Here is a 223,439-nt window from a genome sequence, read left to right as displayed (position 1 = left end):
TAGACCTTGGCGGACCGAGCTCAAGTGTTCGGACAATAGGATAATGCGAGAAGTGGATGGAGTGGGGTGATCACCGGACAGAGAGAGGATGGGGGGGTGCTTAAAATCAAAGAGGAGTCGAACTTCCAGAGATGCTGCCTGACACACTGAGTTACTCCAGCATTTTGTGTCTATTCTCAATGTTCATACCATTGCGTTGTAACCTCCTCAAGCAGAATATGAGGTGCTGTTCCCCCAGTTTGCTTGTGGCCTCACTCTGGTTGGAGATCTTCTTAAGGAAACTGTGCATTAATAAGGACTTGTGTTACATGTCACATTTATTGCAACTCCATATTAAAGCAGTGAATCTTTCTTGAAGTGTTGTATATTACAATGGCTTTTTGTTAAACAGTTAATTCTATTCTCTCATCAAACTGTAGCTTCACGTTTCCCGCAGAGGGCAGTCTTCCTTCAAAAGAGGAAATACTTAACCCAACTCTGAAAAAACATTTTATTTCTGATTCCTTTGAAAATTCCAGACAACTTCTTCCAGACTGGTTTTTTTTAACAGCAGCTTACCAACCTCTTGCAACAACATTAGCAGTCTCAGAAAAAAATCTTTCAAAGAAAATCAATTGCTGAAAGACCACAACGCTGCTTAGAAAAGTTGTAAAATGAAGTTTTATGTTGTTTTGCTGCTTGCCTTTTTCACCGTATTACTTTTACAAATGGGTAAGTAATGAGGAGTTTTCAACCGGACAACGCTGCTGACGCGTTTAATGTTGACTTTGATTATTTTTAGATAGTACTGTACTTTTGTCTGGATTTCCTCACAACTGGTTTTATCTGTGACTGCAACGGTGAACATTTGCACATTATTTTCCGTGTGTTTTTGGGGAGTGCGTGAAGAAGCTAGTCCGGGGTAGAGACATTTATGAACGTCTGCCACTCTGGTCTACTTAGCCGACATCAAAGCTACTTGTATCGAATTACATCTAGCAGTAGATGCATACAAAAAGGTAGACGCCTTGCAGTTAATTCCATTGGATAATTCCCGGAGGAGTCTAAACAAGCATACTGCAACCGTGGTCTCACTGTTGAACGGTTTCAGCTTCGTAGAATAGTACAATTTGAGGTGTAAATCCAAACCCTAGCTTTCAAGAGAAGCACCTCGTGGCATACGTGATTTTTGTCTCGATATAATATGTTTTTTAAGTGTGGTGGCCATTTATACGGTGGCAAATCTGTTTGAAACTTGGCTCAAGAGCTTCCGTTGACTCCTCTCCACCCACTGGCTCTGGCTACAAGCCTCAAGAAATATTTAAAGTTGTTGCAAATGTCATGCACTGTGAAGAATGAAGGGAGTTAACCTCCATCTACTCAATAACCAAAATTCTGTAGCTTTTTGCTCTGGTTTATTTCATCCACATGTTTAAACTATAATATTTTATTCTTAATGTTTTAATGTTTTATGCTCTATTCTTAGTTGTTTACTGTATGTTCGTGTGGTTACTTGCGAACGGAGCACCAAGGCACATTCCTTGTATGTGTACACACTTGGCAAATAAACTTATTCAATTCAATCAGAGTGATGCACATGGAAGGAAAGAGCTCCAGAATTGAGACTGGAAAAGCCTTTTCTCCAGTCTGGGATGTATATCAGATGCTCAATATGTCAGACCCCAACCTCTTTTTTATCTAATCAGCAGATGTGGGTACAACTGGAGATCTTAGAAACATAGAAAAATAGGTGCAGGAGTAGGCCATTCAGCCCTTCGATCCAATATGATCATGGCTAATCATCTAAAATCAGTAACCGGTTCCTGCTTTTTCCCCATAACCTTTGATTCCTTGAGCCAAACATTTTGCCAGCATCTGGCAGGAATGAGGTCCAGAGCACTTAAGAGAACTTTACTTGGGCAACTGGAAATAGTATCAGATCTAGACCAGCTACTCTGTTGCCCCCCCCCCCCAAGCTACTCTGTTAGACCCCCAAGCTATGCACATAATGTCATATACTTCAGAGAGAGCAGGAGTAAATATTACATGCAGATATTTAGTCCTAAACAAAACACAGAAAAATATTGTGGACACATGTAAATCTCTTACTTTCAAAAACAGGAGTATTAATAATTTTGAACAAAGAAATGCAGAGCATTAAACAAACATCTCTTACTTGTGAAGAGCCTTGGGAGGTAAAGTGTGAGTCTTCAGAGAGGAGGCCGAGGCAAGGAGGTTACATTTCAATCGGTTCTGTGTGTGTGTTCCGATATTTAAACTTGTGACTTATTGCAGTGATGGCAGGAATGTTATTGCAATGCGTTTGTTGCAGGATGTGGGATGTCACTGCTGCTGTCACTGGTCACTACACCTGTGGGAACTTTCTCCAGATGTGGCTCCTCAAGGACCGAGTTAGGGAACTGGAGCAGCAGCTGGATGACCTGTGGTCCATCCGGGAAAACGAATGCTTCCTGGACAGGACTTACAGTCAGGTCATCACTCCGAGAGTACAGGATGTGCGACAGTTATAGGCGGAAAGGAAGGGGATGAAATGAGTGCAGGAGTCCTCAGTGGATGTACCTCTTGAAAACAGGTACATCCTCTTTGGAGCTGTCGGGGCAGACGACACTTTCAGTCCGAGTGGCGGACAGGTCTGTGACTCGAATCCTGGCACTGAGGCTTGACCAGTGAGACTGACGTCAGGCAGAACCTTAGTGGTGGGTGACTCCATTGTGAAAGGTGCGGACAGGAGATTCTGTGGCGACAGGTGAGACTCGAGGAAGGTGTGCTACCTCCCTGTTGCCAGGGTCCAAGACGTCACAGACCAACTGCAAGACATCTTCGAGACGGAAGGGGAGCAGCAGGAAGTAGTTGTGTATGTAGGCACAAATGACATGGGTAAGAAGAGGACAGAGGTTGTGCAAAGTGAGTATAAAGAATTAGGTAGGAGGCTGAAAAGCAGGACTTCTAGGGTGGTTATCTCTGGGTTGCTTCCAGTTCCTTGTACTAGTGAGGGTAGGAACAGGGAGATAGGGAGCTGAATGTGTGGCCGAGGAGTTGGTGCAAGGGGCAGGGATATAGATTTCTAGACCACTGAGATCTCTTCTGGGGCAGGGGTGACCTGTACAAAAGAAATGGGTTGCATCTTAATTGGAAAGGGACCAACATTCTGGCAGGCATGTTTTACTGTGCCTCCTTAGTGTAGAACATATGAAATATGTTATAATTGACCAATTAACATTGTATCAAAGTTTTGATTGATTATAGTTATTACTTAAGCATTTGGCTGTATTCAATGATTTCTGTAAACTGAATTATCTGACAAAAATTCACTAAGATTTTATTACTGTGACATTGTTCTGAAAATATTTTTGTTTTGTTTTCAGGCGATTGCCAAAAGAAGAAAAGGACCCCACAACAGATCAAGAAAAATAAACAGAAAGCAGCCAGACAGAATACAATTCGAGTAGTAAATAAAAAAAATGCAGCAAGGGGTCGACAGCTGAAAAAGGAGAGAATGTTTCTTGACAGAGACCTGAAGCCCACCTTCATCATGACACAAGTTTTGGATAAGGGTCGATTCCAGAAACCAAAAGAGTCATTGAATCTAACCGTGGGGCAGTCTATTGAACTGCGTTGTAAAGGGGATAACATTGGCTGGGATTATCCATCCTACCAAAACAACTCTAGGTTAAGGTAAACGGCTAAATCTGCAGGTGCTGAAATGTGAGATGTGTGCAGAAACTGCTGGAAATGCTCAGCAGGTCAAGCTGTAGAGAGAGAGAAAGAGTTAATTCAGATCAATTCCAAAGTTGTCACCAACCTCAGATGTTTATTTTCTTCAAACAAATAAATATTGGCTCCTGTCCTTGCAAACTACTGCTCTTACTTAAGCCTTTTATTTCTTTCAAGTCCTTGAATGTGATGTACCCTCCCAAATTGTAAATACTCCTTTCTTGGTAGTTACTGTAAGAATCCTGCAGACAGATTCCCAACCCTTCCACCATGTGTAAGCGGCACATCAACATTATTCAATGTCATCCTGTGAAAAGTAATCTTGTCCTTCTTGACCTGTGTACTGCCATTGTTGAGATTTGCTACATCAACCTTCCCCCAGTGCCCACACTGTCATTCAATGTGTATGGTAGGAAAATAACTGCAGATGCTGGTACAAATCGAAGGTATCACAAAATGCTGGAGTAACTCAGCAGGTCAGGCAGCATCTAGGAGAGAGGGAGAGAGACATTTCGGGTCGAGACCTTCCAGTCTGAAGAAGGGTCTCGACCCGAAACGTCACCCATACCCTCTCTCCTAGATGCTGCCTGATCTGCTGAGTTACTCCAGCAGTTTGTGATACCTCCAATGTGTATGGCCTCACTTGCCTGTTTCCATTCTTATTTATTCAGTTGTAGACGAAGAGTCACCTGCAGCGCCCCATCCTCTGAGATCTCTGCACTTGTGATTTATTGACGTCCATAAGATTAATTGGGTCACCATTGCCACAGCTACCAAGCTACCAAGGCCCGGAGTTTGAAATTATTTCCCTCACTCTTTTTGTTGCCCCCTAAAAACCTATATCTTTGAACATGCTCCCAGTCATTTTCCCTGACTCATTTTAAAACTTCACGAGATACTTTAGAAGTTTTTCTTCCATGGTGAAAGCATTATAAGAACAGAAATAATATTTACTCTTTTAGTTTTGCTTATTACTGTATTTTCAGAAAATGAGACATCTGTTATGATTGGAAGTTGAATATTTTCTGGCTTTATGATCTGAGTTATGGTTCTGGGAGGTAAAAAGCAAGAAAGACCTTCATCAGTTCAGATAATTTAACAGCTTGATTTTTCTTCCACGAGGAAGTGATCTTCATGATTTCTGTGGGTTACCTGTTGAGAAGAGAGACAACAAAACCTAAAAGGTCAAATAGACCTTTTAACTCCAGCAAGTTTAATCAATTGGTCGTGGAGCAAGATAAATAATCACATTACTCCAGAAGAAAGGTGCAAAAAAACAGACAGGTTTCAAGAGAGATTTGAGCATCAAAAAGTATCCCTCCTCACCCATCCCACATGATGAACTGTAATGTGCGAGGGACTCCATTTTAAAATAGTTAACAGCATGTTGATCAAATCTATTATAAAAGCAGTAAATGCTTATGTAGTTTGCAAGGAAAATAAATGGTAATATTTATTAAATACTTTGTATTGTGCCATTGCTGAAATATTAGAATGTCACATATGTCAAGTTCTGCATTTAAGTTTAAATCAGTGTTCTGGTATTTCACAAGATTAATGATGGAGATCAAAACAAGGTTTTCTAAAATTTAATTTTCTGGGATACTTTACCCGCAGTTGTTCACAGCTCATGAGATTAACTCAGAAATCTGAAGAAGGGTCCTAGCCCAAAACTCACCTGTCCATTCCCTCCACAAATGCTGCCTGACACGAGGAGTTCCTCCAGCACTTCGTCATTGAGACTTCAGATGCTGGAGCAAAACACAATGTTTAAAAAAAAATTTGTGCAAAGCCTTTTGTTTCATGTCGTAACATGACAAACAAGTAAAAACAAGGAACTGCAGATGCTGGTTTACAAAGTGTCAGAGTAACTCATCAGGCCAGGCAGTATTTCAGGAGAACGTGGACAGGTGATGTTTTTAGTCAGGACCCTTCTTCAGACAGGCAAACAAAGATAATGCTCAACGCAACATTTAAGCAGCAATTAGACAGGAATATCGATTGGACAGGTTTAGAGGGATTTGGGCAAATGCAGTCAATAGGGACCAGTGTAGATGGGACATGTTGGTGGGCAAGTTGGGTCGAAGGACCTGTTTCCATATTGTGTGACTCTATGTCTCTAATAGTGAAATTGGATTCTTTTTCACTTAGTATAATACAGCACCAAAAGTACAGTCAGTTACGACTTGACAAAGCAAGGACTACGGACACTGGGGAGTACAGTTGCTGGGTAAGACTCTGTGATGGGCCGGAGTGCAGCAAAGATGACCTGAAAATGGGAAACACATACATCTTCTTCACAGGTAAGTAGTTTCTGTTGAAGTATTTATTTTAGAAATTAAACTTCTAAATTTTAAACATAGCAGGACATGTTTTATTCGCTTATATTTGCTAATCTGTTTTTTTAATTGGATAAAGATAGTCATTTATCAGTGTTCGATTTTTAAGCAGGTGATTGCTATATGGTGATTAAGAGCAATTATAAATGATATTGGCAAGTCGTTTTGTTTCTATTTATTTCATTTACCCAGATCCAGCTGAACTATTTGTCCCATCTATCAATTATTTTGATATAATCTACCTTCGATCTGATCAACCTGCAATAATCCCTTGTCGGGTTAGCACACCTTTGGCTCATGTTACACTGCATCGAGAATTTCCTCCTCAAGAAATTCCTGCCGACGGATTGCTCATTAGCTATGATGCAATGAAAGGATTTATTATTCACCGGCCCAATCTCAAACAGAAGGGAGTCCTACACTGTGTGGCAAACCTGAAAGGAATTCAGCAGACTTCAAGCAATTACCTGCTCCTTTATGCTGAAGGTAACATCAAATATCATAATAAAAACAAATTTATTCAGCATTATAGCAGCAAACACTGCCTACTTTCTTAAGTACATAGACGTCCTTAAAGATGTTCACATTTTGTTTAAACACTTTAAATTCGACAAAAGCAACAACATTAATACAGAGTAAAGCACAAAGTGCTGAAGTACCTCAGTGGTTCAGGCAGCATCGTTGGAGGGAATAGACAGGCGACGATTAAGGATAAGACCATTCTTCATGAAGGATCCTGATCCAAAACATCATTTATCCTTTCCCTCCACAGATGTTGCCGGGCCCATTCAGCAGATACATTAGATACATGTGGTGTACAAAAAAACTGGAAGGCGGCTAAATTCAAGAAAGGCTACAAAGAAAAATCTGGGAACTGTAGACAATAAGCCCAACATCCTTGTTGAGAGAGTTACAAGAGAGAATTCAGAGGAGTATGTTAGACAATAGACAATAGAAAATAGGTGCAGGAGTAGGCCATTCGGCCCTTCGAGCCAGCACCGCCATTCAATGTGATCATGGCTCGTAACATGACAATACATTCATTTTGAAAGAGGGGTTGAATAGTCAGAATGGCTTTGCCAGTGGGAGATAGTGTCCCACAGATTTGAAGTTTCTAATTTTGAAGTAAGCAAAAAGTTTGACGAGGGTAGGGCCATAAACATGGGTTGGATGGACGTCAACGTCTTTGAGAAGGTTCCATATAGTAGGCTGCTATGGAAATTTAGATTGCATGGGATCCATAGAGCTAGGTAATGGAATGCATAATTGGCTGAATGGGGGGAAGCAGAGGATGATGGTGGAAGGTTGTTTTTTAGACTGGAGTCATGTGACTAGTTGTGTCCCAGGGATCAGTGCTGGACAGATTGCTGTTTTTCTTCTAAATCAATGATTTGAATAAGAATTTACAAAGCATGATTAGTGAGTTTGCAGATTACACCAAAATAAGTGGTATTTTATACAGCAAAGATTAGTTTAGTTTAGAGAAATGGGCCCTTCGGTCCACACCGACAAGCGATCCACACACACATACACAATCCTACACATACTATGGACAATTTTACACTGATACCAAGCCAATTAACCTTCAAACCTTTGGACATCTTTGGAGTGTTGGCAGGAGGCTGATGTCAGAGAAAACCCACGCAGTCATGGGCAGAATGTACAAACTCCACACAGACAGCAACCGTAGTTGGGATCGAACCCAGGTCTATGGTGCTGCAAGGCAGCAATTCTACTGCTGCACCACTGATGGGTACCAAGAATTAGAGGGACCTTGATCAGTTGGACAAGTGGGATGAGGAACAGATAATGGAGTTTAATTTAGATGTGTTGAGTGTTGCATTTTGGGAAGTCAAACCAGGGCAGGATCTTTGCAGTGAAGGGTAGAACGTTGTAGTGGAGAGGGATCTAGAAGTACTAGTGAAAATGGCACCCGGATATCAATGACTTTGGGGGAAAAGTGAAGTATTGAAATGAAGGCAAAAAGTCAGTCATGCAAAATAATTATTGATAATCAAAATTCCATGGTATATGAGAATCGCAGAATCTTAAAAGCTCACGCATATGTTTTACACTATGGCATGAAAATAGAAAAATCTCCCCATAATTTATACAGTAAATTTTGATTACAATGTCTTAACCTGATGCTTTGACACAAGTACTTTACTGGTCACATTTCAGCTTTCCGTGGCCCTCCATCTGCAACTATAGAGGCTTCATCAAACACAGTGAGTGGTGGGGAACAAGTCAATGTGACCTGCACTGTTCTGGGACACCCAGACCTACATGTGGACATCACTTGGAAATATCCAGGGCAGCAGGTAATATTTTGTATTGCTCAACTTCTAATTTAAAAAAAATCTTACCATAAATAGATTTTCTGTAGTGAGATTGAGATTCGGGGTCCTCATGTTTTACTGCAAACTATATCATAAATACTGATAAAGCAATATGTGAATGGTCAGATTAGCACAAGTTTGCCATTGATTTTTCTTAATTTAAATGAGAGTATTTTTACAATGAAAAGATGCTTACTCTCAAATAGCTTCAGTAATTGGGAGATTTTCTTGATGGAGAAGTTCTTTCCCCACGGAAGGGAAGAGCTTTAACTGGAAATTATTGATTAAAAAAATGTAGATTACATTGTGCAAAGCACATGCCGGGGTTATGGGGAGAAGGCAGGTGAATGGGGTTGAGAGGGAAAGACAGATCAGCCATGATTGAATGGCGGAATAGACTTGATGGACCAAATGGCTTAATTCTGGTCCTATCATTTATGTAAAAGGCATTTGGATATGTACACGGATAGAAAAGGTTCAGAGGGATATGGGCAAGTTGGTCTGCCATTCATCCAAATTTTACTATTTGCAGAAATTCATTAAATTTTAAAAGATGGTAATAGATTCAATCAAGAAAATGTGACTAATAGAATAGATACGGAACATATTCAGTATAGTTTCCAACACTGTTTCCCCTGACTGTAGTGTAAATTACAAGGAAGGGCCTTGTAATGTACCGAAGAAGGGTCTCGACCTGAAACATCACCCATTCCTTCTCTCCAGAGATGCTGCCTGACTCGCTGAGTTACTCCAGCATTTTGTGTCAACCTTCGATTTAATCCAGCATCTGCAGTTCTTTCCTACACAAGGAAGGGTCTGTTCTCTTGAAGCAGATAAGGATGGGTAAAGCCCTGGAGCCTGACCAAGTGTAACCTAGGACATTATGTGAATCCAGGAAAAAAAAATAGCGAGGGGCTTGCCAGAGATCATTGCATCTTTGTTAGTCATGGGTGAGGTACCCAAAGACCGGAGGAGGGCTAATGTGCTTTTCAAAGGCTGCAAGGACATATAAGGAAAGTACGAACAAGTGCTTTTAACTTGAACAAATGCAAAACGTTGGATTCTAGTAAATTAAACTAAAGTGGCATTTGGACATTGTCAGTGCCCTGGAGAGTGTTATAGAACAAAGACCTGGGGAGGAAATACATTGTTACCTGAAACTGGCAACACAAGAGGGTGGTGTTGCCTACATTGGCCAGGGCATTAAGTACAAGAGTTGGGACATTGTGTTGCCAACATTACTGAGACCATTGTGGAGTATACAGAGGGTGGTCAGTGTATGGAATAATGATTGAATGGTGGAGTAGACTTGATGGGCCAAATAGCCTAATTCTGCTCCTATCACTTATGAACATGCTGCCAGAAGAAGTGGTAGAGGTGGGTACAATTGTAACATTTAAAAGACAGTTAGACGTGTGCATGGATAGGAAAGATTAAAAGACGGAGGGATTAAAAGTACCATTAGCAAATTTGCAGATGATACTAAGTTGGGGGGTAGTGTGAATTGTGAGGAAGATGCAATAAGGCTGCAGGGTGACCTGGACAGGTTGTGTGAGTGGGCGGATACATGGCAGATGCAGTTTAATGTAGATAAGTGTGAGGTTATTCACTTTGGAAGTAAGAATAGAAAGGCAGATTATTATCTGAATGGTGTCAAGTTAGGAGGAGGGGGAGTTCAACGAGATCTGGGTGTCCTAGTGCATCAGTCAATGAAAGGAAGCATGCAGGTTCAGCAGGCAGTGAAGAAAGCCAATGGAATGTTGGCCTTCGTAACAAGAGGAGTTGAGTATAGGAGCAAAGAGGTCCTTCTACAGTTGTACCGGGCCCTGGTGAGACCGCACCTGGAGTACTGTGTGCAGTTTTGGTCTCCAAATTTGAGGAAGGATATTCTTGCTATGGAGGGCGTGCAGCGTAGGTTCACTAGATTAATTCCCGGAAATGCGGGACTGTCATATGTTGAAAGGCTGGAGCGATTGGGCTTGTATACACTGGAATTTAGAAGGATGAGGGGGGATCTTATTGAAACATATAAGATAATTAGGGGATTGGACACATTAGAGGCAGATAACATGTTCCCAATGTTGGGGGAGTCCAGAACAAGGGGCCACAGTTTGAGAATAAGGGGTAGGCCATTTAGAACGTAGATGAGGAAGAACTTTTTCAGTCAGAGGGTGGTGAAGGTGTGGAATTCTCTGCCTCAGAAGGCAGTGGAGGCCAGTTCGTTGGATGCTTTCAAGAGAGAGCTGGATAGAGCTCTTAAGGATAGCGGAGTGAGGGGGTATGGGGAGAAGGCAGGAACGGGGTATTGATTGATAGTGATCAGCCATGATCGCATTGAATGGCGGTGCTGGCTCGAAGGGCTGAATGGCCTACTCCTGCACCTATTGGCTATTGTCTATTTAGTGATCCAAGCCAAAAGCAGGTAATCAGGACTAGGTGTGTTCAGCATAGGTCCAGAAGACATAGGAGCAGAATTAGGCCATTTGGCCCATAGCTAATCAATTTTTCCCTCTCAACCCCATTCTCCTGTCTTCTCCCCCTAACCAAGGGCAAGTTGGACCAAAGGGTCTGTATCAGTGCGATGACTATGTAATTTTGCACGTGTAATTCGAGTGCCAAATTCTGTTGATGCTCGATATCTTAAATATGAACATAAAGATGCAGTAAATGCCTAATAAGTAAGACAGCATCTGCAGACAAAGAGCGAATGTTAATCTTTAAGGTTAGTGATCTTTTCTCAGAATCAATATTGCCTTCATGAATCGTTGCCCTGGAAGTGTTAGGAGGATTGGAATACACATTACTGGAACCAATTTGGTTCATTCTTGTTAAATCCCCATACAATTTCTGTGTTATGCTTTGACACAACCTCCTATTTATAAATACAGCACAACACGAAGCACCACATGGCAAACGAGTGGAAAAGAATGCACAACAAAGGAAAATAGACTTGTTTACATGTAGATCAGGAAACATTTACTTTAAGTTAGGTATAACCAGAAGACAACTCATCTTGTGGCCCAGATGAATGATACCTTCCATCCCTAGTTCTTGCATAGCCCTATCTAACTTGGATAAAATAAAGTAGCATTTTGTTCTGCTGTGGTTTCTGGGGAAAGATCAGAAAAAAGAAAAATGGGAATTTAATTAGCTCAATTGACCTGTGGGATTTGTCAAAATAATATGCTAATCCAAAGGTCTGAAAATGTTTGTACTGTTATTGAGACATAGAACCTGCAAACTTAATGTACTCAATTGATTTCCTGACAGTAAATTATAATGATTCATCGGAAGATATGAAATTCTGATTATCTCACTTAAGTTCAAACATCTGGTGGTAAGTTGCAGTTCCCTTGTTGAGGCCCCAATTGTGACATTCTAAGAGTGCAGAAGAGAGATTGATTCTGCGATCTGCCCGATGTTTACAGCACAATACCAGGCCCATAAAGGAAGATTTTTGTTCATTATTTAAATAATTCAAGTATAACTCTTTTTAGATTACTGCTTCAATGTGATCAACGATTCAATCAATCCATGGTGTTTCTATTGTCATATGTGCAAACAGTGAAATTATTTTCTTACATACAGTCCAGTACAGTATTCCCATACCCAAGCACGTTCCCGATTAGCAAGTGCACAGATACAGTCTACTGAGCCCGCATTCAAGAGGTGCCATGTTGGGCGCCATTTTTAAAGTCCAGTCCGTGCTCTAGTTCTTCTGAGTGGTGCCCAATCCAGGTGAGCCCAGGCTGCTGCGGGCCTCCAGCCATCTCCTTCCTTGGACTTGACATCCCTCTCCTCGTCCATCCACCATTGCACCCCAGGGGTGCCTTCCGCAGCGGACCTTGAAGGTGTGGTAGGCCAGACCCCAGTTCCCTGAAGTTGAATGTGATAGACCACACTGTGTGTTTCTGGCAGTGTTATTTGGATGTAATTGAGGTCAGTATCTGATACTATTTCTGCTTTAATAGGATGAAAGGCCAGTGATCATCACAAACAGCTGGAGGTTAATAGATCAACAAAATGGACACACTATCAGATTATCAAAGAGTATGCTATATATTGATGACATTGAAACAATTGATGTAGGTGATTATCTCTGCACAGCTCAGAATGTGATGGGACAAACAACAGTGGCCACGGCAGTGTTTTTTCATTGGTAACACTTTCTTCGTTGGAAGATTCAATCCAAGTACAGCTGGACTGTGTGTGGAGAAGGTCTGTGTACCAGGCAGTGCTAGATCCTACCTTTTAAGTGAATTCTTGCGCCAAATATTTGTTTCTCCTCTCACTGCAGGGTCATGATATATTCCAGAGACAGGATTCCAGTTTGAAAAAGATGAGCACATTTAACATCAGCTATTTGCAACGAGCTTTTGTACAAACTCCTTCACCTCTTAACAAGTACTTTAAAACCACAGATGTCTTAAGCACAGGAATTCCACAGGAGGGCCCTTTAATAACACAAAAGAACTAGGTGTATTTCAAAAAACGACACAAAGTGCTGGAGTAACTCAGCGGGTCAGGCAGCATCTCTGGGGAATATGGATAGGTGACATTTTGTGTCGGCATCCTTCTTCAGTCTAAAGAAAGGTCCTGACCCAAAACACCTACCCATGTTCTCCAGCACATTGCTTTTTTTTGTAAACCAGCATCTACAGTTTCTTGGTTTTTCAGGTAGTTTTCACCCTGGGTTGAAAGCCAGACCAGCTGGCAGAAACTACAATATTCTCCTCCATTTGTAAGTTTCAAATGAGACCGTTAATGAGCTGCAATGATTTCCATTTGCCATTACCCACCATCATATCTTCACAAACCACCTCCCATTTCTTATGAACTTTTTTCCTCCAAGTAAATCTTGAGACAAAAATTAAAGTTCACATGTAAGCTGATAACACCCTGATAAAATCTCCTGACACTTCTAGATCTGTCCACTGTTCGAGCTTTCAGACTTCTTGTTAGGCTCCGTTAGATGAACAGATGGATCTCTTGTTATAGATTGGGGAAGCAAAGCCACACATTTTCATTCCACCACATAAATTCCAGCTCTCTCTGGTAGTTCTCTGAAGCTGAACTTTTGAAGTTTGCACTCAATGTCACACTTGACCCCTAGAAAAACATTACCCACGTCCACAGTAACAGTAGAATTATCCTTTTCCATTCCTTTGGCAATACTGCCGTGCCTAAACTTACCTGCTGTTGAAACTCTGGTCTCTGCGTCCATTACATCTAGGCTTGATCATTACAGTGCACATATCGGTCTTCCACATTCTACTTTTTGTCACCTTGAGGCCAACCAAACCTTGCACTCTGCTCTCACCATCTCATTCATCCATAGTCCCTGTGCTTGCTGTGGTGTAAAATATGGTCAAAAGGAATTTGCTTATCTAGTAGTTTTTGCTTCTCATTCTCTGCTTTTTGTACGATTGCATAAATTAGAGCGGTAAAACATCTTTTTAATAAAAAAACTAAGTATAGCTTTAAGAAAATCTATATATAGCAAACAAATTCTGCATACCTGGGGTAACAGTTGTTTGACTGTTCATCATAAGTCTGTTATTTTGGAAGACATGTTTCCACAGATAAATAATCCCCAGTCAGTTGCATAAACATAAATGTCTGTCAAGCAGAGATCTGCTTAATTATTAAATGCCAATGATAACAATTCCTAATTATGTTAATAATTGTTATTTGCACTTGTGTTCCATGTAACAAGTACAAGTTATTTCTTTGTAAAAATACTTAAAGCATTTAGATTTAGATTTATAACAATTTGTAATCACGTTTGTACTGTCATAATAATTGTTTTATTGCTATTGAGATCACATTTAAAAAGTATTGATAAAATGTTAGAAAGTTTCTATTCCCTAATAGATGACAACTATTCCTAGTAGATGATTAAACAAGTAGCGTTATTCATTATATGATTACATTATGTATTCCATTTCATTATATAAATACGCATTGAAGTTGCTTCCTGGTATTTTTCTCTTCCTTTGAAGTTATGACAGTAAGGGGAAAAGGGTAGTTTTTTGGTGGCTCTATAAAGAATATTTTACTAACATCTAATGCAGGAACTCAGCAGTTCAATTATAATGGTAAGAATCATTTTCCATTGCGATCTTTTCCTTACTAAATGTTTTGATCAGGAGATTATAATGATATCCAGGAATATCAACTGGTTAATAATGACCCCAGAACGATTTGGCTTAATTCCATTTCATCATTATGCTTTCCATAGATATACACCTATCAACATTAACAATAATGACAGTGACACATTAGAACAGAATACAAATGATTTTGCACAGTAGTGCAATACATACACATTTTCCTTTCTTCCATCTGTCCTGGTAGCACAGCTGTACTTTGGCACAAAGCAGACATGCAAAATATCACCTGGTAAATTCTGTTTGAAATATAGCAGTGTTTCACTGAAATTTGTTGCGCTGTTGTGTCACGATTAAACAATATGAATTTATGGCATATGACTAATGCCATTGTATAGCAAAGGGATAATTGAATGCAAGATTCTGCCCTTGATCATCCTACCTTTATTTTCTCCAAAACAGACAGGTTTAACTTCAGCTCACAAAACAAACTGTGGGATACCCAGGGGTTAAATCCACTGCCCTCTCATTACATAGATACATAGCTACATAGACAAAAGGTGCAGGAGTAGGCCATTCGGCCCTTCAAGCCAGCACCGTCATGCAATTTGATCATGGCTGATCATCCACAATCAGTACCCCGTTCCTGCCTTCTCATCAACTCAAATCTGGATGCAAATTTGCTTCTACTGCATATGGCTTAGACTGCATTTTCTGAAGAATTGTCAATGGATGCTCCATTGTGTAATCAACAGCAAACCAGTTTGATGCTCAATTCTCTCCCAATTCTGCAGATGGATGTTGCAGATCTATAGAGCGAAGAGCTCTTTGCCTAGTTCAGTCCTTAGCTAACCAGATCTGCTGTTCAATGTTAATGTTATCTAAAGAATGTGGTGCACCAATTTGATGTTTCAGATATGGATGATACGAATCCTGGCGTGTTTTTTTAATAATAATTGAATCAGATTTAATCACTTGGTCTGAGGAGATTGGAGTGAGGAAGGACAGATCAAGTTAAAGTACAGATGGAGACTGGCACCCACGTTTCGGTGTAGATATTTGAGCCAGTGTATCGAGATAAAATTTTAAAATATTTGAATTCTCCTCCTCAAATTATTCTAGATGAAAAAAGTAGGCCAACCATATAGATATGGCCTGAATTCTCCACACTAATCTGAATTCTCCACACTAATCTGAATTCTCCACACTAATCTGAATTCTCCACACTAATCTGACCCAGGCTGAGCTGAGACCCTACATCAGAAGCAGAACAGGCTGCAAGCAACATGGCTTGGGGTGGGATACAGAGAACCCCTTCTCCCCACAATCACTTGTTAAAACAGTTCAATTAAGCTTAAATTATTAAAAAAATTCAAAAACCAATAATTTTTTGCTTAACATTTTATAAGAAAATTAGTCGTCATGGCTATCCCTCGAGGTCGAGGATGATGGCCTATATTCCGTACAGAATGAAGACGCCTGTGCGTGTGTTTGTTTAACGTGTACTTGATGTTTCACTCCAAGAAGCAGACGGTCCTTCACAAATCAATCAACTAATTCCAATGGCAAGGGAACCAAGACAAATGGAGCTGATAGATCTGTTGCAGCCTTCATCCGCCTTCACAGCCGTTAAGTTCAAGATAGCTTCATCTGCCTGGTTTGCCGTTGAGGTCTTGTAGGTTCGATTATTCTTAGTCCGAACCCTCATCCTCGACCTTACCGCCATTCTGCTGACTGGTTAGCACGCAACAAAAGCTTTTCACTGTACTTCAGTACACATAACAATAAACTAAACTAAACTGAACAAAGACAATCTGGAACAAAGAAGAGTTGGATGGCAATTTATGGATGGGATTGTTGGTCAGAAGCAAGCATGATTCTACAGGGTAATATCATATACAGCATTGGTTACCAACAAATTAAATTTACAAATTTTATATCAAATTTGTTTTACATCAATCTTTTCTGTCTAGATACACAAGAATATTTATCACAAGACAGGCAGAAAGGTAGTTATGGTTGGACCTTTGTAAATATGAACAAGTTTACTATATTTTGAACAACAGCATGACTGCCAGCCAGCATCTGATGAATAATTATGGAACTTAATCAGGTGGAGGCCAAGAAATTAAGTTATTCTTCATTGATTTTTATCTGCAGGATCTCTAAATCGAGATAATCAATGTGGGATCAGCCGACTGGCACCAATTCCCGAAATTGTTGCACACCCCCCCCCCCCCCCACTTCCAGCAGTTACCCAATGAGCTGGCACAACGTGACATGCATCAGGTTGTGGGAGTGGAGAAAGCGAGCAGCATGAAGGCGGCAGGTGTACTGGGTGCGTCCCTGGTGAACCGTGTGTGGGGCTGGGGGCTCCACGGCTCACCAGCCTGTGAATTCCCGCTGGTTTAAACCCCTCCCAATGCCACGTTTCTTCCCCCCGGCCTTGGGTTGTTAATTAATATTTACCCCCGTCACTATTATAGCTGATAATAGGCAATAACCAACAACCACCCCCTCCCACTGGTGTGTTATAGTGAGGACTTACTGTACTTGCAGTACCTAATAGTCTCAGTATGTAATGGAACATCTGTTATTGCACAGATATACGTTCCAATGCCAGTATGATGTAATCTTGTTATGTTTGGATGTAAACTTTCCATCAGGTTTTGTTGCATAATCTTCAGAGGAGCCTTAAATAGCTTTACCTTTCAATAGGCAAGTTATATAATCCAGGATTCCATTTAGGTCCTTAGTCAGTTGGGTGGCACCCCAGTTAACCATACCTATCTACATTTTCCCATTTCATGAGATACTGGGGCTGTGGCAGAAGACTGATAACAACCGCGATTAAGATCAGCAAGGACCACGCCCTGGCAAAGTCCTTGGTATTATGGCATAGAACATTTTAAATTCAATCTCCAGCTATGTGTCATTCCCAAGGACAGCATTTATTTACCATTTTACCAAGGTGATGGTGATAAATAATCTACCCGATTTGTAACCATTATCTTAAGCAAACATTTGAAACCTATTTGTTTAGCTGCTGTCTGTAACTATTATGTTGGCTTGGGACTAGTGTTACAATAATGTTAAAAGAGGCAAGATAAAATTGCTCAGGGAAAACATATCAGGGAGAATTCTCAGTTTCTGACAGTTTCACCATCAGGCTAGCACCCACCCAATAGAGAAAATTGACTAAGTTTATCTTGATCACAAGACACCACCAATTTGGTCAATAACCCAACAGTCAATTTGAGGTTATAGTAAGTGACATTAATAGAATGTACACCAATGGCCTGTAAAGCACACTATTTAGACGCTGCAAGAACCACTTAGCTTCTGACATATAGTCTCAATGTAAACAAGCAAAATTCCCAATACAAGGCATGTTCTTGACCATGAGGCAACATCCAAGTTCCTAAATAGTATTCATGTGCTAGGAACAGATCTCTTATCTGTTTGGACTCAAACCCGGCACAAAGATGGTTATGGTTATAAAAGACCAATCATTTCAGCTTCAGAACATAAAGGAATTGTTCAAGGCAGAATAGAAAAACCAAACTCCAACTGCTTGAGTCCTTTCATCATGTTTACCGATTCCGGCGATAAGTTCCATTTTCAACATGTCAGATAATGAAGTTGTCCGTACCTGCAACAAGGGCAAGATTAAGTCAAGTCCTGGGGTGAATGAGTGACAAGTAATAATCTAACCTGTTATCTGCACTCCACGTATTCCAGAGCCACACTTGGAGTTTGTGGCACAGAAAAGCTAGTCCACACCAAGCCTCATTGGCAGTCTGCAATCAGCTGCTTGGCCTCAGTTCTAATTAAATTTGTTCCCAGGCTACCACAAATACTTAAATTTTAAAAATCTTAATTCTCTTAAGTTCCAGCCTAGACTAAACTCTACTTATTTAGCATTTAGTCCTCATCAAAATCTTCCTCATTTACAAATATTTCTATTCATCTTATGAAATGCAAATTCTATTTCTATCCCATGTTCATGAAAATATCAATTTGCCTCAAAATTTCATAGAAATAAATTATTGGTAATGACTGGAGCTTTAACCTGAGGAACCTTTCGTCACTGGTCTGAAGCACATTTCAAACAGTCAAAATTAATAGAATTACCAAATTATTTTCTTGAACTGAGGTTGAGTTTCATGTTTTTATATCCTTTGGATATTTCGCAAGTTTTGATGAGTTGGGACACGGGTGTTCAAATGTTAAATGAGCAGTTTCCTGGTTTATTTAAAAATATATATATATCCTTAACATTTAATTGGAATTCCTGAGGAACCTTGGAGGAAAGGGCCAAAATGTAATAGAGATGACTGAGGAGAATTAGAACTGAGAACGTTAATTTTAAAATTACAAAAGGAAGTAAAAGGAAGTGATACACCAGAACCTTAGAGTATTGGAAAATAATGAGGAAAGGTATGCAAGACCCAATCTAACCACATTAAATTTGAACAACACTTAAATAGTAGCCAAGCCGATCATGGTTAAGATAGACACAAAATGCTGGAGTAACTCAGTGGGACAGGCAGCATCTCTGGATTGAAGGAATGGATGATTTTTCAGGTCGAGACTCTTCTTCAGAAGTCACCCATTCCTTCCATCCAGAGATGCTGCGTTTCCCATTGAGTTACTCCATCATTTTGCGTCTATCTGTGGTTTAATCCAACATCTGCAGTTCCTTCCTACACACCCATCTTGCTCAAGTTGGCTTATCAATGATTGCAAAAGAACAGTTGCTCCCTCATCTAGGGATTTATGATGACAAACATCTGGGAAAGGCTGGAGAAAAACAAATGAAAAGGTAAACAAGTGCTTCACTGTGCAATTGCCCAACATAGAGTTGGATTAGTATGAACAAGGCGATCATTCTTAATCAAAGTAAGAGGAGCATAAAACCATTTGACTGATTTGGGAAGAGTGCAATGCTCAATTATTTAGGAAGGAGAGATTAGAACATGGATGGCGACAGGTGGGGGGTTTTTTTATCGTCAGCAGAAAATCTGAGTTTCTCCTTGATTAGTTCATAGGTATATGTTTGAGAAAGTTAATGTTTTTAGAAAGTAAATTAGGTAGATTACAATAAGCAGCATCAATGCACAAAACTTTGGGTAAATGGAATGGTTAAGCATCCCAAAAAATATACATCAGAGTTCACAGATGTAAGATTTTAACTTATAGGGTCTGAGATCATTCAATTAAAGTAGTAATTTGTCAACATGTAACAATTATAACATTACTAAAGCAAAACGGTTTGCAACATTAAATAACATACCATCTGAAACACCACCTCTTTGCAGAGAATTAAATATTTCAGAGCAGAATTTAGTTAAAGTACCATGTAGGAAGGAACTGCAGATGCTGGTTTACACCGAAGAGAGCCAAAATGCTGGAGTAACTCGGCGGGACAGGCAGCATCTCTGGAGAGAAGGAATGAAGGACGTTTCTGGACAAGACCCTTCTTCAGACTGTCTGAAGAAGGCTCTCGACCCAAAACGTCACCCATTCCTTCTCTCCAGAAATGCTGCCTGTCCCTCAGAGTTACTCCAGCATTTTGTGCATCTTTGGTTAAAGTAAAGTAAATCTTTGGTCAGAATATTGCTGTCCAAAAGGAAACATACAATTCACCTTAAGGTACATCTCCAAACACAATTATTTGCTTTATATTCCTGCATCATTCTTTCATTAGTTATTTTGTAATTGTTGCTTCCCAATAATGCACATTCCTCAACTCTTCACGTGATCTCCCATCCTTGTGAGTGCCCATGAATGTCTTTACATTATTTGGGATACATAACCTTTCCATTTGTCCAAGGCGTTGTATGTATTCTTATTCCTATCTAAACAATTGTACCTATGACTTTGTATGTAACAGGATTTGAATAGAATTGAGCAAGGGAAATTTCATCAATCCACATGGTTAATATTCAATAGAGATCACGTGCAGATAGAAGTTCCAGAACAAAGAAAATCCAGATGCTTAATTTAAATCGTTGGATGGATTTGGAGTATTAAACATCCATGAATGCTATCCCATTCCAAAAATGATTAATATCCTTTTAAGCCACTTGAAGTTATTTTTGCACTTCAGGTACAGTGGAGTCAGCCCATTGGATTTCCTGTCAAATTTTCATTAAAATGAAAGAACAGGGCAGGTTCCATTGTAGATGGATCACCTTCAAGCAGAAGTAGCCCCGGAGTTCTTGTGTAAGAAAATGTCACAGAAAATAGATCTCGGGATCAGATCTACATGAATTATGTAGATCTGCTGTTTTCGCAATATAAGACTTTGAGCAAGCCATTTATAAGGTTAAATGTACTTCCACCCAATTAGACAATAGCGCTGCCTCAACAAGGCCACCTGCACAATCATGGATAAGTCTCACCGCAGTCACATGCTAAATGCGTCTCCTGAAATAAAATTTCTAGCAGTTTACCCGAAAGCAGGTCAAGGATGAAACCAATAGTCTGAGAAATCCCAGTCCATGTCTATTTGCCGGTCTTTTAGTGGTGACTTACAACCATGCGGAGAAGATAACGCAATGTCAACCCAATGTCGACCCATTTACACCTTGGGTAATAATTGCTGGTCCAATTAAAGCTAGTCCACCTCACCTTTATGTACTCATTGGAACTAGTTTTCCATTTATATTTCATGCTGCCTCAGTAAGGCATAATCAAAACCAAACTCATCCCGGATACTCCTTTTCCCTCTCATCAGGCAAGAGGCACAGAAGTTTCAAAACGCAAACCTCCAAATTCAGGGACAGTTTCCTGCCAGCTGTTATCAGGTAACGAAACAGTCCTCATGAGGTAGAGCGTGGTCCTAACCTTCCATCAACCTCATTGGAGACCTTTGAACCATCTTTATCAGGCTTTATCTTGCATTAAATGTAATTATCCTCTATATGTGCACTGTGGACAGCATGATTTTATTCATGTAATTTATTCAACCGGATTGCACACAAAAGCTTCTCACTGTACTACAGTAACTGTGTCATAATACACTAAAAAACATTGAATCAGGATGCAATAAATTGCCCCAAAAATAATTCAAATTGCTTTACAGACATAGAATGATATAGCGTGGAACAGGCCCTTCAGCCCAACTTACTCTCATCAGCCAACATGTCCCAGCTACACCGGTCCCACCTGCCTGCGGTCCATATCCCTCCAAACCTGTCCTGTCTCTGAAACGTTGGGATAGTCCCAGCCTCTACTACCTCCTCTGGCAGATTGTTCCATACACCCACCACCCTTTGTGTGAAAAAGATACCCTTCAGATTACTATTAAATCTTTTCCCCATCACCTTTAACCTATGTCCTCTGGTCCTCTATTCACCCACTCTGGGCAAGAGACTGCATCTACCCGAGCTATTCCTCTCATGGTTTTATACCCCTCTAGAAGATTACTCCTCATCCTCCTGCACTCCAAGAAATCGAAACCAACTCAACCTCTCCCTATAACTCAGACCCTCGAGTCGTGACAACATCCTCGTAAATCTTCTCTGCACCCGTTCCAGCTTGACAACATGCTTCCCAGAACTGAACACAATACTCTAAATGTGGCCCCACCAACATCTTACACAACTGAAACATGACTTCCCAACTTCTATACACAATACTCTGACTGATGAAGAAGGCCAATGTGCCAAAAGCCTTTTTGACCACCTTATCTACCTGCAACTCGATCTTCAAGGAACCATGCACCTGCACTCCAAGATCCCTCTGCTCTACAACACTTCCCAGAGCCCAACCATTCACTGCGAAGGTCCTGCCTATGTTAGACTTCCCAAATTGCAACACTCACATTTTTCTTCATTAAATTCCATCAATCATTCCTCAGCCCACCTGGCCAATTGATCAAGATCCTGCTGCAATTTTTCACAACAATCTTCACTATTTGCAAAACCACCCACTTTTATATTATCAGCAAACTTTCTAATCTTGCCATGTATGTTTTCATCCAAATAATTGATGTAGATGACAAACAGTATCAGGCCCAGCACTGAACCCTGAGGCACACCACTAGTCACAGGTCAGTCCGAAAAGCAACCTTCCACCATCACCCTCTGCTTCCTCCCATGAAGCCAATTTTTATCTCTCCTTCGATCTCATGCAATCTAACCTTCCAGAGCAGCCTACCATGTGGAATCTTGTTGAATGCTTTGCTGGTCCATATATACAACAGTGGTTTACTCTGTAGCTTTGAAATAAAAAATGTTCACTTGCTAAATAATTATAATGCCTGCAATATTTCATGGAACCATTAGTGAAACAAATGCAAACTGAATAAATATCAGCAAATGTACAAAAGAAAATCAATAGAAATGTTTGATTAGAGAAAACAGCAATACCTTTATTTAACAAGGAAACAACCGATACATTTACAACAAAAGATTAAAAGTGATCAATGCACAAGGTACATGTAAAATGAAATCAAAATGTTTACAAGCCTGGTTAGGACATATTTATTTAGGACATTTCAACTAACCACTGTCCTTTTTGCCTTGAGCATCAGGTTTGCAGTAAGTATAAATTATAAACGCATCTTGGATCTCATTACATCATTTGTCAAAAATGTTAAGCAAAAATGTAACAAATACTGAAGATAGCTATTTTCTGCAACAAAATAGACAAGCTTCTATGGATTTGCTGATTAAAATATTGCATGTACCCAAAACCGTTCAACAAGCATCAGCAGAAGAGAAGGTTTCTTAATTACACACCACAAATTAGATCACTGATTAAGAAACATCCCTTTTTAAACTTGGATAAGCGAATAATACAGGTTCATCATACAGTAACTAGTGTTGCTGTGCAACAAGAAACTCCAGGCCTCTCCAACATGTGTAAACCAGTTTCAAAAATAAGCATCTGTAGTGAAAATGCTAACTTCAATGAACTGCACAAATAATCATTGGCATACCAAATGCAAGAAATACCTTTGAAATCTCAGTTGGTTTACAGCAAGGGTTAAGGTGATTATTCAAAGCTCAAACTGAAGCTAGGAAGATGTTTTTTCCTTTCGAAAATATTTTTTTCCTACAACTGACCAAACAAACTTAATAGTACCAACACTGGAGGGAAATTATTAAAGACATCAGGTGCGTTACTTTAAAAACTATGAATTTTTGAATGCTTTGATTAGAAAGTTGACATCTTTGATATCGCAACTCCATGTCAGTATATTTATTGGTTAGTGAAATGAAATTTTGATAGAAATGAGAACAATCAATAAATCCAATTGTCTGGGTCTCCATTTCAATTTGTAGATTAAATGAATTTAGTGATTGACGTTGCTCATTTTAATCCAGTGTATAAAGGGAATAGTCCACAGATCAGTAACAAATAACCAAGATTTGCCCGAGAAATTGGAGCATTTTGCAGTAGATGCCGCTAAAACTCTACATGTTAATAATGATTTTCTGTGGCTGGTTAATTAGGAAAATGATTTGTAAATCAGTATGCATCAAGACAAAATTAATAACATTTTGAAAGCAAATGCCAATTTTCAATTGGGAAGTTGAAAAACTGCATGTTTTCAGTTTCATTACATTGATACAGTAGGAACGTATCCTCTCGCATATTTAATGCCACAAAAGCACATCAACATTTTAGCCAGGCCAACAGATAATTTTTGACCACCTTAGTCATGGTTTAATCTGGATTTCTTTGGAAATCACCTGCTCTTGGCAGTAGCTTCAAGAGTAATAAATTATGCAATGAATAGAAATAGCTTCAGTACATTTAGAAAAATTGTATGATGACAATTGTTGACTTGCACTAAGATTTTGGAAATGCCTGCTTATCTGTGTTGCATTCACACAGAATGGAGTGTAATGACCACAAATTAAAATCATCATCCCATCAATTTTCACTTTAAGGTTGCCAAATTTAACAGATTAGAGTTTTGAATCAGGTTTAACCCACCAAAAAACAGTAAAGAGACTTGTTTCAACTCCTAAGCCATACCGTTCTAATAAATCTCAAAAACTAGAATGTCTAGGCGTTACCGCTGGTTCCTGCAGATCTACCTGGGGTTCTAGATTCACAACCCATGGAAAGGAATGCAGCGAAAAGATCAAAGTAATCGCCAAGATACATCCGGCAACATGTTCAATGGAGAGAAGTTCTTCAATGGTGACAAGTTCCACAAAGCTACACATCTCCCAAGAGATTGGTACATTAAGTGTAAAAGACAAACTTTTGACACTTGGTATTTTGCAACTTTACTACACTTGATTCTACTTTTATTACAGCATAAACACAACTAACATTCCTATGCAGTCTGCCAGGTAAGACCTGTTTCTAGAGACGTCTCCATTTAAGATCAAATTCATTAAAAACAGCTACAAAGTGACCAAAACAAATTGTTTGCTGAGTTGTTCAGAACTATAGCTGCGTTCACAACCATGGAAGATGTTTAACACCACTTTTAAGGACACACCTCAATGTTCAAGGTGGAATGATTTACTTCCCCTGCAGCATGGTTGAGCAGACAAATCCTTACTGTCCTGAAATGTTCAAAATTCATTACAACTGAATGGATGCAAAGTTATATGCAACCACACATTGGAACAGTGGAATCAGAATTTAAGTGCTCTACTTGCATTGTTAGTGTAATAACTTTTCCTTTAATATTGCTTAAGTGCTTAGATAGATTGAGAGCATCTTTCTGCATTATAATGTCAGCAAATGCTGAACTCCACAATAGCTTCTGGCCATTGACTTCCAATTGAATTTAAATCTGTACACACAGATATCGGTTTGATTTCCAACAGAGATCAAGGACTAGACACTGCACAAGCATTTCCTGACTTCTCCAACCTAGTTTCATCTAGATATCTCATAGCTCCTCCACCATTTTAAGCACTTTTTGCTGGAAAAAATTCAAGCAACATCCTGTCAGCTCACCATGAAGGTGATCCTCAGTAATTAACTTGAATCGTCTGTTTACCAGACAAATGTTTTACACAAATGAGGAACACTCAGATTTGCTAAAAATAATCTACATGCCCTGAGTTTGATTTTAATAGGCAAAAAGGCAAAAGCAAGATTCTTGCTGTTTATATTAAGTGCTCTGTGCAACATTCTATATACAGAACATACACAACTATAGATATTAAAAAATGCTTTTTATAATCTTACATCATATAATAGAACAGTATTTTGTTTGTCACGGTCAAAAATCAAAAGCCCTTGAATGTCCCAATACCCTTTGATGTAAAAAGTTTGGATGTGTCACCTTGGTGAGGGTGAAGGGCCGAAAAATGAGGGTGTTGAATTTCTGGAAGATTGAAAGGGGAAAGAGGAACTTGGTGATAACTTCTGAGGGCTAAGAACCTCTCCATTTTGCAGTTTCCATAAAAGTTCTTCATTTTCCATAGATAAGCGCTTGTTGACTTTTGATTCTTTTTGCAATGATGTTTGTAGAACCACCTGCTCAGTTGACAGTTGCCTGCAATAAATTTACAAACATACTGCTGAAAGAGATCATCACAAGTTCACGACTGCAATTTAAAGCAAAATGTTTTTACTTCAGTCCAGTTTTGCACATGCACACACACACAAAGGACTTATTCTGTATACAATAATATTTCTCAACAATGATTGTTATTTGAAAATGAACCGTTGAGATAGCTTATATTACAATTTTTCCAAAAATGATCCTAAAAATAGTCAAAGGTAATACTTAAAATAGTCCTTAACAATCCAACAGCCTTAAAAATGTGTAATTTATAGAATTGGGCAAATACAGGACCTCATCTATGGTTACAATAACATCACATTGACCCAGAATTCCTGTTCAGCCTTTGACCATGTAACCTGCTTTCACACTTTGCCGTACTGGTGAGTAAGGCAAGGCAGTGCCTTTACCACCTCAGACAGTTGAGGAAATTTAGAATCTCTCTGAGGATCCTTCAGTGCTTCTACTCTGGGGCTGTAGAAAGCATCTTATCCGGGAACATCAGAATCTGGTTTGAGAACAGCTCTGCCCAGGACAGGAAGGCTCTGCGGAGAGTAGTGCGTTCGGCAGAACGCACTATGGGAACTACACTCGCCCTCCTGCAGGACCTATACATCAGGAGGTGCAGATCCAGAGCCAGCAACATTATGAGGGACCCCTACCACCCCAGCAACAGACTGTTCCAGCTGCTACAGTCAGGCAAACGCCTCCGCTGTCACGCTGTGAAAACAGAGAGGATGAGACGGAGTTTCTTCCCACAGGCCATCAGGACTGTTAACTCTCATACCACTAGGGACTAATTTACTGTATTAATTTATTTTTTGTGTTAAATTTTTCTTTTTCTATTCTGTTTTGTAGTTTAGCACAATCCGCAGGCGTTGCCACTTTCATTTCACTGCACACCTTGTGACAAATAAACTTGACTTGACTTGACTTAAGAGTAGCTCCGCTCAACTGTTGCAAAGCAGCAAGATCTCGCAGCAGAGCCTCTTCAATTGCTTTAACTATCACAAACCCATGCTCCCAGACTGAGGCAGCTGTCAAAACACTTCAATGTTTTGAAAATCTTAACTTGTAAAAGGGCTAAAATTAAGCATACTATCAAGAGAATTAAAACATTGAAAATACATTGGAAATTACATTAGTCTCGACCCAAAATGTCAAAGATTTCTCTGCCCCCACCCTCCACAGTTGTTGTTCGATCCAAAGATTCACTGGAGTTTATTTCCCGCTTGAAGATTCCCGCAACTGCAATCTCATGTCTTCATTTAAGTTTTTTGTTTTATCTGTAACCTGCTCAACTCCATCAGCTGAAAGCCTTGACTGAAATGAATGGCAGCATGGAACCTACCGTAAAACCAAGCACAATTTCAGCAAACAGATTCATTTGCTCAAAGTGCTGGGAAACCAAATGTTCATTAATGACTCCATTGGGACCACAGTATCAAAGTTCATATTATAAGCAATAGGAGCAGAATTAGGCAATTTGGCCCATCAAGTTTACTCCGCCATTCATTCATGGCTTATCTAACTCTCCCCCTCAACCCTTCTCCTGCCTTTTCCCATAACCCCCGACACTTGAACTAATCAAGAATCTGTCTATCTCTGCCTTAAAAATACCCATTGACTTGGCCTCCACAGCATTCCGTGGCAACAAATTCCACAGATTCACCACCCTCTGACTAAATAAATTTCTCCTCATCTCCCTAAACAAAATACGAATCCAGCAGTTAATTAAAATTTATATTCCATGCCTTTGATCCATTTAGTGAAGAAAGGTCCTTCACAATTTTGAAAGCATCAGGTGAACCACCCTCCTATTCCTTTTTCTGTACCAAAGGAAGTACTCCAGTTTGGCCATTTATCATAACTGAAGTTCTTCAGTCCTGGTTGCATCCCAGTTTTCTCTACACCCTTTCTAGTCCTACCATACCCTTCTGTACCATTGTCATCAGAAATGTACAAAACATTCTAGCTATAATCCAACTCATTTTATACTGTTCATAAGTTCTAGGAGCAGAGTTAGGCCATTCGGCACATCAAGTATTCTCTCCCATTCAATCATAGCTGATCCATCTTTCCCTCCAAGCCCTATTCTCCTGCCTTCTCCCCATAACGCCAGACACCTTTACTAATCAAGAATCTGTCAATCTCTGGTTTAAAAATATCCATTGATGGCCTTCACAGCCATCTGTTGACCACTTCTAGTCCAAGTCTCAGCTGTGCATCCTGTGTGCATTTTGACGTACTTGCTCTGATGAGACCAAATTCTTCTGATTTGGTAAGACTATTTTTTGGAACAAAGTGGATTTTACTCAGCTCCTCAACATTCAAGAACTTTCTTAATCAATTGCCACCTTTAAAGTTAGAGGATTGCATTCCAAGATCTGTTAATTATTGATACCATTCACTTTTCTACCATTATTAGTGCATGTTTGTTAGTTTTCACATTTGACTGAATTGATCTGCAAGTCGAATCGCTAGTAAAAAAAGGCAAACGCAATGGTAGCATTTATTTCAATAGGGCTAGAATACAACAAGGATGTAATGCTGAGGCTCTAAAAGGCTGCATTTGGAATATTGTGAGCAATTTTGAGCACCATAGTTTGGGAAGGTATGTGTTGGCCCTGGAGCGGGTCCAAAGGAGGTTTGCAAGAATGATCCCAGGAATGAGTGGGTTAACTAATGATGAGCGTTTGATGGCACTGGGCCTGTACTCGCTGGAGTTTAGAACAATGAGGGGGGATCTCATTGAAACATACCAAACAGTGAAAGGGTTAGATAGAGTGGATGTGGAGAGGACGTTTCCACTAGTGGGACAGTCTGGGACTAGAGGTCATAGCCTCAGAATTAAAGGACGCTCCTTTAGAAAGGAGATGAAAAGGAATTTCTTTAGTGAGAGGGTGGTGAATCTGTGGAATTGTTTGCCACAGAAGGCTGTGCAGGCCAAGTCAATGGATAATTTTAAAACATAGATTCTTGATTAGATTGGGTGTCAGGGGTTATGGGGAGAAAGCAGGAGAATGGGGTTAGGAGGGAGAGATAGATCAGCCAGGATTGAATGGCAGAGTACACCTGATGGACCGAATGGCCCAACTCTGTTCCTATCACTTATGACCTTACGATCCCCTCTCCCTTTCCTACTACTGATTCGAAGTATCCCAGTTCTTTTTCACCTTGCCTGCAGTCAGAAGAAAATGGTCATAATCTTACCCATTCCTTTTTGGATGAAGTAGCTTTTGATTTACACAAATGTTCAATTCACTGTTATACAAAATGTATATTAAACAATTTCAATTTTAAGGTCTCAAGACCTTTAGAAACAGATGCAAAGATTTTTGAAAATATCAACTATTAAAAGGTCATTAGAATTTGACACATTATAGGGACGTGGCGGCGCCTAACGGCAGCGGCTGACTAGCAGTCTGTCCGTCTTTTTTTTGTTGAGTGTCGGTGTTGGGATGGTTTTTGTATATTTTTTTGGTTGTGTATGTGTGGGAGGGGGTGGTGGGGGTGGGGGTGGGGGTGGGTGTGGGTGTGGGAGGGGGGGGGGGCTTTTCTCTTCCTCACGGCGCGGGCTGCGGCTCGGCTGCGGGGCCTAACATCACCCGCTGCGGCTCGGCCGCTGGACTTTACACCCCGGTGCGGCTCGGCCGCTGGACTTTACACCCCGGTGCGGCTCGGCCGCTGGACTTTACATCCCGCTGCGGCTTGGCCGCTGGACTCAACAGTGCCCGGTGCAGCTCGGCTACGGGGCTTAACATCCCGGTGCAGCTCGGCTGCGGGGCTTTTCATCGCTGGTGCGGCTCGACTGCGGACTTAACAGTGCCCGGTGCAGCTCGGCTGCGGAGCTGAACACCGCCCGGTGCAGCTCGACTGCGGGGCTTTTCATCGCTGGACTGCGGACTTAACAGTGCCCGGTGCGGCTCGACCACGGGACTTAGCTGCGCAAGGCTTGGTCGCGGGCCTTTCATCGCCCGGTTCGGCCGCGGGACGTTTCAGCGCCCGGTGCGGGGACTGTGCGGGTTGGTCGGGGACGAGCTGTCTGTCCGTGGGCGTGGGGAAGAGAGGGGAAGTTTTGTTGCCTCCATCACAGTGAGGGGGTGTTTGGAGTCACTGTGATGGACGTTTGTGTTGGGGTTATGTGTCTTGTGTTCTTTTTTTTTTTTTCTGTGACTGCTATGTAGTTTCGTTCGGTACTTCGGTACCGAACGACAAATAAAGCTCTGTTATATTTATCACCCAAGATCCAATCACTGCTTAAGGATAGTTCCCCTACATGGGACAGTCAATGGTAGGTAGAGGTCTTCTATTTGGCTGACCAAAATGCAAGTTAGGCCAAACTATCCAACTCATTGAAAAGTTTAATTTTAGAGTAATTCTGATTGAGGAGTAAGCTTGTCTGTTAATATCAGATACTTTGTCTATTTACAGCCATTTGCCAATTCAAGTGCGAAGCCAACAATGTCCAAATCAGAGTGCAAATATTTTTCTTAAAACAGTATTGCATTACATTCTTCAACCAAAAAATTCTTGCTATGGAGGGCGTGCAGCGTAGGTTCACTAGGTTAATTCCCGGAATGGCGGGACTGTCGTATGTTGAAAGGCTGGAGCGATTGGGCTTGTATACACTGGAATTTAGAAGGATGAGGGGGGATCTTATTGAAACATATAAGATAATTAGGGGATTGGACACATTAGAGGCAGGAAACATGTTCCCAATGTTGGGGGAGTCCAGAACAGGGGGCCACAGTTTAAGAATAAGGGGCAGGCCATTTAGAACGGAGATGAGGAAGAACTTTTTCAGTCAGAGAGTGGTGAAGGTGTGGAATTTTCTGCCTCAGAAGGCAGTGGAGGCCAGTTCGTTGGATGCTTTCAAGAGAGAGCTGGATAGAGCTCTTAAGGATAGCGGAGTGAGGGGGTATGGGGAGAAGGCAGGAACGGGGTACTGATTGAGAGCGATCAGCCATGATCGCATTGAATGGCGGTGCTGGCTCGAAGGGCTGAATGGCCTACTCCTGCACCTATTGTCTATTGTCTAAAAGGATTTTGTGCAAGACAAAAATTTTTGCTTCTCAATTTTTAAAAAGCTGGCAAAAAAAAGTAACAGATTTTTCACTCGATTTATTTCAAATCTTCTTTCAACATAATAAAATAACCTAAAAATGTCTACTGTATTCTTAATGCACTGAAACCAGCAGTCGCTCCACATGAAAATAAGAAAAGACTCTGGAGCACAAAAAAATATATTCAGATGCAGAACCAGAAGAATACTGGAGATAGCATCTTGCATATCAACCTATATCCCAGCAGAACATACTGCACCTGTAACTACCATTGAAAAAAACAATCACTATTGACTGCAAAGCATTTCTGGAAGTATGAAGACACTTACCTGGACACAGCTTTATGTTTGTCCATTCGAGCTTTTAAGTCTTCATTTTCTTGCAGCACAATTTTATGCTTTTCATCCAGCACAACATGCTTTTCCATCTATTTTTGAAAAAGAAAAACAGATTCTCAGTTCAAATTGGAGTTAGTTCTCCAGGTTGGCCTGATTACTTTGAACCATTCATGCCTATCCCCTAGTGACCTCCAAGAGCTTATACCCCAATCATCCCTGACTTGAATATCTCTTGGATCAAACCAGAGTCACATTGGGCTTACAATCCCACACTTCCAACACTGAGTCATGTGGTGAGATCCAGGCTATGCAGCAAAAAACAGAGTAGTGCAGCACAAAACCAGGCCCTTCAACACGTTTGTGCCGAACAAGATGCCAAGACCATCTTGTTTGCACATGATCCAAATCGCATCAACCCCTGCATATCCATTTGCTTACCCAAGTCTCAAAAATGCCACTATGTTAACGGCCTCAACTACCACCTGTGCCAGCAAGTTCCAGGCAATCACCACTCAAAAAACTTCCCTGCCCATCTCCTTTAAACTTTGCCCCTCTCAACTTAAAGCTATGCCCACTAGTATTTTTCCATCATGGGGAAAAGGTTCTGATCATCGACCCAATCTATACCTCTCAATTTTATATACTTCTCCCCATAATCTCTCGTGTTCCAATCTAAGTTTGTCCAAACTCTCTCCATAGCTAATACCCCCTAAGCCACGCATCATTCCCTCCTCTAAACCCTTTCAAAAGCCTACACGTCCTTCCTGTAATGGGAAACCAAAACTGCACACAATATTCCAAAAGGCCTAACCAAATTCCTATAAAGATCCATCACAACTTCTTGATTTTTTTTTTTTATACACAATGTCCCTGCCTATGAAAGCAAGTATACCATGTGCCTACATTACTCAATATACTTGTTGACACTTTCAGCAAGTTATGGACTTGGACTCTAAGATGCCTCTGTACATCAATGCTGTTAAGCCTCATGCCATTAATTGTATCTTTCTCCTTGCATTTGACCACCTCACACTTGCTCAGATTAAACTCCATCTATTACTCCACCCATTTCTATATCTGATCTATAATCCCGCTGTATACTTTGACAGTTTTCCTTGCGGTCCGTGACCCCAACAAACGTGGTGTCATCTGCATTTATTCACAAAATGCTGGAGTAACTCAGCAGGTCAGGCAGCATCTCGGGAGAGAAGGAATGGGAATGGTGTCATCTGCAAGCAGACTAACCAACCCATCTACGTTTGCGTCCAAATCACTTATATCACAAACAGCAGAAGTCCCAGCACAGATTCCCACTGAACTCCACTGGTCACAAACCAGCCTGAATAATTCTTCCCAACACAACTCTGCCTCATCAGTAAGCCAGTTCTGAATCCATACGACCAAGTCATTTGAGTGCATTAAAGCATTAAAGATTCACTGGGAAGTTGCCTGTTAAGGAATACAAATTAATATTCAAAGTATTTTGATGTTGAAAGACAGGAGAAGATAGCGATTAAAGTAAACTGGAAATATCAAAACCCTTACTGCAGATGAACGACCATATCTATTCACCTTAACTAACCAAGAGAGAGAATGAACTTATTCCAAATACTAAACAACCCTGTGATATTTATTTAAGCTAACGGGATTTATTTAAGCTAACGGGTGGCGCCACCAGCAGTGGCTGCTCTGCAAACAGTCTGTCTGTCCGTGCTTCTTTTTATTATTTTTAGTGTATGTTAAAAAATATGCTTGTGTTCCTTGGTTTATTTTATGTGGGGGGGGGGGGGGGGGGGTGGGGGTAGGGGGAAACTTTAAAATTATTTCGAGGGAGATGCGATTTTTTTCTGTAGCAAACCTGTCCCCACTGTGGCCTAACATCGAGGAGTTAGCGGCCTTTCCTGGAGACCGACAGGCACTCCAAGCCGCAGGAGTCTGCGGGACTATAACATCGCAGAGCTTGCGATCCCTTTGCCGGGGATCGAAGTTCCAACTGCGGGTTCTATGGACTTTAACATCGTGAAGCCCGCGGTCTCTGGTAAGAAGAGGCCGACTCGGGAGCTCCATGCTGTGGAAAGAGTTTCAACCGCTCCACGCGGGCGTTTGAATCACCCCGATGGGGGCTTTGATCATCGGCTGCGGGGACTTTGATCGCCCGACTGTGGATGGTTTGACTGCCCTGATTGCGGGAGAAGAGGAAGAAGCTGAACTTTATTGCCTTCCATCACAGTGCGGAATGTGGAATCCACTGTGATGGATGTTTTTGTTTACTTTTATGTGGTTGTGTGTCTTGTTGCTTTTCACTTAGTATGGCTGTATGGTAACACAAATTTCACTGTACCTTAATTGGTGCATGTGACAATAAACTGACCTTGAGACCTTGAATCTTGAGCTTCTCAAGTGGACTTACCAATCTTTCCATCTGCATCAGCCTTTTCTCTTGATTGTGTATTTTCTCATTCTTTATTTCGAGCACTGCCTTCAAACTTTCCAGTTCTTGCTCCAAAAACAGACCCACGGGGTCAACTTTCTACAAATAAATGTATTAAACCAGTGGGTTTCCAATTACATTGCTGGTTAAGTGAACATTGAGCGAACTTGGTAATGTTGCAGTTATCATGGATGTTTGATAAGTTACGCATCACATGCAAAAAATATCACTTTAATGAGGTGAAGAAATTAGTCTCCAAATAGTGAGCCAGAACTCTGCTTTATCTCCCTCCTCAGTTTAATGAATTTGGAGCCCAACATTGTTTACCTTTACAACCATTTCTGAGCCCACTCCTATGGCCAGGAATCGCTCACATCCCCACAGAATGCAGACCATTTCCCCCATCTCCAGTTTTTCTAATCTACCCCTCCCACAGGACTCTTGCACTCTACTGACCTATTCAATTATTGTTTCAGCCTGCTCTTGTCCCATCAAATTAATTTCCTGCTACCTTGACTCCGATCTTCCCACTCTGGGTCAGTTTCTTTCCACATGCATACTCGACATCTCTGACATCCTCTGCCATTTAGTTTCTGTTCTATTCCTACTTAGTGCACTGTAACTATGGATACACAATTCCTTTGCTACCCCATCTCACCAGGATGATTTTGAACAGAGGTTCAACCAACTCCCCTCTTCCAGCACAAATTTGCTAGTCAACTCAAATCCATTGATATTGCTATGGAAACTCCCTTGGACCTACACTACACACATCTTTGTGAAACAAAATAATGTTTGCTCTCTTCCTCAAATCTTCCTGATATATAAATGACTGTGCAAGAACTGGAATTTCAAAGGATGAGTGGGGATCTTATATATAGAAACATAAAATTCTTAAGTGATTGGACAGGCTAGATTCAGGAAAAAGAATTCCCAATGTTGGGAGAGTCCAGAACCATGGGCCAGTTTAAAAATAAGGGGTAGGCCATTTAGGACTGAGATGAGGAAAAGCTTTTTCACCAGAGAGTTGTGAATCTGTGGAATTCTCTGCCACAGAAGGCAGTGGAGGCCAATTTACTGGATGCATTCAAGAGAGTTAAATATAGCTCTTAGGGCTAACGGAATCAAGGGATATGGGGAGAAAGCAGGAACAGGGTGCTGATTTTGGATGATCAGCCATGATCATATTGAATGGCGGTGCTGACTCGAAGGGCTGAATGGCCTACTCTTGCACCTATTTTCTATGTTTCTATGTACTGTTGCCCCGATCAAATTTCTTTGCTATTGCTGCTATTTCCCACTTGGGTCTAACTTTCATTTCCATCTGTTTCTTTCCTTCCTGGATTTCTTCCCTCCCAATTAAGTTGCCTCAACTGTTTCAGTTCAGGGGCAATTGGGAAATGGCAAATGGTTCAATACTTACCAGCCATGTCCAAATAGGAATCAACATTCCATCAAAAATGTCCTACACTTAAAATTACATGTGATAGCAAAGAGAATTAAAAAAAGGTTTCAATTTGAGTAAGTGTGAGATGCTGTACTTTGGGAGGTTTGATGCCAGGGTAGTTAATAGCAAGACCGTTATCAACATTGATGTAGAGTGATCTTGGGGTCAAAGTTCATAGCTCTGTGAAAGTGGCAACACAAGTGTACAGTGTGATAAAGGCACATGGTGCGCTTGCCAACATTGGTCTAGTTATTGAGTAGGGAAGTCATGCTGCAGCTTTATTGGACAGTGGTGAAGCCGCATTTGGAGTAACATGTGCAGTTCTGATTACCCCATTACAGGAAGAATGAGGAGCATTTGGAGAGGGTGCAGAAGAAGTTTACAGAACATTGGCTGGATTCAACGATATTAGCTATAAAGAATGCAGAAAGGAACTACGGATGCTGATATCGACAAAGTGCGGAAATAACGGAGAAAAAGAGATGGGTGATGTTTTGGGTCAGAACTCATCGTAGCGTCCCAACCCTAAACGTCACCCATCCTTTTGCTCCAGAGATGCTGCCTGACCCGTTGAGTTACTCCAGCACTTTGTGTCTATCTTAGCTATAAAGAGAGTGGGCAAACTTGAATTGTTTTCTTTGGAGAACGGAGGCTGAGGAAAGACTGAAGGGCACAGCTTTACGGTGAGGGCCAAAATTTAAAAAGGAGATATGTACAGCAAGATTATTTTTTTTAATACAGAGAGTGGCAGGTACCTGGAAAGCACTGCCAGGGGTGGAGGCAGATACTCTAGTGGGATTTAAGAGGCATATGGATTTCCAGGAAATGGAGAGATGTGGATCATATGCAGGCAGAGATTATTATTTTAACTTCACATCGTGTTTGGCAAGGGCATTGCGGACTGAATTGTCTGTTCCTGTGCTGTACCAATCCATGTTTTAGTAATCTATAATAGAGTTGTTTACAAATATCATCACCTGCTCAAAACACAGCATTTCCCATGCGGTTTAAACACAGCTGGTCCCAATTTATGCCCACAATTCATTTCTCAAGGCACCCAGTCTCACTGCCACATCACCTCTTGACGGGCATTATTGCCAAACCACTCGTCAGCATTGTACGAGCTACATTTTTTCTGGTAAACAATTAGAAAAGCAGAGTTTTTGCCTTCCCATTCTTGATCCATGCAACACCCATTCTATAGCCAGTGATATCACTACCACCACAAACACTTGGAATGAATCACATTATTTGGAATCTAAAAGATCTAGTTCCAACATCAATTAACTGTTTGCCAGCAATATTCCTGCTCAGACTTCACCCCATGACACCATCAGCTCTCCTATTCAGCTGACCATTGCACTTAGCTTTGCCTGTATGAATCACAAACTTGTTATTGTTGACTCATATTAACTTTTTAATCCCACCACAACCGTTTAATTTCCCTCATAGATCCAGGAAGTGGGCATCAATGTCAATTTCTCATCCCAGGGGAATTTTCCTAAATGAAAGCAAATAGAGGAACAAGTTTCCAGTGGCAGAATGGCAAGTAACCAGAGATCAGATATTAAACCATCCATTTTGACAAAAACTCAACATTTCTTTTGTTCTGGACCTCCAATCCCACTTGGTGCAATACAAACAATTTTTAAGTCACTCTCAACAGCCTTCCCTACTGGCCAAGGTTTTAGTCCATCCGCCCATCACCACCTTTGGTTTAGGGATAATCTTTCTTTGATTATGCTTCAGGGAACAACGAACACATTGTTGCATTTAGAAACACTATATCAATGGAAGCTATCAAATGGGTACTCTCATCTCACCTGACAGATCACAAGTTCTCAAATTACGGTGATGGGAGATGCACTTCAGAACTTGCGGATCATTGCTAATTAATAGTTAAGGTCAAATAATGTACACTTTGCATTCAAGTATAAAACACCATACTAATTAAAACCATTGTTAATATCTGTACTGGTCTCACAGTGTACCATTGAAGAAGGTCTGAAGAAGGGTCTTGTCCCAAAATGTCACCCATTCCTTCTCTCCTGAGATGCTGCCTGGCCTGCTGAGTTACTCCAGCATTTTGTGAATAAATACCTTCGATTTGTACCAGCATCTGCAGTTATTTTCCTACACTATTGTACCATTGAGTTCTGAACTTCAGCACTAAGTTTGAAAGAAAGTCACTAACATTAGTCTAAAATTAATGTCATTGGAATAAAATAAGGTGCAGATGTTGTGATATTCAATACATTTCCAACATATGATCCCCAGAAACCTGGGCTTCACCAAAACAGTAAGACTGATCTTCACGGAAATTTAAATTCTAACAAAAGCAAATGTTGATTGTCAGAGATAGCAAAAATTGGCCTGCTCTATGACATGGTCTGGTTTCAATACTTTGTTTGTATTAGGTAACTTTTGTATCCATGTTATTTCAATTTCAGGACAGCAACTCCATGAGAAAATATGTTTTTGGCATTAACTGCACAAACCCCAGATTTGACAGTTCATCTTGTAAGTGAGTTGATGAAAACAATACATCTCAAAGCATGCCTAACATTTTTTAATCCTCTGCCAAAATAGTACTTACTTGATCTTTCTGCATTTGTGCTTTTGCAATCTCTTTTGTTTTAATTTCTTCTTTCAAAGAATCTTTTTCCTCATTCAGTTTTGCAATCTGTTCCTATAATTACAGATTCCAATTAGACAGGTTCTTAACAATAGGAGTTATTCGGATTTAGCGCATTGATAAAGTATTTTCAAGAATACATCTTGGGGCAAATTAACACATCTTTGGAAGTGCATGGCAAGTATAGACAAATTGCGTAACATACAAATGCAGTCATTTTATAAACTTTGGAAATTGGTCAACAAATCCATGATAATACAGCTACAATATTTATGTCAACATTAGATCCCATATTTTAAGGCAGAGTGCAGAGATCAGTTACAAGAAAAGTAGCAAGGATGAAAAATTGAAAGGGTCCTTTGTGCAGGGGAAATTTCAGATATGGATTTGAAAAGAGTAAAATAAATCTTTTGCAGCAACAAAATATGTAGCCAGATGTCACATGAACAAGTAAAAATGTGAAGTGATATTTATAGCAAAATGATAATGGCAGCAATAATTAACATTCTAAGACAGCACTGTTACAGGGCCACATTTTAAAGACAAAATGGAAAGAGTTAAATACATTTTTAAAGTCAAGAGCCTAAATGGTCAATCACTTGTTCCATCACTAAGCCAAAGCCTTCCTCGTACTTCCACAATTGCTTGTAATTACAGCAATACTCGAGTAATATTTATTGTCATCCCTAAATGTATTGATTGGATGAAGTATCGACATAGGGCAATCTAAACCTAGGATTAGCAGGCAATTTACAACAAGAATGCAACATTCTAATGCCATTGATGCCATGTCACCAGTTAGATTTATTAAACTCAATTCCGCATGGTATTTCAGCTTGTTAGTTTGTACCTTAAATGCAAGACCACTAGAGTTACAAGATCTGTACACATTAAACAAATACCATCAACTTGAAACATCAACTGTTCCCCTCCCACAGATGTCGCCTAACCAGCCGTGTATTTCCAACATGAGGTTTCTCTTTACACTTTTGAAACAAGATCTTGTGCCCATGTACTCAAAACGACGTACCCATGTACTCTGAGAATTTGAACATGACGATTTCTCCAATTTTACCGTATTTGTTTTCTTACATTCAACTTAGCACGATTGGACCAAGTGCTTCAAATTTATCCTATCATTGAGAGTTTGTAATTAGCTCAACAGCAGTATTTTTGTATCCATTTGCTCAACATTAATTTTGATATTTCTGATTTCCTTCATTCTAACTTTTGGGCAATCATTTCAGGTCCCTGCTGTGCCCAAAATGCAATACTACAGGTGTCAAATATATTAAGGCAAAAACTTTCCACCAGTGATTGTTATGCTGGCAGGATTATTTTGTTTCACTGGACATGCAGTTTTCCCCAAGGCAGATTTTGCCTCTGAACCATCAAAATAACAATCCAGTCATTCACTGGCAATGCACAAAATTTCTGATGTATCTTCCCAATTTAGAACTCATTTGCCAAGAACTTTCCTGCGAGCTTGTTACACTAACCTCAAACAGTGATTGTCTCTCTGTAAAGCTCTCTTCCAATGCCATTTGTTCCACCTCATGAGATCTGGTCAGTTCTGCAAGGAAATACAAAAATTAATTCTAAAGTTACAGATTATATCAAAAATAACACCGATGAGTGGCATTTGTCAACTGTTTATAAATCATCTATTCAATTCACTATGCCATTCCATTGATAAAATATCACATTCAATGCTGATTACCTGCCAAAGACTGTTGATAGTCTTTCTCAAGGGATTCTAGATTATTTGCATGGGTTGCAACAAGTTCTACTTTATGGGCTTCATGCTCAGAAGTGAAGCTGTCAACCTAAAAAAAGGCATCAATTAATGGTCATATCATGGAAATTATGCAATTGCAGAGTCACTTAAACCTTTAGGACATTCCCAATTCTGATGCAACTAAAGATTATTGAAATGCAATCATTGTACAAAGTGTAGAAGCAAAATAATATATGGCAAACTACTGGAAAGAGGATTTTAACAATAACTGAATGATCATTCGAAGATAGAGGAATGCCCTTTACAAGATAAAGGAAAATTTGGAATAATCTGGTTTGAGAACAGCTCCATCCAAGACCACACGTAGTAACAGAGAGTTGTGGGAACAGCACAGACAATCACGCAAACCAACCTCCCTTCCATTGATTCCATCTATACTTCATGCTGCCTCGGCAAGGCCACTGGCATAACCAGTTGCATCCTCTTCTCCCGTCCGAACAGACATGAGGTACAAAAGTTTGAAAACGCACACTTCCAGAGTCATTTTCTTCCCAGCTGTTATCAGGTAACTGAATGGTCTTCATCAGCTAGAGTGTGGTCCCGACATCCATCTACCTAATTCAAGAGCTTTAAACTACTTTTAAATCAGACTATCTTGCAGTAAATATTGTACCCTTTATCCTCTATCAGTGCACTGTCGACGGCTTGAATGTAAGCATGCTTAGTCTTCGTGACTGGACAGCATGTAAACAAAAATACAATATAAATAAACTAAATTAAACAAAACTAAAATTTCAATGACAGGCAAAGTAATGCCCAACTGCCCTCAAATATGGTACTAAGCTCCTTGAGCTGCTCTAGTTCCATGATTAAATTTCTCTTTTGGTTGGGGATTCCAAGATTTAACCTCGCAATAACGCATTGAGGATCAATGCTTACATTTTAGCTAATATTAGGATTTTTTTAAAATGTCCTTAATTGTGCTAATTCAACTTAAAAGTAGTTTACAAATTAAAATCAAATTTTTAGAACTGTAAGATTGCTCAAGTCTCAATGTACAGGGTAATCAGGTTCCGTGTGAACAGAGCATCAGTTGCTTTTCATTTAATGGCAGAGAAACTTGAACATGCAGATTAGAAAGCAGCCAGAGTAATGTTGCTCAAGAATTTTCATAACGCAGTAAACGATTAGTGTCCAGATAGACACACAAAATGCTGGAGTAACTCAAGGGTCAGACAGCACCTCTGGAGTCAGAGTCATGGAATGATACAGCATGGAAACAGGCCCTTCGGCCCAACTTGCCCACACCGACCATCATGTCCCGGCTACTCCAATCCCACCTACCCACGTTTGGTCCACATCCCTCCAAACACATCCTTTCCATAGCAGTTTCTTAAATTTTGGGATAGTCCAGCCTCAACTACCTCCTCTGGCAGCTTGTTCCATACACCAACCACAATGTGTGAGAAAAAGTTACCCCTCAAATTCCTATTAAATCTTTTCCCTTTAACCTTAACCCTATGTCCTCTAGTGCTCGATTCACCTACTTTGGGCAAGAGATTCTGTGCATTTTATTGGACCCAATCTATTCCTCTCATGATTTTATACACCTCTAAGATCACTCCTCACCCTCCTACACTCCAGCTCGACATCTTTCCTATAACATGGTGCCCAAAACTGAACACAATACTCTAAATGCCACCTCACCAACATCTTACACTACTGCAACATGACCTCCCAATACTCTGACTGATGAAGGCCAATGTGCCAACCTATCTACCCGAGACTCCACCTTCAAGGAGTGCACCTGCACTCGTCGATCCCTCTGCTCAACAACACTCCTCAGAGCCCTACCATTCACTGTGTTGGTCCTGCCCATGTTAGACTTCCCAAAATGCAACATCTCACATTTCTCTACCCATCAGCCCTTCCTCAGCCCACTTGACCAATCGATCAAGATCCTACTGCAAATTTTCATAACCATCTTCACTATCTGCAAAATCACCCACTTTTGTGAAGAAAAGGAATAGGTGACGTTTCGGGTCGAGACCCTTCTTCAGACAGAGAGTCAAGGGAAGGGAAACGAGAGATATAGACAGGAATAGATACAGAACAAATGAATTAAAGATACAAAAAATTATAATAATGATAAAGGAAACAAGTATATACTACCTGGGTATTGAACAGGGACAAATTTAGAGGTAGCTAACAATTTCCCGCCTCCCCTTTCCCTGTGAGCAATTTCTTTCCCCCCCCCCCCCCTTTCCTTCCTCTGGCCTCAATTATCAACTCTTTGGTCTCTCCGATTAAACCTTCTGCTTTAATCTCTGGACTTTGTTCCAACCATCTGCCATACAGATTAAACCTTCTGCTTTAATCTCTGGACTTTGTTCCAACCATCTGCCCCCAACCTGTGTCCTGCTACACTTTGTCCTACCTTTTTATCTCTCCCAGTTTTCTTCTGCTCCTCCACCCCCTCCCAACAATCAGTCTGAGTAAGGATCCTGACCCAAAACGTCACCTATCCATCTTCACCAGAGATGCTGCCTGACCCAGAGTTACTCAAGTACTTTCTGTCCTTGTGTAAACCAGCATCTACAGTTCCTAGTTTCCACATTTCAGCAAATTTTATTGTGGTTTTCAATAGGTAACTGTCTAGATATTTGAAGAGAATAAATTTACAGCTTACAAAGAGCTAGTATAGGCGTAATGTGTCAAATCACCATTTCCTACAATGTAATCACTGCAATCACTGTAATCTGTAATCACGGCGGCACGGTAGCGCAGCGGTAGAGTTGCTGCTTTACAGCGAATGCAGCGCCGGAGACTCAGGTTCGATCCTGACTACGGGTACTGCACTGTAAGGAGTTTGTACGTTCTCCCCGTGACCTGCGTGGGTTTACTCCGAGATCTTCGGTTTCCTCCCACACTCCAAAGACGTACAGGTATGTAGGTTAATTGGCTGGGTAAATGTAAAAATTGTCCCTAGTGGGTGTAGGATAGTGTTAATGTACGGGGATCACTGGGCGGCACGGACTTCGAGGGCCGAAAAGGCTTGTTTCTGGCTGTATGTATATGATATGATATGATAATTCAATATGACATTTAACCAACAAAAAAAATTTAAATCAAAAAATAAAACCATATGCCAAAAAAGGTAACATTGAATAGTGCAGAATCAAGTTACTATTTTTTCCCTTGAAATTAAAATTCATCTGAAGAATCAGACCTCCTTTTGCAGATGTACTTGCAGAGTTTCCACATCTTGTTTGAAGTTTTGCTGTAAATGCTCCTTCTCTGCATTGAAAAGCTGTTCCAGTTTCTGTTCCAAATCTTTAAGCTCATTCCGATGTTCTTCAGACAGCTTTTGAATGACTCCTTCATATTTCTTTTGAAGTTCTTCCCGATCCTTCTCTAACTGGGCATACGTCGAATTCCTCGTCTCTGCATGGCATAAATTGTTGGTTGAGCTAATGGTATAAATGCATGCATAAATCATTTCCAGCTTTAAAATCTAGAACACCTTTTGGATCAGTTTTTGTGCATCCCCTGCTGGATTTTTGAACCCGAGCAGAAAAGCATTCAGGGCAGCACTTCACCTTGTGTGGATTTACAACAAAAAAAAATAGAGACAATTTGATTAAAAACCTGGATTTGCCAGATATTTTATTCTTGCATTTTGTACACAACATTGGAAGAGGGGTTCCTGCAAGACTTTAGTGGAAGAAGAAAATAACTGAAGGAAGACTCTAAAGTTCAGCCTGCCACATGCGCAATACCATGCTGCACATCCATTTTGTTCCAGTCATCCAGTCAATATAGATTTAAAGCAATTTACATTGGAACATGGCATTAAGCCCTTCATGTCCATTTAGGCCAAAATAAGTGTTATGCTTCCTCCAGATCATGAAACAGGATCCCTTTTCAGGCAAAGGGATTTCTACACAAAGGGTCCAGAGGAGGACTGGTCTTAAAGAAGCAAATACCACTGCAAAATAAGCATGTGCACGAACCCGACTTGGAACCAACCCCACTGACAGCCGTGTTAGGATCATAACCACAGCAATCTTCTACTCTCCCGACATCAAAAGGTTTACTTCAACCCATCATTTCGCCCTTGCAGTTTGGCCAGAATGTAGAAGAATGGACAATAGATATAACTGTAGATTATTCTATGGCAATATGATTGGTAACTTAAAGAAATTCAAACAGACTGGGATTGTTTTTGTAGGAGTGGACACAAGGGCAAATGCAAGAACTCTCTCAAACAGGCATTTAGCCTCCATCTCAAAATGGAGATGAGAAAAAATTAACCAAATCTTCAATTTTCTATGCAATAGTTCCACGAAGACCCAGAAAACATTCATGGCAGACTTCAAATTTTGTAAATTACGGGAACCAATGAAAAAAGGGGCTGCAAGCAAGGTTTTTTTTAATTTTCTGAGTAGTTTCAATTAAAATGGTAGTCTAAGCTTTTAGATGCATTTTTTCTCTGACACAACCTCACCTACGATTGCAGACGAGTTGGCAGATCAAGTACATTCGATTTATTTTTACAACAGGATCAAACACCTCCAAATGCATTTGGATAAACCTGTGCATAAGTAACGAGGCAAAAATCCATTTCCTGCAACACCAATTTTTTAATATCAGCCACTTAAATAACTCAATGCAGTCCACTGCAGTCTGAAAGTGCAGCAACGTCACACTAATCATTGGTTCTGGTAAAAATTGCAGGCATAACTCCCAATGACAACACAGCTGATTACATTATTCAGGACAATCTCATGCTTGTTAATATACTTCCAGTTAAAAAAAACAGACTCCTTTATTCCAATACTAAAAATAGCTTCAAGGACAACGGTCATGCATTCAAGGTACTTTAAAAAAGGGCAGTTACTCAGCTGGAGTTACTCAGCAGGTCAAGCAGCATCTCTGTAGAACACAGAAGGGTAACATTTCAGGTCAGAACCCTTCTTCACACTGGTGGTGGGAGGGGAGAGTGGTGGGTTAGAAGAAAGCTGGAAGAGAGTAGAGGCAAGACAGAGCGTGACAGATAATATGTGGATATGGTGGATTCAGGCCAGGGGGTTTTGATGGTTGGGCCAAAGGCCAGTGATAAAAGCAGGTGAGAGGCAGAGGAATGAATGTAGGAGGGGAAGGAGAGAAATAGGTGCAAGTCCAGCTGAGGCAATGGGGGGGGGGGGGAGAAAGGAGGCTGTGGGGAGAAAGGGGTGCGGGGGGTTTAGAGGTTACCTAAAATTGGAAAATTCATTCTATGTAATATTATGTAAATAATATGTCATACAAAGTAAATATAGGCTGTGTTCAATGGAATTAGTGTAGTTTGGCACAGAACTAGAAAGCTGAACTGTATTGGTGTTTGTAATTTCACCTTGTATTAAACGCATTTCAAAGACACAATATCCAAATATCATATTCAGACTTTTTCAGCAAACCAAATAGATTTCAAATTCAATAATTAGCCAGGATTGGCTGTGATTAGTTTTCATCTACCCAAATTGAATCTCACTGACTCAAACTTCCTTTACTCTTCTTCCACAGCCCTCAGTCCAATCTTACGCTGGAGACAGGTTAGTGTGTACAAAGTGTACAAGATCCAGCTGATCCCTTGAGACTGCTCTACCATTACCAAGATCATGGCTGATCCCACCATATTCCTCCCAGCCCTACCTGATCAAGTATCTTCACTTTCAGCTTTAAAAATGTCCATACAATACTGCTTCCTGCTGAACAGATGCCCAATTCTCAAACCAATATCATAGAAATAGGTGCAGGAGTAGGCCATTCAGCCTTCGAGCCAGCACTACCATTCAATATGATCATGACTGATCATCCAAATTCAGTACCGTGTTCCGGCTTTTTCCCCATATCCCTTGATTCCCTTAGCTTAGCTCAAAGAGCTAACCTGATGATCTGATGCCTGTTCTGCTTATTATCATGTAGGCATTCTATTGTCAACCACTTGACTTGAAACCATCATAACTTGATACGTTACTGGCATCCACAGTAATAAAGAGATTTTTTTATCCATAAGATACCAATGAACAAAAAACAAAATACATCAGAGGGCAGTGATTACATTATTCAGGACAATCTCATGCTAGTTAATAAACTTCCAGTTAAAAAAAACAGACTCCTTTATTCCAATACTAAAAATAGCTTCAAGGACAACGGTCATGCATTCAAGGTACTTTAAAAAAGGGCAGTGCTGGAGTTACTCAGCAGGTCAAGCAGCATCTCTGTAGAACACGGAAGGGTAACATTTCAGGTCAAGACCCTTCTTCACACTGGTGGTGGGAGGGGAGAGTGGTGGGTTAGAAGAAAGCTGGAAGAGAGTAGAGGCAAGACAGAGCGTGTCAGCAAGACAGATGCTTGAAAGAGGAAAGTATTATTCAATTGCCGGGGTGGATTACATCAGATCGCTGAGGATACCTGGTGTGGTCTCATTAAAACTGAAGCATCTTCTTCACCTACAGTGGCCTTGCTGATAATAAATTTCTCACTGCTTATAAATTGTTTGTGTAATCAACCATATTCATGCACATGGACTACAATAGATAGACATTATAAATGCATTCCATTTCTCTTCTTTCATTACCTTCAACTTAGAGCCATGGATAGCTCTGAATTTACCACAAATGGTGGACAGGAAAACAAAGTGTACAAATTGGATAGATGTCAAGTTTATAGATGGTATTCAATTTAGGAACTACAGCAACATTGAAGTTAAAAGGGTAGTGATAACAAACGGAGTCCAGTCATATGGGGGGGGGGGGGGGGGGGGGGGGGGGGAGGGGGTCCTGTTGTGGTAATTCCGTACAATTACATTGCATGCACATGCTGTGTAATGTGGATGTTTTTTAGAGAACCAAGGATACAAAAAAACCCTAACATTTTCAGCTCTGTCTGGTCCTCCACGCAGCCTGGGTCAAAAAAGGCACCAGGAAAGTGAATATCAGCAAGTTTCAGGAAATGGCCATCGATAGACAATAGGTGTACGAGTAGGCCATTGGTGTACGAGTAGGTGTACGAGCCAATATTGTCATTCAATGTGATCATGGCTGATCATTCACTGCCTGCTGTACCTGCCTGCTAACTTCAAGTGACTGATGAACAAGGGCACCCAGATCTCTTTGTACTTCCCCATTTCCTAACTTGACACCGTTCAGATAATAATCTACCTTCCTATTCTTCCCCAACATCAATCCAAACATCTCTTGCTCCACTGCAAAATGCTGGAAATATTCAGCATCTTCCTTCAGACATGTATGTAGGGGTTCCTAAATGGGAGGAAATACAGTAGGCTCCAATCATTTTCCAATGTCTGGGTGCAGATGTGTTGGCTGAAGAATGGAAGATTTGTCTTATGACTGTTAAAAAGGGCAGGCTCAGTAATTTCAGGCGAGGCAGTAATACCAGCAGAACAACAATTTTTTTAATGGAGCAGTGGCATGCATTGGCACTGCGCAATGTACACTTAGACAAATGCAATGATGAGCTCAGCTATTGATGCAATTTACGTGGACGTTTGGAAAATAGCCAACAATCTCATCAGATTGAACAGGAAATTAAACCACCAGTAAATTGAATGGAGTGGCATTCTGCAGGGTTTAATACTAAGCCGCTTGTTTTTTATTGTATCGAAATTGTCCATAAATTCAGTCATGAAGCAGGTAATACTAGGTAGCACAGCTGGTATCCCGCATACAATTCTGGTGCCGACACAACAGGAATGCAATATGACCAGACTGCAGTTATAATGAAAGAATGCTTAGGGTGGATTAAATTGAGGTTGTGTGTGAAAACATTTTGATTGAGATGTATAACATTTGTCACAAAGTCATAAGGTCACATGTAATAGGAGCAGAATTAGGCCATTCGGCTCATCGTCTACTCCGCCATTCACTCCTGGCTGATCTATCTCCCTCCTAACCCCATTCTCCGGCCTTCTCCCCATAACCCGACACCCGTACTAATCAAGAATCAATCTATCGATCTCTGCCTTAAAAATATCCATTGACTTGGCCTCCACAGCCTTCGGTGGCAAAGAATTCCACAGGTTCACCACCCTCTGACGAAAGAAATTCCTTCTCACCTCTGCGTGGAGATGAGAATGTGGCAGGCAGCATTCCTGGAGTATATGAAGAGATGACATTTTGAGTTGTGAGGAAGGGCTCTGAACTGAAACATGTCCTCCAGGGATGCTGCCTGGCCCACCGAGTTGCTCCCACACAGTTTATTTCATTGTAAGCCAACATCTGCAGGTCCTTGTTTCTACTGTGTAAAATTCAGTGTTTACAGGGGGAAATGGAATATCCCATTTCTCTTGGGTCAATACCCTAGTGGCAAGTTACTATTTGGAAGGGTTTACAGAAGACATTTTTCTGCCATTATGAGTTACAAATCAAGAATTTACAGAATGCAAAGGGCGGAGGCAGAACCCCTTAATTAGTACCTGGATAATAATTTCAAAAACCATAAACCAAATAGCTATGGGTGGAGAATTGGAAGTGTTATTAAATACTCCATTTTGCCCTGCATGAGCATTGATGAATGTGTTTCCACACCATGGGTTATGATACATCTTAAACTGCTGTCTTAACATTCACAGTTGAAGATGAAGAAAGCAATCCTTCAGCATCCATTTTAACCAAAGACAAGTTGAATCTCCTTAATTGCAGTTAGACATGCCAATATTAAGCATTAGCACGGGTTTGGATCATGTGAAATACATTTATCAACCCAAGCAGGGCCACCAATGGGGTCAAAATAATTGTCTCACTTACTCAATGAATGCTCAAACAATATGACACCAAATATCATTCCAGGTATCATTAACCAGTTCAAATACAGTGCCCTCCATAATGTTTGGGACAAAGACCCATCGTTTAATTATTTGCCTCTGTACTCCACAATTTGAGATTTGTAATAGAGAAAAAAAAATCACATGTTGTTAAAGTGCACATTGTTAGATTTTAAAGGGTATTTTTATACATTTTGGTTTCACCAGGCAGAAATTACAGCTGTGTTTATACATAGTCCCCCCATTTCAGGGCATCATAATGTTTGGGACACATGGCTTCACGGGTTTTTGTAATTGCTCAGGTGCGTTTAAATGCCTCCTTTATGCAAGTATAAGAGAGCTCTCAGCACCTCGTCTTCCCTCCAGTCTTTCAATCACCTTTGGAAACTTTTATTGCTGTTTATCAACAAGAGGACCAGTTCTCCCAATGAAAGTCAAAGCAGCCACTATGAGATTGAGAAACAAGAATAAAACTGTTAGAGACATCAGCCAAACCTTGGGCTTACCAAAATCAACTGTTTGGAACATCAACGAGAAGAAAGAGAGCACTGGTGAGCTTACTAATCGCAAAGGGACTGGCGGGCCATGGAAAACCTCCACAGCTGATGACAGTAGAATTCTCTGGAGAATAAAGAAAAATCCCCAAACACCTGTCTGACAGATCTGAAATACTCTTCAGGAGTCAGGTGCGGATTTGTCAATGACCACTGTCCGCAGAAGACTTCATGAACAGAAATACAGAGGCTAACACTGCAAGATGCAAACCACTGGTTAGCCGCAAAAATAGGATGGCCAGGTTACAGTTTGCAAGAAGTACTTAAAAGAGCAACCACAGTTCTTTAAAAAGGTCTTATGGACAGATGAGACGAAGATTACCTTACATCAGAGTGTTGGCAAGAGCAAAGTATGGAGGAGAGAAGGAACTGCCCAAGATCCAAAGCATACCACCTCATCTGTGATGCACAGTGGTGGGGGTGTTATGGCCTGGACATGTATGGCTGCTGAAGGTACTGGCTCACTTATCTTAATTGATGATACAACTGCTGATGGTAGTAGCATAATTTTAATTCTGAAGTGTATAGACACATCCTATTTGCTCAAGTTCAAACAAATACCTCAAAACTCATTGGCCGGCGGTTCAATCTACAGCAAGACAATGATCCTAAACATACTGCCAAAGCAACAAAGGAGTTTTTCAAAGCTAAAAAATGGTCAATTCTTGAGTGGCCAAGTCAATCACCCGATCTGAACCCAATTGAATATGCCTTTTATATGCTGAAGAGAAAACTGAAGGGTACTAGCCCCCAAAACAAGCATAAGCTAAAGACGGCTGCAATGCAGGCCTGGCAGAGCATCACCAGGGAAGACACCCAGCAACTGGTGATGTCCATGAATCGCACACTTCAAGCAGTCATTGCATGCAAAGGATATACAACAAAATACTAAACATGACTACTTTCATTTACGTGACATTGCTGTGCCCCAAACATTATGGTGCCCTGAAATGGGGGACTATGTATAATCATAGTTTACATGGTGAAACCAAAATGTATAAAAATGGCCTTTATTAAAATCTGGCAATGTGCACTTTAACCACACGTGATTCTTTCTATTACAAATTTCGAATTGTGGGGTACAGAGGCAAAAAATAAATGATGGGTCTTTGTCCCAAACATTATGGAGGGCACTGTAACATTCTTGCGACACTAATCTTAAATACTGAACCATCTACTGTCTTAAGGTGCTATCTGGAATAAAACTCAGGTTGGTTCCTTCCCAACACTAGCTTCTGCAAGGCTATGAATGGGAAAATATGTAAAACCAAGAAAATGTGATTTAGCCATGTTGAGCCACCTACAAACAAAATAGCCCAGAATGATGAAAGCAAGTAGACTCCCAAATTCCTCTTCAATTGATTCATTGCACAAGCTCTTTTAAAGCTTGCCACAAGAACCAGAAGTCAGAACCAGAAATCTGTTTGTTATTACTTGTTTGTTATGAACCAAAGTAAAAAAGACATTACTGGAATAACTCAGCAGGTTAAACTGTTGAATCTACCTGACTAATTTTGAAGGCATGACTATTATTTAGTGAGCACTTTATTTGAGAGAGCTGGAAGCTAGCAAGACATTTCACTTTTCAATCCACATCAATGTCAAGCATGGTAAATATAAAATGGGTGCAGAAGGGAAAAATTCTGGTGCCTCAAGTCAGAATGTGACTAGTGCATTCTGAATTCAATGTTTTTCTGCTTGGTCAACTGGCCTGCATCAAGTCAATACATGTCAAAATGCACACAATTTCTGCTTAAATTTGATGCGTACAATGAATAAGGCTAACACAATTGAAGAATTACTTTGAATTCCCCAGAACTTCAATTCTGGGTTATCTTTTTTGTCCAAGTTTCCATGTGTACAAAGCAGGTAAATGCACAAAACTCTGATAGTTTCAATACTTAGAAGTTTAATCAAGAAAAAAACAAAAACATTTCATTCTGAATAATTTAAATCAAAGTAAAGAAAAACAGTCAAGTTTTTATTTGGATCCAAACTGTTAAGAGTTCGCATTCTGGTGATGCAACAGAAACATTAAGGCAACTCATGCTACACCAAGTGGGAGAAATTCCATGAGCAGTCAAGCCATCAGACTCCAGGGAAATATAAAATCAAATAGCTTTCAGTTACCAAGGATGAACTAGGTGGAGAAATTTAATTCAACACTTACGCATAGATTGCATCATGTAAATTTTAGAACTCAAAGTATAATATCAATTTATGCATTTCTTACCTAGTTCAGAATGCAAAGCAAGCAACTCATGAGACAACTCCTTGCGTTGTTTGTCCACTTCCTCCTTCTGTGAAGAAAAATATTTTGTTACCACAGAAATATCTTTAGTGCATCAAAACTGTTCATGTTACTGTCTCAAATTTGTAGTTCAGTTTCCAATGGTGGAAACTGAAATTCATCCAAGTGACAAAAACACCAAAAGTGGTTCAGAAAAATTCCCAATAGAAACATGTACAAAGCATGTTGTAATGGATAGGGACAAACTAACATGTGCCTTCTAGACAAAGCCTCAAAGCTAAGTAAGTTCATCTGGAGGAAAAAAAACCAATTCAGTAACTTTTGATTTGCATTTCCAAACTCAACTATGTCAGTCGGTGTACTAAAGAACAGTATAATTTGTTTAAGGGTTTTAAATGAGTAAATTATGCACAAATCTTTTGAGATCAGCATTTCAACTGTATTAACTACCATCACAATATAATTTACATTGCATATTGACCGTACAACACAATTTAGCATTTCCAACAGAGACTTAAATTTATAAAACAAGTATGGCTGTAAATTGATCCAGTAAATACTTCTATCTTCAACAAAAGCAAAATCCAAAATATTGAAGTGCACAATTTTACGTAATCTTATAAAGAAAAACAGGCAGGCCTTGCATTACCTTCAGTATCCTAGACAAAATCAAGCGACATCCAATTCACCAGCAAATCAATAACTGAGGAAATTGACTGAGTCTTTTAATCCCAAAAGCATAGAGTCAGGATGCAGCTATTAAAAGCAAGATGATGTTCTGAGCACTCTGCTTAATCTGACTCCCTAATGCACCAATTGTTCAGCAAAGAGGAGGAACAACCGACAGTGAGGAACAGCTGGAAACAAAGGAATTGGTTGAAACTACTAGCGCCAGCTAGCAAATGCTTTCATTCCCAGTCAGCAAATCAAGAAAGGATGCATCAGTTACCCTATTTCCAGTGCAAGGACCGTAGCGGCACATTTTGCTGCTGTTGCAGCCCATTCTCTTTATCCGGCTGTTTGTGCGGAGCACAGGTGGCCAAGCCACAACCCAAACTGGTCTTTCTACATTTAAAATGCTTCTAGGAATGATCCATTGGCCCTTGCCTTCCAAGCTAACTTTCAGTGCAGTGTATGTACCATATTTCCTGCAGTACTGTGCCCTGAAAAAAAACAGCTGCATAAGAAAGCACTGGGAAGCACTCATTAAAAGAGGCACAGCCCTGTCTGCAAACTGGAGTCAAGGGGAGTGGTCGAGAGGGCTCGGTAAGAAGCTGATCAATATTCATTTACTTGTATGTCAGCAGTTGATGCTTGGTACTGCAACACGCATTGATCTTCTAACTAATACAATAATGGACTATTCTTATATATCATCTTCATGTGCAATGCCATCAAGTACCAGAAATTCAGAAAAGCTGGCAAACAGAAGCTCACTGCTGAAATTTAACTAGACAGTTTCATATTACAGCAAGCAGGTCTGATTTGTAATTCAACACCGAGATAATGAAATATTGAAAGTATTTCAGAAGCATACATCAAGGTAATTCAAATACAGCCCAAGGTAATCCCAGAGCAAGAAGAATATTTTTAAAGTGCAAAAGATTAAATGCATCTAAATGAACATGTACACTGGAGAATAAAGTAATTACTATCAGTGTTGATATTGCCAGGCTGACTGGAGAAACGTGGTGAAAAGCTTACAAATATTACCCACATACTTGCAAAACGCATGTTCAAAATTAAGCTTGTCTTTTTGTAGCTCATTGGGCACAAAGTACTTTGGATCATAGCTGAACTGACTGCAGCATGACAGCTCAAATTTAAAAAAAATGTTAAATGCTGAGAATTGTATGTTTTCAAAAGCAAGCCAAGTAAATGCAAAGGTTTGTAGATACTTGCAAGAGCAGATTTAAAAAAAATAGCTCCATGTAAACTGTACTTAATAATTCAGATTAAAATTATGAAAAAAATAGAGTACTTTAAAGTAATAACTCCAGCAAATGGTCAAAACGCAAACTGGAGTAATTTACAATGTCACAAGCAGACTTGATTGTATAGTACACAATTCCTTGAAGAGTGAATACATCTGATCTCAAATCATCCATTTTGTTAAAGATTTATAACAAACTCCAAATTTATGGTCAAATTATTCAAATTGATTAAATTTAATTTGTTGCCTCAAGCAATAGAACAAGCAATCTAATCAGCAGCTACCAACACTAGCCTGTATTACCAGGAGCATTGTGCAAGGTTACATTTCAGTGTGAAGTACAAGCAATGACATAGCATATTCCATTGTAGCCCAGCTCCCCAACTGCATTCAAGTCATTTTCATCATTTTTCTAATTGCATTAATGGGCTCCAGCTTGAAACATTGCCTCAGTGTCTTGAGACAAGCTTCTTCAAGAAACTTTAAAAGATAAATAATGAATAAATGGATGCATTACATTGGATAACCATGCCCATTGTTTTCTCCCCACAATCCTGTAACCATCTCCATAATCTACCACTTAATGCACCAAGGAAAATTGACTTACCAACTACACATTTCAGGTGTGGGTGGAAACCAGAGCATCCAATGGAAACAGTCATGGAGAACACGCAAACTCCATAGACAGTACCCAAGATCAGTACTGAATTCAAGTCAGTGAACCAGAGGTAGAAAGTCTAGCAATTGTGTCATGGTGTTGCCCTTACTCGTTGGAAGGAAATTAAACAAATAATTTTCAGTCTTCAACAGCGCAGATGCAGGGAAGTTTCCTTGGCAAAGACGACTCCAGTCAAAGGATCAGATGTTGAAAATAAGGCTACGTTTAGAATTAACACTCGTGTAAATGATTTTAATTGGTAATGACAATGTCTCATCGAAGATCATTACCTGCTTCTCTCCACAGATGCCGACTGACCTACTGGATACCCTGAGCATTGCTTTATTTCAGAATTCAGCTTCCCTCAATTTACAAACTGCAACATAACCTCCCAACTTCTACACTCAATACTCTGGCTGATGAAGGCCAATGTGCCAAAAGCTTTTTTGACCACCCGATCTACCTGCGACTGCACCTTCAAAGAGCCATACACCTGCACTCCTCGATCCCTCTGCTCAACAACACTCCCCAGAGCCCGACCATTCACTGTGTGGGTCCTGCCCATGTTAGACTTCCCAAAATGCAACACCTCACATTTCTCTGCATTAAATTCCATCGACCATTCCACAGCCCACCTGGCCAATCAATCAAGGCCCTGCTGCAACTTTTCACAACCATCTTCACTATCTGCAAAACCACCCACTTTTGTATCATCAGCAAACGTACTAATCTTGCCGTGTATGTTTTCATCCAAATCATTGAAATATATGACAAACAGTGACAGACACCGAGACACCACAGGCCTTCAGTCCGAGAAGCACCATCCATCAACATTCTCTGCTTCCTTCCATAAAGCCGATTTTATATCCATTCAGCTATCATTCCTTGGATCCCATGCGATCCAACCTTCCAGAGCTACCTCCCATGCGGAACCTTGTAGAAAGCTTTGCTGAAGTACATATAGACAATATCTACAGCTTGGCCCTCAACGACCTTTTTGGTCAAGTCATCAAAAAACTCAGATGTGAGACATGAGCTCCCACGTACAAAACCATGCTGACTGCCCTGAATCACCCTTGTCCATCTGAACGCCTGTATCCCCTTTCCTCAGAATCAGGCCCTGGAGATCTCAAACACAATAGTACCTTCAGCACCTCTTCAACTGTAATACTGACTGCTCTCAAGTCACTTCCATTGACTGCCCCAAGATCCAGCATCCTCCTGTCTTTCTCCTAGGTAAAAATACCCTTCACTACCCTATCTCTGTGATAGCACGTTCAAGGAACCATGTACGTGTGCTCCTCTAACCCACTGCTCTCTTCCCCAGACATTACTCAGTCCACTTGACCAGCTGGTTAAGTTCGCACTGTTCTCCTTGGCAATTGCTACCATCATGGTCATCTACAAACTTAATTATGTTTTGTATATTCTCATCTAAGTTTTTGATGTAGATACCCAAAGTACACGCTAGTCACAGACCTAGTCTGACAAAAACAACCTTCCACCACGACCCTCTGCTTCCTTCCACGAGGCCATTTCTGTATCCTGTTAGATAACTCTCCCTGGATCCCATGTGATCTAAACTTTCAGAGCATACAACCATGGTGCCTTAAATAAATTGCTGCAGTCCATGCAGACTGTCAACATCTGTCCTTGTCAAATTACTTTATTCTTACTTCAAAATTTGAGACAATCTCCCACATACAAATCCATGCCGACTCTCCCCAATCAATCCTTTTCTAACCTAATGCATGCTTATCTTATCCCTCAGAGCCTTCTCCAGTCATTTTCCTGTCATAGATCTTAGATTAACTAGCCTATAGTTCCCATGTTTTTCCTCTGCAGCCCTTCTTAAACAGAGGCACAACATTAGCTCCAGTCTTCCAGCATCTCACCCGTGTCTATAGACAATAGACAATAGACAATAGGTGCAGGAGTGGGCCATTCGGCCCTTCGAGCCAGCACCGCCATTCAATGTGATCATGGCTGATCATTCTCAATCAGTACCCCGTTCCTGCTTTCTCCTCATACCCCCTGACTCCGCTATCCTTAATAGCTCTATCTAGCTCTCTCTTGAATGTATTCAGAGAATTGGCCTCCACTGCCCTCTGAGGCAGAGAATTCCACAGATTCACAACTCTCCGACTAAAAAAGTTTTTCCTCATCTCTGTTCTAAATGGCCTACCCCTTATTCTTAAACTGTGGCCCCTGGTTCTGGACTCCCCCAACATTGAGAACATGTTTCCTGCCTCTAACATGTCCAACCCCTTAATAATCTTATACGTTTCGATAAGATCCCCTCTCATCCTTCTAAATTCCAGTGTATACAAACCTAGTCGCTCCAGTCTTTCAACATATGACAGTCCCGCCATTCCGGGAATTAACCTAGTAAACCTACGCTGCATGCCCTCAATAGCAAGAATATCCTTCCTCAAATTTGGAGACCAAAACTGCACACAGTACTCCAGGTGCGGTCTCACTAGGGCCCTCCCTGTACAACTGCAGAAGGACCTCTTTGCTCCTGATGATTCAGATATCACAGCCAGCAATTTCAACTCAAGCTTCCCAGTGTCCTCGGATATATCTAATCAGACCTAGGAGATTTACCTTCACACATCTTCTGACATGCAGCACCTCCGACTGTAAAACAGACAGTCTCCAAGACATCTCCATTAACTGTCCCAAGTCGAATAGGAGAAATATTCGTGATGAACATCTACATGTGGAATCTCTTGCAGTTCCACACAGATAACTGTTGCTTGGATTGTTATTTATATGGCAAAAACCGATGCAAACAATGCATCGCATTCTCAGTTCCCAAGACTTCACCACCCCATTCCCCCGCCCCTCCCAATCACATAACCTATCTGCATGTTGTTAACTTTGAAAATATCTGAAACAGATTTTGATATTTCTGACCAGCAATATTTTGTACCATTTTTTCTTCATTATGATCTTAATTATTTTGTCATTTTTGCTTTTTGTCTAATTTTTGACCTCCCACCCAACTTTATACAATTTGTTCTTTGGTCTGAACTGGTTCAGAAATAAAAACTCCCAGCGTCAATTGCTTCCAATTGTACAAGATTTTGACTCAATGTTAACTTAATTATATTGCTTTGCTTTTGGCTCAGTTTGTCAGTAAAAAGATGGAAAAAAGCATATTCAGTTGTCTTAAAGTGGAATAAAATACTTAAAGGGGAATAAGAGTACAGAACAGGACAAGGTGAATCGATCTGCTGATGAGTCAAAAGCATTCCAAATAATGTGGAACATCATTCCATGAAATTCTTTTAAATGGCTGAAGAATGTTCCATTCTAATATTCCTAAAGCATTTGATTTGAGTAGAGGAGCAAGGAGGTCCTACTGCAGTTGTGCAGGGCCCTGGTGAGACCACACCTGGAATATTGTGTGCAGTTTTGGTCTCCTAATTTGAGGAAGGGGGATTCTTGCTATTGAGGGAGTGCAGCACAAGTTCACCAGGTTAATTCCCGGGATGGCATATGATGAAAGACTGGCTGGAATAGGCTTATATTCACTGGGATTTAGAAGGATGAGAGGGGATCTTATAGAAACATAAGATTCTTAAAGGATTGGATAGGCTAGATGCAGGAAAAATGTTCCCGATGTTGGGGGGAATCCAAAACCAGGGGTCACAGTTTAAGAATAAGGGGTAAGCCATTTAGGACTGAGATGAGGAAAAATATTTTCACCCAGGGAGTTGTGAATTTGTGGAATTCTCTGCCACAGAAGGTAGTGGAGGCCAATTCACTGGAAGTTGGAGAGAATTAGATATAGCTCTTAGGGCTAATGGAATCAAGGGATATGGGGAGAAAGCAGGAACTGGGTACTGATTTTGGATGATCAGCCATGATTGGCTTGAAGGGCCGAATGGCCTACTGCATCTATTTTCTATGTTTCTATTTGCAACTATATACATTAAAGGGTAATGGTTTGTAGTTCCCAGCGAACTCTCAACTATATGGCTACATACCCAAGCACATTGCCTTAAAGATTATGCATTTAAAATTACATTTACCTGGCTACAAATTCAGCATTATTTCTCACTCTGCATCTTGTACTTAGACCTGCCACTTTACAATCACTGGCAAGACCTCCCTCCTGCAATCAAAACAGAACGTAGAACAAGAGTACGCCCTTCAGCCCACAATGTTTGTGCCAAACATGATGCCAAGACCATCTCTTATTTGGCTGCACATAATTCATATCCCTCCATTCGCTGCATATCCATGCACCTATTTAAAGGCCTCTTAAATGTTACCTTTTATAGTACATAACTAGTACAATACTGAACACAGTACTTCAAAATTGGCCTCGTCAACATTTTGTACAACTATAACATAACGTCTAGACTCAAAACCCTGACTGATGAATGCCATTGTACAAAAAGCCTTCTTCACCATCCTATCTATCTGTGAGACCACTTTCAGGGAACTAAGTACTTGTACTCTTTGGTGCCAACAGAATCAAAGACGTACTACCCATCATTCCTTCCCGCCGCTCCCATCAGGCAGGAGATACAGAACCTTGAAAGCATGCGATGGAGTCAGGAACTGCTTCTTCCCCTGTTATAAGACTTCTGACAGTCCTACCACCAGCTAGGGTACTGGTGGTAGTACCTTCTACCCCATTGCAGACATCGGGTTTTGTTTATGGAACTGGTGCAATAAAATGCAGACAACTACATACTGGACTCTCTTCCCCTTTGCTCTCCCTATGACCTGCTGGAGGCAAGTCACACCCTGGCAGCCTTTGATCTGCCCTTATAGGCATGAGCTTTGCGATTCATTCAAGTGAGTTTTTGGTCAATGGTGACCTTGCCCCTCACAAACACCCATCTCAAGGATATTGATTGTGGGGAACCGGCAATGTAATACTCTAGATTAAACCTTCACTAGTAAGAAAGTAGTTCAAGATGATGACTCACCACCATCCGAGAGACAATTAGTAATATGTTAAAAAGCTGGCTTTCCTTGTGACCATCCAATCCAGATACACAAGTAAATCAGCAGAATGCATGAACTCAAGACATACTCTCAGTCTGAAGAAGGGTCTCAACCCAAAACATCACCCATTCCTTTTCTCCAGAGATGCTGTCTGACCCGCCGAGTTACTCCAGCTTTGTGTCTATCCTCGATAAAATTATTAACTTTCTCAAGGTTAATGTTGAAGTAGCCAAGGAAATAGAGTTCAAGCAATCCTCACCTGGACTTGAAGATATTGAACCACTGTTGCAATGGCTTCGCATCTTTGGTTACTTGTTTTTAATTGTTCTTTCAGCCGTGCAATTGATGCAACCTGCTTTTCACATGTAGCTTTGTAGTGAAGTAGCCCAGGGGGTCTCTTCTCAACTGAGCGCAAATCCAAAGGGTGTGTTGACAGATTAGTTTGGGAGCCTGCCTTCTGTGTGGAGTTGGACTTCACCCAAGTTTTGTCAGCTAGCAAAGAAAATTGCAGGCATAAGTACATTTTGCACAACCCTGTTAGGACAAAATTGATTTACACAAAAATTTTGTTTTTCACCATCTTTCAGTTGTTGACTGTGCAAACAAGATCAACTTCTGCTATGAAAAACTAACGTCAAATATTAAAAATACACTCAGCCAACGTTTTTTGGGTATGTTATTTTCTGATCGTGACTGGTCTGGTTAAAGGGTGGCTCCATCTCTCAGTGAAAGATTGAATCAGGCACTGATATATCAAGCAGCTACCAAAGAGGTACATGTTATGCAGCAACGCAAGGTGTTGCATTCGATTCTGCTTAGGGTACCCGAACAAGACTTTATGCACATCTTTGGGTCAACTGCACTTTACGTAGATGTGAATTTTATCAAAACGCACATTAACAGTAAAATCTTATGCTGTGGCGCACATTGAAATATAGTGCTTCTATGAGTGTTTATGATGTTACGTAAATTCTAATTGAGAGATTTAAGTGTAACTAGACAAAGTGGGCCCGTTGGGCCCATTCCCCACTCCCCCATTCTCTCCTCCCCCATCCCCACTCTTACTCTCCCCACACTCTCCCCTTTGGCCCGTCCTCTTAGGGTTTCCATTGTATCTGGGAGGGGGGAGGGAGTGAAGGGGGGAGGGAGGGAGAGGGAGGTTTGGGGGAGGGAGGTGTGGAGTGATCGAGGGGGAGGGAGTAGTGGAGGGAGGGATGTGTTGAGGATGGAGGGGGGAGGGAGGGGGGAGGGTGATGAAAGATGGGGTGGTATTTGTGGAGGGAGGGGGGAGGGATATGGACCTCCCCTTTTCCCAGTACCCCTCTTTCCCCCACCACCAAGTCCCCTCCGCACGACCCCTGTTGTCCCATTCCCCATTCTCAGACCCCGTTGGGCCCGTCCTCCTGATCTGTGTATGTCAAGTGACCACTATAACTTCCTTTTTTTTTTTTCCTAATCAGATGTGCAGCACTTTGGTCAACGTGGGTTGTTTTTAAATGTGCTATACAAATATAATTGACTTGACTTGACTGTTTAAAATTTTTTTTTTACTAAAACCTCTGTAACTTAAAAACTACGCGACCGAATCAAATAAAAAAAACATTTTCCAGCAGAGTTCAGCGCGGTGATGAAGGCGGTGCAAAAATCGTGGCGCTACGGTTCACCGTTTTTTTCAATAAATCCGCTTTAAACCTCCGTAACTTAAAAAATATGCGACCAAATTAAATGAAAATATCACGGCCGAGCGAGCGCGAGATTGTCGGTTAAGGCGGTGCAAAAATTGTGGCGCGACAGTTCACCGTTTTGCCGTAATCACTGTTACGTATATAGAAACAGATATATTCACAAGATCTGAGTTTTAGTAATATACTAGAACAAGTGTGCCCGTTGGAAGCGGGCCCTTTGGGCCCGTCCCCACTCCCCCCATTCTCTCCTCCCCCAGCCCTACTCTTACCCGTTTTGTGATGACAGATGTTGCGGTATTTGTTGAGGGGGGAGAGAGTGAGTTGGGAGGGGGGGGTGGTTTGCGGGGAGATGTTCTCCCGGTTTTTGGAGAGAGGAGAGAAGCAAGGGGAGAGAGGAGAGGTGTGCCGGTGATGGCGGGCTTGCTCCGCTAACGGCGTCCATTGTTTTTGTGCGTGCGAGGATATTCCGCGCATGCGTGTTGAGTACTGAGTGTGGAGATTCCGCGCATGCGTACTGAGCACTGCCGGACCGCAGCGCCCCCCTTCTGTCAAAACTTCGATAAATGAGGGGGGGCAGCGCCTTTAGACCTCTGTAACTTACAAAATATGCGTCCGAATTAAATAAAAATATCATTTTGCAGCAGCGAACCGCATGCTGATTAAGGCGGTACAAAAATCGTGGCGCTGCGGTTTACCATTTTGCCGGAATTGCCTTCAGCCGACATCAGTGGAATATATATACAAAAACGTTACAAGATCTGAGTTTTAGTAGTATACTAGAAGAAGTGTGCCCGTTGGGCCCGTCCTCGTAGGGTTTCCATTGTAACCGGGAGGGGAGTGGGGGTAGGGAAGGGGGAGGGAGGGAGTAGGGAGGTGTGGAGGGGGGAGGGGAGGGGGAGGGAGGGGGGGAGGGGAGGGAGGAAGGGAGGGAGGGAGAGGTGAGGGAAGGGGGGAGGGGGAGGGGGGAAGGGGAGGGAGGGGGGAAGGGGAGGGGGAGGGAGGGAGGGGGGGAGGGAGAAGGGAGTGAGGGGGGAGGGAGGGGGACCTCCCCTTTTCCCAGTACCCCTCTTTCCCCATTGGGCCCGTGCTCGTAGGGTTTCCATTGTAACCGGGAGGAGGGGAGGGAGGGGAGGGGGAGGGAGGGAGGAGGGAGGTGTGGAGGGAGGAGGGGAGGGGAGGGGGAGGGGAGGGGGGGAGGGGGGAAGGGGGAGGAGGGAGGGAGAGGGGAGGGAGGGGGGTAGGGGGGAGGTAAGGGGGAGTGAGGGGGGAGGGAGGGAGGGGGATCTCCCCTTTTCCCAGTACCCCTCTTTCCCCGTTGGGCCCGTCCCTGTAGGGTTTCCATTGTAACCGGGAGGGGTGGAGGGATGGTGGAAGGAGGGGGGAGGGGGAGAGGGATGGAATGGTGGAGGGAGGGGGGAGGGAGTGGGGGAGGGTGGGATGGAGGGAAGGAGGGAGGGGGGGAGTTAGGGGCTGAGTGGTGATGGAGGTTGGGATTGAGGGGGGAGGGAGGGGGGGAGGGAGTGGGGATGGAGGTGGGAAGGAGGGGGGAGGAAGGGGTTGATGGGGGAAGTGGGACCTCCCCTTTTCCCAGTACCCCTCTTTCCCCCACCACCAAGCCCCCTCCGCAACGACCCCTGTTGTCCCCAGTCCCCATTCACAGACCCCCCCCCCCATTCTCTCTCTCCCCATACACACTCTCAGTGCTTTTTTCGAAACACTTGCCCCGGTGGCCCACGAGCATATGGGCCCAATGCTGATCTGTGTATGTTAAGTGACTTGCAATAAAAAAATATACTTTAAAAAGAGATAAGTGCTTTTTAAGTGCTTGTTTTGAAACATTCGCGGTCACATAGTGCTTCTCACTGTAGCACCCATCTCAAGTGTGCCCGTTGGGCCCGTCCTCGTAGGGTTTCCATTGTAACCGGGAGGAGGGGAGGGAGGGAAGGGGGAGGGAGAGAGGTGTGGAGGGAGGAGGGGAGGGGGAGGGAGGGGGTAGGGGAGGGGAGGGGGGGAAGGGGAGGGGGGGAAGGGGGGAGGGAGAGAGGGGGAGGGGGAGGGAGAGAGGGGGAGGGGGAGGGAGGGGGAGGGGAAGGGCGGAGGGAGGGGGACCTCCCCTTTTCCCAGTACCCCTCTTTCCCCATTGTGCCCGTCCTCGTAGGGTTTACATTGTAACCGGAGAAGGGGAGGGAGGGAAGGGGGAGGGGGGGAGGAGGGAGGTGTGGAGGGAGGAGGGGAGGGGGAAGGGGGAAGGGGAGTGGGGGGAGGGAAGGGGGAGGGGAGGGGAGGGTGGAAGGGGAGGGCGGAAAGGGGGGGAGGGGGGAAAGGGGGGAGGGGGGAGGGGGGAGGGAGAGAGGGGGAGGGTGGAAAGAGCATCCCTCTCCCCATCAGAACTGCCCCCTCCATCGACTCCTTTAAGTCCATGCTCAAAACCTATTTCTACTCCCTAGCGTTTGAGGCTCATTGAGGAGGCGCTAATCAGATGTACAGCACTTTGGTCAACGTGGGTTGTTTTTAAATGTGCTGTACAAATAAAATGGACTTGACTTGACAGCTCTTCGCAACAATGTAGCACAGGGGCATTGTGACGTCACACGCTGAATACCGCTGGGGGGGGGGGGGGAAGGGGGGTCAGCTCGAGTCCATCTCACAGGGGCATTGTGACATCACAATCCGCACCGCAGCGCCCCCCTTCTGTCAAAACTTCGATAAATCAGGGGGGGGCAGCACTTTTAAACCTCTGTAACTTAAAAAATATGCGTCCGAATTAAATAAAAATATAATTTTCCAGCAGCGAACCGCATGCTGATTAAGGCGGTACAAAAATCGTGGCGCTACGGTTCACCGTTTTGCCGGAATTGCCGTCTTCAGCCGACATCAGTGGGATATATATATATAGATACAAGATCTGAGTTTTAATAGTATACTAGAAGAAGTGTGCCCGTTGGGCCCGTCCTCGTAGGGTTTCCATTGTAACCGGGAGGGGAGTGGGGGTAGGGAAGGGGGAGGGAGGGAGTAGGGAGGTGTGGAGGGGGGAGGGGAGGGGGAGGGAGGGGGGGAGGGGAGGGAGGAAGGGAGGGAGGGAGAGGTGAGGGAAGGGGGTAGGGGGGAGGGGGAGGGGGGAAGGGGAGGGAGGGGGGAAGGGGAGGGGGAGGGAGGGGGGGAGGGAGAAGGGAGTGAGGGGGGAGGGAGGGGGACCTCCCCTTTTCCCAGTACCCCTCTTTCCCCATTGGGCCCGTGCTCGTAGGGTTTCCATTGTAACCGGGAGGAGGGGAGGGAGGGGAGGGGGAGGGAGGGAGGAGGGAGGTGTGGAGGGAGGAGGGGAGGGGAGGGGGAGGGGAGGGGGGGAGGGGGGAAGAGGGAGGGAGAGGGGAGGGAGGGGGGTAGGGGGGAGGTAAGGGGGAGTGAGGGGGGAGGGAGGGAGGGGGATCTCCCCTTTTCCCAGTACCCCTCTTTCCCCGTTGGGCCCGTCCCTGTAGGGTTTCCATTGTAACCGGGAGGGGTGGAGGGATGGTGGAAGGAGGGGGGAGGGGGAGAGGGATGGAATGGTGGAGGGAGGGGGGAGGGAGTGGGGGAGGGTGGGATGGAGGGAAGGAGGGAGGGGGGGAGTTAGGGGCTGAGTGGTGATGGAGGTTGGGATTGAGGGGGGAGGGAGGGGGGGAGGGAGTGGGGATGGAGGTGGGAAGGAGGGGGGAGGAAGGGGTTGATGGGGGAAGTGGGACCTCCCCTTTTCCCAGTACCCCTCTTTCCCCCACCACCAAGCCCCCTCCGCAACGACCCCTGTTGTCCCCAGTCCCCATTCACAGACCCCCCCCCCATTCTCTCTCTCCCCATACACACTCTCAGTGCTTTTTTCGAAACACTTGCCCCGGTGGCCCACGAGCATATGGGCCCAATGCTGATCTGTGTATGTTAAGTGACTTGCAATAAAAAAATATACTTTAAAAAGAGATAAGTGCTTTTTAAGTGCTTGTTTTGAAACATTCGCGGTCACATAGTGCTTCTCACTGTAGCACCCATCTCAAGTGTGCCCGTTGGGCCCGTCCTCGTAGGGTTTCCATTGTAACCGGGAGGAGGGGAGGGAGGGAAGGGGGAGGGAGAGAGGTGTGGAGGGAGGAGGGGAGGGGGAGGGAGGGGGTAGGGGAGGGGAGGGGGGGAAGGGGAGGGGGGGAAGGGGGGAGGGAGAGAGGGGGAGGGGGAGGGAGAGAGGGGGAGGGGGAGGGAGGGGGAGGGGAAGGGCGGAGGGAGGGGGACCTCCCCTTTTCCCAGTACCCCTCTTTCCCCATTGTGCCCGTCCTCGTAGGGTTTACATTGTAACCGGGAGAAGGGGAGGGAGGGAGGAGGGAGGTGTGGAGGGAGGAGGGGAGGGGGAAGGGGAGTGGGGGGAGGGAAGGGGGAGGGGAGGGGAGGGTGGAAGGGGAGGGCGGAAAGGGGGGGAGGGGGGAAAGGGGGGAGGGGGGAGGGGGGAGGGAGAGAGGGGGAGGGTGGAAAGAGCATCCCTCTCCCCATCAGAACTGCCCCCTCCATCGACTCCTTTAAGTCCATGCTCAAAACCTATTTCTACTCCCTAGCGTTTGAGGCTCATTGAGGAGGCGCTAATCAGATGTACAGCACTTTGGTCAACGTGGGTTGTTTTTAAATGTGCTGTACAAATAAAATGGACTTGACTTGACAGCTCTTCGCAACAATGTAGCACAGGGGCATTGTGACGTCACACGCTGAATACCACTGGGGGGGGGGGGGAAGGGGGGTCAGCTCGAGTCCATCTCACAGGGGCATTGTGACATCACAATCCGCACCGCAGCGCCCCCCTTCTGTCAAAACTTTGATAAATCAGGGGGGGGCAGCACTTTTAAACCTCTGTAACTTAAAAAATATGCGTCCGAATTAAATAAAAATATAATTTTCCAGCAGCGAACCGCATGCTGATTAAGGTGGTACAAAAATCGTGGCGCTACGGTTCACCGTTTTGCCGGAATTGCCGTCTTCAGCCGACATCAGTGGGATATATATATATAGATACAAGATCTGAGTTTTAATAGTATATAGATAGATAGATAGATGAAAGCAAAATATCCATTATCCTTTGAGAACCAAAATCTGCCCCCCACATCCCTCCCTCTAAGATTAACGGAAGAAAATCTTGCTGAACAACTGGTCAAAAGGAAGTTTTATAACAAGGTAGAAGCAAACTGCAGTGTGATACAATATGCAGTCTGCAGCACAGCGACTGGAAAGATTGGCTGTAGAATATGAATCCACCATATCACGGCCTCAGCTGAGAAAATCGGAAAAACAGTGCCACCTAGCTGTTACAGATGGAAATACAGATACTATGTAGGAACTGTATCACCAAAATATCATTTATACTGCTACTAACAAGGTGGTTAATTTACCTCATCTAGACCTGGGTGCACACGTTCTATTTTCCTATTTCAGCAGCACATAATGTGCACAGCAGTGCTGAAAGTCCAGATTTCCATCCTCATTCGTTTGTTTCACTTCCCAGTTTTGTCACAGTAGAAATGTAATCCAATTGTAGCAAATTCAGATGCACAACCAATTTAGAGAAATATTAGCAAGCGCAAATTTATAAAAAACAATTTTTTTTACATGAAGTACAATAGAAATAAAAATCAATCCAAAGCCAATTTTAGAGAAGGAATCGGGTACAGTGAAGTTTTAATGATGACTTAGAAATTTACTGTATATACTGAATATACTGTATATACTGAATATTTACTGTGATTAATATTGTTAAAATCTCATTCTCTTTTCACTTTTAACATCATAAAATAAAAAATAAGTCAAATCACAAGCAGCTTCTTACAAACTCAGGCAAAATCTTCATGCAATTCATCTTTTACAGTCTTTTATACCAATATTCCCACCATGAATCAGAACCAAAAGGTATTGCAAATATTTGAAGTGGATTTGAGACAGTAATTATGTTGAACACGGTAGGACGAGAGGTCCATCTTGCAGTGCAAAGTATATCACAAACAGAAATCCTCGACTTGCTTGTACGGAGAATTTTAACATCATATTAATTGAACCAACATTCAACAGGCTACTTAACTGGCACCCAACCACAAGCTTAAACATACTGGATACACCACATACTCTGGCTGCAGACAGCAACAAACACATTTATTGACAGTCCCCTTTTCAAATTTAGTTGCACGTCTCAAGTCTCACAATCTGGACTTGGTTATGTTGTTCCTTTATTATCACTGTTAGAGACAAAATTAAAGCCTGTTGCCTCAGATTTATTTTCTTACATCAGTGGTTTCTCCAATTTCAGATAAACTCATGGCAGTTTTGCAAGCTCCAATGTAACCCTTGCAAATCTAACAAACCTATAGTCATTTTTCCAAGTTAAATATAAAACTAGAAATAGGGAATGGACCATTTGTATTTTAAAAATAATGGCTGAAACTACAACTCAATGGCATTTCCCACTCTTTAAACTTAAGCTACCGAGTCCATGTCGACCAGTGATCACCCTGTACACTAGCACTACCCTACACACTAGGGACAACTACTGAAGGCAACTAACTTACAAACCTCAATTAACTTACAAACCTCAACCTCATTCCAACTGGAATGTGGGAGGAAACCGGAGCACCAGAGAAAACCGACGCGGTCACATGGAGAACATACAAACAGAACCCGTATTCCGGATCAAAGCCAGGTTTCTGGCACTGTAAGGCAGCAACTCTACTGCTGCGCCACTGTGCTGCCCCAAATTCACTAATCCAAATTCGAACAGCTTTCAGCACTTAATAGGAACCAGAAGATAGCAGACATATGGAATAAGCTGCCAGAGGAAGTAGTTGGGGCAGGTACAATAACATTTCAGACAATCGTGTCGGTACATAATACAAATTAGAGGTATATTCATCAAATGCAATTAAATGGGACTAGCTTAGATGAGCATCTCAGTTGCATGGACAAGTTGGACTGAATGGCTTGTTTTGGTGCCGAGATATTCTCAATGCTCTTAAAGTGAAGGTCCTGATACTTCATGCAGCAAGAGATTGGGATCCTAAAATTATCCACAAATGATCACACTGGCAAATGGCAGAGCAAGAGAGCGGAGTTTGTGTTTATACAGAGTATAGCACATCTTTATTTAAAATTGACACGACAATGCAGACAATTCAGCTTTAATATGGAGATTCAAAATCCATTTAAATACTTGCAGAGAAATACTATCTGGGATTTTTTGTAAAGCGGTAGGAAGTAAGGAGGATGGGTCACAATTGTGTTATAAAACAGAAGAACTGAACACCCAAAAGAAGCTTAAATACATTTTTTGCAAGCCAATTCTTGTAAATAGGATAGGTGTATATCATTGACCTTTCAACAGAAGTAACAAGTTTGATGAAACATGCAAACTGCCCCTTTCCAATTGCTGCCCAACCTGCTCATTATCTACATAATTTCTTGACTGCGGCCTCTCCCACATCCACTCCCATTATTGTGTAAAAGCGCTCAATTGTAGTCATAACTGACAAGGTCTTCAGCTGTTTAGTCATTTCTTTCTTGGTATAGTTGAGCTGGCGGGTTGTAAAGCTAGATGGGTGTGCAATTAGATTCAGAATGGCTAGCTTTTGATCAAAGTTCAAAACAAAAATGTAAACTTTAGCTCTAGCAATGAGAATGGAGAAACGATGAAAGTGATGAATTAATATTAAATTTTGAATGCTACCACAGAACAGAAGCTCATCTTCAATATGTTGGGCACCAAGTAGATATGTAACGGGTTCAAATTCTAACATCAAGAAAATCTGATTAAAATGTTAATCACATTCATAGTTTTTCACAACATAGCTGAAATACTCCTAACAATGCTTCTCAATAGAATTTATTTGCTTTCAAATGTGAAATATTTCTATCAAAGATGTGCCTCTTTGCAGACACTTACAGAAACGATTCAAGCGCCACAGTTTGGTGCTGTTTATCAGCTGGTTTAAACAATGCTAATTCTGTCCTTTTAAACACCAAAACACCATTGTAATGTCACTTAAAAAAAAATAGACATTTCTTCCAAGTATTTCAGTGACAGCCAAAGAGATCATATTCATAAAAGCAAAATTAACACTAATTTTGTGTATAAATTACCAAGAAATGAGCAAATGGATGTATGTCACCACATATTTACTCAGATTTCTGCACGTTAAAAATGTTTACACAGCATTTACTACTTGCAATCAAGTACTTAGCTCCCGCCCCAGATGCATCACAAACCTTTCCGAAAAACAATGGTGTTCGTCCTGTATGCCGACAGAAATTGAAGATTTTGGAACAACCCTTTCACAGTCAGTCGGACACGGACTTTTGTTAAGGATATTCTTGAAATCCAGAACATTTCTTCCAGATAATGGAAAACTGAAGGATGAAACCATGCTCATGTGCAATCACAGCACAAGTTTCATCACCATCGCCAAGCAACGTAAAATGTGATTTCACAAAACTCAAAGAAATTAGAATTCAAATATGACAAAGCTTCAACACAGATGTTTTCAGAGAGGGCGATATATCCATTTGGCAGGGATTTCCTTTGCAGTTGTGTCACAAAGAGCTACCGACAAACCTTCCCACTGAATCAAAACAAGCCTGCCCCAAATTGCACTGCTGTGTCACGGTTAATCAGTTCCAAAAACATGTGGGGGTGGGGGCTGAAATTGAAAAATGCAATTTCTAATTATGGGTTTGAAATCAAAATTGAGCTTTACGTTAAAATTATACTTATTTAAAAACCAGCTCTGCCAAAAGCAATTTTAAACTGATGACTACAAAGCTTAGGATTATTTTTTGAAAATAATTTGTATTCCTCAAAGGAATTCTGGTGCCTTATTGTTCTGTAAACAGGTTTCCTGCTGCAAATCTGCAGAGGTCGAGTCCCACGCCCAGTCTCAGATTGAAAGGCATGGAAAGATGCAATTTACGGGAATTTGTGTACACTTCACATTGTTCAATGCTTGGCCTTATCTATACAGTGTTTAAGACAGCACAAAATGTATAATTATAAATCCAATACATCTTGCCAAATGCCAAGAATTTTTAAAAGTAATCTTTACGCTTCAATTCACAGGTAGAAAGGTATAATGCAATCAGGAAGTTTAGCATGACATTTTAGAAGATTCCTAATTAATTGATTTCGGCTTTAAAAAATATGGGCAATTAATATTTTTGAACAGGGTATTTAAGCATCCCAAAGCTAGAATTTGACTTGCTTCGTTTAGAATTGTACCTACAATTGCACCATGACAGGTGGAGATTTAGAGCAAGTAAATAAAGTGGAATTTTATCAATTCCTCAGTAACTGCCACCGTGAACTAGAAGATTGTTATAAAAAACTACCTGGCTCATGAACATCATTCAAAAGGAGGAAATAAGCCACCTTTATCTCATTTGGCATGTGACAGACGTTATTCAGAGCAATTTTTTAAAGCACAATAAAAGTTAGCATTCTCCTTCATCACAACAATTTATAAAATTGCATCTTCATTCTGATTTCTGACATGGATTACATCTTTGCGAAAAGGCAAATATTAAATACACAAGAGCACTTTTAATTTCATTGAACTTCCTGAACAAACTGAAATCTTATTTTGCACAAAGATGAGAACAGTATCCCAGCAGTTTGGGGAAGCTACATCATTACTTTCCTTTGAGAAGTCACTGGAAGAGAGCAAAAGAATAAGCAAACTTACTGACGTTTGGCATTAGCCAGACACGTTTGAAGCATTTGAAAAATAAATGTATTAAAACTGTAAACAATGCAATAATGTCTCAACTTCTGGTGCTGCATATATCGAGTGGTGACATGAGCAGAATTTGAAATTAGACTGCTTGAATAGACATGTATTATTCAAGTTAAAGTACATGAATAAGCACATGCATTGTAATGAGTGTACTGCTAATTCAATAAAAATCCATGCATTGTTGAGCCATTGGAATAAATGTTTCCACAACGTGGGAAAATTCCAGTTGAATCAATAGCATATATTTCAGACAAACAATAATGGTGACTTTCACTACTTTCTGGGAGCCATGAACATATTTCATGAGGTACAAGATGTTTCCACTCTGAACTCCACAGCTGCCCCTCATTGTAGCTCCAACAGCAGTGCACGACAACAGACAGCAGCAAGCTACAACTGTGCAGACAGGGCAGTTCTAGGGAATCTCCTGGTTGCTAAACACTTTAATTCTCCTTCCCATTCACACACCGACCTTTCTGTCCTAGGCCTCCTCCATTGTCAGAGTGAGGCTAAATGCAAATTGGAGGAACAGCATCTTATATTTTGTTTGGGCAGCTCACAACCCAGTGGTATATTGATTTCAACTTCAAGTAACCCCGGCATTCCCTCTCTCTCTCTCCATCCCTCCCCCACCAGCTTCTCGTTTTCACCCAACAGTTAACAATGGCCCGTTTCCTTTATCATCGTTACTTTTTTGCATATCGTTCATTCATTATTCTATATCTCTACATCGTCAATATCTCTCATTTCCCTTTCCCGTAACTTTCAGTCCGAAGAAGGCTTACGACCCGAAACGTCATCCATTCCTTCTCTCCAGAGATGCTGCCTGTCTTGCTGAGTTACTCCAACTTTATATCTATCCTCAGTTTAAACCAGCATCCGCAGTTCCTTCCTACACTGTTCCAATGAACATCATTTACAAGTAGCAACAGCAGCTTAATTATAACCTAGTGTCATTCTGGGGCAAAGGAACAACAGGTTACAAAAAAACCAACAATTATTTCATATTGAAGAATTGTTTTCAAATTCCTTTGCCTCAATTGAGACACTTTGCTAAATGCAACTTAAGTGTACTCCTGGGAGTCTCATACATGGTCAATCTAAGCTCTCTTTTGAAATCCTTTTAATGGAAGCACTAGACTATTGCTACATTTCAATACATTGATGGCATGTAATGCGCGGATGCAACAAAATTAACTTTCCCTTGTACTTCGCAGTTTAAGTCCATTCCATTCAGAGATGTACAAAGAAACATAGAAAATAGGTGCAGGAGTAGGCCATTCGGCCCTTCGAGCCTGCACCGCCATTCAATATGATCATGGCTGATCATCCAACTCAGTATCCCGTACCTGCCTTCTCTCCATACCCCCTGATCCCTTTAGCCACAAGGGCCACATCTAACTCCCTCTTAAATATAGCCAATGAACTGGCCTCAACTACCTTCTGTGGCAGAGAATTCCACAGATTCACCACTCTCTGTGTGAAAAAAAACTTTCTCATCTCGGTCCTAAAAGACTTCCCCCTTATCCTTAAACTGTGACCCCTTGTTCTGGACTTCCCCAACATCGGGAACAATCATCCTGCATCTAGCCTGTCCAACCCCTTAAGAATTTTGTAAGTTCCTATAAGATCCCCCCTCAATCTTCTAAATTCCAGCGAGTACAAGCCGAGTCTATCCAGTCTTTCTTCATATGAAAGTCCTGCCATCCTAGGAATCAATCTGGTGAACCTTCTCTGTACTCCCTCTATGGCAAGAATGTCTTTCCTCAGATTAGGAAACCAAAACTGTACGCAATACTCCAGGTGTGGTTCCACCAATGCCCTGTACAACTGCAGCAGAACCTCCCTGCTCCTATACCGTAAGAATAGGTTGAATATTAAGTTACTTGCACAAAATGGATTGTAAATTTGAGGTCTACTCTTTCTGTAATATTAGGAGATCAAGACAACAGCAGAAAACTGTCAACTCCATGATATTGTTATTATTTGCTGGAGTTATTATAGCAAATAATAGATTTTGCACATGAGCAAAGATCACTCATTGAAAAGTTCAGAATTAACAATCTGAAGTCACCGTCTCCTCCTGCACAAAATCTTAACTATCAGCCAACATAAAATCTGAGCAGAAACTACATCCGAAATTGAGGAAGTTATTGAACTGAAATTAAAAAGGTGCCAAAACACAAGCTGCTTCACTCCCCAGGAGGCTGCTTGACCAGTATTTCCAGCATTTTCTTACTTTGAGGAAATTACAATGAAAATAGAGATGGCTTGAAGGATGAAGGGTCAGTGCACTTTTGGGAAGGATGCATGGGCAGTTACAAGGAGAGAAAAGATCAAAAGAGGCAGGAGATGGAGACAATGCCTCAAGTAGTAGCATGGGTAAGCCTTCAGATGGGTAGGAACTTATAAGCATGAGGGTGAAGCAAGCAGGCCTCAACTCAAGCTCGACTTCCTGGACATAAGGGTGCAGAAAGGAAAATGAGAAAAACTCGTACCAAGTTTAAGCACAAGAACAAGAGGACTCACATTTAAAAACTCAAGTAAGAAACTTGAACTAAATCTTGGATTCCCAAGTTTAACACTGCCAACTACTAAGAAGCTGCATTACACATTACACACCAGGTTACACATAATTTACTGTTGTAAACAAAGTAAATAACTGACTATAGGAGATGAGCAGTGCTTCAGGCATGCAAAAGACTATAAAGCACAGAAATCAAAATAAGTGTACATCCAGTCTTCATTTACAGCTAAAAGTGACTTTTGTAAACCAGCATCTGCAGATCCCTTTATCTGCCAAATAAGCTTGGCCTTGCCCCTCCTCTTCCAGCTTTCTTCTTCATCCCCCCCCCCCCCCCCCCCCCCAACCCCCCAGCCCACATAAAAAGTTCTCCATATTCTCCAGTGATATTGCCTGACCCTGCCAGTTACTCCGGCACATGGCCTTTTTTTCCCTGCCAAATAAACATTTCTTTGCAGTTTGTACAAGATTGCTAAGTGGTGCTGCCTCTCTTGCGATTTTACATCTTTAACGATAGAATCTGCCTAAATGGAACTGATTGAGTCAGTCTCAATGAATATACTTTGAGCTCAAGGTTCGATAGACTTCAGATCATTCATGTTGTCATTTAAAATCAGCTTACACAAGCTCAGACTCTAGACAAGCTAAAATGCTGGCCCAGGATGATTTACATTTCAATTTTGGAATGGCAAAACATTTCTGGATTTGTAGTTTTTAAAGGATTGGGATCTTTTTCCATTTAACACATCAAGTTCCACTTCATTTTGAAATATGTTGAAGCAAACTCTAGAAAGCATTATGGCTGCAAGTTGATTTTTTACTAGGGTAGATGACTCAAGCCTAGAGTCACCAAGAAATCAATGCTCTTACTGTCAAATTAAATAAACATTTTTTCCATGCACTGACAGCAATTTAGCTCAACTAAAACCCATCTGCCTCGACCAAGAATACAGAAGAATTATATTTCCCTGGTGGTGTGGTGGAATTTAAGCATTCACTCACATTATCTGGAATGAGCCAAGAGTCAATTTCAGTCAGCATAACCAACACCAATCTTTTACAAAACCTTTCTGGTTTGCCTTCAGGGGAAAAGCCTGATGCCCTTGCATCGCCCGATGAATGTACAGAAGACTGTCCTCCAAAATTCAGACTCAGTGGGCTGAAGGGCCTGTTTCCGCACTGTATCTCTAAACTAAACCTGCCAGGCTTTGCCCTGCCCCATCTCTTCCAATTTTCTAATCTTGCCCTCCCATTTCTCAATCAGTCTGTTGTGTCTTGACCCAAATCATTACCAATCCATGTCCTCTAGAAACGCTGCCTGACCAGCTGAGTTACTCCAGCACTTTGCCTTTGAGTTAATTTCCAAATCCAGTCAGGACAAACACCACCCAGGACAAACCAATATGTTTGAACATTTGAACATGCAGCATTAATGCTCATTCTCTCCATCATTAGGACATGAGGTTTAGTGTAAACCATCTGCAACAGCTCTTTGTTCATTATATCCACAGTGATCATGATGTTAATCTGACTAAGCCCAGCTGCCACTAACTGGCCTATATCCTTTTATCCCTGCCTGTTCATGCATTTGCCAAAAAGCCTCAAACTTCACTATTGCACCTGCTGCTATCACCTCCCAAGGCACCACATTCCAGGCTGTCGCCAATCAAAAAAAGCTGCCTTGGTCATCTTTAGACTCTTCACTCAACATCTCCAAAACCTACATCCTCCAGCATTTGACATTTCTACCAGAGGAAAAAAAACTGACCACCTAATATATATGCCTCAATTTTATTTACTTTGTTAACTTAAACATTCAAAGCCCTGATTAACGAATGCAAGCATTTTATATGCCTTTTATTAACCACGCTATCAATTAATGTTGCCACTTTCATCAAGCTGTGGACTTGCTCCCCAAGTTCCTTCCAATGCCAATGCTCTGAAGGGTCCTGCCATTTACTGCATACTTTCCTCTTGCATTGAACCTCCCAAAATTCAGCACTTCAAACCTGTCCAAATTAAACTGTCTACTATTTCCACCCCCCCGCAAATATTTCCAATTAATCTATATTCTGCCTTTTCATTTGACAATCGTACCACCCATAACTGCCATTTATGTCATACTAGACCAAGTGGACCCATTGGGCCTAAACCTCTCCTGCATTGGTGTAGCACCCTCTCCTCCTCCTCCCCCCCTCCACCTCCTCCCCCCCACTCCATACCCCTCAACCCCCCTTATCCTCCTCCCCCTCCCTCCATCCCCCTACCTCCCTCCCTCCCTAGGAGATAGATTTAAACTTTAAAATGTGAATAACTTAAAAAATATAACACCAATTTCAATGAAACTTCTTCCATTAGTACCAAAGGGACGACGGTGAGCCTAAAATTGTCGCGCTATCGTGTACCATTTTGGCTGTAGTTCAGGAACAAACAAATGAGAGTTTTAGTATATAGATGCAAACTTATGCTATTCATGCAAATCTTACTTGCATGTAGTCCCAGCACCGATTCCTGCTGAAACCTGGTCACAGACCAATTGTCAGAAAATGCTGTGACCTCTGCACTGTCTATGACAGAGTTACGGTAGACACAAAATGCTGGAGCAACTCAGCGGGTCAGGCAGCATCTCGGGAGAGAAGGAATGGGTGACGTTTCAGGTCGAGACCCTTCCATGACAGAGCTAATTTTGTTTCCAAATTACCATCTCACCATGTGTTCTTTACAATAGCCTACCACGAGAGATGTCAAATGCTTACTAACATCCATGTAACAACATTCGCTGCCCTACCCTCAAACCAACTTTGCCAACTTGAAATCCTCAAAACTACAAAGAGTTCAGATTACTCAATATGGCTGACTACTGCACAACTGGCTTACAACCACTGCTGACAAAATGAATAGGAAAAAAGGCTGCAGGAAAGAACTGCAGATACTGTTTTAAATCAAAGATAGACAAAAAATGCTGGAATAACTCCACGGGACAGGCAGCATCTCTGGAGAGAAGGAATGGGTACATTTTTAGGTCAGTTGCAGATTAGATTTGAGATACAGCGCAGAACCAGGCCCTTCGGTCCACAGAGTCAATGCCGACCAGCAATCACCTCGTACACAAGCATTATCCTACACACTAGGGACAATTTACAATTTTTACCAAAGCTAATTGACCTACAAACCTCTGGACTGTGGGAGGAAACTTGAGCACCCGAAGAAAATCCATGTGGTCACAGGGAGAATGCACAAACTCTGTACAGACAGCACCCGTAGTCAGGATCGAACCCAGGTCTCTGGTGCTGTAAGCCAGCAACTGTACCGCTGCACCATCGTGCCATCAGTTTATTAACTAATTCTGGACAAGGTCAATTTAAAGAAATGCACAGGTATTAAATGTAAACAGCTGCATTTGGGAACAAATCTTTATTTACGCATTTTAATATTTTAAGAGGGCGTGCAGCGTAGGTTCACTAGGTTAATTCCCGGAATGGCGGGACTGTCGTATGTTGAAAGGCTGGAGCGATTGGGCTTGTATACACTGGAATTTAGAAGGATGAGGGGGGATCTTATTGAAACATATAAGATAATTAGGGGATTGGACACATTAGAGGCAGGAAACATGTTCCCAATGTTGGGGGAGTCCAGAACAAGGGGCCACAGTTTAAGAATAAGGGGTAGGCCATTTAGAACGGAGATGAGGAAGAACTTTTTCAGTCAGAGAGTTGTGAAGGTGTGGAATTCTCTGCCTCAGAAGGCAGTGGAGGCCAGTTCGTTGGATGCTTTCAAGAGAGAGCTGGATAGAGCTCTTAAGGATAGCGGAGTGAGGGGGTATGGGGAGAAGGCAGGAACGGGGTACTGATTGAGAGTGATCAGCCATGATCGCATTGAATGGCGGTGCTGGCTCGAAGGGCTGAATGGCCTACTCCTGCACCTATTGTCTATTGTCTATGACGATATTTGCTGATCTGACAGCAGATTAAAGGCTACGGGTGGGGAAGCTATGGAGGGGCAAAGTAGAAAACAATAACAACCTATTTTATTTGTCACATGACAGCATGTTCAAACCTCAAAGCTGCCACTCAGATGTAGGGATGGAATGGTAGGTGGGGAGTGTTTGAGCGTTACCAAGACGAGGAGTTCAGTACAATGTGGCTGCCTTGACAACTGCTGTCAATTCAATTTGCATGACTTTAATGACTTTAGAGCACATCATTCAAAAGGAATTCACAACAAAAGACAACCTAAAATTAATTGGAGGGGGACCTTAAGAATGCAGGCACAAAATGTGTCACACTGGTTTGTTGCGTTTGCAGCTTATTGTCATAATGCTCATTTTGTCAGCAGCATCCAGATTCCAAATTAAAACATCCTGATATGCATTAGACTTGAAAAGTGTTGCAGGGATTAAAAAGATTGAAGCTGTATGTGGACATTTGGATCAGGTTACTATGTAGTTCCAACTCCTTGGGAAAACATAGGTAGACATAAAATGCTGGAGTAACGCAGCAGGACTGGCAGTATCTCTGGAGAGAAGGAATGGGTGATGTTTCGGGTCGAGGATCTTCAGAGGGTTTCGACCCAAAACGTCATCCATTCCTTCTCTCCAGAGATTCCGCTTGTCCCGCTGAGTTACTCCAGCATTTTGTGTCTAATTTCGATTTAAACCAGCATCTGCAGTTCTTTCCTACACATTTTGTCCTTGGAAAACATGACTGGACCCAATAAACAGGATTGGTAAATGGAAATGTAAGTGTACTTTGAATAAGGAAGGACACACAGTTTGTACTCAAAGCTACAAAGCGTGTGTTACAAAAGGGCTCCATTTGAGACGACTGCTCATAACACAAACTGCTCAGAAGTCAGAAATGACCAAACTGTGTGGAAGTCAAAAAGAGTAGTATCAGAAAGAGTGGCCATCATCCAGCTTCACAGACTCGACTCAATGAGTGAGCAAGACAGCTCAGCAATCCCAGCTCTGGTTGACCCAGCCACTAACTGTTGTTGCTCACAGCTGGGGAGAGGTTGATGGAGAGCAAAAATTCCCTGTTCCCAAATGGCAGAAGATGCCTTTGGGAGCAAGCAAATCCACCCTCATCTATCATGCTGTCTCCTAAACACCATGCTAAATACCCCGCTCAACCCCCAAAATACAACCCGCAACCCTGCAGTGGCAAACCCATCCCAGACAAGTCTCTGGACAGCCAGTAGTGACTTAAACCACTAATTCCTGCTGAAAATATCAATTCTGCAGCATAAAACCCAGTCAGGCTCCAGTTGAACTGGCCAACTCCGAATCATGATTTGCTTCAGACTTGCCCGTGAGGCTCTGACTTAAAGTTGGACTAGCTTAATTTGTTTGTTATTTAAAATTTAACTGGAAAATTGCATAAAGTCATAGAAACATAGAAAATAGGTGCAGGAGGAGGCCATTTGGCCCTTCAAGCCATTCATTGTGATCATGGCTGATCATCCACAATCAGAAACCCGTGCCTGCCTTCTCCCCATATCCGCTAACCCCTAGAGCTCCATCTAACTCTCTTAAATTCATCCAGTGAATTGGCCTCCACTGCCTTTTGTGGCAGAAAATTCCACAAATTCATAACTTTCTGGGTGAAAAGTTTCTCATCTCAGTTTTAAATGGCCTCCCTTTTATTCTGAGACTGTGCCCCCTGGTTCTGGACTCCAACATTGGGAACATTTTTCATGCATCTAGCTAGTCCATTCCTTTTCTAACTTTATACGTTTCTATAAGATCCCCTCTCATCCTTCTAAATTCCAGTGAATACAAGCCCAGTCTTTCCAATCTTTCCACAAATGACAGTCCCGCCATCCCAGGGATTAACCTTGTGAACCTATGCTGCACTGCCTCAATAGCAAGGATGTCCTTCCTCAAATTAGGAGACCAAAACTGCACGCAATACTCCAGATGTGGTCTCACCAGGTCCCTTTACAATTGCAGCAGGACCTCTTCACTTCTATTCTCAAATCCTCTCGTTATGAAGGCCAACATGACATTAGCTTTTTTCACTGCCTGCTGTACCTGCATGTTTACTTTCAGTGAAACCCAGGTCTCGTTGCACTTCCCTTTTTCCTAATCTGACATCATTGAGATAATCTGCCTCCTTGTTCTTGCCGCCAAATTGGATAACCTCACATTTATCTACATTATATTGCATCTGCCATGCATCTGCCCACTCACTCAACCTGTCCAAGTCAGCCTGCAACCTCCTAGCATCCTCTTTGCAGTTCATACTGCCACCCAGCTTTGTGTCATCTGCAAATTTGCTAGTGTTACTTCTAATCCCATCATCTAAATCATTAATATATTGTAAATAGTTGCAGCCCCAGCACCGAGCCTTGCAGCACTCCACTCGCCACTGCCTGCCATTTTGACAGGGACCTGTTTATTCCTACTCTTTACTGTCTGCCAAGCAATTCTCTATCCATGTCAATACCCTACCCACAATACCGTGCTCTAATTTTGCCCACTAATCTCCTGTGTGGGACCTTATCAAAGGCTTTCTGAAAGACCAGATACACTACATCCACTGACTCCTTCATTCATTTTACTTGTCACATCCTCAAAATTCCAGAAGGTTAGTCAAGCAGGATTTCCCCTTCATAAATCCATGCTGACTTGGACCAATCCTTTTACTGCTATCCAAATGCACCATTATTATTTCTTTAATAATTGACTCCAGCATCTTCCCCCACCAGTCAGGCTAACTGGTCTATAATTCCCCGTTTTCTCTCTCGCTCCTTGCTTGAAAAGTGGGATAACATTAGCTACCCTCCAATCCACAGGAACTGATCCTGAATCTATAGAACATTGGAAAATGATCACTAATGCATCCACAATTTCTAAAGCCACCTCCTTAAGCATCCTGGGATGCAGTCAAAGCACTGGGAAATAATCAGCCTTCAGTCCCATCAGTTTATCCAATATTATTTCTCGCCTAATCCAATATCGATGCTATCAAATGGAAGTGACATTCTCAATCTCGTTGTACTTATACAATGACAATAAAAGATATTGTATTGTATTGTAAGACTCGACCAAGTGGACCCGTTGGGTCCAAACCTCTCCTGCATTGGTGCAGCACCCTCTCCTCTCCCCCCCCCCCCCCCCTTCCATTCCAACAAGGAAGAAAGATTCTAAGGGGAGTAAGAGGCAACTGTGGCTGACAAGGGAAGTTAGGGATGGAATAAAATAAAAAAAGATGTATAACATAGCAATGAGCATTCACATAGCAAATAGCACTCACTAAAAATCATCCATTTTGAGCCTTTCCAATAATAACATCCTTTTAAGCAATAACAATTAACAGTTTATAAAGGAAAACGTAATCTGTAATTGGGTCTTAATCAGCAATTGCACTAGCGACAAATTTATTCGTGTTGAGATTGTGAGAATGCAAGTAAATATTCATTTGGTTTGTGCTGAAGTTAAAGAATTCCATGATGTTGGAGTGATTGAATGGGATTTTTTCATTTCTTCATGAAAATTGAATCCTTACAAAGGTTCATTGTTAACGCTTTTCACATCTGTCTGCATGAATTATAACAAACACCATTCAAACAATTGGGATGGCGTTGCTGCTATTTTTCAAATGATACAAAAGATCTACTGTACGAATTACAAAATGACCAACCTTTGATGTCATGGAAAAAACAGGACAGCATTGACTTTTAAATAATTCTATTATGAAAGCCAAGCAGATTTTTTGGCAGTTGGTTAATATCTAGATGGTCATAGCAGTACATTTCAGATAGGATTCAAATGAAGGGCAAATGAATAAATCATACGGACTGAACCTTAACTCAAATCTCGTAAAATTGGATGATGTTCAGTGGTGAAGAACACACTGACGAACTTCTGTCCCCACCCCCTTGTTTTCTTGTTATCAGGAAGCAACCAACCCCCCCCCCCTCCTTTCTTTTCCCTCCCACACCCCCCTTTCTTGCTCCCCTCCCCTGTGCACCACCTGGACTTGCACCCATTTCCCCCATCCCTCTCCACCAATATTCATTCTTCTAGCTTCACAATTTGCAATGCTTCAATCCTTGTCTCACTCCTCCTGTTTTTCATCTCTGACTTTGCCCACCATCTGCCTTTCATCTGTAATCACAGGTTACCTGCAATGCTTCGCAGTGCCCGTCTCTTCCAGTTTCATTCCTCTTCCCTGTCCCCCACAATAAGTCTGAGATAGGGTCCCAACTGAAACATCACCTGTCCTTGTTCTTCAGAGATGTTGCCCGACCCGCTGAGCCTTTTTTCCTAAACCCAGCATCTGCAGTTCCTTGCCTGAGTGTACAGCAACATTTGTCAGAGAATATGAACCTAGAATCCATTTCCACTTAAAGTGCTAAGGTGTTTAAAGATTTATCTGTTGCTGTACACCCATCTAATTGCTGTACCTTAAGGTATTGCTTGTATGTTTGGCAGAAACAAAGAAGATGCTAGTTTACAAAAATGGTGCAAAAGTAGAGTTGCTGCCTTATAAAGCCCGAGACCCAGGTTCAATCCCGACTTCGGGTGCTGCATTTACGGAGTTTGTACATTCTCCCTATGACTGTGGGTTTTCGCAAGGAACTTCTATTTCCTCCCACACTCCAAAGACGTACAGGTTTGTAGGTTAATTGGCTTGGTATAAATGTAAAAATTGTCCGTAGTGTAGGATAGTGTTAATGTGTGGGATTTGCTGGTCGTTGCAGACTCTGTGGGCCGAAGGGCCTGCTTCCGCGCTGTAACTCCAAACCTAAATAACTAAAAACTAATCCAAGGTGCAGGAGAAACTCAATGAATGAACAGGAGACATTTTGGGTCTGGATCCTTCTTCGGACTGATTGTGGAGGAAGAAAGCTGGGAAATGCAAGGGGAGGACAAAGCCTGGCAAGTGAGACGTGGATGCAAGAGAGAGGCAGATGGTTGGGCAAAAGTCAGATGAAAAGTAAAACGTGCTAGAAAAGAATAAAAATGAGCTAATTGCAAGTTTGTTACCCAAAACTGGAGAATTCAATGTTTATACAGTTGGGTTTAGTTTAAGTTTAGGTTAGAGATACAGCGCGGAAAGAGTCCTTTCGGTCCACCTAGTCCGCACCGACTAGCAATCCCTGCACACCAATACTATCCTACACACACGAGGGACAATTTACAATTTTACAAGCCAATTAACCTACAAACCTGTACAACTTGTGTGGTAGGAAACCAGACCACCTGGAGAAAACCCACGAAGGTCACAGGGAGAATGTACAAACTCCAAACAGACAGCACCCGCAGTCAGTTTTGAACCCGGGTCTCTGGTGCTGTAACGTAGCAACTCTACCACTGACCGCCATGGGTTGTAAGCTACCCAGATGGAATATGGTGTGCCGTTTCTCCAGTTTGCCTGTGACCTCACTGTGGTAATGGAGGTGGCCCAGGACAGGAAAGTCAGTATGGCAATGAAAAGAGGGGTTAGAATGGTTAGCAACCAGGAAACTCAACAGGTTTTGGTGGAACAAGTGCAATTGAGATGGTCACCTAGTCTACATTTAGTCTCACCGATGTAAAGGAAGCCACATCAGGAACATTGCTGCGTGTGAATTAGGTTCCCCAGTTCACGTGTGTTGCCGCGCCAGAATCTAGAGGTAAGTAAGGTAGCTGATGAAAACATGGGGAGAAAGTATAGGTCACCAAAACTGAAAGCCAAGATCTGGGAGTTCTAGAGCTGGTAAGGCACAAGAGCTGGAGAGGAAAGGCACGAAATGATCAGGCTGGATCATTAATATTTCTATATATACTAACACTGTAGCCCAAGGGGATGGTTTGGTCAGCAGGCTTCTTCTCTATGTAGTCAAGTCAAGTCAAGTTTATTTGTCACATACACATACACGATGTGCAGTGAAATGAAAGTGGCAATGCCTGCGGATTGTGCACAAAAAAGAATTACAGTTACAGCATATAAATAAGGTTAATAAGTTTATTACCGTAGTCAAAAATTAGTCTCTGGAGTTATAAAAGTTGACAGTCCTGATGGCCTGTGGGAAGAAACTCCGTCTCATCCTCTCCGTTTTCACAGCGTGACAACGGAGGCATTTGCCTGACTAGCATCTGGAACAGTCCGTTACTGGGGTGGCAGGGGTCCCTCATAATCTTACTTGCTCTGGATCTGCACCTCCTGATGTACAGGTCCTGCAGGGGGACGAGTGTAGTTCCCATGGTGCGTTCTGCCGAACGAACTACTCTCTGCAGGGCCATCCTGTCCTGGGCAGAGCTGTTCCCAAACCAGACTGTAATGTTGCCGGACAGGATGGTCTCTACAGCCCCAGAGTAGAAGCAATGAAGGATCCTCAGAGACACTCTGAATTTCCTCAGTTGTCTAAGGTGGTAAAGGCGCTGCTTTGCCTTACCCACCAGTGCGGCAATGTGCGTTGCCCATGTCAGATCCTCTGTGATGCGGACTCCCAAGTATTTAAAACTGCTCACACTATCCACAGTAGACCCATTTATCTCCAGTGGTGTGTACGTCATTGGATGTTTAGCCCTTCTGAAGTCCACAATCAGCTCCTTCGTTTTAGTGACATTCAAGAGGAGGCTATTGTCCTGACACCAGAGTGCCAGATCAGCCACCTCCTCCCGGTAGGCCTTCTCATCGTTGTTGGAGATCCGGCCCACCACCACAGTGTCATCAGCAAACTTGATGATGGAGCTTGAGCTGAACCTGGCCACACAGTCATGTGTGTACAGGGAGTACAGTAGGGGGCTAAGGATGCAACCCTGGGGGGATCCTATGTTCAGGGTGAGGGAGCTAGATGTGTGTTCCCCCATCCTGACCACTTGGGGCCTGGCGGTGAGAAAGTCCAGGACCCAGGCACACAGAGGGGTGCTAAGCCCCAGTTCCAACAGCTTCTCAACCAGTCTGCTGGGGACTATTGTGTTGAATGCTGAAATACGAGGCCAGCCAGGCATACAGTATAATAACTGGATTGACAGGGATCAGAAAGCAAGAATTACAGTTCCAGTTAGTCAGAGGCAAGGCTGGGGGAAGGTCAATCCTCAAATGAACAATTCTACATAAGGATGACCTATATATGATCTATATAAACATTTGCAAGGTGTTTAAATAATGTGAATTTTAAATGTAGAATTCCAAATTACCGGTTTCATTCAACTGAAATCTCATTTTGAATGATGCAATTATCAAATGTTTAAAGCACATAAAAAAATTACAATTTAGTTTTTCATGATTACAGACAGAGAAGAATTTAAAAACTGACTGCCGGCACCACAAAATTAAATTGTTTTGCTAGTTCACCAAGTGCTGAAAGCCTTGGCATTTAGACTGAAGTACTTTGAATCAAGGACTTGGATCAAGTATCAACTTAGCATCCGTTTGGCCATGATGCAATAAATTTGACACAAACCGAGATTCCTGATCATTCCCTGTTTTCAAGCATTCTTGCCATTGTATCCTTCTATACTTCAACATGTTTTTACATTTTAAAGAGAATAAAACCACCACTTTCAAAAAAGGTTCAGAAAAGATATGCTCAATTGACTCGCCAATATAGCAATATTTACTTCATATACCTGCCATGTTCTACCTGTCCAAAATGAATTGTTTATTTTTTTTCTTAATTTGATGTGCATCTCCAGAATTTGCTGGCCTTTGGCCTCAGTCTTCATCTTCCTTCATCACCGTGATCTACACAAAATTGCCACTCAATTCACCAAACTGTCTTTGTCATCCTGCACTGTTAAAATAAGGCCCAACACTAGCCGAAAACGCCTAATTTTTGAGCATGTTTCACAACCCTGACTATCAAATTCTACAACTTCAGACAACTCTGCATCTAAGCAGACAAGTCCACGTGATACGGGTTCATTTTCTTAACTCTCTGTTAGGATATCCTGACTTGTTAAACATGTTCTGCAACTCCATTTCATTTACCCCAATCTTGTTTCTGACTGCCATTATTAACCCGTCACCCAGATCCCCAAAGGGATCCATCAGAGATGCTCTTTGTTCTCTCCACAGCTCCACCCTCAAACACAAAACAAGCTTGTTTTTTCTGCTTTCCATGTTCTGGGGAATCGCCAACTTAAAACATTAGTGTAAGAAAATAACTGCAGATGCTGGTACAAATCGAAGGTATTTATTTCACAAAATGCTGGAGTAACACAGCAGGTCAGGCAGCATCTCAGGAGAGAAGGAATGGGTGACGTTTCAGGTCAAGACCCTTCTTCAGACTGATGTCAGGGGGGCGGGACAACGGAAGGATATAGGTGGAGACAGGAAGATAGAGGGAGACAGCGCTGCCGTCGCAGCTGCGGCTTGCCTGCAGTCCGTCTGTCTTTTGTGTTGTTTGTTGTTTTTGTCTGAATTGTAGTTTTAATATGGTGTAGTGTTTGTATGTTATGTTTGGGGGAGGGGGTGGGAGGGAACGGGAACTGTAAAAAATTCTCTCTCCCAAACGGAGACGCGACCTTTGTTTCTGTGTCGTGTCTCCGTTCCCACTGCGGCCTACCATCGGCCATGCACCCGGGACCACCTGGGGCTCTGGTTCGCAGAGCCCACGGCCCGGACTCACCACCTGCGGCGCTGGCTGCCTGCGGATGCTGCGGGAGCGGCTGCGACTCGTCTCCGGAGGCTCCGGCGCGGGCCACGTGGACGTCGGAAGCCCGCAGGCCCCTGGGTGGGGGCCGACATCGGGAGCACCGGCAGCGGCAGAGGCAGCGTGTTCGCCCGCCCCGAATCGCGGGGCATGGGTCGGCCCGCCGCGGACCTTTCACCGTCCGGCGCGGCCTGAAATAGGCCGCAGACCTTTCACCGTCCGGCGCGACGCTCCAATGTCAGGAGCCCCGACCGCCCCGACGTGGCAAGTTCAACAGCCTAACCGCGGGAGAAGACGGCAGGGAGGAGAAAAGACATTCTGGCCTTCCATCACAGTGAGAAGGGACTGGAGGAGACTCACTGTGATGGATGTTTCTTTTGTTTGGTGTTAGTGTATGATTGTATGTGTTATTGCATTTTTATTGATTATTCTTATTGGTCTTAGTGTTTCAACTGCGGGTAATGTTTCATTTCACTACACATTTATGTGTATGTGACAAATAAACGACTATTGATTGACTATTGACTATTGATTGATTGAGAACTGGGAAGGGGGAGGGGAAGAGAGGGACAGAGGAACTGTCTAAAGTTGCAGAAGTAAATGTTCATACCGCTTGGCTGCAAGCTGCCCAAGCGAAATATGAGGTGCTGTTCCTCCAATCACTGGGGGAGGCCCAAGACAGAAAGGTCAGACTGGGAGTGGGAGGGGGAGTTGTGCTCAGCCACCGGGAGATCAGGTTGGTTAAGGCGGACTGAGCGAAGGTTTTGAGCGAAACGATCGCGAGCCTGCGTTTGGTTTCGCCGATGTAAAGAAGTTGACATCTAGAGCAGCGGATACAATAGATGAGGTTTGAGGAGGTGCAGGTGAACCTCTGTCTCACCTGGAAAGACTGTTTGGGTCCTTGGATGGAGTTGAGGAGGGAGGTAAAGGGACATGTGTTGCATCTCCTGCGGTTGCAGGGGAAAGTGCCCGGGGATGGGGTGGTTTGGGTAGGAAGGGACGAATGGACCAGGGAGTCACGGAGGGAACGGTCTCTGCAGAACGCAGAAAGGGGAGGGGATGGGAAGATGTGGCCAGTAGCGGGGTGCCGTTGTAGGTGAAGGAAATGTTGGAGGATGATTTGTTGGATAAGCTGGCTGATGGAAGGTGAGAACGAGGGGGATTCTGTCGTTACGAATGGGGGGAGGGGGAGCAAGAGCAGAGCTGTGGGATGTACAGACTCCCACTCCCAGTCTGACCTTTCTGTCATGGGCCTCCTCCAGTGTCATAGTGAGGCCCACCGGAAATTGGAAGAACAGCACCTCATATTTCACTTGGGCAGCTTACAGCCCAGCGGTATGAACAGTGACTTCTCCAACTTTAGATAGTTCCTCTGTCCCTCTCTTCCCCTCCCCCTTCCCAGATCTCCCTCTATCTTCCTGTCTCCACCAATATCCTTCCTTTGACCCACCCCCCTGACATCAGTCTGAAGAAGGGTCTCGACCCAAAACGCATCCATTCCTTCTCTCCTGAGATGCTGAGTTGCTCCAGCATTTTGTGAACTTAAAACATTAACTCTCTTCCCACAAGCGACTGAACAGAGGTATGCCCACCATTGTTTTATTCGCATATCTAACATTTGTAGTTGCAAAGCCTAAAGACTTTTGGCATGTGAAAATGGAAAATAAAGATACCCTCTACCCACAGCCAGGCTCCTGCAATCTCTACTTTCCTTCTTAAATAAAGGAACATTAAATACTCTCCAGTGCTCTAGGTGCTCATCTGTAGCTGGAGAAGACAAAGATTTTTGTCCAAGCTTCTGCAATCTCGTCTGGTCTCACAATTACCTTGGATCGATCCCATCAGGTCCTGGGGATTCAGACTGAAGGGTTTCGACCCAAAACTTCACCCATTCCTTCTCTCCAGAGATGTTGCCTGTCCCGCTGAGTTCCTCCGGCATTATCTTCTCTTCTGTTCTTCCTCCATTTCCAATTGTCTTCTCTTCTGTTCTTCCTCCATTTCCAATTGTCTTCTCTTCAGTTCTTCCTCTAATTGTTCTTCTTGTGCCTCAATCTCATGTTTGCCTTTCAGGGGGCAACCCTATGAGAACAGCCTTATCTGCCTGAGCTTTCATGCAGACAGAGAAAGTTGAAGATGCACATGAAGATGCATGGAAGATGCACAGACCTCAATATGCTCTTCCTCTGTAACACCAGTCACCTGGCCAGGCTCATTTCCCAACACAAGCTCCAGTATGTTCCTTATCACATTCAACTATCCACATAATGTATCAAGAAACCTTCTTGGTACATCTCTTAAATTCTGCCTGTCTGACCCTTTGGTACTGAGCAAGTCCCACTCAATATTGGGGAAGTTAAAATCATCCATTAAGACATCACTGTTGCTTTGGCACCTTTCAGTTATCTGTCTGCATATCTGTTCCTCCACCTCCTGATTGCTTTTGGAGGCCTATATTACAAGCCTATTTGAGTGCTTTCATCTTCCTTATTTCCAAGCTCAAAATCATTCTCAAGTAGCAATCTAGCCTCTAAGATCATATGCTTGCTCAACAATATTCCTTGTATTGAGATATTATATTAATCCTATGGGCATCGCCATATTCCTTCACTTCTCCCTGCTAGTCCTTCCCCCCCCCCCCCTTCCAATTAACAATCTCCTGAGTAGCAAACATTTAATGCTGTATCAAGCATTTAAGAATGCTTGAAATACAATCTATGCCACTTCATTTTAATTAAGGAAATTTTAAGTTTTACCTTAAAATACAAATTCAGATGTTCTGACTCCCGCATCTCCTAACCCTCAAAATTAAAAACGGATATCATGAAAGAACATTGCCGATACTTCAACACTGAATTCTTCACATATGGAGCTAAATCAATTTCATAATTCAGTCGTTACAATTACAAGCAAGGTAGACACAAAATGCTGGAGTAACTCAGCGGGTCAGGCAGCATCTCAGGAGAGAAGGAATGGGTGACGTTTCGGGTCGAGACCCTTCTTGGTCTCGATCCGAAAGTCACCCATTCCTTCTCTCCTGAGATGCTGCCTGACCCACTGAGTTACTCCAGTATTTTGTGTCTACATTCAATTTGAACCAGCATCTGCAGTTATTTTCCTACACAATTACAAGCAATGTCAGTTTATGTAACAGAGAATACAGAATGTCACGTAACTGCAGCAGCATGTAAACAGCTTCATTTGATTTAAATAACTTGATTTATAGAAATAGCAGCAACTCAAAGGCTGCAATTACAACCCATTTGACAGTTTTAATTCTAACTGGTTACATTTTTGCACGTATGACAATACCTAAAATACCATATTATTCAGTGAAGCCGACCACAGGAAAATTGCACTTTTAGTAAACTGACTTATGGCCAAAAACTGCTTCTCATCATAACATCTCTATTATATAAAGCTTGAAACATTTATAGAAAACATCTCATGATTAAAGTTTTAACATCTTACCTTCCAATACTGTAGTTGTAGTCCAATTATATCTGGCAACCATATACCTGCTCATTTTTACAACGTCTGAACAATGGCACAATCCAGTCGAGCCTTCCCATCCCCAACCCTCCACTCTCCAGTAATTTCTCTTCACACAAATGACATTTGAAACAAAGATTTAAAAACAAATCCCATTACTAATAACGAAGACCTTTCGAGTCAATATTAAAAACTAATATACATTATAATATAGAGCACAGTCAGCACGGAATATCCAAGAACACCAAGCCCAAATATTCGCAGGAAACTAGATCTAAAATCACTGATGTTAAACACGAGTGCACCTGGCTAATGAACACTGAAAACTGTCTCCACCCATTTCAACCTCTCAAACCTGAATACATGGGATGGGTGGGTCAATCCTTTAATGTAACCCAACCTTAAATTGGAAATTGACAAAGTAATCCAACTTGGTCTGTCATCACTATTAACTGTACATTTAACAGTGAGTATTCTTGCCCAAGGCACAATGATCCAGCTATACTTAATTCACAGCTGTTATCAAGATTAAGTATTTAACCTTTTTTCTATAAATGTTAAGCAAAGTCCACATTAAAATTAGTGGAGCTCACAAAATTCAACCTTAGCAGACGCTTCCAAATATACAAATCAGGTTGCACCGATTATCAAATCAGACTACATTGACTAAATTGGTTCATCATGACTATAACAACTTTATACAAGCACAACCCAATTTGAACAGAAGTGTAGATTTCGAGCCAGCTAGTCTCAATCCACTGCCCATCCTCACTCAAAGTCCAACAAAACTCTCTTTCAGATAACCCAGTTTCCCTTTTAAAGGAAAGTACCAACCAAGCAGTGCATTCTATTACCATTTACTGTGCCAAACTATTTCTTCGTGTCATTAGAATGAAGATATGGCAAAAAAGCTTTAGTTCTTAACCCTTCCTCCAATGATGAATATTTCATCTACTGCCTCTATACGTAACCATTTTAATATATCTTCCAGGTTTCTTAATCCTGTTCTGTTAAGAGCAACCCCACCTTCTTCAATCTAGCTGCAACTGAAGTTCTTCATCCTATTCATTTTTTTAAAATTCTCTTTTTCACCCTCTGAAGCCTTTGCATCTGTTACAATGTGCAGCATCAGGCATGAGACAATACTCCCTGTATGACCAAGCCATGTATTATATAATGGTATGTTGTAACATGTTCGCTCTTGTTATTTGCATCAGCACTTTAAGCTCCGGTTCTCAACCTGTCCCTCCACACTCAAAGCCAATGCATAACTTCGACCTGCTCTTTTACACCATTTAGAGAGCCTATTTTGATTTGTTCTGCACAACATCTCAGCATATTTGTTGCCAACTAATGATTTATTTTGAAGGTAGACACAAAATACTGGAGTAACTCAGCGGGACAGGCGGCAACTCGTGAGAGAAGGAATGGGCGAAGATTTGGGTCAAGACCCTTCTTCAGACTGCAGTCTATTTTCATTTATTTTAGTAGCTTGATTATTACCATCCTCCTCACACTTCATAACATTTCCAAGTTTCATGTTGTACGCAAACTTGAAAATTGCACCCAGTACACAACAATTGAGAGTCATTCGTATCATGGAAAGCAGTGACTCCAACGCAGAACTCTGTAAAGCTGCACAGTAGACTGGAAAACAAAGCCTTTTCTTGTTGACTGATCAGTTTACCATCTATGTTGGCTTTGCCCCTTTTTATCTTTGAGGTCAATCCTATAGTATGGCATCTTATCAAACATCTTTAAAAGTCGATATTTGCCACATTGATATTACCCATATTTTCCCTTAAACTATTGTTTTAGACAATTTATCTTTAAATGTATTTTTCCTTGACAAGCCAAATGACCATAAACTCCATCTCCACTCCAAGGAGAGTGACCTGGTCAAGTCAAAAACCAAAAATGCTTGAAGGAACAGGTGAAGAAGCACATGTGGAAAGTGAAACAGTTGACATTTCAGGCGAAAGAGCCTTCACTTGAGCCAAGAAGAAAATGTAAGCAGGTGCGAGCAGCAAAGAAGGTGTGAAGAGGACAATGGGGGAATAAAAGGGAATGTCTGAACGGGTCACAGTGGCCATTTTGGTCCTCATTTTCTTGTATGTGGTTATACGTTTGCCTCCCAACTGCGACTTTCTAGCCCACAGGAGCCATCCTCTGATGGCTATTTGTTTGGTGGATTATGTTCGGGGCCTCCTATTTTCGCCCTTCCCTGAGCAACAACATATATTCGAACAGTAATGAAAAGGAACTGCAGATGCTGGTTATATCAAAGATAGACAAAACGCTGGCGTAACTCAGCAGGTCAGGCAGCATATCTGGAGAAAATGGATAAGTGACGTTTTGGGTCAAACCCACATTTGAAGTGTAGCTAGTCGCTTTAAACTTTAACTTTCAATAGTTAACCCATTAGAAATCTCATTTGCACCTTTTGCTATGATTGCCACAGCAGCCTCTTATTTGAAGACCACCAAGGTATTCAGCACTTTAGCCATGATCTCTGGCTCCAGGAGCACATAGCTTGGCATCTGATCAACTCAATTTTTTTGCCACCATTTCAGTTCACATGTTCATATAATTTTTCTGATATTTCTTTTAAATTTGCTGCCAGTTGCTTCATGTGTTTATTATCTCATTATTTACCCAAGACTCTAGCTGAGCACATACGTCCCTTGGCAGCACCAAGAGGCATCCCTACAGATTCATTTTTGTGACTTCAAAAGTTCACCACTTAATATTATGAGATGGAAACCCACAATAGTTTGCCATCAATAAGCAGTATAATTCTGTACTGATAGATTTACAGTTTAAAAGTTTAAACTACTCAGCAACTCAGCATCCACAATTCTCAGAGGAAAATTTACTCCATGTCCAACCCCGATTTTGAGGCAGGCACCACTGATTCCAGGTTACCCTGCCTGGGACATGTTTATTCTTGGATTTAAACACGCTGGAATAAATAGAATTCAGGTAGTTGGAATAGGATTAGGAAGGAATAGACAATAGACAATAGGTGCAGGTGTAGGCCATTCGGCCCTTCGAGCCAGCACCGCCATTCAATGTGATCATAGCTGATCATTCACAATCAGTACCCCATTCCTGCCTTCTCCCCATACTTTGTCACATGTGACTAGGCACAGTGAAATTCTTTGCTTGCATACACAAAGTATACAAATAGCAGCCACTTACGGCACTGACAAAGTTACAAAGCACACCGGCTCCCCTTTTGTGTGTCCCCCCAACCGTTCCTCCACGCCGGGTCCCCATTGCCCTTTGTCTCTTCCACCCCCCACGGCAGTCCCTCCATGCCGGGATCTCCATTGTTCTCCCCCCCCCCCCCCCCCTCAGTGGTCCTCCTCGCTATCGACAGTCGACCATGGGTCGACCCGCGATGCATCGCCGCCATTGCGAGGCTTCACCACCGCCAAGGCCCCATCGTCACGAGGCTTCACCGCTGATTCGCTGGCGAGGCCTCACCGCTGTCAACGCCCCATTTCACGCCTTTGTGGTGCCAACCCAGGCCCCAGTCGCGGGCTCCGTCTGCCACTCCACCGGCCCGGACTCCAACCCACGAGGCCTGGCTCCTCCTTCCGACCTGCGAGGCCCCGGCCGGGCCCCAACCTGGGCTTCTACACAGCGATCCAGGAAGCATCAAGACCGCGGTGCCTCGATAAAGGCCTCCGGCCGCGTTCCCAGTCCACAGCTGTGGCCCATCAGGAAGCCTTCAAAGCATTTGCTGAATCCATAGTCATACTATCAAAATGTTGCAGACTAAATTAAATCAGGTCATAGATTATTTTATTCAATACTTACAACAGGCTGAAGGATTAGATTAGTAATCAGACAAATTATTGAAAATTCCCATGCAATTTACAACTTGATTTCAAGTTGCATTACATATCCTTTTAGGCTGTGATTTTCAAGTATCGTATAAAATTGGGAAATTTTCATTCCATTTTTTGATAAGCATTGCACTTTTAAAAGAAATCTCAGGCATCTCTACTCAAAACAATTCCACCTTTGTGGGACTAACCCTGAAAACCAGCTTAGTTGAAATGGACAAAGGCCCTTTTTTATGCTGTGTAATTCTATGAATTTTTGGATGACAATAAAGGCTATTCTGATTCTATGACATTGTTCTCTCAAGTTTCACGTTGCAGGTGTCACTCCAAAGTTATCTAAACTCATCAGAATCAGCTTATCTAAAGTGAACAATGAGCCCCGAGCAATGATTTATTAAAAAAATACATTACATCTTTCTTGGCCTTCATTAAAAGCTTACTCAAATCAACTCTCCCTCTGCCTGGTAATTGAAGCTGAACAAAACCATTCATAAAACCCCAATCAGAGCTTCAGGTCTTATCTGTGCTCCATCATTGCCACCAACTTCCATCTGTTACACCAGACTCAAAATCCACACTATCTCCTTTATACCCCAGATGCCACATTTTTTTTTTAAAAACTGGCTTATCTTTTTCCACCTTCTACACCTCTGCTGCCCACATTAGCACATGTCCCATTTTGACTAGCTCCCAGTTCTACTTTTAACACCCAACAATCATATTCCACTCTGTTTATTATCAGCTGACCATAAACCTCAGTACAACACTTAGTTCTTGGACTCTTACTTTGATCAGTTCAATTCTGCCAACCACATCTCCAGCACCAGGTGCCCTGGCTGTGGAACTCCCCCTAATTTTTAAGCTACTCTTTAGCTTCTTGCAGACTATCCCAAGTTGGCATCGTAGCAGGTTTAAGTGTAACCCTTTGAAATACAAAATAAGTTCTTGTCAAAGGACCATGGTTGTTTTAGTTTACATCAAATTACAAGCTCATGGATTTGAAAGTAATTATGTGAAACCACAAGTGTCAAGCAATCCTTGGGAAGTGGATCTTAAACTCATGATCTACTTTGTGTTAGAGAGCTATCACTAGGCCGCAGTGGACAAGGCCACCCTTTTGGCAAGGAGGAGAGCAACAAAAAAAAAGGTTAAATTTCCCTCCAATTGCCCTTGACAGAATCTAATCAAACCTAAGTCCAAACAGATTTCAGACCAGCTCAAACATTAAAACAAATTGGATAGCAAGCAGATTTTGTTGAGTTTCAGGTGCATCAGCTTGCTTTTGACAAACAACCCAAGATCTTAACTATACATTTGGTGTTTTTCCAATGAGGCTTAACCAGATTGTGCCAAGCAGGACTGTGCTTAAATTGCAGGTAATCAGAAGGCAACAAACCAAGGAAAAACAAATTCCTTAACTTAATCACACAATCTCTTAAGATAATCTCCAACCCATCATAAACTAGATTGGTGGAATGAATAAAAGTGACAGCTGCAACAATGGCCAATGAAGCTGGCTGCTGAAACAGGCAGTGATGTCACAGTTACCTTTAAGCTTGCTTGAAGCAGTCAACTGTCTTGCAGACCTTGGAACAGAGACGGAATGAACCTGGCTTGGAGTGTTCACATTTCTCCATGATCCTATAAATTTAAGAAAATAGTTTGTAAAATTAAGCCTCACTGAAAAATTAATGATAAAGACAAAAGTTTGTAAGAATTTTTTTAAGTTCTACACAAAAACAGTCCAACACAATTGGAACGAGCTTTCTGCATTGGAAGATTTATTTCAATTTCTGCTAAACAGTAGATTGAGGAACAAAGACTTTATATTACTGAAAAGCACATTCCTGACAGAACAAAATTTGAAAGTTTTGCCTTCAAATAATGGCCTGGTAAAAGCTCTTTTACATGAAGATCAGTATGAAATGCGATTGATCTTAAGGATACAATCATGCCACATTGTGGAAATAGAGAAGTTGGACTTCTATTTTTCACCAGTTTCAGAACTTAAAATAAGCCAATTTCATTGTCAGACTATGGTTTACAAATAAGAAACAAAAGATTGTACAGAGTCAGATAGTGTGGAAACAGATCCCTCGACACAACTTGCCCACACCAACCAACATGTCCCATCTACACTTGTCCCACCTGCCTTGTTTGGCTCATATCCCTCAAAAGCTGTCCCATCTGTGCAATGGACTAAATGTTTCATAAATGTTACAATAGTACCTGCTTCAACTACCTCCTCCGACAGCTCCTTCCATTCACCCACCATCCTTTGTGAGGAAAATATTACCCCTCAGGTTCCCATCAAATTTTCCCCCCACTCATCTTAAACCTATGTCCTTTGGTTCTCGATTTCCCTAATGTATGTAAGAGACTGAGCATCCAATTCTCTGCCTCAGAAGGCAGTGGAGGCCAGATCGTTGGATGCTTTCAAGAGAGAGCTGGATAGAGCTCTTAAGGATAGCGGAGTGAGGGGGTATGGGGAGAAGGCAGGAACGGGGTACTGATTGAGAGTGATCAGCCATGATCGCATTGAATGGCGGTGCTGGCTCGAAGGGCTGAATGGCCTACTCCTGCACCTATTGTCTATTGTCTATTGTCTATCCAATCTATTGCTTTTACGATTTTGTTCAGATGCTGGCATCATGAGCAAAAACAAACTGCTGGTGGAACACAATGGGTCAGGCATCATCTTGAGGGGCAAAATGCTGGATTAACTCTGCAGATCAGGCAGCACCTCAGGAGAACATGAATAGGCGACATTTCTGCTCACGACCCATCGATACAAGGAATTCCTGATGTTGGTTGGCACAAAGAACTGCACAAGGCTCCCTGACCCAAAATGTCACCTATCCTTGCTCTCCAGAGATGCTGCCTGACCTGCTGATTTACTCCAGCAATGTCTTTTTTTGTAAACCAGCATCAGCCGTTCCTTGTGCTTTCATCATCCTGACGTCACCTGTCCATTTCCCTCCATAGATGCTGACTGACCCAGAGTTCATCTGCCATTGTTTTTTAAAACTCTGGTTTGTTATCGTATGTCCCCCTACATAGTATTAGTCCTAAATTAGAAGAGTCTAAAAGGACAATGTTAAACCATTGAAAAAGCCTTGCAGTTGCTAGAGATAAGACAAGGTAGACCCTTTTATTCACAAAATGCTGGAGTAACTCAGCAGGTCAGGCAGCATCTCGGGAGAGAAGGAATGGGTGACGTTTCGGGTCGAGACCCTTCTTCAGACTGATGTCAGGGGGGCGGGACAAAGGAAGGATATAGGTGGAGACAGGAAGATAGAGGGAGATCTGGGAAGGAGGAGGGGAAGGGAGGGACAGAGGAACTATCTAAAGTTGGAGAAGTCGATGTTCATACCACTGGGCTGCAAACTGCCCAGGCGAAATATGAGGTGCTGTTCCTCCAATTTCCGGTGGGCCTAACTATGGCACTGGAGGAGGCACATGACAGAAAGGTCAGACTAGGAATAGGAGGGGGAGTTGAAGTGCTCGGCCACCGGGAGATCAGTTTGGTTAATGCGGACCGAGCGCAGGTGATCAGCGAAGCGATCGCTGAGCCTGCGCTTGGTTTCGCCGATGTAAATAAGTTGACATCTAGAGCAGCGGATGCAATAGATGAGGTTGGAGGAGGTGCAGGTGAACCTTTGTCTCACCTGGAAAGACTGTTTGGGTCCTTGGATGGAGTTGAGGGGGGAAGTAAAGGGACAGGTGTTGCATCTCGTGTGGTAGACCCTTTGTCTTTCCCAGTTTTGGTTAAGTGTCATGGACCAAATGGTTCCCTTTCCACACATGTTGCCTGGCTATAGTGCTCCCAGCATTTTCCTGTCTTTACTTCAACATGGGATTGGTAGTTATAAACACACACAAATATCCAGGAACAAATTAAAAGTCAGCAATCATAAACTGATCCTTTAATGGATCTTTAAAGATGGCTTCATTTAATGCAACACTGAATCTGTGCATCTGCAGAACCCCTTTGGATTAATCAGGCCAGAATATTAAACAATCCATAAAAAGCCTGCCATTTCATTTGGGTCAGTGGCCAAATATTGACAGCGCTGGAGTAACTCAGCGGGTCAGGCAACATCTGCAGTGAACAAGTATCGGTGAAGTTGGGGGTCAGCGACCTTCCTCAAACTCAGTCCTGCTGAGTTACTCAAGCACTGTCTTTTTTTGTAAACAAGGAACTGCAGTTCCTTGTATCTAGTGATGAAATATCATTGGCTTTTTAAACATCCAACTCTACAAATTAAAACATTGATTCCTGGAATAATTACTCAAAGGAAGGAAAAGTAAACCATAACTAGCAATCGTTAATTATTGCCACAAGCCTGTGGCAATAGCAGTGGTCAAGTAAAAATACAAAAGTTTTGATGTGCATGGCAGAACTTTTAACTAAATGCATAAATCTTAGAATGGCCCAAGTCATTCATGTCAAATTAAAGGAGAGCATGTTTCAATTCTTAACCAGTGGAACTGCTAACAGGCCAAGTTACTTGCAAGCAACCAGTAAGAAACTTGTCACACTCACCGATAGTTATCTAGAAAGAATCCCAGTAAAAGTTATGTGCAATTTTACTTCAGTACCACAAATGCATACACAGGATGGGAGCATTCAGATCTAACACTACAAAGTACACTGTTCCACCAAATGCTAAAATTATAGTCACATATAGAAGAGTGCATTTTGCACAAAAAAACGAAAGCATATTTCAACTACGTTCAAAGAATATCTACCTTTGCATGTGGACTTAACAGATGCAGACTTATTTTTTATCACTGAAAAAGATTGTTTTTGAATATGATTGGCATATGCAGAGCGTACACGTTCCCTTGAACCATCTCCTCCGCGATGAACTGAAGTAACTGTAGCTGGTGGAGGGAAAAAGTACGTTTGTTGAAGCATCGAGCAATTTTTATTTACAATTATGCACACTTTGTACGTGTACACACATGACATCCTCAATCAAATGGACATACACGGATTGAAGAAACTTCCCCAAAAACTATCCATCCATTTGTTGCAAATTTACCACCATAATGCATATCATGTATCTATACATTGTAACTGGATCAACTGTCATCATGTATTCTCTTTCTGCTGACTGGCATGCAACGGAAGCTTTTCATCGTACCTCGATGCAAGTGACAATAAACTAAACTAATATTGTTGCAAGCTTTAAAATATAACAGTTGCGTGGCAACAGACACATGCCCATTGTGCAAGGTCATAGGAGGAAATTTCTATTTTGCACAAACTACTGTATAGCCAATTAAGCATCACAGTACATTTCGACTCGATATTGGATTGCATTTCATTTATAAGGGCAGGATTTACCCACTTCAAGCCTCCAGTACATCCAAGTGAAAAAAATCAAACTCTTGTTGTACACAAGCTGTTAAAAATGACTACCTTGTCTAGTCATTAATTATTCAAACAATTATTTTGCTTGACCTGTTACCCAAAACCAGAACAGTATTGTGCAAATTATTTAGAAAATGCACCTGAAAAGTGAAAGCTATAGACTTGATCCAAGGCACAGTTTAACAATTCTCATTTCAGTAGTATGGATGAAATCATGCCACAAATGGAAGGAGCTATTGCTGCACAAGTACAGGTCACGTGAGGAGGCAGTACCAGGGCATCATTCTGGATTACAGAGATCAGAAATCATTCTACCACTAAATTCCTCCCATTTCATGAAATTAGCTTGGATTTTTAAAAAAAAAATTGCAATAAGCTTTGCACAGATTTAATCCAAAAAAAGCTTAATACTTCTTTGTTGGAACAAGAGCATTGCTTGTTTACCCTGCAACCATAAGCCTTTTGCTCTGTATTGGAGTATCCGTGGAATAACCATTTCATACATTTCTGTCACCTACTGTGGCTTGAGTGCATTGCTCACAATAGCCAGAAATAAAATTATGTTTATTTTGCTTAACTGCCTTAAGGGCTACAATTCATTCCCCACTATTGACATCACCAAATTAACTGGTCCCGGTGGAATCCATCCGCTGATGTTGTAATGTTTTTCTCTCCCATCACACAAGAATGCATCTGCCTTTGTACTGCCGCTTCTCCCCCCCCCCCCCCCCCCCCATCTTGCAGCTGTGTCAAGACTTCATTTTAGCATGTAAAATTCACAATTCAAACTACCAACGGGTCAGAGAACACATTAAGAAAAAAACACTGATGACTTACTTTTGAAATGCTGGTATTTAGGTCGACCAATGAAGACTGCTAACAAAGGAACAATACAGAAACTATAAGATCCAATTAATAGAAAGGTCACAAACATGACATCACTGCGACTTCCTGAAGTGTGGGGAGGCATGAGTGTTGAATTGGAGAAAATACGCGGAGAAAAAGTCGTATGAGTGCAGCTTCGAAGTCCTCCTGGTACAGTCATTGAAATAGTCCAAAATCAAGCAGTCGCAGAAATAACATTTCACCCTTGCTCATGCTGCCATCTCCTACGCTGCCCCTCAGTGAAATAGAGTGGAAATAAAGTAATTTGCTCGGCATGGCTGTGTGCTGTGCTCCAGCGACACACGCACAAAGAGATGGCCAATCAAAAAAAGGAAACAAAGAAGCAGCATGTAGAGTACAAGCATCCTTCGCCGAAAAATTGCATTCACATGCATTTATGCTGCATTCCTGATGTTTATTTGCAGAGCCAAGAATTGAAATTATGCAGATTCTTACAGTGCACACTTAGTGGATATATTCATGCATATTTTAATGTTTTGGGTGTAGAGCACTGAATCTATACATGCACTAATTAGATAACCTTTGTTCCAGGGTGCTGCTGTAGAAAGCTGTTCATTCTTACAGTACAGTAGTCAAGAGAGCACTTAAACCAGTGACACCAGGAAGCAATTGCAACAATTAATTTCATGAAATCCTTCTCCATTTCAGCTGGACACTGTCAAACAATTAAACTCATTAACTTGAGAGCAAATGTAATCTGACACTCAAGGTAGATGCTTATTTCATTGGGCAACACGAATAATATTATCAAATGTAGAGCTATCTGCAACATTGATCAAGTGCTATATCGCAATTTATTGAAGTACAGAGGCTATTTGGCCCACTGTTCTTTTTGATTCTTTACCATCAATGCCCCAATGTTGAATGTTATTTAAAATCTGCTTGAAACTGAGGCAATACAATTCCACTTTATTTTAAATAATCCTAAATTACCAATAGCAATAACTTCAGAGATGGATCAATTCGAATTAATATTTTTGCAGAATGAATTGTCTGCAAGTTTGGATAGACCATTTGCTTTCCCAGTTTAAAGATTTGTGCCATTGTAAATTTCCGTCTGCTTTACTTCAGTTCCAGTCTTCTCCATGTATTAACAATTAGTGCCAAGTATCAATGTATTTCAAGAGATAAACATTCAAAATTGCAAGATTGTGAAAATTGTTAAAATCTTGGCAATTTGCTGCAGAAATATCAACTCTCAACATTGCTAAATATAGTTTTTTTCCCCCAATAGGTAGAGCACATAGGTAGGCCTTAGATCAGTAAAGATACTTACCTTTACTACTGCAAGTGCTCCGAACACTCTGAACTGACACACCACTGCTGTTTGATGACAGGCTGTTGACTCGTTTTAATCCAGAGGTAGGAACAGGCAGCTTAGAGTTAAGGGTGCCTTTTACTGTTTTACCGCCCAAGTTTGGAGTGGCTTTAATTGATCCAAGCCTTGGTTTTGTGTTATTTGAAGCAACCTTGTGTTCATCTAGAGGAAGAATAAAAAAATGTAAACTAACTGCATGAAGTTTAAATGTCATCTTCCAGATTTTGCCCAAAATGCAGTCAGATAACTGACCCATTATACCAACTAGAGAGCAGCCCTGAGCTACTATCTACGTCATTGGAGACTCAGTTTATCTTTGATCATACTTTTCTGGGCTTCATCTTGCACTAAATGTTATTCCCTTTATCATCTATCTGTACACTGAATGGCTCAATTGTAATCATGTATTGTCTTTCCACTGACTGGTTAGCATGCAAAAGCTTTACTGTACCTCTGAACACATGACATTAAACTAAACTCAAACAATGCAGCCTGATGGATTTACGACAACATCTAAATTTGGACATAAAATTCCATCCTCTGTTTTTCAGAGATTGATATAATGCAGTGCAAAAAACAAAATCAAATGCTATGATCAACCGATGCTCAGTTTAAGCTCTGCCCATTTTGAAATCAAATTCCAAAAGTTTAGGGCAACACTAAATTGGACAAAACTTCTTCAAATGTATATTTATTTGCATTCTTTCCATTAATTCCCATAATGATAACTCAATTTGACAAGGTACTGCAGATGCTGGATTCTTGAACAAAAAAAGTGCTGGAGTAACTCAGTGGATCGGGCAGCATCTCTGGAGGACATACGTAGCTTTTCAAGACTGAAGGATCCAGACTCGAAACGACACTCTGACCTACTGAGTTTGCTGCAGCACGGTTTTACTAATGATTTAACATTCGTGAATTTTTCCACTTGATTTTCATTACTTCTACCTGAACACACAAATTTTAGCAATTGTTCATCCTTGATTCAATATTACATTCCTTGCATAGTCAGAATGTTATCCTCTTTGAAATAGAGGCCAAGTAATACCTTAATCCATCTAATTTATTCAGGTTGTTATCCTTAATATTAAAAATTGGGATAATCTCACACTTTCTTCCTTGATTTAAGGAACTAGAGTTGATATGAAAGTTCTAAACAATATGGTAAAATAATAGTACATCCCAGGAAAGGAAATTGTGATCTGTTTGCAGACTCATACATTTATGAACGCAAAAATCTCACTCATTTGACAAATGAGACCAGGTTTTAATCAAATAAACCAGGACAAAGTTACTGGAATCACTGAAGGCACAGGAGGAGCAAACATAGCACAACATATCTGGAATTCTCACTATAAAGCTTTGAGGCACTCCATCAGAAAATGTGATAGTCATTCACAAATTAAACTCGAATGCCATGGTTAAATCTTAAAACACCTGCTTCTATAATAAGTGCAAAATTCATGGCATGTCAAGTCAGCAGTCACCAAACTTCATCTTTTAATACTACAACCAGGAGGTGGCAAGGTCACAACAACCCCATTTTCTACTCTACTTATCCAGACACCCATTTTATTTATTCCATAAAATTGGCCATAGAATCCTGAAACATGGATATTCAGGTAAATATTCTCCTGTCTGAACTGTCGATCATTTCAAATGCATTGCCACCAGCAAATAACAAATGTATTATCCAGTTCTTCCAAACAATTTTGACAGATACAAGTTTTAGACAGGAAATGTATATAAACAGCACTAGATTTAGAAATATTCCATTTTAAAACTGTATACTATACCCTAAATATTTTGTACCCTTAGTGTTCCTTTAATGAATTATCCTTTCTGAATTTCATTGACACGTCTTTCAAGCATGCAGAGGGAACAAGCATTATGCGAGTAACCATGACAATGATCTCCATATCTGAGATAGCCAAAGGCATTCAATTATGTTCTGCAATGTTCGCTGCAAAATCAGCTTAATGCTCAAAACCCATCAATACATCAAGAATGTGGAAAGAGTACAGCACATTTAATAATTATGCCTGGCAAATACAATAGCAGAAGTATTCACTGCGGTACAAAACGTCACATTTTCTTCATCTTTCATAAATAATTTCACACCACTCCCTGGCAATGCCAAGTACTACAACGACAGGAATCAATTTATGTATGGTAAGCAAATTTATAGCTGTAAAATTACAGAAACAATTTCCTTCATTTATAAGGAGCTGTGGTCCATTCACCAGAAATATGTTAAACTCTCAAGTCAATTGATTCCACATTAAAATTCCAGTGAAATTATTCTCTAAAACATACTCATGGATTCGGAAACTGATGGATCACCAGATTAGAGTGATATAGGATGGAATTCAGGCCCTTTGGCCCGTTGCCCATGCCCACCAAGATGCCCCATTTAAACTAGTCCCACCTGCCCATGTTTGGCTCATATCTCTCTTAACCTTTTCCTATCCATATACGTGTCCAAATGTCATTAAAATACTTGCCTCAACTACCTCCTCTTGCAGCACTTTCCATTTACCCACCATCCTGTGCGGATAAAGTTGCCCTTCAGGTTCTTATTAAACATTTCCTCTCACATTAAACTTCTGTCCTCTGATTCTCGATTCCCCTTCTCTGGGTAAAAGACGATGTGCATCTACTCTCCTTATGATCTAACACATCTTTATAAGATCACCCCTCAGCCTCCTGCAGTCCAAGAAATAAAATCCTAGATTGCCCAACCTCATACCCTCCAATGCAATCTTTCCAGCTTAATGGCAAGCTTCCTCCAGCAAGGTGACCAAAATTAAACATAACACTATTGTGGCTTCAGCAATCTCTTGTACAACTGCAACGCAAAATAGTCATTTCTACACTCGATACCCTGACTGATGAAGGCCAATGCACCAAGCATTCTTGGCCACCATATCTACTTGTGATGGCACATACAGGGAGTTGTGTACCTGCACTCCGAGATCCCTCTGCTTTACAACACTCTCCAGCACCCTCCCATTCACAGTGTAGGTCCAGCCCTGGTTTGGCTTCATACACCTCAGGATGTCAGTAACTCTTCATCCATAACAGTCTGTCCCCAAGATATCTCCATCAATTGTCCCAAGTTCCCTCAGGAGATCAACACCCGTCCCTATTCCTCCTCCCTCAACACTGTCCAGGAACTCCAACAGGCCTTTCAGGTTAGGCAGAGGTTCACTTGTATCTCCTCCAACCTCATCTATTGTATCAGTTGTTCAAGATGTGAATTCGTACATCGGCGAGACCAAACGTAGACTGGGCGGCGATCGTTTGCTGAACACTTTCGCTCAGTCCGCCTGGACCTACCCAATCTCCCGGTTGTCAAATACATTAATTCCCCTTTCCATTCCCACACTAACTTCTATCCTGGGACTTATCCATTGTCAGAGTGAGGCCAAATGTAAATTGGAGGAACAGCACCTCATATTTTGCTTGGGCAGCTTACAACCCAGCAGTATGAATATTCATTTTCTAACCTCATATTCATAAAGTCATAGAGTCATAGAGTGATACAGTGTGGAAATAGGCCCTTTGGCCCAACTTGCCCACACCGGCCAACAATGTCCCAGCTACCCTAGTCCCACTTGCCTGTGCTTGCTCCATGTCCCTCCAAAGCTGTCCTATCCATGAACCTGCCTAACTGTTTCTTAAACAATGGGATAGTCCCAACCTCAACTACCTCCTCTGGCAGCATGTTCCATACACCCACCACCCTTTGTGAAAAAGTTACCCCTCTGATTCCTATTAAATCTTTTCCCTTTCACCTTGAACCCATGTCATCTGGTTCTCGATTCTCCTACTCTGGGCAAAAGACTGTGCATCTACACGATCTATTCCTCTCATGATCTTACACACCACTATAAGATCACCCCTTATCCTGCACTCCATGGAATAGAAACCCAGCCTACTCAACCTCTTCCTATAGCTCACACCATCCAGTACTGGCAACATCCTCAAATCTTTTCTGAACCCTTTCAAGCTTGATAATATCTTTTCTATAACATGGTGCCCAGAACTGAACACAATATTCGAACTGCAGTCTCACCAACGTCTTATACAAATGCAACATGACCTCCCAACCTCTGTACTCAATATTCTGACTGATGAAGGCCAAAGTTGCAAAAGCCTTTTTGACACCTGCGACTCGACCTTCAAGGAACCATGCACCTGTACTCCTAGATCCCTCTGCACCACACTACCCAGATGCCTACCATTTACTGTGTAGGTCCTGCCCTTGTTCGACATCCCAAAATGCAACACCTCACAATTCTCTGCATTAAATTCCATCAACCATTCCTCCGCCCACCTGGCCGATCGATCCAGATCCTGCTGCAATCTTTCACAACCATCTTCACTATCTGCAAATGTATCATCAGCAAACATGCTATCTTACCCTATATGTTCTCATCCAAATCATTGATGTAGATGACAAACATTAACGGGCCCAGCACCGAACCCCGAGGCACACCGCTCCTCACAGGCCTCCAGTCCGAGAAGGAATCTTCCACCATAACCCTCTGCTTCCTTCCATGGAGCCAATTTGCTATCCATTCAGCTATAGAAACGTAGAAACATACAAAATAGGTGCAGGAGTAGGCCATTCGGCCCTTCGAGCCTGCACCGCCATTCAATATGATCATGGCTGATCATCCAACTCAGTATCCCGTACCTGCCTTCTCTCCATACCCCCTGATCCCTTTAGCCACAAGGGCCACATCTAACCCTCTCTTAAATATAGCCAATGAACTGGCCTCAACTACCGTCTGTGGCAGAGAATTCCACAGATTCACCACTCTGTGTGAAAAAAAACTTTCTCAACTCGGTTCTAAAAGACTTCCCCCTTATCCTTAAACTGTGACCCCTTGTTCTGGACTTCCCCAACATCGGGAACAATCTTCCTGCATCTAGCCTGTCCAACCCCTTAAGAATTTTGTAAGTTTCTATAAGATCCTCTTCTAAATTCCAGCGAGTACAAGCCGAGTCTATCCAGTCTTTCTTCATATGAAAGTCCTGCCATCCCAGGAATCAATCTGGTGAACCTTCTCTGTACTCCCTCTATGGCATGAATGTCTTTCCTCAGATTAGGAGACCAAAACTGTATGCAATACTCCAGGTGTGGTCTCACCAATGCCCTGTACAACTGCAGCAGAACCTCCCTGCTCCTATACTCAAATCCCCTCGCTGTGAATGCTAACATACCATTTGAAATGTATAAGATTATTAAGGGGTTGGACACATTAGAGGGAGGAAACAAGTTCCCAATGTTGGGGGAGTCCAGAACCAGGGGCCACAGTTTAAGAATAAGGAGTAGGCCATTTAGAATAGAGATGAGGAAAAACTTTTTCAGTCAGAGAGTTGTGAATCTGTGGAATTCTCTGCCTCAGAGGGCAGTGGAGGCCAATTCTCTGAATACATTCAAGAGAGAGCTAGATAGAGCTCTTAAGGATAGCGGAGTCAGGGGGTATGGGGAGAAAGCAGGAACGGGGTACTGATTGAGAATGATCAGCCATGATCACATTGAATGGCGGTGCTGGCTCAAAGGGCCGAATGGCCTACTCATGCACCTATTGTCTATTGGCTTTCTTCACTGCCTGCTGCACCTGCATGCCTACTTTCAATGACTGGTGTACCATGGCACCCAGGTCTCGTTGCATCTCCCCTTCTCCTAATAGGCCACCATTCAGGTAATAGTCTGCTTTCCTGTTCTTGCCACCAAAGTGGATAACCTCACCTTTATCCACATTATACTGCATCTGCCATGCATTTGCCCACTCACCTAACCTATCCAAGTCACGTTGCAGCCTCCTAGCATCCTCCTCACAGCTAACACTGCCCCCCAGCTTCGTGTCATCCGCAAAATTGGAGATGTTGCATTCAATTCCCTCGTCTAAATCATTAATATATATTGTAAATAGCTGGGGTCCCAGCACTGAGCCTTGCGGTACCCCACTAGTCACTGCCTGCCATTCTGAAAAGGACCCGTTTATTCCTACTCTTTGCTTCCTGTCTACCAGCCAGTTCTCTATCCACATCAATACTGAACCCACAATACCGTGTGCTTTGAGTTTGCATACTAATCTCTTATGTGGGACCTTGTCGAAAGCCTTCTGGAAGTCCAGATACAACACATCCACTGGTTCTCCCTTACCCACTCTACTAGTTACATCCTCGAAAAATTCTATAAGATTCGTCAGACATGATTTATCTTTCATAAATCCATGCTGACTTTGTCCAATGATTTCACCATTTTCCAAATGTGCTGCTATCCCATCTTTAATAACTGACTCTAGCATTTTCCCCACTATCGATGTTAGACTAACTGGTCTGTAATTCCCTGTTTTCTCTCTCCCTCCCTTTTTGAAAAGTGGGGTTACATTAGCTACCCTCCAATCCTCAGGAACTACTCCAGAATCTAAAGAGTTTTGAAAAATTATCACTAATGCATCCATTATTTCTGAGGCTACTTCCTTAAGCACTCTGGGATGCAGCCTATCTGGCCCTGGGGATTTATCGGCCTTTAATCCATTCAATTTACCTAACACCACTTCCCGACTAACCTGGATTTTACTCAGTTCCTCCATCTCATTTGACCCCCGGTCCCCTACTATTTCCGGCAGATTATTTATGTCTTCCTTAGTGAAGACAGAACCAAAGTAGTTATTCAATTGGTCTGCCATGTCCTTGTTCCCCATGATCAATTCACCTGTTTCTGACCTCAAGGGACCTACATTTGTTTTAACTAATCTTTTTCTCTTCACATATCTATAAAAGCTTTTGCAGTCAGTTTTTATGTTCCCCGAGAGTTTTCTTTCATAATCTATTTTCCCTTTCCTAATTAAGCCCTTTGTCCTCCTCTGCTGGACTCTGAATTTCTCCCAGTCCTCTGGTAGGCTGCTTTTTCTTGCTAATTTGTACGCTTCATCTTTTGTTTTGATACTATCCCTAATCTCCCTTGTTAGCCACGGATGCACTACATTCCCCGATTTATTTTTTTGCCAAACTGGGATGAACAATTGTTGTAGTTCATCCATGCGGTCTTTAAATGCCTTCCATTGCATATTCACCGTCAACCCTTTAAGAATCAATTGCCAGTCTATCTTGGCCAATTCACATCTCATGCCCTCAAAGTTACCTTGCTTTAAGTTCAGAACCGCTGTTTCTGAATTAACTAAGTCACTCTCCATCCTAATGAAGAACTCAACCATATTATGGTCACTCTTGCCCAAGGGGCCACGCATATCAAGACTGCTAACTAATCCTTCCTCATTACTCACTACCCAGTCTAGAATAGCCTGCTCTCTCGTTGGTTCCTCTACATGTTGGTTTAGAAAACTATCCCGTATACATTCCAAGAAATCCTCTTCCTCAGCACCTCAGCCAATTTGATTCGCCCAATCTATATGTAGATTGAAGTCACCCATTATAACTGTTTTACCTTTTGTTGCACGCATTTCTAATTTCCTGTTTGATGCCATCCCCAACTCTACTACTACTGTTAGGTGGCCTGTACACAACTCCCACTAGCGTTTTCTGCCCCTTAGTGTTTCGCAGCTCTACCCATATCGATTCAACATCCTCCAAGCTAATGTCCTTCCTTTCTATTGCGTTAATCTCCTCTCTAACGAGCAACGCTACCCCACCTCCTTTTCCTTTCTGTCTATCCCTCCTGAATATTGAATATCCCTGGATGTTCAGCTCCCAGCCTTGGTCACCCTGGAGCCATGTCTCCGTAATCCCAACTATATCATATTCATTAATAACTATCTGCACATTCAACTCATCCACCTTATTACAAATGCTCCTTGCTATCTCTCCTTGGATCCCATGCAATCTAACCTTAGAGCAGCCTACATGCGGAACCTTGTCGACTGCCTTACTGAAGTCCATGTACACAACATCTACAGCTCTGCACACAGACCTTTTTCGTCACGTCTTCAAAAAAATCAGATTTGTGAGACACGACCTCCCACGTAGAAAACCATGCTGACTATCCCTAATCAGTCCTTGCCCATCCAAATGCCTGTATATCCTATCCCTCACAATACTCTAGTAACTTTCCAACTACAGATGTTAAGCTCACCGGCCTAGTTCCCAACATTTTCCCTGCAGCCCTTCTTGAAAAGAGGCACAACATTTGCCACCCTCCAGTCTTCCTGTAATTAAGGACAACTAGTAAATTTCAACCAGGGCTCCCGCAATTTCCTCTCTCGTTTCCCGCAATGTCTTCAGATATATCCAATCAGGCCCTGGAGATTTGTCTACTTTCAAACACGACAGAACCTTCAGTGCTTCTTCGACAGTTACACTGAATGCTCTCAAGATACTTCCAGTGACTGCTCTAATTTCCTCCATCCTACTGTCTTTCTCCTCAGTAAATATAGAGGAGAAATATTCATTGAGGACCTTGCCCATCTCCTGTGGCTCCACACAGAGGTGACCACTATGATTCCTGAGAAGTCCCATTCTCTCTCCTTACCCTTTACCCCCTTATTTATAACATCGTTTGTGATTGTCCTTAATGCTACTCGTCAGAGCTATCTCCTAGCTCCTTGTTGCCCTTCTAATCTCCATTTTCAGTTTACTCTTTAGCTCCCGAAACTCCTCCAGGGATGCACTTGATCCCAGCTGCCAATACCTATCCCATGCATCCTTGTTTTTGACCAACACCTCAATTTCCCTCGTCAGCCAAGCTTCCTTACGTTTGTCTGCATTGCCCTTCATATCCTGAGCTTATGTCAGCACTTTTAAAAACATCCCACTTGGCCGATGTTCCTTTCCCCTCAAATAACCTGCTCCAGTCAACTTGAGCGAGACCTTCTCTCACACCCTCAAAGTTGGCCTTACCCCAGTTGAGCATTTTAACACATGGCCCCTCTCCGTCCCTATCCATAACTATCTTAAACCTAATCGAACTGTGGTCACTTGTCCCAAAAGGCTCCTCCACAAACACTTCATTAACTTGTCCTTCCCAATACTAGATCCAGCATTGTCCTCTCACATGCTCTCTCACATGGCTTCGACATGCTGCTTAAGAAAACTCTCCTGAACACTTGAGGAATTCCACCCCATTTAAACTTTCACACTATGATTTTCCCAGTCTATATTGGGAAAGTTAAAATCCCCTACTACAAGCTTATTTGAACTGCAGCTGTCTGCAATCTCTTGGCACATTTGTTCTTCTAATTCCTGTTGACTGACTAGTACACCCCCAACAAGGTGATCACCCTTCTTTGTTCCTCAGCTGCACGCATCTAGCTTCACTAGACGAACCGTTGGTAATGTCACCTCTGAACACAGACGTGACATCCTCATTAACCAACATTGCAACCCCCCCTCCATTTTTTGCCTCACGCCCGTATCACCGGGAGCTCCTGTGTCACAGAACCCTGAGCTGCCAGTCCCTGCCACTCCCTTAATCAGGTTTCATTCATGGCTACAACGTCCCAGTTGCTCGTACCTACCCATGCCCTAAGCACATCTGCCTTACCCGTCAAGTCCCTTGCATTAAAATACGTGCAGTTTAAACCAACCCTCCTTCCTCGCTCTCCACTTTCACCTGCCTATTCTGTTCACTAACCTTTCCTACACCACCCTCCATACCCACCAGTCTCTCATGTGCCTCTGTCCTGTACGAGATCCCACCCCCCTGCCAATCTAGTTTAAACCATCCCGTGTAGCATTAGCAAACCTGCCCGCTAGGATGTTGGTTTCCCTCCAGTTAAGGTGCAACCCGTCCCATTTATACAGGTCACCCCTGCCCCAGAAGAGATCCCAATGATCCAGAAAACAAGGAAATGGCAGACGAGTTGAACTGGTACTTTGGTTCTGTCTTCACTAAGGAAGATGCAAGCAATCTCACAGATGTTCTATAAGAAGATAACTGCAGATGCTGGTACAAATCGAAGGTATTTATATCACAAAATGCTGGAGTAACTCAGCAGGTCAGGCAGCATCTCGGGAGAGAAGGAATGGGTGACGTTTCGGGTCGAGACCCTTCTTCAGACCTCCCAGATGTTTTAGTGGCCAGAGATCCTAGGGTGACGGAGGAACTGAAGGAAATCCACATTAGGGTTAGGACTGAAGGCTGATAAATCCCCAGGGCCTGATGGTCTGCATCCCAGAGTACTTAAGGAGGTGGCGCTAGAAATTGTGGACGCATTGGTGATCATTTTCCAATGTTCTATAGATTCAGGATCAGTTCCTGTGGATTGGATGGTAGCTAATGTTGTCCCACTTTTTAAGAAAGGAGGGAGAGAGAAAACGGGAAATTATAGACCAGTTAGTCTGACATCAGTGGTGGGGAAGATGCTGGAGTCAATTATAAAAGACGAAATTGCGGAGCATTTGGATAGTAGTAACAGGATTGTTCCGAGTCAGCATGGATTTACGAAGGGGTAATCATGCTTGACTAATCTTCTGGAATTCTTTGAGGATGTAACCAGGAAAATTGACAGGGCAGAGCCGGTGGATGTGGTGTACCTTGACTTTCAGAAAGCCTTTGACAAGGTTCCACATAGGAGATTAGTGGGCAAAATGAGAGCACATGGTATTGGAGGTAGGGTACTGACATGGATAGAAAATTGGTTGACAGACAGAAAGCAAAGAGTGGGGATAAATGGGTCCCTTTCAGAATGGCAGGCAGTAACTAGTGGGGTACCGCAAGGCTCGGTGCTGGGACCGCAGCTATTTACAATATACATTAAAGACTTGGATGAAGGGATTAAAAGTACGATTAGCAAATTTGCAGATGATACAAAGCTGGGTGGTAGTGTGAACTGTGAGGAAGATGCTATGAGGTTGCAGGATGACTTGGACAGGTTGTGTGAGTGGGCGGATGCATGGCAGATGCAGTTTAATGTGGATAAGTGTGAGATTATCCACTTTGGTGGTAAGAATAGGAAGGCAGAGTATTATCTGAATGGTGTCAAGTTAGGAACAGGGGACGTACAACGGAATCACAAACCTGTACTTGCAGATCTGCTCTGCGACACTCTACAAGGCTCTACCATTTACTGTGCAAGCCCTGCCCTAATTTGACATTCTAAAGTGCAACGCCCCACACTTCATAACCAAATTTAGAGCCTAGATCATAAGTGATAATAGCAGAATTAGGCCATTTGACCCATCAAGTCAACTCTGCCATTTAATCATGGCTGATCCATTTCTCCTAACCCCATTCTCCTGCCCTCTCCCCATAACCTCTGACACCTGTACTAATCAAGAATCTATCTCCGCCTTAAATATATCCACTGGCGGCCTCCACAGCCTGTGGCAAAGAATTCCACAGATTCACCACCCTCTGACTAAAGAAGTTCCTCCTCATCTTCCTAAATGAATGTCCTGTAATTCTGAGGCTGACTTCTAGTCCTAGTTCCTCCCACGTGGAAACATCCTCTCCACACCCACTCTATCCAAGCCTTTCACTATTCTGTACATTTCTGAGGTCCCCCTCATTGTTCGAAACTCCATCGAGTACAGGCCTAGTGCTGTCAAACGGTTCATCATATGTTAACCTACTTTGATTAGTTTAAGTCTAGATTAGTTTAGTTTTAAAGTTTAATTTAGTTTAACTAAACTAAAGGTGTGCAGAGGTACAGCTAAGTGCTTTGTTGCGTGCTATCCAGACAGCGAAAAGACTATCATTACAATCAGGCTGTTCAGTGTACAATACAGAATAAAGGGAATAATATTTAGTGCAAGATAAAGTCCAATAAAATCAGATTAAAGATAGTCCGAGGGCCTCCAATGAAGTCGATGGTAGGTCAGAACCATTCTCTAGTTGATGGGATAGTTCAGTTGCCTGATTACAGCAGGGACTAAACTGTCCCTGAATCTGGAGGCACGCGTTTTCACTGCTGTACCTCTTCGACAAATTCCATTTGCTATTCCTTAACTTACCTTCTCAATGGATCCAAATCGTGTTGTTACTTGGATATCCTTCCTTACCATCTACAGTACCACCAATTTTGGCATCACGTACACATTTACTGACAATGTTAAATGTTTTATTAACAATTCAGTTGACAAACTGTGGGCCCAGCAAAGGCAAAAGCCAGCGCCTTCTAATTCCCAAACTCTACTTAGAAAACCTCACCGGAAAGTGAGCAACCCAAGAAAGTCCACTCTTAGCATTGGAGTTATGTCTTCCCTAAAAAGGCAACCCCCTCCCTCTCTCTTACCTGCATATTTATCACATCTGCCGCAACTGTACCCTGGAACATTGAACTGCCATCCCTGCCCTTCTCTCAGCCATATTTCTGTTACGATTACAATCAGTCCCCAGAGTCAATCCACACCCCAAAATCATTCACTTTTCCCATTAAGCCTCAACCAAAATAAAAAGCAATTTAAACTTTTTTTGCCCATCTCGTTTGCAAATATTGCTTTTTGACTGTAATTACTTCTAACTTCTCATCTGCCTTGTTCCTGCTCTGGGACCCTCCCCCCCTTCCTCTCCAATCAAATTTAAATCCTCCCAAGCAGCTCCAGCAAATCTTTCCCTCTCCATTTCAAGTGCTACCTGTCCCTTTTGTGTACTGCAAGCCCTAAATGCAGGGCTTTTGACACAGCTTAGGTTTTTGAGACTTCAGCTGTCTTTCTGTATATAACAAAGCCGAACAGTTAGTACATATCACTAGTTAAATTAACTGCTTTTTACTCCTAAAAACCCACACAATTACATTATTAACTCATGACAACTGGATAATTAACAATAAACTATTTTTGGCTAAACGTTTTCAAAAGTGAAAATCTCATTGACATTCTCAAATCCCAGAGAAAGGGGCAAATGTTATTAATGACCCACTTGGCAGATTGCTCTGACCTGGACTTCTGAGTATCAAGTAGGCAAGCATTTCCACCCACACAAGGCAAGTCTTGACTAGCCCATTGTCATTTGACCTATGAGTGGCAGTGGAGCTACAAAAAGCAATCCCAAAACAACAAAAAAACATTTTGCCCTGCTGGTGCTGTAATTATTCTGAGAAGTGTCCATTCATTTCAAACTTCCAGTTAAGTGTGTTAGCAAATTGAAAGTTACAAAGTTTAAAACCTATTTCCAGTTCCCATTACATCCAAGTAGTAAATATAGTAGTAACAATTATACATTAATGACTTGGATGAAGGGATTAAAGGTACCATTAGCAAATTTGCAGATGATACAAAGCTGGGTGGTAGTGTGAGCTGTGAGGAAGATGCTATGAGATTGCAGGGTGACTTGGACAGGTTGTGTGAATGGGCGGATGCATGGCAGATGCAGCTTAATGTGGATAAGTGTGAGGTTATCCACTTTGGTGGTAAGAATAAGAAGACAGATTATCTGAATGGTGTCAAGTTAGGAAAAGGGGACGTACAACGAGATCTGGGTGTCCGAGTGCATCAGTCACTGAAAGGAAGCATGCAGGTACAGCAGGCAGTGAAGAAAGCCAATGGAATGTCGGCCTTCATAACAAGAGGAGTTGAGTAAAGGAGCAAAGAGGTCCTTCTGCAGTTGTATAGGGCCCTAGTGAGACTGCACCTGGAGTACTGTGTGCAGTTTTGGTCTCCAAATTTGAGGAAGGATATTCTTGCTATTGAGGGCGTGCAGCGTAGGTTTACTAGGTTGATTCACGGAATGGCGGGACTGTCATATGTTGAAAGACTGGAGCGGCTAGGGTTGTACACACTGGAATTTAGAAGGATGAGAGGGGATCTTATCGAAACATACAAGATTAAGGGGTTGGACACGTTAGAGGCAGGAAACATGTTCCCAATGTTGGGGGAGTCCAGAACCAGGGGCCATAGTTTAAGAATGAGGGATAGGCCATTTACTACGGAGATGAGGAAAACTTTTTCAGTTAGAAAGTTGTAAATCTGTGGAATTCACTGCCTCAGAAGGCAGTGGAGGCCAATTCTCTGAATGCATTCAAGAGAGAGCTAGATAGAGCTCTTAAGGATAGCGGAGTCAGGGGGTATGGGGAGAAGGCAGGAATGGGGTACTGATTGAGAATGATCAGCCATGATTGCATTGAATGGTGGTGCTGGCTTGAAGGGCCAAATGGCCTACTCCTGCACCTATTGTCTATTGTCTAAACTTCAGTCACACTGTATTTTGAGTTTGTCTGCTATCCTATACCATTTGTACAACATTTTAAAACACTTTCCTTAGCAAGCACTTGAAACGCAATCAATTCCCCAACACATGATTGCAAATTTATCTTATGCAAAGCTAAGCAAATAAAGGTTGCAGAAATATCTTCAAACTAAACCCAAAAACAAGCAATTGTCCAACATTCTGCAAAACTACATGTTTAAGTTACAGACTGAGTGACACTACACAAGTCATTAAAATTAAACTACAATCCAAGTGCACTTGCCTTATAATTTAACCTCAACCCAGGCTGTTTGACTCAGTAGCCTCAACAAGGAATTTACATTTGGTTTCAATTACTTAGTTGACAAGAACTTATTTGTTCAACAATTTAACTCAAACCAAAAATATTCAGAATCACTATTGTATTTCAAAAGCAGACATTTGCAAACTAAATCTCGTTACAAGAGCGAGAAAACGTCCATTGCCGACTTGGCAGATTTAGTCACTGCAGCCTCCTCTGCATTATAATTAGATATTGATAATTATTTGGCTTTGAGTGTCAAAGTTGAAAAAACTCATTAGAAGAAAAGCAACTTACTAATGGAGCAATGCAAAGGGGGCAGGGCATAATTAAACCAAAACACATTTAAAGTGCCTTCACAACTCAGCTGATTGAATCAAAAACAGAAAATACTCAAAATATTGGACCAGCCCAGCCACCATCTGTGGAAGGAACAAGAGGCAACATTCCAGAAATGCTCCACATGCTGCTCAATGTTTCCAATGTTTTCTGATTTTAGCAACGGCAAAGCATTGGCAAGCTGCCGTGGCTGAAACATCTAAAAACATTGTTAAACGGCAATGTTTATATTGAAAGTATGGCAAGGGTTGCACAATACATTGTTCAAAGTTGAAGTCTCACCCAGATTTCAACTGCAAGTCAGTGATCCACACTCTTCAAAGACATGTGTTTTACTCATCCACCCCCCCCCCCCCCCCCTCCCCACGCAAAAGACCAGGATTTGAAAAGGCGTAATTTTCTTCCAACCTTTCAAATTCAAACTTGAAGAATATTTCACAGTAAACTAAATATCTTTGGCACCTTTAGCTGCATTGACTCTTATATACAGTAAATTAACTAATTCTTTCCACGTTCAGTCTTGATCAATATTTGCCAACCTCAAGAATTCTTATGGTCAAATCAAACAGCTTTATTTTCCACATCACTGCTGATTGCAAGGTAGGAATCTCAAACTACTGTCTTGGCTGATTACAACATTTAACCCTTATTTACCAGTTGGTGCATGGAAAAATAATTGAAAACTTTGAGGTTTCTTTTCCCCAAAGCTCTGTAGGATGTAATTATATTGATGAAGACTATTCAATACACCAGCAAGTAGAGACTGCTCAAGGCACATGTACCAAGGTACAATAAAACAAAATACAAGGCACAAAATTGTTTTGCATGCTATCCAATCACATAAAACTGTACATAAATACAATCAAGTACAATAGGGGAAACAAAGGGGAAAATAGAATGAAAAATATACACCGATGAGCCAAAACATGTGACAGGTAAAGTGAATAACATTATCTTGTTACAATGGCACCTGTCAAGGCGTGGGATATATTTGGCAGCAAGTGAACAGTCGGTTCTTGAAGTGGATGTGTTGGGCAGGAGTAAAAACCTGAGCGACTTAGACAAGAGCCAAATTGTAATGGCCAGACAACTGGGTCAGAGTAGCTCTGAAACGGCCAGGCCTGTGGGGTGCTCCTGGTCAGCAGCGGTGAGTACCTACCGACAGTGGTCCTTGGAGGGACAAACCACAAACCAGCGACAGGGTATTGGGCGCCCAAGGCTCATCGATGGGCGAGGGCAACGAAGGCTATCCTGCCTGGTCCGAACCGACAGAAGGTCTACTGTGGCACAAGTCACAGAAAAGTTTAATGGTGGTCACGGGAGGAATGTGTTACATCGCACCCTACTGCGTAGGGGGCTGCGTAGCCGCAGAATGGTCAGAGTGCCCATGATGGTCGTAATGTTTTGGCTCATCAGTGTAGTTCTCAACATTATAGCACAAAGGACTCCCCCTACAGATTATCCAAAGTCATTTTTTATTTTCCATCAAAATAATCCTGGAAAGCAGCATTAATTATTCAGCAAGCGCTTTACAAAATAAAAATGGGAGTTTGAGATGTGGCCCAGTCCATCACACAGAGCAGTTTCCCCACCATCAACATTTCATGCTGCGTCAGAAAAGGAACCAAAGACTTTTCCCATGCCAGTCATTCCCCCTTCTTACTCCTGCCAACAAGGTATATAAACTTGAAAGTGTGCACCTCCAAATTCAGGGGCAGCTTCTTCCCCTCTTATCATGCTTCTTAATGCTCCTTCCATAAACTAGGGTACTACCCAATTCACCTCTACCCCATTGCAGACATTGGGCTTTGCCAATGGAACAGATGTGCTAAAATGCTGAGAACTATTTTTCATTCTATCTTCCCCTTTGCTTCACCTATTGTACTTGATTGTATTTATGTTTAGTATTATTTGATTGGATAGCATGCAAAACAAAGTTCTATTGTACCTTAGTGCATGTGACAATAATATACCCAAACCTAAATAATCAATCACAAAAACATTTTACAATTCTATCTAAACTAGTGGCTTAAGCAATTATACATTAAGTTCAAGCAATTTTGTGTTTAGCTTACCAGATTCCATCAGCTGGTTATTTATTGGACACTGCACACCACCCAAGTGGTTGTGGTTCTTCATACTTCCCAGAGGCAATTTGGACTCAGAAGATGGAACTCTTAATTTTGCAGACTGAGACGGCATAGGCAGGCTCCTCTTATTGCTGAGAGATGGTTTTCGTCCAACTTGATCACTGGGTGCTGATTTAGTTAAAATAACCTGACCAAAAAATGTTATGTGGGAAAATAAATTGAAAAAGGGTCTTGTACAAATCACTTAAAATTTAATCAACTGACCAAAATCAGGCTTACAAGTAGTTAGCGACATCTAATTCTGTCTCACGTGTAAACACTCATTGAATAAGGATTGTTTTGCATGAGCCACCACTAGTCTTCCAAGCACATTCAGTATTCTGCTACACAATCATGCATAACTGTCATAAAGCATACACTGAAGAGCAATGCACTATTACTTACATGGTAAGTAGTTTCACTTTTAAAATTATGTTCAAATGAGAAATAGAAGCTTTTCATGCAAAGCACTCAAATGTTGATGGCTCAATGTTAAAATGGAAAAAACCTGCAACTGTTAAGTCACTCAGTGTGCCTTTGATCGCTAACTTGCATTGTTGGCCAATTTCCACAATTATTGCACAACAATCTCGAATACATGAACAGGGAACGCATCAAAAGAACACTGTCTCAGCCAACTCAGCATTGTTTGAGCACCGACAATGGGAAAGAGGGAAGGACAAAAATATATTTTATCCTCTTTACAAAGCGCTGCATCATTTGAGTGCTAACATTGTTTGTGTTCTCTATGGAGCATTCACATAGAATTTACAAGATGCAAAACTGGAAATTCTGATCAATTAAATTTAAAGTTGCACTAAATACAATTCAGAACTTCATTTAGAAAGTTTAAAACCATTTCAAATACTAAAGTAGACTTTTGACACAAGGATGCCAGTTGCCCAAAAGACATTTAAATCCAACAGATACTTAATATACCAAAAGTAATTAATAAATGCTGGTTTGTCTTGTCACAATTAAACATCTCCTCGAAATAAAGGGATAAAGATTAGGAAATACCAGTTTAATTTAGAGATACAGCGCAGAAACAGGCCCTTCGGTCCACCGAGTCCGGGCCAACCAGCGATCCTCACAGATTAACACTATCCTACACACACTAGGGACAATTTCACACATACACCAAGCCAATTAACATATCTATACATCTTTGAAGTGTGGGAGAAAACAGATCTCGGAGAAAACCCACGCGGTCATGGGGAGAACGTACAAACTCCATATAGGCAGCACACGAGGTCAGGATTGAACCCGGGTATCCAGCACAACAAGTGCCTTAAGGCAGCAACTCTTCCGCTGCACCACCATACCCTAAACACAAAAAGCCTTACCCAATGACAAGATCGAACTTCAAAAACAGAGGGACTGTCAGGAAGGAATGCCGTATACCAAGATTACAACTATCCTCGAATCAAGCAACCTTGACTTCACCCATTTGTTATAGTTCCCTTGTCTGATACTTGAAAAGGTCAAACACTAACCAATGAAGAACAAGGACCAGATAGTTTTGCCACTTTAGTTTTAAAACTTAGCAATAAAAACTGAGTCACAAATCCACAGGGAATATCTGAGCAGAGTACAAGCCTCAGATGATGTAAACACAAGAAACTGACAATAATGAGGGGAACACCCTGCTATTTGCCAAAGGGAAAAAATAATTGACAGAATCCGCCTCTTAATGGCAGATAAACTGCTCCCCAAAACGTTGTAAAGAATGAAAGGACAATACCTAATAAATGCAGGAAGCAATAACAACCATTGCCGGTAAAATGCCAATAATCTGCAGTCCAACTCTTCAGAAAGTAAGCATGCAGGTACAGCAGGCAGTGAAGAAAGCTAATGGCATGTTGGCCTTCATAACGAGTGGATGAGTTTAGGAGCAAAGAGATCCTTCTACAGTTGTCCAGGGCCCTGGTGAGACCACACCTGGAGTATTGTGCAGTTTTGGCCTCCTAATTTGAGGAAAGACATTCTTGCTATTGAGGGAGTACAGTGTAGGTTCACGAGGTTAATTCTCGGGATGGCGGGACTGTCATATGATGAATGAATGGAACGATTGGGCTTGTATTCACTGGAATTTAGAAGGATGAGACGGGATCTTATAGAACCAAATAAAATTAAGGGATTGGACAAGCTAAACATGTTCCCGATGATGGGGGAGTCCAGAACCAGGGGCCACAGTTTAAGAATAAAGGGAAGGCCAATTAAAGGTTTCAAAGGTCTTTTATTGTCACATGTACCACTTTAAGGTATATGCGAATTACCATATGGGAAAAAAAGCAACCAAGAGCGAAACTACATAAAGGTTAATATAAACATCCACCACAGCGGATTCCCCACATTTCTCAAGTGATGGAAGCCAAAAAAGTCTAATCAAACGTCGGGGCGGTCGAAGCCCCCGCGTCGGGGGGGTCAAAGCCCTCGCAGCTTAAGAGTTCCCGACGTCGGTCTCTGATCAGAGACCACGAGCTCCGTGATGTGAAAGTCTGCAAGCACCCACGGTTGGAGCTCCGAGGTCGATCCCTGGCAAAGGGATCGTGGGCTCCATGTTAAAGTCCCGCAGGCCCACCGCAGTGGAGCTCTCAAAAGTCGGTCTCCAGCAAAGGCTGCCAACTTCACGATGTTAGGCCGTAGTGCAGACGGAGATAAGATACGGAAAAAAGTCATCTCCGTCGAGGCAAGAGATTAGAGAAAGTTTCCCCAACCCCTCCCACCCCCCCAGATAAAACAAGCTAAAGAACACAAAAAAGATACAATTAACACAAACTAATGAAACACAAAGAGACAGACAGACTGTTGGCGAGGCAGCCATTGCTGGCGCCACCCGGTGGAGAACGAGATGAGGAAAAACTTTTTCACAGTTGTGAATTTGTGGAATTCTCGACCTCTGAAGGCAGTGGAGGTTCACTGGATGCATTCAAAAGAGAGTTCACTGGATGCATTCAAAAGAGCGCTCCTAGGACTAGTGGAATCAAGGGATATGGGGAAAAGGCAGGAACGGGGTACTGATTGCAGATAATCAGCCATGATCACATTGAATGGCCATGCTGGCTCGAAGGGCCAAATGGCCTACTCCTGCGCCTATTTTCTGTTTCTAAATCCTAACAATTCAGCATCTGGTTCACCAGATGACATCCCTTGTACTCCATGGAAACACGTTTCCTTTAAAATTACTGGGTTCCCTGAAAACCTGAAACAAAATCCAATTGTCAGGGTATTAATATGAATAATATTCAATAGTTGGAAATTCCAACAGTCTTGCATCAAAATGCTAAGCATATCAATTGATGTTATAGCACAGAAACAAAGAACTTCACATGCTGGTTTATATTAAAGATAGACACCAAATGCTGGAGTAACTCAGCAGCACAGGCAGCATCTCTGGGGGAAAAGGAGGGGTGACATTTTGGGTCTGGATCCTTCTTCAGACTGAAAGTAGGGGTGGTGTAGGGGGTGTTGGTGAAGAGCTGGAGGCAAGTAAAGACCAGGAACAATCAGGGCCAGCCACAAATGACCTCTGGCAGGACGCCCTGATCTTTTCTTAACTCCGTGTCATCCTTTTTCTCCAGAGATGCTGTCTGACCCACTGTTACTCCAACACTTTGATTATCCTTAGAGTTGTAGCTTTGAGCTTGCCAGAACCTCATCACCACCTGAGAAACTGCAATATCCCTAGGCTGTTCAGCGAGTTATCTGCATCTCATTTGATTGATGATGGAAAGCTTACCACGATTTAAGCTACCGGAGTTTAACATCTGTAAATATTTTCACTGCTTTGCTACACTTTATTTCCAATAAACTTTCTGTACAGCTCACCCACAGTACTAATAGGAAGCTATTCAACCTACAACAGCTACACTTCCAAAGTAGCTCTGCTGTTTATTTTTCTGCAGACCCTTCCTAAATCTCAAATCAGGCAATTCCACTTTACATTAGACAAAAAATGGATCATGAAGGTAATCCTTGATATTTTGAAAAACCTTTACAATTAAGCTGTACTACAAGTAGCAGCTTTCAATCTTCCCAAATATACAATATTCCCATGTTTTCCACTTTGCAGCTGCATACTTCAATTCTCCCCCACTGGCTAACACCACTTTCCTCTAACTTGAATTCTATTTTGATATGGTCTCAACAACTCATTAAATTCAAGGACGGATAAGAATCAGCCTTGCTGCTGTGGATTTCAAGCCACATTGGGCAGGAGTAGATCAGCTTAAACCCAAGCCAATAAACGATCGATGGTATAAAATTTAATGCCACATTTGTCAATAAGGGCATTTCACCTACTATTTAATTCAATTTCATTTTGTCAGCAGTCATGAAGGAATTAAAGCAGAGGTCATTGGCTCAGACAATAGATTATGAATCCAGAACTCAGGAATGCCATATCTGTTAGTGATAATAATCATTACACAAGATAGAAATTCAGTTGCACCTGGGTTAAATTACTTGGCTAAGATCTAGTAGCCCAAACTAATGATAAACAAACACTAGGCTGATTGCTACTCCATCAATTAAAAAATGTATTTGGTAATAGTGCTTGGAATTTCAGATTTATATTCATCTCTATTTTGCTCAACTGTTATGGAAGGAATTTTGTCGTCTGTTCTCCAACCATTAATTCCTAACTGCCAAACATCACTGAAATCTACAAAATAATTTGTGATTTTCATTCATGCCCAAAATGAATTTCCCTCCGCACAACTAACTTCCAAGCCTTCAGTATTTTCAGCAACTGCCTGCAATGTCATTGCTTAATTAGTACTTTCATATTATAGCCACTATAATGTATTGCTTTATTTCTTCCCCTCCCACTTGCAGCACATTGGACCAATAATAGTAGCAGTGAGAAAAATTGGAGAGCTTTGAGTTGATCTTCAATTAACCCAAATTAATGCACACTTGAATTTTAATCCAAACATCTAGTAATAAAACTTTTCAAATGATGCCACCTGCAGCTGTGATTGCTCATAACAGAAAATTAACAATGTGGCTCTAACCATTAACAAAAAAGCTTGCATTTCAAAACGTAATAACAGTCAACACTTACTTCTGTGTTGGGAGCCTTCTCCACTATTGGCACAGAAGCTGGAACATTTAAACCAACTCGGTGATCAATTGCCAGACTCGAACATCTGGCTCTTGGTTTTTCAATAATAAGAACACGTTGCTTTGAGAGATTTGTTCTCCCACTTCCATTATAGTGAAAAGTTTTATTAAGTTGAGTTGTGCTTAGAGAGTACTGCAATGAGTTGTGTACTTGACTTGAGGGTCCATCAATTAAAGCTAATTTTGAAGGTGTTGGGGCTAGAGCATTCTTACAATTGGTCTTTGAGATCTTCTCTGCAATCGAAACGTGCTGCTTGTTTGTAGGGAGCACTTTCTCATAAACATTCTGCAATTTCAAAACTGCCGACTTTACTTTTGGTGCAGATTTGGAAAGCCGATCCTCAGTTAAGGCTTTAGGAAAAGAGAGAGAACATGGAGATGGAATGGAACTGACAGATGAACGTGGTGATGGAATGGAACTGACAGATCTTGGAACGTTTTTTGATGAACTTTCAGATGAAGGGGAGACATTTTTTTGTGGCGAATTTGTCTGAACTCTAGATACAACTTTAGGCTTGACATTGTTAAAGTTAGGCTTGGGGTAACATTTTATCTCCACTTTTGCTTTCATAATTGCATTATGTTTTATCTTGTAACATTGCTTCTGTACTGGGTCTCTGGTATTTGGTTGCAGCTGCAAGTTAATTGGAGATTCTCCTACAGGTGTGGTACAGTTCCCATCCATTCTGCCAGTTGGATTCATGTTAAGAGTGCTGAAGAATATCATTCCTGTGGACTCTGGCAATGGGGTTGATGTTTGAGAGTACGTATTTCCATCCTCACGAATTATTGAATTAGAAATTAGAAATGTTTCCTCATTTTTATCCCTTGCTTGAGGTACAGGTTCCTCTGCATCACCATTCCAATTAACGATTTCAGATGTGGAATTTGAATTATTTGCTTCCTGCAAGACTATAAAAGTGGCATTCATTGCTGAGTTAAATGGCTTTCTGAAAGCTTCAGCTTCATCCCTTTGCAGAGTAGTCACTTTGGTGGTTTGTTCATTTGTAGCTACTAACTGTACATGCACCATTTCCTTTGGTTGATATGTCACACAGCGGTCATCAGTGGAACTGAATTTCCCACGATCAGTGTTCTCCTTAACGTTCCAATTAGGATTTTGGGAGGGGCCGATAGAAAATCTAGCTCTCTGACCCAATTCTACTTGGCAAAGTACTTGGTCCTTTTCATCGACGACTGGCTGCTGATTTGATAGCCCTTCAAGAGGGTCCTTGGAATCAAAGACAACTTCCATTGGCAGTTGATATGTAGTCAGCAGGTCATCTGTCAGCTCACAGTCACCTACAGATTCAAAAACATCCAGTGACTGATCTGACACGACAATTGGATCATATGAACTATTGGAAAATACTGACAATTCAGGGAGAGACACAGTAGATTCATATTCTGTGCTGCCAAGACAAACACCTTTCATTTCCAACTGTGATTCACAAGGCAATATTGGATATTCTGAACTTTCTATACGTGTTTTAATTCCTATGCTTGTATTATTGGTATTGCAAATTTTATCAAAGTTCAAGCTGTTACCCAAAACGTGATGCACCGTCTTCTGAAGATACACTTCATTTGAAACGTTAGAGTTTAACTTGTGTACAAAATCTGTGGCATGGCTGGCACCAAGGGGCTCAATGCAAGGCAGCTTACTTTTGAGGGAGTTTGACAATTTACGTGTTTGGACACACCAGCCAGGATCTGTTATTGTAGCAGAACTCTCGGAGTTGCAACTCAAATTTGCAGTAATGTACTTATCTGAAGAGCTAGTTTGAGAATTAGTAACTTCATCACAGAGATGGTCATCAGCCACTTCTGATTCCGGTCTGGCTACATCTGGGAGCCCACAGACTTCTTGGTCAGATAAGATTGCCCTGGCATTATTATTACATGGAAACATTCGCTTATCTGGGATCATACACTTCTCAATAGTCAATTGAGTTACCACATGGACTGTTTTACGAGACGTTCGTGCACAGGAATGTTTGTCATTCGTGTCATTGATCAGATTAGGCTGATGTGCACTATTTACTGGACCATGGGAAGAATCATCCATTCCATTGCAGTTATTAGCTTGCAAGCTCATTTCAAATATATCCAATTATATAGAGCTGTCCGGAATATTAATCTGGCATTAGCAGCAGTGCACTCAACACTCAAGAGGCAAACTGGAAAGAATAAATTGTTCCAAAATAGCAAAGGCTATTGTAGCGACGAATGATGATTGTTCAAGCAAATGAAGTTTATCTGGAAGTGAACAGAGAACAAATGTTAGATTTGCTACATATCCAATAGATAGTCTCACTTGATTTTGTAATTTTAGAGGGTTATATCTGATAATTCCAAATCATAATGCAATGCTGGCAGTGCAACTGGACCAAAATTTGTATCAACCTTACAGTAATTCAAAAATGTACAAGTTCAGAATTTTGCCAGAAAATAAAATTACAGGTTAAAACAGACGAATCCCAGAACGAAGCTCAGATTTCTCTGTGCAAAGTTTAAAGTCAGTTTTAAAACATCATTAAAATAGACCCTTCCGTCCATCACCTTCATGCCAGACATGTACCAAGAACCCTATGTTCCAGCAATCAGACCACATCTATACAGAGCAAGAGTGTACTCCCAAACTTCCAACCTACCTCAGTGAACACTGGACTTGTTTTCTGCAACGGTAATGCTACAATGGTAACAACTATATCCTGCACTCTGGTAATTTTCTCTTAACTAACCTTAACTATCCATTTTTCTCCAAACACTATCCAACTTGTTGAGTCCCTCCAGTAGCTCTCCTGATTAAGTGTTTAACTGTCCGAACCTCCAATCCACACCTTCCACCTTCCACCTTCCCCAGCTGGCTCTAGATACCAGTCATTCTTTACCTCTCCTGGTCTGCCAATGACCCCTCACTTCTGCCTCAGCACTCCCCCTCTTTACATCTCTATCTTTATAAGCAAAATTATCTTTTCTATCTCCCCTCTTCACTCCAAGCCCTGATGCAGGGTTTTGATCCAATAAATGTTTTTCATCCATACATGCTACTTGACCCACCAAGTTCCTCCAACTGATTATTCCTCAATATCACTTAATATAATATTGAATCCTCCAATTCATCAGATAAATATGGTCACCTTTTCAACAATCATGATGCAGGGTTTTGATCCAATAAATGTTTTTCATCCATACATGCTACTTGACCCACCAAGTTCCTCCAACTGATTGTTCCTCAATATCACTTAATATAATATTTAATCCTCCAATTCATCAGATAAATATGGTCACCTTTTCAACAATCACAGCCCTTTCAATAACTAATGTAACTTGATAGAAACAGGCTCAACCACTGAAAGCACATTGAGCCACCCCTGTTGTTTAATTGGAATGGACAGCATGTACAAGGGCTCCCCAGTTAAGAGTGACAAAATTTACAAAAATCCCTTTTATGTAGATTTTACCATGCTTTTCAAGCATTTTCAGTTCAGTTTAGTTTATTGTCATGTGTACCGAGGTAGTGAAAATCTTTCGTTGCGTGCTTACAAGCTAGTAAAAAAATATTTCATGGCATTCATTAATGACTGGATATTGCACATCTTTCTTTAGTTGAATTATGGGTAGTGTTGGAGTAATTATTCAATTAAATAAAAGAATTACTGCAAGCGCATCCAGCACAATTTACTTTTGAAGACAGACTTTTTGACCTGCGGCAAAGTCCGCTCACTGACAGTTCTCAGGAACCAAATCCTTGCATAACCTGGGGACAGGGTGTGCAGATGTTTATTGCCAGCAAAGTCAAATTTTGTTGATTTTATTTTCATGTTTTTTTTCATTCTTAATCAAAAAATTACTGCACAATGTAATGATGCTTACCCCAGGATTCTGCAAAATAAGTAACTCCAAATGTTTCTATTAGTTGGGTGCATTCCAAAATGCTGGAGTAACTCAGCGGGTCAGGCAGCATCTCAGGAGAGAATGGGTGATGTTTTGCGCCAAGACCCTTCTTCAGACCTGAAACGTTACCCATTCCTTCTCTCCTGAGATGCTGCCTGACCCGCTGAGTTACTCCAGCATTTTGTGATACCTTCGATTTGTACCAGCATCTGCAGTCATTTTCTTATCCTATTAATTGGGAATACACAGTTCAATTGAGCCAGAGTGATTTGTGCCTAGAAACCCTAATTTGATGTTTCATTGGTTAACAGCAAATTACTTCTAAAGTATTGATTGGTGGATAATTCCATTGACAAATGTTTTGCTGAAACAAAAACCATGTCCAAAACTATCAAAAGGTTCATCAGGTTCCCAGGTGCATTCTTCTGTGCTGGCACACCTTTTTTGAGACTGATCCAGTTAAATATTAACTGAAGTTATTCATGTGCACAATGCTTCTGATTTTATTGACGAAGGCAATGAATTTGCAAAAGTTGATTTGGTATTTGATTAAAATTAAGATGTATCCAATAGCCCCAAATGAAAGATTTATCCAAGCTCAAGGCACTAAATGCCATGTTACATGCTTAAGTTCTAAAATCTAAAGAATTATGCTTTGTTACTTAAAATACAAAACTGAGTTCTACTGATAGATTAAATTTAAACTCCAAGTATGCACATCAGCCATCCATTGTTGCACATCATATGCCTTCAATTTTTCTCAAAAGGGAAAGTGAAATATGGGAACAGAAAAAAATAACCTCACTCTTAGCGTCATTCTTTACTGCAAGACAGAGGCAGCCCTAACATTAATAATAATAATATATTCCTTTATTCGTCCCACACCAGGGAAATTTACTGTGTTATAGCAGCAAAGTGGATAGCAAGAGATCATTCATTCTAAATAAAAGATACATAAATTGTCATCAGTTTCCGTGTGTTCTTAGCTGTTATTGTTGACTCATCTGCTGGGAGCAGTGCTGGTTGTGCAGTCTCACAGCAGCGGGAAAGAAGGACCTCCTATATCTCCCCTTCACGCACTTGGGGTGAAGGAGTCTGTCACTGAAGGTCCTGGAATCTGCAGGGAGGTTTCAACCATTTATTTCCCCACATTCTAAATCTTCACAATTGTAATGATCCAGGATACCGGTTTCTCTTAGGTTAATGTTTGAACAAGACTTGAGATGCTTCCTACCCTATCTCCAGATAATCTTTAATGAGTAAAGTAATCAGGATCGTCATGTTCTATTCACACAAAAACATCATTCTAGTAGCTGAACATTCACAGACCCATAGACAAGCACATACTAGAGCTATTTTCCTGGATTAACTATAATCCAGCATAATTTTATGCCAATGTTACACAGAAACGTAGAAAATAGGTGCAGGAGGAGGCCATTTGGCCCAGCGAGCCAGCACCTCCATTCATTGTGATCATGGCTGATCATCCACAATCAGTAGCCTGTGCCTGCCTTTCCCCCCATTTCCCTCGATTTCACAAGCCCCCAGAGCTCTATCTAACTCTCTTAAATTCATCTAGTGAATTGGCCTCCACTGCCTTCCGTGGCAGAGAATTCCACAAATTCAACTCCGAGTGAAAAAGTTTCTTCTCACCTCAGTTTTTAAATGTCCTCCCCTTTATTCTTGGACTGTGGCCCCTGGTTCTGGGAACATTTTTCCTGCATCTTGCTTGTCCAGTCCTTTTATAATTTTATAAGTCTATAAGATCCCCTCTCATCCTTCTAAACTCCAGTCAATACAACCCCAGTCTTTCCAATCCTCATGACTAGAGCCAGGATTTTGCCATAAATGCCATGTGCCTTTTCATACCTTTTTTGATGATTTCAGCAAGATAATGCCCTTTTCACGAACAAGAGCCTAAATGCCTTTTTTTTCCATGTTAACGTAACTTACAAGAAGATTTACACCACCGGGGCTTAACCGGGAGCACACCATCAGTCGTTCATTCGTGGGTAGTGGACGAGGCCCCAGTCTTTTGCAGTCAGGCTGTAAGTGGGTGTTAAGTGGCGAGGGGTGGGTGCGGAAGGGTCCAGTCTTTTCAAACTGAAGTCAGGCTGTGAGTAGGTGTGAAGTGTTGGTTGGGGAGGGGGGAGGGGCTACCAGGGTTAAGTTTCTGTTTCTCGAACCTGCAGTAGAACTCGTTCAGGTCGTTGGACAGCTGACGATTGTCCAAGGAGCGGGGGGGGGTTTCCTCTTGTAGCTTGTAATTTCTTGCAAGCCCTTCCAAACTGAAGAGTCATTAGCTGAGAACTTGCTCCTCAACTTCTCAGAGTATCTTTCCTTGCCAGCTCTGATTCCCCTTCTCAGCTTGTACTTGGCCTGCCCATAGAGATCTGTATCCCCGCTCCTGTAGGATCTACCCCTGCAAGCGTCAAAATGCATAAAGTCAAGTCAATGCCATGTAAAAAACTGAACGATTTGGTGAGGGTTTACTGGAGGGTTTACTGGAGCGATTGGGCTTGTATACACTGGAATTTAGAAGGATGAGGGGGGATCTTATTGAAACATATAAGATAATTAGGGGATTGGACACATTAGAGGCAGGAAACATGTTCCCAATGTTGGGGGAGTCCAGAACAAGGGGCCACAGTTTAAGAATAAGGGGTAGGCCATTTAGAACGGAGATGAGGAAGAACTTTTTCAGTCAGAGAGTGGTGAAGGTGTGGAATTCTCTGCCTCAGAAGGCAGTGGAGGCCAGTTCGTTGGATGCTTTCAAGAGAGAGCTGGATAGAGCTTTTAAGGAGAGCGGAGTGAGGGGGTATGGGGAGAAGGCAGGAACGGGGTACTGATTGAGAGTGATCAGCCATCAGCTGGCTCGAAGGGCTGAATGGCCTACTCCTGCACCTATTGTCTATTGTCTATTGTCTATTGACAACTGTGTGCTGTTTTGCAAAGCATGTGCGAAAGTACTGAATCATGAGAAGAAATATTTCATCTCCCAGCATGTACAGACAGCTAAACACATTTTTAACCATATTTTGGTGGTGGAAATACATGCCTTTAAGACTTTTTTGGCAATAAATGCCTTTTTGGTAATTTTATTATGCCTATTTGCCTGCCTATTTCAGAGAATTTTAGCGCCTAAACATCCTGGCTCTACTCATGACAGTCCCTCCATCCCAGGGATTAAACTCGTGAATTTACGCTGCACTGGCTCAATAGCAAGGATGTCCTTCCTCAAATTAGGAGACAAACTGCACGCAATACTCCAGATGTGGTCTCACCAGGGCCCTGTACAACTGCAGAAGGACCTCTTTGCTCCTCTACTCAAATCCTCTCGTTATGAAAGCCAACATGCCATTAGCTTTCTTCACTGCCTGCTGTACCTGCACATTTACTTTCAGTGACTGGTGCAAGGACACCAAGGTCTCATTGCATTTTACCCAAGGTGACACCATGGAGATAATAATCTGCCTCGTTGCTTTTGCCGCCAAATTGGATAACCCCACATTGATCTAAATTATACTGCATCTGCCCACTCACTCAACCTGTCCAAGTCACCCTGCAACCTCCCAACATCTTCGCAGTTCACACTGCCACCCAGCTTTGTGTCATCTGCAAACTTGCTAGTGTTACTTCTAATTCCATCATCCAAATCATTAAAATATATTGTAAATCGTTGAAGCACCAGCACCGAGCCTGGCAGCACTCCACTCGCCACTGCCTGCCATTCTGAAAAGGACCCGTTTACTCCTACTCTTTGCTTCCTGTCTTCCTTCATGAACTTTCCGTCCCATTAATTCTGGGGTCTTAACTTTTCCTATACTCGTTCCCTTTAACTCCATCCTTGTCTAACCCATATAAACCCCCAGTCAAGGGGGTATGAGTGGGGGAAGAAAGGCCAAGAGATAACAAAGTATGATCAAGAAAGTAAATTGAAAATGTTCATTATTTTTAATTCTGAGGATTAACCAGATTAATCTATAGTAGATGACATAAAGAAACCATGGAGTAGCCCCAGGAAACATTAAGTCCCTTGACAGATATTGGAATCATGCAAGGCTTAGATCAGTCAACATACAAGTCAAGTCAAGTTTATTTGTCACATACACGATGTGCAGTGAAATGAAAGTGGCAATGCCTGCGGATTGTGCAAAAAAAGAATTACAGTTACAGCATATAAATTAAAGTTAATACAGAGAAGACAAAATTTAGTCCCTGGAGTTATAATAGTTAACAGTCCTGATGGACTGCGGGAAGAAACTCCGTCTCATCCTCTCCGTTTTCACAGCGTGACAGCGGAGGCGCTTGCCTGACCGTAGCAGCTGGAACAGTCCGTTGTTGAGGTGGCAGGGGTCCCTCATAATCTTGCTTGCTCTCGATCTACACCTCCTGATGTATAGGTCCTGCAGGGGGGCGAGTGTACTTCCCATGGTGCGTTCTGCTGAACGCACTACTCTCGGCAGGGCCTTCCTGTCCTGGGCAGAGCTGTTCCCAAACCAGACTGTGATGTTGCCGGACAGGATACTCTCTACAGCCCCAGAGTAGAAGCATTGAAGGATCCTCAGAGACACTCTGAATTTCCTCAGCTGTCTAAGGTGGTAAAGGCACTGCTTTGCCTTACCCACCAGTGCGGCAATGTGTGTTGTCCATATCATATCCTCTTTGATGTGGACTCCCAGGTATTTTAAACTGCTCACCCTATCCACAGTAGACCCATTTATTTCCAGTGGCGTGTACGTCCTTGGATGTTGAGCCCTTCTAAAGTCCACAATCAGCTCCTTAGTTTTTTTGACATTCAAGAGGAGGCTATTGTCCTGACACCAGTGCCAGATCCTGCCAAGGAGAAAAATGTCTTGCAATCAAAACTTTTTACTGTTTCTCCAAAAGTTGGAATTAAGCATCTTGCACCCAAATAATGGTAGATGGAAAAACATTCAAACTATTACATTATTCATTTCATTAGCTTTATTTGACAAATTTTCATGCTTCACTCACCAATTATTGGCTTGCTTGAACCATCCGACAATTTTTCGGAGGTGACTTTTTCATCTATCCCCCCATAAAGTTCCAAAATAGTACAACACGCAAACTTCTCAGATTCTGACAAGTAACAAGAAACCTGCGTGTGCAATTGGAGCTAAGTGCCATATTCAAAATTCAATCATTTTGCTTTGTTCAAAAGTGATCCATTGATACATACATCTGATGATATCCTTTTACTTCATACTTGTAGAGCATAATAGGACAGGACAATGTACAACATAATATTGGCCCATTCTCTGCATATCCATGTACCTATCTTAAAGTTTATTCAATGCTGCCATCATATCTGCCTCCACCACTACCCCCTGCAGAATGTTCCTAACACCCATCATTCTAAATAAACATGCACTATACATCTCAAACCTTCCCACTCTGATCTCAAAGCCATGCTATCTGGTCTCTAAAATTTCTAATCTGGGAGAAAGCTTCTAACCGCCCACAAAGACTCAATATTCCAGACATTTCAGGTCTCCCCTCAACATCAGACACCCCAGAGAAAAAAAATCCAAGTTTGTCCAACCTCTCCTTATAGATATCTAATCTAGGAAACATTCTGCTAAACCTCTACTGCACCCTCCCCAAAGCCTCCATATCGTTCCTGTTATGGCATGACCAGAACTGCACACAATTCCCCAAATGTGGCTGAAAGTGTTTAGGCTTGGACTCCAGAGGATTCACTGAAGAGGCTAAATCAGTGATAAGGTGTTTTGTTTCTAATATTCTTCTTTAATCACATTCGAGTGGGTAGTTAAAGCACTGGTATGCCCTTTCTGCAGGATGCGGGATGTCTGGGAGAAGACTACACCAGTGGGAAGTGCATCCAGCTGCAACTCCTGACTGACAGTGTGGAGAGAATAGAGTTGTGATTGGACAAGCTCAGGATCATCAATGAGTGAGAGCATCATGGATAAGAGTTATAATGATGTGGTCACACCCAAGATGCAGGCAGAATCATGTAACCTGTACTTCCACCAATTTCTCCATGCTGATTCTCAGCTAATTGTTTTTGCTTTTCAATTAAGGTTACTAGTCTCTTAATCTCAGAACCGACTCATTCTCATTTATCTTAGTTTGATTACTGCCTCCAAATAGCATATTTCAAAGTCTTCGCTACAAATACCAGCACAAACTTTCCTACCTGTTCAAACACTAACCAAATATTCTCAAACCTTTGGCATTCCTAATCTTTTCCTCCTTTACCTGCAGTATTAGAGCCTTTAACCCCTCCTCAGTCATTCCTTTGCCACCACTTGTGAATCTTAAAATATTCTCCCATACATTCCAACAAATCCAGAAAGTTACCATTCCAGGAGCATTTTCACCACCAACTACAGTATAAAAATCCGAGGACCAAATTGGATTAGAATACCAGGCAAAAATATTATTTTTTCAATATAATGGGGTAGCTTGGAATAAATTGTTGAACACTTCATAAGCAATATTAACAAAGCACAAACATCCAGTGTTTCAAAAGGGTGATTGGTACAATCGTTCACTGTTTATTAACCTGTTGTTAATAATTTAGTCATAAAGTCCCAGCTCCAGTCCAACAACATTTTTGTTTACTTTTCACGACCAGAGCAAGATAACTGGCTCTAAAATAATTTTTCTCTAATCTCTACCTCCTGGTCGCACAAATTTGAGGTTCCTCTTTCTCGCCAAGGGGACCGATAACTTTGAAAACGACAAACCTATATCCTCATACCACACGTATTTGGGAATAAAAACTAGACCACTGAAGTTCAGACTGGTATGCATGACACCTCTTACTGCTTGTGAACAGGGCTTTTAGAATGCTGCTCAGAATGGCAAATCCACACACGGAACCCAAGATACAGATTTTGCACTTCTGCAATGCAATTTAATTGATTTTATTGGAGTCACATTTCAGCTCCTCTTGCTGAACATGACCTTGTTCGGTTTGCTTTTCTCACATTAAAATCACAAAGTATTATTGATGCACCATAACAATGAGCATGCAAGACTAACAGGCTCCCATTTCTCTCTGGAGGTCATGTACTAAATCACCGAAGAGGAAGGACGTGAGCCAATTACCCAGCTTTATCTATTGAAGGCATCAAATTGGAATACTGTCAAATACTTGGTTCTCGGCCAACTTTTTCAAACAAGCTTACCGATTTCACAATCTGGCCATTATCATCTCAACATTTCTGTGAACCTTGCACCTTTGGATTCTCTGTCCCCAGATTAAGAGGATAACTAAATCATGATAATTTAATTTGGATACGTGACTGCATCCATTCACACTAAGCCAATTACCTTTAATATAAAAACTGCAGCCTTGAGCTCAGCTGTAATTCATTAACACAAAATTCATATGCAGAGTGCACACTATACTCATTCTAAGGGCACATAGACAACTGCATTCAAAACAAAAAAGTTTTTTTCATCTTCAGTAATCAGAGCCCAATTATTTGCAGCAAGGAGGCATGTCAAGAGCCAGCGGTGAAATATCCAGGCCAAAGTTAAAAGGCTTCAGATTACACAGCTTGGTTGACCTGGCCTTGTTCTAATTTGACTCTTTTTTTTTTTTAAAGCAGAAAGCTGTAGAAACAAAATGAGGAATAATAGGAAGAGATAGAAAATAAGACAAGTCAGACGCCTGCAGGAAAATAATGCATGCGATATCTTAGTCCGAAGGGAAAGGGATCATGTTAGGGGCCAAAGTATCATAAGTTGGCAAAAAGGAGACACAGCAGCAGAGTTTCACCTTCCTGGAATTTCATACCAAATGTCGCCTGAGGCTAGACAAATGCAAATATATTCGAGTGGCAGTGTTCCCTAACTTACACTAAGTTATGGTGCAAAACGACCTAATGAAATCTTAAACACCCTTCAATTTTCTACGCAGCAGATCGGGAACCAAGTAATATGAAACAATCAAATCCATTGCAATTTGATGTCGATTTCAAATACTTAACCGTTTGGGATTTTCTTTCCCCTGTAGCCTCCAATCTTTCAGGTTGAAAATTCTCGAGGCCAACCACATTCTTATACCTTACTATTACTTCTGAATAAATATACCTTCTTTCAAATGGTCCTCTTAAATGCAAGTATTATTCGTAAAAGCATCCTTTCTGGTCTATTTACTTTCAGCCTCCTGCATTGTCACCTCAAAGAGGTCTTTAAGCTTTTTTTTCCTATTCTATTTCCATCTAATAGCCATGGCAGAGCTTACTTTTCCTTTTACTGCTGAACATTAAATATCCTTTCCAGACCTGGGTGCTGATATTTCAGCTGTGGAAAAAGAGTGTGGGGCTTCAAGGGACTTGTGGAGTTGATGTTGAGGCATTTTGCCAAATGTCTTTGAAAATCTGCTTGGGTAGCCATCCAACTGCATGTGTCAAATCCTACAGGACCAAAGCCATTTGGGATGGATTACTGCCCTATTGACGTAGTCAAATATCTTCCCCTGCACAAACTAAGGGACTGGCAGTACATTGAAAGATTCACAGACAGAAGATGACTGCAGATGCTGGAATAGGAAACAAAAACATGAACTCAGTAGGTCAAGTCGTACCTCTCCCTACTGACTTCCGAGTTACCCTCCTGCTTCAAGATGACCACCATCATCCCGGTGCCGAGGAAAAGCAACACTTCATGCCTAAACAACTACCTTGACATCTACCATCATGAAATGTTTTGAGGCTAGTTATGGAACGCATTAAATCCAGTTTACCCAGCTGTCTTGACCCACTGCAGTTCGCCTACCGCCACAACAGGTCCACGGACGATGCCATCGCCCTATCCCTGAAACACCTGGATGAGAGAGACACCTACTACAGACACCTTCTCTTTTGAGATGCTGCCTGACCTGCTGAGTTACTCCAGCGACCAGTTTGAGTCGGCCACGGGGGCCAGGGTAAATCGCAGGAAGAGCGAGGCCATGCTCTTTGGCAACTGGCCCGACCGATCTTCCATCCCCTTCACCATCAAGCCTGACTTCTTGAAGGTGCTGGGCATCTGGTTCGGGAAGGCTGAGGCGTGTAACAAGAATTGGCTGGAGCGGATAGCCAAGGTGGGGAAGAAGCTGGAGCTGTGGAAGCAGCGCTCCCTCTCCTTCACAGGGAAAAATCTGGTCATCAGGTGTGAGGTGCTCTCGGGGCTGCTGTACTTGGCGCAAGTGTGGCCCGTACCTCCCTCCTACGCCAAGGGGATCACCGCTTCATCTGGGGGTCGGCGATGGACCAGGATGATGGTGGTCATCTTGAAGCAGGAGGGTACCTCGGATGTCAGTAGGGAGAGATACGACTTGACCTACTGAGTTCATGTTTTTGATCAGACTTTGCTGGCTTTAAATTGCACTAAACGTTATTCCCTTATGTATCTATTCACTGTAAATGGCTCAATCTTGCATCAGGAATATTCACTGTTACTCTTATTCCCATTGATTACACCTTTCAAAACTAACACCTTTCATTGTGCAATAATTGCTCCCATCAGCAATCGCCCAAGTCTTTCACCATTTTTTTCATCCCAATATACAACCTCATCCCACGCAGTTTAAACCTCTATATATATATAAATGGCATTATTAAAAATTAATCTCAAACTACTCTTTTAGCATATGAACAACATATAACAAATGCTAACCACAAATTTTTTTAAAAGTAGCTATTATGTACCATTCACCTCCTGATGTTTGCCGGGTATTCATCTTTCTTCCACATGCCTTCACACACCCTCAAGAATTACCTTTATACCAGAATTCGCCGACATCTTACCACAGACTGGTCATAACTTAGTCATACAGTAGGAGTCATATACCATGGAAACAGGGACCCATTGGCCCAAATTATCCATGCCAAACAAGGTGCCTCATATCTAAGCCAATTCCATTTGGCCATGTTCATCACATACCTCACTCAACCTTCTCTATCCATATACTTGTCCAAGTGTCTTTTAAATCCTGTTTATAGTTTATGGCTCAACTTCATCCTCTGGCAGCTTGCTCCATATACCCACCACCCTCAGTGAAAAGGTTGCCCTTTAGGTTCCTTTTAAATCTTGCCCCTCTCATCTTATACCCGTCCTCTGGTTCTTGACACCCAACCATGGGTTAAAGACTCTGCATTCATCTTACCTATTCCCTTCATGATCTCATACATCGCTATAACATCAGCCCTCAGCCTCCTGTGCTCCAAGGAATAAAGTCCTGGCTTGACCAACCTTTCCCCATAGTTCAGGTCCTAAAGTTCTGGCAACATCCTCAATCAGGTCTGCACTCTTTCCAGTTTAATGTTATACTGTGGTACTATACTCCAATTGTGGCCTCACGAATGTCCCCAAAAGGAGGGGAAATTGACTATTCAAAATCAACAGTAATTCACCCTAGATTCATCCACACTGCAATCATTTCAGTGGAGGGCAGTTCTTAAACTGGAAAATCATTGGACTTGCTCCTCAACTTGATTCCATCAATGCAGGAGACAAGACAGCCCTTTAATGTTATTTTCCCTTTTCTAAATGGCTTTGGTCTGTTCTCACTTTCCTCCATATTCATATTAATTACTTGCTCACTCTCCTAAATAACTTTGAATCGTCTTCAACAGCATCAGTTCACTGCTGCAGCAAATATCATAGGTAAAACCTTCAACAATTAATTCCTTAAAATTTTACGTGTCATCAATTAACAGTGTACACTGCAAATGTCGTCTCAAAGATAGATATTTTCCTCAACACTTGCGCCCAATTTGACAGCTATGAGATTGCTACGTGCCAAATTCCATAGTTTATTGAACTATCCTCAACCTTCATAGCACAACTCCAAGGGCAAGTGTATCCTTGGAGACCAAAGTATTTCTCTTCCATCTCACCACAATTGTGCCCTCATAACCCTGTACAAGGTTCCTTACTCTTGTATCCCATCTCTCTTGCAATAAGAATCAATATTCAATTTTCATTCAGGTTACTTGAATACTAGTCAGCATACACATCGTAAGACAACATTTTTGAACACCATGCAACAGCCTCTTAGCTTTAAACTTTCTGCTTTTCTACTCTTCCCAGTGTAACCAACTAAACTTGCCTCACATTCCACCTGCCATTATCAATTTGCTTCCACAAATCAAAGTCCACCAGTTACTGCTCACCAACCAAAAAAAAAATCATTTTATCAGTATTACTGCAATACTGTGAATCAGTATTATTTGCAATCAAATATCTATTCCTGCCAACACTTGCACTCAACCCCATGTCAAATGCAGTATATTTCTTGCAGCACTTGTATCTTTCCAAAAGATAAAATTCCATGCACTGGTACTCATTTTTCCACCTGCAAGTTGCAAATTCAAAAGAGCTCCAATGTTTCATAATATTTCCCTTTCATAAAACCATGTTGATTCTGCTTAGCGGTTAAATGTTCAAACACTACTTCCTTTTAATTAATTCCAGCTTTTTCCTGACTGACATTTGGTTTGTGGTTTTCCCCATCCTCTGGGATCTTGTCCAAATATTGCTCATTTCTATAATTATCCCAGTCCTTGGGTTTACACCCATTCTTACAATCAAAAAGCCTCAAGCATGCAAACCAAATCCAAGAAATCCCTTGTTTTGGTGGAGTACACAGTTTAGATATTCTGACTTCTATGATAAAGTGCTGGAGGAACTCAGCAGGTCAGGCGACATATGAAGAGAGAATAGACCAGTGACATTTCGGGCTGGGCCATTCTTGAGACTGAAATGATGTCACAAAATGTCTATATAACCCCGGTGGTGACTCCTTACTGCTCTGATTGTGTGACAGCCACTGGGACCCAGCAAACAACCCAAGCATTAAGGAAATTTACACTGAGCAAATACAGAACTGAATTTAGGTTAAAATCTTTACACAAACATACTTTTGGTCTAGTCATCTAGTTGGGAGCCACAGGATCCTCACTTAATATCTGCATTTGCCAGAGGAGACTGGGAAACTTAGGAAAGTTAACAGATGTCTCAAGTAATGGTCTGCGTTAATCAGCGGCAGTCCTGGACATTCAAAGACATAAGTAGATCAATCTCCCAGGCCTGATCAGATATTTCCAAGCATATTTTTGGAAAAGATATGGAGAAGAAATTGCATAAGTCTTGGCCGAGATATAGGAAACGATAGAACTTTAAATGCCTTGCTTAGGTCCACAGACTGTATACAGCTCAGCCCTCATCAACCTTCTTGCTTACTTCAAAACAAAAATCAAATTTGTCTATCACACTATCCCCCACGTACAATAACATGCTGACCATCCTTCATCAAACCCTAACTTTCCAAATGTGTATATATCTTAACCCACAGAATCCTCTCCAGACAATTTCCCATCTCAGATGTCAGGCTTACTGGTCTATACTTTTTTTTCTTTTCAGCCTTTCTTGAGGCACAACAGTAGCCAGTCTTCCAGCACCAGTGTCTAGATTCACATCTCAGCCAAGATTTCTGTAACTTCTTAGCAGCATATCTATCCAGACCTACCATGAAACCATTTGGTTGGTTGCTCTGTAAGGTTAGATTGCATGGGATCCAGGAAGGGCTAGCTAACTGGATACAGAATTAGCTTTATGATAGGAAGCAGAGGGTGGTAAAGGAAGGTTGTTTGTCAGACTGGAAACATGTTTCCAGTGCAGGGCCCATTGCTGTTTGTCATCTACATCAATTATTTGGTGAGAATGTATAAGGCATGATTTGCAAGTTTGCAGATGGCACTAAAATAGGTGGCATTGTAGACAGTGGTTGGTTATCTGGAATTATAGTAGGATCTGATCAGCTGGGCAAGTGACGACAGTTAACGAGCATTCCTGGAGGAGGATGCAAGGAACTTTGGTAAGTTTGCTGGCTTGATCATTTCCAGTAATGCTGTTCAAATCTACAGCTCTTGACAGGTGATTGATTTCAAACAATTAAGGGTACTCTAAGAATTGATTAGTGTTGTCCATGTGGAGACTTCAACCCATGCCTATCGCAGCTCAATACAAGCTGCACAAATAATTATTGTCTGCAAGTCAAAATTAAGATTTAGTGCTGTTGCACTAATTGTGAACTGTAGAGTTGCACTCCAAAGTAACAATTGATAACATTTTAAAAATGTTTTCAGCATGCTCAAAAACCAGTACAGTTTGCCTTGTGCACCTCAGATATCCTCGTGTCATTTTCACACTCCACAGAACAAATGGCTGTGAAATATTGATTCAATCAAATTTAAAGTGTAAAGTAGCATGCTTAATTGGAAAAGAAATATGTAAGAGTTCCAGGTCCCTTACTCCATAATGGTTAAGGATTTTAAAGTTTTTTGCTAGCGAATGGCTTGAGCTTGGAATGCATGAATAGACAGAGACCATCTAGTCAAGCACTTAAATTTGCTGATAACTGGGATTGTCTGGATTTCCTGATTGTTGCCATGTGTCCATTTTTAAGGAGTTTGTACGTTCTCCCTGTGACCTGCGTAGCTTTTCTCCGAGATCTTCGGTTTCCTCCCACACTCCAAAGACGTCATTTTCACATCTTCTGTAGAGAAAGGTAAGTTTTTGGAACGAACATAGTGTAACATATGAATGACTCCAGGATGACACAGCCCATTGTGAAGATCAGTGAGTGCAGAAGAATGAACAGAGGCACAAAATGCTCAAGTTAATGTATCCGGAGCAACATTATCCTTACCAGGGCGGTACTCAATTGAATAACTATATGCAGATAATTCAATCCTGCATTCATGAATTTTACTGTTTTTAATCTTCGTTCGCTTCCGATTATCCAGCATAAAAGCTACTGAACGCTGATCTGTTATCAAAGTGAAGTGCTGGCGAGCAAGGAAATGAATCCATTTTCTGACTGCTTCAATAATTGCTGTAGCTTCCTTTTCGACGGGTGGGTAATGCAATTCACTACCTTGGAGAGTACGAGACATGAAAGCCACTGGTCGTCCTCCTTGATTTAATGTTGCTGATACTGCTAAATCAGAGGCATCACATTCAACAACAAAGGGGAGATCCTCATCGATGGCGTGTAATGTTGCAGATTCTAATTGTTTCTTTAAAGAAGTAAAGACACCAATTGCTGTAAAGTCAAGGGGGAAAGATTTTGCTCTAATCAAAGGTTGAATTTTGTCAGAGAAATTTTGTATCCATTTAGCATAATATGCAAACATGCCAAAAACCCTTCGTAGAGAGTTTAATGTAGCTGGAACAGGTATCTCTTGGAGTGGGCGCAGTCTTTCTGGATCAGGCTTGATCATATCATTTCCAACCCAATAACCAAGAACATTAATTGATGACACTGATATTATTGACTTAGCTTCATTAATGTTAGATTTTTAGAATGTACAACTTCTAAAAACCGTTGTACATTTGTCATGTTCAGCTTGGTCTTTTCCTGCAATAGTTATATTATCAAGATAAGGGAAAGTATATTTAAGGTTTTCCTGTTCAACAAGTATGTCCATCTCTCTGAAAAATTGCCACACCATGTAGTGGTATAATTTTCCATTTGCTTCAAACAGTGTATTTCTTTTCTGATTCTTTCAAAGGAATTTGGTAGTAAGCACTTTTTAGGTCAAAAGTAGAGAAAACCTTACACTTAGCTAATGTATTGATAATATCTTCTATACGAGGTAATGGATATGCATCAAGCTCCGTGAACTGGTTTATAGTTTGGGAGTAATCAATGCAGAGTCTCTTTCTATGTCTCTCCAAGGGGTCCTTAACCACGACAACGTGCCCTCCAAGGGGAAGAGTTGGACTCTATGATACCTTCTCGTAAAAGATTAGTTACTTCTGTGTTGATAAAGTTTTTGTCATCTTTACTAAAATGTCTTGATTTTGTAGCAATTGGCTTGCACTTAGAGCATAAATTAGTGAATAATGAAGGACATTCAACAGATGCAGCAAAAAAAACCCACACAATACTGGTGGCTTTGACAATACAAGATCAGGCATAGTTCCTTCATACATTTGAAGTGATCCGTGCTGTTTCTGAAAATCCTGACCTAGAATTATATCGCTACACAAATTTTCCAAAATACCAAGACATACAGATTTATAACTAGTTTTGTTCAGAATAAAGTCTACAATACAAGATCCAATAATTTGAGTATTGAGAGATGTCAGAGCCATCAAGATTTCTCTAGTTGAAGGAATTGTAGTTAGATTTAGTCGAGACACAACTTGTTCACTTATAAAACTTTCTGAACTGCCAGAATCAAGTAGTACATTAAGTGTATGGCCATTGATGGATACCATTGTAGTCTCATGAGACAAGCTCTGAGGAAATGCAGCTGTAATTGCACATAAAGAAGGCATATACATGGCAGCAGTCACACTTTTAGCAATTGCTTTGGACTTGCATACTCGAGAATAATGTCCCTTCTTGCCACAACTATTACAAGTTGCCTCTCGAGCAGGACATCTCTCTATTATGAATATTACCCCCGCAAAAGTAACACTTACTTTTTGGATAAGTATATGCTGCAGCAAGGGCACATTTATCAGTATAAATTGTTTCAGCTTGCTCCATATTAGTACTTGGGTGAGATTCTTTTGTAGTAGTTGCAGCAGAATACACATTAGATGAGCCATAAACATCTGAATTTCTCAGAGCCAAGTCTAATGAGTAAGCTTGATTGTAAGCTGACTGTAAATCCATAGTTTTGTTTTTAATAGTCTGTTGTATTAAAGACGATGCCAAACCATTGATAAACGAGTCTCAAATAAGTTCCTGTCGATATTGATCAGCTGTAACTGCTTTGAAGGCACAGTCTTTACTAAGTCTTTGGAGTTCTTGTAAAAACTCATTAAGTGACTCACCAGGTTTTGTTTATGAGTAGCAAGGAGGTGTCGAGCAAATATTACATTGGGTGTCTTAACGAACAGTCTGCTTAGTAAATCAATAGCAGAATCATAAGTTGTACATTCCTCTATGTAATCATATACATCATAAGAGACAGAGCTTAATAATGTCCTGAATTTGTCTGGTGCATTGTCGTCACACTCAAAGAAGTTATTTCGTGTACGAAGCCAGTCCTTCCATTCCTCTGCTGCAGTAGGTGAGTTGGGATCCAGATCCAAGCGTTGTGGTTTCAATAGTTTCTCCATCTCGATGTCACACTGCTTAACCTCTGAGATTAGACAATAGGTGCAGGAGTAGGCCATTCAGCCCTTTGAGCCAGCACCACCATTCAATGTGATCATGGCTGATCATTCTCAATCAGTACCCCGTTCCTGCCTTCTCCCCATACCCCCTGGCCCTGCTATCCCAGAGCTCTATCTAGCTCTCTCTTGAATGCATTCAGAGAATTGGCCTCCACTGCCTTCTGAGGCAAAGAATTCCACAGATTCACAACTCTGACTGAAAAAGTTTTTCCTCATCTCAGTTCTAAATGGCCTACCTCTTATTCTTAAACTGTAGCCCCTCATTCTGGAAAACTGGAAGATTGAGTTGCTTAAATTGTTGTGAGGCAAATGAAAATTCCAATTTACTAAAACTTCATTAAAGCTTTAAGCAACTAATTTCTGTAATACACATCTTCAAAGTATCTGGAAATTATCGCCGATTCCGCATGTGTAGAAGCCTTCCATCACAGTGAAGGACATGGGGAATCCACTGTGGTGGATGTATATGTTAACTTTTATGTAGTTGTTCGTCTTGTTGCTTTTTTTTTAGTATGGCTGTATGGTAATTGGAATTTCATTGTACCTTAATTGGTGCACGTGACAATAAACTGACCTTGAAACCTTTAAGGTAGAGAGGGGGGCAGGAAGAGTACTTTCATGGGAGCCTAGTAAAATGAACGGCGACTGCTCTGCGAGCCAGTATATTGAAGGGCTGAAATGGCTCATATAAAGGGCTGAAATGACTCATTTCGTAATTTCCTCCAAAACAATGATTGAGATGCGAGTCAGATTAAAAGTTTAGCATTTCACCTCTGTTGAGTGGTTGGGGGGGGGGTGGTAGAGAGATCAGTGCCAAGACAAACTAAGATCTTCCAACTCGCGGTGTTTCCGTCGCAAGACGTTTACAAAAAGGTAAATAATTAATGGCGCAATATAATCGCGAATGAAATTCATGATAGGAGGTAGGTTTACATTTTGACAATTTATTTCGCCATTTAATACAGACTTTCGCTGAGGATTCCAATTCAATGCAACATCAACATTTCACTCGCAGAAGTAGGTGCGAAATAAATTATTCACTTTTTGGAGTTCATTTAGTTTCTTAAACGTCTTTCCAGAACGGCTGAATGGCCAACATTTCTTTGCATTTAACCTGCGAAATGCCCAAACACGACTATAGTCTATGAGCAGTTCCAAAAACAAAGTGTCCGGAATGCTCTCAAGAGCAGCACTTTGGAAAATGTACAACCGAGAGGGGTCAATACTGGGTCCAATAAAAAGCAACTTACCATAAAACGTTTACCACTAAAAGGACAACACGCTAAAAGTACTGAATCATGAAATCTTCTTCATTAAGTGGAGGCAGGCACTCACTTGGTTGTTTGTCGGTTGCGACATTCTGGAAACGGAGATGTACTGTAAACTAAACCATCGGCTTGCATTAAGAACTCTCATGGGACTGCTCCTTGTGGATTAACCCAGCAATGCAGCACAAAGGGCAAGTGTTCACTTTCTCAGACAGGGCGGAGTGTTTAAACCTTGGCAATACGGAATAATCCGTGGTCTCCTGAAAGCTGCTGTTTAATGAGCGTAGCAACGCTCTTTCTTGTGCTGTATTTCCAGATCCAAACGAGCCAAAGTTCCAGCAGGAACTGGCTGCTTCGTCATTGAAATGGGTGTGTCTGTTCCACTCAGGATAAATTAGCATGAAAGGTTGCACAGCAAATCACTTTTCCACAAAATGCATTAGCAAGAATGCAGACGGCAGCAAATCCTTTTAAATAGCACAAAATAACTACTGTACCTTGAAAGCAAATGTTAATCTCTTCTCCTCGAGCCAAGCAATTTACAACTTTAACGATCATGAAAATTTGCACAGACTTTCAGCAGCACCATTTTTTGCAAGCTATGGACTGGAGAAAATAGCAATACTGGATAAAATAGTAGCAGGATTGTTTCCAATTTAGGTAGAATCAAAGAACAAAAGCTGAGTGCACATTTTGGATATGTTATAGTTCAAGCTCCGACTGAATTTCATCGGAGAAAACAAGTGTGATATTTTCACCGGGTAAAGTACTTCTGCCCATGACCAACCCGTGGGGTCATCTTTAAAGCACACCTTTTGACATTTTAGTCATTCACATGATATGGATGTCATTGGGAAAAGCTGCCATTTTGGTCCACCCCATTGGCACCAAACAGCACGAATTACACTGATTTGATTGAGATGCTTAGTCATGTTTAGAAGAAACCAGTTAAGATGTTGGCAGTTGAAGTCATCTTCTATATTGAAGTCAAAATAATATGAATGTGTGTGCATAAATTCAGGCTAAAGATGGCAACATTTCAGACATAATCTAAAATTGGTGGATGGAAAGCAACCCCCAGTGCATTGGCAATGCAGAAACTGAATCAACTGTGGTCAAGATATCTGGAAACATGCAAAAGTCTGGGGGGGAAAATGAACTCTCATTAGTTAAATAACTTCTGCAATTTTATATTAAACATCAATCATGGGTCAATCATGGTTTGTTTGGTTCACTGAACTTACTTTTGGCAAACTAAGCTAGAACAAGTGCAGCACTTCGGCCCCAATGTTTGTGCCAAACATGATGCCTAGCTGAACTAATCTCATCTGCCTGCAAGTGAGCCATATCCCTCCAAATACATCTGCCAATCTAAAAGGTTTTAAACAATCTTATCAGCGTCCCCCACAAATTTGCTCCACACCTCCATTATATTTCACCCCCTCTCGCCACTCTACCCTGAATGCAGCCTCCAGCACTGACTTTTAACTGTATAGGTTCAAGACAATAGACAATAGATGCAGGAGTCGGCCATTCGGCCCTTCAAGCCAGCACTGCCATTCAATGTGATCATGGCTGATCATCCACAATCTGTACCCCGTTCCTGCCTTCCCCCCATACCCCCTGACTCCGCTATCATTGTGCTTTATCTCTTGAAAGCATCCAGAGAATTGGCCTCCACTGCCTTCTGAGGCAGAGAATTCCACAGATTTACAACTCTGAAAAGGTTTTCATCATCTCCGTTCTAAATGGCCTACCCCTTATTCTTAAACTGTGGCCCCTGGTTCTGGACTCCCCCAACATTGGGAACATGTTTCCTGCCTCTAACGTGTCCAATCCCTTAATAATCTTCTATGTTTCAATGATCCCCTCTCATCCTTCTAAATTCCAATGTATACAAGCCTAGTCGCTCCAGTCTTTCAACATGCGACAGTCCCGCCATTCCGGGAATTAACCTAGTGAACCTACGCTGCACTCCCTCAATAGCAAGAATGTCCTTCCTCAAATTTGGAGACCAAAACTGCACACAGTACTCCAGGTAGTACTCACTAGGGCCCTGTACAAATGCAGAATGACCTCTTTGCTCCTATACTCAACTCTTGTCATAAAGGCCAACATGCCATTAGCAAAAGGTTGCACATTGCACCACACACCCCTCCCCACCCACATCTTGCAGACAAATTGCAAATATGCTTCAGATTCGTTTCACGCACAAGAGAAGTTAATCTGCGTATTATCAGACTGTCTTGAGTTTTTTTACTTTTGATAATTAGTCTGAACGGTCTTGACCTAAATCATCACCTATCCATGTCCTCCAGGAATGCTGCCGGACCCACCAAGTTGCTCCAACACTTTGCTTTTTTGTTGTAAAAACAGCATCTGCAGTTCTTTGTTTCTACACAATCTCCTTTGTCCCTGACATTGAGGGAAAGGTTATAGTCTTGGCACCAGGTTACATAGTACAGCTTACAACCCAGCGGTATGAATATTGACCACTAACTTCAAGTAACCCTTGCTTTCCCTTTCTCTCCATCTCTCCCCCATCCTAGTGACGAGTGGAAAGTACAGGATTTGGGATGTGCAGATTGGGGAGGGGAAGGGGAGAGTCAGTTTACCCCACGACAGAAGGGGGAGGAGTTGTACAGTTTGATAGCCGCAGGAAAAAGGGATCTCCTGTGGCATTCTGTGCTGCATCTTGGTGGAACAAACCTGTTTCTGAACCTGCTTCTCGGGTTGACCAATGCGTCAGGGTGGGGGTGAGCTATATTGTCCAAGATGCTCCACAGTTTGACAACCATCCTCCCCACTAAGACCATCCCCAGTGAATCCAACGCCACCCCAGGACAGAGCCAGCCTTCCTGATAAGCTTAGCTCTGTTGTCGTCCACGGCCTTCGCCCTGCTACCCCAGCACAATAAAGCGAAGATGGCACTGGCTAGTTGATGAATAGGAGTATGTATGTGTCCATCTTATCCAGGTGTTCCAGGGATGAGTGCCAGGGAGAAGGCATCTGCAGGACCTGTTGTGCCCATGGCAAAATGCAGTGGATCGAGGCTGCTTGGTAGGCTGGATGTAATGCGTTCCATAACCAGCCCCCGCAGGGTGGTGGATGTGAAGGCCACCAGACAGTGATCATTAAGGGATGAGAACTTGCTTTTCTTTGGCACAGGGGTGTGAGCAGTTTTCTTGAAGCAAGTCAGTACCTCCAAACAGAGTAGGGAGAGATTAAAGATGTCTATGAACACTCACTAGTTGGTCTGCGCAGTTCCTAAGGATGTGGCCTTAGGATTCCATCCCAGCCAGTTGTTTTCCATGGGTTCACCCTCAAAGTCCCATCTTCCTTGTGACTGTGAAAGGCACACTAGTGTCTGACGGGTCATATATCATCACACTGCCGGCCTTCTGCTCAAAGTGATCCTAGAATGCATTAAGTTCATCAGGGAAGACCACACTATCACCAGCGAAGCTGTATGATTTCAGTTTGTAGCTAGTTATAATGTTCAGGCCTTGCCACAGACAACATCTGTCCGAATGGTTGTACTGGGACTCAAGTTTGTCCCGGTATTGTCCCTTAGGATTCCTATGGCTTTGCAAAGATCATAATGAGATTTCTTGTATCGCTCATAATCGTTTGACCAGTAAGCAGCGGTCTTGGCCTTCAACGTAGAAACTCAAGGCCACTAGACGGTCATCATTAAGGCATGAGATCTTGCTTTACTTTGGCACTGAGGTGATAGCAGTTTTCTTGAAGCAAGTGGGTTCATCCATAGTTTCCAGCTGGGGAACACAGTCTTCCTCAGCACACATTCCTCTACACACTTACTGATGAAGTGAGTGTTCTACTCAGTCAGGTTGGCTGCTGAATCCTTGAATATGAACAAGTGCATGGACTCAAAGCAGTCGAAGGATGTCATCTGTTTCCACAAAACACCATTGAACAACTTTCTTTACCGGATCTTCCTGCTTCAGTTTTTGTTTGGAGTCATATAGTCAGGGGCTGCCGTGCATAACAGCTACAAAATGCAGTGCAACTACTCACCCATGCTACAGCAACAGCATCTCCCAAGCCAACTATCTCCACCACCAAGTCAAGTCAAGTCAAGTCAATTTTATTTGTATAGCACATTTAAAAACAACCCACGTTGACCAAAGTGCTGTACATCTGATTAGGTACTAAAGGAAAAAAAATGAAACATACAGTAGCACGCAAACATAACAGCACATACAAAACAGTTCACAGCGCCTCCTCAATGAGCCTCAAACGCTAGGGAGTAGAAATAGGTTTTGAGCCTGGACTTAAAGGAGTCGATGGAGGGGGCAGTTCTGATGGGGAGAGGGATGCTGTTCCACAGTCTAGGAGCTGCAACCGCAAAAGCGCGGTCACCCCCGAGCTTAAGCCTAGACCGTGGGATAGTGAGTAGCCCCAAGTCGGCCGACCTGAGGGACCTGGAGTTAGAGAGGTGGGTTAGAAGATTTTTGATGTAGGGGGGGATGTCCATTTAGGGCTTTATATGTGAATGGGAGGAGCTTGAAGTTGATTCTGTACCGTACAGGGAGCCAGTGGAGAGAGGCCAGAATCGGCGTGATGTGGTCCCTTTTACGGGTACCCGTCAGGAGTCTCGCCGTGGCGTTTTGGACCAGTTGCAGGCGGGACAGGGAAGATTGGCTGATCCCAGTGTATAGGGAGTTGCAGTAGTCTAGGCGGGAGGAAATGAAAGCGTGAATGATTTTTTCAGTGTCGTCGAATTGGAGGAAAGGTTTGATTTTAGCTATGGTACAAAGTTGGAAGAAGCTGGCTTTTACCACAGCGTTGACTTGCTTGTCAAATTTTAATGCAGAGTCAAATATCACGCCGAGGTTTTTGACATGCGGTTTGACTAGGCAGGATAGGCTTCCAAGACTGCCTGTTATCGATTTGATGGAGTCGGGGGGGGGGGGGGGGGGGGGGGGGGGGGGCCCGAATAGGATGACCTCAGACTTGCTCTCGTTTAATTGGAGGAAGTTCTGTGCCATCCAACATTTTATGTCCTCAAGGCAGTGTAAGAGGCTGTTTAAATTTGACTGGTTGTTGGGTTTCAGGGGGAGGTAAAGCTGAGTGTCATCGGCATAGCAGTGGAAAGAAATGCCGTGCCTTTGAATGATTTGGCCAAGGGGGAGCATGTATAGAGAGAAGAGAATGGGGCCTAGGATGGAGCCTTGTGGAACTCCGCAGGAGAGGCTAGCTGAAGCAGAGGAATAACTGCCTATGTTGATGGCGAAACTCCAATCTTTGAGGTAGGAAACGAACCAGCTCAGGGCAGTGCCATCAATGCCAGCCTCGTACCGGAGACGGTCAATAAGGATGGTGTGGTCCACTGTATCGAACGCTGCGCTGAGGTCGAGAAGGAGCAGGATTGCACAGTCGCCGGTGTCGATGGCGAGAAGCAGGTCGTTGTGTACCTTCAACAAGGCAGACTCTGTGCTGTGGTGGGCTCTGAAACCTGACTGGAAATTTTCCAGGATGGTGTTTTGGTGTAGGTAGGGCACTAATTGGTTTAGAATTGCCTTTTCAAGGACTTTTGACAGGAATGGCAGTTTGGGTCTGTAGTTGCTAGGCAAGGTGGGGTCTAGGTTAGGTTTTTTCAGTAGGGGCTGGACCACCGCGTGCTTGAAACAGGTTGGAACAGTGCCAGTGGCCAGAGAACTGTTGATAATAGACAGGATGCTGGGACCGGCTATTGCAATGACATCCTTCAGAAGGGCAGTGGGGGCAGGATCAAGGGGGCAGGTTGCAGGTTTCATAGCGGAGACAAGCTTTGCAAGGGAGGATAGAGTGACGGGTTGGAAACAGTCCAATTTAGATGAACAGACTAGTGAGACAGCTAGGTCACGGGTGGGAGGGGAAATGTTCATTCTAATGTTCTCAACTTTGCTGGTGAAAAATTTAGCGAATTCTCCGCACTTAGCAGGGGACCCAACTAAGCTGGTACTGGGGGCGGGACATATGACAGAGGTAATTGTGCTAAATAGGACCTTGGAGTTATGAGAGTTTTTGGAGATAAGGTCGGAGAAGTATTGTGCTCTAGCAGACTTTACTGCTTCCTGGTATTTGAGAAGATTGTTTCTCAGAATTTCGAAGGAAATTTGAAGCTTGTCACATTTCCACCTCCGTTCTGATTTTCTGCACTCCCTTCTTAGGGCTTTGGTGGTGTCATTGAGCCAAGGCCGACCTTTGGGCTTAGGCTTTTTCATTTTAAGGGGAGCGATAGAATCCAGGATGGAAGAGCAAGTGATATTAAATAAAGAGGTGAGATCCTCAGTGCTGAGATGGGGGGGGAAAAGCCTCAATAGTGCAGACGTTGGGGGCAGCTGTGAGAGCCTCGGAGAATTTACTGTCAGTCAATGAATTTATGTCGCGGGAGTAACGAACAGGGAGATGAGATTTTGCGGGAGATAAAGGCAGAGATGCGTCAAAAATGATAGCGCTGTGGTCCGATAGACAAGCCTCAGTAGTTTCAATGTTGTAGATTGGGAATCCGGACGATAACACTAGGTTGAGAGTATGGCCTAACTTGTGAGTGGGTCCCGTGGTGTGAAGAGTCAGATTGAAGGACTCAACCAGGTGCATAAATTCACTCACAAGAGGCTTAGTGGGACAGCAAACATGAATGTTAAAGTCACCAAGAATCATGACCCGGTCAAATTTGGGCAAAATGCTAGAAATCAGATCAGCAAATTGGGTGATGAAGTCCTTATGCATTTTTGGTGGGCGATACACAAGAACAATTAAGAGGGGATAGGCTAGGCCTACTTTAATTAGTTGCACCTCGAAACTGGAGAAATGATCAGCGTTCAGGAGGCGGCAGTTGAAATGCTTCTTAAACACAGTGGCTAAGCCCCCACCGCGTCCGGAGAGCCTAGGCGAGGTGAAAAAGTTAGTCATCAGGACAGAGTTCCACGAGTGGAGCAAGCTCACCAGGGTTAAGCCAGGATTCTGTGAGCAGTAAGAAGTCCAATCCACGGGTGGTGAAGAAGTCGTTGAGGATGAAGGTCTTGTTCTGTAGGGATCTTGCGTTGATCAGGGCCACTTTAGCAGGGACAGCAGGGACAGCAGGTAAGCTTCGGTCTGGTAGCGGCTCCCACGCCAGCGGGCGGAGGTTCAGGGAGACCACGCCGCTGCGCTTCACAGACGGCCTTGCTGGGAGCCCGCGGGCCGGCAGTCCAGGGACCGGGATGATCGGTCGAAGAGCGGCATAACTGAGTTCGAGGGAGCGCCGGTGGATGGAGCGGTAAGGTCGACCAGGTCCGACTTCGCAGCGCTGGGCGAGGTAGGCCGCTGTTGGATGAGCGCGGGCGAGGTTTTTTAACTTTTCAAATGTTCCCGCGCGTTTACCCCGCCTCCTAGCGCGGTTCGTACGGCAGTGGATGCAAGGCTGGGCCCACACATCTACCGGGAGTTGATCGAGGAGTGATCGCTGGAAGAAACTTTGTCCGGGACCTGGACTGAAGAAGTCGACGACGGAGGGTCGGATCAACAGGAGGGTTCGGCGTTCGTAGACCAAAGTGGCTCGAAGAACACTAGGATCTCTAGGTGAGCGACGACAGGCAGCCAAACACAACGGCACGGCCATCTTGAGGACAAATGGCAGCAGGCACATGGAAACGCCAGATCCAAGTTTCATCCCACCATCTAATCTTGGAATTATAGTTCAAGGTCACTGGGTCAGAATCCTGAAACATCCACCCCAGTAGCATTTATCTTTACAATAGTTACAGTTCAAGTGTAGCTCAGTGCTTCCTCCCAAAAGTGGAATTAAAACAAGCCTTTAATCTCACATAATTATAAAAACTACACACCAATTTTCAAACATGTGGGCCACACAGAAGTAAATACAGAATATGGATGAACTACACTGGGACACAAATATTTTAATGTAAAACAGATAGCTTGCCAGATTTAAATTTGTTTGCATAACTTGCTTAATAAAACAACTACAACTATTTAAACGTGTCTGTACTTATTATGTGGCTTAAACATGTTGTAACATTATTGCTCGTCAGTCATATATTACAAATAGCTTTTTCCCCATTAATACATCAACATCTTTACCAAGCAGAATTAGGGCAATATAACCCAAACTGCTGGAGGCACTGAGCAGACCAGGCAGCATCTGAGGGAATAGACAACAAAAGGCCTGGTAACCACCCTTGACCTCTTCCATTGCCAGAGACCATATGCATAATGGAAGAACAGCACCTCGTATTCTACTTGGGTAACTTACAATACAACAGTGTGAACATTTAATTTGTCAATTTCGAGTAATACCCCCTCAATTCCCCCAACCTCCACCTCTTTTCCAGCTTCCCCCTACACTATCAATCTAAAAAAAATGACCCTGGACCAATGCAATGTCTGCCCATTCCCTTAAGACCCTCTGTTTAATACTTACTCAAGATTCCAGCTTCCCATGTGTCCAGAATTATTAATCCACATAGAACTCCCTTAGTTCAAGGATGGCTCATTAATCCTTATTTTGATGAGCAATTTAGAAAAGTTTTTAAATACAGCATGGATGCAGGCCCTTTGTCCCACTCACTATCGATCATCCATTCACACCAGTTCCTTGTTACCCCACTTTCTCATCCATTCTCTTCACTTTTGGGGGCGATATACAGGGGCCACAACCTACAAACCTGCATGTCTTTGGGATGCGGAAAGAAAACAGAGCACCAGACGCAAACGGTCACTGAGGTGTAAACTCCATACAGACACCATTCGAGATCAGGATCAAACCTGGGTTTCTGGCACTGTGAGGCAACAGTTAAAACGGCTGTGTCTCTCTGCTGTCCAAATATTGGTTGTGCATATGCCAGACAAGAATTTCCATTTTAGTTTCCAATTCCAGATATTACAAATGCATCAAGATACTACTCAGGTTGAAGAAAATATGGGTTCGAAACTAACAAGGTGTTGGTTGGTAACTTGTCAAAGAGAAACCCATCTTCATTTAAGGGGGAAAATACAGGTATCTACTTTAAGTAAACATTACGCAATATAACTGAAAACAAACTTTATTCAAGGGGCAAAGTAAATAAAGGTACTGGATGTGAACTCAAGAAGTTAATGACAAAACTGGGTTTTTTCCCTAATATACAAGTACAAAATTCTTGATGGATCTTCAGAACTGCAATTTGCACTTATGCAATGCTTTGGAGGAAAAATGGTGACTCATGTGTAAATAAATATTTAAGCAAGGATGGTATTTCAGAGCTTATGGTGCAGACATCTGAAGGCACTGCTATAAACAGAGTGAATCATGAATGCACAAATTCATTAGACAAGATCAGTTATACAGCACAGTAATAGGCTCTTTGGCACACCATGTCCATGCCAACCATTCTACTTACCTGTAGTCATTTCCAACAGCTGAATCATCTCTGTATAAACAAAGATCATTTCAAAATCAAAAAAAATTTAAATCCATAAATGTGCAAGCAGTAATTTTAATAACATTTGTATTTTAAAATGGAGCACGTGTCCTATTTCTGGCAAAATTCTCACTTGTAGATTAGCGAGTCCTCATTATGGCAAGGTCCAGCTAATTTACCATGCATTTTGGGACAATTGGCAACACTACGTTTTGCTTGGCTGGGCTGGGAAAATTATTGAGAGATAAGATAAGCCTTTATTTAGTTTGAAATCAGACAGAGATCCGGTACCCTGCTGAATGCAAAAATACTTATTGTTTCTTTACAGTCCTGCTACTTGACCTTGATATATCAAATGTTCTCAGCATTCTTAAAGGAGCAGCCCATTTCCCATGCAAGAAGCAGAGTTTCGATTCCTATAAACACCTAAAAGGTTGTTGAGTTCAATTACAATAAACTGCCTCTCGTGTGGATGAGTGGTGAAAGTGGATAAAGTTAATGGAAACAGCTTATTTATTTTACTGAATCAATGGGGAGATGGGCCAGAACAAGTCTAAATTTCAGCTGCGTGACATCCTACAAAATGTTTCTCTTCAATGTACAAAAAAAAATCACACTCAAATTGTTAATGTGATTGCTCCCACATTTCCCTACAACCACTTAACATGTTCACAATTGAAAAAGGTGTCCCTTGAACATTACACGTGTACTTTTATCTACAAAGCATTAAAGTAATTTAAAATCTTGAAACCAAGACTGGAAACTGTACACTTTGGACAATTTACTTAATTTTAACTTTGGAAGGCAGCAGGGTCAAAATGTGGATCCAATGACTAGTTAAGTTAAAAGCAAAAGCATTGAAGCACTCCACCCTTGCAATTAGGTTGTACGGTTATATTTAGTTGTTAATTACTTGTTACTTACAACAATCCAGGATGGGTTTGTTTTGTACCACAGCAAAAGGTACAGGCAAACATAGAAGTGTGATGTCTGTGCCTTTGAGATTTTTACAAGTAGCATGACTTTGATTGAAGGGCCAACTTTAAGACTGAGCAAGACATCGGAAGTAGAAAGCTCTAGACACTGTTAAAGTAATATTGACAGGTCCTTTAGAGAATTATGAAAGGCAGTCAACCCAAAATTATTTTTAGATAATTAGTGGTGAGAACGAATGGATCAAACATCTTTGGATGGCCAGATGACTTCAAATAGGCAATAGACAATAGGTGCAGGAGTAGGCCATTTGGCCCTTCGAGCCAGCATCACCATTCAATGTGATCATGGGTGATCATTCCCAATCAGTACCCCATTCCTGCCTTCTCCCAATACCCCCTGACTCCGCTATCCTTAAGAGCTCTATCTAGCTCTCTCTTGAATACATTCAGAGAATTGGCCTCCACTGCCTTCTGAGGCGGAGAATTCCAGATTCACATCTCTCTGACTGAAAACGTTTTTCCTCATCTCCGTTCTAAATGGCCTACCCCTTATTCTTAAACTGTGGCCCCAAGTTCTGGACTCCCACAACATTGGGAACATGTTTCCTGCCTCTAACGTGTCCAACCCCTTAATAATCTTATACGTTTCGATAACATCCCCTCTCATCCTTCTAAATTCCAGTGTAAACAAGCCTAGTCGCTCCAGTCTTTCAACATATGACAGCCCCGCCATTCCGGGAATTAACCTAATAAACCTACGCTGTACGCCCTCAATAGCAAGAATATCCTTCCTCAAATTTGGAGACCAAAACTGCACACAGTACTCCAGGTGCGGTCTCACTAGGACCCTGTACAACTGCAGAAGGACCTCTTTGCTCCTATACTCAACTCCTCTTGTTATGAAGGCCAACATTCCATTGGCTTTCTTCACTGCCTGCTGTACCTGCATGCTTCCTTTCAGTGACTGATGCACTAGGACACCCAGATCTCGTTGTACGTCCCCATTTCCTAACTTGACACCATTCAGATAATACTGTCTTCCTAATCTTACCACCAAAGTGGATAACCTCACACTTATCCACATTAAACTGCATCTGCCATGCATCCGCCCACTCACACAACCTGTCCAAGTCACCCTGCAACCTCATAGCATCTTCCTCACAGTTCACACTACCACACAGCTTTGTATCATCTGCAAATTTGCTAATGGTACTTTTAATCCCCTCATCCAAATCATTAATGTATATTGTAAATAGCTGCGGTCCCAGCACTGAGCCTTGCGGTACCCCACTAGTCACTAGTCCGCCATTCTGAGAGGGACCCATTAATCCCCACTCTTTGCTTTCTGTCTGTCAACCAATTTTCTATCCATGTCAGTACCCTACCTCCAATACCATGTGCTCTAATTTAGCCCACTAATCTCCTATGTGGGACCTTGTCGAAGGCTTTCTGAAAGTCGAGGTACACCACATCCACCGGCTCTCCTCTGTCAATTTTCCTAGTTACAAGCTCAAAAAATCCCAGAAGTTTAGTCAAGCATGATTTCCCCTTCATAAATCTATGCTGACTCAGAACGATCCTGTTACTGCTATCCAAATGCTCCGCAATTTTGTCTTTTATAATTGACTCCAGCATCTTCCCCACCACTGATGTCAGACTAACTGGTCTATAATTTCCCGTTTTCTCTCTCCCTCCTTACTTAAAAAGTGGGATAACATTAGCTACCCTCCAATCCACAGGAACTGATCCTGAATCTATAGAACATTGGAAAATGATCACCAATGCATCCACAATTTCTAGAGCCACCTCTTTAAGTACCCTGGGATGCAGACCATCAGGCCCTGGGGATTTATCAGCCTTCAGTCCCATCAGTCTACCCAAAACTATTTCCTGCCCAATGTGGATTTCCTTCAGTTCCTTCGTCACCCTAGGATCTCTGGCCAGTAGAACATCGGGGGGATTGTTTGTATCTTCCTTAGTGAAGACAGATCCAAAGTACCGGTTTAACTCATCTGCCATTTCCTTGTTCCCCATAATAAATTCCCCTGCTTCTGTCTTCAAGGGACCCACATTTGCCTTGACTATTTTTTTCCTCTACACGTACCTAAAAATGCTTTTATTATCCTCCTTTATATTATTCACAAAATGCTGGAGTAACTCAGCAGGTCAGGGCGCATCTCAGGAGAGAAGGAATGGGTGACGTTTCGGGTCGAGGCCCTTCAGACTGATGTCAGGAGGGCGGGACAAAGGAAGGATATAGGTGGAGACAGGAAGATAGAGGGAGATCTGGGAAGGAGGCGGGGAAGAGAGGGACAGAAGAACTATCTAAAGTTGGAGAAGTCGATTATTGGCTAATTTACCCTCGTACCTCATCTTTTCTCCCCTTATTGCCTTTTTAGTTATCTTCTGTTGCTCTTTAAGAGTCCCAATCCTCTGGCCTCCCACTCTTCTTTGCTATGTTATACTTCTTCTCTTTTATTTTTATGCTGTCTTTGACTTCCCTTGTCAGCCACGGGTGCCTCTTACTCCCCTTAGAATCTTTCCTCCTCTTTGGGATAAATTGATCCTGCAACTTCTGCATTATTCCCAGGAATACCTGCCATTAATGTTCCACCGTCTTCCCTGCTAGGGCCTCCATCCAGTCAATTCTGGCAAGCTCCTGCCTCATGCCTCTGTAATCCCCTTTGCTATACTGTAATACTGACCCTTCCGATTTTCCCTTCTCCCTCTCAATTTGTAGAGTAAAACTTATCATATTGTGATCACTGCCTCCTAATGGCTCTTTTACCTCGAGTCCCTTTATCAGATCAGGTTCATTACACAACACTAAATCCGGAATTGTCTTCTCCCTGGTAGGCTCCAGTACAAGCTGTTCTCAGAATCCATCTCGGAGGCACTCCACAAACTCTCTTTCCTGGGGTCCATTACCAACCTGATTTTCCCAGTCTACCTGCATGTTGAAATCTCCCATAATCACCGTAGCATTACATTTGCGACATGCCAATTTTAGCTCCTGATTCAACTTGCACCCTATGTCGAGGCTACTTTTTGGGGCCTGTAGATAACTCCCAGTAGGGTCTTTTTACCCTTACAATTCCTCATTTCTATCCATACTGATTCTACATCTCCTGATTCTATGTCACCCCTTACAAGGGAGTGAATATCATTCCTTACCAACAGAGCGACCCTACCCTCTCTGCCCACCTGTCTGTCTTTTCTATACGTTGTGTACCCCTGAATATTCAGTTCCCGGCCCTGGTCCTCTTGTAGCCATGTCTCAGTGATTCCCACAACATCATACTTGTCAATGTCTAACTGAGCCTCAAGTTCATCCACTTTATTTTTTATACTTCGCGCATTTAAATACAACACTTTAATTTCGGTATTCACCTCCCCTCTCACACCGGTCACAATTGGGCCTGACCTTACTCTCTTATCCCTTCTAGAACTTCCCTTCCCATTTATTCGAGAGTCCTTTGCAATTTCTCCTGTATTCGCTTCCCCCTTAACTCCATCTTCATATTCCCAATTTGTCAACCCCTCCCCCCACTACTTAGTTTAAAGCATTAGCAAACCTGCCTGCCAGAATGTTGGTCCCCACATGGATGTTATTAAACAAAGGGGAGATGGGTAGTCGATTCTGGCAATAAACTGAAGATTAACAGAAACCATTAGGAATAAATTAGACACTTTTCAATCAACTATAACAAGGTATTCCAGAGATGTGTTTGGAATATTCAACTGTTTAATATCAAAGATTTGCTGGCGATCAAAAGATGGGATGCAGTGCAAGTTGCAAGGAGACAGAAGCTTCAAGGAGACAGAGGCTAAATGATAGGACAAGAACATGGTAGATGGAACAATGTGGTCAAGTGCAAGGTCACTTATTTTTCTCGGGTTTCATTTACCAATGAGAAATTATAAACTGGGCTTCACCTCCTCCATTATAGATGAGGCTCTCACTAGGGTCTCTTCTACATCCCGCAGCTCCGCTCTTGCTCCCACTCCCCCCACTCGCAACAAGGACAGAATCCCCCTCGTTCTCACCTTCCACCCCACCAGCCAGCGGATCCAACGAATCATCCACCAACATTTCCGTCACCTACAACGGGACCCCACCACTGGTCATATCTTCCCATCCCCTCCCCTCTCTGCGTTCCGCAGAGACCGTTCCCTCCATAACTCTCTGGTCCACTCGTCCCTTCCTACCCAAACCACCCCAACCCCGGGCACTTTCCCCTGCAACCGCACGAGATGCAACACCTGTCCCTTTACCTCCCCCTTAACTCCATCCAAGGACCCAAACAGTCTTTCCAGGTGAGACAAAGATTCACCTGCACCTCCTCCAACCTCATCTATTGCATCCGCTGCTCTAGATGTCGACTTATTTACATCGGCGAAACCAAGCGCAGGCTCGGCGATCGCTTCGCTGAAGACCTGCGCTCAGTCCGCATTAATCAAACTGATCTCCCGGTGGCCGAGCACTTCAACTCCCCCTCCCATTCCCAGTCTGATCTTTCTGTCATGGGCCTCCTCCAGTGCCATAGTGAGGCCCACCGGAAATTGGAGGAACAGCACCTCATATTTTGCCTGGCAGTTTGCAGCCCAGTGGTATGAACATCGACTTCTCCAACTTTAGATAGTTCCTCTGTCCCTCCCGTCCCCTCCTCCTTCCCAGATCTCCCTCTATCTTCCTGTCTCCACCTATATCCTTCCTTTGTCCCGCCCCCCTGACATCAGTCTGAAGAAGGGTCTCGACCCGAAACGTCACCCATTCCTTCTCTCCCGAGATGCTGCCTGACCTGCTGAGTTACTCCAGCATTTTGTGAATAGAAATTATAAAGTGTTGATATTCAAAGAAACTTGGGTTTCCTTATACACAAAATCATTCAAAGTCAAGTTGCAGGTTCACCAAGCAATTAGGTAAGCAAAGGTAACATTGGCCCTTATTGAAAGATGATATAGATACACGAGTGAAGACACTGAGATTACAAAGAACGTCAATGAGTCTATGTCCAAACTGCTACGTGCTGGTCTTCTTTCCCCACCAGAGAAGCTGGGAGAGACTCGACTGCACACAATATTCTAGCATAAATGCTGCATTTCTACACAAAATGTTGGCTGTTTTTGCTTTCCACAGAAGCTGTTTGACATGTTGAGTTCTTGCAGCATATCTGTTTTTCTTCAAGCAAAACATATTTTCAATCGATGTGGCTAAATGGATTCTTGTAATTCCCATTAACAGAAATCAGACCAGGCTGACACCACACTTTGGAAATGTAGCTTAAATTCTTCAAGAGTGGACAATGCATCCATTTCCCCTGGCTGAAATATTCAGAACTGGGGCTTATGGAATCTATAAGTAGCCATTAATAAAAAAGGTCTTCTGCACCCCATCTCTCTTCTTCCTCCACCCCCAAAAAGAGCTACAAGGTCCAGTTGCTTATTAAAAATTGAGTAATAAACTTGATATTAAGGAATTAACAGATATGGGGCCAATGCAGAGGTAAAATACCACTAGAGTATCGACCAATGGCTGAGCATGCAAAAGGGACTAAATGCCAAATACGTTCTCCTTAAATCCTGACAAAGGAACCAATGTTTTCAATATGGTTCTCGCAATAAAATAACAAAAGACTGGAGGAATTCAGCAGGTCAGACAGCATCTATGGAGGGAATGGAAAGATGACATCAGGTTGGGACACTTCTTCAGGCTGATGGAGTAGGGGATAAAAGCTGGAAAAGTGCAGAACCTGGGAAGTAATAGGTGGGCGCAAGTGAAGGGGCAGGGGGTGATTAGCAGTGGGTGGAATGTGACAAACGCTTGGTGAAATAGAGACCGAAGGGTGAGAGATAAAGAAAAGGAGTGGACTTTGAAGCAGGTAGAAGAATATGTGCGGAAGAACATTGGTGCGAGGGAAGAGAGGGGCATAACAGAAATATAATACTTGGAGATGCAAGGCGATGGCACAGAGGGGCACTTTGCGTGGTGGGAGAAATGTGCACACACTGGGAAGGTAGGTATGCTTGAAATTGGAGAACACAAAATTCCTGCCATTGTCTGGCAAGGTACCCAAACAGAACATGAAACGCTGTTCTTCCAGTTTATCTGCATTCATCTCCCATCTCAGGAGGCTCTGATTGTGACTGTAGATAGTTTTATCTTTCATGTGCTTTACAGTTAACTTGGCCTGGCTACTAATTCAAAACATAATTTAAATAAAAATATCATAGGACCATTATGGGGAGAAGGCTTTAGGAGGGAGAGATAGATCAGCCATGTTTGAATGGCAGAGTATATTTGATGGGCCAAATGGCCTAATTCTACCCCTATTCCCTATGTCCTTATGACCAGAAAATTTGCAGTTTGTGGTAAAGGATAATGGAATATAGTGTGTTCATTTAACAAACTATAATTGATTTAATATTAATTCAGAAAAGAATACTCCTTGAAAGTATATCTTGCAACAGAATATCTCTTCACTAGAATAGTTGGCCAGGATGTGTGTTCAAGTCTCGATTTGAATTCAAACAATTTGAAGATAATCATGCAATACTTCAATTAACAATACACTGCTGGAATTGCCAATAATTATTCCAACTCTGGAGATTTTGTTTCCCTTTGCAATATCACGATTTTAAAAATGCATTCTCCAGGTGAATTATAACCCTTTGGGGTGCAATAACTCAATTGAAAACAACAAACTAAGTTCAAAACTTAAGGCAGTGTACACCAATGGGAAATGATTTACCGTACATCGGATAAAATTTCATGTTAATTATTATTCTTAAATATATTAGGTTACAACTATTTGCTCCAGTTTGGGTAAACATAACAAGCAAACTCCAGCCATGCAAACATGATAATCCACTCCTCTATTTGGAAATAGGCCTTTGTTGCAGGAACAACCTGAAAATGTGACCACATTATTCAGTGATGTCAAGTTGTTTGCTTGGTAAACCAGCTAAAGGGAGACATCTCACTGATAAATACCTGGCACAAAGTTCAATTGCAGTTCCAAACCCATGGAACATTTGGCAGCTGTTAAAACGCTGATCCTTACTAATACGCAAATATCTCTATCTCGTTGGAATGGAATCAAAACAATATACATTAGGCAATAATTAACCACCAGACATTCGCCAGTATTGCTCCAAAAGCCATGTTGGGGGAATTAGCAAAAGAAAACTCGCTCTGTTCATTTAAAAACCTCAACTTCTTGTATGTAACTCACATTAAACTTTTTTTTTAACATATTAATAACAAGTGCAACGTTATCCAATAAAGTTACTATTTGTATTGGATTATACAGAACCGAAAATATGTTACCAGCCAATAAAGTTAAAATTGATAATTGGGCTGATGGTAAAGACTGCGAGCAAAACTCAAGTTTGAAGTCGAGGAAAATTGAACAATTGAGATGGGAGAGGAGAACAGAGAAATTTAAGATTTTTACAATGAGTGACATATCTACAGTTTGCCAATTTTCATTTAGCGTAATTGCAACTAGAAAAATACATTGCAACAAACATTGCCTTATAATTTTGTGCCCACCTCCCACTTTGGCAACAACACACGTTTCAATGTGAGCCAGCGCTCGCAACACCTGGTAACTTCCCGTCGCCGAGTCCACTGGGAGTTGTAGTTGAACCTCTCAGCAACAGCCCACCGCCCACTTTGTTCACTCAGACTAGTAGACCCGGGCACAAACTACATCGCCCACAAAACACACCCAACAGCCTACCGGGTTCACCCTTGCAGCAAGACGACGAACAACGTAGAAGATAGAATATGGCAGCAGATGTGAAAATACCTGGAAGAAACTGCAACACTACGCGCTGAGAAATAATGCTTCAAATTATGCTGGAATGAGTGACCAGGAGGACAGTGCAAACTACTGACACACCCACTCGTAACAGCGCAAACTCATGTTTCACTGACACCCACTCGTAACAGCGGAAACTCGTGTTTCACTGACACCCACTCGGAACAACGCAATGCAACAAACCTTCCCACTTAGTTCACTGGGAAAGTCAAGGCCGGCTTTGCAGGGCCAGTTAAAGCTGCAGTGCGCGCGCTCCCGGGATTCGCTCCACCTGGAACAGCTCGTGCCCCACGTGCACTTTCAATGATATCAGTGGCGACCTTTAACAACCCTGAGTTGTACTTGCTGTTTTTCCTCGAGGTGCCGGCGAGGGGCAAGTGCAATGGAATTTATTGTGCAAAATCTTTCTGAACGCTGAACCTTGCATTAATACCTTGTTCAGCCGATGTTGCATTTCTTGACAATACTTTTTGACTAGGTTTGTGCGGGTTTTCAAGAAGATTTCAAACATGCCTGCAAAGCACTTCATGGCATTAGTTTCACGTCGAAGGATTGTGTCTTAATAATGCAAGTAAAGAAGTTTAGTTTGAAGAGAAAAATGTTAAATATTTTTACAGAGCCCAGCAGGTTTCTCGGGCTGTCTGTTTATTCTTGTTTCAGATTTTAGCATCTGCAACCTCCAGTGTATCTACCTTTTGTAAGAATAATGTCGAGGTAAGCTGCTGGAGAAATGATTTGCCTGTATAACTGCAGTGCAATGATGATCGGATCATTTGTTTTCCCGACGTCACGTGAGAGCTAAAGATTTACTGGGATACAAGCAATAACTCTTCCACAAAGTAGCGAGATAACCACTTATGATAACCACTTATGAGGTGTTTGCGCAGTCATCAACCAGAAGCCATCGGAACAGCAGACGAGGCCACACTTTAACATCATAGCCGAGATTGCCACACTCGGTAATGCAGAGATAATCAAATTTTGTATCTAACTTTTTAATATGGGATTTATACCATAAACGTGTAATTCAGAGCCCGATAACCGACTGGTGATTTGAAGCAGTGCTTTGAAAACATCTAATAATAAAAATCACTGTCAACATATTCTGCTGTCGGCGAACTAATCGGATGAAAGACAAATGTGTGAAAATATTGTGATGATATTATCTTTATCACAAAGTTTTGCCCAAAATACCAACCTGAGTATGAGCAAATGCTAAGCGTTGTGTCGTTGCGTTACTGTGCCAGCCAATTGTCACATCACTGCAGAGCGCACTTCCATATCTCGTTCCAATTCTATTTCAAAACTATGATAATGTTGAAAATATATATTTAAACTATGCATGTCAATCAAACTACATTTAACGTGCGTTTTTGTGGTTTTATTAAAGAATTCACCCGTACTACAAAAAAAAACTCGTCTTCAGAATTGTTCTTGAGTCTTTTTTGAGCTTTTTGATTTTCTGTTTTATTTGTCAAAACTAAACGCAATTCATTTGTATAATAGGCTAATATAAAATATAGTGAAGCTGGCAATAGTAGAAGTGAGGTTAATGCTTGAAGGGCAAGAAAACGTATCAGTTGGGAGAAGCCTCGGATTGTGGGAACTGGTTGAATATGATGTCGTTTGTCGCAGTTGGACCAGAAGCTGAGATATGGTTTCCCATGTTTCCTATTGTCCACAATTTTGCGCCATCGTGTTCACAGAATAGTGTTTCTTGCAACTAACCTTTCAGAAAAAAAATCCTATGCAGATATTGTTAATGATGTGTGATCTCGTTGAAATCATGCTTTTACCATACTGCTGGGTTGCAAGGGAAGAGAGTTAGGAGGAACAGAACTGATGGGAATGTACTCCTGGGAGTTGACACAGGCAATGTGCTATAGTGACGAAGGTAAAGGTATTCTGAGTTTATTTTCCAATGTCACCTATTTGAATAAAAAAATAAATACTGTATATTTTTTATCGTAATTGGCATTGATATTTTACACAAGAATATTTATGGTCTTAGTTTGAATTTGCAAATATTTAAGCTCTGATTGAAAGATAACACTTTATTGTGCTTTGAAATTTGGTGGTTTAAATCAAACATTAGATGGCACTGCTGTGTTGCCCAAGACGAATCAGTGGCGAAACATCATTGAAGGACGCAGGTTATAGGCATTTCTGAGGATCACCTAAGTGTGAGATTATATTACTGCCATTATCTGACCATCTATTTGCATTGTGCATGTGCATTATTCTTTTCTAATCTTTAATAAATGCAAATAATTAGTGGTTTAACATGTTGTATATTCAGTAGCTCACTTCTTGTCTCCAATTCTTCTGTACCTATGTGATTTAATATTATTTTGCAGGAGATTTTGCTGTTTCTTATTACAGCTCAATTTGGATTTATCTTACATTTCTATACTTTTCAATGGGAAAGATGAGATGAGGCTTCAATACCCCATTACTCTTCGTGCTGACTTTCCAAACATCCTAAATTTCCTTCAGGAAATGGTTGTTTTAGTTGAGTGATTTATATTTAATCATTTTTTAAATGCTGAAATTAATTAGCTGAGGTTGCTCAAGAGGTAATTGCAGAAGCCTAATTAAGATTGTCAGGAAATGGACATTTTTGGGGCACTGTGCTCTGACATGCTTCAGTTAGCCTCCTCGAACAATGCCAGTCCCTGTACAAGTCCAAATACAGGTCAACGAATCCAAAAATAGCTTACAAAGAAACCAGAATTGTTGATTCACAGTCATAGAATCATACAGCTTGGAAACAGACCATTTGGCTCAACTCGTCCACATTGACCTAGGGCGCTCATGCGTATTGATCCCATCTCCCAACTCTTGGTCCATAACCTGCTATGCCAAGGTGTTTCAAGTGCTCATCTGGATACTGGGTGAAGAAGGTTCCCCCCGTATCCCCTCTAAATCTCTTCCTCTTTGTCCGAACTCGATGTCCTCTCATTTCATCTACCTCTGATATGGTGTAAAGTTTCCAGGAGTCTACTCTATCCATACCCCTCATAATTTTATATTCCTCAACCATGTCCTTTTAACCTCCTCTGCCCCACGGAGAATAGATCTACTTTCTCCAATCTTTCCTCATAACTGAACTGCTCTATCCCATGTAACCTGGTGAATCCCCTTCACACGCTCCAGTACTATTGCGTCTTTGTGAAAGCATGGTGACCAGAACTGCTTAGAGGACTCCAGCTGAGGTTAGATGATGCTTTTATAAAATTGGAATATATCCTCCTGACCTTGTTTAGTTTAGAGATACAGCATGGAAACAGGTCCTTCTGCTGAGTCCACACCGACCAGCGATCACCTGTACACTAGTTCTATCATATGCACTTAAGGCCAATTTAGAAAACCAATTACAGAAGCTTATGAACCTGCATGTCTTTGGAATATGGGAGGAGAACGGAGCACCCAGAGAGAACCCATGTAGTCACAGGGTAAACGTACAAACTCCGTACAGACAGCAGCCATACTCAGGATCGAACCTGGGTCTCTGGTGCCGTAAGACAGCAACTCTACTGGTGTGCCATAGTGCTGCAATAATGAAGGCTGGTTTCCCATGAGCCTTGCTGACCATATTATCTCCATTTCAAGGATTTAAGGACATATGCAATGGCTCCTCTATTCCTCAATAGTCACTAAGACCCCTCCATTCATGGTGTATGTCCCAGCCTCATTGGTGTTCCCAAAATGCATCACCTCATGTTTGTCTTAATACCGCTCTGCAGCCTAAGACTACCTTCATCACTACCAACTACACCGCTAATATTTGTGTCATCTATGAATTTTCTGATTATGCCTTCTCCTTCTTCTTGCTTTTGAGGCAGCAGAAATTATGTAATGCCCTCCAGGCGCTGTAGCCAGTGCAATGTGCTGTGTCAAGCAGGGGGACGGAGGACAGTGCAGTCGAAAATGATGTGCTGCGCTGTTTCCTGGTCTGCTCCACACACGTAGGCTGCTGATGGACGCAACCCCCAACGATGCATATTGGCATTGAACCGGCCGATCCCTGTGCGGAGCCGGTTCAGGGCGACCCACTCTTTGCGGGGCATGTCCGACCCGGGTGGGGCTGTGGTGTTCGGTGCGACAGTGAATTGAGGAGGTCGCTATGTCTGTTCCCAGCTGGTTCTCCATGCTCCTGGTATGTTGAAACCGGAGTCACAGAGGGTCGCTGCATGATGGGAGAAAGGGTGACGAGATGACAGGTGTTGAGGTTCCAGTTGCTGTGAATTCTGGGCGAGATGGTGCAAAGGATGTTTGGCATCCGATGGGGCCTTGCACACCAGCCTATGAGTGAAGAACTCTCTGCGAAGCTTGGTGGGTGCTATACCTGCGAGCTCCAGCAGGAGATCCGTTGGAGTAGGGCGTAGGCAGCCAGTGATGATCCACATGGTGTCGTTGAGGGTGGCATCTAGCTTGCTGGTATAAGCGCTGCGGCTCCATGCTGGGGCGGCGTACTCAGCGGCGCTGTACACGAGTGCAAGAGCACTGGTTCGAAAAGTAGATGTCCTGGCGCCCCATGACGATCCGGCCAAGCAATGCAGGAGGTTGTTCCGTGCTGAGACTTTAGCATGGAGAGCTTCAAGGTGTTGCTTGTAGGTCAGCTGCCGATCTAGTTTCACCCCGAGATATATAGGAAATGGGTTGAAGGGTAGGGGTGACTCATTGAAGGTGACGGTTAGCTGGCGTTGAGCTTCCTTGGTGTTCAGGTAAAAGGCTGTTGTGGTTTTACTCAGTTTTACTCAGTTTTAGTCTCCAGGTCTTAAGGTAGCCCGCGACAAGTTCCATATCCGCCGAGACCACATCCTCAACATTTGACCAGCTCTTGTCTGGGTGCAGTAGGGCCAAGTCATCTGCGTATCCATACCGGTGCGAGGTCGTGCGTGGCAGATCGCTGATATAGAGATTGAAGAGCATGGGGGCCAGTACCGAGCCTTGGGGGACTTAGTTTCTTAGGCGTCGCAGTTGGCTAGATTGTCCGTCGCTGGTCTTGAGTACAAAACTGCGGTTGGCAAGGATGTTGGCAAGGAACCGCACTAAGTGACGGTCAGGGATGGTGCGGAGGAGCTTCAAGATCAAGCCCTGGTGCCACACAGTATCATAAGCGGCAGTGAGGTCCACCAGTGTGATGCCCGCCTTGTGACCCTTTTCGAAGCTGTCTTCGATGTCATTGATCAGCTTGACTATTTGGTGGGTGGTGCAGCGTCCACGCCGAAATCCGGCTTGTTCAGTGGTAGTTGAGGGTCAATGATTGGACCGAGCCGGGCCAGGAGAAGCTGTTCGAGGAGCTTGTACGAGACACAGAGGAGTGAGATCGGCCGATAGTTCCTTGGGTCGTTCGCTGGCTTGTTTGGTTTTGGTAGCGCAATGACGGTGGCTTTCCGCCAGATCTTCGGAATGGACTGACCAATGAGGCAAGAGGAGTAAAACTCATGGAGCCAGGCCAGGCATTTAGCACCGCAGTGTTTCAGAAATTCTGGGGGGATGTTATCAGGGCCCTGAGCTTTTCCATGTTTCAGTTGAGAGATGACAGAAGAAAGTTCTGCAGAGGAAAAGGGTGCTGACAGGTGCCCATCAGCACCTGGGGCTTTCCAAAGATTAGTGGATTCCTGTTTGACAGAACGAGTATGGTTCTTGTCCGCGTCTTTGGAGTGGCCATTGGCCAGGAACTGGTGGGCGTTGGAGTTGGCCGTGACAAGGCAATGCTTTGGGCGGGTACTTCGACCGGTGAGGCGATTGAAGGTCTTCCACGCCACCCTACTGGAGAGTGTGAAGTCGATTCCTTGGACTGTCTCTTCCCCCTGTCTCTGCGCTTCTTGTCGAGGCAGTTTGTCAGTTCCACAGCCTTGGAGGCAACCTCTTCGCCAGGTTCAGCGTACAGGAATACAGAGTATGCCTGCCACATCCACATCCAAGTCAATCATGTATATTGATAAACAGCAGGAGTCCCAGCACTTTGTGGGCACTGCAAGTCAAAGGTATTCAATCACAAAAACAACCCTCCAACGATATCCTCTATTCTTACTGCCAAGCTAATTTTGGATCCAGTTTGTCAACTTGCCCCACGCCCTAAACGTTTGGCTCATTTTCCCATGCATTCTCCCATGTGGGACCTAGTCAAAGACCTTACTAAATTCCATATAAATCATATCTATTTTCTTGCCCTTATTGATATACTTTGTTACCTCTTCAAATAATTCATTCAAACTGATTAGATAGAGTCTTTCTCCTTGATAAAAAAAACATGTTGGTGTCTCTGGTTAATTCCTGCCTTTCCAAGTTATCATTAACCCTCCCCCTCAGCATTTTTTTCAGTTACCTTCCCTGCCACTGCTGTTAGGTCATGTCATAAGTAGTAGGAGCAGAATTAGACCATCAAGTCTACTCCGCCATTCAATTATGGCTGACCTATCTCTCCCTCCTAACCCCATTCTCCTGCCTTCTCCCCAGAACCCCTGATAGCTGTACTAATCAAGAATCTATCTGATTCCGATCAGAACCATTTCTGATTTCATCACTTCTGGCTGTCTGCTTTCCACAGCTCCAACCTTATCATTTCCCAGCCCCACACAGCCCAGTTTTACCTTCTCCCCAAAATCCATAGACATAACTGCCCTGGCAGACCCATTGTTTCTGCCTGCTCCTGTCCCAATGAAATTATTTCCACGTACCCCAACTCCATCCTACCCCCCCTGGTCCAATCTCTCCCAACCTATGTCCAAGATACCTCACATGCCCTTTGTCCCTTTAATGACTTCCGCTTTCTGAGCCCCCACTCCCTCATGTTAACTATGGACGTTCAGTCACTCCACACCTCAATACCCCACCAGGAAGGCCATAAAGCCCTCCGTTTCTTCCTCGACCACAGAACCATCCAATTTCCCTCCACTAACACGCTACACTGCCCAGCGGAGTTGGTCCTCACCCTCAACAACTTCTCCTTCGAATCGTCCCACTTCCTCCAAGTCCAAGGCGTAGCTATGGGCCCCAGCTATGCTTGCCTCTTTGCAGGAAACATTGAACAATCCCTGTCCCCGAACTCCATCTCCGTTACATTGATGACTGAATTGGTGCCACCTCCAGCACCCATGCAGAACTCATGGACTTCATCAATTTTGCCACCAATTTCCATCCTGCACTCAAATTTACTTGGACCACCTCCGACACCTCCCTCCCCTTTCTTGATCTCACAGTCTCCATCACAGGAAATAGACTATCGACTGACGTCTATTACAAACCCACTGACTTCCACAACTATCTCGACTACATTTCTTCCCACCCTGCTCCGCCCTTGCTCCCCCTCCCCCTAGTCGCAATAGAGACAGTCACCCTAGTCCTGACCTTCCACCCCATCATACCACACATAATCCTCCAAAATGTTTGCCACCTCCAACGGGATCCTACAGAGACCGTTCCCTCCGCAACTCCCTGGTTAACTCATCCCTTCCACCTAAACCACCCTGTCCCCAGGTACCTTTCCCTGCAAGCGCAGAAGGTGCAACACCTGTCGCTATATTGTACCTCCTCTCTCTACTCTGTCCAGAGACCCCAACAGTCCTTTCAGGTTATGCAGAGGTTCATTTGCACCTCTTCCAACCTCATCTACTGTATCCGTTGTTCAAGATGTGGACTCTTATACATCAGCGAAACCAACCGTAGACTGGCCGATCGTTTCGCTGAACACCTCCGCTCAGTCTGCTTGAACCTATCTGATCTCCTGGTTGCTAAACACTTTAATTCTCCTTCCCATTTCCACAAAGACATTTCTGTCCTAGGTCTCCTCCATTGTCAGAGTGAGGCTAAATGCAAATTGGAGGAACAGCATCTCATATTTCGCTTGGGCAGCTTACAGCTAAGTGGTATCCTTTAATTTCTCTAACTTTAAATAACCCCAGCATTCCCTCTCTCTCTATCCCTCCCCCACCCAAGTTGCACTAGCTTATCGGTTTCACCCAACAAACAGATAACAATGGCCTGTTTCCTTTATCATCATTACTTTTTTGCATATCTTTCATTCATTGTTCTTTATCTCTCTACATCATCGTCTATATCTCTAATTTCCCTTATCCCTAACCAGTCTGAAGAAGGGTCTCGACCTGAAACGTCACCCACTCGTTCTCTCCAGAGATGCTGCCTGTCCCGCTGAGTTACTCCAGCTTTTTGTGTCTACGGTTTAAACAGCATCTGCAATTCCTTCCGACACAATAATCTATCTATCTCTGCCTTAAAAATATCCATTGACTTGGCCTCCACAGCCTTCTGTGGCAATGAATTCCACATATTCACTACCCTCTGACTAAAGAAATTCATTCTCATCTCCTTCCAAAATGAATGGACCTCTAGTCCTAGACTCTCCCACTCGTGGAAACATCTTCTCCACATCCACTCTATCCAAGCCTTTCACAATTCAGTACGTTTCAATAAGGACTCCACTCATTCTTCTAAACTTCAGCGAGTACAGACCCAGTGCTGTAAAATGCTCATCATAAATGAACCCACTCATTCCTGGGAAAATTGTTGTAAACCTCCTCTGGACCCTCTCCAGGTTTAGCACATCCTTCCTCAGATATGGTGCCCAAAATTGCTCATAATACTCAGCTTAGTCTCGGAGGTTTATATTCAATAGGCTTTTCCTTCCTTCCTTCCTGTCTTTCTCGGAAAGCTCATCTGGAAACTCATTTGTGTTCAGCAAAAAAATTAAGATCTCAGCCAGAGCCCCAGCAATCACTTTTGTTGCCTTGTGTAGCAGCCCGGGATAAATCCCATTTGGTCCCAAGAATTTATCCATCTTTAAGCCTGTTAAGGCATCAAGTGCTTCCTCTTTTTTTATGGAGACCTGTACTATCACCGAGCCTTTTACAGAATTCTACATTGTTTCTTTTGTGAATATCGTTGAAAATTATTTATTTAGGATCTTCTTTCTCCAGGCGCTGTTGCTGCGTTATCCAAACTTTTCACTGGTTATTCCTTTGCCCTTAATATACTTACCTTAAATCCTGGCTGCCAGTGATTTTTCATGACCCTCATAGCCTTCCTAATTTAGTTATAAGTGCTCCCATACACTTTCTATATATTCTCTCTTCACTCCGCCATCATTAGCACCCTGTCATATGCTTTCTTTTAACTCTTTGCCCGACATTCAATATTGCTCAACATCCAGGATTCCCCGAACATGCTACCCCTGGCTTTTACCCTTAAAGGAATATGTTGCCCTTGAATTCTCGCTATTTCTCCCTTCAATGTTTCTCACTGTGCAATAAAGACTTACCTGCAAGTAAATGCTTCCAGTCTACCGTTCCCCTTTCTTCGCTAATGCTTATTGTGCCTGTCAACTTTAGGCAATACCTCTCAAAGTCAGGAAGATAATCTGCTCTCCCATTGAACAATGGGCAGCTGGAGCTGGGACCCAATCCAAATAACCAAGAGTACTCCTTAATTACACTGATCCTTTTCCTGGTAACTGTTCATGTGATCTCTTTAGTCAGTCCCTTCCTGAGCATGATACATGATACACTACAAGGCTGCCCTTTCGTGCAAATGGCATTTCAGACAGCTGCTGGTCAACCTCTGGACTTGGAAAACTTGAAATGAAGTTTATTTATGTCCCATGAAGGTCATTATGTCACAGAGCAACCAACTATCAGTGGTGTTCCGAGCATCAGGTTACATTTAACCTCAGCACAGCGAAGCTCCAAAATAAGTACAATGTGCAAAGAAGCACTGTAAATACAGAAGTGCAAGTAAAACTGCTATGATTTACCTGTAGTGTTCTGTAAATTAGGTTGATTTTGCTTTACATTGAAAGGGTATTGTATTTCTGTTTTCCCTTCTTTGTGAGCAGGTTGAGAACTGCACAGTACTTGTGGCATAACACATATTTTACAGAATTACATCATAAACTCTCTGTGATTTTATTTTGTGCTGTGGCAACTGAAAGCTAGCATCCCATTTGCTTTCATAACTACCTTACCTACCTGTGGTGCCAACTTCAGGGATCCCAGGACTTATACAGAAAGGACTCTGCACCTCAACATATCCCAACAGTTTAGTAATCATTGCACATGTCCTACCAATATCAGAACTCCCACAATGCTTCACCTCACATTTATCAGGATTGAATTTGATGCCTATCTTACCAACTTGTCAATATTTATCCTGTTGCCTCTAAGACTATCCTCTTCACTATCAACAATAACACAAAGAACTACAAGGACACAATAACACAATAACAATAACACAAGGAACTACAAATGCTGGTTTACAGAAAAACATAGAACATAGATAGGTGACATTTCAGGTCGGAACCCTTCAGCCTGATTGTAATGAAGGGGGAAAGCTGGACAAGAGGTGAGAGTGGGACAAAGACAGGTAAGTGATAGATGAACATGGGTGGGGGCGGGGGGTGATTAGCTGATGGGTGGACAAAGGTCAGAGATGGGAAGAAGACAAAAAGGAGCGAGATAAGAGTGAACGCACAAAAAAGTGAAGCCTGGTGGGGCACTGGGAAGAGAGAGGAAAAAAAGGGATGGGGGGGAGGGGTTGTTGGTAGCTTACCTAATATTGGAGAATTCAACGTTCAACTCATTGGATTGTAAGATACCCAAGCAGGATATGTGGTACTATTTTTCCAGTTTGCACGTGGCCTCACTCTAGCAATGGAGAGGGCCCAGGACAGAAAGCTCAGTATGGGTAGACACAAAATGCTGGAGTAACTCAGCGGAAAAGGCACCATCAGTTTGTCTGTCCTGCTGAGTTACTCCAGCATTTTGTGTCTACCTTCAATTTAAACCAGCATCTAGAGTTCTTTCCTACACATTTTGCAAGCTCAGTATGGGAGTTACAGAATGGTATATTTGAAGGGAATGTAACATGAGGATATAATATATCTCAATTTATCAAATAAGAACCCAGGATAAATCATGTAATAAACTATTCAGTAGATATGGACATTTTCCCATAAGTTGGGTTTTTCTGTACCAAGATCCTCATTAGTATTATCTGATGTTTTGGAGAAGGGACTGGTAATTGCTGCCATGACAGCCCAACGAAGGGAAATCTGACAATGACTTCCTACAGTGGTGAGGTAAGACATTGTCTTGCTGCATTGCAGATGAGTTTTCCTCCATGTGGGTGATGTTCCTATTTGTTTGCTTTGGTAACTGATTGTTTGGTTCCTCTGATGCTGCCTTTGCTTTCCGGGATTGAAACCAAACTGGATTAAGTAGGCTACTCTATGAAGCGTCCTCATGCCTGTTGCTGAACCAGCTAACCAGCTAATGGTACCTGATGCTTTCGGCATTTTGGAAGGAACCGCACCCATGCAAAATGAGGATAGCTATCACTTTATTTGCCGCAGAAAGAGAAATCATGACACTGGAAAATATCTGCAACTAGTGAGGTTGACGAATGCACAATGATGAGTTGCAATTATCAGGCACAGATCTCTGCACAATAGTCGCATTCAACATGCTTCAATCCTCAGCATGATCTCTCTGGTCTTCAAAGGAAACTGCAGTGATTCCCCTTCCATTATAACTTCACAGAGTGGGAATGAGTAATTAGTGTGAGAGAAGTTTGCTTGGAGTATAAACCCATTTGTTAATTGAGCAAACAGTTTAATTTGGTGCTCAAGATTCTGGAGAGTATTTGTACACCGGGGAAGAAAGCGATGAATACCAATATGAATAGTTATGGAGTTAGGAAAAGTTAGGTGTTGAATGGATGACAGTAAAATAAAATGCAGATGTCTGCAACTTTTAAATATTCATGCAATTTTAAAAAAATCACAAAGACCATGGACTAAATGAAGTTGATGATTTTGTTTTGCCAATACCTCAATCACACTTGTCTAATATAAAAGAGAAAGCTGTCAGAGACAGAAAGCAAACAGAGACAGAAAGACAGTATTCAAGAATACTGGAACAATACATTAAAATCCTGTGTCTTTGTGTACCCCTCAATGAAAGCAAACACTCGTGCAACAAGCTCTTAGGAAGATAAAGGGCATGTATCCTTTTTATAAGATAATATGAGCACAAGAGCAAGGATAGAGTCGTAGAGTGATACAGTGTGGAAACAGGCCCTTCGGCACAACTTGCTCACACCAGCCAACATACCCCAGCTGCACTAGTCCCACCTGCCTGCGTTTGGTCCATACCCCTCCAAACCTGTCCTATCCATGTATGTCTTGGTATATATGTACAGGGCCTTGGTGAGACTCCATCTCGAGTGTTTGTGCAGTTTTTACCTCAATACCTGATTAACAAAAATGTTCTTGACAATGGAGGAAGTGTAACCAAAGTTCACTTGCCAGATTCCTGACAGGGAACGACTGGGAGATGAGGAATGATTTGGTCAGTTTCACTGGAGTTTACGAGAATGGAAGGGGATCATATAAAAACTCATTTAACAAAAAAATTAACAAGAGTAGACAAAAGCGATACAAGATCGATGTTCCTGATGACATGGACATTAGCAGAAATGTCTTCAGCCAAAGAATGATGTATTTGCAGGTGAAGAAACATCAATCTTTCTGCGCCACAGAGAGCAGTGGAGACCATCATTAAATATATACAAGAAAAAAGTAAATATATCTAATATACAAGGGATCAACACATAAGGTGAAGTCAGGGATAGGGTATCAAAGTGAATGATCAGCCACAATCATTTTTGAATTGTGGAGCAAGTCTAAAGGGTTTAAAGACCTACTCCTGTTCCTGTCTTCTGTTTCAACAAGCCTCAACTGTTTTTTAACAACCTTAGGACTTGCTCCTCTCAAAACATCAAGGAAATTTCCATTTAATGTAACAGTAGTTCATAAGCAATATAATGATCCCAATTTTCTGCATGTTGACAAAAAAATAGAATAGTTGTTTGAATCTAAGTCATAAGGAAATATTTTCAGCCAGTTTAAATAACAAAATGATATTGATTGTTTGAATTAAAATATATTTATGGAAAAACAAATAAAATGAGTCATACTGTAGATAATGTAACACAAACCTGGCATTAAAACAACCTACTCAGATAATAATACATGTTCATTTTGTGATACATGTTGAATGTTAAATACTGCTATGAATGGAAAATACCAAATGGACTGCATTATTATTTTACCCATTAATGTTTGTGCCATGGGAAATGTTGGAGGAATAACAATGCAGAATAATGTACAATGTTGTGCATAAGCATTACTTAGAGAAAACATTACAGTACAATAATACAAATTTAGTCAAATTTCAATAAAAATTGGAACATTCATTCTGAAGTTGGTACAAATTCAGAAGGTCTGATCTTTATGACTGTGGAGTTTAGTGAATACCACCATCCATGCCATGTGTACCATACAATTCCATCATCTGTATTTGCATTGAAAGGTCCTCTATTGTAATAATGTCCATTCAAGTTAGCAGAGTGACATCTGTAAAATCAACATGTCACATTTTTAAGCATCTGGAATACTAAAAAAAAGAATAACCCTTCAATGCAGTCAATTTAAATTAACAACCGTAAATGCAGTTTATCCCAAATAAATTCGATTTTGCAGCCTAAATTTAACGCAGTATATTTGTCCTTTATTGGATTCCATCCCAAAATGTCGCCTATCCATTCCTTCCACAGATGCTGCCTGACCGCTGAGTTACCCGAGCATTTTGTTATATGTAAGATACACAGCATCTGCAATTCCTTGTCTGCAGATTATTTGTATTGGGTAATACTATGTTAGGTGTTCACCTAGAAACTAATAGCTGGGAAGTAACTGCAACATTTATTTAATAGCATGTAACACCAACTATGATCATGTTTAGGAAGAAGGTAGGGTTAAACTTGAGGCAAGATGTTTATTTAACAATAGGAGGTAATTTTATAAAGAAAAGTCAGAGTTTAGGACAGGAATGTGTCTCCATTCCAGTACTGCCAAATTGGCTTCAATTTCATTGTTGAGAACATCATTAATTGTTCATGTAGGGTACAATATACTTTATAATAAAGATAGCAGGGCTGATTGAATTACTCGTATGAAAACTCATTCCCAACATGCCTTCCTTATCCAATGTCATTAGCTATATTTAGGTCACATACTATGTTCCAAAGAGATCTCAATAGAAGCTTGCAGCCAAAGTAAGGACTTGATTTATTTCAGTCTTGGTTCATTTTCTGCCGCCCTACTACACCTAACCAACTTACACTGTATACCATAATTCCATAGGGCTGTGGACCAATTTGGTTCACCTACCCATTAATAATTACCATCTTAATTTATTTATCTTGTTAACGTATTGATGGAGATAATACTACAAACCTAATAGTTATATCCCATTATTAGCAATGATGGAGGACATTGTGAGGCAGCCATTTTGTGCAAGACTGCATTCGAAGGGTCAGACTAAGAAAAGATGGGGTGTAATCTTCTGCAAAGGTTTCCATCAAATCACTTGGAGTTTGTATTAATTCTATAGCTATCATATTATTTTCTGGTTCCAGCTCAAAAATCGCTTGATATATTAAATTCAGTTTCTTGTTTCTTATGGTGATTTTTTTTTAACTAGAAAAAAACTGCAGATTGTTGCGTGAAATCTGACATAAAGACAGAAAACTTTTAATATGCTCAACAGGTCAGGCAGCGCATATGGAGAGAAGAACAGGGTTAAAGTATTTTCATTCTTATGAAAGGTATCATTAACTGATTCTCGCTCCACTGATTGGTATCTTCTGTTTTTATTAGAATAGACAAAAAGGGAACTATAAAGCCAGACTTGAGTAAAAAATGTGTCTTAAATGATCCCTGGAAAATATCTAACTGAAAACAGCTTTGGCAAATCTGCAAACATCTGAGGCTGTTGCTTAACATGCATATTGTGGATACATTACGCAGATGAATGGATTAGACAAACCATTGTCTTAAAATTCAGTTAAAATCTGGTACACTGGCTGCCCAGGGAGTCTGACATAATCTCAGGTTTTTGGGATTGGAAGAAACACAATCAGCAGCCACTGACTACTGACAAATTAGTAATTAGTAATTAGTATCTTGGCTTCAAAGCTGCCCTGAAGTCTTTGCCTATCGTTCCCCCCAGCATGCACCATTGTCTTCCAAACTCCCTGCATTTCATGAAGTTCCTTGAAGTTCATTACCAGCAAAGCAACAAGGAATTTAAGGGAATTTAAAGCCAAATGTGTTTTTTTACCTCTTCTCAAAAGTAAGCAGAGCCTGATAATGCTGCAGACAGGACCATCACGTTTTGTCTTTGAATTTTATCCAAAAATAGATTAATACGTAAACAGATTCCAGTTTAATCAGAATCGTCCAAAGAAAAACAATTCCTTGGTATTTGTAAACAGTCTCTGCGTCAGCATCTAAAGAATTTCTTTGGGATCTCACTAAATTTGGTTCTATCACCTGGATATATTTGTCTAACTGGTTTAGGTTGTCGCTGGTCTGCGACAGAAACTTGCACAAATTCTCTTTGCGGTTGAGGTAAATCCAAAATGCTTGGGTCAGGTCCACCCATATATTTAGTACCTCACAAATAGATCTAAAAAGAGTCTCATCAATGGAGAAAATTAAAACTGGGGCTATGGAAGGCCTTCTTTTGAGGTTTTAAAGAAATGACGAGTGTATTGTGGACACCATAATGCTACACCTACCTTGCATGCCGAATTTTAGATTCTGAGGTTGTTTTATTACTAAGCTATGTGGGATAGACACACATCATTCTTATGATGGTAGTCCATTCTTTTTAGCAAGATGATGAGAGATATAATTTTCAATTGAGATGAATAAACGCAACTCAAAACAAAATCTCAGCAATGTATTTCAAAAAGAGTTTGGAGAAAAATATGTCATCAATTTCAATGAGGAAAATTAAAATTAGGCCTATTTGGGCTATGGATGGCCTCATTTGGGGATTTTAGAACAATTAAGAGTGTGGTGCACTTCCTTTGTTAGACCCAACAGACATGCAAATTGGCAGATTTTTAGGTTGTTTTCTTGTGCTCTGCTCTGCATGAAAAACAGAGACATTGTGCTAATATGTATCTTTAAATTAGATTTCCAGCATCTGCAATTTTTTTGATCATCATCATCATCACCTAAAATCGTCATTGTGTCTAAAATACTGCAGAGTAACCAGGACAAATTATATTTATGTCCATGCAGATTTTGCTGCAAAGAATTAAAGTGGAGGAACAGCTCTATATCATGCAGTTTTCACCTCCCCAGCTTCCATTGCAAAGTATCAATTAGAGTGGATCAACAATAATATATTCCTTTATTTGTCCCACACCGGGGAAATTTACAAGATTTCTCTATTCCTCGTTTGAAAATGTAAATGGAGTATGCCACTTTGAATGGAAATTATCCCCTTAAAAAGCTGATATAAAACATTGCCAATTCTGGTCCAATATTAATGTTGAAAGTATATGAAAGTATATAAATTATGAGTTTTGTCAAAAAAAATGTTTTTTTCAGCCACCTGTTAAACCACCATCCACCCTTGTCTTCCTTTGCGCAGTTGCCATGGTAGAGGTCATTGTCCCTGTCCTTTGTGCTGAACTTCATGCCGTTGTGGTTGGCCCACCATTGGACCTCTGGGTGAAAAGTACCACTGAGTGAATCCCCTGCGGTTCCAGTGTAGGAACCAAAGCTTAAAACGTATGAATTCTGTGCGAAAAAACAGAATCAATTCTCTTAATTAAAATGCTCCTCCTAGACAATTTCCAGGAGTAATAATTATATTAATGTTACCTGGTGCTATTTTTGTCAAAAAAAGGTGCCAGTAGGCATATTGATTAAAAATTAAGCTACATTTATCAACATTTTCTTTCCATTAATATGCACCATTATTCTATTTTGATTTTGTGACCCATCAACTTATAATTTAATAAACTAATATCTAAAACAGATAAACTCAATGCATGTTTAAAAATTAAAATTCTAAACAGTTTGTTTTTAACCTTTTAGAGGTGTTGGTACTTCATACTGCACATACTGTCACAAAATAGGAATTGATGAGAACCAAACTCAAGGGATGGCTAGTCAAATCAATGCAAATTGCTGGAGTATTGGAGTATATTTCAGATCTTGATTTTATGGATAGTAAATTCTTTTCAAGAACTATACAACAATTCAATTTGGCAATTCACAGAAAGAACAACTTAAATTGGGGATATGCAGGGATGAATCAGAGGAATGCAGCATCTGAAGAGGTTTGTTGGGCTCTGGAACATTACAGGGAAAGGAACGGGAAAAACCCTAGTGAGATTTGGAAGCAAGGAGGAAAACTTTAACCTTGAGATGTTGCTTAAATAAGAACTAAGTAAGTCAGCAAGCAAACGGGGGTTGGGTAAATGAGATTGTGTTTATGATGTTTTGGATAACTTCAAAGTTGCAGCAAATAGAATGGGGAGGGGAGAAGACATTGGAATAGTTAAGTCTGGATGAGAGTTTCAGTACCACATAAGTTGAGCCAGAGATGAAGCTGGCCAATTGCCTTGGAAGTGGAGATTAACTATCTTAATAATAGCACAAATATGAGGTCCAAAACCAACTGGAGGGTAAATGTGACATTGTTACAAAGAATCTGATTAGATTTCATGTGGTTAGGAGAGAAATAGTAATTGGCTGGAAAATCAAGTTTGTGAAAATGAGCAAAAGTAATGGTTTTGGTCCTCCCAATATGTAGCTGAAGGAAATTTATGCTCGCCCTCTGGAAGTCAGACCAAATGTTTGACTATGTAGGGCGACTGAAGGAGTAAGAGATGTTGTTTGAGATAAAACTAGATAAACTATCAGCGTTCATGTAGAAACTAACATTTTATTTTCATATGATGTCGCCAAGCACCAGTATGCAGATAAGATACAGGCCATCGGTAAGAAAACTGCAAACACTGCAGGTAAGGCACTGGGGGTAAGGCATGGCTGTTGATTCTCTGGCGACAAGTAGATTGGTAAAATTACATAAGGCTAATGTGGGGTGGAGGGTGAAATTGATCTGATCAACAGTCAAATTGCTAACGGATTGCAAAAGATCAGAACTTTCTCAGTATTGCAGCAGGAATGAAAAAAAACTTGATTTGGGGAGTTAAATAAAGATATAAAAGAAACTGGAGATCAGAAGGGTTTAAATATTGAAGGACTTCGTAGAGAGTAAAAAGCCATTGGAGATAATGCTCAGGACGAGGACCAAATAATGAGCAGATGGAAGTCTAGACAACAACTCCAGTACACTATAGGGGTACAAGATAAGGGTTTTACCTGTATAGGTCTTGCTGCAGTTGATCTCCTAACCAAGCATAATTAAGTTCAAAAGTTGAATTAAATCGTTTGTGGAGATCAAATGCTTTACTTGAAGGTGCAAGTCCAAGGCTTACCTAATATTGAGGATCTTTTTAATTATGAGGGATCTATTGGCATCCTGTATGTTCCTCTTGTGATTAAAAACTGAACAGCTCATCAACAAAGGAGGAGGTCAGGCAATAGTCAAACAATTTGTTGAAGAAAATTGGAAGGGGGTTCAATAAAGCAAAGAGTATTTGTCGTGATCTGGGGGAGTGCAATTAGATTAGAAGGGTGAATTTCAACATTAAATAAACTACATGAATGCACTTGTTGTTATTCTTGAACCATTAAATGAAGTGGCCCATAGTAGTGCTCATACATTTGGATTCATTTGATCCATACAAAATTGTGAAATATATTCCTTCATGATGCCCATAAAACACTGTCAAGTGGAAAGAATGCTGCTAGTTTTCTCATGTAACCTGATTATAACCAAGTGTTTAAAAAAGTACATTTATTCGTCCCAATTATCCATTATCTTCACCTGCTCATTTTGAACTTTGAAGCGTTTGTATTGTGCGAAGCGTTTTTCACCTTCCCAGTCAGTCAAATCAATTTTCATTGTGTAATCTCCTGATAGAAAGAAAAGGGAAGATATATTTATTTTTCTAACCTTACAGAGTTTGGCTGTCCAATAAAAATCTCAAATTCTTAAGCAAGATTGCCAAGTTTAAAATTAAAACACTGGGGAAAAATAAGTACGGAAGTGGGTCTGGTCTGGTTTATTCTGAAACCTCAGTTGATTATGAATAATAAATAATTACTTTTGAAAAATCAATAAATTGCTTCTCAAATCAGAGAGGTAAAGCTTTTCCAGTTAACATCTTCTCAAGAAAGGGAGGGATATTTTTTAATCTTCGGTGTTTTGAGAAGAGGTTGGGGTGGCGAAGCACAGTGCTTACCACCAAGCAGCAGCCAGTTTTATTCTCAGTTGTCCGTTGGTGAAGATTTAACTCGGCTAGTTTATGAACATATTTCAAATCGCCCGACCACAAATGCAATAGCATGCAATACCAATGCACAGAATGTAACTTCAATTATATTACTGAAAGTTAGGTTGTTAGAATACATTTGAGGTACTCAGGAATTGCCTGGACTCTAGAAAGGAAGAGGGAAACAAATAGTTGACCTGGCAAGGCATCTCCTCGATGGTAATATAAAGGAACTGCAAATGCTGGTTTATATCAAAGACAGACATGAAATGCTAGAGTAACTCAATGGGTCAGGCAGCATCACCGGAGACAATGCAGAGGCTGCACAACTATCATGTTCCCTGCTGGTGAGAAGAAGAAACCTACAGCTGATCACCTGCCTGGAAATGTCCCTTCCACAGTTCTTGACAATGCTGGGTTCATAAGCACACAGCAAAATCCTTGCATGCACTGCGCACTGCTCACCAAAGACAGTGTATTTCCTTTCTGTTCTGCAAAGAGGGCTCAAATGACATTGAAGCAGTTCGTTTAATCTTAATTTGTATTTCAATTAGAAAGAAGTGCAGCTCATAATAATCAGTTGGAATGCATACCCTGTGATGTTAAATAATTCAAGTTGTCATTTCCTATCCAATATTCTCCATTGATTGATTGGAAGTTTCCAAATCCTCGTTTATAATCAGACCAGACCCTGCAAAGAAATTGTGAAATATATTATTTTAAACATTTCCTTAAAAGTAAAACTAGAAACTGTAAAAAGATTGTGTGGCAGAAAGGGCTAACTTGTAACAGGTGTTTGGATACAATTCTCTATGTTTACTGCAAAAGAAGCAAAATAATCACATTAAAAAAAATGTTTACTGTGAACCAATCACAGCTGAATTGTTAAAAATAGTTCAGTAAAAATCAGGTTGCATTCAGCTGCTGAAAAGGACAAGAAGGAGGTAGTGTCATTTGAACTGTCTGTGATAATCTTGAATGTCTTCAACCTAGCAAGAGAAATTACACTATTATTAATCATACATGAGCATGCACATTAATTATGAATTGTATACCTGTATCCATTATTAATTATGCCTATATCTTTAATTCATTAGGTAAGAGAAGATGACAACGTCTGTATTAATTGCATTTACTGTAGATTGCATTATATTTGACTTGGAATTGCTTTGGAGAAGGATGCAAGTTAGGTGGGATTTTTGGGTTGTTTACAATGCCCCTTTAAACCCTGATGAGAGCTTGGGTGAGCATTGGTAACTGCTTGGTGAGCTTTGGTGAGCATTGGTCAAACCAAGCTTGAAAATAACTTTGGCCAATGGGAATGAACAATAATTTGAAAAGAAAATAAAGGAACATTTAAATAAACATTTTAACTGCAATATATAATACAGGGGTGGCCAAACCGCGGCTCGCGAGCTACATGCGGCTCTTTGACCTTTAATATGCGGCTCGTGGAAATATGTTGGCTGAGCTCCTTTTTTCATCACAGTTAATATAAAAGGTAAATAAGAAAAAATTTCAAGCTTTATAATTATTTACTGGGTATGAATTGAGATCCCATTGGAATAAAACGTAAGTTTAATGTTCATGGTTAGTAAAAATATTTAAGAATTTAAATCCTGATTTTAATGCTAAATCTGAGTGAGGCATTGTTCTTTAGTGCTGGGGGAGGGAATGGTGGGAGGCAGAGGGATTAAAGAAATTTCAGGTCAGCAAGGGTTACAGAGGAATGTCAGAAGACTGTAATTTTGTAAGGTGGTATCTGATTAAAATATCTCTAATTTTATTGGTTTGCTTTTTTTAAAAACATATTTTCCTCCATGTTTTGACCTGATATTTACTAAGACAAATAAATATCATTAAAAATATAATGTTTTCCTTTATAGTTTTAGTTTTGGCAGTCTAATTTTATGTTACTGAAATGCAAATTCGCACATTTTTCTTAGAAGTTCCTGTAGTTCATTACCGTATTAAATACGCTCAATATAGTTAAAACAATCATCAGTCAAGATTTTGAAAACATTTGGTATATATGTGTACTTTGTGATTACTGAAACTAATACAAATTAACAGTTTAAAAAACTGCATACATGAATAAATATTATTGCATACATGCATTTCTTAATATTTATATAAAATTTTTGTAACAAAATGTGTATGTAACAATAAAAACGTATGTGTAAATTTTGTTCATGTCTTGCGGCTCTCAAACATCTGAACTTTATCGTATGTGGCTCTTACATTAAGCAAGTTTGGCCACCCCTGATATAATACAACCTATTTCGATTAAAAGAGGGCTCCAGTATTCAGTGAAAATTGATAATCAACAAATATAAGGAACATTTTTATTTTATTTTTGTTGATTGTTTCAATTCATTCAATGTGCATTTGATGGACCTGCAGGAAATGAATGCACTGAATTCTAATCAATAAGCATGATCTACAAGCAGTAAGTGTTTCACATATGAGGAATGATTGGAGAGGCTAGGTTTGTTTTCCCTTGAGCAAAGGAGGTTAAAAGGAGACATGAATAAAGTATATAAAATTATTGAGGTATAAATGGGTAGTCGGCAGGAAACTATTCTCCGTGTCAGATCGATAAAAGAGAGGAGATGAGAAAGGAAATAAGATTTTAAAAGGAGATGTGAAGGAATATCTTTAGCCAAAGGGTGATGAATCTGTGGAACTCATTGCCATTGACAGCCTGTAAAGGCCAAATCAATGGATATTTTTATGGCGGAGATTGACAGATTCTTGATTAGTAAGGGTAACAGGGGTTATGGGGTGAAGGCAGAAGAATGGGGTTGAGAGGGAAGGATAGATCAGCCATGACTCAACGATGGGCCAAATGGCCTAATTCTTCTCCTAGAACTTATGAATTTATGAAAGCTAGAGGACAAAGAGTCAGGGTAAGAGGTAAAAGATTTAGAGGGGATTTTGATGAGAATCCTTTTCACCCAGAAATTGGTTAGTATTTGGAATACATTGCCTGAGCACTGGTGGAAGCAGAGTTGCTGACAGCATTTAATAAGAGTCTACAGGAGCACTTTAATTGCCAAAGCATGGGGATGAAAGATGAGATTAATTACTGATGGGCACTCACTGGTCAGAGGGGACCTGGTGGGCTGAATGGCCTGTGTCCCTGTTGCTTGACGCTATGATTATCAAGCCAAGATACTTTACACTAATTGCATTGTTTGCAAAGTAAACAAAGTAATGCCATTGCCTTCACAAATATCTAGACTTCTAATACAAGAATTGTTTGCTCAAGACGGTGAAAAACTGTTTATCATAAGTGCCATCTCAGATCTGCAGGGAGGTAAAGAGATCTTAAGCATAAGAGACTAGGCGTCATAGTGGCATAACGGTAGACCTGCTGACTTACATCGGCAGACACCCGGGTTCGATCCTGACTATGGGTGCTGCCTGACCTTGGGTGCTGCCTGCACATTTTCCCTGTGACCATGAGGGTTTTCTCCGGTTGCTGCGGTTTCCTCCCACATTCCAAAGACGTACATGTTTGTAGGTCAATTGGACGGTAAAAATTGTAACTTGTCCCTAATGTGTAGGATAGTGTTAGTGATCGCTGGTCGGCGTGGACTTGGTGGGCCAAATGGATTGTTTCCTCGCTGTATCTCTAAAGTATACACTGGAATTTAGAAGGATGGGAGGAGATCTTATCGAAACGTATAAGATTATTAAGGGGTTGGACACGTTAGAGGCAGGAAACATGTTCCCAATGTTGGGGGAGTCCAGAATATGGGGCCACAGTTTAAGAATAAGGGGAAGGCCATTTAGAACTGAGATGAGGAAAAACTTTTTCAGCCAGAGTTGTGAATCTGTGGAATTCTCTGCCTCGGAAGGCAGTGGAGGCCAATTCTCTGAATGCATTCAAGAGAGAGCTAGATAGAGCTCTTAAAGATAGTGGAGTCAGGAGATATGGGGAGAAGGCAGGAACGGGGTACTGATTGAGAATGATCAGCCATGATCACATTGAATGGCGGTGCTGGCTCGAAGGGCCGAATGGCCTCCTCCTGCACCTATTGTCTATTGTCAAGAAGCCTAAAGTGTACTGCCATCTGGTTTTGCTGAATTTGCCTTTAATTTGTTTGGGATCTTTGTAATAACATTAACCACCATATATTTTCACTGAGATTGTTTTAATAAATTACGATAGTCTTTACTTTCCTATGAAACAATTCTCAATAAAATGAAGCGCATCATGCTTAGCTCTCAGCCTTGTATTCATAAAACATCTACTCATTTATTCCACTATGAAAAGGTGCTCTGAATAATTCATTGCTCAAGTTCTGACCAATTGTATCGGCAGCGCTTCTTTGAATCCAGATCAGCGAAGTAGAGCTCTTTAGCTCTGTGCTTTATTATTGATGATCAGTTTGAATTTCACCAGCACTATTCAGCTTCATCTATCCTGGAATCCTTTTCTAAACATTGATAAAATGGCCGAGCTTGTGTAGGGAGTTTAAATTACATCATGGAGTCAAGGACACATGGTAAAACTAGTCAATGGAAATCAGTACAAAGACTTACTGTATGGTTGTATTTTCATTAAGAGGGAAAGAGGCCATTTTGTCTATTAAAATCAATCAATCACAATCATACTTTATTAGTCAAGTATGTTTTGCAACATGCGAGGAATTTCATTTGCCATACAATAAAACATAACAATAAAAGGCAACAGGGCACACAAAATACATTTTAACATGAACATCCACCACAGTGACTCCTCCGCATTCCTCTGTGATGGAAGGTGAAAAAAAGTTCAATCTCTCCCTTCTTTGTCCTCCAGCGGTGGGGGGACCTCTCACCTTCCGTTGACGGGACGATCTTGACTCCCGTAGCCGGCGGCGGGCCTTCCTCATCAGGGCGATCAAGCTCCTGCATCGGGGGAGGGGAGGAGTGGGGGTTAAGGATCTCAGCTCCCCCACGCCAGGCGATCTACCCGGGGTCGGGGATATCGGACTTCGTGCAGCTTGGTGCTCCTGACTTCGGTCTCAACCCGAGACTGCGAGCTCTTTGATGTTAAAGTGTGCAAGGCCGTGGTTGGAGAGTAAATCCCAGGCAATGGATCACATGCTCTGATGGTAAGTCCATGCCCCACAGGGGCTCAAAGTCAGTCCTGGGCAAGGCCTCCAGCTCCACGATGTTAGGCCGTAGAGCGACCGGAGATACGATCCGGAAAACAATCGCATCTCCGGCAAGGTAAGAGATTGAAACTATGCTGGGCAAGAGATCAATCCCATTCCCCACCCCGTTTTTTTCCTATAAACTATGCCCCCCTACATTCTCATCAACTCCCTTCAGATGGAAGGGGCAACTGAGTGTGCCTAACAATTTATAGACAATAGGCAATAGGTGCTGGAGTAGGCCATTCAGTCCTTCGAGCCAGCAAAGCCATTCAATGTGATCATGGCTGAACATTCACAATCAGTACCCCGTTCCTGCCCTCTCCCCATACCCCCTGACTCAGCTATCATTAAGAGCTCTATCTAACTCTCTCTTGAAAGCACCCAGAGAATTGGCCTCCACTGCCTTCTGAGGCAGAGATTTCCACAGATTTACAACTCTCTGAGTGAAAAGGTTTTTTGTCATCTGCGTTCTAAATGGCATACCCCTTATTCTTAAACTGTGGCCCCTGGTTCTGGACTGCCCCAACATCGGGAACATGTTTCCTGCCTCTAGCGTGTCCGATCCCTTAATAATCTTATATATTTCAATAAGATCCCCTCTCATCCTTCTAAATTCCAGTGTATCCAAGCCCAGTCGCTCCAGTCTTTCAACATATGACAGTCCCACCATTCCGGGAATTAACCTAGTGAACCTACGCTGCACTCCCTCAATAGCAAGAATGTCCTTCCTCAAATTTGGAGACCAAAAATGCCCACAGTACTCCAGGTGCGGTCTCACTAGGGCCCTGTACAACTGCAGAAGGACCTCTTTGCTTCTATACTCAACTCCTCTTGTCATGAAGGCCAACATGCCATTAGCTTTTTTCACTGCCTGCTGTACCTGTATGCTTACTTTCAGTGACTGATGAACAAGGACACCCAGATCTCTTTGTATGTCCCCTTTTCCTAACTTGACACCATTCAGATAATAATCTGCATTCCTGTTCCTACCACCAAAGTGGATAACCTCACATTTATCCACATTAAACTGCATCTGCCATGCATCTGCCCACTCAGACAACCTGTCCAAGTCACCCTGCATCCTTATAGCATCCTCCTCACAGTTCATACTGCCACCCAGCTTTGTGTCATCTGCAAATTTGCTAATGCCCAGCTTTGTGTCATCTATAAATTTGCTAATGACCAGCTTTGTGTCATCTACAAATTTGCTCATTTTCCTACCAAACAGCATGTCTTTGGTTGGGGGAGGAAACCAGAGCACATTCAGGAAAACCATGTGTTAACTGGGAGAACATGTAAACCCCACGCCAAAGATCCCCAGTGCTGTGAGGCAGCAGTCCAGGCAGTTGCGTCACTGTGCCATCCATATCTAAACCCCAGGAGTTCCATTGAACAGTGCCTTTCAACAAATATGGGGACATACACAATTCTTCTGACAAAGGTACATAATTACTTGCCAGATGTGGCAAGTAATACAATAAAATACAATATATCTTTATTGTCATGGTACAGGGGTACAACGAGATTGGGAATGCACCTCCCATACGATGCAATAAATTAATTAGCTAATCAGTATTAATTTAAACAACCCAATGAAACAAATTAGAAACAGTTTTAAAACAGAATAAAGTGCAAGTAGATCTGTGCCGGTTCACTGTGCCATGTGACCATCCGGCTCAGCAGGACCGGTTCATGGCAGCTATGGCCTTGGGGTTGAAGCTGTTCCTGAGTCTGGAGGTGCGGGCGTAGAAGGCCTTGTAGCGTCTGCCGGATGGTAGAAGTTCGAACAGACTATTGCAGGGGTGTGAGGAGTCTTTGTGAATGTTGGTGGCTTTTCTGAGGCATCGTGTGTTGTAGATGCCCTTCAAGGCTGGTAGCTGTGTTCCGATAGTCTTCTGAGCTCTATGGACTACCCGCTGAAGAGCTTTCCTCTCTGCCTCCGTGAAGCTGAGATACCACACAGGGATGCCATGTGTTAGGATGCTCTCTATGGTGCAGCGGTAGAAGGTAGTCAGCAGCTGTTGGGGTAGACTTTTTCGGGGTAGAATATTTGCAACATAGAAACATTAGGGAGTGGCCATCTTCAAAATGAGGGAGTCTACCTACCTCCACCTGACATTCAACATTACCAGCAGCCGGTAGTTCAGTATCAAAAACGCTGGAAGCTTAATTGGCAAGAATCTAATAGAAGCAGTCATGTAAATACTGTCACTACAAAAACAAAAGGCCAGAATTGGGCATCCTCAAAAGAGTATTTGCTTTCTGACTTCCCAATCTACAAAGCACAAGTCAGAAGTGAGAAAGAGTATTTTCCATTTACTTATTTGAGTGCAGCTCCAGCAACGCAAGTAATTCATCATCATCCAGAATAAGTAATCTGCTCAATCCACCAGCCTGAAACATTCATTCTAATCACCACCATTACACAAGTCTTCAATGTGTGCGATTAACAAAAAAACAGCAATGCACCAAAGCTCTTTTGACACCATGTTGCAAATTCATGATCTCTGCCATGTAGATGGACAAGGACAGATGGCACATGGCAACGTCACCACTTGCAAGTTTTCCTCCAAGTCACACACTCTTCTAATTTCAAGATATTACGTCATTGTTACTGGGTCTAAATACTTGAATTCTTAGCCAAACAGATCTTGTACTTTTAATCTCATTCTTCAGAGGTGCTGCCTGACTTGCTGAGTTACTCCAGCATTTTGTGTCTATTTTTGTAAACCAGCCTCTGCAGTTCGTTGATTCTCGTTCTCGTACTGGTAACTTCATTAAAAGTCCAAGCAGCTGTTCACGAAGCCAGTTCAGTCAGAGAGTTGTAAATCTGTGGAATTCTCTGCCTCAGAAGGCAGTGGAGGCCACTTCTCTGGATGCTTTCAAGAGAGAGCTAGATAGAGCTCTTAAGGATAGCAGAGTCAGGCGGTATGGGGAGAAGGCAGGAACGGGGTACTGATTGAGAATGATCAGCCATGATCACATTGAATGGTGGTGCTGGCTCGAAGGGCCGAATGGCCTACTCCTGCACCTATTGTCTAATCTCCACCACCTTCTCAAGAGCAATGAAAAAACTAAACTAAACTAGTTTGGCAATAAACGTTGGGTGGGTTCATGCTGCTCACATTCCACTGACAAATTTTAAGAAAATTATTTCCAGATGTGAATTTCAAATGATCGGTTAGGATTGTTGTAGAAATTTTAATTTTTACTTGTATCCAAATGCTTCTGAACCATTTATATTAAATACATTATTAGTTAAATATTAATTAAGACAATCTTTAAGCAAAAATAGTTAAAGTCAAATCGTGATATGATGTATTTCAATTTCTAAGTAAAGTTTGTTTTAAAACAAAAATGCAAATGCAGGTTGTTTCCTGTTCCACTAAACCTTCTTAATATTAATACATCATGAGGTAAGATTTTCATATCATATCAATACGTAAAAGAAATAAATCTTGTATTCACCTTTATAAGTTCTGATGGTGGGACAGAGAACTGGGATACAGAAGTGTACCTTTCCGGAAGCTGGATTTTGTTTCATAGAGAAGACACAAAGTGCTGGAGTAGCTCAGCAGGTCAGGCAGCATCTCAAGAGAATATGGAAAGGCAACATTTTAGATCAGAACCCTTCTTCAGACTGACTATTATAGAAGAGTCCCAATCTGAAACGTCACCTCTCCATGTTCTCTTGAGATGCGGCCTGACCCGTTGAGTTACTCCAGGACTGAGTCTTCTTTTGTGAACCAAAATCTGCAGTTCCTTGTTTCTACTTTATATTTCATTGTAGCCACATCAACAAAAAAAATGATTTGGTACAAATTTATAAATTACTTTTCTCTCTTTGCAACATTTAAAATGCCTGTAATTGATCACATTTTAATGCACATTACAATTTAGCAGTAAATTTCACATTGATATATCACACAGGAAAAACATTTTTTTTTTTTTGGAGGTTAGTCAATTGAAGAGTTACATCTTCAGAGTTACATTTTACACACATGAGCTATGAAAGTTTTAGCATAATTATGGCTATAGAAATTAATTTCTGATTACAGAAATTTCAGGTTTAAGTAGATTTTGGTAAAGTAAATTGATTAGTGTCACTTGAAAAGGAATCTTGAAAGCTTCCACCCAAAGAAAGAAGGAACAATAATACTTGAATGGGTTAAATAAGTAGCAAAATTAATATCCCCATCCATCAGATAAATTATGCAAAAAAATAATTGAAGTGTATTAACTAAGGAATTTGTTTTAAAAAGTGTCAAACCTGTCAAAATTTTCACTACCATCAGTTCGTCTCTGAACGACAGTCCAGCCACCACCTTCTGTCATGTCACAGTGCACGAGAAAGCTTGTACGTGATGCCAGTGGCTGAATTCGGTAAAATCCACTGCGCCTGTTACCACCGTTGTACAGCGCTGCACAATCTTCATCAAGTATAAATTTGAAAATTTGCTGTTAGTGTTATTCTGAGGAGGGAAGTTGGTTTGTAGAAAAATAAATGTGGTGGGATAGGGGGAAGGGGAGGATGTTGTAAGGACAGTGCTGAAGAAATATGAGGAAGCAATGGATCTGAGGACAAGGGAAAGGAAGAGGAGGCAACATTAGGTTAAATGGAGCTCCATGCTGGTGGCCTAATCAAGGACGAGTCTCACCCCAGCCTCACTCCCACTTCTCCTTTTTCCCCATCAGATAAGAGGTACAAAAATGTGAAAATGCATACCTCTAGATTTCAGGTTTTCCTGTGGTTTTAAGAAAGGTCTTGGATAGCAGTAACAGGATTGTTCCGAGTCAGCATGGATTTACGAATGGGAAATCATGCTTGACTAATCTTCTGGAATTTTTTGAGGATGTAACTAGAAAAATGGACAGGGGAGAGCCGGTGGATGTAGTGTACCTTGACTTTCAGAAAGCCTTCAACAAGGTCCCACATAGGAGATTAGTGGGCAAAATTAGAGCACATGGTATTGGAGGTAGGGTACTGACATGGATAGGAAATTGGTTGACAGACAGAAAGCAAAGAGTGGGGATAAATGGGTCCCTTTCAGAATGGCAGGCAGTGACTAGTGGGGTACCGCAAGGCTCGGTGCTGGGACCGCAGCTATTTACAATATACATTAATGACACGCATGAAGGGATTAAAAGTAACATTAGCAAATTTGCAGATGACACAAAGCTGGGTGACAGTGTGAACTGTGAGAAAGATGCTATGAGGTTGCAGGGTGACTTGGACAGGTTGTGTGAGTGGGCAGATGCATGGCAGGTGCACTTTAATGTGGATAAATGTGAGGTTATCCACTTTGGTGGTAAGAATAGGAAGGCAGATTATTACCTGAATGGTGTCAAGTTAGGAAAAGGGGACGTACAACGAGATCTGGGTGTCCTAGTGCATCAGTCACTGAAAGGAAGCATGCAGGTACAGCAGGCAGTGAAGAAAGCCAATGGAATGTTGGGCTTCATAACAAGAGGAGTTGAGTATAGGAGCAAAGAGGTCCTTCTGCAGTTGTACAGGGCCCTAGTGAGACCGCACCTGGAGTACTGTGTGCAGTTTTGGTCTCCAAATTTGAGGTAGGACATTCTTGCTATTGAGGGAGTGCAACATAGGTTCACTAGGTTAATTCCCGGAATGGCGGGACTGTCGCAGGTTGAAAGACTGGAGCGACTAAGCTTGTATACACTGGAATTTAGAAGGATGAGAGGGAATCTTATTGAAACATATAAGATTATTAAGGGATTGGACACGTTAAAGGCAGGAAACATGTTCCCGATGTTGGGGGAGTCCAGAACCAGGGTCCACAGTTTAAGAATAAGGGGTAGGCCATTTAGAACGAAGATGAGGAAAACCTTTTTGACTGAAAAAGAGTTGTAAATCTGTGGAATTCTCTGCCTCAGAAGGCAGTGGAGGCCAATTCTCTGGATGTTTTCAAGAGAGAGCTAGATAGAGCTCTTAATGATAGTGGTCAGGGGGTGTGGGGAGAAGGCAGGAACGGGGTACTGATTGTGAATGATCAGCCATGATCACATTGAATGGTGGTGCTGGCTCGAAGGGCTGAATGGCCTACTCCTGTACCTATTGTCTATTGTAAACGATTGACATTTTCAGCCCTCCTGTATTTTAATCTCAGTATCTATTGAGGTGGTTTTATGCCTATAAAACATAATCTTTTAAATAAGTCATGTCTAACCTGCAAAGTATTTTCTTCCTTCCAGTTCATTAAGGGATTCATCATCTTCTGATGCATCAATGTTTTTCAGGTTTTCCCTCTCTCTCAAGATTGCCTCAATCTGAGGTTGTTGCTGTTTAATCCTGAGTTCCAGAGCTTTCACCTGAGCCCTCAATCTCATTTGTTCATGATGACAATCGGTAGGTGCCTTCAGAATTAAACATGATAGTCATTGAGAATGCAGGGAGGGGACACAGCCCTGCACATTAAATATGAAACATAAACTTTTCCCCTTAAATCAACAAATTAAAGCAACTTGCATTAACATAGAAAATGAAGACACAATGTGCTGGAATAACTCAGCAGGTCAGGCAGCATCTCTGGAAAACATGGATGGTTGACGTTTTGTATCGGCACGCTTCTTCAGACTGATTGTGGTGGAGTCAGGGGATGGGGAGTTTGAGATAGCTGGAAGAGAGGAAGCACAGGACAAAGCCTGGTGACTGACAGGTGTGAGGGATTGTGTTCAACTATCTGCTTATCAAAACTCCCTGTCACCAATCCTGCCATCCTGCCTTTTCTTTCTTCCATCTTTCTCCCATTCCCCTAACGTCATCCTACCCCACCCCACCTTAACCACCCCACCTTAATCACCCCACCTTAATCACCCCACCTTAATCACCCCACCTTAATCAATCTGAAGGAGGGTCCCAACCCAAAACATCACCTATTGATATTCTCGGGAGATGCTACCTGACCCGGTGTGTTACCCCAGCACTTTGTGTACTTTTTTCTAAACCAGCATTTGCAGTTCCTTGTGCCTTGCATGAACACAGGGTTTTATATCCTTGATATAAAAGCAGAAAATTCTGGGAACACTTACCGTATCTGTTGAAAAAAACAGTTAATGTTTCAAATCCAGGGCCCTACTTCAGAACTCGGAAAGTTTGTTTTCAGTAGCAGAGAATGTGGGGAGCAGGGGTGGGTCACTTTTTCTTATTCTATTCAGATGGTCTGGCTTGCTGAACATATCTCCTAACCTCAATAGTAACAACATTACACAGCCCACTTGGGTTCTCCTTATCAGAGCTACCCCTTTGTTTTAACCTTCACTCCCCACTTTCTGGGTAAGGTTAAACTATCTTGGTTATGATTTCTCCTTTGCAGATCTGACTAAGGATCCTGGACTTAAATTGTTAACTGTTTCCCTGACCACAGATGATACCTGATCTGCTGAGTATTTGCAACATGTTCTCTTTTTTAATTTCAGAATTCCAGCATCTTCAGTTATTTTTTATATTTTCATTTACTGTCTTCATCAAAGGGATCCAGAGGAGGCACTGCCTCATAAAGTGAACCAACATCATCAAGGACCCACAGCATCTTGTGCACCCTCTCATTTTGTACTACCATCGGGAAGAAGGTACAGGAACTTGACCACAAAGTTCAAGAACAGCTTCATCCCAGCAAAAATCAACTCATAAACACTGCACAAATTAACCTCAGCAACTATGATCTTCTATGGACTGGGCCTTTAGTTGTGCTACAAACTTTGGTCTGCACCATTCTGGTTACCTAGTGTTGCAGTAATTAATTTATTGTATTGTTGATTATTATGTATTTATCTCTGTGCTACAGGCCTGTTAAGCTGCAGCAAATAAGAATTTCATTGTTCTGTTGCTGCTACATATTACAATTAAACAATCTTGAAGCTTGAATATAGAAGTTGGGAGGTCATGGTGCCGTTGTATAAGACGTTGGTGAGGGCACATTTAGAGTGCTATGTTCAGTTTTGGACACCATGTAATAGAAAAGATGTTGTCAATCTGGAAAAGGTGCAGAGAAGATTAACAAAGATGCTGCCAGAACTTGAGGGCCTGAGCTATAAGGAGAGTTTGAGCAGGCTCGGACTCCTTGGAGTGCAGGAGGATGGGGGGTGATCTTATAGAGGTGTATAAAATCATGAGAGAAATAGATTGTGTAGATGCACTGAGCCTCTTGCCCAGAGTAGGGGAATCGAGAACCAGAGGACACAGGGCTAAGGTGAAGGGGGAACGATTTAATAAGAACCTGAGGAGTAACTTTTCTACACAAAGGGTAGTGGGTGCATGGAACGAGCTGTCAGAGGAGGTAGCTGAGGTAGATACTATCGCAACATTTAGACAGGTACATGGATATGATAGGTTTAGAGAGATATGGGCCGAACGCAGGCAGGTGGGACTAGTGTACATGGGTCATGTTGGTCGGTGTGGGCAGGTTGGGCCAAAGGGCCTGTTTCCACACTGTATCACTCTATAACTCTAAACTTATAAGCATTTTTGGAACTACTGTCATAAATGTGGTATGAAGAATAAACAGACCTCTTAATCTTATTTACTCATGTTGACAATTAATTGCTGCTTTCAGAATCAAACATTATAGTCATTGCAAATGGCAAGATTAGATGACGAGAGAAGTTGAGACTCTGGTCAAGAAAAAGAAGGAGGCATGGGACAAGTATAGGCAGTTGGGATCAAGAGTATCCCTGGAGGAGTTTTGGGAACTGAGGAGTATACTTCAGAAGGAAATCATAAATTAGCTCTAACAGATAATATTAAGGATAATCGTAAGAGATTTTATGTACATTAAAGGAGAGTAACCAGAGAGAAAATATGGCCCCTCAGAAATATAAATGGTTATCCCTGTGTGGAGCCGCAAGGTCCTCAATGAGTGTTTCTCCTCTGTTTTTACCATGAAGAAAGACATGAGGACTGAGGAATTTGGAACAGTTAATGGAGCTGTCTTAAGAACAGTCCCTACTATGGTTGAGAAGGTGCTGAACGCCCCAAGATATATGAAGGTAGATAAATCTCACTGGTTTGATCAGATATATCTGAGGACACTGAGAAGCTAGAGAAGAAATTTCAGGAGCCCTGTTTGAGATATATGAATCATCATTAGACACGAGAGAGGTGCTGGAAGACAAATATTGTGTCTCTTTTTAAAAGACGCTGCAAGGAAAAGCCTGGGAACTATAAACCAGTGAGCCTAATATGGCAGGCAGGTTACTGGAGAGGATTCTGAGGGATAAGATATATATACATTTGGATAGATAGGGATTAGGAATAGTCAGCATAGCTTTGTACATTGGAGGTTGTGTCTTACAAATCTGATTACGTTTTTTGAAGTAACCAAAAAAGGATGACAAGGGCAAAGTCATATATGTTGTCTATAAGGACTTCAGCAAGGCAATTGATAAAGTTCTGCATTGTAGACTTCTCTGGAAGGTTAGACTACATGGGATCCAGGGAGAGGTAGCCAACTGGATAGAGAATTAGCTTTGTGAAAGAAAATAGAGGGTGATGGTGGAAGGTTGTTTTTCGTACTAGAGGCCAGGGATCGATGTTGAGCCCATTGCTCTTTGTGGTTTATATCTATGAATTGAATGGGAATGTTGAAGGTATGATTAGTTTAAAAAAATTACAGCAGGATCTTGACTAGCTGGACTAGTATATTGAGGAATGGTTAATGGAGTTTAATGCAGATAAGTACAAGTGTTTCGTTTTGGGAAGTCGAACCAGGCCAGGACCTTCACAATGAATGGCCGGGCCCTGGGGAATGTTGTTAACTAGTGGGATTTAGGAGTGCAGGTACATAATTCCATGAAAGTGGTGGTCAAGAAGGATTTTGGTACAGTGGCCTTCATTAGCCAGCGTAATGAGTATAGAAGTTGGAATGTTATGTTACAATTGCACCATATGTTGGTGAAGCTGCATTTGGAGTATTGTGTTCAGTTTCAGTCATCCTGCTTTCAGAAGGATATTTTTAAGCTGGCATGAATGCAGAGAAGATTCACAAGGATGTAGCCAGGACTTGAGGGTCTGAGCGATAGTGAGAATTGGGCAGTCTAGGACTTTATCCCTTGGAGTGCAAGAGGCCGAGGAGTGATCCCATATATAGGTGTATAAGATAATGAGGGGAATAGATAGGGTGAATGCACAGTCTTTTACCCAGAGTAGGGGAATCCAGAAATGAGGACATAGGTTTAAAGCGAGAGGCGAAAGATAGACAATAGACAATAGGTGCAGGAGGAGGCCATTCGGCCCTTCGAGCCAGCACTGCCATTCAATGTGATCATGGCTGATCATTCTCAATCAGTACCCCATTCCTGCCTTCTCCCCATACCCCCTGACTCCGCTATCCTTAAGAGCTCTATCCAGCTCTCTCTTGAATGCATTCAGAGAATTGGCCTCCACTGCCTTCTGAGGCAGAGAATTCCACAGATTCACAACTCTCTGACTGAAAAAGTTTTTCCTCATCTCAGTTCTAAATGGCCTACCCCTTATTCTTAAACTGTGGCCCCTTGTTCTGGACTCCCCCAACATTGGGAACATGTTTCCTACCTCTAACGTGTCCAACCCCTTAATAATCTTATACGTTTCGATAAGATCTCCTCTCATCCTAAATTCCAGTGTATTCCAGACTGCCTAGTCGCTCCAGTCTTTCAACATATGATAGTCCCGCCATTCCGGGAATTAACCTAGTAAACCTACGCTGCACGCCCTCAATAGCAAGAATATCCTTCCTCAAATTTGGAGACCAAAACTGCACACAGTACTCCAGGTGCGGTCTCACTAAGGCCCTGTACAACTACACAAGGACCTCTTTGCTCCTATACTCAACTCTTCTTGTTATGAAGGCCAACATTCCATTGGCTTTCTTCACTGCTTGCTGTACCTGCATGCTTCCTTTCAGTGACTGATGCACTAGGACACCCAGATCTCGTTGTACGTCCCCTGTTCCTAACTTGACACCATTCAAATACTCTGCCTTCCTATTCTTACCACCAAAGTGGATAACCTCACACTTATCCACATTAAACTGCATCTGCCATGCATCCGCCCACTCACACAACCTGTCCAAGTCACCCTGCAACCTCATAGCATCTTCCTCACTGTTCACACTACCACCCAGATTTAATAAGAACCAATGGAGCAACCTTTTCACACTGAGGATGGTACTTATATGGAAAGTGCTGATAGAGGCAAGTACTATAATAATATTTAAGACATTCAGACAGGTATATGGATAGAAAAGATTTAGAGGGATATGAGCCCAACATGGGCAGGTGGGAATAGCATAGATGGGGCATTTTGGTCGGCATTTACAAGTTACTATTTAAAAGAGCCTTTTTCCGTGTTGATGTGTAGGGTAGGTTTTTTTATACAGGAGGTGATTGGTGACTGGAACGCACTGCCAGGGTTGGTGATGAAGTCAGATATAATTGTGGCATTTAAGAGGAGTTTAACTTGGCATGTGGATAGGCAGGGAATGGAGGGGGGTATGGATCATGTGCAGATGAAATTAGTTTAGCTTGGCATCATATTCAGTACAGATATTGTCAGTTGAAAAGCCTCATCTTTACTGTATTTTTCTGTGATAGACACAAAATGCTGGAGTAACTCAGCAGGTCAGGCAGCATCTCTGGAGAAAATGATAGGTGATATATTTTGGTCGAGACCCTTCTTCAGATTGAGAGTCGGGGAGTGGGAAACTAGGAGTATGAAAAGTATTTGGCTTTGATTTGTTCTGTACCTTTTCATATCTCGATTTTCCCTCTCTCCGTCTCTCAGTCTGAAGAAGGGTCTCAACCAGAAACGTCACCTATTCCTTTTCTCCAGAGATGCTGCCCAACCTGCTGAATTGCTCCAGCATTTTGTGTCTGTCTTCCGTGTGTACCATCATCTGCAGTTGCTTTCTGCACGCTGTATTTTTCTATGTTCTATTTAATTAACTGGATTTATATTTCCCGGTTGCCTTGGTAAGAGTTAAATTGATACTTTCCCGTTAATACATATTATTTTGGACGTTAGTCTCCGCAGTTAACCACTGCAAATAAACGTTGTCAGATAAAAAGCCATCCCGATCAGTTTTATATCTCCTAAGTACTGACAATCTCTTAAGGAAAACTTCAGCTCTCTTGAGAAAGTTACTCCTGAAGAATGTGGCCAAACGAGAGTGAATCATTCCTTGCAGATGGATTTCTTTCTGCAAGGAGTGCGGGATTTAGACAATAGTTCAGAGGGCAGTGGTGTGGGAGGCAGAGCTTGCATGTGGAATGTGTGGCTGATCTCAGCTGCACAATAGAAAACATCTGGAGCAGCACCGCTTCCCCTCCACGTCCACCCTGGGTTGAGCAAAAAGCACTTTACCTTAAGTTTCACGGGAAATGTCTGGCAAACATTTTAAACACATTTCAATTTTGTCAGCTGCTTCTTCTGGTTTTCGGGCAGCAACTTTTTTTTGAGTTTGGGCCAGCTTCGTCGTAAAGACTTGTTTTTTAAAAGTCTCAGCAATCGCGTGGCTTTTTACTGCAGTAAACTCGAGAGTGTTTCTTTCGTCGGCATATGTACCGACCGACGGAACAATGACATTCTTTACTCGTTGCAGCAGAACTCACTTACCGAGAGGCAACAGCAGCTCAGCATCGAGGTACACACGAGCAGGGAACACAGTGAGCCCCACAGTCGATGCATTTCGGAACTCCTGTTAGTGAACACAAAATGAACAATATGTATATATATATATACACACAAGGAATTATCCAAACAGACCGGGGGTAGAAAACGGAGATTTCCCATCCATTAACACGGAAATAAGCCACAATCAGAGCGGTTAAAGTGAAGTCTGAGAATGAACATTTACTTCTTCCTGAGAATTGTAGTAGCAAGACGGTCAGCTCCGAGTGGCTCTCGGGTCCCCTGCGAGCTCGAAGATCTCAGCCGTGTTGAGAGTCGGTGATTTTTTTATCTTGGGTGAGTCGATGAGCAGGAATGTTTTCCGCTGAGATGGTTTCCAGAGAGAGAGAGAGAGAGAGAGGGAAAAACCCCCCACTAGTCAGCAGACTGGAGGAGACTCTGCGGTGGCCCCAAAAAAGGAAGACAAAAGATGGAATATAATAGGATGACTGGCTGGTTTCGCAGGAAGACAGACAGACAGACAGACAGCCACCGTTGCCTTAACACTTTATACACAAAAAGAGACACATTTTGTTGCAAACGAATCCAGGATTGACAGCGCGAAGACTACAACAACAAAAAAGTCTGCAGATGCTGGAATCTGGAACAAAAAGAAACGAAAGCGACGGATGAACTCAAAAAATAAAGGCACGAAGTGCTGGAGTAACTCGGCGGCTCAGGCAGCATCCCTGGACAACGTGATGTCTCGGGTCGTGTGACTGCTCCGGATGGTAGAACTCAGCGGGTCAGGAGCATCAGTGGAGGTAAAAGTTGACGTTTAGGATGGAGACCCTGCAGCAAAACCGAGAAGGGAGGAGAAAGGCTGGTGACAGGAGGGAGGGGTGGGACAAAGCCTGACTGATTTGGAGGGGAGGGGTGGAGAGAGAGAGAGAGCAATTGGGTGGGTGTTATGATGGGCAGATGAAAACAGGGAGGGGAAAGTGTCAGGGCCTTATCCAGGAGCAGAAGACACCATGGAGCGAGACCAGTGAGAGACTGACAGAAGTCCTGTCATAAAGAGGAGGGAAGCTTTTTCAAAGTAACCATGCCCTGAAGAGGATTTGCAGTGGAGCGATGGTATGAAGGCAAAAGAGACCATAGATGTAGGAACCCACATACCTGGAATTCATCGTCTGCACACACACTCACCTGTACACGCAGATTTTTTCTCCAGAGACACAAGGAACGACAGATGCCGGATAACCAAGAAAGACGCAAAGTGCTGGAGTAACTCAGCAGGTCAATTCAAAATGAGTCTGGACAAGGGTTTCGACCCCAAACGTCACCTATTCCTTTTCTCCAAAGATGCTGCCTGACCCGCTGAGTTGCGCCAGCATTTTGTGTGTATCTTTGGGGTCAAGGAGCATCTCTGGAGAACATGAATAGGTGACATTTCAGGTCTGAAGACAGGTCCAGACCCAAAACGTCAGCTTCCAAGTTCTCCAGAGATGCTGCCTGACTCCAGCAATAAATGTGTAGGAAGGAACTGCAGATGCTGGTTTAAACCGAAGATAGACACAAAAAGCTGGAGTAATTCAGCAGGACAGGCAGCATCTCTGGAGAGAAGGAATGGGTGACATTTCGGGTCGAGACCCTTCTTCAGACTGGTTAGGGATAAGGGAAACAAGAGATATAGATAGTAGTGTAGAGAGATAAAGAACAATGAATGAAAGATATGCACAAAAGTAATGATGATAATGGAAACAGGCCATTGTTAGCTGTTAGTTGGGTGTAAACGAGAAGTTGGTGCAACTTGGGTGGAGGAGGGATAGAGAGAGAGGGAATGCCGATGCTACCTGAAGTTAGAAAAATCAATACATACCACTGGGCTGGAAGCTGCCCAAGTGAAATATGAGATGCTGTTCTGCCAATCTAGCGATCACCCTGTACACTAGTACTACACTAGCATGATCCTACACATAAGGAACAATTTACAATCTTTCCCAAAGCCAATTAACCTACAAACCTGTAAATCTTTGGAGCATGGGAGGAAACTGGAGCACCCGAGGAAAACCCACGCAGTCACGGTGAGAATGTACAAACTAAATACAGACAGCACCTGAGGTTAGGATTGAAGCTGGGTCTCTGACGCTGTAAGGCAGCAACTCTACTGCTGCACCATCGTGCTGCCCTGGATTTCTTCCAGCATTTTGTTTTTGTCCAGGATTGATCATGTCCATCATTCACAGTTTAGTTTAGTTTGGAGATACAGCGCGGAAATAGGCTCTTCGACCCACCGAGTCCACACCTGCATATTAACACTACCCTACACACACTAGGGCCAATTTTACTCATACACCAAGCCAATTAACCTACATAACTCTATGTCTTTGAAGTGTGGGAGGAAACCGAAGATCTTGGAGAAAACCACGTGGTCACGGGGAGAACGTACAAACTCCGTACAGACAGGACCCGTAATTGGGATCGAACCCGGGTCTCTGACGCTGCAATCACTGTAAGGCAACAACTCTACTGCTGTGCCACCGTGGGACAGGCTCATGTCAACAGGTCAAAGTAAAAGCAGCAGCAGTAACTAAATTGCAACAAAATTGAAAAATGTTAAGTGTGGGCAATGGTATTAATTGCAGTCATGAGGTATTTGGGCCTAAATTTGAGTTACAATTTCATCTCAACGAGGATAGGGTTTATTTTCAATTCTCTGTTAATAAGTCAGGCCAAGGACCTCTACTGTGCATCAGCAGGTGTGGATATTAAAATATTGTCCCAGAATTTAGGATAAGGCCAAAGTGTCTGCAAAATGGTACACAGATTTCTTTGCCACCCACGCTGAAAACTACTTTTGAAATCCTGTGAAGTTTTAGGCTGCGCCTTACTTCTTCATTAAAGGCATGTTTAGTTGCCATTTTGCAAAAGGTCATTTTAAACAAACCAAATATGCCTCTGCTGCATATGCATTAACCCAGATTAAATAATGAATAATAATATTACAACTTGACTTCCGCACAATCCTTTGAAAGGCTTACCTACATCAAACTCAGGATAGAAATGCTAATTTTATTATCCTCCAACATTTTCGCCACCTCCAACGGGATCCCACTACTGGCCACATCTTTCCATCTCCACCCCTTTCTGCTTTCCGCAGAGACCGTTCCCTCCGAAACTTGTCCCTTCCCACCCAAACATATTTATGAGGACACACGATTCCAGGTGAAGTATGATGAAGAAGGCTATAAAATAATGTTGAGATGAAGACAGACACAAAAAAAACTGGAGTAACTCAGCGAGGTGTTAAATGGCTTTGTAGAACAAAATGATGTACATCTTATCCTCCAATTACATATTTTATGCTGCAAAGTATCTCAAAATTCACAGCAATTAGCTCCAGAACCTCCAAAATCTCAATTTTATACATGTCTTAATGTTTAATTTCATTCATAGCCTTGCTCCACTCTACATAATCTCCAGCACGACAAAACTAATGTACATCCAAACCTCCACCTAAACCTGCTTATCTCTGAGGATCCTTCAGTGCTTCTACTCTGGGGCTGTAGAAAGCATCTTGTCCGGGAACATCACAATCTGGTTTGGGAACAGCTCTGCCCAGGACAGGAAGGCTCTGCGGAGAGTAGTGCGTTCGGCAGAACGCACTATGGGAAGTACACTCGCCCCCCTGCAGGACCTATACATCAGGAGGTGCAGATCCAGAGCCAGCAACATTATGGGGGATCCCTACCACCCCAGCAACGGACTGTTCCAGCTGCTATGGTCAGGCAAACGCCTCCGCTGTCACGCTGTGAAAACAGAGAGGATGAGACGGAGTTTCTTCCCACAGGCCATCAGGACTGTTAACTCTCATATCACCAGGGACTAATTTAATTTACTGTATTAATTTATTTTGTGTTAAAAAAATAAATATTCTATTCTGTTTTGTAGTTTAGCACAATCCGCAGGCGTTGCCACTTTCATTTCACTGCACATCTTGTGACAAATAAACTTGACTTGACTTGACTTCCCTCCTGCTCCTTTTATCACCTCCCATCACACAAACCACTTAGTTGTCAATATCTATCATTATTCTTCCCGCGGTGGTCCCTTTGGAATTCTCATCTGCCTCCTCTGCAATCGCGGAACTGTGGCGCAGCAGTAGAATTGCTGCCCTACAGCGCCAGAGACCCGGGTTTGCTTCTGACTACAAGGCTGTCTGTACGGATGTTTTTAAGTTCTCCCTGTGACCGCGTGGTTTTTCTCTGATTTCCACCCACATACCAAAGATATGCAGGTTTGTAGCTTAATTGGCTTCTGTAAAATTGTAATTTGTTCCCAGTGCATAGGATAATACTAGTGTACAGGATCGGTGCAGGCTCGGTGGGCCGAAGGGCCAGTTTTCACACTGTATCTCTAAAGTCTAAAGTAAAGTCTAAAGTCTAAGAGAGCATGTGCTGCCTTGCTTCTACTGACCATCCTGGATGACCCAAACACCTACCACCATCAATTGCTTGATCATCTCTTCAAAATTCTCAAGTAAATTCACGAGACTCGATTTTGCATGCATAAAGCCATGGAGACTATTCTTAATCAGTGCATGCATTTCCAAATGCAAATAGATGCATGTGGTGCAGCGGTAGAGTTGCTGCCTTAAACCGCTTGCAACACCAGAGACCCAGGTTCGATCCTGACTACGGGTGCTGTCTGTACGGATTAATGTTTGATTTCATTCATAACCTTGCTGCACTCTATCTACATAATCTCCAGCACTAACAAAAAAAACGATCCCAGTAACCTGCATCTGACATATGTTTCCTTTTTCCTGGACAGACCCTCAATATCCCTCATTCGCCATGCTCCCCTAATCCTGCCAATTCTGCCTTCAATCTAGCAGGAACAAATTGAACCTGAGCCCCTCCCCATCTCACTATTAAAAGGCTCCCACTTGGCTGATGTTGTTTACCTCAAATAGCTTCTCCCAATCAACCTTAGTGAGGCCCTGTCTAATGCAATCAAAATTAGCCCTGCATCGACCCAAGGAACAGTCCAATCTTTTTTCAGAACTATCTTAAAAGTGATAGAATTATAGTTATTTTTCACAAAGTGATTTCCGCAGTGACCTTCAGCTATTTTCACAGCATCACTTCCCAAAAGCATGGCGGCATGATGGCAGAGCGGTAGAGTTGCTGCCTTGCAGCACCGGATACCCCGGGTTTGATCCTGACCATGGGTGCTGTCTGGACGAATTTTGTACGTTCTCCCCGTCACCGCGTGCGTGTTCCGGTTTCCTCTCATACTCCAAAGACGTACAGGTTTGTAGGTTAATTTTGCTTCAGTTATAAATTGTAAAAAATTGTCCCTAGTGTGTAGGATAGTGCTAGTGTAGGGGAATGCTGGTCAGCGCAGACTCAGTGGGTCAAAAGGCCTGTTTCCGCGCTGCGTCTCTAAACTAAACTAAGCTAAACCGGTGAAATAACCTATCCAAAACAAACCAATTAAACGGCAAAATAAGTTTTTTCCTTACTGTGGGGATATTTTCATACTTTAAAACTTTCTGCACGAGAATACTTTTAAAAGGAAAGTTTGATTCAGATTCAATGACTCCAGTTGCAATTGTTTGCAATAAATTGTTAAGACAAAGGCATCTCTTTGGTGTTGATTCTCTATCATCATGTTTGAATGTAGCTTTGAAACTTGATATTGGTTGCATCTTGAGTCCTGGTTAACAATATACCTTTGAGACATATTCATACACCAGGTTTAACATCATTTCACTTTTGCTGCTGGACAATGAGGACTCCTTAAATGCATACTTTGCTTAGGAATAGAAAGATTGAAAATCTTTTCTCAGATGTCTTTTAAAAACATCTTTCTCTACTCTTTCCAGAGAAGTTATTTATATTTTTCATCATGCCACAACATTGTTGCTCTTGAACTTATTACTATTTGCTTTGCTTCAGCTGGGGAGTGAAGTCTGAAAAAAACCCTCAGTCTATATTCAGAGCATCTGCAAAGACGTACAGGTATGTAGGTTAATTGACTGGGTAGATGTAAAAATTGTCCCTAGTGGGTGTAGGATAGTGTTAATGTGCGGGGATCGCTGGGCGGCGCGGACTTGGTGGGCCGAAAAGGCCTGTTTCCGCGCTGTATATATATGATATGATATGATAATAACATATTTTCACTGAAGAGGGTGTGAGTTGACAGCTAGTCCAGCTGCAATGGATTAACTTGTTTTGTTTTTACTTATGTTTATTATTTAGATGAGGTCCCGATGTTTGCCCTTCACGCTTTATTACTTTGATGATTACTTCTAAGGAAGAAAAGAATTAAATGCAGTTTCAAAAACAGCATGTACAAAAGTTTCATGGTTCACTTAAATCACTTCATCAACAATTGTGGAACTCCTTCCAACCAAATAAATACATACATTTGTAGAACGTATCATACAGTGTAAAATAATTCCCATTTTATGTCAGCAAAATACTTATTATTTCTTTTCCCATATTTTCTCATCTGCTAACACTCAAAGACTGAATCGTGTTTACTCTTTTTCACTAATGTTCAATTTTCTCAGATTCCACAGGGACGATGGGGAACATTGTCTCTGACTTCAGCCTTCCACTCTCTTGGCTTCTGCACTCACATCCAACAAAACTTGTTTGACAACAATCATCTTTGCCAGTTTTTCTCTCCCTATCTTTGGGTTTCAGAAACAAATTGCTGCATGGTGACCACTGCCTCAGGTGAAACTGGCTAAAGCAGCGTAGGCTGGAAAGTAAATCAGAGAACTTCATGTTTATTGCAGTTCAGTTTAGCAAAACTAAATCAACCGAATGAATCATTGGCAAGGGGCCTTGATTTATTCATTTGTTTGCTTGCTGGAAACAGTGTTGCTCAACTTCATTTTTTTTCAATCTCAAAATAAAAATTGTTGTTCCTGGTAAGAAAGAATAAGTGCTTTCAATTGAATGAAATAAGATGAGTGAAATAAGCTGTACCAAGAATCCAACACTGTAAATGGGATCATAAAGGTAAAGTTTATTACAATATACAGAATGCAGAATTCTGAAATATTATTTAATTTTAAATACATTTTCCATAACCAGTAAGGCGATCCAATGGCACTCTTGTGGAAAGTATAGTCCTCCAGGGATTTCCCATTCTACAACATTCTTTCAGTAAATCAGCCTTTTAAATTAGAGATATTTCCCCTGATACACTGAGTAACCATAAACTCATTTAAGTACAGGTACAATGTACTCATCCCTTGTAAACAAAACCAAGGACAGGCTAAAAATGGCAATTAATTAAACTGGAAATGATGCAAAAAAAATGGACAAGGAAATTGCCAGATCTGCAGGGTTTTTAGCTATAAGGAGAGGCTGAACAGCTCGGACATTGTTCACTGGAGCATAGGAGGCTGAGGAGAAATCTTATAGAAATGTATAAATTCATGAGGGGCATAGATAATGTGAATAGCCACAGTTTATTACACAGGGCAGGATAGTCTAAAACTTTGGGCATAAGTTTAAGTTGAAAGAGGAAAGATTTAAAAGGAACCCGAGAAGTAACATTTTCATAGAGGGTTGTGAACATATGGAATGAGCCACTACAGGAAGTAGTGGAGTCAATTACAATTATGTAATTCGAAAGACACTTAAACAAGGATAAGAAGTATTTGGAGGGATCTGGGCCAGGCGCAGGTACGTGGGCTGGCTTGGCAGGACAACTTGGTTGACATGGGCAAGTTGAGCTGAGGGGGCAGTATCATCTGATCTGATTGGATAGTATGCAAAACGAAACCTTTCACTGTACCTTGGTGTACGCGACAATAATAAACCTCAACCTTGTTTCAACAATGTAAAGGAGACTGCATTGTGATCACCAAATGCAGTGCAGATTTGAAGAGGTTCTGGTGAATCTCTGCCTCACCTGGAAGGGCTATATATGACAATGGATGGTGGTGAGAGGTTGCGGTGGTTGCAAGGGAAAGTGCCAGGGGATGTGGAGAGTAGTCTACTGATTCCTCCCCACTGGAATGCAGAAAAGGGGAGAACGGAAAATGTAATTGGTGGTGGGATTGTGTTGGAGCTGTGGAAAAAGATGTGTTGGATGCAGAGGGTGGAAGGCGAGGACCAAGGGAATTCAATAGAGGAGGGAGTGGGAGGAAGATGCTCAGAACAGGGTGGAAGGAAAGTTAGTTGAGACATCTGTTTGAATTTCTGGGCTTGTCATGGATATTGGTTGATTATCTAACTAATTAAGTCTGTAGATTCATTTATTGGTATAACAGAATAGTCTGGTATCCATTTTAAATATGTTAGTAGCTTTATTGCTTCAGTTTCAGAGTAGTTTATTGTCATATACACCAGGGTGCAATGACATTCCTTGTTCACATGAAATTCACAGAATAAACGGTAAACGGTACTGATAAATATAATTATAAAAACAATGGCAAGTACAAAACAGCAGAATGTTGCAAGATCGTCGTGCAAAGAAAAGTATAATAACGGAATAATTCAATGAGGTAGAGTTAAGAGTAAGAGGCAGCATCTTTGGGAAGAGGGTGAGAAAGAGGTGATTGATTCAGGAGTCGGATAGCAATTGGAAATAAGTTGTTCTGAAGTTTGGATGTCCAGACTTTCAAGCTCTTGTATCCTCTTCAAGAAGTTAGAAGTGAGAAAGGAATAGCCAGGGGGCAGGCATCTTTGATGATACTTCCAGCCTTCCTGATGCAATGCATGGTAAAGATGGACAGGATAGAAGGAAGTGATGAGCCTGTGATGGACTGAGTTTTGTTCAGATTTTATATAATTTCCCCTAAACAGACAAATTGAAAATACAATCGTTGTTTGCCAATTTACAAATCTGGGCTCCAGATGAATAGCTGGATTAGTTGCGATAACAAAATATTCCCTGAATGACGATCGGGCAGTAATTTACAAGGAACATTAAATGCCAAATTATTTCACAGGGCCTATGATTGAGCATTTAACTGTATTAAAATCTTCTCTTGGACCATCTCTACTCGGATTGATTTTTTCATGAAAGATGAAGAATGCATTGGTTCTAATCAAAATTTAAAGTAAAGTGTTTCTTAAAGTATGTGGGAGCAGTGCAGGGCCACAGGGTCGAGAGGGATAGGGAGTGATGGGTGGAATTCCAGGACACAGGACACAATTTATTTAAAGCCATGACTATCAGTGTATACCAAAGGAGGTGGATATGAAAAAGACCTCAGCCAGAGCAACGACAAGCAAAACCAGAAGGGAGGTGGCAGTTGCCTACTGACCCCAAAACCTGAAACATAGAACATATGCCGACACAACACAGAAACAGCCCCCTCCCCCACTCATGTCTGTGAGAAAATGATGCAAAATTAAACTAATTCCTTCTGTCTGCCTAGGATCTATGTCCCTCCATTCCTGCATATCTATGTGCCTATCTAAAAAAAAAATGCCACTGTTGGACCTCTTGCAACTACTCAAAGGTGAAAAAATTATCAGCCTCTATTGAAAGAGTGTACCCTCGAGTAAACTTTCACTCCCATCTCCACCCTGTCCAGGCATGAGAAGCTAGGTCCACTACTGAATGGAACAGAGTGTTTGTATAGGTTGCAATAATTGATCTTGTTACTAATTATGGAGCATGGGAGGTCAGCCAAGAGAGCTTTGGAAATATTCAGTAATGAACAGGTTCAGCAGTAATTGGGCTGGAGTCCAAGTGCATAATGATATGGAGAGCATTTCTTTGCGACAGAAAGGATATACAGCTGGAAGTTTGAACAGGATACTTCAACAGAGCATGTGGTCAAGGGGGGGCGGATGGAATAAATGCCAAGAATACAAAGTTTTGATGGCAGTTTGATGTCTTACCAATGTTTAAATGGTGGAAATCCCAGCTCATCTAGGACAATATTAGAGAAACACTGTTGTCATCTTGTTAGTGGAGGACTCAAATACAAGCAATGAAATACCATTGATGCCGAGTTAAATGATCAAACAGTCAGATTAGTCCAAACGCACTTGCTGTGCAGGCGAATAAGAAACAAAATTGTTCATCAACTAGAAATGGTGTAGAACAAAGAATAGTAAAGCACAAGAACAGGCGGCACGGTGGCACAACGGTAGAGTTGCTGCCTTACAGTGCTTGCGGTGTCGGAGACCCGGGTTCGATCCCGACTACGGGTACTGTCTGTACGGAGTTTGTACGTCCTCCCCGTGACCGCGTAGGTTTTCTCTGAGATCTTTGGTTTCCTCCCACACTCCAAAGACGTATGGGTTTGTAGGTAATTGGCTTGGTATAAATGTAAGTTGTCCCTAGTGTGTGCACGATAGCGTTAATATGCGGGGATCGCTGGTCAGCGCAGACTCAGTGGGCCGAAGGGGCTGTTTCCGCGCTGTATCTCTAAAAACTAAAACTGAAGAAAAGGCTCTTCGACCCACACAGATGAATAGCTGGATTAAGTTGCAACAACTGGTTGATATGAAAGTCTTTGGTTATCAAGAGAAACTGACATTTTCTTGGAGACCCTCTCAGTAGAATTTCCAAGCTCCCAGTACGAGAGTTTAAAAAATATTTTTTGAATGCAAAGGCTACAATAAATGATTAACTATAATTTCAATTACATACACAAACAAAATAGTAAACAATTAACTACAGTTTCAATGCCTTGAATGATCTATTTAGCTTTAATATTTTGAGTGTAGCCATTTTTTTTTTGTATGGCTGCATGGTATTTCGCATATCACTGTACCTTAATTGGTACCTGTGAGAATAAAAGACCTTTGAAACTTTTGAACTTTGCAGAATTACATATTTACAACATGAGTGCACTGTAGCTGCCAAGAGACTACTGAATATTCAAACATTTTTACTGGGACAAACTAATTCCTCTGGATAGTCTAGAAGGTTCAAAGAACGGAATCCAAATACCCTAAATATGCGTCTTTTGTTACAGTATTGAGGGATGGCTCCTTGGATTCGCAAACAGCAGAATATTGAATGACCAGATAAATTGTAGGCATTAAAAAGCAGGGATATGCCTTTAATGATATGTCAGTATTTGAGTTGGCCTCAATGTCCTTCCTGCTCATTGTGGAGGTTTTAATGAGGGCCAATTAACATGCACATTCATCTATTGTCCTTAATGGCACTGAGGACATGAGGTTGGTTTCCATACCTTTTAAAGTATTCTTGCAATTTAACTTGCAAACAGGTTGTTTTGCCATTTTGAGGATTGTTTTTTATATTAATAATAATAATAATAATATATTCCTTTATTCGTCCCACACCGGGGACATTTACAGTGTTACAGCAGCAAAGTGGATAGCAAGAGAGCAAGAGATCATTCATTATAAATAGAAGATACATAAATTGTCATCAGTTTTCCGTGTGTTCTTAGCTGTTATTGTCTGCTGGGAGCAGTGCTGGTTGTGCAGTCTCACAGCAGCGGGAAGGAAGGATCTTCCTTCTGAGATAAATATCTCAGATCCATATAATTCTATTATTCCTAAATATTCCACAATGCAGTATTGTTGACAATGAAGATGGTTATCAAGCCAGATAGCAGGGTCTTAATCAGTTGGGCATGTGGAGAGTGGAATTGCTAATGGAGTTTAATTCCAAAAAGTATGAGGTGTTGCATTTTGGGAAGGCAAACCAGGACAAGAACTCCATAGTGGATGGTCGAGCCCTGGGAAGTGTTGTGGAAAAGAGGATTCTCGGGATGGAAGTACACCGTTCCATGAAAGTGATGTCACAGATAGATAAGGTGGTGAAGAAAGCTTTTGGCTTGCATCAGTCAAGGAACTGAGTACATAATTTGGGATGTTATGCTACAGTTGTACAAGACAATGGTGAGGCCACACGGAGTATTGTGTTCAGTTTTGGTCACCTTGCATTAGGAAAGATGCCAGTAAGAAGGAAAGAGTGCAGAGAAGATTTAGAAGGATGTTGCCAGGAATTGAGAGCTTGAACTATCGGGATAGGTTGCGAAGGCTAGGATTTTATTCCTTGAAGTGCATTAGTGAGGGGTGATCTTATAGAGGTGTGTAAAATAATAGGGGTAATAGATTCGGAGAGTTTTTCACAGAATGGGGGAATCAGGAAGGAGAAGACAGAGGTTTAAGGTGAGTGGGGAAAGATTTAATAGAAATGCAAGAGGCAACTTTTTCGCAGTAAGAATGACAGGGTATATTGAGTGCGCTACCAGAGGAAGTAGTTGACGTAGGTACAATAAAAACATTTGAGAGACATTTAGACTGATACATGGATAGGAAAGATTTAGAAGGATATGGGCCATATGCAGACAAATGGGACTGGCTTAGATGGGGCATCCTAATCAACTTGGGCGAGATGGGCCGAAGGGTGTGTTTCTGTGCTGTATGATTCTGTGACTGACTCAATGCCCCACAATATTTTGTAAACTTCTATAAGGTCTCCCCATACCCAATGAGAATAAACCCACTGCCGTCTGCAAATTGTAAATTGTCCTTGTGCAGGATAGTGTTAGTGTACAGGGTGATCGCTAGTTAGCGAGGACTCGGTTGGTGGTTCCTTCCTCCACTCACTGTTTTTATATGTTAACATTAAGGGTTTTGATTGTTTATACCCCTTCTTAAATTCTTTAATTTTTAAATATATTTTACATTTTAATAATTTTTCAAATGTTTTTGTTATTTCACAGATTTTTTGATCGTTCTTAAATATTTTTAAAAGAAATAGAAATACGAGGTTAATTGACTGTTGTCCATTCAAGGCCTTGGCTAACATAAGCTGGTTGTCAGTGCCGATTTTTCAGTTATTTGCTGAGCGGTGCTTGTTCTGGCTCGTGTCTTTGATCTTTTCAAATGATGCCAATAACATGCACAGGATTCTGGCACTGCAAAAACTTTTCCACAAAGCATCAGGTTACTGCAGTCAGAAAATTGACACAGGCAGTTCTGCAAAATGTAAGTTTGTAATTTTGGTGAATGAAGACGATTTGCTGCAGTTCAGAAATCCTGGCCCATTGAATTTTCTTTATGAATGTTACCATTTTCTCCTTTATGATAACAAATGGTTACATTTATTGCTAAAATGCCAGGAGTATTGATCAAGCACCACAAAATCAAATCCAACCTGACAAATGGAGAATTTAAAACCAATAAATACACCAAAATTAATAATTAAAAACCAAAAGGCAATGTCAGTAAAAGCAAACATGAAACTTCTAGATTGCAGTTAAATGCTCATCTGGTTTATAATTATCCTTCAGGCAGTGTATCTGTCGCCTTACTCCTTCTGATGACACGTGACTCCATACACACCAAAATCAATCAGTTCAAAGGCTAATTACGAGTGGACGATATCTGTCATCTTATCAGAGTCCTGTCAATGAACAATAAACAAGTTTACAAGTCCAGGTCACAATGACTCACGATGTAAAAATTCATTTCTTCATATTTCCTCGCAGGTCATAATTCTTCTGTCACTAGAAATACTTCATTTTTTTAAATGATCACAATTAAACTTCCTCGTACTCTTCCCTGATATCTAAGCATCCCACAGTTTTCCTGCTGGGATTTGATTATTAAACTAACTTATGTCCTTTATTATTGAGAAGTAAGAACAGGAAACAGCTTACAGTCCTATGAACTTACCTCACTTCCTGATCCTGGCCTCCTCCACTTTGCTGTAGGCTAGACTTGCCCAAAGATTAAAAATCAATATTAGTCAAATATATTCAATAACCCAGCTCCATCATTCCCTGAAATAAAGAATTCCAAAGATTATTGCTCTCAAATGGTTCAGGAACTCCATATATACTATGTTTATTGGTACCCATTCATTCACCTGGCTCATTGCATTCTCAATGAACAACTGCAATAAATTTATCAAATACATTTTCTCTCTCATGAAACCATGATGCCTCTTCTCTATTATGTTATGATTTTCTCAATATCCTGCCACTACAGATTAAAAAAAAGCATTCTCCTTTATCTTTTACCCTGTGATTGGTAGGCTTTTAGTGTCTTCTGGCATGGATAAATATGAAATAATAGTTCAAAGGTTTGGAAATGTCCTTATTTTCCATCATCGATTTATTCACCATTTTATTGCCCTCATCTTATTTTTATATATTTGGAGGGAATCTCACTGTTTTTCAGTTTTCAGGTTTTTTTCTTACAAGCTCTCTATTTTATCCCTCATGATTTTTTATGTTATCCTGTACTCATTTCTAAAATGTTCCCAATCTTGATTCAATCAAATTTGCCCTGAATGAAAGATCCTTCTCTGTGAGTGTTTATTTCTCTATGGGATACAGCTTCATTAAGGATTATTAAATATTTATCTAAATGTCTGCCGCTGTTTATTCCCCAACATAAATTTTAATATGTTTTCTTAATCCACCTGAGCCAACTCTGCCTTCATACCAAAATAAATCCCTTGACTCTCATTTCATCTTCCTTCAGAATCGCAGAATAAGTCTCATCGCCTATTTGGCAAAAAGTTCCACAGTTCTCTGTAACCATGAAAAAACGATTCTTCTGGGGTGCACATGCTGTTCAATTCAACTATTGAGAGCTGGTCTTTTTGCCATCATGCAGTCCACTCTCAAACACTGCTAGAATTTCTTTGCTTTATGTCAAGTTTCCCTTCTTCACTTTTTAAAATATATTCAGTGTATATAATTTGAATCCTGTTTATTATTAGAACGCTCAATCTCCACATTTATTTTGTCTTCTGAAAGCTTCAAGTTACTTCCTTTCAGAAAATGTCTTATGAAATTGTGAGAGTTGAACTCAAGAGATTGAAATTATTTCACAACTAATTTGTGGTGCAGAGCCACCCTGTGGTAAGAATGCAGTAGGATTACCTTTTACTAAATTATATCAATCTCTGATTGATTGTCTTCATTAATTCTGTTTGAAATATTTTCACTCTTTTTTATATATGCAGGAGACCACCTTTAAAGGTTTTGCATGAAAGCAGCTAGCTTAATTCTTTTATGTTTACTGAATCACTTCAGTAACATGGAAACAAAAAGCGTTCTCACAGCAACCGTGCTGCTAACAGTGAATCTGTTGAAACACAAAACTTGAGCTACCTACTTCAAACAGAGCAGCAGTGAGAACAGTAATTCAACTAGAAAACCCATAAAACTCCACCAACTTCCAGCAATTGATGACAAAAAGATCTATACATACTGTATGTGAGGCTAATGATTACATGCAGCAAAGAATGTTGCTTATATTGAGGGATGTGCAAAAAGGACACTAATATTTTTTTCAAAAAACCCCCCCAATAAGCCTACATGCAATACCTTAAATAGATTAAACCATAAATAGATTCTCACATGTTAATTTGTGGAATAAGGAGAGGAGTGAGCAATAAGGAGGGATGTGTATGAAGAGACATGGGAGGGGAAAGATGGAAAATAAAAGCGAAAAAGGCAACTAAGGGATGGGAGATGAGTATATGGAGGAAGGGAAAGGAGAAGCGTGACTGGCTGGAGGATTGGAAGAGGATGGGAGAAATGTGTGCACACTGGGATGGAGTTGGGAGGGCATGGGAGAGAGGGGGGTAGAGCAGTACAGCTTGAAATTGGAGAATTGAATGTTCATACATTCATAGTGTTGTGAGCTATCCAAGCAGAACATGAGGTGCTTTTCCTAAAGTGTATGGGTGGGCTTACTCTGGTAATGGAGCAACTTCAGGCACTTATTCGAGGTTTTGGGTGTTCCCAATACATTGACTTAAAGTTCTCAACATCATCCTAAATGTTCCTTCTCTACCTTGAACGATCATAGAGTAGATTCCCAGGAGTCAGTGGGGACATTGCAATTCATCAAAAGTTTTGAATACATCCTTGAATCTTTTCCACTGTCCACTTGGTAATCTTGGAATAAAATATCAACTTTGATAGTCTTGTTTTAGCTTGTAAACATTGTGGCTTGCCCAATGGGGCCAACTATGTGTAACATGAATGAGAAAGTTATAAAGAAATATGGAATTAATGCACAAGTGGATTAGTATGGATAGGAATGATGGTGGGCTGAAGTGCCCGTCTCTGTGCTGTCCAGCTCTATTACTCCATCATGTTGGAGATGTTGGCCTGAGAGATAACCCTGACACTGGGTTACTCATTCTTCCTGTGAATTTCACCATGGGTCATCAATACAATTTTGAATTAAGTCTGCTGTTAAACTTGGCTGTATCATTTCCTCAACACATTTTTCATCCTTTCTTGCCACAATGTCATATTTCACTTCCAACAGTTAACCTGCAGTATAAGATGATGTGCCAATGCTCAGAGACTGAGCTCAAGCATAGTAGTAGTTTTTACTGAAGCATATGAAAAGGGTGCGCTTTACTTTCAAAATTAACAAACAAAGATCTTTCCCCAACCTTCCCCTGCTGCACCACACTGGGGAGACCTATTACCTGTAGACCACTTCCTATATCTCATGAGCCACCACTCAATGAATGCAAAAATCAATGTTGAAGCTTGAATCCAAGGTGCCAGTGCCAGTGCCAGTGCCAGTGCCGTACTTGGTTGATTGTGGAAATGGTATTTGGAAAACAAAACCTCAGTCGTGGTACTCATGATCTACTGGGTCAACAGTGATCTTTGTCTGCTCTGTTTTTCAAGAAACTGAAAATACCACCAATGCAACCTCGAATAGGTCAACATCAGAACCAACCTCTGGTACGATACTTACTTGCACTGGAAAAAAAACCTTTCTGCTTCTTCGCTTCATCTATCATGCCTTTGAAAATATCTACTCAATATTCAAGAATCATCAGAGAATCAAAGAATAGTTTTAGCACATTTGACTCAATATATCCGAGCTGGAGTAATCATTGCTTCCCGATCCCCTCCTCAATAGCTTTTCAAAGCTTTCCTCACCATGTATTTATCCAATTCCCCTCTTGAAGACCACAATGCAACTTGATTACATTACATCTACAGCAGTGCACTCCCGATCACACACTGCTTAAACAGGTTTTCCAAAACTAATTATCTTCCATTTTAATTTGTACCTGTGGCCTCTAATTAAGAAGGAAAGTAATTAAGAAGGTAAACAGAATTTTGGTTTTTCTTGTGAATGGGTCGGTGTTTAAGAACCAGGAGGTTTAGTCACAATTTTATAGGGTGTTGGTACAATACACACAGTTTTAATCCTCTTGTCTGAAAAACGAACATAATTGCATTGGATTTGTTTTGTCAAGCTATTTCCTGATATGAGAGGGTCGACTTATTAAGCAGCTAGACACAGGCTTGATTGTACTCATGTATAGTATAATCTGATTTAATTGGATAGCATGCAAACAAAGCCATTGCACCATGGCACACGTGACAATAATAGACTACATTTCTTGGGGTTTCTAAGAATATCTGAATAATTATTCATCCTATATGTTTGAATATGCAAACATATTAGTTTCCTAAGGGAGCTTGATAGGGGAGAAATTGAGGCATTTTCACCAGTGGGAGAGTCATGAACAAATGGACATTGTGAAGGTTATGTGGAGCTGGCACAGTAGTTAAGATCTGCATAGTTTAGCCATTTTCATATTGAATGATGAGGGTTGCCTTGAGGGGTCTGGTGACCAACTCCTGCTCCTATTTTCTTGTGTTCTAGTTTTCAATCCATCCACCAACGGGAACAACCTCATATCATCCCTTCTATCCAGACCCCTTATCTTTTTTATTAGATCTCTCCTCAGCCTTCCTTCTCCAAAGCAAAAGCCTTAGTATTTCTAACCTTTCCCTGCTGCTGTAATCTTTCAACTCAGGAATCGTTCTTGTACATTTTTTCAGGACTCATTCTCATGTCACATCTATCCAATAATGAGATGACGATAACTTGAGCTCAGACTACTGTTTTCTAAAAGTTCAGCAGAGCTTCACTGCCTTCATACTCTATGCCTCTATTAATAAAATCCAGAATTGGGTATGCCTGCATAATCGCTTTCTCAATCTGTCGTCACTAACAATGACTTATGGCCCCATGTTATTTTTTTCTGCATTACACCTCATCTGCCATGCATGCCATGGTCCTATTTGGGACCTACAGTAACTATCACTTTCCTTTTGCAGTTCAAAATGTTGCTTAGTTTTGTCATCTGCAGATTTAGAAATTGTGGCTATCATCTGCAATACTAAGGCATTGATCTAGGTTAAAAAAAATAGCTACGTCATGGTCAACAGAGATATCATGGACCCAAGGGCCAGTTTCTGGGCTGTACTGTTCTAACCAGTGATCCTCATATTGATTCTGGAATGCCAGTATTTGTTTTCCCACAGTCCATAGAACAGCCATTCACCAACATCTTTGTTGTCCATTACTTCACTAACTTTGGAGCAGGAGGTCCCTGACGTGGTGTTCTCCTTCAATGAATTTAAAAGAGAGTTAGGTAGAGCTCTAGGGGCTAGCGGAATCAAGGGATATGGGGAGAAGGCAGGCACGGGTTACTGATTGTGGATGATCAGCCATGATCACAATGAATGGCGGTGCTGGCTCGAAGGGCCAAATGACCTCCTCCTGCACCTGTTCTCTACGTTTCTATGATTTTCACAGAGCTTCTGTGTGCTTTTGATGCATGGAATCAAGATTCTCAACACTTTCCTGAAAGCATCTTCTCCACTTTGAGCAGTCTTCACGCAGATATTTCTTAGAGTTAGTGGATATGTTATAATTTTAACAGCATCTTTAAGGAAATGAGGCACATCCATAAATATCCCCTATGTGCACTGATAATCTCTTCTTCCAACTAAGCTCAGAATAGCGTGTTTAGGGAGTCCCATTTCAGGCATGTGAACAACATAGCCTGGCCAATGGAGCCGATTGAGTGTCCATTTGTGCTGCTTTGAACAGAAGGTTGCTGGAGGACGGATACCTGCCCTGCCATCTCGGATGCGCCTGTACCAACAGTTGCTGTGGAAGATTGGTCTTCCTGAGAGTGAATATACAGAAAGAACAGTCGAGATGAATATCCTGGCCATGTCCTCAGAAACTGTGCAGATCAGCTGGCAGAGGTATTCACAGACATCTTTAGCCTCTCTCTTATGGCGAGTCCGAAACTTGTTGGTTGTAGACGAAGTTTATTGCAGCCGCAATACACGAATACAGAGTTAAACAACAAGGTACAGGACAACCAATACAAACTTACTGTCTTCCTTGAAGACTTCGCCGAACTGACTAAATCGGGCGCCAAACGCGCACATGACATCGCTGGCCAATCAGCGATGTCGTTCCCTGGACCAATCCCCATGGTCGCGTTCCCACGTGACCTCGCTGGCCAATCCGAGGGTTCGACGACCTGGACCATTCTCTATGGTCGCTACATGACCCCCCCCCAGAACCCGAGGTGCAGAACCTAGCTGGGAGCCGGATTTCGCGACCATAACGAGTACGGAGAGGGACAGCCTGAACCACAGGAGCCGGAGGTTCCGGACTTGGTGGAACAGCCGGAACGAGAGGTTCTGGAGGAACTACCGGCACGGGGGGTCCTGGAGGAACTGCCGAAACGGGGGGTCCTGGAGGAACTGTCGGAACGGGGGTTTCTGGACTGGGCGGAACTAACGGAGGTCGGCCTCTCCTAGGGGTTTGACCGACCAGGACTGGTTGATCCGGGTCCAAATGGGCAGGTTTGAGCCGGGACACCGAGACGAGTTCACTCTTGCCGCCCATGTCTAAGGTGAAAGTAGCCGTTCCCTTACGTAAAACCCGTCACGTCGGGGTCACCAATATGGCGAGTCCGAAACTTGTTGGTTGTAGACGAAGTTTATTGCAGCCGCAATACACGAATACAGAGTTAAACAACAAGGTACAGGACAACCAATACAAACTTACTGTCTTCCTTGAAGACTTCGCCGAACTGACTAAATCGGGCGCCAAACGCGCACATGACATCGCTGGCCAATCAGCGATGTCGTTCCCTGGACCAATCCCCATGGTCGCGTTCCCACGTGACCTCGCTGGCCAATCCGAGGGTTCGACGACCTGGACCATTCTCTATGGTCGCTACACTCTCATTACTCAATTCTGAGGTTCCCACCTGCTTCAAAAAGATCACTATCATCCTGGTGCCAAAGAAAAGTAAGGTAGTGTGCCTTCAATAGTTCAATGGTACTTTATGTGTTACATATACAATTATTTTTGCATATATTACACATGCAGGCACCGCCATTTTTTGGCAGTATTATTCAAAGTCCAAAGTCTGGTCGGCCCGCAGTCTCAATATTTTGCAGCAGTTCCTGTGAACCGACGTCCCTCTCATCTCCTTGCCCGGTCACCTGCTGCAGCCGACCTTGAAGACGCTGGAGGCATTACCCCGGTTCACCATCCTATCAGCCCTTGCTCCGTGCGTTCGACGTCTCCAGCTCCCTCCTGGTCCTACAGTCCGACGAGCCTTCCCCGTTGGATTCCCAGTCCCCAACGAGCCTTCAGGCGTTTCTGATCCTGTCGAGCCTTCGGGTGGGTTCCCGTCCCACCGACCTACGAGCCTTCGGGCAGGTTCCCGGTCCTGCTGACTGACGAGCCTTCAGGCAAGGCCCTGCTGACTAACTAACCTTCCGGGCGGGCACCATGGCTGCGGCATCTTAACGGCTACTGTCCAATGATGCTGACATCCACCATCATAAAGTGCTTCAAGAGACTGGTGATAGCACACAATAACTCCAGCCTCCCAGCCAGTCTTGAGTTATTGCTGTTTGCTTACTGTCCAAACAGGGTCTACTGCAGATGCCTTTTCTCTGGCCCTAAACACATCTCTGGAACATCTAGACAACAAGGACTCCTGTGTTAGACTCTTATCAACAATAGCTTCATCTTCAAAACTATAATCCCATCCAAACTCATCTCCAAACTCCTGGACCTAGCAATCATCTCCACAGACTTCCATCAGTGAGGACAGGCAACAATGCCTCCTCCACAATAATTCTCAACACCGGTGTTCCAAATAGATGTGTTCTCTGTCCTGTACTATACTCCCTAAGCACTCATGATGGTACAGCCAAATTTAACTCTAACCCCATCTACAAGTTGTAAAGTGATAGATTCCACTGTGGTGGGCCGGCTCACGATTGTACAGGAAGGAGATAGAGAACCTTGTAACATGGTGTCAGGACAATAATCTCTCTCTGAAAGTCAGCATGTGAAAGAGTTAGTTATCGACTTCAGGAAGCATGGTGGAATACATGCCCCAATCAGCATCAATGTTGTCAAAGTGGAAATGGCTGAGAGCTTCACATCCCTTGGCATTAATATTACCAACGATCTGTCATGGACCAACTACATTGATGTGACAGCCACATCACCTCTCCTTCCTGAGGAGACTGATGAAATTTGGCATGTCTCCAATGATTCTTACAAACTTCTACAGATGTACTATATAAAGTATACTGTCGGGTTGCATCGCAGCTTGGTTTGGGAACAGGTCTGTTCGAAACCGCAATAAAATGAAGAGAGTTGCAGCCCAGTCCATCACACAGGTCAGATTTCCCACCTTTGATTCCCATCTACACTTCACAGTGCCTCAGAAAAGTAGCCAACATAATTAAAGACTTGCCCCACACTGGTCATCCATTCTTCTCCTTGCTCCCATCCAGCAGAAGGTACAGAAGCTTGAAAGCATGCACATCCAATCTCAGGAACAGCTGGCTTCTCCTCTGTTATCAAGCTTCTGAACGGTCCTTCCATAAGCCAGTGTACCGTCTGATTCACCACTACCCTATTGCAAACTTTGAAACTGATATGCTAGAATGCTGAGAACTATATTCTGTACTCTGCATCTTCCCCTTCGCCCCATCTATTGTACTTGAGTTTGACAACTGTATTTATTTACAGTATTATCTGATCTATACATTAGTACTTGACAATAATAAACCTAAATTAGGGCCTCAATGCTCCCAACAACTCGGATGTGCTTGTACTGTCACAGCTGTCAGACTGGCTGTCCTGAGAGTGAATCCATGGAAAATAACTGGCCTGTATAAGAGACCAGCCGTGTCCTCAGGATCTGCACAGACCAGTAGGCAGGAGTATTCATAGACATCTTTAACTTCTCCCTTCTCCTTCTGAGGTTCCCACTTGCTTCAAGAAGAGCACTATCATCCTGGTGCCAAAGAAACGTAAAGTAGAAGGTCTGAATGACATCCACCATCATGAAGTGCTTTGATAAGCTGGTCAAAGTGAACATTAACTCCAGCCTCCCAGACATCCTTGATTCATTGAGTTTGCCATTGCACCAGGTCCACAGCAGATGCCATCTCTTTTGCCCTACACTAATCCATGTAACATTTTGATAACAAGGACATCTATATCAGACTCCTATTTATTGACAATCACTCTCAATCACACTCATCTCTAAACTCATGGCCCACCTCTCCAACTGGATCCTTGACTTCTTGATTCATAGTCCATAGTCAGTGAGGATAGGCCACCACACATTCTCCATGATAATTCTCAACACTGGTGACCTACCAGAATGCTTTCTCAGCCCCTAACTAGACTCTACACTCTCACGAATGCATGGTCAGATATTGCTCCATTTACAAGTGGCATCATTATAGTGGGCCAGATCTCAAACAATAATGAGATGGAGTACAGGAAGGAGATAGAATGCTTAGTAATATGATGTCCAGACATCAACCTCTCCCTCAAAATCAGCAAGATGAACCGAGTTATTGACTTTAGGAGGCAAGGTGGTGTACATGCCCCAATCAGCATCCGCGGTGTCAAAATGAAGATAGTTGACAGCTTCATGTCCTTAGGTGTAAATAAAACCAGCAATTTGTTTGGAATAACCAAATGCAGCCATGGCCAGGAAGGCACACCAATGCCTGTTCTTCCTTAGGAGACTAAGTAAGTTTTCCCCTGACTCTGACCAACTTCTACAAATGTGGTCCATCAGTCCAGTCCATCACACAGATGAGACTCCCTGTCACGGACTCCATCTATACTTAACACTGCCTCGGGAAAGGAACCAACATAATTAAGACCTATTTCACCTCCAGGCATTCCCTCTTCTTCATTCTCCTATTGAGCAGAAGACACAAAAGCTTGAAAGCATGTATACTGCCAGATTCAGGATTAGCATTTTCCTCGCTTTCATCAAATTATTTAAAGGTCCTCCCATAAACTAGGGTGTTGACCGAATCCTCAAACCTACCACATTGAAGACCATGCACTTTTTCTCTGTAACTGGCACCCTATAAAGGTCATAAGTGATAGGAACAGAATTAAGCCATTCAATCATGGTTGATCTATCTTTCCCTCCTAACCCCATTCTCCTGCCTTTGCCCCATAAGCTGCGACACTATTATGTACTCCAGTATTTTTCTCTTTGCACTACCTTTTGTACTTGTGTATGGCTTGGTGGTACTCATGTCTAGTCAGATTTGATTGGAGAGCACGCAAACATAGCTTTTCATAGTATCTTGGTACACGTGACAATATTGAATCAATACCAATGTTGATAATTCAGACTTTGGAAGAGATGCAGCCATTGGCTTAGTTATTCATCCAGTGAATTTGGATGATTTTTTTGAGGCAGCTCGATATCTTTCGAGTTCCTTAAGTACCTGCTCCTATAGTGTCTCATGTAAGAGGGCAGGTCATGCTCTTCAAACATCCCTTTCCTTAATAGACTAAAAATTCATCTGATGTATTAAAGTCCACGGTCCTGGCTCTTGAAATGAATATTCAAATATTTTTTTTATGTTTTTGTTGGATATTTAACTTTATTGTAATTGTGAATGTTGCATTTAATGTTTTTCTTCTTGTAATTCAGTATTTTAACGACACCAAGTTAAATGCATGAGACGCATTACAATCAGCTTTACTTTGAAAATAACCTATTTTGTTAAGATGAACATTAAAAAGTCAGTTTGACATAAAATATATCAGTCATTAAAGCTATAGTTTGGAAATTATGCGGGTAAATAATTGTTTGAGGTTAAAGCCTATGGAATGTGTTTACACAGTGCACTGGAGTCAGTATCCACTGAATGTCCTTCAGTTCGTAAATTCTAGGAGCAGAATGAGGCCATTCGGCCCATCAAGTCTACTCTGCCATTCAACCATGGCTAATCTATCTCTCCCTCCTAACCCCATTCTCCTCTCTTCTCCCCATAACCCCTGACACGCGTACCAACCAAGAATCTACCTATCTTAAAAATGTCCATTGACTTGGCCTTCGTGGCTTTAAAGCATTACTACGAGGCGCACTTGGTATTTCACCAGGAATGGAGCTACATTTACTGTAAAAAGCCACCGAGCCGAGCCGCCGGCTGCACAATGGTGGCGATTGATCGAGTGAGCGCCTGCGCTGCGCTGCCCTGCCAATAGACAATAATAGACAATAGACAATAGGTGCAGGAGTAGGCCATTCGGCCTTCGCGCCAGCACCGCCATTCAATGTGTTCATGGCTGATCATCCACAATCAATACCCCATTCCTGCCTTCTCCCCATACCCCCTGACTCTGCTATTATTAACAGCTCTATCTAACTCTCTCTTGAAA

The 223,439-nt window shown here is 42.0% G+C and overlaps 3 protein-coding genes across 6 annotated transcripts; 1 reads left to right on the top strand and 2 right to left on the bottom strand.

Moving 5' to 3' along the window:
• The first annotated feature begins 478 nt into the window (after positions 1-478).
• LOC144599450 (platelet-derived growth factor receptor-like protein) lies at positions 479-14,293 on the top strand. Its single transcript, XM_078410375.1, has 6 exons — positions 479-711; positions 3,366-3,675; positions 5,866-6,017; positions 6,246-6,539; positions 8,235-8,374; positions 12,364-14,293. The coding sequence occupies exons 1-6, from the start codon at positions 654-656 to the stop codon at positions 12,553-12,555; spliced, it is 1,146 nt and encodes a 381-aa protein (XP_078266501.1). The 5' UTR covers positions 479-653; the 3' UTR covers positions 12,556-14,293.
• An 8,611-nt stretch (positions 14,294-22,904) lies between these two features.
• Positions 22,905-161,965, bottom strand: mtus1b (microtubule associated tumor suppressor 1b). Of its 4 annotated transcripts, none has more exons than XM_078397785.1 (16): positions 161,860-161,965; positions 122,295-124,612; positions 117,173-117,374; positions 100,312-100,515; positions 98,967-99,005; positions 97,502-97,636; positions 94,298-94,390; positions 59,099-59,331; positions 51,263-51,329; positions 42,878-43,092; positions 39,631-39,736; positions 39,410-39,483; positions 37,872-37,964; positions 33,808-33,927; positions 31,389-31,486; positions 22,905-25,984 (listed from the first exon to the last, which is right to left on the bottom strand). In XM_078397785.1, exons 2-16 carry the CDS (start codon positions 124,449-124,451, stop codon positions 25,768-25,770), a joined length of 4,053 nt encoding a protein of 1,350 aa, XP_078253911.1. In that variant the 5' UTR covers positions 124,452-124,612; positions 161,860-161,965; the 3' UTR covers positions 22,905-25,767. The 4 variants fall into 4 exon arrangements, with proteins under 4 accessions (XP_078253911.1, XP_078253891.1, XP_078253901.1 ...); XM_078397765.1 differs by lacking the exon at positions 161,860-161,965 and adding an exon at positions 143,686-144,014; XM_078397775.1 differs by lacking the exon at positions 161,860-161,965 and adding an exon at positions 143,771-144,014.
• A 12,904-nt stretch (positions 161,966-174,869) lies between these two features.
• On the bottom strand, positions 174,870-199,780 carry fgl1 (fibrinogen-like 1). Its single transcript, XM_078410363.1, has 8 exons — positions 199,163-199,780; positions 198,922-199,003; positions 192,500-192,686; positions 190,582-190,741; positions 181,755-181,852; positions 180,714-180,802; positions 178,365-178,552; positions 174,870-175,309 (listed from the first exon to the last, which is right to left on the bottom strand). The coding sequence occupies exons 2-8, from the start codon at positions 198,991-198,993 to the stop codon at positions 175,147-175,149; spliced, it is 957 nt and encodes a 318-aa protein (XP_078266489.1). The 5' UTR covers positions 198,994-199,003; positions 199,163-199,780; the 3' UTR covers positions 174,870-175,146.
• Between the last annotated feature and the right edge of the window lie 23,659 nt (positions 199,781-223,439).

The sequence above is a fragment of the Rhinoraja longicauda genome, chromosome 1, assembly GCF_053455715.1.
Source record: "Rhinoraja longicauda isolate Sanriku21f chromosome 1, sRhiLon1.1, whole genome shotgun sequence".
NCBI lineage: Eukaryota > Metazoa > Chordata > Chondrichthyes > Rajiformes > Arhynchobatidae > Rhinoraja > Rhinoraja longicauda.
Note: the sequence above shows the minus strand (reverse complement) of the source record. Positions and strands in the feature narration are given on the sequence as shown.

Excerpts from the sequence above, each read along its gene's own strand:
- LOC144599450 (XM_078410375.1), top strand. The coding sequence starts at position 654 with ATGAAGTTTTATGTTGTTTTGCTGCTTGCCTTTTTCACCGTATTACTT. Across the intron at positions 3,676-5,865 it reads CAAAACAACTCTAGGTTAAG|TATAATACAGCACCAAAAGT; the intron begins GTAAACGGCTAA and ends TTTTTCACTTAG. Across the intron at positions 6,540-8,234 it reads CCTGCTCCTTTATGCTGAAG|CTTTCCGTGGCCCTCCATCT; the intron begins GTAACATCAAAT and ends GTCACATTTCAG.
- mtus1b (XM_078397785.1), bottom strand. The coding sequence starts at position 124,451 with ATGAGCTTGCAAGCTAATAACTGCAATGGAATGGATGATTCTTCCCAT. Across the intron at positions 97,637-98,966 it reads TAAATACCAGCATTTCAAAA|CTACAGTTACTTCAGTTCAT; the intron begins GTAAGTCATCAG and ends TCCCTCCACCAG. Across the intron at positions 25,985-31,388 it reads AAACATAAAGCTGTGTCCAG|GCAACTGTCAACTGAGCAGG; the intron begins GTAAGTGTCTTC and ends AATTTATTGCAG.
- fgl1 (XM_078410363.1), bottom strand. The coding sequence starts at position 198,993 with ATGCATCGACTGTGGGGCTCACTGTGTTCCCTGCTCGTGTGTACCTCG. Across the intron at positions 192,687-198,921 it reads TGAGCTGCTGTTGCCTCTCG|GCACCTACCGATTGTCATCA; the intron begins GTAAGTGAGTTC and ends TTAATTCTGAAG. Across the intron at positions 180,803-181,754 it reads GAATTATTTAACATCACAGG|GAGATTACACAATGAAAATT; the intron begins GTATGCATTCCA and ends TCTTTCTATCAG.